The following is a 288,358-nucleotide window of genomic DNA, read 5'->3' as shown; positions in this document are numbered from 1 at the left end:
ACCGGTGCAATATTCAGTGTCCGGGAGCACATTGAGAACAGCGCTGTCCTGTGATGAAGTTGGTAATTATAGTACTTAGCTTATTTGGCCTGACTCATCATCATCTTGTTTTTCACCTCCTCCGCCATGATGTCCTGTTGTTCCAACAGGGAATACACAGCCTGAACAGGTGATAGGTGTTGATGGCATAATGAAATTCTGGTAGCCACTGGTTCCAGGTTTGATCATTGATGAAAGTGTCACAAGGTGACGATCTTTAGGGGCGGAACCAAAATTCGGGAAGTTTGGTTCCGCCCGGAACTTCCGGTAGCGCCGTGAGAGGGAAAATCAGGGAATTCGATGCACCTGTGCCTAGTTAGGGACAGCAGTTGGTGATTGGAGGATACGCTGGACAAGGCAATACTTAAGGCCAAGTTATTTCACAGTCTGAGAGCTTTTTCTGGTGTGTGTGAAGCACTGTGCCGTGCCCGTCTTGGTGCGCTGCTGGTGGCTCTCTCTCTCTCTCTCTCTCTCTCTCTCTCTCTCTCTCTCTCTCTCTCTCTCTCTCTCTCTCTCTCTCTCTCTCTCTCTCTCTCTCTCTCTCTCTCTCTCTCTCTCTCTCTCTCTCTCTCTCTCCCCCCCCCTCAGGCTGGAATTGTATGATTGTGAAGACATCGCGAACCTTAAAGGTTGAGAAGTGAACGGATTATACGGCGAATTGAGACGACGTGAAAAAGGGGATTGGAAGCGGCATTGATGTGAGTACTAAGAGCAAGCCGAAAGTGCCCTGTATATTGACCTGGCGTTGTGTAGATCTCTCCAGGAGGAGGAGGGCGGCCCTACCCCTAATATAGCGTGGTGGGAGAGCCGAAGGAATACTTATTGAAGTAGTCACAACGACGACATCACTAGCTAGGCCGCATATTCCATCGCCAGATCCGAACCAAGCGAAGTGAAGGAAGACGGGTGTCCTTTTCGTACACTGAGTGTGGTGGGTGAGTCTTCGTGCTGTGAAAACCTATAATTTTGACGTGGTGCTGTATATTGCTGTGGGTTGCTGTGTATTGCCGTGTGTCCTGTCAGATAAACCCCCGCCTTCACGCACTTCGTCGCGGGAGGACGAGGAGACTGCTGGTTCTAGCCTAGTTCAGTACAGTATATGTTGTGAGCGTGCTTCAGATCTCCGGAGATAGCACGGTACGCTGTGTTCAGCCCAGAGGTGAGAGCTATTCAAAGCAAACTAACTGTGCTTTGTGTCCAATCTGATACCTGTGGAGAAAAAAAAGAAAGAGAGAGTGAGTAACGCAAGGAGAAACAGAGGAAACCTGTACGTACAGTACGCTGTGTCCAGCCCAGAGGCGAGAGCCATTCAAAGCAAACTAACTGTGCTATTGTGCCCAAGTTGATACCTGTGGAGAGAAAAGGAGAGAGAGTGAATAACACGAGGAGGAATAGAGCGAACCCTGTACTTACAGTACGTTGTGTCCAGCCCAGAGGTGAAAGCCATCCAAAGCAGAGTAACTGTGTTTTGTGTCCAAGTTGATACCTGTAGAGAAGAGGAGAGAGAGTGGATAACGCGAGGAGAAATAGAGCGAACCCTGTACTTACAGTACGCTGTGTCCAGCCCAGAGGTGAGAGTCATTCAAAGCAAACTAACTGTGCTATTGTGCCCAAGTTGATACCTGTGGAGAGAAAAGGAGAGAGAGTGGGTAACACGAGGAGAGACCGAGGAAATCTGTACTTAAGCCGCTGCCTGTGGAGAAAGAGAAAGAGAGTGAGCACCCCGAGAACGAACTGTGTGAACCAGTACTTACCGTGAGTTGTATTCAGCGAAGAGGAGGAAGGAGGGCGCTACGGATACCTAAGACTCTGGCCGGGCCCCGAGTCCCACGCCCCGGATCCCCGTGGCCCCCTTGCTCCCTGACCTCTTCCCGGCCATAGCCCATCTGGAGGGCCGAGTCAGAGTTTAGTTTTAATTGCCCTTTCCCTATTCCCCAAGCTATTTTTAAATATTTAAATAAAGATTTGTTTTATCACTTACTTGTTCTCGTGTTGTTTGGCCATTGGGTTGGCTTTGGGGACCTCCTCGAGGTGGAAGTTGAGAAGGGGTGTGGCTTAGTCAAAGCATAGCCCGCCCCTGGGTGTGACAAAAGTGCTCTAGTTATTGGTGATTCTATTGTACGGAACGTGAATATAGAGACACCAGCCACCATAGTCAAATGTTTACCGGGAGCCAGAGCGTCTGACATCTTGGCAAATTTAAAAGTGCTGGCTAATGCTAAACGTAAATACAGTAAGATTGTTATACATGCCGGCGCTAATGATGTTCGATTTCGCCAGTCGGATATCACTAAAAATAACTTTAAAGAGGTGTGTGAACTTGCAAGCACGATGTCAGACACTGTAATATGCTCTGGTCCCCTCCCTGCTTACCGTGGTGACGAGATGCATAGCAGATTGTCATCACTTAATGGCTGGATGTCTAAGTGGTGCCCACAGAATAACTATAAATAGGTTTCATAGACAATTGGACGAGCTTCTGGGGCAGACCTGACCTGTTTAAAAGAGATGGTCTTCATCCCTCCTGGGGTGGCGCTACTCTTCTGTCTAGAAATATGGCACATAGTCTTAGTGTTTATACTTGACTAACTGGGGCCCAGTTCAGGAAGCAGACAGACTGGCTAAACCGACTGTCTGCTAGCTGCCTCCCGTCACAGAGGTCAGTTAATTCTCAGCACATAGAGACTCTTTCACCTAGATATCACACTATAGAGACTGTGTCTGTTCCCCGAACTAGAAAATACAAAAAACGTCCAAACCAAGTTAAGGTTAACAATTTAATTGAGGTTCAACAAATAAAAAACAAATGCAATATGGATAGACAAATGATAAAGATTGTGTTATTGAATATCAGATCCATTTCTACGAAAACACTTTTTGTAAATAATATGATAACTGATCATAATATAGATGTGCTCTGTTTGACAGAAACTTGGCTAAAACCTGATGATTACATTATTTTAAATGAGTCCACCCCCCAAGATTATTGGTATAAACATGAGCCGCGTCTAAAAGGCAAAGGGGGAGGAGTTGCTTAAATTTATAACAACGTTTTCAGGATTTCTCAGAGGGCAGGCTTCAAGTATAACTCGTTTGAAGTAATGGTGCTTTATATAACATTATCCAGAGAAACCAATGTTAATGATAAATCCCCTGTTATGTTTGTACTGGCTACTGTATACAGGCCACCAGGGCACCATACAGACTTTATTAAAGAGTTTGGTGATTTAACATCCGAGTTAGTTCTGGCTGCAGATAAAGTTTTAATAGTTGGTGTTTTTAATATCCATGTCGATAATGAAAAAGATGCATTGGGATCAGCATTTATAGACATTCTGAACTCTATTGGTGTTAGACAACATGTTTCAGGACCTACTCATTGTCGAAATCATACTCTAGATTTAATACTGTCACATGGAATTGATGTTGATAGTGTTGAAATTATTCAGCCAAGTGATGATATATCAGATCATTATTTAGTTCTGTGTAAACTTCATATAGCCAAAATTGTAAATTCTACTTCTTGTTACAAGTATCGAAGAACCATCACTTCTACCACAAAAGACTGCTTTTTAAGTTATCTTCCTGATGTATCCAAATTCGTTAGCATATCCAAAACCTCAGAACAACTTGATGATGTAACAGAAACTATGGACTCCCTCTTTTCTAGCACTTTAAATACAGTTGCTCCTTTACGCTTAAGGAAGGTTAAGGAAAACAGTTTGACACCATGGTATAATGAGCATACTCGCAGCCCGAAAAATGGAGCGCAGCTGGAGGAAAACAAAACTAGAGGTATTTCGTATTGCTTAGCGGGAAAGTAGCATATCCTATAGAAAAGCATTAAAAACTGCTAGATCTGAGTACTTTTCTTCTCTTTTAGAAGAAAACAAACATAACCCCAGGTATTTATTCAATACAGTGGCTAAAGTAACGAAAAATAAAGCCTCAACAAGTGAACTACTTTACTTCTAAAATAGATACTATTAGAGATAAAATTGCAACCATTCAGCCGTCAGCTACAGTATCACATCAGACAGTGCACTATAGACCCCCTGAGGAACAGTTCCACTCATTCTCTACTATAGGAGAGGAAGAATTGTATAAACTTGTTAAATCATCTAAACCAACAACATGTATGTTAGACCCTATACCATCTAAGCTCCTAAAAGAGGTGCTTCCAGAAGTCATAGGTCCTCTTCTGACTATTATTAATTCCTCATTGTCATTAGGATATGTCCCCAAAACCTTCAAACTGGCTGTTATTAAGCCTCTCATAAAAAAACCACAACTTGACCCCAGAGAACTTGTTAATTATAGACCAATCTCGAATCTCCCTTTTCTGTCCAAGATACTAGAAAAGGTGGTATCCTCACAATTATATTCCTTCTTAGAGAAAAATGGTATATGTGAGGATTTCCAGTCAGGATTTAGACCGTATCATAGTACTGAGACTGCTCTCCTTAGAGTTACAAATGATCTGCTCTTATCATCTGATCGTGGGTGTATCTCTCTATTAGTTTTTATTGGATCTTAGTGCTGGGTTTGACACAATTGACCACAACATTCTTTTGCATAGACTTGAACACTTTGTTGGCATCAGTGGAAGTGCATTAGCATGGTTTAAATCGTACTTATATGACCGCCATCAGTTCGTAGCAGTGAATGAAGATGTATCATATCAATCACAAGTGCAGTATGGAGTACCTCAAGGCTCAGTACTAGGGCCACTACTCTTCACGCTTTATATGTTACCCTTGGGAGATATCATCAGGAAACATGGTGTTAGCTTTCACTGTTATGCTGATGATACTCAGCTCTATATTTCCTCGCAGCCCGGTGAAACACACCAATTTTAAAAAACTAATGGAATGCATAGTCGATATAAAAAATTGGATGACGAGTAATTTCTTACTGCTAAATTCAGAAAAAACAGAGGTGTTAATCATGGGGCCTAAAAACTCTGCTTGTAATAACCTAGAACACTGTCTAAGACTTGATGGTTGCTCTGTCAATTCTTCATCATCAGTTAGGAACCTAGGTGTGCTACTTGATCGCAATCTTTCCTTAGAAAGCCACGTTTCTAGCATTTGTAAAACTGCATTTTTCCATCTCAAAAATATATCTAAATTACGGCCTATGCTCTCAATGTCAAATGCAGAAATGTTAATCCATGCATTTATGACTTCAAGGTTAGACTATTGTAATGCTTTATTGGGTGGTTGTTCTGCATGCTTGGTAAACAAACTACAGCTAGTCCAAAATGCAGCAGCAAGAGTTCTTACTAGAACCAGGAAGTATGACCATATTAGCCCGGTCCTGTCCACACTGCACTGGCTCCCTATCAAACATCGTATAGATTTTAAAATATTGCCTATTACTTATAAAGCCCTGAATGGTTTAGCACCTCAGTATTTGAATGAGCTCCTTTTACATTATACTCCTCTATGTCCGCTATGTTCTCAAAACTCAGGCAATTTGATAATACCTAGAATATCAAAATCAACTGAGGGCGGCAGATCCTTTTCCTATTTGGCACCTAAACTCTGGAATAACCTACCTAACATTGTTCGGGAGGCAGACACACTCTTGCAGTTTAAATCTAGATTAAAGACCCATCTCTTTAACCTGGCATACACATAACATACTAATATGCTTTTAATATCCAAATCCGTTAAAGGATTTTTAGGCTGCATTAATTAGGTAAACTGGAACCGGAAACACTTCACATAACACCGTACTTTCTACATCATTAGAAGAATGGCATCTACGCTAATATTTGTCTGTTTCTCTCTTGTTCCGAGGTCACCGTGGCCACCAGATCCAGTCTGTATCCAGATCAGAGGGTCACTGCAGTCACCCGGATCCAGTACGTATCCAGACCAGATGGTGGATCGGCACCTAGAAAGGACCTCTACTGCCCTGAAAGACAGCGGAGACCAGGACAACTAGAGCCCCAGATACAGATACCCTGTAAAGACCTTGTCTCAGAGGACCACCAGGACAAGACCACAGGAAACAGATGATTCTTCTGCACAATCTGACTTTGCTGCAGCCTGGCATGAACTACTGGTTTCATCTGGTCAGAGGAGAACTGATCCCCCAACTGAGCCTGGTTTCTCCCAAGGTTTTTGACAGAGATGACATAACTGAATTCAATGATGAACTGCCTTTAACTATCATTTTGCATTATTGAGACACTGTTTTCCAAATGAATGTTGTTCAGTGCTTTGACGCAATGTATTTTGTTTAAAGCACTATATAAATAAAGGTGATTGATTGATTGATTGATCAGGAATCATTTTTTTCACAGTCCTGTTGATTCTCTCCTGTAGGTTTGCTTGTGGGTGATAGCTTGTTGTTAGTTTCTGAACACAACCCCATGTCTTGCACAGATAACCCAGAACGGTGGAGGTAAACTGGGGACCCTGGTCAGACACCAGGAACTTAGGGACTACAATCTACACCAACTTTGTATAGTAATTGACAACGACAAGAAGGTAAGTGTTATTTTTATTATTTTTATTTTTTTACTGGTTGGGAATGGACAGAGCTGTAGTCAAGTCCAGCTTTGTCGAGTCCAAGTCAAGTCCAAGTCCAGGACTAGTCGAGACCGAGTCAAGACCGAGCCCAAAGAGGTTCGAGTCCAAATCGAGTCCAAGTCCAAATAAGAGAAAAAAGGGTCCTCTTCAAGACCACATACTTAACTACTGATAATGTTTGTGATGCGAGAGACAGCATATCTTCTATTCTAAGAAAACTATTTTACATTATTATTTGTAGTGATAAATAAGCATGTGCAAAGTAACAACTCTGTAGGACAGGGGTCTCCAAACTAGATCCTGAATGGCCAATGTCCTGAAAAGCTTAGCTCCAACTGGCCTTAACACACCTATCTGGAAGATTCTAGGTCTAGTAATAGCTTGATTAGATGGTTCAAGTGTGTATAATTAGGGTTAAAGCTAACAGGGGTGTTACACAAGATCCTGGGCCCTATGCATAGGCAGTCCTGATGAGCCCCCATGCCCCCACCCATGAAAATATCCAGGTAAAATAAAATATATTTCAGATTCATACTTTTCAAGGGCCCTCTCTTCCTTTGGGGCCCTGGTAATGAGTACTGGTTTTACCCCCAGTCCGACCCTGGGAGCTAAACTATAAAGGACACTGGCCCTCTAGAACAACGTTGGAACTGTAAGGTCAAATAATTTTTATGTACTTTATTTTCATTTTATTTACTTAATAATGCTGCTTTTTCTGACATTATGTCTGTGGTCACAGTGCACAGACACATGCAAAGCTCGGGGAATGACAAATGCGCGCAGCAAGGCTAGAAGGGATATCTTTTGCTCGCACATAAATGCAGCAAAATACCTTTGGCTTGCACATAAATACAGCAAAATTTTTTGTCATACTGTACTAGTGCTTGCATAGACTAGTCGAGCGCTGTAGGAAACAATTGACTACTTCAGCATGCATTAACCATAATGCATACAAAGTGTTTGCAAGTACGAAGTTAATTTTAGAATTACAATATTGCGTGGAGCTGTTACTTTCTATGACCTTATCTAAGTTGCATGTAAAAATAAAATATGTAATTTAATAATTAGGGTTGTGCCTGAAGCCGAATACCTTATTCGGAATGGCATGGATAATGGCTTAAAAAACGAATAACGGACAAGGAATACTTCTGTCTGAATACTCGGCTGAAGCTGACACATAACAGGTGAGCCAGGGGATCAGCGCCAGAAGTGAATAAATGTAAACTTTATGAGTGAAAAGAGAAATCAGAAATCAGAGCATTGAAAGAGTAATTTTACCTATAATAATATATCATACACGTTATATTATTTGTATATATTTAAAATGCAAATATTTAAAGCTTAGGCTACGATATGATACGAATGAATGGAATAAGCACAGTGCGCTCGCCAATCAAACAGCCGCGCTGTGTGTCTCAGTCTCTAAAACCAAATCAGTTCTCTCTCAAGAGTGGGCTAATAATCAGCTTAGATACGGATACACTGTCTACTTGTCCTACATGTTTGCATCTTTAACTTTTGCTGGTTTGCGCGGCACATACACATCTGTTTAGTGAAGTCAATTAACATTAAGGCTTGCTCAAAGTGTTTTGCGTAATGAAAATGTGCGCATTGAATGGATTCAGTCGTGTTCAAATGATCACTAAACGTTTGTCATGACATCTCTCTGCTTGCATGAATAATATTATTTTAGAAATTAATAATTATTTTAGTTTAACATGACATACTTTTTCAGTGATAACTACGAAAAAAATATAAAAAGTCATAACGGTCTTATCAAGTAACTGTACGACGTTGTATCCGAATGCAGATACAAAAAAATGTGTGATTGTTACAGATACAAATACTGGCTGTAAAATGAAAATTGAAATATGTAATGTCATAATTATAAAGTTTTTAAAACTTACATATGTAATTGTTGCATAAGGCTAAACATTAATAGCGTTTATTGATAAAAAAAAAATAAAATAAACATTTAATGTGTTTTCATTCACAACAGCATGAACCACGAGTAGCCGAGTAACTCAAGCATATTTTATTTAAAAAAATCGACTATTAGAAATCAGTAGTCTTGCAACACTGTACAACAATAATTAGTATTTCATTATTGTAAAGGGTACTTTTAATGCTATCTAGGTGTAGACGTAAATAAAACACAATCTAACAGGTAGAAAATTAAATTAGAAACATCTTAACTTTTCAGGTCGCAGTAAGTGCACCGCTGGTCATGCACATCCTTTCCCGGAACAATACTGAAAGCTAAGATGGAGAAACAGATGATCATAGCTGTACAAGGATAGCCATTTTTTAAATTAATCTATTAGCAGAGCTACTACAAGGGATGGTTGCCCAGCAACAGCAGACGCAACTGGAGGGCAAGCGCAGATTACAGAGTGCTTTGGAAATAAGGAGAGCGGTGCGCCTAGCGTTATCCACACGTTTTCAGTTGCGACATCATGCAAATGTGGTTTTGTTTTGAAGGAGAAATTTTATTTTATTTTTTTGCTGGACTCGGTCGAGACCAACTAGAAGACTTGGCGAGTCAAATGGCCAAGTCCGAGACAAGTCCGAGTGCAAATGCAACGAGTCCGAGACAAGTCCGAGACGACAGAAAAATGTCTAGAGTCCGGACTCGAGTACTACAGCCCTAGGAATGGACCCATTAGATCAATCCCTGTGTGGGCGGTGTTGGCGCAGTGGATAAGACACATGCCTTTGGTGTGGGAAACCCGGGTTCGAATCCACTGTGAGACACCAATGTGTCCCTGAGCAAGACACTTAACCCCTAGTTGCTCCAGAGGTGTATGACCTCTGACATATATATAAATATATATATATAGCAATTGATAAAAGCGTCAGATAAATGTAAATCCCTAGAGTGTGTCCAGGCTTATTGACCTGGGAACTTTCTAAAAGTCCAGACGGTTTTGTATTGCTGGTTTTGATGTAATACCAAATATCCTTCCTGAAGGCCCCCATGCCACCTCCAGGATTTTCAACAGTGTTTTTAGCTGTCGAAGATGGCCTCCTAGGGGATTATCATGGTAAGAGTGCATGAAGTCAGTTCTTAGTGTCTTTGGTACCACCAGCTTTATTCTTTAAAGGAACTTTGGGGTACCATATTCCTTGGAGGTCTTCAAAGACGATGGGATGTTCATTGGCTGAGCGAGAGTGCATGTCAGAGTGTAGGTGAGTAATGGTATTATCCAAACCTTGAGCTTTGGCAATTTCTTCCAATGAATGTGGGAAGGTAGACCAGTGATGAGAAGTTATGCAGAGATATAGGACAGCATGACTAGAAGGTAGCTTGTTTATCTAGAAAAAGCATCTGGCCATATGTTGAGGGAGCCTTTCCTCTGATGGACCTGAAAGTTGAATTGCTGCAGCAGAAGTGGTGGTAAGGTGTAGTATAGATTTACCTTAGCCGCTGTCAGGGAATGAGCCTGACCTGAGGGTGTAGTCAGACCTGCTGGAACCTGTGATGGCAGGAAAGGGTAATATTTGTATCCTTTTTTCAGATCTTAAGCCGTACCTGCTTTGTCCCACTTCCAACACAGCTCCAGTTGCATTCAGGAAGTATCGCCCAGTTGCCTTATTCTGCATTGTGATAAAGTGTTTGGAGAGGATTATAATGGGGAAGCTTAAAGAAGAGGTTAAGGACCATTTTATCCTTATCAGTTTGCCTATCAAATCAATAGGAGCACTGATGATGCTAACCTTACAGTGGTGCATCATGTTTTGAAACATCTGGTGGATACCAAGGCTTATGCCAGGTTGTACTTTCTTGATCTGAGCTTGGCTTTTAATACCGTGCAGCCACAATTTATGCTCTCCAAACTAAATAGTATGGCTGTTAATACATAGATCATGGAATGCATGGTACCATTAAAATCAAGCAGACTCTCTCTGAGTGTAGGTTTATTAGTATTTTTGTTCCCCAGGAGTGTGTATGTTCCCCATTCTTATTTACACTGTACAACAATCAATATAGGAGCCACCATCCTGCAAATATTGTTGTAAAATTCTTGGTTTATACTGCCATACTTGGTCTCCTTTATAAGTACGAGGACATTCATATACTACAGCGATTGCTAACTTTGTTACATGGAGTCTTTTAATTAATGTTAGAAAAAACAGAGGAAATTATTTTAGTTTACAAATTAGTAGGCAACCACTTATCTATCATGATTAACAATGAGCCCATTACACAGGTGGCTTCATTCAAACATTTAGGTTTGCTTACTGGTCATAATCTGTGTCGAAAGGTGAAACAAAAAAGTAGAAAATTAACATTAAAATAGAAAATTGAATTAGACTTTTGGAGTTGCTCAGAGGGTCATGTTGTTTTATCATGCCTGTATTGAATCCATCTTTCTGTATGGTATAGCGGCCTTGTTCATTAATTTGACAGCTAATTTGACACTGACTGTCTCTACTCCTTTGCTACACTCGTCTGTATCACATATCTGTCTGATTATATTGGCAAGTTTAATCATATGATAGTCTATCAATATCAACTGTAGTTTTACAGTTTAAAAATCTGTATAACTTCCTTAAACATTTGAAATTTAAATTAAGCATTTAGGCATTTTGGGAGGGTAAATTCAAGCACAAACATTCTCACACAGGGTTTTTACAGCAAACCACTTCATACTTTTCTGTCACGAGCTGGTCTAGAACTTGAGTCTCTGGTGTGGTGGTTGAGAAATGTGCCACTAGGCCACAGAGGCTGAGATGTTTATTTAAAAAAAAAGTCTTTGCAAGGCAAAAAAAAAAAAAAAAAACCCAAGTGTTAAACACAGGGAAAGACTCAGCTAAAATACTCTAAGAGAAACAAGACACAGGTGACCTGGATAATGCTAACAAGAGTAGACAAAGAATAATTAAGAAAGAAGGGAACACAGGGGACCTCTAGAGGCACGGAGACAAACTACAGGAGGTCAAATGCTGACACTTTCCTATCAGATGAGGTAAGAATTTTTGTAAAATATGCTGCTTAAACAAGGATGAGTTCACTGGGACTACATAAAAGTTAAATAAACAAATGCTGTTTTTAAATGTTGCAATTTTCAATCAAGCAGAATAATTTCTATATATATATAAGGGGTGTAACGGTACGCAAAAATCACGGTCCGGTACGTACCTCGGTTTTAAAGTCACGGTTCGGTTCATTTACGGTAAAGTAAGGGAAAGATTGCAAACATTAAACTGCAGGTTGTTTATTACTATAAACTTTTTTTAACAATTTGTTTACACTTTTTTAAACACTTTTTAATAAAATATAATATAATATAATATATATATATATATATATATATATATATATATATATATATATATATATATATATATATATATCAAACCAATATCACATAATAAAATATAATGAAAAATATAAATAAATAACTATGATTACAGTGCAGCATTACCAATCCCAGCTTGTAGGCCTGCTTATATTTAATATATATATATATATATATATATATATATATATATATATATATATATATATATATATATATATATTACTTTTCCAAAGTGTAAAGTGCAGCAACAACAGTTTCAGTTTTTAGACCTGCTCACATTTCGTTATAGCGTTGGCCCGATCGGAATTAAGAGCAAAGGTCTGTTTAAATGCTGATGGGAGCTGCATTTGAATTACGGTCGTTTTTTTTCTAGTTGTAGTGATGTTCACATCCGCGCGATGCCTTTTGAAAAATTTAGAATCAGCTGCATGGCGGGATTTGCGCTGAACGCGGAGACTTCCGCCACTTAATATGTTCTTGTGGAAACACAAAAATGTACCTATGCTCCGCACACAAAATATTGCACCGCACACGTGCCCCGTACCGAAAGCCCTGTACCGAAATGGTCCGGTACGAATACACGAACTGTTACAGACCTAATATATATATATATATTCAACAAGACCAACTGGTAAATTAAAAACACCTGACTAAATCAACTCAGGATGACAATTGAAAATGGAATGGAAAAGGCTAATTCTGTTTCTACTGTAGACCAAAGGGCAGAAGAAAATAGCAGTGCATTTTCAAATACTAAGTGGTCTAAATCTTCTTGTTATATATATATATATATATATATATATATATATATATATATATATATATATATATATATATGTATGTATATATATATATATATATATATATATATATATATGTATGTATATATATATATATATATATATATATGTATATGTATGTATGTATGTATGTATGTATATATATATATATATATATATATTGTCACGGGAGGAGCACAAGACAGACACAGTGGGCGTGGCGTCAGGCCTCGGAGAGGCTTTTATTAACAGAAATCATAAAACAAAGGGAATAAGAGTGGCCAAAGGGGAAAAGTGTCCAAAATAACAGGGGATCTGGTGTCCTCGTTGTGCTGCGGGGTTCGTGTGGGTCGGGCAGTGTTCATCAAGGAAGGGTCCAGGCAAGGGGCGGAGTCCGGCGGCCGCACGCGCTCCCCCTCCTAGGTCCGGGGCGCGAGGGGCGGCGGCTTCTCCTAGCGGCCGCGTCTCTCTCGTTGGCCGCGGCGCTGGTAGGGGATGGACGGCCCGGCATCCTGGCCCGTCGGCCGTGTATACGGGTGCGGTTCCCATCCGGATCGCGGGTCCGGCAGCTCACGTCTTGGTGGCGCGGGAGTCCCTCAACGCACCCTTCCTGGACCCACGAGGACACCAGCGTGCATGCACGGGGAAGAGACCGGTCTCCTGAGGAGAGGCGCGTTGGGCTTTTAAACAGCGGCGGTAATGAGGCTCCACTTCCTTCAGGTGTGCCCCATCACACGCCGCCAGCCCTGACTCGTCCAGCGCCCCTCCTCTCACACACCCACTCCAGTCGGGAGCCTGGTGAAGGGCGGCGATTTAGGACGGGGTGCCGGTGACAATCAGGGAGGAGGCAGCTGACTCGTCACATTCCCCCTCCCAAGCGACATCCCCGTCCCCAGGGCGCCACCCACACGGGAGTGCTACCATCCTCAACCAGGCTCCAAACGGTCGGAGTGGGCGGGGCTTCCTCTCCGGGCGGTCCTCCCTCTCGCAGCGCACCAGAACAGGGACAGAGAAACCGGGTTTTAGTGACAGCCTCAACCAACCACAGGGTAAAATGACAATGGAGAAAAGTCACTTACCCCTTGTGTGGCTGGGAGGCTGTCCCCAGTTTTCCTCCGTCCCAGTCTGGGTTCTCACGAACGTTTGCAAGCGAGAGGGGGTGACGTCACCAGACGTTTCCCAACTGCGCTGTCTAGGCTCCGCCTGCCCGCATTCTCCACCAGTGTCACGGGAGGAGCACAAGACAGACACAGTGGGCGTGGCGTCAGGCCTCGGAGAGGCTTTTATTAACAGAAATCATAAAACAAAGGGAATAAAAGTGGCCAAAAGGGGGAAAGTGTCCAAAATAACAGGGAATCTGGTGTCCTCGTCGTGCTGCGGGATTTGTGTAGGTCGGGCAGTGTTCATCAAGGAAGGGTCCAGGCAAGGGGCGGAGTCCGGCGGCCGCACGCGCTCCCCCTCCTAGGTCCGGGGCGCGAGGGGCGGCGGCTTCTCCTAGCGGCCGCGTCTCTCTCGTTGGCCGCGGCGCTGGTAGGGGATGGACGGCCCGGCATCCTGGCCCGTCGGCCGTGTATACGGGTGCGGTTCCCATCCGGATCGCGGGTCCGGCAGCTCACGTCTTGGTGGCGCGGGAGTCCCTCAACGCACCCTTCCTGGACCCACGAGGACACCAGCGTGCATGCACGGGGAAGAGACCGGTCTCCTGAGGAGAGGCGCGTTGGGCTTTTAAACAGCGGCGGTAATGAGGCTCCACTTCCTTCAGGTGTGCCCCATCACACGCCGCCAGCCCTGACTCGTCCAGCGCCCCTCCTCTCACACACCCACTCCAGTTGGGAGCCTGGTGAAGGGCGGCGATTTAGGACGGGGTGCCGGTGACAATCAGGGAGGAGGCAGCTGACTCGTCACAATATATATATATATATATATATATATATATATATATATATATATATATATTAGGGCCGGGACTTTAACGCGTAAACTAAGATTAATTAATCACAGTAAAAAAAAATCCCGCATTTTTAATAACGTATTTTTGCACCGCGGAACGTTTCTCACTGGATGAGTTTCGGCGGACCGATTATACTGGAGCACCAACTAGCGTTCGCATATCACCGGCACCGCAGCAGCACATCGAGCCTCAAGTATCATCTCAACGCAAAACATATAACAGCTAGCGTGGACTTTACACTTTATGTTGAACGATGTATTATTTTGTTGGTGCAACTGGCAGTTTATGTTAAACTCTTTATTGTTTTGGCCAAGGTTATTGAGAGTTGGACCTAGTATGTTATGGCCTCTGAAGCAACAGAGAGATGTTTTCTAATAGTCAGTGTTTCCAATGTTCTGAATGTAATTGACAGTATTGTGTTTTACTTAAAAAAACACTTTACAGAAGGTTCCAGCACCTATAAGCTTCCTGAATTTCTGAAATGTACTATTTTTAAATTTTTCTAAATATGCTATTGCTACACTTAATGGCAAAAATTGCACTGGTCTGCTAGACTTAGATGAACAAAAATAAACAATATTTTGTTGCTTAAGCTTATGTATTCAGTCATTATTCAATGGTATACTATAAATCCATGTGAAAAAAAAAAAAAAACTTCTCACTGTTCTCAGGTCAAATATTTATATGCGATTAATTTCGATTAGTTAATTACAAAGCCTCTAATTAATTAGATTAATTTTTTTAATCGAGTCCCGGCCCTAATATATATATATATATATATATATATATATATATATATATATATATATATATATATATATAGTTTGTTTCTTTCTCCATTAAATCATATTCTTCAAGACAATTTATGTGCGCTCAATCAAACCAGTCTAGTTGAACTGCTAATTTAATTAATTTATGATTTTCAATGTCTAAAATCTGCAATGATAGATTAAAATAACTACCATATATTTTTTTTTTTCCTTGTGCAGAATACAGTCTGAATGAAAACCAAATGCTTGATCACAATAGTTTAACAGAGGCACATGAGTGTCTTTTAAATACAGCTGAAAGTAATCATGGGATTCTTTGTTAGTTCAAGTTTCATTATGATCTTAAAGGAACCCCAGGTGTCCTTCCAAGATGGCTCACTTTGATATGTTTCTGGGTCACAGGCTGGAGGACAGAGAAGTGAGGCCGTTTATGCATTTATATTAATATTTATGCATTTAGCACATGCTTTTATCCAAAGCGACTTTCAGTGCATTCAGGCTATACATTTTCTTTACCAGTGAGGAAACAAGGAAACATTATTTTGAATATTGAGAAGCACCCCTTGACTATCTTGTTCTGATGTGTTTGTTTAGAACTTGAACTCTACAAGAGAGTGGACCTTGGGGGTCAGAGAATTCCTCATTTACTCCAATTACTGCTTTGGTGAACGAATTAGAATTTATCTCAGCTATACTAGTACAGATAACTATTAATGTTCAGGATGATTTGTGATTTTGGGGACTGTTATTAGGAAGGTTAACAAGTTTCTGCCTTAGTGTGTTTATTAGCATAAATAGTCCTGGGTTGCTCTTTATCCTTTTCATATGTTTTTTTTTTTTTTTTTGGCACTTCATTGTTTTCTGTGCATTCATGTCTTTTCTTGGTGAGTCTTTGTTTCCATTTTAATTTTGTCATTTATAGTCAGCTGCACCTTTTTTTTAATTATTTTAATTGTAGCACTGATTTATTGCTTATCTGAGACTCCCCAACTTTACTGAATGCCTGAAAATAATCTGAACCCGGTGGTTAAATTAATGAGCTTTTGGCAAAGCTCTGTAGGTGTGGTTGAGTACAGTTGGAATTTTAACACCTTGGTGAAAAGGGTTAGGCCGTATGATTGAAATGTTCGAACAGGTATTTCCCAGCCCTGTTAATGAAGGTACCCCAAAACTACACATTTTCACATTTTCATACCCTTCCTAATCAAACACACCTGAATCAGGTATAGGATCAGAGTCATTGCTAAAAGGGTGAATTCTCTGTCTGATGGAGATTTTCAATGTCAGGGGCATATTCCTGAACCAAGTTAATCAAAGTTTTTACTAGAATCTCCCAGGCAAGTATGTTGGTAAAGTTAGAGGACACTGGCCCTCCAGGACCAGTTTTTGACACCCTTCTGATAGAGGAATACAGCATTATTCAGGTGAAAAGCTGAACTTCCCAAAAAGAGCCCAGCAGGGTCTAGTAGGCTAAGGAGAGCAGGAAGTTGACATCATCCAACATGAAAGGCTTTCATGATTATGGGAGACTATTTTAGAGGTTGGTTGCTGGGGTTTGTTGAATCTATAGCAGGTATGTCCAATTCTGGTCCTGGAGGGCCAACGTCCTGCAAAGTTCTGCTCCAACCAGCTCAAACACACCTGCTTGGAAGATTCTAGTGAGTCTGAAGGTGGTTTCTGAAGTCTTGAGGAAGCCGGATTCAGCACGTGAACCTGTCTTGTAGGTTCCCATGCCAGAGGCCATTCCATGGCCTGTTCCAGAAGCCATGCCAGTTCTGTTTTACTTAAAGCTGATCTCACTTGTAGTTCCCCCTGACTCTACTGCAGCTGTTTCAGCATTTTCTTGTGAGACTGCATTCATGTCTGTCTGGCTGTGCTTCTTTCTGTCTTGCCTGACCTAGTTGCTGTATTTGTTTCTCCAAGACATAGTCACCTAAGGCCGCATTTACACTGCATGGTTGAAGTGACCCATTTCAGATTTTTTTTCCTCCCGTGTTGCACAGATCAGATATGGCCTGTGAATGTGTAAGCAGGAAAAAAAGCACATGGATTCCGATATTCTCATTTAACCTAATTTATATGTGGAAATAAATCTGAGATAAATCTGATACGTGCATTTGTGCCTGCCATGCAAGCTGACAGATCTGATATTCTTCTGTTAAAGTGAATTGGATGTCAAATGTTTTTGAAACATCTCAAAATACAGATATATCTATTACAGATTAAATGCATCTAGTTGACTAGCAGAGTATAAATTTGGTTTGCTTGTTAAATTAAAGGGCTATCTGTGAGCTGGAAACAAGTGCGAGTTAACAATTTAATGAGAATATAACAAACAAACAAGAGTACAACACAATGCTGGGAAGACGACAATCCAAGATGGTGGGGAGACGGTGAGTAATCCGGATGGTGATTGTGTGTTGGCAGCAGGAGAGGATGGCACAGGAAATGCGGGGAATAAGAAGGTAAGTAGTGATGCTTGTGGAGGTGTGAAGAGTGGATGAGGTTCCGGGGGAAGACATGGACATCCAACTCAGAACAACACAGAAGCATAAAGACAATTACCAACATGAAACAACGTTCTCACAAACACAAGACGTGAGACAAGCCAATATATAGGGAGAGTGGTACCCAACTCCTCTCCTCCGGACCGTAACCTTCCCAGTCCACCAGGTACTGGAATCCTTGTCCACTCCGTCTCGAGTCCAGAAAACGATTAACCGTATAAGTCGGTTCCCCATCTACGAGACGTGGTGGCGGGGAAACCGGAGTAGGCGGATTAATACGTGCATAAAACACGAGTTTAATTTTGAACACATGAAAGACCGGGTGTATCCTCCTGTACGCTGGAGGTAGTTTGAGGCGGACTGTCACCGGACTAATGATCTTGGTGATAGTAAACTGGCCAATAAATTTGGAAGCTAATTTATTAGATACGGAATGCAGAGGAATGTTACTGGTAGAAAGCCACACCTTTTGACCCACGACGTAAACGGGAGGCTTTGACCGGTGGCGATCGGCCTGGGCCTTAGTGTGCTCCCTCATCCGGAGCAGAGTCTCGCGGGCTCTGATCCAGGTGCAGTGGCACCTCTGGACAAACACGTGAGCGGAGGGTACCGCGACTTCAGATTCCAGACTGGCAAAGACTGGTGGCTGGTAACCTAAACTGCACTGAAACGGAGAAAGGCCCGTAGCTGACACTGGTAACGAATTGTGAGCGTACTCCACCATAGAAAGTTGTTGACTCCAGGAAGAAGGATTCTTGGAGACCAAACATCGCAACGTCCTCTCTAAATCTTGGTTGGCTCACTCAGATTGTCCGTTACTTTGGGGATGATAACCTGAAGACAAGCTAACTGACGCTCCTAGCAATTTACAAAACTCTTTCCAAAGAGGATATAAATTGAGATCCCCTGTCAGAAACCACGTCTACCGGGAGGCCATGAAGCCAAAAGACGTGATCTAGGACAGTGAACGCTGTCTCCTTGGCTGTCGGTAATTTAGGCAAGGGAATTAAATGTGCTGCCTTCGAGAACCGGTCCACTACGGTCAAAACGACCATCATGCCATTAGAGGGCGGGAGGGCGGTAACAAAATCTAGTGCGATGTGGGACCAGGGTCTCAAAGGGACAGACAGCGGTTGGAGGAGCCCATCAGGAGGTCGGTTAGATGACTTACCACTGGCACAAACTGAGCAAGCCAAAACAAAATCGAGGACGTCACGAGCCATACGTGGCCATCAGAATCATTGTTTAACCAACCCATTAGTTCGATGTATCCCTGGGCGACAGCCACGTTAGAGCAGTGACCCCACTGGACGACTTCGGACCTTAACTCCTCCGGCACAACTAAACAGTTCGGTGGACAACCGGGTGGAGTAGTTACTCCTTGTAAGGCCGTCTTGACCTTAAACTCAACCTCCCATATGAGTGCTGTGACCACTAATTTCTCAGGTAAAATACACTCGGGAGTCACCGAACAAGGGTGGTGCGATAAAGTGAAATCAAAGCGACCGAAAAAAAGTGCCCACTCTACTCTAAATTCTTATGATCGGTCCAAACAATGAAAGGTAACCCCTGACCCTTCCAGCCAGTGATGCCACTAATTTGACGGCCAACAACTCTCTGTTACCAATATCATAATTGTGTTCAGCAGGAGATAAACGATGGGGAAAAAAACGGGCAAGGATGTACCTTATCGTCCGAGACAGCACTGCTCCTACCCCCACCTCTGACTCGTCGACCTCCACCACGAACTGCGTGTGGGATCAGGGACCACAAGGATGGGAGCCAAAACGAAGCGGCTTTCGAGGTTAGTGAACGCAGTCTCAGCTGCGTCCGACCAACTGAATGGAGTACTGGGAGAGGTCAAGGCTGTCAGAGTTGAGGCTAGTTGGCTGAAATTGCAAATGAAACGCCGATAGAAATTGGCGGACCCCAGAAACCGCTGTAGGGCCTTACGGGAATCTAGAGATGGCCAATCTATCACAGCCTTAACTTTGTCAGGGTACATATGTATTCCCTCGGAAGAGACGATATACCCTAGGAAGGGAACAGACTGTGCATGGAATACGCATTTCTCCGCCTTGACAAAAAGCCCATTCTCAAGTAACCTCTGGAGCTCTCGTGTGACGTGTTGAACGTCTTCCTGGAGAGATGAAGAAAAAATCAGTATGTCATCCAGGTAAACATATATAAACTGATCTACCATATCTCTCAACACGTCATTAACGAGTGCTTGGAAAATCCCTGGCGAGTTGGAGAGCCCAAACGGCATCACAAAGTATTCAAAGTGCCCTCTGGTGGTATTAAAGGCGGTTTTCCATTCATCCCCCTTCCTGATGCGGACCAAATGATAAGCATTACGTAAATCCAATTTTGTGATTACGGATGTTCCCTGTAACCTCTCGAAAGCTGAAGACATGAGTGGTAACGGATAAGTGTTCTTTATCGTAATGTTATTCAGCTCTCGGTAATCAATACAAGGTCGCAGAGAACCATCCTTCTTACCCACAAAAAAGAATCCCGCCCCTGCTGGAGAAGAGGAAGGAGGGATGAACCCAGATGCTAAGGAATCAGAAATGTATTTCTCCATGGCCTCCCTCTCAGGAATAGAAAGAGAGTATAACTTGCCTTTAGGCGGAGACTTACCTGGCACTAAATCTACGGCACAGTCGTAAGGACGATGCGGAGGAAGAGAAGCAGCACGGGACTTACTGAACACCTCCTTCAGGTCCAGATACTCTGCGGGCACATTTGGCAATACAATGTTCTCCTTCTGAAAGACAGAAACGGGGACAACAGGACAAGCAGAAACCAGACAAGACTCATGACAACTTTCACTCCACAATGTGACTGTGTTGGAACCCCACTCCACTCATGGATTATGTTTTATTAACCAGGGGTGACCTAATACAATGGGAGCTACAGGGGAGTCCATGAGGAAAAAGGATATGGTTTCACAATGATTTCTAGAGGTGAGCAGAGTGATGGGTTCTGTGTAGTGTGTGACGTGAGTCAGTTCCTGGCCGTTCAGTGCGGTGGCATGGATGGGAAGAGACACAGCCAGGACAGGAATGTTCAGGTGACGTGCAAGGAGTGAATCGATGAAATTACCTTCGGCTCCGGAGTCCAGAAGGGCGTGATAGTCATGAGTGTGATTCTCCCACCGCAGTTTCACCCGAAGGATAGTCGATGATGTGGTTGAGGACTTCCCAGCGGAGATCCCACCCGATAGTAGCCTCAAGTTTACTACCGGGCTGGCTCTTTTACCGGGCAGGAGAAGATGGTATATCCTGAGCCTCCACAGTACAGGCATAGTCCTTGGGACCTCCGCCGTTCTTTCTCCCTCCGGGACAGCCGAGCTCTACCCACCTGCATGGGTTTGTGGTTGTCGACGGGACCGACCGCATTCTCTTCACTCGAGCGGCTCCTGTCCGGAGAGATGGTATGGCGTGTAGGACTGGTCTGACGACCCAGGCGATAAATCCTTGCATCAACTCGTAAGGCTAAGTCAATATGACCGTTGAGTGTGGGGGGCAGCTCGAGGAGGTAGATCTCATTTTGAACACGGTCGGCCACCCCATGCAGGAATCAATCCCACTGCGCCGCCTCGTTCCACTGGCACACGGCCGCCAGTGTGCGGAACTGAATGGAGTAATGTCTACAGCAGATCTGTGTATATGATCATTGTTGTGAAGAATTGGTACTAATGAATGATTGTAATGTGATAATGAAACTAGTCTATTGCAGTAAAAATGTTTCTTTGAGTTCTGTCAATAAATTAAAGTCTTTGCATTCATATTCTGGACTCATCTGCTTAACTACTGTATACAAAGTATGCTTTATTAATAGTGTGTGCAAAGTGTGTTTTTTTATATCACTGTCTAATGCATTAAGGCACGTCAAGTTAAGCCCCTGTAGTGTAAATGCAGATATCGGATATGGGTCACTATTAAAAGGTGTACTGTAAGTGGGGTCGTCAAAAAACTGGACATATTCAAATGGTCATAATGTTTGAGATTTACTGTCAACCTGGAAAAAGACCTACAAAAACACAATGCCAAACCCACATATAAAAACAGAGGATTAAGATATTACCTCTTAAAGCCATTTTATAACATCTGTAACTGATCGTAAGTCATTAGACAGCAGTTTGTTTTTCTAATATTAAAATGACTGACAGTCAGAAAAACATCAATAACAGCACATGATGATATATATATATATATATATATATATATATATATATATATATATATATATATATATATTGAGACATCAGACATAATCATGTATGGATAAATCTAAAATGACAGCTTCTGTGCAAACAACGTAAGTCCAGACAAGCTTTCTCTTTGTTCTGTTTTCACACAAATATATTGGTCTCTTAAAAAAGTGTTCTGTGAGTAATGAGCGACCCCAGACTTTGGCTTTCAGGCGATGAATTTGCTGAAGTCACCATGATCCTGAGCCCCGCTGTTTTCGCTAAACACAAAATCAACTGGAAAGCTCATCTGCTCTTGTTGCTTTTGGAGAGTTTTTCAAGGAACTTTCCCACCACTTTGGCATGGGGACAAGAGAGGACATAGAACACCGGAAGAAATCTATGATAGAATATAATCTAATTTCCATTCATTATTGCAATGAAAAACAAGAGATTGGAATTTTCTCTCATAAACAGCTTTGACAGAGACATGGCAAAAGTCATTATGATTTATTTATTTTGAATTATTGCAGACAATAAATGAGAACAATTTTAGACCAAATGGTCATATTTCTAATATCCTTGGCTATGAAATGTTTAGCTTTTTTTTGACACATTCCACTTGATAGCTTTATTATTCATAAATACTTTCAAACCATACTATGTTTATACTATAAATACTATTTTAACCATTGCACATTTGATTTAGAAGTGCAGTGTAGTCTTGAAACTGATAGCTGGACTTGAAAGCCACAAACAAATGTTATAGTGATTTCTCTTCCAGAGTGGTTCATGGGAGAACACCACCGAGTCATGAGAGAGGGAGGTTGTGCAGGGATTGCTTTCCAGCTTTTCGTGGAGGTTGCTGGGTTTAATTTATTTTGCTGCTGATCTCGTCGTTATTTCAGCAGTATTTTAGCTGACTATGGGCATAATATTTCAATTGTCATGACTGTGTCCAAGAAGGCACACAAAACAATGATAGGGTCATTAAATAACATCCAGGAAGACGATAATCAACAGCGATGAGGCGTTGACACACACCAATACAAATGTACTATCAGACAAAGACTAGAATAAAGAAGTATAAATAATTCAGGCAACTGATGACAAACAGGTGATGGGAATTAAGTAATGAGCACTAATGAATCAATTAATTAAACTAGGACAGGAGCAACACCAAATATGGGGCACAGACAAACTAAACAGACCAAGGGCCTGTTTCAATAAGGAGGTTCAACCAACTCTGAGTTAAAACTTGAGCTCTGAGTTGATTAACTCTGAGATGGGTAACTAAGTTTTCGGATTCAGAACAGCTGAATTGTGTTAGTTCAGTCAAGTCTGAGTAAGTTGAGTTTAAGTAAGAGTTTAGTGTGTGCAACATGACTATGAGAAGTCATGATCAATGGAGCTCCGAAATCATGATTTACCATTCCAACAGCACCCACAAAAAGACATCTGAATACTTTGAGTTAATGCATAAGTTTAATTCCTAATCACTGTTATAACAGAAGTGAAAACTGACAGAAAGGTAGGTTATTGAACTAATATTATTTTTCTTGGTATCCCATGGGCAAAAAAAAAAACAAAACAAAAAAAAAAAACAAGAAGATTGTGACAGCAGCTAAATATGAAGTATAAAAACAATTCAATCAGCTAAAGCTTTAAGCACATAATGTTCATGGGTGTAGGCTATATGACTCTACAAATATTTTATATATTAAATAAATTTCAGTATCTATTTCAATGTGCAGCAGCTTTTTTTTTCATGTACTCTATAATCTTTTCATATAGTCAAATCGTTTCACATAATTAAAGACTCTCTAATCCAACCGGTTACATTTTTTAATTAGTAGGCTAATGTAATACACATTTGACTTCTACTCAGTCAACAGCAAGAATGCTCACAAAATAATGAAGAACAGACAAAGAGGAGATTTCCATAATACCAAGTATTGGAAGAATACTAAAATCCAACAGTAAAAAAAAAAAAAAAAAACTATTGTTTGTATTTTAAGGAAATAAAGATGGCCAAATAAATTGTGCATGATTTGTGTTCATGTAACAGCTGTGGTGGTGGTAACAGCATATATCTCGGACTACACTTCCATATGGCATCCTTCCATTCCATATCTGTTTCATTTTCAGAAGGTGCTATTTGGGAATATGCATGTCATCAGTGCATCCAACCACAGTGGAAATTCTTTGGTTACTTCTAGAGATCACCACAAGATTTTATCAAGTGTACATCAGCGGGGCACACCTTTGTTACCTCTCTGCATAAAATGACCTTACTAATGTGCTCTGCATCCCCAATATAGAAAACTACCAATTAAATATACAATATTTAAATAAATATGCCTATAAGGCCCTAAATGGTTTAGCTACTGCGTATCTTTGGGGAAGTTGTGGCCTAGTGGTTAGAGAGTTTGACTCCTAACCCTAGGGTTGTGGGTTTGAGTCTCAGGCTGGCAATACCATGACTTAACTGCTCCCCGAGCGCCACAGCATAAATGACTGCCCACTGCTCCGGGTGTGTGTTCACGGTTTGTGTCTGTTCACTGCTGTGTGTGTGTGTGTGTGTGTGTGTGTGTGCACTTTGGATGGGATAAATGTAGAGCACGAATTCTGAGTATGGGTCACCATACTTGACTGAAAGTCACTTCACTTACCTAACTAGCCTTATACCACACTACAATCCATCAAACTCCCTAAGGTCACAAAATGCTGGACTTTTGGTAGTTAGCAAGACAGCAAAGTCCACTAAAGGAGGTAGAGTTTTTTTCACATTTGGCTCCTGTGTTGGGATGTACTACATTACCCATAAGGCATTTGGGTGTGTGACGTAATGCAAGATGCGACTGGAGTGGAGAGTGTGTCGCAGATGTTTACTGACTTCCACATGTGTCGGATGTGTTAACTGTTGCTCATAATTAACCTTAAGAGATAAGAGCCATACACTGTGTGAGTGTGTATGTGACATGGTGTCAGAAGTGCGTCGTACCCGCTTCACTAAATAAACGACGATGTCAATGTTTCACTATAATGCTGGTAAGCAGGGCCGTGCACAGACCTTTTGAGGGGCATGTGCTGAAACTGAAAAAGGGCACCCCCTCCCCTTTTTTTTAATATTAAGATTATTTAGTAAGCCTGCATAAAAGGAAGAAATGGTCACATCTTCATGACAAATTCAGTAACACAAAATAATAGTCTCAAAAGCTTTAGATTTATTCACGATTAATAACATCCATAATAATAATATTAGATAATATAGATAAACAGGGTTTTAAGGGCTTCTTTAAACCTAATACAACAGCAACCTTCTGTGAGCCATGTATCTGGCAAAAATTTGATACTGTGGTGGACCAGGGATGTTGGTCTCTTGAAGGTCTCTTATTCACTACACTTTCCCTAAAATAAGCCAGCAATGAAAAAATAAATAAAAATAGTGTGAAATGTACAGTTGCAGTGAAAAGCATTTCTGAAGGATCATGTGACACTGAAGAGTACTGAACTGGAGTAATGATGCTGAACATTCAGCTTTGATCACAAAAATAAATTACATTTGAAAATATTCAAATAGAAAACAGTTATTTAAAATTGTAAAACTATTACACAATATTACTGATTTTGCTGTATTTTGGATCAAATAAATGAAGCCTTGGCATGAATCATGAATTACATTCTGCATGATAAAATATAAAGATTTAAGTGATCTTCTGAAATTTTTTTTTTAGTTACTACTACATTACTGTAGTAAAACCATGTTTTATAACATTTTATACAGAGAGTATACAGAGAGTATACCATAACATGATTAGGCTAAATGTTAATAAATTAAGTGTATCAGCAATCATAAATCAAAGAAGAAATTTCTTAGAAATATGTTATCTAGGTGAAGAGGATCACTTGCGCTTTGTGTAAGTTCCAGTACGAAACAGCGCGGGGGCGCACCTGTTATGATTTCCCGATTGTAAAAACAAATTATATGTTGTTGTATTACTTATCAATATATCGTTTTTGACCAGCGAATGTGTGCAAATGTGATTTTTTTTTTCTGTCCGTCATTAAAACGGCGACGGCACCTGCCGCTGCCGGGATCACATTACATTTTCATCTAGTTTACAAACTAGTTTTTTTTAGCTATATGGACGGAGCGCTCAGTTTTTCCTGTGGTAAAATGCATTTGGCCAAAATTGCATTTTATAAAAGATGAAATGCTACTGTATGCACAGGCTATTTAAGTGTTGGCTATGACTAGATGGCAAATGCTAGCCCTCTCTCTCAGGCGACGTCCCACATGTCTCAGTCAGTGAGTCAGTCAGACATCAAATAAATAAAATATGAGCTTTTATAGACAGTGTTTAGTAGTACTTATTCAAACAACAAGATATTTATTTACCCTTCGCAAAACTTTGTTCAGCTCAGCTGTTGTCTACTGTGCGGCTGCTGTGGAACTTCAGTTGATTCAATGAATATAGAGGGGGCGGAGTTATCAGCTTACTGACAGCTTGAGGATCCAATAAGACTTACACAAGCTTGTTTTAAGAACTTTAATTTGGTAAAACAGACAGACAGGTGTAAAGGGTGACCAATAGCATTGATAAAAAAATAAAAATAAAAAAAAAATAAAAAAAAACACCACCAAAAAAAGGGCACTTCAGAGTGTAAGGGCAAAAAGGGCATGTGCTCTGCACAGGTTGAGCCCTACCTGTGCACGTGCCTGCTGGTAAGAGAACAAACAATAAAGGACAGCAAAGTGATAAGCAGACAGAAGAGAAAATGTGTTCACACTGCAATAGATGTCATAGGCCCCGCTTATAATAAACAATGCCGTAAATGCAGGAAACTCTGACACTTTGCTCCTGCCTGTCAAAGCAAGGCTGTGAGAGCTGTACATTTGCAATATAAAGAAGAGGATGACAGTGAGGCATATTTTCTTGGCAGCATTGAGAAAAGTGATTCAGAGTCTGATTGGCTGGTAGACACAGGGGCTGACATCACAATTATTTCCAAGGATACATACCAAGGGCTCCCTTAGCGCCCCCCGTTGATCAAAAGGGAAATACAGCTTAACAGTCCTGGTGGCAATGTGGAAACGATAGGAAAATTCTTACCTAAGACTAAAAGAAACACAAGTTTTGGATTTATGTAGTGGATGGACGTTATACACACAACCTTCTCAGCAGAAGTGCAGCCTGTGCTATGAGATTAGTAGCCAGAGCAGATCACATTCATGCCGAACTTTTTGGAGAAATTGGCTGTCTGAACTGTAAACCAATAAAATTGAACTTAAGCCAGATTTACAACCAGTGCCGCTGCTAGCCATTTTGGTGCCCTAAGCATAATTCCTTTATGATGCCCCCTCACCCCGACCCCCAAAAAAATTAAAAAACGTTCGCCCACGCGAACAACCGGAACGGACCATCCGGAACGGGGGGTGCACTTTCTAGACTAGACTAGAGCAATTATTAAATATCAGTGATGGACGAAGTACACAAATCAAGTACTTCAGTAAAAGTACAGATACGTATAGTAAAATATTACTCCAGTAAAAGTAAAAGTACTCCTTTTTCAATTTTACTCAAGTGAAAGTACAAAAGTACTAAATTTTTTATGTACTTAAGTAAAAAAGTACTGAAAGGATAGATGTTTGCAATTTTATATAGGCTACTTAATTTAATTTTATATTAGCACATATTTTTTTAATAATCCTACTGCTCAAAATACCTGGGATTTTTTTCCATAATAACCACTATATGGAGTCAAGATATATTTTTGTATATATATATATCTTATATTTTTTATATTTGGACATTATAAAAATTACCTCAAGTTAGCACCAGCAAGCTTGTTAGCTAGACAGTTAGCATCAGCTAACAATATTTACTTATTTTCAGTATGGTTATGAATAAACATTCATGTCTGTCTACTCGTCTAGTTAATCCAAACAATATAACGTTACTGTTGATAAACAATATAAAAACAGACGTCACATAGGACATGGCATTTTAATAAAACTGTTAATATTACGGCAGCGGGGAATTTGAACATGCACAAGTTATTTTATTTAATCTGTGTTAGTTTAATGGTGTTTTTTTTTTTTTACCTAAAACACAGAGACGCTGATTGATGTGTCTGCATCGTCTGCACTCGAGCATTTCAGTGGGTTTAAACAGATCCCTCTTTACAGCGGATTTAGTTCCCAAACAACTGACAATTTTGACCTAAATATGATTTTCAGTTACAATAATTAGTCCTAAATTTTGACATTAATAACTTACTTTTAGCAACATCAGAATGCATGCGCGCTCACAAGACCTCCCAGTTCTTACTGACTCGCACTAAACGGTTCGAATCAGTGAGTGGTTGACTCCAGAACTGCAACTCCAGAGCTGCAATCGGATGATTCTATAATTCGTAAACGAATCGTTTGGTGCGATTTGTGATCCGAATTAAAAGTTTATTTTGAAAAGACTCAGTTCGTTCATGATGAATTAGACACCGCTTCTGCGTGTCGGAGCACGTGATATATTATAGGGAGTAACGATATGTTTTTTTAAATGTCGTGAAGTTAAAAGTACTATCTTATGCTTTGGAATGTAGTGAAGTAAAAGTAAAAGTTACCCTAAATAAAACTACTCCAGTAAAGTACAGATACTTGAAAAATGTACTTAAGTACAGTAACGAAGTAAAGTTACTCCGTTTCTGTCCACCGTTAAATATCTTTCTTGTTCCTCCTTTTTTGTCACATGTACATGGCTAAAATGTGGCTAATATTTATATAGGCTAATGAAATAATAATTAAAAAATAATTAGGCTATTTTTGGTGCCCCCTCAGCACTTGGTGCCCTACGCACAGTGCGTGATGCGCGTGGTGGGAGCGGCTGCACTGTGTACAACCCTATAGCTTAGCTACACCAAGGAGGGTGCCCTTTCCCTCAATGCAAAAAGAAGATGAAGAGCTACAGAGGATGCAGTCTATGCAGATAATACGAGAAGTCACTCAGCCTACAGATTGGTGTGCCCCAATGGTCCCAGTAGTTAAGAAAAATGGGAAAGTCAGAATATGTGTAGATTTGAAGAGCCTCAACAAAGCCGTGAAGAGGGAAAAATTAATACTGCCCACTTTGGAGGATGTTGCCGTAAAACTGACAGGAGCTAAAGTTTTCTCAACACTGGACGCTTCCTCAGGTTTCTGGCAAATCCCGTTGGATTACAGTAGTTCAATACTCACAACATTTATCACTCCAAGAGGCAGATTTTGTTTCCAGAGATTTCCCTTTGGAATTACATCCGCTCCAGAAATCTTCCAGGGGGAAATTACCAAGCTACTGGAGGGACATGAGGGCTGTGTAGTAGTCATGGACGATGTTCTGTTGTATGGCAGAGACCAAGAGACACGTGATAAGAATCTAGAGGCAGTTTTACAGACAAGATATATAGATCTGGATTAAAGCTCAACAAAGACACATGTCATTTTAGTAAGAAACAACTTGTTTTCTTTGGACACATTAGTGGGAATGGAGTAAAACCTGATCCAGACAAGGTGAAAGCAATTACAGACCTGCCATGCCCCAAAGACCTCACTCAAACTGGTATTAGGTATGGTCAATTACCTTGGAAAGTTTCTTCCAGACTTGTCGACGGTGCTGCACCCACTCAATGAACTGTTAAAGAAAGATTCCGCATGGCTGTGGGACACACAACAACAGCAGGCCTTTAACAACATAAAGACAATGCTGTCTTCAGCTCCGGTTTTAGCTTTCTATGACGTCACAAAACCTACCATTGTGTCCGCAGATGCCAGCAGTTTCGGACTGGGCACCACTCTGCTGCAAATCCATGATGACAAACTACTTCCGGTGGCTTTCTGGTCCAGAACCCTGTCAAGTGCTGAGTTAAAATACTCTCAAATCGAAAAATAATGTCTCGCTGTCGTCTAGGCATCTGAGCGGCTTGCGTGTTATTTGCTGGGTCTTTCTGAGTTTACACTGCAAACGGACCATAAGCCATTGGTCCCCCTGATTAACACTTATGATCTGGACAAAACACCTCTGCGCTGTCAACGTCTGCTGATGCGCCTGATGCGTTTCAATGTTAAAGCAGTACATGTCCCAGGCAAATCACTAGTTGTGGCCGATGCGCTGCCGCGCAACCCCTTAACTGGAGCAGGAGTTCCTGATACTGAAGGAGATGTCCGTGCTTATGTGGAGGCTGTGATTAAAACAAAGCCAATATCAGAGGCAAAGCTGGATGCCATTCATGAGGCCACATCCAAGGACCCTACTATGAGGTAAGTAATGCATTTTGTTAATGAAGGCTGGCCACCCCATGTGCCGTCGGAGCTTAAGGCTTACCATGCAGAATGGGCATCATTGTCTAGGGCCGAGGGTCTGCTTTTACATGGTGACAGGATTGTGATTCCTACTGCACAACAGCGAGAGATTCTTGTTCGATTGCATGAGGGTCACCTAGGACTAAATAAATGCAGAGAACGGGCCAAAATGTCAGTTTGGTGGCCTGGCATCGGAAAAGATCTTCAGACGACAATATCTCAATATGCCTTCTGTCACGAGCACAGACCTACTCAGAGGAAAGAGCCCCTCATTACCACTCCACTTCCTCCCAGTCTTTGGCACACCATAGGAGTGGATCTGTGTGAATATGGTGGAAAGAACTATTTAGTGGTTGTGGATTACTATTCTAGAGAAATTGAACTTGCACATTTAAGCCTTACTAGCAGCCGCAGTGTGATCACTATGCTAAAAGGGATGTTCATTAGGTGGGGGATTCAGCGTGAGTTACACTCAGATAATGGTAACCAGTTCAGCAGTATGGACTTTGCAGAGTTTTGTAAGAGCTGGGGCATCCAACATGTTACTAGCAGCCCACACTTCCCACAGTCAAATGGGACTGTTGAGGGGGCTGTCAAGTCAGCGAAACATATCTTATGTCAACCTGACCCTCAGTTGGCAATTTTGAGTTACAGAGCCACTCCAATTACTGCCACTGGTGCAAGCCCTGCTCAGCTGATGTTGGGATGACAAATTCACACTACACTGCCTGTCCTTGAGAAGACTATGCGTCCACGCCATATCAGCTTTGAGCGGGTATTGGAAAAGGACAAAAAGGCCAAAGCAGCTTACAAGCACTTCTTTGACAAAAGACAATCGGTTTGTATGCTTCCCTGCTTAAACCCAGGAGATCAAGTTCTCTTAAAGTTGGATGGGGAGAAAGCATGGTGCACATCAGGGACAGTGGTGACGAAAACAAAGGAGCCATGATCCTATCTTGTTCAGACACAAAGTGGAGCTGTGTTAAGATGTAACATGCGTCACCTTCAATTGGTAGAGCCCACAGAAACTGATTTGGGTAAGAATAATGTGCACAGTTCTACACCCATACCACCTGCCCAAAACACACAGGAGCATTCTGCACCTGCCATGAATGCAGAACAAATTCCACCTGACTCTGTTCCTCGTTCTAAAATGACCTGTAGTGGCAGATTAATAAAACTGCCAGTTCGTTACTGAGACTAGAAGTGGAAGGAGACAAAAAGTCAGAAAGTTCTAATAATGGCAAAAGGGTATTCAATGCATAATTAGATGTTTATGAAACAGAATTCCTGTTAATGTTTATGCATTTCAGATTTCTTAGTGTGGTGCAAAATGTTTGAAGTTCAACAGTATACATGCCACAGTAATTTGATTGTTTACTGAATGCACTTTCTCTTTAGCTATGGTTCATAAGTTAACTGATATTAACTAATGAGTTATGTGGGGATAGTTTTGTTAAAAATAAGATTGCATTCTGCACTTTACACTGTGTGAGTGTGTATGTGACAGCTCCCAAACTCTGGAATAGTCTTCCTGATAATTTTCAGGGTCCAGACACACTCTTTCTGTTTAAATCTATATTAAAAACACATCTCTTTCGACAAGCATTTGAATAAAGCATCTCATAATTTGTAACTGCAGTTGTATCTGATCAAATGCGCATTATTGTGCGCCTCAGCGCACCATGGAAGAAACATGTAACCAGAGGGTTTCTGCCCACTGACTGGCCACCGAGAGGGGCGTAGTAGGTCGCCATGGCCGCCAGGTAAACCTTCAGGATGAAGTGTGTCAACTAGGGCTGTCACTTTTGTGAAAAAAATAATTTTCGATTTTTAAGACATAAGTGTTCATTGACTCGATTGTAAAATCGATTTTCCATGTCTAAAAAAAGACGTTTCCTTTTTCAACGTCAAATAACGGACAAAAGTAAGTTTCTTGCAGAATAACAAACAGCAACAGGAGTGCAATATTTTCGAAAAAATATATATGCAGAGGGGACGGCTTCCACAACAAAAGAAAAACATCACTGCAGGCTTCAACCCGGCTGCATTTATGATTTAGGCATTTCAAAAATCTCCAAGGTTATTTTAAATAATGATTCAATCCATTTCAAACAACTGTTCAAGGCGGCACTAGGCAGGCATGAAACGCACAAAAAGGCTAGGGCCATTACAAATTTATTGGACAGGAAAACAAGTCGATCAGCATTTTCGGGGTCCAGAGCAGAGCGTTTTTTATTCACTATATGTCCAGCTTTTGAGAAGACGCGCTCTGACTGCTCTGATGTCCCAGGGACACTTAGGTACAGCTGCGCAAGGTAAGGGTATCGCTGTCAGCTTGCAATGCTCAGGTGTCATCAGAGCAGTTAGCTCAGAGCCCTGAAGCGGCACACCGGCAGGAGATGGCTGAACTAGCTGCTCTGGAAACCTCCCAGGAGGTCACAAGCCTCTTAGCACCTCTACATTTCCGGGCGGTAACTGAGAGAAGGGCTCGCCAGAGACAGCTGCTCCCTGGAACACCGGCAGGGTTGGCAGATCGATCTCCTGAGGGCACTGAGGAGACATGGGCACCATGTAATGCGTTGTACACCGCTCTTCCCCAGAGGGAGCTGGCCCTCAAAAAGTCCTAGGCCTTAGGCATCAGGACGTTATGACGAAGGCTATCCAGCGAAAACGATGGTCCATAGGACCGCCTTCTACTAGAAGCCTTCAGCCTGGGAGGGCCACTCTGACTCTAGCGTCTGCGGAGTACAAAAGTGACACCCCCGGCAAAAGGGGCAGGTACACGGTTAGGACTGCTCCGCCCAGCAGCCCCTGACTGCCTCAACTTCCTCAGAGGAAGAGAGGTAAACACATGTTCTCACACAATAAATTACATCCCTAGAGCCCCTGTACATCTAACTTCACATAGTCAGATAAATATGTCATTTTATTTCTCAGAATTAAATGTAGTCAACAACTAGGTGAGTCAACACGGTCTGGTGTAGAAAAACTCACATCAAAACGAAACAATTTAATACACGCATTGCCTTAGCAGCACGCATGTCTTTTTCTTTCTTTTTTTTGCCACTTAGTCACACAAACAACATCAATCTCCATTATAATATTCAACATAATATGCTTGTGTAACTGGTGCTTGTGCAAATGACGAGCTCATTGACCCCTTCCACATCAATCTCCTTTGAGAAAGGCAGGCAGCGCATTGTGTCCTTTCACCAGGGAGAAAAAAGTAACATAAACGCTGGCTTCCAAATCCCAAAGAGTGGCTGCCTGATCTGGTGGTTAAGGAAGAAGATAGGGACTTGCTCGTCTACATTCCTTCTAGCGAATCCGAAAGAAAAATCTGCGAGCACCACCACTGCTCTGCCTCGGCGAAAGCGGGGCTGGTACCACGAGAAATGCCAGTGAAGGCTCCCTCCTCAAAGAGAGCCTTCTGAGAGTGAAGCAAAACGCTTGCATCGCAGCTGTCAACTCCTTTGAGAGCTGACACTGCATGCTTCACTCTCAAGCAGACAACATGAGCTGCATGTGTCCCTACCCTTTTTTTTTTTTTTTTGCTGGCAGGGAAAACACTCAGCCTGAACGCTGCCTGCTCTCGCCCAAAACTTCTCTTGATTGAAGCTTTGACAAATGGAGTTTATCAGTGGACAAACGACACTAAATAAAACTCACAAATAGATAGAGACTGACACACACACACACAGAGTGCTTGCTGAAAACAGAAGGCTGGCTGCCAGCTTCGCCGCTCGTGCTTTTATGCTTCCTGGTCTCTGACATTACCCGCCTATGACTTGCTCCCAACCAGAGTTTCCCTCATTTCAGGGTTAACATACTCAGAGTTTTCATTTAATCTATTTTCTAAAATGGGCCCCTGATGACTAAATAGAGTGAAAAACAACAAAAGAGTTAATAATTGTTTCATCAGTGACATTCAAACAGCATTATAACTGGGTGTTACGTTGGCCAATGTAGATTTAAAGACTACACTGTGTGGAGTATTTGATCAATAACCAGATTTTTTTTTTTTGGAGTGTGTCCCATTCGACTCAGCCCACAGGCCAATTCACAGCAATGAATTGTGGAAAAACAATTGCACCAAAATCTTGTGAAATTACTTGCATTCAACAGCATTTCCTTGCAACAGCAATTCCCCGGGCTTGAGCAGACTGAGCTGTGGTTTCTTTATAGGATTTTTGAGTGCTTGAATACTTTATGTATATTCTGTTATTGTATTTTCTGTGTTGTTTAAACACACACACATACACACACTATATATATATATAATTGTACAGAAACAATTAAAACAACAAAGAAGAAAGAAAATACAGCACACAAAAAGACGTAATACACTGTAAAATAAACATAAAAGACAATAGATCAATTAAAAGCAAACCTAAAAAATGAGTTTTAAGCTGTGATTTAAAAATACCAAAAGATTTAGCTTGCCTAATCTCAATCGGTAGAGAATTCCAAAGTTTTGGAGCTAATGAAGAAAAAGCCCTGTCTCCCATTGATTTTAAACGAGTTGAAGGAACAGTTAAAAGACCAGATTCCGAAGAACGAAGATCACGTTTTGGAGTATATGGAGTTAAAAGCTTGGTGCAGTATTGAGGTGCTAAACCATACAGTGCCTTGTAAGTAAGCATCAGAATTTTGAAGTCCACCCTAAACCTAAAGGGAAGCCAGTGCAAAGACTCCAAAACGGGAGAAATATGATCATGTATATTAGTTCTATTAAGGATTCTGGCAGCCGAATTTTGTAAGACCTGCATTCTTGTTTTAGGTAGCTTTTGACACGCCAGCTAACAAGGCATTACAGTAATCAATATGGGAAAATACAAAAGTGTTTATCAATCTCTCAGCAACAGTTAAACGATAGCATTGGATGCAATCTGGCAATATTTCTAAGATGGAAGAATGAAATTTTAACAGTATTCAGAACATGTGGCTCAAACATTAGGTTGGCATCAAAAATTACTCCTAGATTCCTCAATTTTGTTTGAAACTCCACATTTTTGCCATCAAGAGTTAGATCAACCAGCTCTGATTTGCGTAGATGGTAGGGTGAACCAACAAGCATAATCTCAGTCTTTTCACTGTTAAGACAAAGAAAATTATCCGTCATCCATTCCTTCATCTTAGAAATACACTCAGAAAGAAAATTAACAGCACAATTTCATTAGGTCTAAAATGAATATAGATCTGGGTATCATCTGCATAGAAGTGGAATTTTAGACCAAGAGATCTCAAAAGCTGGCCAAAAATTATAAACATAAATATTAAAAAGAAGAGGGCCCAAAATTGACCCCTGTGGGACACCAGACTGCACAACATTAACCTCAGATCTAAATCCACCCATGGCAACGAACTGCTTCTGATCAAAAAGGTAGGACTTAAACCAATTAAGAGCAGTATTTGAAACCCCAAAAACAGTTTCAAGACGAGTAATTAAAATTGAGTGATCAACAGTGTCAAAAGCGGCACTGAGATCAAGTAGGATCAAAACTGAAAGACAGCCAAAATCTAATATATATATATATATATATATATATATATATATATATATATATATATATATATATATATATATATATATATATATATATATATATATATATGTGTGTGTGTGTGTGTGTGTGTGTGTGTGTGGGGGTGTGTGTGTGTGTATGGTAAGTGTGATTTCCTCAAGTCCAACATTCCAGTCGACCAATCAGAACTGAGATAGAACTTTCAGGAAATATTTTTTTAAGGCTTACAATCAGGGTTAGGAGCTTCTACACCCATATTAATCAGTTATAATTTCCCTCTGATTTTAGGAATAAATTATGGGTACGGTTAGGGTTAAGTTTAGGGGTAGGGATTGGGTTAGAGTATATATTATTTCCAACTTTATTCACATTCATACAGTTCATACAAACAATCACACAAATCTCAATTCCCTGAGTATATTTTATTGCAAAATCTAACTATAATCTTTCTCAGCGCTATATTTAAAGCTGGTATGAAAGAATGTCAAACTTTTACCTGCAAACATACAGTACACTCACATATATTGATATTATTGATACTATCTATTTTTATATATTTCCTTTGCATGTTTTTTAATGCAGTTGGTCCGCATCTCAAATTGCCGTTTAGACACTTGTATTGTACCTGACTTATTCAAACATGCCATAATCAACTCCTTGCTTAAAAACCTAGACCCCACAGTGGAAGTTAATCTCCATTCTGTGAAGGTTTTGGGGAAACAGTCATCCAACAGTTGCAGAGTTTTCTAGCTGATAATATGGTGTTCTAGTACCTTGGGATTCTAGCAACTTCTACTCTTAGATTTGACTGCTGCATTTTTTTTTTTTCTTTATACATGTTACCACTTGGTTCTATCTCTAGGAAATATGGGCTATCATTCCATTGTTATGCTGATGACACCCAAGTTTATCTGACAATGAAATTCTGAAAGTCTGGACTCTCTCATGGCCTGCTTTTCAAATGCTGGCTTTCTCTAGATTTCTTAAATTTCAATGAGAATAAAATGGAAATTATTGTAACTAGACCTTCAGATTCAGTTAATACGTGCCCTTTTTTCTGGACAGGTGTCCTGGCCAGGAATTCTTTATTGCATAAAATATCCAGGTTTGCTTTGTTTGCAATGCACACACCAACTGTATGGCATCACAGTACTGTGATAGCTATAGAGTGCACTGCTTTAAACAAATCCATTTTCTGATCTGATGAGGCTTTGTCGATTAGCATTGCATGGCATGAAGAACACTGTTAAAATATATATTGTTGTAGGTTTATTGTCTTCATGTTAAACCAGTTCATATGTTTCTAGCTGCTTTTAATTCAGTCACAGCGATAGCTTGTCACCTTTGTCAATATTAGGGATTTCCTGGAATGTCACATGTTCTATTATATCTTTGATGCATTTGTGGAGTTTCTGTGTGAAGGCACCCTCTGGCATCCAGTATGAATGAAACAGACATGACATGAGGTTAGCACATGGGCACTCAGTTCTATAAATAGGCCATAAATAGGAAAAACAATACTTCTCTCTAAATATATTTTAAGTAGGCATATGATAATCCATATTTTTATAGAGTGTATAGAAGTGTACAGGAGTTTTTTCTTTCTTTCTTTTTTCTTTCCTCACAGTGGATGTTTAAAAGGCTCATATTTTAAATTAAAGACATGGACTCCATTTTTGATTTTACATGCTTACGGATAAAAAAAAAAAAAAATACTGTCAAAGATTTTTATCATAACAGTATCATATGCAGTACATTTATAGGCCTGTATGTTAACAAGTAACCTTGCAGTTTTCTGTAAAATAAAATGTGTATTCTTATTATCTTATGGTTAATTCTGATCTAATTCTTATATTGTTTATATATATATATATATATATATATATATATATATATATATATATATATATATTTGTTAATTTGTATTAAACATTGCATTTAAATCACAAATTACGTGAACATTTTTACAGGAATCAAGTTTGCATTTAATTGTTTTGAAATTTTCTATGAATCCTGTATACAGTGCATTATAGCACAATTCTTTAAACATTTAAATTGCATGCAAAAAATGAATGTTAACATTATTACATTTTAATACCAACCTCTCTGCGGTTATAAAAATTAAGAATATGATCTTTTATAACACATTTATAACTCGGTATTTACATTATTATAATTACATTATAAAGCTTTTTGAATGTATGTACAACATTTTACTAGTAAACAACCACTCATAAGATGCAAGATACAGGTTTTATTTATTTAATTTTGTTTAATTTGTAAATAAGGCTTGATGCATGCATTATATGCTTATAAAGTGTGATATATTGAAATATATGATTCTTGTATATTTTCATATTTTTATTTTTCTATTCTTAATTTATTTTCAGGAAAAATTGCTTCATTAAAAAAAGAAGAAAATTCAGCATTCGGAGATTATCCGTTATCTTACGTAATAATTACTAATCAGTTGTTTGAATCTGTTATAAGCAAAACTAGTCTGTAATGTGCATGTGATTAGTCATGCATACACTGAGTGCATGCACTGACACTCACAGTAAAAGTGAGAACATCTGAGATATGCTTCACTCAGGGCGAACCACCGCTAAGGAAGCATGTATTCATCTCTTTCTTTCTGTCATAATGTCTCTCCTTTTTTTCAGGAATAGTACAATTATTTGCATTATAAATTCAGCCTTAATAGATGTGTTTCAAACTTTACATATGACAAACTTACAGCCATAAAGGGTTAGTCCACCCTAAAATGACAATTCTGTTTTTATTTGCTCAGTCACCCATTCCAAACATAAGAATTTCCTTCTTCTGTTGAACACACATTATATTTTGAAGACTGTTTGTAAAAGCTAATGTAAATATTCACTTCTTTTTTTTTTTTTTTTTTTACATTCTTCACACCATCTTCTTTTGTGCTCAACAGAAGACGAAAGCTCATACATTTTTTTAATAATTAGAGTGTTGTGGAATTGAGAGATTTGTAGCCCATAAATTTTTTAAATAAATACATTCAAATAATATTCTAATATATATATATATATATATATATATATATATATATATATATATATATATATATATATCTTCACACTAACTGTAGCAAAACAAATTTAGTTTTGAGTGCAATGCACAAATGGGCTTCTCACACAAATATGTCAAAAGCAAAGAGATATAATTGTTTCTGGATGCTTGTGTGCATATGCTACTTCTAGTCTATGTATAATGAGAGGTGTCCAATGATTCATCTAAATTATAGGGTGTCTGAAATGTTCTGACAGCCATTAATCTACTGATAGTGATTTCTCAATCATCAGCACTCACGTTGTAGAAATTTAGTCTGTCTGCTTCCTGTCGAAATGAACTAGAACTATGATTCATACACTCTTAAAAATAAAGTTTCCAAAAGGAGGTTTTCACAGTAATGCCATTAAAGAACTATTTTTTTGGTTCCCCAAAGAACCTTTTAGTAAATAGTTATAAAAAACAGTGTGTGTATGCAAATGTGCAAAGAACATTTATAAATCTAATGTCTAAAGTTAGCCTCATTGAATCAAGAGGTTTTGCACTGGAAAGCACCTCTCACATTTTCTTCAGAAAATGTAAAATAGAATCTTAGACACCTATTAATCTTAGGTGTCATACTATTTAATAAAATACGACAAAAACATTAGGTGACACTTTAGAATAAGTTTCCATTAGTTAATGTTAGTTAATGTATTAATTAATATGAACAAACAGTGAACAATACATTTATTACTGTATTTATTAATATTTGTTACTTTTAGTTAAAAATACAGTTATTAATTGTTAGTCCATGCTACAGTAATTTACAGTGCATTAACTAATGTTAACTAGCACAACTTTTGATTTTAATAATGCATTAGTAAATGTTGAAATTAACATTAAATACAATTAAATGCTGTAGAAAGATTGTTCTTGATTAGTTTATGGTGGCTGTAGAGGCCGATCTGTGATCCACAGATTCTGGTGCAATGTGGGCATTGGAAGGTTGAGGTGATGTGTGGTGGTGGAGCCTTTCTCTGTTTGTCCTTGCGGTGTTGCCGCTTTACATCTGCAGCACGCCGGAGTTCTGTTTCGTGGTGTGCTGCATCTTCCTTCACTGCTTTTCTCCAGTAGTCCCTGTTTAACGCGAGATTCTCCCAGTCACCGGACGTGATGTTAAACTTTTTCAGGCTGGTGTTGATATTGTCCTTAAAGTGTTTCTTTGGCCCACCAGGGGCTCGCTGTCTTTCTTTTAGCAGGGAGTACAGGATCTGCTTAGGGAGATGGTTGTTGGGCATGCGGATGACATGTCCTATCCATTGGAGTTGGTGCTGCATTATGGTGGTAGTGATGCTGGGCATATTCGTTTCCTCCAGAATACTAGAGTTTGTACATCTGTCTTCCCAGTTGATCCTCAGGATTTTTCTTAAGGCTCTTTGATGGAATCGTTCCAGTGCTCTCAGGTGTCTGCTGTAATTGGTCCAAGATTCCGCTCCGTACAGCAGAGTTGGGAGAATTGCAGCTCTGTAAACCAGGACCTTGGTTTGAGCCCTCAGGTCTCGGTCATCAAAGACTCTTTTCCTGAGTTTGGCATAGGCTCCGCTGGCACAGCTTAGGCGATGGTTAACTTCACAGTCTATATCAGCTTTGGAAGAGAGAATGCTGCCAAGGTAGGGGAAGTGGTCCACGCTTTCCAGAGTGGTGTTATCCACTTTCATGATAGGCTGGAGTGATGGCTGGTTGGGTGGTGGTTGATACAGAACCTGAGTTTTCTTGATGTTCAAGACCAAACCCAGGGCTCTGTATGCCTTGGCAAAGGCATTTAGGATGTCCTGGAGGTCTTCAGGAGAGTGTGATGCAATAGCGTTATCATCGGCGTATTGCAGCTCTATGATGGTGGCATTTCTGACTTTGCTCTTGGCTTTGATCCTGTTAAGGTTGAAGAGCCTGCCGTCAGTCCTGTAAAGGATTGGGATCCCCTGTGGCAACTCTTGGCCAGTAAGGTGGAGTATGGCTGCGAGTATCTCCTGAGATAGTGGTAGAAGGCGGTTGGCGAGGACACGAGCAAGGACTTTGCCTGTTGTTGATAGGAGCGAGATGCCCCTGTAGTTTCCACATTCAGCCCTATCCCCTTTCTTGAAAATGGTAACAATTTGGGCATCCCGGAGCTCTGAGGGGAACTCCGCCCTTTCCCAGACATTGATGAGAAGATGGTGGATGTGTTGCCAGAGCCTTGGTCCTCCTTCCTTTAAGATTTCCACGGGGATCCCGTCAGGACCAGTGGCCTTGTTGTTCCTGAGATTTCTGATGGCATTGTGAACCTCAGTTAGGGTAGGAGGTTCCCCCATGTCTTCTCTGATGGGACTCTGTGGGATATGGTCGGCGATGTCTGGTTTGGCTGAGCTGTCACGGTTCAGAAGTTCTTGAAAATGCTCCTTCAAACGTGCGTTGATGGAGTCATTGTCTTTTAAAAGAGTCTGTCCATCTTTTGGGCGCAGGGGATTTAAGCCGCGGTGGCTAGGGCCATAGACAGCCTTAGTGGCACTAAAAAAGCCTCTGGTGTTACCTGAATCTGCCAGTCTCTGGAGTTCTAGAGACTTTTCTGTCCACCATTTGTTCTTGAGCTCCCTCGTCAATTTCTGAACATCAAACTTGGCTCTGGAGTGTGCTGCCCTTTTGGCCTCACATGTTATGTCATTTTGCCACTCTCGGAAGGCTTTTCATTTTCTGTAGAAAAGTTGTTCTATCTCTGTGTCATTTTCATCAAACCAGTCCTGATGTTTTTTGGACTGATACCCAAGGGTGGATTTGCATGAGTCATGGATGGCGAATTTGAGAAGGCCCCAGTGCTCTTCAATGTTATCAGGATATTCTTGCTGAAGACTTTTCTCAAGAGAGTCCTGAATTAGCTTCTGGATGGCAGTTTCATTCAGGCTGTCAAGGTTCAGTCTTCGCCGTGTCTGCTTCTTCTGAATCCTCCTCCTTTTTTTAAGTTTGATAGACATTGTGGATCGGATAAGGCGGTGGTCTGTCCAGCAGTTGTCAGAGTCTATCATGGCCCTTGTGATGTTCACATCACAGCGGTCCCTGGCCCTTACAATGACATAATCAGTGAGGTGCCATTGCTTGGAGCGAGGGTGTCTCCAAGATGCCTTGAATTTGTTTTTCTGTCGATAGAGAGTGTTGGTGATGATGAGGTTGTGCTGAGCGCACTTACTCAGAAGCAGCACTCCATTGGAGTTGATATTCCCGATACCCTCCTTGCCAACAGTGCCCTTCCAGAGATGTTGGTCCCGGCCTACCCTAGCATTGAAGTCTCCAAGGAGGATGATCTTGTCCTCCTTGTGGATTTTTGACAGGGTTTCTTCAAGGCAGGCGTAGAAGGCTTCTTTTTCTTCCACGTCGGAGTCTAGGGTAGGGGCATAGGTGCTCACTACTGTCGCTGTCTGGTTGTTGGCCAACATCAGACGGATTGTCATGAGGCGCTCGCTGATCCCCACAGGAAGTTCGGAGAGGTGGTTGACAAGCTGGTTTTTAATGGCAAGTCCAACTCCATAGTTTCTAGCCTCATCGGCTGGCTTTCTTTTCCAGAAGAAAGTGTAGCCACCTTTCTCCTCCTTCAGCTGCCCTTCACCTGCCAGCCGGGTCTCGGAGAGAGCAGCTATATCAATCCGGCATCTCTGCAGTTCTCTGGCTATGATGGCGGTTTGTCTCTCAGGTCTGTCACTGGAGGTGCTGTCCATCAGAGTGCGCACATTCCAGGCTCCAAAATTAAATTTATTTTGTTTCTGACCACAAATGGGGTGTTCCCTCTGGACGAGGTAATCCAGTCGGGAGGTATGAGGCAGGCTATTTTTAGGCCACATTTTCTAGCCCCTTCCCCATGTGGGGTAAGCAGAGCGGATCCTAAATAGGACTGCTTAGTCATGGGTGTAGCTGCCGAAGAGCTCTTTTGCCTCGTCCCAAGAGCCCAGCGACTGATTCTGACATCCATCGCCTGATGTGACAGCTCATGACTAGGGGCTTCCAGACTACACAAACCTGCCCCCGTCGCCACTTGCTGGTCGCCATAGGACTTTATCCGGGGTGGTAGGGTGGATTCCCTTTGTGGAGGACGCCTGTGCGTGACGTTGTTTAACCCCTTTGCGTGCAAACATCGCTGACGGCCCCAGTTTATTATTGTTTCATTTTCACAGCACATTAAACATCACTGTCTTACTTCATCTGGACAAACTGTGCATCAATGGAAAGTTTAAAGACTCAAGCTTCGATATTTGACCAATATTTTGATAAAACATTGTTGCAGTGACAGATATTTAGTGATTTATGTCAGGAGTGCAAAATAATAAATCCGTATTATGCCACATTTTGAATAGAAATTCACAACTCACTCATATTCAGTCACGTCAAGAGCGGTTTATTTGTGTTCACATAGACTCACCGAACAGCGTCAATAAGGATTTATAGACCAAAGATGCATATCTGCGGAGATATATGGATATATTTACTGATGTTTACTTCATATTTCTTCAGACAGAATCGTCATTTCTATTCATTTTCCACGGATTTACGCGATCAGATGATAAACAGCCTCTCCCAGCGATCTCTGTGTGCGTGCAGTAGTCACAGCTCGTGCGGTGTGTGACTCAGACTCTGATTGGGTCTTTCAAACGTCAATCTGAGAGTGTAATATCTGGACACCGCCCCATCGTGTCACATGCTTCCTGCACACTTCCTGGTAGTTATCTGGCCAAAACAACACTGAAACACCTCTGTACACACAAAATATCCGAATAATAAACCCGCGATTACGATAGTAAAGCTTGGTATGAGAATTTCTTGAGATCTGGGGCGTTTTTATAAAAAAAATCGAAAATGTACATCGGAAATGCTAACTTGTGCAGAGATGAAAAAGGCTACAAATAACATATTTTTACAACAGTAAACGACCAAATTCCACCCCTGATCGCTAAAGGAAGTTATTATAAACACTCGATCGGGGTTTAAAGTGAGTTTTGAGTAAAAGTGTATTAATAATTTCATAAATTGTCAGATGTAGCTTGATGCTAACGTTAGCACCAATGCTTCTAATAGCAGGTGCTTTTCTTCTTCATAATGCATTTTTGTCTCAATAATTCACGTAAGGTCGTAAGAAAATGTTTTGTTGTATTTTTATAGTAAGACTTTTGATAAATAAGGGCTAAATGCAAAGAGAGACTGAAGTGAGATCGCTGCTTTGTTGCTTTGTAAAGCCTGAAAAACCACAATCAAGGCTAATAAAGGTGGAATAAAAACAAAAGAATAATGATAAAAGAATAATGCGGATAATGTGTCATACTTGGCGGAGGTGTGAAAGAACCGTTTGGTGAGAACAATACAATCATGATTCGGGCAGTTTTCAACAGTGAAACATACACAAAGAGAACAGGAAAGTTTACATGTGAGATCTTACAGAGATGACAAGGGCCATAAATCAATCTGATGAGCCTTCTCTAAAAACACACATGACATGGCCTTAGAAAATATTTCATAAAATTCACAGTTTTACAGATTCGATTATGAAATTTTTTATGAAGTCTTGGAAGACTTGTGGCCTTAGCTACACTGTGTTTTCAAACTCATTTCCTACATCAACATTTTTTTAAATACATTTAAAACATATGTTTTTAATATTTTTATTTTTGTTTTTATGTTTGAGCTTATATATCTCTATTATCATAACAGTCTGAGTGATTCTGATTCCTGAACAGTAAACTTTAAAGTGTCAGCTTTGTGAACAAAGGTTGGTTATGTATCTAGTGAGAAAGAATCATGAGCAGAAACCTTTTTATTTTGGGTATGTAATTTCGGTCTCCATGCCAAAAAAGGGGGGTTACTAGTAAGGGGTTAACGTGTGGAGGCTGGTGCACAGACAACCACCACATGGTCCTTGGCAGGTCTGGGTCAGGATCCAGTGGCACGGAGTCCAAGATGACTGGGGACCCATCACTGATGCAGCCTTCATCCGGCTTCCCAGCCATTGTGATGCACCACTTAAGTCAGCCATCATCCTCCGCCTGTTCCTTCGTTGAGGTCTTTTTTTACTTTTTTTCAGGGTTTGTTCCCTTAGGCTTTGCCTCTATAGGCTACCCCAAAAGGCAGTGGGACTATTTAGCCATACCTGGGGCTGTGGTTGGCGGGTGCCAGGGCATGTCCATTGCTTGGTGGGCCTGCACACCACGCCTCTGGGGCCCACTGCTGCTCCGAGATCCCCTACAGTTCAGCCTGGGTCCGCTAGGGCCCAGTTACCGTGTGTGGCCGCAAGGAGGCACTGTAGGAGTCTTGGCGGTGGAGAGGCTATGTACTGACAGGAGGAGACTTACACACTTGGCTCCACTTTTCGCACTTACACAAGGGCTATTCGATGGCAGTAGCTGTAAGCAGAATGTAGCAAGCAGAAGCAGCCTGCAGCATGCAATATCTACTAACCTACAGGCACTACTATCCCAGCACTACTGCACTGACGCATCACACACGCCCTGTGTATATCACACACACACAGTTTATGGTATACTAAAATAGTTTACTAACATGAACTATTGGAACCTTATTCTAAAGTGTTACTAAACATTGTATACATCTCCTCATTTTTATTATTTTTTTTATTCCAGATTATGTTTTAAAATTGTATTTACAGGATTGTAAGCATGTGACTACATTTGCTCTACATACCAAAAACCAATGAGCTGGTCATTTTTAGTTTACCCACAAACCATTCCATTTGCTTCATACTTTCAATGAAAACACCACCATCAACTGTTTAAATAGTGATTCATATTGGTTAATGCCACCACTTCAGAAAGTAAAATAGTGAAATGTGGCCACCCTGAAGAAGAGACTCCCAAAATTAAAAAAAAGAAAAAAAAATGTGACGTGACATTCAGCCACGTATGGTGACCCATACTCAGAATTTGTGCTCTGCATTTAACCCATCCGAAGTGCACACACACAGAGCAGTGAACACACACACTGTGAACACACACCCGGAGCAGTGGGCAGCCATTTATGCTGCAGAGCCCGGGGAGCAGTAGAGATCGCTAATGTGTCGTCATCATGACGTTTTCCCAGTGGTGAATGCAAAGCATTTTGAGAATCCGCGGCACAAGCATTAGGCGCTAGACTTCTTTGCAAGAGGGAAGAGCGCAGTGTTCAAGATGTTGCCTACCTATAAACTGCAATAGTCGTTCTCACGATATAGAAGTGTCATAAAGCTTAAGAATGGAATATCCTTTTATCGTTTTCCAGCGTGGAAAAATAATAGTAAAAGCCATATTTCAGAGGTGACAAAAAGGCGACGAATGGCATGGATAGCAGCGGTAAGGAGGCCGAGATTACCTTCGATAACACTCCACCACACATGATGGTGTGTTCAAAGCATTTTCACAAAGGTAAGTTACAATTACTCTCTGTTAATTTTAACTGTTAACTAGCATGACATGGCTAGAAAGTGAGCTTAAGTTACCAATGTATGAAAGCGTAACGTTAATCAGTTTTAAATGTTGTACATCTAAGCTACATTGCAATTTATTTGGTGACTGTGTTTGCAGGCAAACCTGCCCATGAAATTTGGAGTGTGATCCTGTTTGATTACAGGAATAAATTAGTTTAAAATATATAAAATAGAAAAGTCTATTTAAATAGAAAAAACAATGAAATGCATAAGACAATGAGTGTTTTAGAGTCTTTTTTTTTGCATACTTGCAAGAAATGCAGTAGCAGACTATTTTATGTCCCTCTCGTTCATAAGCTTCCTTTTTCTGCTGTCCAGCACATGTGGTCTGAATTAAATTATTGGCAATAAGAGTTAATCTGGAATCTTCCTCTGGTGGACGTGATCCAAACAGACTTACACTCATTCCCTGCTGACAGATCTTAATGGAAAATATCTGTCCATATATACTGTGTAAATACTCACACTCAGTCTGCTCACAACCACATATGAACAAACAGCACCAAAAAACTACTGATGCTACAACCTTTTAAGTATTTTGATATTATTAATTTTATTTTTAATGGCGGATTGCTAACAAATTCTTCTTGTTTTATGGCAGGTGGCATCCAATGTTTAGGTGCATTACCGCCACCTACTATACTGAAGTGTGGACCAGAGTGACTAACAGAATTTTATAAAAATACAAAAATAAAATTTCTACTTTATATTCTATTTATTAACCCAGTTTCCCTCAAGAATACAGTGATTTGTTTTCTTAAGTTCAGCTATGCAAACTATGATCTTCTGCTATTTTTAAGTAGTTATTCACTGCCAGTCCACCCAGCCCATGAATTGCTTTTCATTTACTTGTCATCTCATGAGTCATTACATTTTAATCATTTTAGTCATTTTAGTCTTTTTCACACCAGAAGACTTGGAACACTTTATTAGCATCAATGGCTCCAAGAAGAACCTTTAAATCACACAGAAACTTTTCTAAGGCAAAATTGATTCTTTAGAAAACTGTTCACTGAAAGTTTCTTTTTTTCTTCTTCTTTTTTTTTTTTCGGCGAACCAATGGTGGTTCTTCTATGATCCATTCTATGGCCTGATAATCTATTGCAACAAAAGAAATCTATACCACAACATCTGCTATGAAATGCTAAGAAATAAAGGGCAAAGAAAGGAGTGTTTTTTAAACAAAGCTGACATGACATGCAGATGGCTTGTGTGCTTCCATTTTCCATTCCAGTGTCTGAATGACTGTATTTAGCTTATAGAGTACATGTGTAGAACAAGCAAATGTAGTCGGTGAACAGAATGTATTCAGTGATTCAAAACACCCAGCTGACAGGCTCAGCCTTGTACAGAACAGTTACCTTTCTTCTTAAATGAATAGCTCAGGCAAATTGAATCCTGTCAACATTTTTTCCGCCATGACTTTCTTTCTTCCATGGGATGCAAAAGGAGCTTCACAGAGCTCTTTTTCATACAATGCAAGTAAAACAGGACAGAAACTGTCAAGCTCCAAAAATGACTAAATTCATCATAGTAGCTTATGCCTGATGATACATGGGGCAACCTTTTTGAGCAATGTTTCTTGGGCACTTTCCCATTGAGAATGGGTAACAAATTTATATCAGGATACTTTAGATCATTAATGGCAACTTTAGCCAAAGTTGCCCAGCAACATAGCTCAAATAATAGCCCCATGTATAATGCTCATTTTGAGAAAGAAAAGAGCAACATAAAGATGAGTAAATCATAGAATTTTCATCTTTGGAAGATCTATTCTTTTAAAAGTTCCTGTAAAAGTTATGTTGCCCGTGTGTGTGTTCTGAACTAAATGATTATGAAAAATCTGAATAATCTTCAGTTATGAGTAATAATCTCCATATGACAGTACACTGAAACAGAACACCAAGGACCAGAATAACTATTTATGACCTTTAAGGTAATGCTAACATCAGACAATGCAAAACAGCCGGCTTTCCCATGGCCATATTAAAATATACATGCAGTCTCACACAAGACAAGGTAATCTGATCAGACAATTTGATAGAGTAACCCAAATCCCTTTTACACCAACACATGGCAGCACTTACATGATTTTGTGACTTCTTTTTCCATCTGTATTCACTTCAGTCAAACATTTTCCTTATTCCAGCTCAGTCTTTATATCTTTGCAAGCTCACATGTAGCAGACCACATCTAAAATGGCTGCTGGCTGCAAAAGCCAAACATGTCAGTCGTTGATAAAAGACTAGCACACACTTCAAAATGGTGTTTAAAGTTGGAGCACTTGGAGTTTGGGAGTGATAATTACTTACTCACATGCAGATTTTCTTTATTTAGAAAGCTATTTATAAACAATGGCCACAGAGCACATATAATCTAAATGTATTTGAAGATGTTTAAAAATAAAATATGTAATTTGTTGAAATTTAAACACGCTTTCACCAGTTTAAGACAACTACAATATAAAGCTATTTGTAGCTAGACTCTGAAAAAGTAATTTCTGTAGCTCTGAGGTGGGGCTACATAAGGTTTGTTGTTATCGCTGGTCTTTTTTAAAGCAAGATGTGGCAAACCTGAATTAACACATACCTTTGTCCTTCCACAATAAATAAATACAGCATCAACAACAAAGTTCAGTTTGCTTCTGTACACACATATTTGGGAGTCTTTTTGGTTGTAGAATACTATTGTCATAGTACTATTGTGTGTGTCCATACCAGGATTAAACACTAAAATGTGAACTGACAACCAGATTTAGCTGTAGTGTGTGCATGGCCACTGTGCCATTAGTCTGATATGAAAACAGTGGAAGTCTATGAGATGTCCTCACTGTTGTATGCTCTTGTTAACTTGTACGCTTCCTTCTTATGAGCAATATTGCCATGTCAGAGATGTAGAGGGAGCTCTTTTGACTTTGAAGTTCAAAGAGTGTGGAGGTCTTTGTTCGGCGAGAGAATGTCTGGAGTCACACAGAGTGATCGGAGGAAAAGAGTGGAGCCCTGTGGTTTATCAACAAATAGCCTGTGTGTCTCATGCAGTCAGTCTCTCATCCACACAGCCTTTGCTCCTTTGAGATTGAGCACTTTATTTTTCCACAAAATCAAAAACCTCCCTGACATAAGCCTGATGCATAAAACAGGAACTATAATTACTGGTTTAGAAGTTCACAGAGTTTTTATCGTATATGTGTTCCACAACCTCTAAATGCATTATAAATCATCAGTGTGTCAAGTCATGTTAATTCCTGTTTTTGGTATTGGTTCATGGTTTTTCATGTTATTTCACAACCCACAATACACAGTTTCTTACGTTTTTCTTTTGCATTGCAGTACCTCACTCAGCTGTGCTATCTGAAGTTTGAGGGATGTTGCCTTGGCATGAAAACATTTCTCCTTGAGGGGAAAAATTGTGTAGATGCTGCCAAGGCTGCTCTGATGCATCAAAAAACTTCTGAACATGTCCCATGGTCTCTGGTACAAAGACATCAGCAGTAGATTTTAAATCCTTCAAGTTGTGAGGTTAGGCCTCCATGGACAGGATTTGATGGTAGCATACAGTATATGCTAAATCAAATTGAGATCTGGGGAATTTATAAGTCAAAGCAACTCCTCAAACTACTTGTCATGTTCATCAAACCAATCCTAATTTTTTTTTTTTGCTGTATATATGATCTCATAAAAGCTTAGGAAGTTCAGTTAGTTGAGTTAATGGGGTTGTACCACACAGTCAATTTTAGTGAGCTTGAGCTCTTTCACATTTTTGCTTTCATTTGTAGCTGTGGGACATTCATTGAGTCCCAAATAAACTCACCAAGACATAAACCAGACTGTTTACAGCATTGAGCAATAATGACTCAGTAATTTTGTAATAATCTAAACAAGCATCGCATTACAGCTTGTCATCCTAATCATAAATGTTTCTCCTTTTCCATTGAATGATACACATCATTTAAAGCTTTTCTGTACTGGTGTTGAGTAATACATTTGATATAATCTTTCTTTCTTTCTTTCTTTCTTTCTTTCTTTCTTTCTTTCTTTCTTTCTTTCTTTCTTTCTTTCTTTCTTTTCCCAAATACAAACATTCCTTGTAGTTACTAACCCCCTGTAGGTCATAATAAGTGGATGTATAAAAGCTATAGAATAACTATAGAAATAGAATCTATCTATAATGTCAATGTGTGTGTGTGTGTGTGTGTGCGTGCGTGCGTGTGTGTGTGTCTGAGTCTCAGAAAGATCTTAGAGTTTAAGATCTTAGTGCAGCTTTTCACTTAACCAAACCAAAACCAAGAATCCAAGACAAAAGACCATCAACTACAATTAAACCTATGAAATTAAGAACTATGACTAACTGAAATACCAGCTTTTAAAAAAAAAAAAAAAAAAACACACAAGACCTGACTAAAATTAAGGCAAACAAAATAGCAAATAAACAAACAGGGAAACAAGACTGATAATATATATATAAATAAATAAATAAATAAATAAAAACATAAAATGCTACAGTTGCTATTGGATATATTGTTGGATATATTGTTGACAGTGCAGAGAAGAAAGAGAGGGTCAGAGATGAAAAAGAGAAAAGTATCGAGAAGCAGTCTGTTGCATAATGGGTGGCAAAATTATATATATTTCCACAAAACGATTGGCTGGTTTCTCATTTGCGCATTGGTTTCAAAACTATATGGAAGAGCACAAGAGTGTTTTCGTGAATCATCTGTGTCAGCAGATATATTATACAGGAAAAAGCCTTAGCAAGGTAAGAACTGAGGGGTGAAAGGAGAATATGAGAAGAGGTGGAAATCTATTCTGGCTGTAAGTGTGGATGAGTGGGAGGAACGGGAAAGAAAGTGAATGGAAATGTAGAGAGGTTTAACAGAGATTGTTATTGAAGGGGGTCGGAGGCCGTTTCCTGTAAACATGAAGATGAGTACATTTCACAGCAGTGAATAAGTGGGAATCATGAGACAGGAGATGGTGAAGTACCCTAAACATGTTGAAGCCTCAGATCTGCATGCTGAATTTTCAAAGTCGGAAGAGTGAGTTGCTGTCTTTTGGGAAGAAGCAGCAGAGAGTGATTGTGGTATGTGTGGTATAAACATCTGTCCGTCTGTCTGTCTCAAATGACTTTTTAAGGATTTGTCAATCCAACATCAAAGTTTGGGTTGAACTTTTTTTTATATTATATGTAACAAAACATCTATTTTTAGCAGGGAACAAGTTTCATTTTCATTGCTATTGGATGAATCAGTCTTACCGATAAAGAACACTCATATATGGTCATTCTCTCCATGAGAAAGTGAGGAGATATTCTGGGAACCGACAGCAGGCACCAAGTCTAAAAAAAGTCCTATGCCATCCACGTGACATCATCTCCTCATCATGATGAAAGTAACCGTGCGTAAGTCTGACAAAGCACCGCCAAAGACAACTATCAAAAATGTTGTCACTTCTTGGCTATATTAACTTTTTCTAAATGGTTTTCCTTTAAACAAGAGCTGTATACATAAGAATGACATGCTGTGAATGATTCAAGGTTTAAATATTAAAAAAATTTGAGGATTTTCACTCATCAGAATTTCACATGGTTTAGAAAAATGAAAAATGTATAAAAAGACCTACCATCCAAAAGTCAAAGAGAGACAGCAGTCATTTAACATAACTTCACATAAATTATGCCAACATCTAGACTTTTAAGACAGGTTAATTTATTACAGTAAATGGTAAATGTACATGACGTATTTCATACACAAGGGTAATTCAAAGGGCTTAACATAAAAGCAATTAAAATAATCATAAAAATAAAAGCAAAGAATTAAAAATGGATTTAAAATTATTTAAAACAGTTAGCCTAAGAATAAAAGTTATAAAAAATACACTGCAACTAGTTTGGACATAGCACAGTGCTCATTTAGTAAATGCAGAGTTGAACAGATGTGTTTTGAGTGTGGGTTAAATATGGTTACGGATTTAGCACATCTGATTTCTTCTGGAAGCTGGTTTTAACTGTGGGTGACATGATAGCTAAAAGCTGACTCCCCTTGTTTTGAGTAATCCCTTGGTATTTCTACCTTACATGAACCTAATGGTCTGAGTGGTCTGCTAGATTTATATTAATTGAGCATATCTACAATGTATTGAGGTCCTAGGCAATTTAGTGATTCATAAACGAGTAATACTGGTGTGATATGCTCAGCTTTTCTGGTTCTAGTCAGAATTCTGGCAGCAGCGTTCTGGATGAGCTACAGCCGTGAGAAGACCATTAGAATAGTCCACCTTGCTGCTAATAAAGGGATGAACGAGTTTCACCAGTTCTTGACTGGAAAAAAAGCCCCATCTAATTCTTGCAATGTTTTTGAGATGATAGTATGCTGGTTAGATATTACTGAATCTAAGGTCTGACTCCAGAATTTCACCAAGATTCTTGACTTAATTTTTAGTTGTTTGGCCACTAAAGACAAGGAATGCATTCTCCATGAGAACTTAATCTGTGTTTCCAAATGCAATGACTTTTGTTTTCAGTTTTCTCTTTTTTTAACTGAATAAAGTTTTGGCACATCCAACTTTTCATCAATGCATTGGCAGAGGGAGTCAATGGGGCTGTAGTCATTTGGCGATGATACTAGGTAAACCTTGGTATTGTCTGCATCGCTGTGACATGCAATTTGGTTCTTTATCATTATTTGACTCAGTGGAAGCATATTTAGGTTGAACAAGAGATGCGTAAGAATTGAGCCTTGAGGGACTCCGCATGTCATGGGCATCCAGTTAGACTTATGGTCTCCTTTACTCACATAATAATCTCTCCCTCTTGAATTATGTTATGATTGACAGTGTCAAACACAGCACTGAGATCGAGTAGTACCAGCTCTTATATTTTACCAGAATCAGTATTTACACAAATACTGTATAATTTATTATTTTTATGAGCACTGTCTCTCTGCTGTGATGTGGTTGGAAATCAGATAAAAAATTGTTTAAAAATGCTTAATTGCCGCCATTTATTTTCCTCCCCACAGCAGTCTTAGGCTATGTTCACACTTGCCGTCTTTTTTGAAGCTGCCAAGAGTCTGCTTTACATTAGAATCATATCGAGTAAACAGACTTCTAAAAATAAATGAGCGAGACCAGTCATTTCCATAACAACAGGAACAACAAGAATTAATGGATAAGGTGCCAGTAGATAGACTTATCGTACTACTTTAGACTTTTGTTTAGTCTAAAATATGCCGTAAACTGTGCATCTTCCAACCGGAGCTCCTGGACTATTATTGTAGTAAGCACCATACTGTTTCCTTCCCCATATAATGTTGTGCACCCACAAATGTTGTTGTGAACCAGAGCCAACATCTTGTTTTTCAACAATTCTGCACCACACAGCACTAGACTACTGTTGCAGCTTTTATTATGATTACAACATTACAACAAAAGATGCCCTCGGCTGATATTTGAAACCAAAACTCTGCCAACTTTTTTTTTCTTTTTTTCTTTTACTAAAAAACCACCCTTGTCAAATTTTTCTTGTCAAAACAGACATCAAGTGTAAACGCCCTTAGTTTGATCCATAATAGGCTACAGGTTAGATACATTTGCCATACAGCTTGAGAAGTCCTTCTATCATATGAAAAAAAAAAAAAACAGAAATATAAGCTACAGGCACACAGGGTTGTTATCAGGTGTTTTATTTTTTTTGGTTCACCCACAGTAGATGGAGGAGGGTGTGGACCCTGTATTTGTGGCAGAGGCCGAAGAGCACTCACAGGAGGAGGAGAGTGAGCTGGGCTTCATTAGAAGGTTCTGAAGTTCCCTGTTCACATCAGAAATCGTTGCCTCAGACCTAAGAAGATCGTTGTTGTCTCTCTTCCCTCCCTCCAGGACATTTACAGAACTTGACTCATCCTCAAAGCCCTCTGCATTGCAGGTGATCCCACCCACCCATCACACAGCTTCTTCAGTCTGCTGCCATCAGGGATGACTGAAGGACAGGTTCACACATCAGGCTGTCAGGAAGCTGAACTCTCTCCCGACCTTGCCCGCCCTCCCCTCTTTTGCCCCAGGCACCAATGAACTCTGACTTAAATGCCCTTATTTGTATAGTTGTATTTTATATTTTATCTGTATATATCTGTATTTTATGCTCTACTATTAGTGTTTTCTGTATGCACCAAGGGTCTGAGAATAACGCAATTTAAATTCTCTGCATGCACAGTATGTGTTGTACATGTGGAAGAATTGACAATAATGCAGACTTTGAACTGAACTGAGCTGGACGAAGACATCACTGAATCAAGAATGAACAGTCTTTAACTGATAATCTGGCTGTTTTCTAATGTCCTCTTATCAGCACATTTTTCCTGTTTAACACTGTGAAGCTGCATTGACACAATTTATATTGTATTTATATTTGTGCCTTTAGATCGATGCAATGCCCACAAGGTTATGGCTCTTGACAGTGGATACTCTATACTGAGGATACTAGTTTTATTTTATGAGAAACTATACATTTTTACTAATATTGTAAATACTAAAATTATCATTTAAACAGCATTAAACATTTTGGAATATCAAAGGTTACCAGTTAAAATCTATCTTCAGTGTCCGCTTTGTATACACCACATTTTCCAAACATAATAGAAAGGACTTGCTAGAGCAAGATGTTCAGTATAATAGAAATTCCTTTTTTAACAAATGTAACACTAGTGTCCCAGTGTTTTTTTTTTTGTTTGTTTGTTTTTTGTTTGTTTTTTTTTTTGGATTAAAATTTAGCCTTCTACAGCCCATTTTTACATGTATGTAAATATAGGTTCCCTTTCAGTCGGTCACTCTCAACGTCACGTCGGTGACCGACGCAAAATGGGATATCGATTCGATAGACCAATCTACTTTGAGTGTAAATTAAACGAGCCAATGCAAATGCAACGTGTGGTCAATTATTGCATCCAGCTGCCGCTAATCACTGTGTGAGTATAAGAAGTAAGCAGATGCAATGGCATATGGCAGCCGCAGCATCACTTACACTGATGGTCCAGCTGATTTGGAGACGGTTCGGAGCAGCTCAGGTAGACCTGTTTGCTTCACCAGAGACTGCTCACTGCCAGTTGTTCTACTTCCTGACCGAGGGATCTCTTGGCATGGACACAATGGTACACAGATGGCCGTGGGGCCTACGCAAATATGCATTTCCCCCAGTGAGCCTTCTCGCATAAACAATGTGCAAAGTCTGGGAGGACGAGGAGCAAGTCTTGCTAGTAGCGCCGTATTGGCCCTATCGGACCTGGTTCTCCGAGCTAATGCTCCTCATGACAGCCCCTCCTTGGCCGATTCCTCTGAGGAAGGATCTACTGACTCAGAGACGGGGCACCATTTGGCACCCGCATCCAGACCTTTGGAAAGTCCATGTCTGGTCCTGGACGGGATGTGGAGGTTCTAGGTGACCTACACCAAGAGGTAGTGAACACCATTACTTCAGCAAGAGCACCATCTACGAGACACGCTTACGCCTTGAAGTGGTACCTGTTCATTGAGTAGAGTTCTTCTCTCCGAGAAGACCCCCAAAAATGCCAGATTGCGGTCGTGCTTTCCTTTCTGCAGCAAGGGCTGGAGTGAAAGCTGTCTCCCTCCACTCTCAAAGTCCAGGTTGCTGCTATTGCTGCATACCATGACCATGACCCCGTAAATGGGAAGTCTTTGGGTAAGCATGGCCTCATCATCATGTTCCTTAGAGGGGCCAGGAGGTTAAATCCTTCCCGACCCCCATCTATACACTCTTGGGGCCTGACTCTAGTGCTTAAATCGCTAGAGCAGGGTCCATTCAAGCCTTTGCATTGAGTGGAGCTCAAGTTTCTTTCATTTAAAACTCTGCTCCTGCTTGTACTGGCCTCCATCAAGAGGGTAGGGGATCTGCATGCATTTTTGGTCAACAATTTGCGTCTAGAGTTTGGGCCGGCTGACTCCCAGGTAATTATGAGGCCCCGGCCTAGCCAAGGTTCCCACTACACCCTTCAAAGACCAAGTGGTGAACCTGCAAGCGCTGCCCCTGGAGGAGGTAGACCCAGCCCTGGCTTTGCTCTGTCCCGTCCGAGCATTGAGATGCTACGTAGACCAGACTCAAAGCTTCAGGACCTCAGACCAGCTCTTTGTCTGTTACGGAGGCCGGCAGAAGGGGAATGCCGTCACTAAGCAGAGGATTGCCCACTGGATTGTGGATGCCATAACCCTGGCTTATCAGGCTCAGGGTGTGCCCTGCCCGTTCAGGTTGCCATGATTGCTGTACCACCGCTGAGCTGCCGGGTCTCCGGCTCGGCTCTTCAGCGAAGACCTGGTATGCATTGCACATGCTGCCTTCTTATACTCACACAGTGATCAGCGGCAGTGGATGTAATTATTAAATGCCAATGTGCATTGGCTAGTTTAGTTTACACTCGAAGTAGATTGGTCTATCAAAGCGATATCCCATTTTGCGTCGGTCACCGACGTGGCATCCCTGTTCCCTCCTTCAGGGAATGAGGGTTACCATACATAACAGAGACGTTATGGTTTCCTCTGTTAAAACACTGTCTGCATGAAACAACTTTAAATATGACAATGCATGTATTGTCTTTGATTGAAATGGTGTAGACAAATGACACTGAAGCTAACCAGAGGGAAGAAAAAGGAAATGAAAAAAGAAATCTCTCTTTCTCTTTACCATTTCAAATATTTATCCTAGACAGAAATTAAGTTACCTTAAGATTGAAAGGAAATTTAGCTTGAGTCTCCTGCTTCTCAAACTTGTCTCTAGAGAACAAAAACTAAAATGGTCTTCTTTAAAGCTTTAGAAGAGATCTCGACAACTTTACACACTGTGCTCAGATTTTTTTTTTCTTTAGCTAAAGACTCGAGAGCTCTCATATTTGTGTCTTTTAAAGCTTTAGAAAAGATCTCAACAACTTAACACACTGTGGTCAGATATTTCTCCTTAGTTAGAGACTCTGGGTCTCTCACATTTGTCTCCTCAAAAGTTTACAAGAGGTCTTAACAACATCACACACTGTGTTCAGATTTTTCTCCTACACTAAAGACAGGAGAACTCTCACATTTGTCTCTTCTAAATTTCAGAATTGATTTCAATAACTTTACAAAGTGTGCACCAAGTCAAATGCCTCAATATGAACTCAAACATTTCTTCCATATAATATGTAATAATAATCAAATTAGTAAATTAATCAATACTGAGTCATAAGCAATTTATGTGCCTTGCAGCTAAGAAAGCTCCAGGGTTACATTTTCTGTAGATCAGTTTTGATTAAAGCATCCGGTACATTACTATTTCTAACAACGAATGATGTGCCTAAGTACATAAACATTGTCCTACACTGTAAAAAAAAAATTCCGTTAAATAACAGTAATTTTCTGGCAGCAGGGGTGCCAGTAAAGTACTGTTAATTTACAGCTCTTAACCATTAATTTACCACTCTTATTTTTTAACAGTACTTTACCGTAAATTCTACCATGGAAATTAACTCCACTCCCACTGCTTCAAACAGTTCGAGTTTTTACAACTAGCATTCCTACGATGTTAGTACTAGGAACATATTTCATTTGAGTCCACTGAGAAGGAATATTTCTTACACTTAATGTGCAGTAATAAAGTAACTAAATACATGACTTTTACTCAAATCACTGCAGCTCATTGTCAGCTATAGCACACATGTATGTGCTGAAGTAATTAACACAGAGATCATCACTGTATCAGCGACTCCACATTCACTGCCTTTATATAAAACAGCACAAAATCAGAATTTGTGGCTCATCATTGACTGAAGCACCAGCTCTACTCTACAGCACAATGGTGAACAACAAAACTACATTAAACTAAACGATCTCTCTTGTGCAAACACACATTAATACAGTCAAGTTCAGTATTTACTCTCATTAACAGTGTATGACTTTGCCTAATTCTTTTTCTATGAATGTTCACAAATATTTTAGTTAAATTAACTTTTTTTTCATTTGGTAAATCTGACGTTTACATTTTACAGTATATTACTGTTTTTCCTTGACTTGACGGCAAAAAACTGTAGAAAAACACTTTTTTTTTGCTGGCAACCATTAATTTACGGCAAGAAACAGTAGAAAAACAGTTATTTACTGGCAGCAGGGGTGCCAGTAAATAACTGTTTTTCTACAGTTTGTTTCCTGTAAATTAATTACAGTTTATTACTGTTAAATTATGTTTCATGCTGTTTTTTCTTCATCTTAAATCTTTAACCCTTTAAACCCCACAAGAAAATCCTCAGTTTTAAATGAACACTTATAATGTGTGCACACTACAGAGTGTTAGAGTAACACTGAATCAGTGAAGTTAATGAGATAATTCGGTGATTAATTGATGATTGAGCATTAGTGATAAACACCTGCGGAATCACTGAAGGAAAGAGAAATACAAGATCTACAAATGACTTCAGCCACAGCCTTAGATGAAATCAACTGAATAAAAGAATACATAAAATCTCTCAAGATCTGATTAAACAACTACTAAGACAGCTTCACCAGATTCACATTACTAACCAGACTGACTTTATTTCTGTCAAATGTTTACAGAAGAATTTATGGAGAGTTAAATAGGTTTAGGTGTTTTTTTCACTACCATGATGGAGATCAGTGTTTACTTTAGTTGGGCTCTTGAACGTGACTTTTCAACAACTAAGGTTTTTTTTTTTTTTTTTTTCATGCTGTAACAATGCGCCTTTGGAACCTGTTATAGCAAAACAAAAGTACACAGAAGAAAAAAAATCTGATATTGTTGTTTATAGATTGACAAGAACAAATACTATTATTTCTGATCTAATCTCGTGTCTCTTCTCTTATTGAATATTGATACTACAGCATGAGAAGGAACACTGCTGAACCATAAGTTATGAAAGACTGTTAAGAAGATTTCACTCATAATAAAAAAAAAAAAAAAACCTTTGCTGAAATTTAGACAGAAACATCAAGAATCAGCGTATGAATCACAACAATGGTGACAATCCATTGATCAGTTATGAACATCACAACACATGCTACTAAAACTTAAAACAAATGCAAAATTATAAGCACATAAGAATTCAAGAAAATAAGTGAACAATTCAGGGGCATAATTTATTCATGCCACAATGCATGCTGGGAATCATGGATGAGTTTTATCCTGTGCTGGTACCCAGCATGCATTGCATCATGAACCTTTTGATTGTCACCATTGTTGAGATTCATATGCTGATTGTTGATTTCTCTCTTTGAGTGTCGTGGGGACTGCTGCCCGAAATACTTTTTAACTAAAACTAGTCGTTAAATCCATAAATACTGGTTATCACACTACTTTTCAATCTTACAAAATTTAAGTGTCATTCACTCAAATATTTCAACACCAAATTAATATTTGATTATTATAGCAACACTTTAAGTCAGTCTAGTAGATCATGCCTGTTAGAAACAACCATAATCTCTTGACTATCAAAATTAATACTGCTGTAACAGATGCATCATAAAGATACAAATACAGCAATAAAACAAAAATTAAAGTGCAAAAGTCAAGGGTCAGGAGCTCAACTAAAGCAAACACTGATCTCCACAATGGTGACACTAAACGAAACAGTAACATTATCATCTAAATCTCTTTAATTCTCAATAAGATCTTTTGATCTCTGTTCTCTGATCTGACAGAAATAAAGTCAGTCTGGTTAGTAATGTGTGAAGTTGGTGAAGCTGTTTGTTGATCGTTTAAATCTTCAGTTGATTTCATCTAAGGCTGTGGCTGAAGTCAGTTGTATTTCATGTGTTTGTCTTGTTATGTTTTTTTTTTCTTCAGTGATTCTACTCATTGACAGCAGCTGTTGATCAGTGTCTGAATTCACTCATCAATTTTCATTCTCTCTGTCAGGTGGACTATATTAGTAAACTCATGTAAGGAATAGTGAATGAGGGAGTAGGGTGTGATTTGAAACACAGCCGCAGAGTGTCGACTTTGAACGTTGTTAATTTACGATATATAGCAGCAGGCTACTTCTGGAAAACGATGAATATTACCCAGAATGCACTGTTTTAATGAAAAACAGTATTTTACTGTCGAAATTTGGCCGTTTTTTTACAGCGATTTTTAACAGTGTATAAAAAGTAACATTATCCTTATTTCTACATAATTTCTCTCTCAATATAGCCTTTAACCCTGAATTTATGATTCCTCTAACCTTTTTATTTAGTGCCTTTCAAGTACTTTAATTGATGCAGACTTTGTAAAGTTGTTGGGATCTCTTCTAAAGCATTACAGGAGAGAAATATGAGACCCCCAGATTACTTAACTAAAGAGTGTGTGTTGTTCTTGAGATCTCAAATCTAAACTACTGAGAAGATCAATGGTAGAGATCCAGAGTCTCGTATTAAGGAGAAATATCTGAGCAGTGTGAGATTTTGCTGTGATCTCTCCTGAAGCTTTAAAAGAGAGACATACTGTATGAGACCGCCAGAGTCTTTAGACTAGGAGAAATATCTGAGCACAGTTTGTGATATTGTTGAGATCTCTTTTAAATGTTTAAAGGAGACCATTGTTAGATTGTTAGAGTTTTTGTCTCAGGAGGCAAGTTTGAGAAGCAGGAGACTCAAGCTAAAATCTCCATTCAATCTTAAAGTAACCTAATTTCTGTCTAGGATAAATATTTGAGATGTTAAAGAGATCCCACTTTTGATTTTTCTTTCCAATGGGATAATCTTACACTATACTTCTTATATGTCTCTTTTATTCCTCTTCCACAACAAGCAACTGAATTTTCGGTTTGCATGTAACACATTTGATAAATGTACTTTACTAATACAAATGTATTTATACAGTACTGCTTGTTCAGACATCTGAGGGGAAATTGAGGGGAAAAACTCATTTGAGCAATGAGCTAAAATTATTGAAAAAAAAAAAAAAAATCCCGCTGCTCTCAATTGTGATTGGACACTGAAAACCTATAGGCTAGTTTCCATTCCTTTTGAGTGGGTTTCGAAAAGCCTTCAGAAAGGTCGTTGCCACTAAACTCACTGTACAAAGACCCTTGAAATCGGTCAACACTCAACTGAGTAGTTCAGCCAACACAGGGAGGGCAATTCAGCTCTCATGGCACAGCACTACATTTGTTGAGTTGTAAACTTGGCCCAGTGGACCGAACAGCATGAACAGGGGCCAAGATGGCTAATGTTCAGATGGAGGAATCACAGCTGATTCAGTCATACTGTGTTGAAACAATCAAAACTTTTGTGTTCAGTCACAACCTGTTGGCTTACTGTATGCAGCAAATCATTTCTGCAGACTTATAGCTTTTTAATTTAAATAAAAACTCATGGAATCTTTATTAAACTTGACTTATTTAAATAGTTAATAGTGACCATGCCTTCAAAAGCTTCCCTCTAAATGTGTCATTAATGAAGCCAATGAATCAAAGGCTTGGCCATATGTTGTTATTAACTAAAAACTGCAGTTCAGTGGTGCTCGGTTATGCAGCCAGGTTATTTTTAGCCATTCAAATTAGGCAAAAATGCCATGTGACAGAATATTTCCTTTGTGGCTGACAGTGTTGATTGGCTGATGGCACCAGAAGGGATTCATTCATAAATCCATTTATGTCATCTGATATACAACATAATGTAGATTGTGTCTATGCTTATATGATTTCTAAGGATCAAATAAAAAAATCAGCACTACTTTTGGCACACTTTTATAGGATGTCTTCTTTCAGTGCCTTTATTATGCTAAATTTCCAAATTCAACCCATCAACAGATCCATCAGCGCTTTTTGGAGAACATTGAATAAATGAGGCCACTGCCATGAAATCTACACAATTTCATAAAATCAGACCTAAGCTGATTACAAATATTGTTAAAATGAAACAAATGACCTTCTTTGAATTATGCCAAGGGAATAAAAACACTTTCCTTGTGAGATTGTGATTCAGTAAGTTGTACTTCTTGGGAGCAGCTACACGAGAGCGCTCCAAAAACTGAGCTCATGCAGTACGCAAGTTACAGGAGGCCAAAACCTGTCAAGGGAAAAGTTTGTGCTGACCTCTTAATGTCAAGCAACATGGTTCAGATTCTGGATGTGAAACTTAAAAAACGTAACAAGAAAGGGGAGAAAAGGAAAAGTCCTACTTTAGAGTTCTTTGACTGTTTGCCATTGCCTGGTAATTGACTCCCAATTACTCCCTCAGTTATCTCACAGCTCCATCAGCATTCAAAGGCTGACCAACAGGGCGGCAGCCGCAAAATGACCAGCACCGGAACCACACTGTAAAAGTTTCCATTTGGCACACAGATGAGGGAAGCTGTTATGGGTAATGTTGTTATGATTCAGACTTATCAGTGCACAAACATAAAATCTTAGCCTACTAGATAACATTGTTACAGTCTCTCAGAGGAAGGCAAGGAAGATGAGAATAATCCACAACAAGAAGTCTTGGACCCACTTTATATTAAGTGGCCTTAACTACTATGTACTTACATTTTAATTAATAATTTAGTACAATGTACTTATTGTGTACATACATGTTTTTACATTGTACTTATATTTAAAAAACAACAACATGTAATTACATCTGTATTTCATTTCTGTAATTACATTTATAATTACACTGTTGACCCATTCTTTACACCTTAACCCACCCTTAAACTTACCCATACCTCCAACCCTCTCCCTAACCTTACCCCTGTCCCACCTCAATAGCAGCAAAAGTGTTTTACAATACAATGTGAACACAGTAAGTACATTGTACTTATTTTTTTATGTACATAGTAGTTAAGGCCACCTAATATAAATGTAATCCACATAAAAATCTGGCAAGGAAACAATACAGGTAGTAACATCAAAAATTAACTAATAACCAACAAAATACCAAAAAGGAAGAAGACTTTAAATAAGGCAGAAAACAGAGGGGAAAAAGGGTGGAGGAATTTAACATAATGACCAATGAGCAAATTAATCAAAAACCATATAAATAAACAAAGCAGGGGAAAGAGAATCACATAAAGCAAAAACAAAACAGATCATAACCATAACAAACTAATGGGCACCAGGGAAAAACTGAACAGTGGTGGTAGATAACGAATTACAACTACTCACGTTTTAGGTACTTGTACTTTTTACTTGTACTTAAATACAAGTTAAGCAAAATAATCTACTTTGTTACTTTTAAATCATAGTTCGTTACTGAGTACGCCCGCAATTTGAATTGATATTCAGATTTTTGACAGCACTTCAGTAGCCAATGAAAATATCTGATCATGAAGGGACCAATAAAAGGGACCGCTGATATCTGAACCGCTGCAGCAGGTGAAGACCTGATCAGACAGAGATGGAGCTCAGCGTCATTTATGGACTCACCGATGCAATCTGCATCTCTCTCCTCTCCGAGTGAATTTGACAATCATCCGTCTCCTTTCAATTACAGTCTGAGTGTCCGTGCAGGGGATTGTGGGTATTTCGCATAATTATAATAATTCCTGTGCAAATGTGGCAAGCACTTTATTGTAACATGATAACGCTGTCATGTAATCGCAGAAAACTCGATGCAAGCTCTCATATAGGCCTAATTTATACAAATGGACTGCTTGTGTGCAAACTGTGTGCAGTCGCAGTCGCAATCTCTATGTGCTTTTAAGGTAGAAATAATTTCTCTTTGCTCCTGGATTAAACATTGTCAAAAGTTATCAACCATTTAGAATAGATCCACACCTGACCGATGAAAATCCTTCTAGAAGTTTTATTGGTTGCAAGTGAAATGCACCAGAAAGTCTTTCAACAATCAAAGATGGAACTTAAATATATTTACAATGTAAATTTATTCAAAAAATGTTGTGGATTGGGATATTTTTTCTGATTTGTACATATATCTACGTCACTACATTTCACAGTCATTACAGGTCAAAGCCATCTGATGTTCCATTTATCTACATAAATAGTCCTAACATACTGTATAGGCTCATAAATCTTTGCTTATGAAAATTCAGTGTTGTCATATTTTGAATACCTCAAACTGAATTGAGGTCATTTGTTTTATAATTTTATTACTCACTGTCTACTTGTTTTTTTTTTTTTTTTTTGTAAATTAAATTCGGTTTGAAATCAAATTTGAAATCAAGCCTCCTTGTCCTGTAAGCTTTTGCAACAGAGTCACCCTATTTTAAAGACACATACAAAGAATGAGCAAATGTTTGAGATTGCGATTTTTGTAATGGTAATTGGGGGCATGATATTTATATATATGACAATAAAAGCCTATGTAAAATCTATTCATCATATAAAGTGATTGTGTCTTTTTAGAAGACTTGGATTAAACCAAAAAATGGATGGACAAAATATATATATATATCTTCAGGTATATGGCACTATACAGTATGTGCTAGTTTTGCCAATGGTATTTAAAAAGATTGTACATCATAAAATTAAAAAAATAATCCTACTTGCTTTTTTAGTGCACAGTACTAGTCTTGTAGCAAATAGTTGAACCATGCAAGTCAATACACTGGGAAAGTCAATACATATTATAGTATAGGAGAATCCTCTTGTTAAGTATGACGTAAGGACTGCTGTTTGATGTCAGACATAACAAGCAGATATTCTTAATGAGGTCCTATTATGCTTATTCACATACACATCTCAAAGTCCACTCCAAAAAGATATATATATATATATATATATATCCCTTTTCAAGAACTACAGTAAACAGCTTGTTTGGACTACAGTGTTGTTTTCCAAAACCATATCAAATTAATATGGCAATATTGATGCCATCCTTACTTGCTGCTTTGGCAAAACACCGTCTGAGCTGTTCACCAATCACAACACACTGGTACAGCTAACCAATCACAACACATTTTGTTTTTCGGAAGGCAGGTCTTCATCAAACCCAGAACTAATTTAGACATTTGTGCCAAGCTGGGGAGAAAGATATTGTAATAATGTAAATTATGTTTTTCGAACCACCATCCATGAGTACACCCCCAAAACACATTCAAGACACTGTAAAAGAGCATAATAGGACCCCTTTAACCACTCCTATCCAACCAAGGTACTCAAGTTAGAAATCCCTGTATCATGTCCACTAATTAACATACTTTGTCAATAAGATAAAAGTGGGTTTTGTTCAAAGTTGCTATTATCCATCCACATATATCTTTGATACAAATATTTTTTGGTTATTAAATATCACCAGCTAAAAAGTCACTAGTAATTTGTACTCTGAGTATTTTTGAGAGGAGTACTTTTAACTTTTACTTAAGTACTGTTTTGACAGCAGTACTTTTACTTGTAATTTAGTATTATTCCATCAATGTAACAGTACTTGTACTTAAGTACAAATTTTCAGTACTCATTCCACCATTGAAACTGAAGCATATCATTTTTAATAAACAATCAGAGAAACATAACAACTATGATATACAGCTGCCCCGAAATGTATTTGGTCACTTAAAGCACATATTGTAAATACAGTAAAAGTAGATCAGTTCATCTTGTAGAGGAAGACTAATTAAATTCCTATTTACCACATTTATGGCACATGGGAAAATATCTGTGATTTAAATGTTTAACATTATTTAACAATGTGTTCAACAACAATATTAGTCACTAAGACAGCATACCATCTTTCATAGGAAGTAAAAAGATCCCACCACCACCAAAAAAAATATATATTTTAGTGAAGTATATTTTCCATGTTTTCCCTTGACCAATGAGTTACAAGTTTCTCACATGAATGGCGCAGGCCTCCCAAAAGGCATATCACGTCTAAATCAAACAAAGTAGAGGTTTCTCAATATGAACAGCAGCTGTACAATGATAAGAGGAGGTTTACATTTACAAATTAGACAATGAGATTGAATTCAATGACTGGGATCAGATAAGAAATCTCTGTAAAAGGAGGGGAAAAAATTGCTGTGCAAATACAGTATGAAGAAATTTTTGGTAACACTTTATAATAACTTTCATTAATAAATTATTAACAAACATATAATGCTTAACGGATCATTAGTTAATATACATTCACATAGCAAGAAATGTGAGATAACATGCTAGTTAATGTTTACTAATCTAATTATTAAACATTACCTTATAATTAACAGATCAATATTTAATGTAATTTGAAATGCTTGTAAATGTCATTAAACTTTCAATTCATATGATCATGTACTTTTAAAAAATCTACAAATTACTTCAGCAGAAAGTATACAATAATTACAAGTTTACCTGATAAAGTACTTTTTATAATGCTCATTTTACATTTACAAATGCTTTGGGAAAGAAAAATAAATAAATGCATTTATTAATCAAAGTCTGTGTCACATATTTGGTCTGCATTTGTTGTGTAGACTTTACTATTTACACGTCTCAACAAATCATTTATTGATTATTTGTTCATGTTTTTGCAGTGTCCAATCTAAAATGGAAACTATTCATCATTTGTAAATGTTTATAAATGTTTACTAATAGTACCTTTATGAGCAGTCATCTCAATGGCAAAATGTGTCTCAAATGACCTGAAATCATTTTAACTGATAATCTATTAATCATTTGTTCATGTTTTTTTTTGTTTTTTTTTATATTTGCAGTACCTGACGTTAATCATTCATCATTTATAGATGTTTATAAATGTTTACTAATTGTTTAGTATCTTTATGGGCATTGGACTTTTGTAACATTGTTTGTGTAAAGAGTGGTTAGTTAAGTTTAGCTAAATGCTTGCTAAAGACATTGCACACATTGTAATTTGGGTGCAAAGCATGTTCTTATTGCCTCAACACTTATATGTAAACTATATCATTAAAGGTATTATATCATTATATAATGATTATATAATATACTATCATTAAGGTTATTATTGAATAATACATCAACAGTAGAAAAATCTACTTTTAAAGAAAATACTTGTTTATTTATCAAAACAATTGAGAACCATGTTCCCTCATAGCAATCAATTTGACCCTCTATACTTTTGAAATGTTGACAAAAATGCTGCTGTTCAGTTAAACTTATCCACTACGGGTATCAAGTAAAATAAAAATTAAATGAAAAGTGTTCACTGCAGCTTTAAATTTAAATCTGCTCAATGTTGCACCATGATTCTTGTTCCACGTTTTTACAGGTTTGAGCATTCTTGGCCTTTGTTATTGTTTTGAAAATGTGACTTCTAGCAGCTAAAAGTTATTGTACCTTTAATGGTTTATTAATTAAATGATATTTTATGCTTTTGCTGGTTACCCATATTTTGAATTATATGTTGCTTGTATGTTGTGTTTTAGGGTTCAAGGAAATGTCTGTATAATGTATAATTACAGATTATTTTTTCTTACTGTGTAACACAATAAAGAAAAAAAAAAAAAAACATGTACAGGCAGTTAATATCCCAAAATGATCAGGTCTGAACCTAACACAGTTTAGGTAAAAAAAAATAAAAAAATTCTTATACCCTCATTGGGGGTTGAGCCCCATTAACATGAAAACCCTAGAATCACCCCTGTTTACTATCCAGCACTGTACTTTCTCCTAATCACTGATTTATATCTCTGTCAAAACTAAATGTATGAAAAGCTGTTTTTAGATAGTGGGATACTACCCTCATGCTTTTCCATGATTTATCCATGATGCCATGATTAAAGTCATAGGAATTTTTCACAGTCTGCCAGCTTATGGGTCAAAATTGCCATGACATGACCATACAGCTTCTACTTTACTGCTATAGTTGAAAAGTTCCACAGCAACAAGCTGCGTGAAATGTCACATGAAATGGAAAGCAGCGGTCATGTCTGCTGAGCCCGAACTGATTGTTGTTATACAACTAGATTTGTTTATTTTCTGAAAAGAATAAATGAGCAGTGTTTGCTTGTGTTGAGGTTTTGGGTGTGTTGCTATGCAGCATCTAGGTTGCTGGTTGCGTATGATACTGTGGTCCCTATTTGGTCATTATAAATGTTCGTGATATTTTTTACTAAATTTTTACTCAAATTACTCAGTTTTCCTATATCTTCTGATTGGTTGCAGTGCCAATTCCAATTCCAATCAGTAGTACAACATCTGAGTCAAAAGATGAATAACACATAACATATTAATAACACCTTTTATTCATGACAACATTCAGAATAGTTTTAGCATTGTAACAGATATGAAAATGAACCCCCAACTGCTCCCTGGGCGCCGCAGCATAAATGGCTGCCCACTGCTCCGGGTGTGTGTTCACAGTGTGTGTGTTCACTGCTCTGTGTGTGTGCACTTCGGGATGGGTTAAATGAAGAGCACAAATTCTGAGTATGGGTCACCATACTTGGCTGAATGTCACGTCACTTTCACTGTCACTTAAAAAAAAAAAAATCATGATGAGTGTTGTCAAGTAAAGAAAAGTGGACACTGAAAATAGATGATTCTGATGTGAATGGACTGACAAGTTTTGAGTTAGTGGTACCATCTTTGTTATGGATGCTGGTTCGCAGTGTGTTCACAGTTTGTTTGCTTTAGCATAATTTATTTACATTTGCATTTATTCATTTAGCAGACGCTTTTATCCAAAGTGACTTATAGATGAGGACAATGGAAGCAATCAAAAACAACAAAAAGAGCAATGATATATAAGTGCTATAACAAGCCTCATTTAGGTTAACACAGTACACGTAGCATGAGATTTTAAATAATATAAAAAAGAAAAAGAAAACAGATAGAATTTAAAAAAGAATAGGGCAAGCTAGTGTTAGAGGTCTTTACACACAAACACAAACACACATACAATTGCAGAATACAATTTTTTTTTTATTTTAAGAATAGAATTAGAATAGTGAGTGTTAAAGTTAGAGGGTCAAATAAAGATGGAAGTGATGTGTTTTAAGCCGATTCTTGAAGATGGCTAAGGACTCAGCTGCTCGGATTGAGTTGGGGAGTTCATTTCACCAGGAGGGAACATTTTATTTAAAAGTCCGTAAAAGTGACTTTGTGCCTCTTTGGGATGAACAATCAAGCGACGTTCACTTGCAGAACGCAAGCTTCTAGAGGGCACATAAGTCTGAAGTAACAAATTTAGGTAAATGGGTGCAGAGCCAGTGGTAGTTTTGTAGGCAAACATCAATGCCTTGAATTTTATGCAAGCAGCTATTGGAAGCCAGTGTAAATTGATAAACAGAGGTGTGACGTGTATTCTTTTTGGCTCATTAAAAATTAATATTGCTGCTGCGTTCTGAATTAATTATAAAGGTTTGGTAGAATTAGCTGGAAGACCTGCCAAGAGGGCATTGCAATAGTCCAGCCTGGACAGAACAAGAGCTTGAACAAGGAGTTGTGCAGCATGTTCCGAAAGAAAGGGCTTGATCTTCTTGATGTTGAATAAAGCAAATCTGCAGGATCTGACAGTTTTATCAATGTGGTCTGAGAAAGTCAGCTGATCATCAATCATAACTCCAAGGCTTCTAGCTGTTTTTGAAGGACTTATTGTTGATGTGCCTAACTTGAAGGTGAAATTGTGATGAAACGATGGGTTTGTTGGAATCACAAGCAGTTCTGTCTTGGCAAGGCTGAGTTGAAGGTGATGGTCCATCATCCAGGAAGAAATGTCTGTTAGACAAGCTGAGATGCGAATAGCTACCGTCGGATCATCAGGATGGAATGAGAGGTAAAGTTGAGTGTCATCAGCATAGCAGTGGTATGAAAAGCCATGTTTCTGAATGACAAAACCTAATGATGCCATGCAGACAGAGAAGAGAAGTGGTCCAAGAACTGAGCCCTGAGGCACCCCAGTAGTTAGATTCTGTGACTTGGACACCTCACCTCTCCAAGATACTTTGAAGGACATATCTGATAGGTAAGACTCAAAACATTGAAGTGTGGTTCCTGAGAACTTTTATAAAAAAATAAAAAGTTAAACTTTTAATTAACAAAGTGTTTTATTTAACACTTTATTAAAAAAATCTGAGGTAAAATATATATTGCTGCTTTCACTAGGGCTATAAAGATAACACAAAATAATATTTAAACTCATATTATACCATTTTATCACTGAATAAAGTAAATAATCATTTCCTAAGATTATCACTGTCATATTTTGTATGTTGTTCCTGCCACGACATCGCAAAAAAAAAAAAAAAAAAAAAAAAAAAAAAATTCATTTCCAAAATAGAATTCTGTGTGGTTAGGACAAAAACTACAAAGAAAAGATACATTTTATCGCATTGCATCACGTCTGGTTGGGACACACGGTGTTACAGTTTGACCCCCCCCCCCTCCCCCCCAAAAAAAAAATCTAAGTATAAAAATATAAATGCTGACAGATCTAATAATTGAAACTGCAATTAGGGAAAGTGGAGAGACGAGATTCAGTCAGGAGATGAGCAGGAACAGTAGATTTGCATGGCAGACGTGGAGATGCAGATTTTTTGTTTTTTAATATTCAACGGGTAAAGTTCTTCAGTATCTAAATGCTAAAATGTTCATAATTGTTTGAATAATGTTTGAATAAAACAGACTACTGGAGGAAAAATCTGAATATTTATCTTGTGACCATCTTTTGAATATATATATCAAATATGTATATATATATATATATATATATATATATATATATATATATATATATATATATATAGCATAGGTCGACTTGACAGAATGAATTGGTATCATTTGGTATCATTGGTATCATGCATGTTGTTCTGCACGTGAACACAGAACCCTGCAATTATCCTGCAACTTAAACACACAACTATAGGGTGTATTATACTATAGTGTGGATGCATAAACTGAGATGTAGTCATTGTAAAATTGATTTGATAATCATCTTCTATGCCGTAATCTCCAGTATGACAAAACATTTCCTACCTGGGTTTTGAAAGTACTGTAAATACATGATGTACCCTGCTTTTATTTTACGAGTTAGAATAAAAAAAAGCAGTAGGTGAAACGATTAAAGTTAACAGCTTTCCTTTGAAACAGATGAAAGAGATGAGGAAGTGCACAGAGGTATAGACCATTTGTGGCAAATGCCTTTAAAGGACTTTTTTTCACTTTAGGCTTAGGATGCAGGAAAACAGTCCACATAAAACAATCAGCTCTAATTGAGAGCACATGTATTTTGAGGAAACACCATGAAAAAAAGAGAGCCCTTGGGGGGCTTTGCAGCCGCTAACAAGCCAACAAACTGAGGATGTTGCTAGAGTTTCTGATGAAAACTGTATGAACAAAGGTTAACTGTGAAGGAGATGTGAACTGGACTAATTCCCAGAAACAGACAGCTTTGTATTGGGCTCCTGTTGCTTTGTTATAGGCTGGTTATAAAAAGACTTTTCAATGACTGATGGCTCTTAACCATTCCTTGAATAAAAGAAAGGATGATATTCTAGAAGTTGGAACTTTTCATGTTGGGAAAAGAAAAAAAAAGTCAAAAGATGTCAGAAAAATGGATTATGGTTAAGAAACACCCATGGTGGATTGGATGTAATGTTTCACCCTAAATGGTTAAAAATATGGCTTGAAAACATTTGCTCCTGTGGTGAACAACAGTATCAAAGAGTTTAAATGAAAGTGAAAGATTCTGCATTAAACAGTGTCTGTACACTTTGGTAACCCGGCCCCAAGTATAATATCAGAAACTGAGGGTTATATAATCCAGCATTCCAGACTCTTTTCATTTATTCAGATCTCCTCTATGTTCCTTCGATCAAAAAGTCTTGAAAATAGTCACTGAAATAGACTGAGAGAATGTTTCGAGGAAAACTTCAAATAACGACTGTTTGCCTTTAATGTGTCAAATACATGTCAGATACAATTCCAATGTAGCAGAACAAAATATATCTCAATGAACATCTTTGGCATTCACAAGAACATCTGATCTCCTCTATACTTTTGCTTTCTTTGGAAATACACACTCCACTGCTGTATAGAGCTCACCTAAAGTGCTTTATTTCACTGTAAAACATTTATGTTAAAAGCAAGACTTTTAGCTGTTTCTTAGAATTTCAATTCACAATTCGGAATCCCATTTTTAGGAACTGAGTGTAATTTCAAATGCAGTTTATTAAAAAGAGAACAAGTGACAATAGCACTTAAACATTTTCAGTAGTTTTATTGAAAAATGCCTCTTCTGATTCAGAAATAAATTAGAACATAAGGCTGTGGAATTCACAATGTGCAATTCAGACATGAAGAAAACAATTCTATGTCCATAGACTTGCAACAAATTCCAACTGCATTTCAACTGATATCATTGGAAAAAAACAACTATATTCTGATTGTAAACGTCCTTACTAAATATACAACACAGGCATGCAATTCCTCTTTTGGTGTGAATTGGTATACAACAGATAAATATTCAGTTTAGGATAACAAAACAAAAGCCAGGTCTAAGAATTAAGAGAAGTTTGTCATTTTCCTTGAGAGAGAAAGAACATCACAATGCACTGCAGCAAGAACGTTTACACTTTGCAAACTTTCATATGTGCAGGGAGTCAGTTCGTAGTGTTTACAGGACATAGTGCTAAACATGACTTTCTTACAAATACAAAATGCAGTTATGTTACAAGCAAAGACACATTGTGGAACCATCGGCAGGCACACAGATTTCTTACGAGCCTCTCCGCTTGACTGTGTTAAATTTGCATGTAAACGAGGCTAGATCTGGACTTAAATGCAGTTTTTGACAGTACATGAGATACACGTTCACTCTATGTTTCTATACTTTTAGCTTCCTTTCTTGATAGGGATCTCTTTCCACGCTGGTATCGTAAACCTGGTGACTCTGTCTGGATATCTTCCAAGGGCTGGGCTGGTATGGGCACTACATAGGTTTCAGGTTCTGGCTGGTAGGGGCCTGCTTGGAAATATTATTTGGCCAGCTGAGCATGTGTTTTTGGGTCATTTCAACTCTTCATTCATACATAGTGTTAATAGAAAAATAATTCCTTTATTAACAAAAAAACTATCCCCCTCCCCCAAAACTATCACTAATCTAACATTTGTGTATAAAAGAATGCATTTGTGAAAACTGGCTGTGAGGTATCATACAATTATATAAATCACAATATCAAACCGTAGTACTCTGCAAACATATTCGAAAACTTTGCGGGTTGCATATGCAAATGGCACACACTGCATTTTTAACCTGAGCGTTGCCTACATGTATCATCAAATATAAAAACCACAATTTAAAATGAAACGTCAGCAAGAAGCAAGTTATCAGTCGCAAGCTTGATCACTGCTGTTAACCTGTTAACATTTACACTGAAAACCTTGTTTATTTACAGTCATCTCACCGTTATGAAGAGCCACCACTGTTGAACACTGTTAAACGCTCATTGTTAGTAGTTTCACATGCGTTCTCAGCTGATATAGATACAAACAGGCCACGTGTATATAACCATCACTAGCTCCGGTACGATATAGTAGCGCACAGCTGGTGTTAGTGGCAGTCCAGTCCTTTCTTTGGTTTGGTTGTTTTTTAAGAGTTGGTTATCATTCAGCAATCATATCCATGGTGGTTATCCTTATTTAGCTCAGAGCGAGTGCTAATCTCGCTGGCGCGGGATGTGTAAGGGATCAGGCAGTCTAGATAGCATACTACGCAAAACCTGAAATGGGTTAAAGATTGTGTTAGTTCATCTCAGTGGCAAAACCGCTACTTTCAAAAGAATAAACATGCCGTTCTTCATCGATTAGCTATTATGTTAAGCAAAGACACAGCAATCATATGATAAGCCACTTACTCTCAAGATCTTTTCCAAACCCTACTGAGCTACCTAGCTAGATGGGTTTATGCTGCCTTCTAAAAGACCTTGATTTGTCAAAATCTGACCTCAACACATTGCATTAATAGATATGATCTTCTTCATTCTGTCATTTCATCTGAATATCAAGATCTCAGTCAAAGCAGTTTTTAGGTTAACTGATCTAATTATGTCTCTATAATCTGTGATATTATATTATGTTGTTTTGTTTTGGACACATTAAAGTGTTTAGGTAGATGTATCAAGACAATACATTTTCTTTTCAATTCTATCAAAAATAATAAAAATGTAAAAATAAAATGTCAAATGCTCGTATAATGCATTACGTGTTAATTTTAAATAGAAAAACAAGGTGGAACTGTTGTTTTCAAATTATATGAGGCTTCGGTTTAATTTAAGAAAAGCTCAACACACCACAGCAAGACAGCTCACTAGGTTTGGGGACAGAGCTTAAGACTAGTTTTGAATCAACCGTACTCATACTGTGCTCACCTGGATAACCCTGTCCATTGTAAGGGATGCCGACACAGTGAGAGGAGTCACAGTATCCTGGAGGCCCAGGTGGTCCGCTGACTCCGGGTCCACCCTGCCGCCCTGGTGGGCCACGGGGCCCTGCTGAGCCTGAGGGACCAGGGGGTCCTATCTGAGACTGCCCTGGTGGCCCTGGAAAAAAGCAGAGAGAGGAGGTATAAGAAAGCACCCTTTACTTCGCTTCTAGGTTTTCACTGGATAGGGATGGGGAAAAGTGATTTTGAGCACTGTAATTTAAATATTTTGACTTCTTAATTAAAAGGAAGAAGGGGTAAATCCCCCACCCCAACCATTTTCTGTCTAGACGGTGTAAACCAAACTGGAATGCTGTCCCTTGACTCTCGCTCTCATGAACTCTGAAGTCAGCACATGTGTTGCCAATAAAGCCTCCGCAGAAAACACAAGTCAAACTACAAACAGTGAGTCACCGCAAGCTTCCTCCCACTGTACGTATACAATCGCCATGTATTTAATCCACAGAGACGTCTTGGCATAGTTTGCACGAGGGAGATGTTTCCCTTTCTTCATAGTTTTCTAGCTCCTGGAAATGTGCGGTTTAACATTAGCAGACTGGATAGTAATTAAATGCGTCCCCTGGAGAAAGTGCAGAGTTGTGTTTGTTGTAGTTACCATGGAGCGAATAATTCATTTAGAGCCTTTGTGATGGGATGTGGGATGAGTGTATCAGGAGTGACTGCGTTCAGAATGCTAAGCATGTCTGTACAAATTCTCTCCAATAATAACTGGATTACTGCGACCTTGTGATCATGGCTCAGCTTGGAAGCTACCACTTTGGCCAGCTTTACTTCTTATGATAATGGAAGTGCCTTGTTGACTCAAAGGAAAATTGTTTCCAGGTTTTTGTGTAGCAGGAGGCCTGGGTGCAGATTATTACTGTTATAACATCTGTGACATCTTCTGCATTGGCCCTGAACAGGCAAGAGGATTTAAAGACAATACAGATGTTCATTTTAACCGGTTAACCATTAACCCACTGTTAAGAATTTTGACCAGTTAATACAATCAGTTAAACAGTTTAAAAAGTCATTTATATATTTTCAGTAATTTATCAAAATATTAAAAAAGGTTTGCTGCATGGTTAAAATATGCTATGCGTAGGCTATAAAAAGTTGTAAAAACAAATAAATAAATAAGAAGAAAAGTATGTACGAGTCGCATTTTATTATTTCTTTCAGAAATAGGCTGACTCAAAATGTTTAGAAACATTATTATAACCACTGTAAATATAACTAGGCTATTTTAGTTCCACTTACTCCACAACATCTCCTTTCAATCAACAGTATTTACAAAAGAACAAGACTTAAAAATATAACAAGCTATAGCAATATAAATTCTAAAACAAAACTGAAACAAACGTTGGGAATCTCTTTCAACACAAAATCAAATGACTCCATATTCGTCATGTGTTTGAATGCCAAATTATTATTTATTATGTAGCCTAGCCTACCTCACTTGCATTCCAATATCTATGTCAAACAAGATGTTTTGCATAACATCACGACGGTATGGTGATAACACTTAATAGCACAGATTTTACTAGCTACATATTTAAACTGAGCATTGTTTTTTATTCTTTCTTTTTTTCAAATGTTTGGCTGACTGTATTTTATTATGATAATGAACAGGCTGCATTGTCAAGGTAGCAATGCACTTAAATATTTTCCATCTAACATTGGAAGCAACTACTCCTTTTAGTCGTAGAGATATTTGGAATTGTAAAAGGTTTGTCTTTATTTGTGTACATTCAGAATAAAAACAAATCTTCGTGCTTTTGTAAAATAAGCCTAAAGAAAAATTGGATGCCGCTTGGTTTTCTTTCGCGCAGCACAAAATGAACTGAAACTCTGCATACTAGGCTACTTGTTGCACAGTTTTTTATTCATTTTCTTATTTTTTTTTTAAAGTAAAAATTTTGTTCTCGTACAGGCCTATTTATTCATTGTTTGCTGCTTTTTGTGCATGTAAAATACCCCCTGGGAACAAATGTTATTATTTCGAATGGGTCACAGACACTTATCCTTTCTAAATTTATTAAATTCTAATTTACAATAATCTTGTCGGTTAACAGTTAATAATCCATTAACGAGTGTCAGTTGTCGATTAGGAAAAATAACCGAAATTAACATCCCTAAAAGACAATTAATATTTATGAATATTCAGATTTGATATTCAGAGAATTTCAGGTTCAATTCGAGTGCTTTGCCAATTTGGCAAACACTACTGTTATTATTTTTCAAAAAAATTATTAAGAATATATTCAGAATGCATAGTATGTTAACTAACAGAATGCAAAACAGAAGTGTTCATTATTGGACCAAAAACTGCATGTAATAACCTAAAACACTGTCTAACACTTGATGGCTGCTCTGTTAATTCCTCGTCATCAGTTAGGAACCTAGGTGTGCTAGGTGCTCCCTCTTAATACCAGCTGTCACAACATGGTTTGATGAGGGGTCAGCACTCGTTTGAGCCAACCTATCCAAACAATCCATGGGGAAAATCTGTTCCTGACCGCAGTTGTGTAACAGACCAATCATGTCTTAATGATTCATCAATTTGTGCTAATGGTCATCTATCATGCCTCAATAGTCCCAGAATGAGAAACATTGTGATGTGGAATAACAACGTAGAAATCACAGTTGTTAAATACACGTTAACGAAACTAAGAATTGGTTCCATTAATCAGGAGATTTTAGATAGTCTATGTCTGGAAGCCTTGGAAAGGCAAGTGTGTGTACAAATTCTGGCAATAATTAGCAGTGAAATGGACCGGTTAGGCTGAGGTGGCGTACAGTTGCACAAAGACATACCAGGAGGTCCAGGTAATCCTCTCTGTCCTCGAGTGCCAATGCCTGGACTTCCTCTTTCACCCTTCTCTCCGGGCGATCCTAGGATGTTATGGGTAAATGCATATAAATTGTAAACCATATGCGTCTGTTTGGCAGTAACATCAAATGGCAAGTATATACATGAGGATGATTTTAGGGGAAAATGCCTTCTATTACAATCATGTGCATCAAACATTTGTTTCAGTTTTTGAGACAAATCTCAATAGTGAAACCCCCTTTTTTTAAACAAACCAATGAATACACAAATACATTCCAGGTGTTTGAGCCCACCCTCAAATCTATATGACTATGACACATAAAGATGCCTTAATTTGCCATCTTGAAAAGACTTCTTTCCATGTGAGGTAACTGCATACCTCTTTCTCCTGGAGACCCAGGCAAACCTGGATTTCCTGGGAACCCGTTTGGTCCGGGCTGACCTTGCTCTCCACGGGGTCCCTGGTCACCAGGTGGGCCCGGAGGTCCAGAAGCACCAGGACTATTACTCCTGTAGTTACTGGGGATCTGGTTCAGCATCATATCAATTCTACTCATTTGTCCTACAAGCAAATGAAACGTTTTCTGTTTTAACATGTACAAAACTTGATACAGCGGTGGCTGGAATATTTTGCTGTTTTTTGTTATTATTTTGAAGTGCCTTACTGCCGACTAATTGTTCACAGACTTGTCTTGCTACAGAGCGCATCATATTCTGTGACGCGGTGTCTCCCTGGAAAAACAGAAAATACAATAATCCAGACTGTTCTTGCTCAGGCAAAAGCATTGCTAGGTGGTTGCTAGGATTTTATTAGGTGTTGCTGTGCAGTTGCAAGAGTGTTCTTCATGGTTACTACTAGGGCATTGCAGAGTGGTTGCTAAGGTATTGTTAGCGTTTGCTAGGGTGTGCAATGCATGACTTAAAATGCAAATTGTATGAAAGCGACACATACCCTTTCACCCTTCTCTCCTTTCATGCCAACAGGTCCCTGGGATTGACAGATGAGAAAAGATGAGTCAGAAATCTCTCAAATCGCCTATAGCTAGTGACCATATGTTTGGATAGGTTGATTGGCACACAAGCGAAAGTTGTACATGCATTAATTTATATAAATATCTTTAGAACAAAATATTTAGAATGAGCCAAATGTACATACGGCCATGCCAGTGTCTCCAGGTTTCCCTGGGTTTCCTGTATTTCCTGGCATTCCAGGTGATCCTGGTGGTCCCTAAACATATTAATCTCGTTAAGCATTACTCATATTAATTATAATTGCCATTTAGTTACTGAAAAATAGCCTGAGCTCACAATACCAGCTCATTCACAATCACTAACACAGAGAACCAGCAGCAAGGTCGCCTTGAAATAAACAGCAGTGTTATTTTAGTATCACTGAGATACTTTTAAGAGTTAAACTCTACGTTTTTATTCATAGTATAACTTTTTTTTTTTTTTTTTGATTTTCTAGTTTTGTTTTAATATAATTTTATTTTATAGTTTTAGTAATTGTGTGCATTTTGTAATTGTCATTTATATATATATATATATATATATATATATATATATATATATATATATATATATATAAAATTATAATATGTGTATGTGTGTGTGTGTGTGTGTGTGCTGATTTAGTACATTAAGCTAAACTAAATTTTCCTTTGGAACTAACTTTTTTATTTCAACATTTACTTTAAGTAAACTATAAGTAAACTAAAATTAGCCTTATGAACAGCACATGTCCTATTAGACATGACAGCTTGGATAGTTGCGGTAAAAACCATACACACATTTAATTAATTAAATTAATTAAATTCCTACTGGGTGAATAACTCTTAAAGTGTCAATTCCAGTGGCTCCATAAATGCTTACACTTAATTTTAAGGTGATGCTGTAATAGTATAATTACACAAATGAGTACTGAATAATGTGAAGTACTTACTATACGGTTAAAGCTTGGGTTTGGTTGTTATTACAACAAGTAATGTGTGCAACTATGTCACTTTAAAATAAGTGTTACCTCAAAAAGCAGTTAGACATTCAAGCAATAATAAAAAAAAGTAAATGTCTTTGCATTATATTACTAAATTATATAATTAATTTGTTTGTGTGTGTGTGTGTGTGTGTGTGTGTGTGTGTGTGTGTGTGTGTGTGTGTGTGTGTGTAATCGGATATAATTCCATTATATTATAAGTCCTTGTAATTCACTGTATTTGTGAAAGAAATGTGAACTGTATTAAAGAAGAACAGAAAATGTAATGCACATGCTATATTGCTGAATTTTTTAACTGACGTGAAACTCTCATCAGATATTCAAAAGCGTGCACATTACATACCATTGGTCCCGATGGACCTCTTGGTCCAGACGGGCCTTCATTTCCTGGTGGACCCTGAACAAAAACATATGCCATCATGAACTGTACAAGATCTTTAACTAACAGCGAATATTAATTCAATCTGGAGAACATTTAAGGATGCCATTGAGATGGGCCTAACGCAACCCCCTGAATATGTCTGACAAAACAGAAGAGACAAGTTGCAATCTTACCCTTGCTCCAGAAGGTCCAACAGGGCCGACTGGACCTGGAGCACCAATCGGGCCCTTGAAAGAAGGAAAAATACTTAATTTCATTCATCACACCGGTGGTTCATGGATCAAAGCTGAGCAATTTCAAATATTCTCAGGATATGACTAAATTCAACCTTTCCATGGAAGAAAGGGAAGGTTTTTCTAAACCATATGAATACGTGTACAAATAAACGTCTTCATCCTGTACAGAAATAAGTACAGACATTTGTGCTTCTATCTGTGTATTTCTTTTGGAAATCAAAAATCAAATTACGTCATGATGAAGGTGTTAGCGATCATCCCACCCTGTTTTGTTGCCCTGCTGTAAATCTGACTGCTTGTGAGGATGTGGGTTGTGTTTGCCGATTGTTTTTTAAGCTTGAATGCAATCATAAAGCCATTTATCTGATAAACACATTAAATCTTCTGACCCCACACTGCACAGACCTGCCAGGATCCAATACAACACACGAAGCACTTAAAAACAGCTCAAACAAAAAGGCACTTACCCGCTGTCCAGATAAACCTGGATCTCCGGGGTCTCCCTTAGGTCCGGGCCGCCCCTGTAAATGGAAGAAATGAAGCAAGCTTTCACCTCAATCCTCTGTTACATGACACTGAATAGAATTTACATCTCAGCCGTATGTGGATGAGGGTTAAGGGGGCGAGTAAGTGCTGGCTCCGTTAAATAAACGGGTCTGAGTCTTTTAGTCATAAATTACAGCAACACTATGCAGTACTGTAGCCAGACAGGAGTAAGATTTAATGTCCTATAGAAGATGAAATAGAAGGCACTGGTGTCTCATAACTTGTTTAAAAACAAAAATGAAGGAAATATTACATAACATAAAACAGACATACATGAAACATACCCAGTTTTAAACACATTCAATGCCTGACCCGTCCTAAATGTGTTCATCTGACATTCAAATCAGTCTATAAAAACCTTGGCATGTTTTTAGAACATCGTGCATTTTCAGTTAGGAAAAATTATGTTGACCTTCTGAGAACATTTTCTTAAAAGGTAAACATCTACTGATTTTCAATAAACGTATATATCATTTATTAATATTTTTGCTTGAATTAGCTTTTATTTTTCTACCGTACTTTCAGTTTTCATTTTAGTTCAAATGTTTAATATTAAATGTTATAAATTTGTTTCTATATTTCTATATTTAGATTTATTTATTTATGTATTAATTTTTTTCTGTTTTTAAGGTTAATAATTCTAGTACTTAAACTTATTTTATTTCAGTTAGTTGCCAAAGCAGCTTTTATAATTGCCGGTTAAGTTTATTATTAACGTTAACGTTTATATTTTATTTTATTTTACTTTATTTCAGCTTCATTTTAATTAACTAAAACTATTTTAATAGTTTGAGTTTTAGTGAACAATACCAACACTATTTCAAATGCAGTTTCAGACTCAAGAAAGGTCTTAATATTTACTAATTCATTTCTATGAGCGGCAATACTAAAATTTCACATATGGAAATGGACAGTTGCGTGATTTACTTACTGGTGCACCAGCAATAGACAATCCATTAGGGCCCTGTGGGCCTGGTGGTCCCATTTGTCCAGGTTGACCCTGCTCCCCACGTGGGCCCATTGAACCCTGCAATTGCAATGACCAGCTTTAAATCCTGTTCAATTACCCAGTTTCAGCACTCTAGGAAGAAGTGCAGAGTGAAATGGTTTCTTGATGGTATCGATGGAGGAACCTGTTCAACGTCTACTTCACTATCTGACCATTTGTCATTCTTCAGCAGGTCATTTAGAAACTAGAGATGGAGGAGGAAGATAAGCTTACCCTGGGGCCAGACTCTCCCCTCTCACCTCGTGGGCCTTTTGTACCAGGGCTGCCCTGGAAACACAAGGAACAGAGAAAAGAATTTCAGAGGATTTGTTGTTTTATAAGACAAACTGTCAAAAGTCTCTAAAGAGAGTGGTGTTTTCAAGTTCACACCTAACGGTTTGCCTAATAGTCTTCACTTCTGCTTCCTGACCTTTAAGCGTATTCCCTAATGTCCACGAGTAACTCTCTAGTCATTAGCTCACGCTGCACTGTTAACCATCGCTAAACTCCAGATGTTCAATGCATAACAGTGTGGAGAGAAGAGCCCCCATAATCATAGTCCTGTGCTTAATGCAAAGAGCAGAACTGAAATTACCGCACTGGGGCTTTAGGGGAAAATATCCCACCACCCCTGAACTCTGGACCTTTTCATCTTCATCACGAGAAGCTAGATTTGCAGCGGTAGTACGATGACTTCAGAGACTGGGGAAATGTCGTGGGACTCTAATGATCTTACCTGAGGGCCCGCGGGGCCTTGAGGACCAATGCTGTCCTGAGCACAGGTGCAGGAGTGAGGAAGAGCGGGACATTTGGCTTCGTCGCGCTACAGAAATGAAGATACAAATCAAACCTCCTGAAAATGTTAGAGACTCGACAGTTTAAAAAAATGAGAAAAGAACTGCAATATTGAAGACAGCTGGAATGATGATGTCATTTCAAAGGTTAAACCTGTTAATTAGTTGCCTTACTGTATACAGTGATAACTGTAATACTGTAGATCTAATAGGACACATAATTAACTTTTACCGTAAAATACTGTTGTGGCTTTTTTTCAGTTAAATAAATGTTTCTTTTTAGTTTTTTTTAATGGGTTTTATGTTTCATCTTATATTGTTAAATTAATGTCTATTGCATTATTGCAGTGACATGTGTTTTGTGTTTTGAAGTATACATACAGTTGCCAATTTTGTTTGTTTTTGTTTTTTTACAGATTGTTTTACAGTATCAAGTATGTTTCAATAAAGATAAAAAACTAAATGCTGCACTGGCCACAGAAATAACACGTCTACCTGCCCTTCAGCTACTTTTCATGGCCTAAAGTATGTGCACACTCCCTTCTAATGAGTGGGTTTGGCTAAGCTCTTTAATTCGTGTGAAGACAAATGCTAAAGGAAAACAAAAATCCACGTGTTTCAACGTTTGGAAAGGCATATGGGTTAATGTTCCTTGTTATTTCTTTGTGAAATGTACTAGAAATGTATAAAATTTATATAATCTTTAGATTTTTAGTCCAGTTATTTTTTCCATATTATCCAGTTTTTTCTATATTTAACATATTATCATTAATTTCAAGGTAAAATTTTATTAGAGTCAATTGTTGGGGAACTTTATTTTTGACTTTTGATTAAACACTTTGTAAGTGTTCATTTAAATTCAGCAATTTTGTGTACATTGATTTTTTAATTATGCTAAATTACACTGTTTTATTTGTATTTTTCATCGATATATACATAATATCATACACAGTACATAGTCTGACATAATGTTATGTGTTGATTTACTCATCATTAATATAATCCAAAACATGTGTTGATGTGTTATGTCATTTGAGAAAGATGGACCTTGAACTGAGAGCTCTTTCAGTGCTTTAGAACAAGACAGAGACATATTGCTACAAAGGGACTCCCTAAAGATACACTGAGGAAATGGAAATGGCCGTGAAAACTGGGAATTGCTCAAAAGCTTGACAGCTGTATTTAGTGTCCCTTCTCTGATTACAAGCATCTTCTGAAGTCTGCAAAACTCACTTTAAGTGTTAAGTGTCCTTTCACTAAAAGCTTTCAACGTACTGACTGAACAGTAAACAAAACTTCGAAAGAGTAAGAAAACATAAGATGACAATCTACATACAATCCCTACTTACCATTGCTGGAATATCACAACATTTGTCTCGACTTGTCCAGCCCAAACTGCAGACAATATCAAACATCTGGAGCTGGAACTGAGGGAGAGAAAAATGGAACACAAACGGATGTTACAGATGGCTTGCATTGAGCGCCGGGACTCGAAAATAGAAAAAACATGTTCACATGTACCAAACAGTGTGTTGAAAAGCAAAACAGACAGAATCGAATCCGTTCAGGCTTGAATGGGTGGGAGGACATGCACTTGATTGAGTATGAGGGGACAACGGGAACAGCAGGGTAGGTTCCTTAGATTAATCATTTAGTGTGTGTTTAAATCTTTTGGTGTATTGAAGGGAAAGAGTAATCTTTACTTACTGTGGCTGACTGCTTCCTTGACCCTCCAGCCTTTGCCATTTTTCCAAGGACTTCATAGCCATCTGTGGATATGTTGCTGGCCTCTTTGATCTCTTTCTCAGCCACCTCTTGGCAGTCAATGTTGAGTTTGACATTTTTCGGTGAAACAGAAATGTGAAGCTGCAAAAATAAAACAGCATTATTGCGAATACCTCAGTGGTGCAATCCAAGCATCAGTTAATTATTACTCACTATTCTGGACATCTTGGTTTGCTTCATAAATCTTCATGAAAGGGATTCACAAAACTTCCAGATTGACAAAAATTTGCAAAAACCATCCTTTCCAAAACCTTTCCCATGATCCCTGAGAACATTAACCCTATGGCCTGTAAACTATGTTTAGAGTTACGCTCTCAATTCTTCCAATAACAGTTCTATCCAACCATAATGAGTTTAATTAGTTCATTATGTGAAGACATGCCAGTCGCCAAACAAATACGAATCTTTATGTCAGCAGATAATATTAACTGGTTTACCAACTGTAATTTCCACTGCATTCACCAACGGACTCGGAAGCAACCACCAAAATGCTTTTTCCATCCTTTTTTTTTTTTTTTCTTTTTTTTTTTGAGGGAATACAATGTTTTCTTTATGTAGCATCACCACATGTTGCTATTATGTCATTTTGCGGGTGACCGTCTAATGCACTCATTCCCCTGACTTGAGCAGTTGCTTTTTTCAGTCAAGAAGTCTGACCAGCCCATACATCTGATATTCATTTTTTGTAGATCAGTACTCCATAGGCAAGGTCATATTTCTTGCCACAACACAGTCAACATCTTTGGCAACCAGCTTTTGGCTTCCCACAAGGAGAAGGGGTCTGAAGTTCTGGCTTTAGATGGAAAGTTTAAGAAGCTCAACCAAATAGTGTGTTCAAAAGCTCATGGGAAGCTGAGAATGCAATAGTTATCAATTCTAAAAATATATGCAGGGAGACCTTTTTTGATAAATGGGTAAGTGTCATAGCAGAAAAACTGAAATGTTTTCATCTCATTCGCTTGTTTGGTGTACACTCTCTCGAGTCTTCCAGTTCTGGCTACTGTGGCTGTCTGAATATGCCCACCATGTGGTTTCATTTTGCTCTGCTCTAGTCTTCCCCTCTATCCTGTTAGACTTTCTTTATATCTGTTGCCCTCCAGTTGCACGCTTGGCTAGCCATCTAGGAATTCATTAATTAGTAAATTAGTAAATTTACATTTGTGACCCTGGACCACAAAGCCAGTCTTAAGTCGCTGGGGTATATTTGTAGCAATAGCTAAAAATACACTTTATGGGTCAAAATTATTTATTTTTGCTTTATGCCAAAAGTCTTAAGTAAAGATCATGTTCCATGAAGATATTTTGTACATTTCCTACAGTAAATATAATAAAACTTAATTTTTGATTAGTTATATCCATTGCTAAGATCTTAATTTTGGACAAGGTGATTTTCTCAAAATAATGATTTCTGGATTGGGTTGGAGACGGTTCGTCCTATCTCCACCTGTGTTCACTAGATCTAGAGCTCGTTCTCAAGGCCTGGAAGCCCGGCGCTGCGGTTTCTTCGCCCTCTGAGGCAGAGCTCGCTGCAGCATTTATTTTTCTCTGAGGAGACTGATGTTGTTTGTGTGACTGAGTGGCAAAAAAAAGAAAAAGACATGTGCGCTGCCGAGGCAATGCGTGTATTACAGTGTTTCATTTTGATTTGAGTTTGATGTGAGTTTGTGACTAATTTTGTTCAGTCTTGTTCAGCTCGCTAAATTAGGCGCGGTCACTTTAAGAGACAATGAATGCATCCAATATAATACACATGCAATTTTTTTTTCTCAACAGTTTACTTTCACTTAAGACATAACCGACAGTGTTTTCAAACATACTATCCAAAATGGGTATTTTCACATATTTTGTATGTTTTTGTCTTTATAAGAGCAAATATAGACAAATTTGTTGTTCAAGTGTTTTGAGACGCCTCTCTCTGCGTGAGCCCTGAACACCAGAACACCGCGGTGCTGAAGTGGGCTCTTACACATCCTTTTCTGTTTGTTTAAACTGCAAATGGTTTTTGTTCATTCAGGTGCAGGGGGAACTTTGCAAAGGAGAGCTCGGTTCAGTGTTGCTGTCTGTAAGACGCGGCACTCTCTCCACATGCACAGCGCTCGAGTTACCAGCTACTCAGTTCAGCTTTTCCGTGTCTTATGTTTGAATGCTTTAAAGTCTTTTGAATGGTTAAATTGGAGAGTGGCAAGGCTTAATAACATGTGAAAATTATACACTTTCGTGACGACATGCAACAGCGTTCTGTCAACTGTCCTGAGCGTCTTTTTAGACTGGCCTCAGCCAGACGGTTGAGATCTTTGGGTGCGGCCGTTACCTGACACCGGGTGATAGTCACAATCACTGCCTCACATGTCTGGGCATTAAGCACGCTGAGGTGGTGTTCGTGGATGAGTCATGTTCACACTGCGGAAAGATGATCATCTCAGCTGCGAACCAGGCTCTGCTACCTCCAAGGGGGCAAAGTCCCATTGCTGATTCCGTGATCTTGCCTTTTTCTGGCGGCTGAGAGACGAGAACCACTTCCAGCAGCAGCACAGGCTGTTTGAGGATACAGTGGTGGCAAACCCCTCAGGGAACCAACCCTCAGTAACACGGAACCCACGGAACACGCTGGGCCCTCTTCAATGAGCCTACGAGCGGTATCCAGTGGAACTTCCCCCCCAACCAGATGTCGATCTCAGCATTGTGAGATCAACATCCCTCCGGGACGGTGGCAAAGCCTGAATCATATAGAGATGGCAGCTTACTTTCCCAGGCCACCGAGAGGGTCATCAGCCTCGGCTATGCGATTCAGTTCGCCCAGTGTCCCCCCAAGTTCAATGGCATCTGCTTAACTGTAGCCGATGTTCCTATTCTGTGGGTAGAGATCGCAGTCCTACTTGTGGAGGATGCGATAGAGCCGGTCCCTCCAGCCATTATGAATTTGGGGTTTTACAACCATTACTTTATTGTACCCAAGAAAGGTGGTGGGTTACAGCCAATCTTTGATCTGTGAATCTTGAACTGGGCCCTTCATCAGTTACCGTTTAAGATGTTGATGCAGAAACACATCTTTGGGGTGCGTCCGTCCCCAAGATTGGTTTGCAGCGATCAAGCTGAAGGATGTGTACTTTCATGTGTCAATCCTTCCATGCCACAGTACACACATTCGAGGGGCGTTTATATCTCTGCAAAGTCTTGCCCTTGGGGCTTTTCCTGTCTACCGGTGTCTACAAGTCATGAGGGGAGTCTGGTTCCCCTCAGAGAGTTAGTTGTTTGCATTATGATGATTGGCTTATTATAGCACAGTCTTGAAACCAGTTGTGCGAGCACAGGGACTGTTGGACCTTCGGGTGTCCCGATGCAGGTTCTCTTTTCTTGGTATGGAGTGGGATTTGGTCGAACAGACGGCGCACCTCACAGAGGAATTGAATACATTTAAGGTCAGGACAGCGGTCCCACTGAAACTCTTTCAGAGGCTCCTGGGGCATATAATGGCCGCAGCGGCACTAATACAGCTTGGCCAGTTACATGTGAGACCGCTCCAGCACTGGCTTTATGGCCATGTTCCGAGGTGGGCATGGAAGCGCAGCACTAACCAGGTCTCAGATCTTAAGTTCCTCCGGGCAGGGGTGCTCCTAGGACAGATCTCCAGGCATGCAATCTCAGGAGTTTGGACAGGCCCGCAGCTGCATTTGCACATCAGTTGCCAAGAGTTGTTAGCAGTGTGTCTTGCCTTGAACTGCCTCAAAAGGGCGCTTATGGGGCAAGCACGTGCTGGTCCGAATGGACCGAATGCCTAAGCAAATATGCCTTTTCCCCAGTTAGCCTTCTCGCACAGAACCTGTGCAAAGTCCAGGAGGATGAGGAGCAGTCTTGCTAGTGGCGCCGTATTGGCCCACTCAGACCTGGTTCCCAGAACTAGTGCTCCTTGCAACAGCCCCTCCTTGGCCGATTCCTCTGAGGAAGAATCTACTGACTCAGAGACGGGGCACCATTTGGCACTCACGTCCAGACCTTTGGAAACTCAATGTCTACCCCAGAAGGTAGTGAACACCATCACTTCGGTGAGAGCATCATCTATAAGCCTTGTGGTGGAACCTGTTGGTCGGGTGTTGTACTTCTCGCTGAGAAGACCCCTGGAGATACCTGATTGCGGTTGTGCTTTCCTTTCTGCAGCAAGTGCTGGAGTAAAGGCTGTCTCCCTCCACCCTCAAAGTCCAGGTTGCTGCTATTGCTGCATATCATTTCCCTGTGAATGGTAAGTCTTTGGGTAAGCATGACCTCATCATTAGGTTCCTTAGAGGGGCCAGGAGGTTAAATCCTTCCCGAACCCCCTCTATACCCTCTTGGGACCTGACTCTAGTGCTGAAATCACTACAGCAGGGCCCATTCGAGCCTTTGCATTGAGTGGAGCTAAATTTATTTGATTGAAAACTTTGCTCCTGCTTGCACTGGCCTCCATCAAGAGGATAGGGGACCTGCATGCATTTTTGGTTGACGATTCATGCCTAGAGTTAACCCTCTGGAGTCGATTATTATGGAGTCATTTTCTCCTGATAATCGTACAGATAAGAGCAATACATTCTGCAATACGTCTACTTTTTTTTTGATACAGACATATACAATATACATATACAATAACAACAAAACTTTGTGCACTTATAAAATAAAGATAACAAACAAGGTGTGCTATCTTCAGCCTTTATCTGCGCTGATCTTCATTTACAAACACGTCATTAAAATGAACTGTAACTCCGTGAATATTCAACGAAGAGACATGAGAGAGATATCTATAGAAAGCTTGACATGTCTACTTTTGCCACTGAAAACAGATATTCTGTGATAAAGTAATCCATATGAAAACAACGCAATGTCCCTTTTTCATGTCTCTCTTCATTATCTTCTAATGAGACCACGCCCACGCGCTGAAAGCTCTATTCAGATTATAATGTTTCACTGAAGCACGCGGCTTGAATACGCCCATAACAGAAGACATTTTACTGTTATTTTACTGTTATTTTACTGTTTGCTTGGCGATGAGGGGAATAAGACATAATTCACCCCAAAAAGATGTGATGTGGATTACCTCAGGATTTGAGATTTGGATTTCCTACGAAAAAAGAATTAAGCACTTTATTCAGCATAGATGATAGACATGATTAAATCTCTTTTTATTTATTTTATATACTTGTACTAGTTTTCACACAACGTGTAAACATTTTACTAGTTAGACTTTTTCCAAACTATAATTCCTGACTAAATGTATAGTCAAGTGAAACATTATGAAGTTTCAATAACAATATAAACTACTATAACATTCAAAAGCTTGATGTAAATAATATAAATTTAACAAATAAATGTAAATGTAACAAACAATGCTGTTTTTTTAATTTATCCCCCCCAAAAAACTGAAAACAAATATTCTCAGCTCTTTTCAATATTAATAATAATAATAATGATAATTGTTTTGTAGAAAATCTGATTGTTAAAAGGATTTCTGAAGGATTGTGTGACTGGAGCAATGAAAAAAAAAAGCAGCTTTGAAAGTCACCTTTGATTGTTCCTAATAAACTGTTTAACTGCACTCGCAAGTGAATATTAAATTATGTTGTGGGATAATTAAATATATTCTAAATAAACTACAAACATAAAATTATATAGATTTATTTTGTCCTTACATTCTTCCTTGTAATTCTTCCTTCTCAGTCACAAACCTGACTGAATGGCTCATTATGCAGCTCATTATGCGGGCCTTTGTCTTCTCAGGTGTAAATCACAATGATATTCATGTTAGTTGATGCCTACTCGCATATGACTTTTACAAACAAAAGTGTCTTAGAAAATTTAAATCGATATATTGTTTTCTGTGAGTGAGTAAACAAGATGATTTTCACATCATTTAGAAATAAAATATTCTAGACTACAAGATCCCGTTCTCAAAAGTCCCGGGAACCAGTCTTCTGTATGTGTATTTTTACTTTTTCACTAACCACGCATAACATTTTTTTTTTTTTTTTTTAAACAAAGTCAATGTACATACATACTGCTCACATATTATTATAGCCCAGTATGTGATGATTACATTGAGATTAGACTTTAGCCATTAGATGTTTATAAGTAACTGAAAAAAGCACAAATGTCAGGGCATGACAAAACTTCTCCAGGCCCCAAAAATACCATTAGACCTCAGGGGTTAATACTAAAAAGCAATTATGAGTCTTGTCTCACACGAGCTTCATGTGAACAGTGCTTCCAAACCATTCACATGAAATGACCGTCTAATCTAACTCGGAAAGCTTTTCTTCATGGCTTGATTTTGGCTACTAACTTTATAATCTCTGGGATTTAATAAAAGAAAGGAAATGACATGAAGAAAGGGCCAGTGTTCTGTGTGTTATTGTGTGGCTGACCACAGAATCCACTTAACTGCTGATTTCTTTTCCCTTGGATCTCGAAGCAGTCTTGTTAAACATAATAATGGCATAGTGTACACACTTTTGTAGACACTTTTAATTCCAATAATAATGGCTTGTAGGTTGTTATTAACTACTACACAAAAATATCAATTACAAATCCATCGGGCCTTGAGTGTTCATCTGAATTGGCGGTGGTAAGATTCTGGCCAATGACATTTAAGCAAAACAAGGAATCAAATACGCCTCGTTTCCTTTAAGCAATATTATTTGTATTGACTTTCCGATAATCCTGAGAGATTTCACAAGTTTCACTCAATAAGTTTCCCATGCAAAACTCTCCACCTTGATGCTAGGGTGCAAAGTGTCTATGATATTCTACTCTCATGTTCCTCCAAGTCTGTGGGAGTTTTTGGTTCATTTTAAAGATTGCCCGATAAGTCCAGTTACTTAAAAATACATAAACTGCATGATATGAAGTATCATTTAAGTCTGTAGTGGAAATGATACATGATGAGGTAAACAGTGCAGTTTAATATTTATTGTTAGGGTTGGTTTAAATACATAACCAAAATTTGAGCAATTGCAATAATAATAATTGCCTTAGTAAGCACAAACAAACCAAAGCGGGAAGAAAGAGAAAAGTCTTTCAACTTTTTCAACTCTCCAAAGCATGTTAAACCCAAAAGATTTCCTTTTCGTGTAACCAGTCTGTAATCTTGTAACCAAGATGGTCAGCTAATCACCACCTTAGCTCAGAATTGCTGTTCTTTGCTCACGTCTCCTGCAGTGCCAGTGGTTGCTGAACATACAGTAGGCAATAGTGGTAAATTATACTTTTTAATGAAGCCTGGACCAAAAATCTGCCCGCAGTCACAATCCAGACTAATATGACATCACTGTCATTGTAATGATGTCAATGGGTCAATCTCAAGAACGCAATCAAAATATATTAAAAATGGCTATTATTATTATCACCAATGATTCAATTACATTATTATAATACAGTAATGATATTTTTTACATTAAAATACCAAAAATATGATGTTTAAATGCTTTACAATTTTTTTTTACTATTACAAGTAATGAACATTGGGTGGAAAAAGGCTTCATTTTCTTTAAGCATCATAATTATTTTTCTTTGACTCTTCAGTGGTCTTCGTGAGATTCACCCCGATTGTGCTGTGCTTTCAAATTTCCCACACAGACTGGGAAAATCTTTCATGTGTGGTTGTAAAATTAGCACATCTTGAAATCTGATTCGCCAATATGCACTTACTAGACCAAAACTGCCAAATCCCAGCCAGTATAAATTACAGTCTCCTGGTTTTCAGGCGTTTTTGGCTTCAGCAATTAAACTATGTATGTGGTCTGTTGGCCCACACATGACAAAATGCTGACATGTTTAGCTTTAAAGAGACTACGGCGTGTGCACTGGGCTTAGAATAACCTCTGAGAAAGCAAAACCCTTTATATAAAAATAACATCATTAATGTCCTCTTTTACAACATGTTCAGTAGTAATAATTGATGTTTCCAACTCTCATGAACCACATCACCATGAGCAGTGTGGAGCTGCTCTTGCACAAACCTGCAGCTAGAATGACGGCTGGTTGTTTAGGCAAAATAAGTGGCAAATCTTTCACAGAGCTCCAAGAAATAAAACCGTGTCATTAATTGGAAACATATCCGCCAAGAGTTAATATCCAAAAGATCGCTCCCAAGTTCAAATCCATCAGCCGATTCATATTTACAAGACAAGATAAGAAGGTCAAGATAAAGTGGTTGTTCTGCGGCATCACAGTGAAAACCCCCTTTTGGAAACCTTATTTTTAAGAGCAATTTTAAATGTCCAAGTAGTCAACCGAAGTAAGTAAGAAAATCATTCTACCTTGTGGAAACTGCCGTGGAAAACTTTCTTCACTTGGTCGTTATCAAAGGAGACTCTCTGAATTTCACCTCTGGAGTCCTTATTGTAGAATGAGATGCTTCTACTGGAGGCTGAGAACAAAACACACACTTACAAATGGCAATGCACTGAATGCCTGGACAAAAATGACAAAAATAAATAAATACACCAACAACCAAACAAAGGATTTCCATCTAAATCTGACCTTGAAGCTCTAAAAGGGCTGAGTATGCATTTCTGAATAATTACTGCTATAAATCACTGCATGCCTGAAATCTGGAAGCTATTTAGAGGGTTTCTGTTTCTAAATAAGTTTTAGCAGATACCACAAAGTTTACTGCATGCACACACATACAAACACACACACACACACACACACACACACACAGGAGACATGGAAGATGAACATATGTTCCTTACGATCAATGGTGAGCCCGACCTCAGGGTTGTTGTTCTTATTTGTTATTTGCCAAATATCAAACGCATCCTTGCCAGTGTCGGGAAGAAGACGGAAGAGGAGAATCAGAGTGTAGGAAGAAGAAAGACCATCTGGATGGATTTCCCTTCAAAGAAAAACACAGCTCATTTATCAAAGCAAAGAACTTCACCAGGCAGCCCACAGATTAAATCTTCATAAAATCATGACATATTGCAAAATATGACAGCATATAATGGGTTTCATGGGAATATTGCATGTGTCTGACGACAAGTAAATAATTAAAAGCTTTATACAGTTGTGCAGTATATTGTGTATGTTGTGCAGTGAAACCAGACAAAAACTAAAAAGTGCAGAACAGATTCATGTAGTTTCCTCTGAGATAAATGCAAACAGATTTGCAGCCTTGAGTAAAGACAACATACAGAAGGTTTTTTTTTGTTTTGTTTTTTTCTCCTCTTGTGCTGGTTTCCATTTGAAAAGCTGCAGGCCACGCACAAATACAAATCATTAAAGTTAAATTAATCAAGCATGCCTTGGCCAGAGACATTCATAGCCAATCTTTAGGCTTAGCACTGTACACTTCTTGATCTAAAAGTGTACAGACAGTCACTCCAGCATATTTGACAATGGCACCATTGGAACAATATGAAAAAAGCCTGAGATTTCTATGTCATAATTAGTAATTTAGAAATCATTTGCATTACTTTTTGCATTACTTTTCCAGTTTCGATAAGGTCAATCATGAGAATGTTTTTTTATGAGTTCACACTGGAATTGTCTGCAATATCTGACACATCATTCACTCAAACTGCTACAACAAACAAGAAGAAATGTTCCTTAAAGAGACACCAGAGACGGCAAGCCTTTTGAAGACAGTTACAACAATTGTGATCACTTGACTCCCATTATAGTCTGTAGGGGAGCAGCTCAGTAAACATGCAAAACACATGCACTGCACTTCAACCTACTTTGTGGGCTGGGAAATGAATGCATCCTTATGGAGTCTGTATGCAATGTAACTGTTGAAGGAGCCAGGTTCCATGGAGACGCCGTTCATGCCAGCAAATGTCTTGTCAGTGATATTAAAGGCTTCCAGCATCCTGAAGCCTGCAAGTTTTCATCAAAGCATGAATCACAAGGTGCATAACAGTGTGTAATAAGACTATGATGATAGAAGGTCTTCGGATATGGACTTCAGTCAGGTTCTGACCTGGGGATGTGAATCCGTCGAGGTAAATCAAAGGACAAGCTGTAAAAGAATTCAGGAAATAGTTTCACTCTTTCATGTTAGCGATAAGATGAACAATACAATGCAGACTATAAAGAGTGACGTCCTACTGGATGTTGCTGTTTCACAGATGAACGTAATGAGGTTGTCTTGGATCTTAGTAAACGCGTCAAAGTCATCAACGATGAAGACGTGTCTCTCGCTGGGCTTGCTTCCGATGTTCCTGAGTTCAGCGGTGTCTACGTCTGCGACCCCCACCACAAACACACTGTAGCCTGAGGAAAAGACAACGCTGAGGACTTTGGAACATGTAGAGTCACTTGTCTGAAGTAATTTGAGATACATTGTCTGTCAAAACCTGTCAAGAACTTTTCCAGGGTCGTATTTCACCCAAAGGTTAACAATTATGTTTGCATAAAGAAAATAAGGTCTATTTCCATGACCACTGAGATCAGCAATTAATGCTTATTTTTAATACAAATAAATAAATAAACAAACAAATCAATGATGTCTGGGCAGGACGATTCTTTTATACTACAGTACTTTAAAGAATTTAATCAGAATAGCCATAGTCAAGTTCATGGTCCAAAAAGGCTTTATTTTCTTAATGCTAAACAGTCTTAAATATTCCCTAAGAGTCTTAAATTCAGTTTGATTAAATTTAAGGCCATTCAAAATCGTAAACATTTTAAATGATATAACAAAAGTCTTAATGTGGGGAAGTCATGGCCTACTGGTTAGAGATTCAGACTCATAATCCAAAGGTTGCAAGTTCAAGTCTTAGTCCAGCAGGAATTGTAAGTGGAGGGAGTTAATGTACAGCGCTCTCTTCCACCTTCAACACCACGACTGAGGTACCCGAGCCCACAAATGCTCCCTGGGTGCTGCAGCCCACATTGAAAGAACCTATATGTTGATATATGATCATATATGAAACCTATATCCAGTGTATATGCAAATATATGCTGCATATATGCGTAGCCTATATATGGCACATATAGGCAAAATTGAGGTGCATATATGTGCATATACAGGAAATATAGGTCTCCTGTATTGCTTCTTCATATCCACATATAAGCCCTATACATACAAGATATGTCTTCTATATAGCTAATGGCAGTATCTGGTCATTTTGTAGCTCATATCTCTATTTTGACTGTCGTACATAATGTACATTTCTACATTTTGGACTTTTATTTATGTTGCCTAGCAGCTATGGATTTTAATTTTACTATTATAGGTGAACATATAGATACATATATAGGTGCATATATGTACCTATATAGGTGTATGTATGCACATATATATGTGTACATATATGTACACATATGTATAAATATATGTGAGCATATATGTGTAAATATAATATAGGAAAGGGCCAATTTTATATATGTCACATATATTAAAAACTATATCAAAACCTATATTGAAACATATATGTTTTCATAGGTTTTTTCCATGTGGGAGCATAAATTGCTGTCCACTGCTCCGGGTGTGTGTTCACAGTGTGTGTGTGTTCACTGCTGTGTGTGTGTGTGTGTGCACTTTGGATGGGTTAAATGCAGAGCACAAATTCTGAGTATGGGTCACCATACTTGGCTGAATGTCACGTCACTTTTACTTTCACTTTACTCTCTTTCACATAGGAGCGAAAATATGCCTTTGAGAGAAATATCATGACCGTTTTTGTTTTTTGCCATTTCCAGCCCTAATTTGCTCTACATGGACATATGGTATGGTGCAGGTATTAAAAAAGGCCTTAAAAAGTTTTGAACTTTATTTGAAAAACTCTACAGATACTCTGTCCAGTAAACAATTTCTTGATGTTATTGTTTGTTTGTGTGTTTATTTTACTCAGTGTTACCTGCATGCTGTAGTTTAGTAGCACTCTTCTTCACTTCATCTTGAGAACGTCCGTCAGTTACTACGACCAGAACTTTGGGAACGTTTCTCCTCATCCCACTCTCTGATGTGAACACTTTCTCTCCGATATGCTTCAGCGCAACACCTAAAGCATTCACACGCATTAAAACAAAGCATCAGTTCATAGCCATTTTGTTTCTTCTTTTGACACATTTAGGTAGGGAACATGAAAGAATGTTTCACAAACCCGTTTTGGTGTTTCCTCCTCTGTATCTGACCATCTGAAGGGCGGACAGCACCATCCCCTTGTCGTGGTAGGTGTTCAGTTTGAACTCTGTTTTAGCTTCATCGCTGTACTGCACAAAAGACACCTGTTTCACAGAATGAGAAAAAAGAGCAAATGAATCACAGCACAGTCAGGCAGATCAATCACATGACCACAGACAGGTCTGTTACCTGCATCCCATCACGACTGATGACATCAAACGCTCCGATCATGCTGAAGACAAACTGACGGACTTTAATGAAGCTCTCATCTCCAATACTCCACGAGCCGTCGATCAGGAACACCAGGTCAGCCTTGGCTCCTTTGCACACTGGCATTACAGAACAAAGTATACTGAGTAATGCACGGATATTAATACATCATATCACCCCTGTCAAATGCTCTTTTAGTTACTCCACTGTTGTGAGCACTGTGCATTAAATGTTTACTGGATCTGAAATTCCAGCCAGCTCTACAGTGTAATAAAAGTTTCAGAGGATTGCGTTGTTTGGATCTTGTGTCTTTACCCTCGAGTGCGCCGGGGATGGTGGGTGGTGGTGGAGGAGTTGGAGGTGGTGTTGGGGCTACGGTGGGCTTCACCACTACAGAACAGACAAAGAAACCATGAGTAAAACTGAACTGTGAGACTGAAGTCTTCTGAATGCGTGGTGACTTACGTGTGCGCTCTTTGACACTGACTCCGGGGCCCTCCTGGTTGGGGGTCTGTGTGTAGACTGTGGCGTTGTACAGTGCATCTGGCGTCAGCCCGTCAAAACAGTACTGGCTCTCAGCAGCGGTGATAGTGACCTCCTGAGCCCCACGGTTAGCCGCTAATGATAAGAGAGAACTGAAAGCTTATACAAACATCGAGATTTATGTACTTGAATTGCATTTAAATTTCAAACATATAAAAAATATATTGTTTATGTGATGCAATAAATATATACAGTAAACAAATATAAAAAATAAATAAGTGCACAATTTGTTATTAACTATTTTAACTATTAACTAAAATTAAAACTATACAACATATAACACTAAGACATATTATAATAAAATAAAAATATTTTTTTAATGAAAAAAATATATTAATAACTCTCATTCAAAATATCAAGAAAATCTAACAGGATATTAAAATAAAACAAATTAAAATAGTTTAGAATCAGCATAAATCTGTTCACAATTGCATTTCTTCAGTTGTAAAGCATGAACATGGTTAAAATATGACTTGATGTGAAATAAGCAATATTCAATTAATATCCAGTTAAAAATGTATGAGATTTAAGCTTATTTGATTTATTGTTAATAAATATATAAACTTGGTTATTGTTTAAACACATTAAATGAATTAGTACTATTACAGAAATCTGACCAGTTTCATTTATTAATTACTAAATAAATATGCATCACATTAGCACAATGGACAAAAAAAAAAAAATTAAAAAAAAAATATATATATATATATTATATATATGCAATGCAAATACTTAACTCCTAAAATTAGGCCTAAATATTTTTTGTACTGTATGTAAAACACCCGTAGGTGGAACATGAATAAAATGCAGCGTTTATTTCTTACGATTGAAAGGATTGAGTTTGAGTCTGTAAGAGGTGGCGGCTCGGTGAGGCGTCCATCTGATGCAGAAGGAGTCATAGCCGACGTTGTATGTGTTGAGGTCAGTCACATTGAGGTACACTGCAAACAGCATTCCACAGTTAAAGCAGGCGCTTTAAAACAATCTTGTGACATGTCTGTACACTTTCTCAGTCAAAGAAACAAGCACGTACAGGTGGTTCCCTGTCCGACCAGAGCGCCGCTCACGCCTGCGTCATACTGAGCATAAACCTTCAGGTCATAGGTGGTGCCCGGCTGCAGGTTGTGCAGGACGTGTGTAGTAACATCTCCAACAAACACTTCCATGGTGTTATCCGTGCCTGCAACAACACGTGGAACAGAACTTACTAGAGCATGTATCAGCATGATCTACAACAAGATGCCCAGATTATGACAACATGGTAAAATCATCTAAAACTGTCTCTTACCCACTGGGGTATAGACCAGATTATAACCATTGACCCGTGCAGGTACAGAGTCCCAGGACACACGGAAACGAGTGTACCACTCATCAGAAACACGCAGGTTACGAGGCTCCAGGAGACCCACTGAAGGAGAAGAAAGGAAATGAAAAAACAGAAAGGAAAAAAAAAACTAGTGTATTTTCCTAGTGTGCACTGATTTCCAGCACAGATTTTTTGCTACAGTCAACAATCCATCCATCCGTCCATCCATCCATCTATATCTATCTATCTATGAAGCTGTAATGTGATTGGGTAACCATCCTTACATGTTTTTCCATCTCCAGAGAGACCTCCTCCAGGCCCATCTTGATAAATGGCCTCCACGTTGATGTTGTACGGAGTGTCTGGCTGCAGGTTTTGCAAGATGACAGAGTTTCTGTTGCCAGGGACACTTGTCTATGTGAAAAACAGCAGGACAAGATCAGCTTTCTAGCATGCATTCAGTCAAATAACGTCCATGGGCTCATAAAATCAGGTTTCTAAATACCTGATGTGAACATATAACGCTGCTCTTCTTCATAATCACTACTATAAAATACAACAGCACTCACAAACTCCTCGATGGGATCTCCAGTGGTGGGTGCATAGACGATGCGGTACTGCAGCACGGGTCCTTCTGCATGCTCCCAGCTGACGGTCAGCGTGCTGGTGGTCGGATCATACACACGCAGGTTCCTGGGGCCACCGCGGGGCACTGCAATCACATCAACAGAAACTCTCTCAAAATCATTATACTGTATACATACAAGTGTTCAATTGTAATATATATATATATATATATATATTGTAATGTTTTAATGACGGGGAATTCATCATCTAAAAATAATGATTTTCTCCTTCTGACATTATATGAGGAAGAAGCAGCCAGTTTCCTTTACATTCTTTATCAGTACTTCTAGTTTACCCTTAAATTTGCCTCAGATAGCTTCATAGTTCTCTGCCATGGGAAAAAAAATCGTTTTGAACAGTTTTTTTCCCTAGAGAAATGTTTTTGGCACAAATGTATGGTGGTGGAATGCCACTGGCTAGTAAACCCATGTGATGAAGTTTAAATAATGTAGCAGAGTTAGGATTCATAACGATTAATAACTTTGTACCTTAAGTCCACAACTCCATATTTTAGATTGGGGGTAGAAACTCAAAAACAGGACGAAAGATTTTGTTTTTTGAATATGAAAACAAATATGATGACAAATCACAACCCTCATAATTTGGGTTAAGTTGGAAAATGAGATTTCCCGAGATTTCATCAGTTACCTTTACATCTGAAGTGATTAAATAACAAATATAAATGCTGACATTTCATTGGCCAATGTCACTGAGAATGTGCCACAACTCTGATAGAGGCGTCCTGCGGTCAGACTCACGTGTTTTCCCATTATCAGATGCAGAGGAGCCCTCGCCGTCAGCATACAGAGCCACCACACTCACAGCGTAGTCTGTGTCTGAATCCAGCTGCTCCAGCAAGGCAGTGTGGGTGTTCCCTGGAACCAGCACCTAACCCACAACAACAACAACAACCACTAATAATTAACCAGCAGGGACACACAGGCTGCCTTTGTTAATTAGCGATATTTATGATACTTTAAAAAACTTTTTTAAATAATAAGTGAAACTCACAATGGGTCTCATTCATGAAACATTCGTAAATATACGAGTAAATATCGGAGTTATTTGCGCGTAAAGAGAACTTCCCGAAAACTCTTCTCCTGATTCACAAAAACTTCGTAACCGTCAGATGTGATAGTGAAATGTGTATGTGTTAATGAATTCCAGTCAGTCGTAAATGGGACGCGCGTGCACGCTCATTCTCAATTACCATAAATCATATTACGACACCAAACGAAGGATTTCAACATGTCTTCTCAAAAGCAACTGAAAAAGAAACATTTCTCAGCTGCAGAAATTGAAGTTTTATTATCAGAAGTTCATTCAAAACGCCACATTTTATTTTCAAGCGTACTAGTGGCGTATCAGGTCTTAAAAAAGGAAGTTTGGCTGCATATTACAGATCCTATTACTGGCTCTGATAATAAAAGTAAAAAAAAAAACGTATGTAATTACTATATAATATTTTTTTTCAAAATGCTGTGTAAATATGCTGTGTAAATTAAAATGCAGCCGTATTAATGAGCAAAACGTTCAGACGTTAAACGCACTATTTACACGTGGCTGGGAGCAGGTGTAGATTTCTTTCATACCAACTAACATTTGGAAAATACAAACGTTTTAATGAATCCAAAAATTGACGCCAAAACCACTTTACACGCGATTTACACAAAAATTAGTTCTGCTCGTGTTTCATGAATGAGACCCAATGAGAATATGCAGGTCACATCTAAACATAAAATCAAAAGGAAAATTAATGATTATAATACATTATTACAAAAATAAGCTTATTTTAGGATCATCAGCCAGAACACCTACTGTACATTTGCTCCATGTTTAATTGGTCACACTTCAGTTTAAGGACCAATTCTCACTATTAACCAACTATTTAACTACCGTATTTTCCGGACTATAAGTCACACTTTTTTTCATAGTTTGGCTGGTCCTGCGACTTATAGTCAGGTGCGACTTATTTATCAAAATTAATTTGACATGAACCACGAGACATGAACCAAGAGAAAACATTACCGTCTCCAGCCACGAGAGGGCGCTCTGTGCTGCTCTGTGCTCCTGTAGTCTACACTGAAGACATAGAGCGCCATCTCGCGGCTGGAGACGGTAATGTTTTTTCTTGGTTCTAAATAAATACGACTTATATTCCAGGGCGACTTCTGTTTTTTTCCTCATCATGACATATTTTTGGACTGATGCGACTTATACTCAGATGCGACTTATAGTCCGAAAAATACGGTATGACTTCTATCTCAGTAATTGCTGCTTATTAATAGTTATTAATGTAGCTGTTAAGTTTAGGTAAGGGGTAAGATTAAGAGATCTAAAATATGCTCATGCAGAATAAGGCATTACTATGCGCTTTATAAGTAGTAAGTAAATAGGCTTGTAATGTATATGATAATTACCAACTAGTTCATAGTGAGAATCAGTCCTAAAAATAAAGTGTAACTGTTTAAATAATCTTAATTCATTTACATAAGGATTAAGTTCACAGTTGAGGCGATAAAAATACAACTAAATGAGCACATTTTACTACAAATGAAGTCTACCACTTATTCTTATCAGAGTCATATTCGGTAAATCTCGGGAAGACAATGATTTACAACAAATACTACAGTGTTGTATTTGAGAGGAGTGCTACATATAAGGAAAAAGGGGGAAAAAAAGAAAGAAAATCTTTATGCGAATTCAACATTTCATCTCTTACGATCCCACACCGCACAACTGCTGGTTTTCAAATCTCTCTGATATATTACACCTTGAGAAAGACGTTTGTCTCTCTTTTCCACAGATGACCTCTTGCACTTACGGATGTTTGTGTCACCACTGATTTCCAACCCAACCATTAGCGATCACTTACTCCACCAGTGCAGTGGAAACATTCTTTTGATGTGTTAATAGTGCAAGAGTTGTAGCAATTGGAGTGAATGATGTGCTGACAGTGTCGTGCAATCACCTCCTTTCACTGCCCTTCACAACACCAGGTCAGGGGGTCACTGACTTCCTAATTAATAACACGGGAAACTCCCTTTTTGCATTCCTGACATCACTGTCCAGGGGACGATTCATTATGCTTCTGGAGTTTTTCAAGGTTCCAGTTGAAAAGGTAAAAAATGTATCATAGTTCGGAGGTTAAAATGAAAGCGTAGAGAATTTGGAAAACTGGCTATAATAACGGAAAAGGTTGTGCGTCCAAAACAATATTCCACAAAGCTTTGTGGCTGCAGATAATAAGCTCGTTCTGTTAAGACGTAAGACTGAATGTTTAAACTCTGTTTTACTAAGTGCTGAAATAAAACAGGTTTGGGCTCAAGATTTCCCACAGCTGCTTTCTTTATGCAAGGATCTGACGACAATAAAAGTCATTTATGGATTTCAGAGCTTTGCGAAAATTCCTCTCAGGCAATAAAGTTCATGTGAGAACGAGGTTGCACGATATTAAAAACACAAACATCGTTGCAGGGGGGCAGACTGCGAACAGACCGTTGTGCTCAAAAGGTTAAGAGACTGACATTTGTTGTGACATTTTCCTGCACAACCTCTGGTGTGAGCCTAAAGACAAGGACTTACAGACTGAGGGGGACGTGTTCCAGAGAGAGGGGTGTAGGCGACGCGGTACTGCAGCACATCTCCGGTGGCCGGCTCCCAGCGCACATTCAGGGTGTTTGTGCTGGGGTTATAAACACGGATGTTCTTGGCAGGGGTCCGCACCACTGTTTCAGACAGGAGTGGGAGCAGCATTATAAAAAACAAAGACAGTAAAAGGGGTGAGTGGTTAATCTTGAACAGAAATTTACAACCACTTACAAGAGCACGAAAAACGACACATGCAGGTCTAAACACAATAATAGTTTCAATATCAACTACCACAGTCACAACATTTCAAAAGGGTGAAAAGAGACGTCTCATTTTTGATTAAAATGGCCTTTAAACTAAAACCAATGTAAACACCTGTGTCAGCTTGTGGGTTAGTATTAAGAAATATTGCAGCTTTTAGGGATTTCACCCTTAAATCAAAAGAAAGACATGTTCAGCTTTTTCATCAACAATAAATTGAAGTTTTGTTTTTTTATTATACAGTACACTAGTCAATTTTGAAGTGTTGTCTCAGATTTAATGGGAAGACACATGGGTAAATGTTTATTTTTGTTAATAAAAATAAAATGAAAAATGATAGGACAGATCATAACTGACAGGAAGCAAAGTGGAGAGAGAGAAAGGGGAGTGAGATTGGGAAAGTCTGGAGTCGGGACGTCCCGTAATACAACGGCGCTGTATGTTGGCACACTGTCCATAAGGCTATCGATGCCGATAGAAGTTTTTTTTGTGAACTTTATCTGTTTGCATTTGTAGCTTTTATTATTTATTTATTTCCAGAGAGGTTTGGTAATATGCCATTCACCTGATCTTACGCAACTTAAACATTTTATTCCTAAAAACATTTTTCTAGTTGTTGACAGTATTTTCTGATGTAAATTAGATATCCAAAACATTTTACAAACCTTTGACTAACATGTCGACAAAATGAAACAGTTCTGCTCTGGAAATATATGGAAACTAATTCATTTTGATTTAAATAATTCATAAAATTTGCATATTTAACCATAACATTTCAGAAAATTTGTATGCTAACAATTGTTTGCGATTCTTAATGAAACCAATCAACTGTAGATGTAAGATGATATCTACTATTGAAATAGTTTACCCTATTCAACTGCGGTGTCTTGCCTTAACAGTGAATGTGCACATCTTTCGATAACACACATCGTGCATGAAAACAAAAAGCGGAACAGAATAAGCTTTAGATTTCCACCAGCAAAAACCATATTATACCAGATTTAAACCAAAACAAACATTTGCATTAATGTGGCACACAAACTGGAGGCCAAAGTAGCTCAGATGATGGGAAGCAAAGCACCACGTTATTCCCTGGTGGAAAAACAATGACGCCAACAAAAAGCTGTTAGTTTGACTCTGAAAGAGGAGCATTGAACTGACAGCAGTAAATAAGGCTGCTTTTATGTCCTTGCACCTCCCTGGGCTTTCCATTTGGTGAAATGGATTGTTCGTAAGCCTCACACCAGCATCTCCAGTTATTACACCCCATAAAGAGGGCTCATTAAGCCCAGACTGGAGTAGCATTTATGGGGTTGCCAACACATAGGCATTCCTCCTTTAGTGATCAGTCCAATAAAGCTAATTCAATCTCTGGACAAGTCTCTGAGATTTTATGTATAAGTGCACAACGTTAACGTTAAAGCCAGAAGACTGTACTTTGCATTGAGTATGGGAATTTGTTGCTTTCCAATAATGCTAAAATAAGAAAAGGCTGCATCAACTCACAGGTTTTTCCGTTCTCTGACATGTGCTTGCCCTCTCCAGGAGCGTATACTGGCACCACTGTTACTGTGTACTCAGTATCAGACTGCAGGTTCTTCAGAACTGTACTGGTGGAGCTTCCAGGAACCTGGATCTAAGAGCATGAAAAGAGTGCAAAAACACACAGTGCTTGGGATGGTTGAAAGAGTGTGGCTGTGTGGTAGCTAAACTGTTATACTGTATGTGCATTTAGTACATTTCTATGCACTTGTCTGAGTGGTTGCTTACTGGTCCAAGCCAAGTCTCTATGATTGCTATATTATTATAATATTCTGGACTTCAATATATAGGTCTATGGGAGTTTTGCAGTACTGATTTATCTTTTTATTTTTGAAGACAATTTATTTTCATGAAGACAACTCAAAAACATGGGTCAAATTGACCCGGAATGTAATATAAGTCTTAAGAGGTGCCATGCTATGTACCATGTCTTCTGCGCCCCCTGTGACGGTCTGGTAGTAAATCCTGTATTGCCGTACACTCCCTTCAGCCGGCTCCCAGCGTACATTCAGAGAGCTGACCGTGGGGTCTCTGACCTGGAGGTTTCTCACACTGCCCAGTGGTACTTTAGGAACACATCAAACACTCTTCAACTTGTTGACAAAGGCCTAATTTATGTAAATGGACATACTATCTGAAAATGATACATGAAAACATTTTTAAAAATCCTGTGACGCACATGTCTTTCCTTGGCCAGAAATGTCTTCGGCATCTCCATTCGCATAGACTGCAGCAACCGTGATGTAGTAGGGAGTGTCTGGAGTCAGTTTCTGCAGAATAACTGTGTTTTTCTTCCCTCCGATCTGTGTCTGTGACGGAGAGAAGGAATTGTGTTGTCAAACGAGTCAAAGGATCAGCTCCACTCATTGTATCAATAGCAGTATCTGAGTTATATTCATTTTCTGTGGTAATCAATGGAGCTTTTTTAGACCAAAATATTCCTTTAAATAAGCTTAACCAATTTTCAGCAATGCTGGATAATGTCAGGAAAGGCAAGCCACATCACGAATATGACTGCCGATAGGACAAAAAACAATGTGCAGTTTTATGCTGTTATTCCTATGACTTCTGCCAGTGTAAATCCTCTGCCTTCTAGATGAAGAAAACAGATGCTGGAAAAGTCACTGCAATGGCTGTAGTATAGAAAAACAACACCTCTGCACCCATTCAGATAGCATGAAAACATGATAGTAGTCCTGCTGACAAAAACATTGTAAAACAACTCAAGTTTCGCCTTAAAGTTTTCGTTGGACCAGCATAAAACTGAAAAACAGCAACCTGTAGGAATTATTAAATATGCATTAATCTAAAGATATTATACAAACTACAGATCAGCTAAGAACACTACACAGTACTTGCATTAACAAGATGAAGCCAACAGATTATTTAATGGTTGTGTTGCACTGAATCAGTAAATTAAAGGTGATGTGCACAATTCTTGGTCCAAAACAATTTGGGGATCCAAAACATTTTGTGATAATCATTCAAATCACATTTGGAAGAAGTCAAAATCTTGTTTGCCAAATGAATGAATGTTGGTTTAATTCAATGCAGATGCTGTTTGTGGTTGGTGCCGCTAGTGGATACTGTAATACTGTTATCGGTCAGCCAGATCTAGTGAACATAAAAAATATTGAAATGTTCTTTACAGATTGTGATCTTCCTCCTGCAGCCGGTATGTAGGTGATCCTGTAGTTCTGCACTTTTCCAGGAGCATGATCCCACTTGGCGTTGAGGGAGGTGGTAGTCGCATTGAACACCTGGAGGTTCTGAGGAGGTCCACTAGGAGCTAAGAAGGGAACAACATTGTGTTTTAACACATCCTCATGTCCATATGCAATCCAGATATCAAAGGTCATATAGCTTGAAAACAAAAGACTCACCAGGAGTAATAACCTTGGACACTGCAGTCAGAAAGGTGCAAAGAAGAAGAGTGAGAGTTTGTCAAATGCACATGTAGTGTCTAAAAGTGCAGTAGATGGAAAAAGTTTATCATTTGGATTTTGTGGTTTCTTACATGTACGTTGGCTGCCCAGAAGATCTTCGCTCTCAGACTCATCAGGGTAAATGGCAGTGACAGAAACATCATAGAGAGTGTCTGGCTCCAGGTCTTCCAGAAAGAGAGTGGTGTCCTCGCTGTTCAGGATATCCTGAGGAAGACAGTGCTATTAGCTACATACTGAACAGCAGCTAAAGGAGCTAATACTACTACTACTGCTGGATACTAACAAGCAAACTATTACATGCAGGGATGTAAAAAAAAAAAAAAAAAGTACTGAGAAACTCAAATTTTTGATTTAATTAAAAGTCTTTACTAAGTACTTAAAAAAAATCATTAGGTGAAATAAAATATATATTTAAATAAAAAGATAAACTTGTTTTATTTCAGTTTGTTGCCAAAACAACATTTCTGTTTCTGTTGAAGAACTAAAACAGTTAAAACTGGAAACTAAAACTTAATAAAATCTATATAGACATTGTGGCGAGTGGGGTGGGACCGAGGGACGTGGGAACAAGGAGTGAGGTTGGTGAAATGATTGGGAAATCAACGACACCCGCGACCCACCGCCGGTCTCGAGTCCCACGCAGGAGATGGAAGGATATAAATATGGAGCGACGACAGTGAAGGGCGAGAGAGGACCAGGCCTGGGCTTTATTTGATGTTTTGCTTTTTATTTGCGCTGGTGCGCTGTTTTGTTTAAAATAACACCAAGTCTATTTTTTATTCAAAGTATCCATACATAATTCTATTTAAATATTTAAGAGCTGAGAAATTAAACACTTTGAACACTTAAACAATCTTTTTTTAATTGATTTTTGAAAACAACAGATTTTCTCACTGTAGTATTTTTAAGATTTATATAGGTGGTTTATAGGTGGGTTTTTTTATTATGTTATTTGTCATGTGAAAATCTGCTAAAAATTTGCAGAACATTATAATACAGTGACACTTGAAAATAGCGGTTTTTAGACAAATAATCAAACCTAAACATGAACAGCATTCACAGTTGACTCAAATTTATCTATCTACAGCAATGGTTATTATGGTTATTATAAAACATCATATTACTGTAGCTCAGACTGGGTCTGAAAAGAGTTCATTCCACACAAAAAATGTGATTTCATTTTTAAATATATAGAAAAAAGTCATAGAGTGTACTTTGTACTTCTAAATCTACACGAAACTGAAATTGATTAAAAAGTGTTATTTTTACTTTGTAAATGTAACTGAGTTAAAGTACAAATAGACATTTCAAGTAAAGCTCAGTTACTCGAATACCCAGTCAGGGTCAAATCTTCAGTACTTCAACTTGATGAATCAGAACTCAAGTTTAGTCTCTGATGTCTTACATAGCGAAAGTTGTTCTCTCCACTCTTGGTCCAGCCGACACGGTAGAGGGAGACATCAGGAGCGCCGTGCTCCCAGTGAGCCCTGAAACTGGTCTGGGTCACTTCAGAGAACCTCAAGTTCTTCGGAGCGGGGACAACATCTAGAATGGACAGGATGATACAGAGTTTGAGGTTACAATTAAGCATTTGAAACATTTAGCAGTCAGATATTAATTCAGTTTTGAGGTTAGTTATAGATAATGGAGCCTGTTACCTGTAATGGCTTGGTTAAGCATTGGGTTTGCAGTTCCAGAATCATACACAGGAGTCACAGCCACATCATATTCCGTTTGGGAAATGAGATTATCCAGTCCTCTAGACGTCACATCTCCATCAACTTCAAGCTAAATTTAAACATGAGAAGTGCAGTTATGGCCACAAAATCCACATCCAGATCACATGTAATGGTTTATTACATTGAAAAAATAGACTAATTTATATATTTTTCAGAGGTTGGAAATAAAAATGTGTGTTTCAAAATGTCACATTTAATTCAATGTATTACGTGCCATTTCTTTGTAAATATTTGTGTAATTATTATCAATTTTTGAATGAAAATTGTAAATCCTACAACAATTTTATAATTTGTGTCATATTTTGTGTATTCAGTAAATGCAAAATCCTGAAGCGACGCACAAACTGCATTTGAAGTGGCATTTAGATGTACTTAGAATGTTTAACCCTTTAGGCGCCAGAGGTTTTTTCCTAAAACGTTCGATTTTGACATCTTAATTTCAAAAGGCTATATCTTAAAATTTATCAAAGATAGAGACTTTCTGTCAATTATAAAAATATTAAGGATGACCCAATGTTTATGTAGGGATTTTATTTTCCCATCTAATTTGCATATTATGACGTCATATGGGGTGGTCATCTTGAATTATAGAATTTTCATGAAAAGTCACGTTTAAATGATAAAATGGAGCACTTCTTTCCCCAAAAAAATGTCCCTCACCTTCTGTGTGCTATATTGCACAATACTGAATGCTCAGGTAAATAGTAATCAGTAAACAAACTGTGTAAATCATTACTAATAAATGGTAGAAACAAACCGAATGCATGTAGCGGTTGGGATTTTCAATTTACTACATGCAGCAGGCACTCTGATTCCATGTATGGGGCAGATATATACTATTCATATGACACACAAACACAAGTAGACAAGACCTGATTAGTTCAAAAGCTATGCCCCGTGTCACATCGCCTCTGCTTCTGCGATGAGCAGCGCGGCCAGATCTGCCTCGTGCACGTGCTGAGTGTGCACAGCTCGGACTACTGTCAGTGTCATTGCTACTCTCCACCTTGCCTCCTAACTGTCCTATGAATACTTCGACCTCGTCTAACATACCCAGTGGCATTAGACAAAGTCTACACTACAATACTGTTGCCGCGATCGCGGAGAGGTGTGTTCAGAAGACAAATATACATGTCTAGCGCGGTAAAAATCTCTCGCCTCGTCCCCGCAACAAAAACATGCCTGCTAATTTCACAATGAACACTCCGACCCTGGCAAACATTGTTCACACCTCTGACATTTGGCAAAGGACCATTTATTTACATTGGGCAAAGGATTCACCATCTGTGCTTGGTGTAGGGCTATACTTTCACTTTCAGTATCCCCGTCATCTTCTGAATGCAGATATTCCCCTTCAGAATCAGTGTCCGCGAATAAAAGTTCCAACACCTCATTGCGGCTTTATTGAAGCTTTATTGATGCCACTAGATAATAATAATAATGAAAATAATAATAATCTAATGCCAATACTCGCTGACGTGACAATATTGGTCAGATAAAATGGCTCACTCTCACACAAGCTCCGCTTTTTTTTGCACTGATTCAATGCGCTCTAGCTCGAAGATTTTGTATAGGAGCATGACTTTTTTTTCAGTCAGAGATGAAGTATTACATGTCTGCTATCTAGTGCAGGGGAGGTTGCATGAAATTTGACACCCTATTTGACAAAATCGGCCGTTTTATTCAGTGCCGCATCTTGTTGAGTAAACTCGACCGTGGCGCCAAGAGGGTTAATGTAACTCTGAGATCAGTATACTACTATGCAGCTGCCTTTATTAATGGCTTATTGAATTATTGACTTGTCTGATTCATTCAGAAATGCTGAATCATTGTCATGCTGTCTAGCCTTGTTTCCCTGGGTGTACACTAGTGGGCTCACTTCCCCTTAGGCACTTCACCATAGGCCCTAGAATTCCTCTAGTCTTGTCCTGTCATCACAGTAATTGCACTCCTGTTAATTGCACCAGGTGCAGTCACTTTATTGTCATAGCCTCCCTATAAATACCAGTCTTTTCCTGTTGTTTGTATGGCGTCCTTACCCTTCGTGTATCCAGCATTCTCGTCCCCCGAGATTCTTCCTGTCTGCTCGTCCTCTCATATTCCGAGTCCTCTCATATTCCGAGTCCCTTTTCCTGTCCCTTTCCTTTGTTTGTTTTGTTTTGGACTGATTGTTTGGTTTTGACCTTGGCTTGTTGACTACGATTTGGATTGTCCCTCATTAAAGACATCTGCATTTGGATCTCTCTATCTCCCTGTGTCTCTCTGGTGCACGATCGTCACAGAAGGACTCCATCCAAAAGATCCAGCAGTATGTCTGTTCATATTTCCTCCCCAGTCACCGAGCGGGAGAAGAATGGTTTCGAGGGTACTCGCCTGGTCGTGTTTCGTTGGACCAGGGGAGGTCGCTCAGGAGTGATTGGTCGAGAGGAGGTCCGGCATCACTCTCCACTATGGTCCCCCTTCGACCCTGGGTTCGGGAGAAATGGATGGGAGACGCCGTCTCACCATTGTGTACGGAGAGGGGAAAGGAGGCGCAAGTCTGCCGAGACAGCGCCAATGCACAAGATGGCCGCCAACCCAGTGCCACTGCACAAGATGGCCGCCAGCCCAGCGCCGCTGCGCAGAATGGGCGCTGACCCAGCACCATTGCACGGGATGGCCGCCAACCCAGCACCACGAGGCAAGATGGAAGCCAGCCCAACACCACAGCACAAGACGGCCGCCAGCTCAGCACCGTGAGGCAAGGTGGACGCCAGCCCAGCGCCACAGCACAAGATGGCCGCCAGCCCAGAGCCACTGCCCATGATGGCCGCAGGTCCAGCCCAGCGCCATGGTGCAAGATGGCCACCAGCTCAGTGCTAACACCCAAGATGGCCGCTGAGACGTTTTTGGATTATTTCTCCATGCTGTCAAAGATCCTAGAGATTCCCAGGAGTGTACACGTCACGTCTGCTGATCCAGAGACTGTTCACGTCACGTCTGCTGAGCCAGCACTACAGTACAAGATGGCCACAAACCCAGCGCCACTGCAGAGGATAGCAGCTACAGTGGGCTTTCCAGAGTTGAGTCAGGTTCCGGTTGACCTTCCAGAGTCAAGTCATATTCCCGTTGACCCTCCAGAGTTGACTCAGGTTCCCATTGACCCTCCAAAGTTGAGTCAGGTTCCGGTTGACCCTCCAGAGTCGAGTCATATTTCCGTCGACCCTCCAGAGTTGAGTCAGGTTCCAGTTGACCCTCTAGAGTTGAGTCAGGTTCCAGATGACCCTCCAGAGTTGAGTCAGGTTCCAATTGACTATCCAGAGTCGAGTCACGTTCCAGTTGATCCTCCAGAATCAAGTCAGATTCCTGTTGACCTTCCAGAGTCGAGTCAGGTGCCCATTGAATTTCCAGAGTTGAGTAAGTTTCCGGTTGACCCTCCAGAGTCGAGTCAGGTGCTCGTGGACCCTCCAGAGTCATGGTTAGTTACCGTTGACCTTCCAGAGTCAGGGTTAGTCACCTTTGACCTTCCAGTATCAGGGCTAGTCACTATTGACCTTCTGTCTGCTTAAGTCGCACGGATGTGATGGTCTTCTGCTCCGCCCTGGTGGGCGTCACATGATGTCCTTCTTGGACTTGTGTTTTTGTGTTTATTTTTATTTTTTGGGTTCTTCTGTCTGTGTCTTTCTTTCTGTTTCCTCATATGGACCTGGCCCTCCGTCCCTCCCCCTGATCCTCCGCCGGTCCACCTCCCTCCTGGTCTCTTTGTGTTTTTGGTTTTCCCTTGGGTTCGGGTGGAGCATCTGGCAGCTGCTCCGTGGAGGAGGGGGTAATGTCACGCTGTCTAGTCTCTGTTTCCATGGGTGTCCACTAGTGGGCTCACTTCCCCTTAGGCACTTTACCATAGGCACTAGAATTCCTCTAGTCTTGTCCTGTCATCACAGTAATTGCACTCCTGTTAATTGCGCCAGGTGCAGTCACTTTATTGTCATAGCCTCCCTTTAAATACCAGTCTTTTCCTGTTGTTTGTATGGAGTCCTTACCCGTATCCAGCATTCTCGTCCCCCGAGATTCTTCCTGTCTGCTCGTCCTCTGAGTCCTCTCGTATTCTGAGTCCCTTTTCCTGTCCCTTTCCTTTGTTTGTTTTAGACTGATTTTTTTGGTTTTGACCTTGGTGTGTTGACTACGATTTGGATTATCCCTCATTAAAGACATCTGTATTTGGATCTCTCTATCTCCCTGTGTCTCTCTGGTGCACGATCGCCACAATAATTCAGGAACGAAACATGATACATAAAAACTAGACAGTTCTACTTAAAATCAGAGTGACAGCAACCTTATGAAGCTTTTTTTTTTTTTTTTTTTGCTAGAGAAAGGTTGAAATTGATTGGAGCAATGGAGCCTCAATATATATATAAAATCACTTTAAGTTCCTATAAAATATAACCTGATCGTTGATCTAGTGTCAGGTAACAGGCGCTGCTGCCATCTGTCGGGCTTCTCAGGCTTACATCCACCTGTTTGTTTCATCTTTTCATCCCATAACGAAGAGTTATGAGCAGCACTGTGTTATGATTAATGTCTCAGGATGTGGAGCACAGCTGAGGCCAAAACTGCCACTGAGACTCATAGGATCATAGGGAAAAAAATCCCACCCATAAAAAACACATCCCAAAGCACTGGATTGCTGAGTGCCACTCAAAACTCCATCTTTTTTTATCGTCTGTCTGTTCTTGCAATCTTTGGTAGATCGCCGTAGCCAAAGCTCTGGAGAGCAGCTGTATTCTCTTTCGGCAGCTGCTGTCTCCACTTACTTGTGCAATCTAATTGCTGATATGTTAAAAGGTCCCAAATTCATCAACATGTGTCTCTTCTTGGTTTTCTGCCTGAATGCTTTGTATAAACAGACAGGAATCTTTCCACAGGAAGGCTTCCACAGTGACCCAGGAAGGCTTTGCACATTTGAAAACAAGACTGTTGTTCAACAGCTGATAAGATGTGCACACAGAAGTCATTGCTACTGGCCATTGGGCAGTCGTGGCCTAATGGTTAGAGAGTCGGACTTGTAACCTGAAGGTTGTGGGTTTGAGTCTCAGGTCTGGCAGGGATTGGGGGGGGGGTGAATAACCAGTGCTCTCTTCCACCCTCAATACCATGACTGAGGTGAGACCCTTGAGCAAGACACGAACCCCCAACTGCTCAATATTGCTGCCCACTGCTCCAGGTGTGTTCACTTCTGTCTGTGCACTTTGATGGGCACAAATTCTGAGTATTGGTCACGATACTTGGCCACACATCACTTTCATTTTCAATTTATCTTAAGTGCAGCAAACTCAACATGTGGACAGCCGGCCACATTTGCCCTCGGACCACCTTGTTGTGGCTAGTGTGATATGATCTTCAAACAAATTTAAATATTACGTGATCAAATTTCTTTTTCTATTAGACCTACCACACTCTCTAGTGATCGTATTATGCTTTGAGATCTTTCAGTGGTCATTATACTATACGGTCAAAGTCCAGACCAGCAAATTTTCTAAAAATGTACTGGAATCAGCAGTCAATTAGGATGATTCTGATATTAGAATAGAACTAAATCTTGTGGAAAAACTCTTAAAAATGTATAAAATCATTTAGAGCTATTATTCCAACAACTTTACAGTTCAAGTAATATAAGACTTGACAGTTTTATGAAATGATAAACGACATTTTTGCCTAATCAGCGATTATGTATGCTAGATGTAATTGGTCTGAACAAAAACTAAAGATGGGCTGAATGAAAACGCAAATCTAAGTGGTGATTTTGGAAAAGCAGAAATGCATCATACGTAAAGCAGCGCTTCACTTATAAAAACTCATTTTAAAGAAAAAGCTATTGAAACATTTGTTAAACCAGTAAGATATTAATTCGCAAATCACGTATATGGCCTTTTTAATGTCAGAAAGGACACATTTCTTAGAAAGCTGACATGTTTGTCCTAACCTCTTTCGCCTCTCCGTCCTCTGGCTTGTAAGTGATGATGTATTTACGAACGGCCCCGGGTGCAGCATCCCAGTCCAGCATCATGGTGCTGTGGGTAATATCTGTGATCCTCAACTCACCAGATGGAGGAACAGGCACTGAAGAGAAGGGTGAGATACAAAAAAAAAAAAACAGACAAACAAACGATGAGAAACAGACAGGCCAGCTAAACATCCCTGCTGAGGGGAAGACAGCCCTAGTGCCACCTACGGGTCACCCCCTGATCAGAGAGGGGGTCACTGGCGTAATCGCCGAACAGGCTGAAGACCGAAACGCTGTAGGCTGTGTTGGGACGAAGCTTCTTCAGCTGGACGTCAGTAACTGTCCCTTTCACACGTATCTGTGAATGTTAATCACATCACACATGAAAGGGATGGTGAACTTGTTCAAGGGAACATGATGGAAAAATGATTTACACCAATGTTTGAAAGGACCAGGTTGAACCAGTATGAATTTCTAAGTAAGATTATGAATCGATATGGATGCTGAAGCAGGGTTATTACCACTAACTAAAACTACAACTATTACAAACAAATATCAGCTGTACTAAAATAACTAACAGGCTGAACTCAGTTCTAGTAGCCATGATGATGTCAACCAAAATTCAAAAAATCATTTCAGAGAAGAAGAAAGTTACATTTTAACAAAGAGTTATAAAGTTACCATGAAGAAAAATAGGCAAAAAGTGAAAGGCTTCATTTTGATTTCATGTTGAGGTAAAGCTATTCAAGACACGGGTGCAGAAATGCAGGCGATAAATATCCAAATATATTTTATATATTAAAACTTAGTTGTTTTTTGTTATTAAAACTTAGTTGTCCATACCCTACTGGCAGACATTCGTTCTGGTTCTAAACCAACTTTTGGACTTAATTTTGTCTCTATGTCTACAAACTAGAACAAAACTCTAAGAATGTGTAACCCAACCCTGAGGCCCTGAGGACATCAGATCCAAGACAGAACTGACATTGAGACTTCTGGATCTTCTCAATATGAGAAATACTTGAAAGAGAAACTGTGCTAACAAGCCCAAAAGGCACTAATGAGCCATTATTTTCTAAATGTTGCAATATAAAAGATGTTTCTGAACCCAATAAATGTAGACCCACTACCTGTGGTATCTATAATATCTCCAAAAATGCTTTGCATTTCCTCTTTCTGCTACAGTATGTGACAGTTGTTGACAGATTTGAGCTACATAGCACCATTGGGTTCCCATTAGAACATTAAGTCTGTTCCAGTAAGTCCTGATGAAAGTTATTAGCACGTTATGTGTTTATTTTTTTATTTATTTTTTATATTCAGCTTCAAGACTGGACTTTCCAAAAGGCTGGCTGACTAGATGTGACGGGACAGCAGACTGGGCAGTGGTTGAAATGTGTGGCGTCACCGTACCTCCTGCTCCACAGAGGGCTCAGTGGCATTAAGGGCGCTGTAGAGAAGCATGTAGCCTGTGGCCCCTTCGGCCGCGTCCCATCTCACATTCATGGTGGTGGAGCGCACTTTGTAGATGTTCATGTTCCTCACAGCACTGAGAGGCACTATAGAAGGGGACATGACTTTTCTTTCTTTCTCTTGTGCAATTTGATCCCTGACTATCCATATAAGCGGAATGAAGCTTAAATGACAACATGGAAGCATTCCGGATGGAATGATGGATGTGTGACAAGGTGGAATGGAATGCCATGAGAGACAATGATTGTATGAGAACAATCATGGGATACTCATGTGATGGAAATGAATGACAGAAGGACAGACAAACAGATATGCAAATGTTGATACACAGACAAGAAATGAAATAATTCCCTGACACTTTGCGGTGCAAAGCAGCATCATGCCGTATGAAACATGGTTACATTCAGAGCGCTGTGAAAGGAATGATGACGCATGGGTTAAGTCATAATGTAAATGTAAAAAAAAAAATTAATGTTGCTAAAAAGGATACAGCAATATAAGCACATATACAATGAATAGCATTGTATCTGCAGTAACTGGCTAAACATCACAAAATCATTTTTAAACAGCAAAGATGCTTCTAAAATATAAATATCTCACAAAACCTGACAAGAACTGACTTACATTGAAAAAAAATATATAGGAAATTACACTTTGCAGATAAAAAATAAGAGCATTTTCAGTTCCATTACTGTTCTGGTATTGACATATTACTAATCACAGTTTCATTTGTTGGTAAGATTGTTTCATGTTTTTCAAAGAAGAGTCTGATACTAACCAAGGCTGCATTAAAAACATCGAAAACACAGTAAAACAGAAATATTGTGAAATACTACAATATTTTAAAATGTAGTTTATTCCTGTGATCAAAGCTGTATTCTCAGCATCATTACTTCAGTCTTCTGTGTCACTTGATCTTCAGAATTCATTAGAATATGCTGATTTGATGTTTCAGAAACTTTTCGTATAATCAGTGTTGAAAAACATTGTGCTGCTTCATATTTTTGTAGAAGTCATGACACATTTCTTTTATTTTTCAGGATTCTGTGATGAATAGATATTTCAAAAGAACAGCATTTATTGGAAATATAAATATTTTAAATAGAAAAATTATGAATGTCTTTACTGTCACTTTTGATCAATTTAATGCATCCTTGCTGAGTAAAAGTATCACTTAATTTATAATTATTATTTTATTATTCGCCCAAGTATTTTATGATATAATACATATCAAAGTGTCTATCTTTGTTTTGTGGCAGTACCATGGTAAAGTAATGGTGTGAGACTGTAATATTGAATGATTACTGCATTCAATTGTCATGGTATTCCCATGGTACTCCAAGCTACTTTTAAGAATATCATAGTATTTCTGTGTAAAATGTACAAAAACAAGGTATTACAATGCAGTAAACTATATTACCATGGTAATAGAAGTGCAGAACCACATCCTCATTAATATGTACTTCTAAAACAACAATTGCATTTGTCAATTTTGCAAATAATGAATGATTTTCAGCCTTTTTTGGTGTTCAGAAACATATTGTTGAGGAATTGGCTCTGTCTGTTGTGGTGTTGAGTGAATTGTGGGTAAATGCACACTTACATGTGGTCTCTGATCCTTTGAGGGGGTCACTGCTGTCCTCTCCCACCACTGAGTGAACCTTCACGATGTACTCCGTCAGCGGAGTGAGATTCTCCAAGACCACGGTCGTCACCGTCCCGTCGACAAACAACTGCAACAGAGGAACAGAATACATGTGAGAGCTCACAAGAATAGAACATGACTGTGTTTGCAAAGAAGACACGTTAATTAATGTTAGCCTTTCCAACTTATCTCTGGACTTCCAGATTTCTGAAGAAATAGTTCTGGCTCAACATGACATGCATAAAGCCTCACTTTGTCTTTCTTTGCTCTTTCTTTTTGTTAATGTGCATTGCATTAAGAGCCTTAGATGAGTTGCACAATAAAGTTTAATACTTAGGGTTGGTTCAAATCCTTAGGCTAAGCCTAATAATAAGCAATAGTAATCATGATGCTTTTCAAACAAGTGAAGTGTTCCTACGTTTTGTGGCTCTCCTCCTGCAGTGCTCACATACTCTATGCTGTACTTCTCCACGGGGCCATCGGGGCCGACCCAGCTGACACGGAAGGAGTAATGGGTCACGTCTGAGGTCGTTAGATCAGTGGGTGGCTCGGGGCCTGCTCCTGTAAAGGGTAATGATGGTGATTAGAGTTTAACCTTTGACCCTGCACATACTCCAACATTAGACTGTCACATCAGGGCTGTTTCTGAGCAAATTGAAATTTGGTAAACATACATAACACAGCTAACAGAAGTCAGTGTTACCATGAAGAGCACAATGCAGCATTACACAGAACACAGAGTTGATTGTGATACATTTAATTTAAGTTATATTTGTGTAGATCGAGTAAGAATTTATTTTTAATAAGGTTTTTGTTTTGTACATGTTTTTTTTTTTTTTTTTACACTTACATTCACAATGAGACTGTTGCTCTGAGAGTTTGGGTCTTTTTTGCTGATTTTTTCTGATTGTCAAAAACTTTTTTGCTTCAAATCAAATTAGGAATTTTGTAATATTATGATCATCTCAGAGCTGGTTGTTTTGGCTCATGGCAGGACTCATATTTAACTTTGCTACACTGAAAGAAGAGGAGAAGAATGTCCTCAAGAGATACCGGAGCCAAGTCATTGTAGCAGCTCTAACAATGCTCTAATGTGTCTTGAAACGGCTGAAGATAAAACGAATAAGTCTACAGTTCAAGTATGGAGAATATTAACATTCTCATGTCTTTTATTCCAGCTTATTTCTAGACTGGGCAACCTCTAGGGTTTTGTTTTTTTTTTTTTGTTTTTTTTTTTTTGGTGGAGCCTGGAACGTTTTGTCTGTGCATTGATCGAGTTTCAGCATGTTAAACTTTCATCAAAGAAAGGTCGAAGCCTTCAGGTATTTACATTTCACGAAAAGGAAGAGTAAAGGTAAAACTAATTCTGGAACCTTTTAGGACGTAGCTTTGGATGGCACCCCATCAACCCCATCGCTGACATAATAACAATGCATTTATCCACCATTCACCTCATTTCAATAGTGTGTATTTTTAGCCTAAGGCCTAAAACGAGGTTGATCAAAAATACAGGTAACAATTTATTTGGATAGTCCAATTTAGACATTCTACCAACAGTAAGTAACTTTGCAAACAATAGAATATTAGTAAACTGTCTGATGTAATGTAATATAATATACAGATGTAAGGCAACATAAATGGCAGATTCAATTATGCCTGCTCTGACCCAGTTCCACCTCTAGTATTAAAGTATCCAATTGTAATGTTTGTGTAAATGCATTCATGCCACCTCTGAGAAGCATTAAACAATCTTTTTTTTTTTAAGATGCCTAAATGCCACATCAGAAACTCTTAAATGCATTATTAGCAGTGTAAATTATTAGGCATTATACCTTCATTCTCATATAGATCAACCACTTTTTTCGAGTGTGACTTCAGTAATACCTGGACCCTTGACACTGTTACACAGGTTGTTTGTCAGGTCGTCCACGATGTCCAGCAGGAAGGAGAAGTCAGCCACGTTGTACATGTGGATCTCATCGGGATCGGAAGCAATGGTTCTCAACTCATTCTCGTCTGCGTTCTTCACACCTGGAGATCAAAACCACAAAAAAGTCATGTTAATGCCCAAAAACACTGACTATTCCTATCAGACCAAGTCTTACTGACCAAAAGGGAAAACCAGTTCCTACCAATGGCGTACAGCTCAATGCCCTGATCGCGTAGGTTCTGAGAGTTGACCGTGATGTCATCCTGGGACTTGCCGTCAGTAACCAGGACGCCGATCTTCCGAGAGTTCGGACGCATTCCAACATTAGCCTTGAAATTGTTCTGAAGGATGTAGTTTAAAGCAAGGCCTGTGAGATTGGAGAATAGTGGTAATATTAGTCTAAATACACAACACAAGCAGCAAACCTACTGCAGACCAGTTTTAACCCTATAAAGCTACTGTATCATGATTGATATGCAAATTTCTATGGCCTCTAAAGGATTGACAGCATAAAAACCTTACTGAAAAAAATGCCTTCCACCTTTGGCTTGTGCTTCACTTGTCATGTTGCTGTGAAATCTTTGCAAATTTTTATAAAGCACACATAAGAATAACTTTTATATAGTTAGTCATATAAGGTAAGGTAAACACTCAACTGCAAAAAATATTTTAATTTATCAATAAATTATATTGTAAAAAAAAATATGCTTAACTGTGAGTCTCAAATATGATCTTCAGGCATCTGATGGACATTTGTTTCATCTCTCAATCATCATAGTATCATTGTCAGTAGTCTACTCTACTGTTATAAAGATCTCATTGATTTACATACAAGCTGTCAATTCATCTTATTTTTTGATCACATGCTCAGTTTGTTTCTCTGAATAAGTGTTTTTCCATCACAAGTTTGAGCTCCTTACTCTCATTATATTTCACTACGAGAGCCATAAATCTTGATGTATCCAATATAATACTCAACAAAATACATGCAAGGTTTTTTTTCTCTTTAGATATTTTCTGAAGATTCAATAAACTGCTCCATTTTTTAAATTGGTCAAACTTTTAAACAAAGATTCCACACAAACTGGAGGATTTGACCTCAAATCAAGTGTGTTTGGTCTGAGATAGAGATGATGTACCAGTCAGAGTGTTTCCTCCTTTGTAGGGTAGACTGGCCACGGCTTCCAGCAGCTCTTCTCTGGTTCTGTGAGAGTTCAGGTGCCACTCAGTCTTTGGGTCTCCACTGTACTGGGCCAGACCTACAAACGGACAAATACAGTGTAATTAAACACATGAGAAGATGCCATTCCTCACAAGTTTCTCTTTTATAGTTTAAAAGACCTAATATATATTTTGTTCTCAGATATTTATCCTAAAATGTTTGTAGAAGAGTAAAACATTTATAAGAAACAAAAGAGAGAATATTTGACATCCAGTATGAGTACACAGCTATAATATATCATTTGGCAGAACATTTGATTTTGAAAGTCTACTGAGATCTCATTTTGATCACAGAATGTAGTATCCTGATTACTCAATCAAAGATTTTGACATTTTTTAGATGTTTTCTGAACTTCTAAATCACACATATGGATCTTTTTCTCAGGAGAAATAACATCTGAGAAAACTGAGACGTAAGAAGAAGAATCGAGATGTTTTGTGATTTTTCTCTCCTGTGCATGGCACTTAGTTGTGGATCTTCTCACTTTGGATACAGGATAAATTTCTCTTACCAATCTGGACACGATCCGGCCCGATGTCAAAGGCACCCACCATGCGACCGATGAAAGACCTTATGGTCTTGAAGTTCAGACGACCAATGCTCCAAGATCCATCAACAAGCAGGACAATATCAGCCTGGGCTGTGGTTTTGCACATTATGTCTATTTGACCAGAGAACAATTCAGTCAGTTATCATAAAGTGCTACAAATAATTAAAACTTGCAAGCAGATGTAAACATCATCATTGATTGTGATTTGCAATAAAGGATGTAGAGATTAGACATACTTCAACACACAAGACATTCACACAGTCATGCAAAGCAGGACAAAACTGTTTATTTGGCATTTTGGAAAGACAGTTTTTTTTTTTTTACATTTTAGTCTAAAATAACATATTTTAAACCATAAAATCCATTTCAAGATATGTCTTTGTCTGTGTCCCATCTTGCTGTCTCTCCAGAAACCTGAATGAAGGGAAAAGAGGGGAAAGTGCCGCCCATCTGGCCCTGCTCAAAAAGAACATGTTGCATAATTGTCAGATTTATAGATCATTCCCAAAAGCGAAAAAGAAAAAGAAAAAGATATGTTTAATGGATACAGCCAGCTAATATTTTAAAACGCTGTGGTTATTATGATTATAAAATGTGTTATCTAGACATATCTGTGTGGAAATTGCTTAATAGTAATAAAATGAATTATCTAAGGATTTAAAAGAGATTTATTAGCCAAACAGGTGCTCATTCTCAGTTGTAATATGGAATTCTCACATCTAAATTATGACCCCTTGTTTCCTAAACACTACAGCCAGGAACATACCTTAGGCAAGTCAGCAAATACCAATGCAAATCGGTCATTCATCGTCACACGGCAAAATAAAATACTAGGTAATTAAAAATGTTCCTTAATATAAAGACTTCACTTTTAACAGCTAATGATATCAATCAATATCCAGCAAACTCCCCTCTCTGTATTATTATAAAGATACAATGAAATGCTCTTTGTAATGCAAGATGAATAAAATATCTGTGAATAACTGAAAGGTATCAAGTATTCAGTGTCACATGATTCTTCAGAAATCATTCTAATATGGTTCAATATGGTATGTATCAAATGTTTGTGATAGACTATTTTCATGATACAAAGTCAAAAAGAAATATAAATCGTATGTAATATTATAAATATCTTTTAATCAATTTAATGTGCATCTGCTAAATAAAATTATTCATTTAATAATAATAAAAAAAGAATAATGCTGACCCCAAACTTTGAATGCTAGCTTATGTGTTTATACATATATTGGAGCCAAAATATAATACTGAAATTCTGCTTTAGAAAATAACCTGAATATCTTAGAAATTAAACAATTCAAATTTATATATATATATATATATATATATATATATATATATATATATATATATATATATATATATATATATATATATATATATATATATATATATATTTATATATATATATATATATATATATATGAAGAGTTCAGATGCAAAACCCTCTAAATGCCATCTGAAATTTTCATCTAAAATTGGGATTTTTATCAGGCTCCTATATTTATGTTCAGTTATTTCACTTTAATAGTCTGGCAAAGGACCTGCACATTGCCATTAAAGTAAAATGACTCAACCTAAGCATAGGAGCTTGATAAAAATCCTAATTTTAGATGCAAATTTCAAATGGCATTTAGAGGCTTTTGCATCTGAACTCTTCATATATATATATATATATATATATATATATATAATGAGAAAAATGCAAGAGAGAAGCATTTTATCCATGACTTTGGGAACAACTGTAAACTATGTACCAATATTTCCATAAAACTAGTCCAAAAAGTCACTGTATTGTTGGGTTGTTATGTTATTTATTTATTTTATTTTTTTGTTAGTGCATCGCATGCAAATTACAAGCTGAGTGTTACACCTCAGAGCTCTAGTCTGGGAATATATGCATTTCCCTCTCCTGTTGATGTCAGTCGGCCGACCCTCATCATCGGACCTGTTTCCAATTAGGAGCAACATACCAGACCAAGGTCAACCGACCATGAGAGCTTTCATTCAACCAAGTTGTAAAGCATTAGTAATTGTGAGCAGATAATCTTTCTCGCTCTTGAAATTCAAGAGTCCTTCCATGCAAAGGCAGAGACATGGCTACCATGTGGCGCAGTCACCCTGTCTGCTCTTTCACAACACAATTAGCTGTGCTGAAAGATATTTGCCATTACTCAAAGCACTAGACTGCAGCCTACTTTTCCAATTCAAGACTGACCTATGCTTTGTTATATATGGATGAAGAGCAGACGCAGTGGATTTGTTCCATCTATCCTCTGTATGCTCATTGTTTTGGAACTCAAGTAACTCTCTACTGAGCTGAATACTCTGCAGTAACACAAGATCTGATTGGTGGGTTTCTCAGAAAGAGAAGTCTTTTTGTTTTGTTATTAAACACACCTTGAGTTTCAAAGGTTGGGGGTTCAGGAGCGTCAGAGAGGGTGGTCTTCTCCTCTCCAGCCAGTGGCATACTCTCTCCTCCATCAAACATACCAAGCACACTCACTGTATACTTAGTGCCGGCCCTGAGATGAGAGGAACACAAAACAGTCAACGATCTTATTCATCAACCTTAAAAGGCTAATAGATCACATTTCATGGTTTTCACATGAAATCACACCCTTAGTATTCATCGATAGAAAACTTTTATAAAGGAAATACTTTATGTAGCTTAATGCATTAAGTCAGTAATATTAGAGGACCAAAGTATACAGTTTATTACCGTGTTTTCCGGACTATAAGTCACACTTTTTTTCATAGTTTGACTGGTCCTGCGACTTATAGTCAGGTGCGACTTATTTATCAAAAATTAATTTGACATGAACCGAGAGAAATGAACCGAGAGAAATGAACCAAGAGAAAACATTACCGTCTCCAGCCGCGAGAGGGCACTCTGTGCTGCTCTGTGCTCCTGTAGTCTACACTGAAGACATAGAGCGCCCTCTCACGGCTGGAGACGGTAATGTTTTCTCTTGGTTCTAAATAAATGTGACTTACAGTCCAGTGCGGCTTATATATGTTTTTTTCCTCATCATGACATATTTTTGGACTGATGGGACTTATACTCAGGTGCGACTTTTAGTCCGAAAAATACGGTAATTAAAAGCAGAATATAAAAGCAACAAAGTTACATGTTAAGCATTTTCCCATAGAAAATATAAAAAATGTGCAATTTAGTGCATTGCATTCCTATTCAGAGCTCAACTGCAATTTGATATTTTAATATCACTGTATTACTTTTTTTTAAATATGAAACAAATTTACTGTAATAAATTTACTGTAATTCAGCAGTAGTGTCATTGTAGAGCTCAATTGAGATAATTGTTGATAGTTCAATAACAGTGTGGATATTGCAGATTTTCCAGTGTTCAATCTAAATATCTGTGGTTTGAAACAGATGGAAAATGTATAGGCCTGTGCTGAAGTTCTTTGTATGTTTATCCCTACAGGTCTTTGTGACTGAAAACTAGCATTGACATGTTTTAAGAAGGTACATGTTGTCCACTTGATTTCACACTGACTTTGAAGGTGTTTATAGGGCATATCTTCAGTGTTCAACAGATGTCTGTTAAGTTTTTCATGTGTCTACATTGGCGTCTCGTACCTTAGCTCCTCCAGAACCACTGTGTTGTCATAGGGGCCAACTAGCAACTCTCCCAGGTCCCTTTCCTCCCCGGTGGGATGGAAGGTGACCTTGTAGCCCTTCACATCCCCAGGTGCATGATCCCAGGTCACCCTGAAACTGGTTTTAGTGGGCTCTGAAGTTTGCAGGTTTCTGGGAGCTTTATACTGAGATACTACAGAGAAAATAAAGGGTGTCAAATTAGACAGCAAAGAGGATGAACCTGTTCACAGTCAAATAACAACTTTTAGCTCAGCTCAAGTTGTCACATATCTGCTATTAACTTACACGTGGTGCCTTCTCCTTGTCTTTGTCTTCCATCACCAAACTTGTATACGGGAACCACTGTGATATCATAAGGGGTTCGTGGCTGCAGTCGTCTCAGGACTAAAGTGTTAGTGCCCCCTGGTGCTTTGGAGACCAACTGGCGTGTCTCACCCTGAGGTTTATATGATACCCTGTAATTGACAACATTGCCGGGTGCTGGCTGCCATGTCACTCGCATGGTCCTCTCTGTTTCTTCTGAAACCGTAACAACTCTGGCAGCGGCGGACACTGTCGGGGAGATAAATGAATGGCAATGTCCATTAAATGTTGGATTGATTCAACCACATTCCCTAGGGTTCAGGGAAAGCAAACCAACTAAATAATGAAAGTTTGTCTGCCAAGATAATCTTGATCCAACACAGACCGCAGATCTCCAAACCGGGTGAATCCAGACATGTTGTACGTGATGCATAACGCAGACTGTCTGTAATGTTCTGCGGTGACAGGAGTGTTTTTACGCAAGAGGGAAAGGAATGAATTGTCTGCTTTTAACAGGCCTACAGAACACTTTCAGATGGAGAGACCTTTTAGAAATTAGGAGTTTTATGGATGGAAAATGACACAAAGAATCCCTGGTCCAAAAGCAGAATGTGTGTTAATGTTGGTATTTAAGGAGGTACGATAAAGAGTGATAGCAACACACATAAAATGGAGCCGCCTAAAACAGAAGACTGTTAACAGCTCAAATGCTGAACTTTTTAGATGACAGACAATAAATAAAGCACCAGACAGCAAGATAAACCAATTACAGATTTACAGCACGCTTAACCAGTTCTAAATAGTGAGTTGTCCCACTGAATAAGTAAGAGGGTGAAGCAAGTGCTGTAGATTGTGTTGAAATCCTGCATCACTTGATAATAACGAGCATGTGTAAATGATTAAATCCACCACTACACACACTCCATACACTACACCATTTGTTACAATAGCCCACAGCGAAGGTATTTTAGAGGAAACAGTGGCAATGACGCAAACCTATGGCAATGACGTCCTGTCCGCGCCTGGTGTTGAGCTCATGAAAGGATATGGAGGTCACTCTTTCACTTTTTCCACATCAGAATGAACACTGAGACGTTTCTGTTATAGAGCTTTTGTCTCCAGCATACTTCTGGGAGCATGTCATTAAGTTGCAGAGTGTTCTTAAAACAGACATTAAATTCAAGAAATGATTTTGTCATTTTCTGAAGAAAATGTAAGTGATGCTTTCCCCAAAATCCAAAACTAGGTTGTAGGCAAACTGGGAGAGCAGATGCCCACGTTGCATATTTCTGTATGATTGCTTGGGTGTTGTAAAGGCGCAGAGTCATTTGCAAAATGTTGGCATAATTTAACAGACAGAAAAGTGCCTTTGTGTGTATTGTCTAGCAATGTATGATACACAGCCAAAGAAGTCTAACCATGCAGCTTTCTGTTTCACCAGCTCATGGACCAACTTGAACATGAGTGAAATTTGCTTGGGTAAACTTTTAACCCTCACACATAGATTTCTTTTGATCATTACTAAATTTCGCCTAAGGAATTTCGATAAGCAATCTTCGATTTGACTGCACCTTAAGTGGTTGCTTGTTGGCTTGGGTTAAGTCTTTGGATTTTGTCATCATTTAGGTAAAAAATGTGTTCATTCATTGTTAAGGCATCCAATTCAGAAAAAAAATGGCTGAACACTTTATGCAGTTTACCAAGCACAACACATTTCTTTTATTTTAAATTAATTTCAAACCTTCCGCGGACTTATTCAGATTTGGATAAGTTCAGCAAATACTTCACTGCGGTTTATGTGCATGTCCGTGAAATATGCTGATATTATATACAGCATTTCAAGTTTGTTTTCCCTCTCTGGGATAGGTTACCTCTGGACGAGAGGCCTACTTCAGACAAACAGAGTGAGGTAAAGAGCGTTTGGTCATATGCGGCATTCATTTCGCAGGTGGGAATGGTCTTACCATCTGTGGTCTCCTCTCCATGCAGCGGCTCCCCCTCCTTACTGCTGTAGGCAGCGTAGACAGAAACCTTGTAGCGGGTCTCCGGTGTCAGTCCCTCCAGAACAGTGGTGGTTATGTCCCCGGAGACGGTCTTCTCGCCAGCTTCCTCCGAAAAGAGGGATTTCCAGGTGACCCGATAAAGGCGGACATTGCCAGGGGCAGCAGTCCAGGATGCTACGAAACTATTCTCAGTGACATCTGAAGTAACCAGATTCGTAGGTGAACCAAGCTCTGAATGATTGAGAAAAAAAGACAAGTAAAACAGAGATTGAGTAGCTGATTGACCAGCACTCCTGCTTCCCTTACTTGGGACTAGTAAACCAAAAATCAGCATCCCATGATGGTCGCAGCATGCAAAACATACCTATGCTTGTGACCACCAGTGCTGGATTTTCAGAAAGGACTTACTAATCACCTAAAACATTTAACACCAGTTTGGCCAAGTTTAGAGACTGATTAGACCAAATAAGACCAGATTTTGGGGGTTATTAAAAACTGCTTGACATAATTTTACAATAGCACTTTTTGAATTTGATTTGGAACTGGATTGGAAAATGGACAAAAGGCTTTTGTACTTTTTGGAGGTTGACAGTTTACTTTCACTGAAGATGAAAAAAGAGCAGTGGTCTCTTTCAGTGTTCCCCGAAAGTAAGAAAACTATATAGTTTAGAACAAAATAAATCTGAGAAATTTGAGTGAACTCTTTGGTTAAATTGATCTTCTGTATAAAAACGCGGGTAGCTTGCGATTGCTTTGATTTACTCTGTAAGTAATGCATAGCCTGGAAAACAGCTCTGCAAAAATAATCTATCTCCCTGCTGCCACACATCTGTCATCACATCTACTTTCCATTGAACACGAAACCCGATCCATTAAACACAGACTGCTAAAACTGCAGATGTAGCTCGCTTTTTGTTCTGTGCCATACCACCTACCTATCTTCTCTCCCTTTCTCTCAGTTCTAAATTGAATGGCCCGATGCAAAAGAGAGGAGAGGGACTTGAAATGATATGCTATTTTGCTGACAGCATAGTGAACTAGAATAAACTGCAGTGTAAAACTTCCACGGGAATACCTCTCTCTCTCTCTCACCACCCAGCCTCAGGTTCTTCTGACTTTTGGATAGTCACCTGTCTCCCAGACATTGAGCTCTGCTGGTCTAAAACAAACTAAACAGGCCATTTTTTAATCTAGAACAACAGCCCAAGTAAAAGGGCAATTACCAGGCTCTTGGTCATATCTCAAACAGGGACTAGATAGCTCATAGACATGGGAGGTTAGGGACTGCAATGACAGGAGGATAACTACTGAGGAAAATTATATCCCAGTTTCTTTCCGGAGAGGTGCTCTGAAATCGAATTCTTCTTAAATATCTGTACAGGTTTTTGTTTTACGTTGGAATATTTTAGACAGTTCAGAAAAGGGTAAAAAAGGGACAATAAAAAAAGCTAGATTTTTTAATGTTCCAGTTATATGCGAGAGGTGTTTGCCAATGATTGGTTCGGTCATTTTATTACCCACCAGGTGAAAAACATAATTACTTAGTAAAGCAGCAACACACACTTTCATATTTGTAACACCAATTTATGGACTGAAATTTGTGAAAAGTGCTTGTTTAAATCACTAAGTCAACAATGATGCATGCCTTAGCAAACACCTACAACTGTCACAATCATTAGATGGAGTGTCCATGAACTTCAGTAGAGGGCACTCCACTCAGGACCATTCCACCCATCAACCACCAGATGTCACTTGGACTCTAGCACCTCTCATCTGTTGCACCACACCCGAACTACATTCCCCATGAGTCACTGCATCACAATCACCCTGCCACACCTGCACCTCATTCATCAGCCAATTTCCTTGCCACACCTGCACCTCATTTACACACACATAAAAGCAGCACAATCACTCTCATTCAATGCGAAGTCTTGTTTAGCCTGTCTAGCATTTCCGAGCGGTTTCCCTTGTGTTTGTTTTTCCCGTGTCTGATCTTGGATTGTGTAAACGACTCTGATTCTCTGCTGCCTGCCCCGATCTCCATTTGTTACCGTTAATGATTCTGGATATCCCTAACACACCTGACGCCGTTCCTGATTTCTGCCTGTATGACCATTCTCTTAATAAAATTCTGCACATGGATCCGAACGCCTCTGACTCATTGTTACAACAACTAATTCAAGATGAATTAGACAGAGAATTTAGGAGTCTGTGCCAGGTTGACTGGATCTGAACTTGTTTCTACGTCCACCATAGAGGTCTGATTTCACTGACAGAGCACAGAAAAGAGCAGATCGTATGTTAATGTATTCTGCAGGCTGGTTTTGATTGTTAAAATGCAGATTAACTGCCAATGCCAAGTGCACCTCTACTCAGAAAACACATGCTTTTAATGGCTATTCATTTGTGGTTTTGCACTGATTAAAAAAAAATAAAGCCACTAAACAGAGACGCAACAGTGCAGTACCATGAATGAGTTTTTTAATGCTGTCCTGATATTGTTATATGTTGAGGCTAGATTAATCCCAGACTTCTTTCGGACATTCACACATGCTATTTTTCCTTCTTTGATCCTTGTTTTAGCATTCCATCCAAGCAAAATGTTGATGTTAACTGGGAAAAGGAGTTTTAGCACTAAGGCGACTGTCATCCTGAATTATTTCACTTTGGAAAAGTTTGGAGTGCCTGGAAGCAAGACAAATTCTCCAATGCTATGTCCTTCTGCACATTCACATTCTCTTGACAGAAGGTCTGACTACCTACCTATTTTTTAGAGGGATGCCAGGCTACACAGTAGACAGTGGAGAACAGGGTCAGGAAAAGAGCTGTGACTTGAACTTGCCCACTTGCCTGCAAGGGTAAACAATTTAGCACCAATTTCTATTGATTTCTTCTTTGTATCTGTTTCGTATGGACTTCATGTAGAGCTAATTTCTGGATCTTCTCATCCGTGGCCACATTCAGAAAAAGTAAACAGTCTAAGAAATCAATCTTTAAGAGGTAATGAACCAGTGGGGTGGTCAAAAACTGAGAATACATTTGTAACGAACATTTTGAACGTCCTTTTCAACAGCTGCCATACAGAATGGACGAAAACATCTCAAACTATCTTGCATGACTAACACTTGGATAATGTCAAATAGCACACTGATTAAGATTTGCTAAATTTGCCTGGGATCTAACTTGACAGCGCTTGATGAGAAAATGAGTTCTGTTCTCTCTCTTCTCACAGATTTCAGCTCATATTCAGTAAAACAGGGCAGAAGTCTTGGTTGAGAGACTTAATCTGGTGCTGACAAAGATCTCACAGCCCAAGCCCATTTTTCCACAAAAACTATCATGAGACAAAACTCATGCTGACTGCAACCACATTCACCAGATGTTAAAACACAAAGACGCTCTGAGACCCCCAGACAAAACTGGCAGATTTAGAAAAATAAGTTTACATTTTTGAATTAAGAAGATATGTGAGCCAACATTTGTAATAGCATTTTTAACAATTCCGTTTAATAGGCTAAAGAGGAGATGCAGTGTGAGCTGGTCGGTCCCTAAAGCCCTCGTTTAAGGTCACTTCCTAATTGCCTTGACTGAGTTTGGCCCCACAGTGCACTTTTCTGGGGGCTAAAACAAAGAAAGCTGTGTTATGTTCCAGGATATGGAGTTTAACGCAGCTCAGTTTGGAAACTCCTTGTCATCGGCCAAAAATGTGTCACGTTTCCTTTAACTCTTCATCAAAAGGCGGCTTGAGTCAGCATACATAATGACAAGCCTCTGAAATATGTGCTTTTGTATAATGAGAGGAGGACAGTCATTAGCGGTCCCGGTTAGATGCTGTAATCGGTCATTTTAATACGACACTGATTTAAATTCTTCCGAAGAAAGACGTGCAGTAAGTTTTGGGCGTTTATTTTCAAGCTAAAAATCTTGGATGAAATTGTTTGGCGGTGGCTAATATTCAACAAGCCCACACGTTATTGATAGTTCTGCTTTTTATCAAGAGAATACTGAGAGAGACATGCACTTCATAAAAAAGGAAGCATTTTTTTATGTTAAAGAAATTGTCTCTTAGTGGTTTGTGTAAGCCAGACAGCAACAGGACACAAATAACTAGCAATCACTAAAAATCCAGCACAGTCTCCAAAGAGTATATAATCTATATATCGACATGATGTGGTTTTTAAATTAGTAACTTTAGAAAAGTTAGAACAGAACAGAACTATACACTCTATGATTTAAGTTTAAAACCCTGAATTCTGATTACTAGACCACAGTTAGACACTAGAAAAGATGAATCCAAACCAATATCTTTCAAGGTTTTGTTTCCATTCACTCTTCTTGCAATGCCAAGCATGAGTGAGGACATTTGTACAAACTCAGCTGATTTGTCTGCTGCCCACACACCAAATGTATAAACCCAGAGCATGTGGGAATCCACACAGTGAGATCAGTCATTAGATGACACATCCAGAAGGTCATCCATTTGGTCCCTAAACTTACAGAGTTCACTTCACACTGACGACATCAAGTATTTTAGGTATGTCTGTACTCTGTTAAGAGTGTGTTATAGAAGTGTGCAAAAAACAATTAAGGTAGCAGTTAGTATTAGGGTTTCCCTTTAACACTTTGCCATAAAGTTCTGTATCTGCCAATATTTGTGAATGATCATATTTTGAGAATTTAATAGACAGCCCTTTTTTTTAAACCATTTTGAGTGACTTTTGATAAAATATTGTGTCAGCAATATGTGTATTATATCATATAGATCGGCATTCTCATAGTAGCCAAACTGCCTTAAGGTTATCTGCATCTATTATTGATAAAGCAGTGTACAGTAGGTCAACCACTGCTCCAGACTGCCATCATTGTGTCTTAAACCACCCATCACCCATTAGTTTGTATTTTCATATTACACAATGTACTGCAGACAAATGAATTCCTTTGTAGAAAACTTCAAATGTAATACAGCAGTAGTTCCCAACCTTTTTCAACTCGCGGCCCACACAACCAAACACATATGTTTGTGCGGCCCACTGCAAAAAAATTAACTGACCCCGCTATTGTTGGGTTAATAACTTAGTAATCAGAAGCTAGAATGAACTAGGGCTGAGTGATATAGACTAAAAATAAATAAACCTATCGCGATTTCTTTGATCAATTTAGCGATTTCGATTTTAATCACGATATTGACACACACAGATATACTTTACAGTCATAAATGCATTCAGGATGAATTTACATGTAGATTACATTTATTCATTTAGCTGAATTTGAAACATATTTTCAAAAGAAAACCAATTAGAGCTTTATCAAAAAGTTGTAACGTCTCTAGAACAGACATAAGTCAAAATAATAACTATAGTAACGGTGTAACACAATTTCTAGACTTATGGAAAAAAAAATATAAATAAATAAATGCCTTGTCCAGGGACTTTTTTTCTTTTTTGCCATCCATTGTTCATAGAGCTCATTAATTGTAGTGGTGCCTCAGGTTGAAATAGATTTGTTATACATTATACAGGTTCACACATAGGCCTACTCCGTTTGCAGTGTGTATACAGTATGTTTGCGGTGCAGAAGCCGCAGCAAGAGCACATTAATGTAACGCGAAAGCACATTAAAATAATGCATGAGCGCAAATCTTTGTTGACCTTGTTGACAGCCATTTATGCATGTTTGAACTTGTTCTTCTATAGCATATGCAGCAAAAATATAAATTGGTGGTTTATTCTTAACCCTCTGGAGTCTAAGGGTATTTTGGGGCCTGGAGAAGTTTTGTCATGCCCTGATATTTGTGCTTTTTTCAGTTTCTTATACACATCTAAATGGCTAAAAGTCTAATCTCACTGTAATCAGCACAAACTTGGCTATAATAATATGTGAGCATGTATGTACATGATTGTGTTTTTGAGAAAATAAATGTTATGCGTTGTTTGTGAAAAAAAAAAATAATAATAATATATATATATATATATATATATATATATATATATATATATATATATATATATATATATATGAAATGATGCTATTATGTTATGACTTAGACATTTTTACATAAATTAACAATATTTCTTTTTATTTCTTTTTATAGTAATTGGCGGCCCACCTGCAATACCACCACAGGTTGAAAACAACTGTAATACAGTATTCTCTTACCTTCCAGAGTGGTGCCTGTTCCCATCAGTGGCGCTCCAAGTCCAGAGGTGTAACGAGCACTAACGAAGAGCTCATACTCGGTGTCCGGTGACAGATTTCTCAGCAAAGCAGTTGTTGTGTCTCCTTTAACAAACATTTCTTTCCTTTCCCCACCATCAGGTTTGTAGGCCACATGATATTGCAGCACATTGCCTGGGGCGGCTCGCCATGAGACCCTCATGCTGGACACGGTCTCGTTGAAGACCCTCAGGTCACGTGGAGAGCCCCGAACTTAGAAAGAATAATAAATATGCCATTAATTAACTCGTTTTTGAAGTAAAAACAACAAAACAGTGCCTGCCGACAGTGCTGACCTTCTTTGGTGGTGCCCTCAGTGTCCATGGAGGAACCCGCTCCGCTTGCATACTCAGGGTAAACTGTGACATGGTAGGTTGTGACGGGAAGCAGTTCATGGAGCACAATGGTGACCTGACTCCCATCAGTCTGTGCTTCCAGTTTATCTCCTCCACCCACTGGCTCATACAACAGTCTGTACCTCAGCACTGCTCCTGGAGCGGCTCTCCACGACACACGGAAACTGTCTACGGTCTCTTCACTCACCACGAGGTTACGGACAGAGCCTAATTCTGAAATGCGAGAGAAGTGCGTGTTATCAGCCGCATGCAAAAAAGCTGCACTTCTCACTGATAATCAACTTTGACTATGATTAAATACCTTCTAAAGTCGTCTCCTCCCCTATTAAGGGAAAACTGTCTCCTTTATCATACTGGGCGATGACATTAACCTCATAAGTGGTCAGGGGCGTGAGATTGGGCAAAATCGTAGAGGAGGTGTCATGAGGAACCACCAAAGAGATGTAGTCTCCAGTTATGTCAGCCGCTGGCCTGAAGCGCACCAGAAAAGACAGGATATCCTCTCCGTCAGAAATCCACGAGGTCCTGAAGCTTCTGGAGGTGACCTCAGAGAAGCTTAGCGACTTTGGGGGAACCAAACCTGTATTACAGAACACATCACTATAATCACATTTCCAATGTTTATTTTCTTGAAAGTATTCTTGAAAGATGTTTGATCTTGCTTGCAGATTTGCTCCAAGAAAACCTTTAGCAATACATTCTAAATATACAGGAGTTAACACAATAATACAATTGAAATATGTGGTGTATACCAACAATTTAGTATTGATTATGATGATGTTGAGATGTTGATTATTTATTGTTTATTATATATAATCTGTCCTCAACAGATGTTTCCAGAGCCTGTGTGTGATATGAATTTTTGTTGATCCTGGAACAACATTCCCATCAAATAAAACATAGTCTGAACCCTATCCTTAACTAACTACCCAGAGTAAACTGCTTATCATAGGGAATAGATGGGCTGATAAGACTGAACTTGTTAAAGTTCCTAACCCTGGCCCTAACCTTTCTTCATTCATAAAATGTTATTGCTGGATTCCAGGTCCATCAAGGCTCTACTTGGAAAGCATTTTAAGCTATTCATAAATCTCGCTCACATAAAAATGAATAGAAATGACAGAAAATTCAATAAAATCATATAATCGAAGCTAGCACATACTTCTTTTCTTGATGTTATGGAGCTCCTGCTCAATTCTTAGGCAGATGGATGTGGTTAGTTCCTTGGAGATCCGCTGAAAAGAGTCAAAGTCTTCCACCTCAAACACATGGCTATCAGCAGGAGCGTTGGCAATCGCCTCCAGCTCGGAGCGCACAGCGTCCTTGACTCCCACGGCGAAAATCTCCACGTCTGCATCCCTTAGTTTGTTGGCAGGGTTTTTGAAGGAATCAGAGGACTTGCCGTCTGTGATGAGCACCATGACTCGGGGCACGTTATCACGAGCGCCACGGGCCGGAATGAAGATCTTTTCCCTTACGTAGGACATGGCCTTGCCAGTGTTGGTGGAGCCCCCACGGTAGGGGAAGGTGCGGACCGCACTGAGCACAGCTGCATTGTCACGGTGCTTGTTCAGGGCGAACTCAGTGTGAGGATCCCGGCTGTACTGAACCAAGCTGATCTGCACTTTGTCGAGTCCAATGTCAAAAGAATTGACGAGCACTTCAAGGAAGGATCTAACTTTAGCAAAGTTAGCCAGTCCTATACTGTACGAGCCATCAACCAGGAGGACAATATCGGCTTGGACCTCGACCTCTAGGGAGCACTCTATAGGGAACAAAACACGAGACTTAACAACCTGTCTGTTTGGAAATTTAAAATATGATTATTTTACATCTAGAGGGTAAACAGATATCAACAAGTACCAGTACATAGATAAACTATGGATACGGTGACACACTACACAACTTTTGCCATTATTTTTGCAACAGTTTACAGTCTGGGGGACTCAACACTAACTCAGATAAGTCATGTAGTATATTCCAACCTATAATAAGATCGCTACAGATTTAGGCTGGCAACACAAAGGTTGTTGATTCAGTCCCCATAAGAAGGTGATACATGAACAATTACATCCTTGATCAACACAATTCAAGGAATATCTTGTAGTGCTCAGATCTCTTTCGTACCTCTCTGCACTCAAACTTATTGTTTTGAGCTTGTCAACTTTTGACCACTTCCAGAGGTAGTAAAAAGCACATTAGACAGGATTGGTCTTATACTGGACACTTATTTGGTCGAATACCATCAAACAGCCACAAAAGACTGTCTTCTCTGCCTGCTGACCTAATTTCTACAACACTGCAGGATGTGTTAGCCAGACAGGATATAACTTTGACATCTGAAATCATACGTTTGGTTTTAAGGCAACAAAAGCTCAATGCTGTCGTACCAGTAGTGATTTTAAAGCTGTTGATCTTTGGAGTTCTTTTGTAAATTGTGCAAGTTTACTACACAATATTAGATCAAAAGATCAGAGAAAGACAATATATATGCACTTGCCCATAATCCTCCCCTCAAAATCAGGACAGGAATGGTTGAAAGAGGAAAAAAGTTTTGGATTAAAACACCAGGGGCCCTATCTTGCACCCAGCGCAATTGACTTTGTACACTGACGCATGTGTCATTCCTATTTTGCACCCGCGCAAAGCGCACTTTTCCCTCCACAGAAGCACGTCGCTAAACTAGTGAATGAACTTGCGCTCCCTGGGCGGTTCAGCGCAAAAAAGGAGGCGTGTTCCGGCGCAAACAATCCCTGGTGCTATTTTGCTGTTCCATTAAACAATTGCGCCACTGACCAGAAAAAACCTAGTCTAAAGTCAGTGGCGCGTTGCGCGTTGTTCATTATGCTATTTTTAGGGCGCATGCTTGACCATAATGTATAGCGTGCACATTGATGCCGATTGATGCTGGCAAGCTTGGACTTTCCCCATCTTCTGATGTCATTGTAGCGCTTGCGGCACTGGTGCGACGTCCTGGGGATGCCAGCTGATGAAACAATTGTGGCTATTTCCTCCCACGCCTGTTTAACCGACGCTATTTTGGGTGGGTTTCTCCCATCCCCATACAACACAACTTCTCTGTCTTTCACTGCTCTTACAAGAACATCAGTCTCCTCGGCTGTGAACCGCTCCTGGCGTGCGCCTGGTAAATACACCATAATAATAGCAATCCATAATGGAACTTGCGCACCTGCTTTTAAAGGGAATGTTGGATGACGCTCTGATTGGTTTATTTCACGTTACGCCCAAACCACACCTATGAATAATGAAGCTACTTCATTAGCTTCATTAGCGGCGAGACCCGCCCACAAAGTTACTTGCGATTCGCGCTTCGCACTTTGACACTTGCGTTTCAGATCGTTAAAATAGGGCCCCAGGTGTAAATGGGAATGTGTTTCCCTTATCTACTTGCGATCAAACTGACCAGAATGCTTCTAAATACCAGGTATAGACAGGGCCTTGGAAACATGTTCGAAATGAGTTGTTACAGTAGCATCTTACCTGTAGACACCTTCACAGGCTGTGTTTTCTCATTGACCACTTGTGGCTTACTAGGGGTCAGACCTTTGAGGGCAAACAGACTGATCTCATACTCTGTCTCAGGAGACAGGTCTCTGACGTTGGCCACGGTGAATGTGGGCCCCATGTAGAGCTCCTGCTTCTTAGCAGCAGTAATCATGGGGAAGACCTGCAGCTTATAGCCTGTGATGTCCCCAGGAGACGAATGCCACGTGATCCTCATGGATTTGGAGGAGATGTCAGTTACTCTGAGTTCTGTAGCTGGCTCAACAACTGGGGTAAAAAAAGGACATAAAAGATACTTATCATTTAAAGATATTTATGATTTATAAATCTTCCAATAACTGGTCAATTCTCTGTGAATTTAGTGGGATAATGTGTGCATGGACAGTACCTTCCTGACCACTTGCAAGGAAATTGAGCTGCTCCTCCACACCGGAGCACACCTGAGTGATGAGCTCCTTCTGCACCTGATTGATCATGTCAAAGTTTGGGACATTATAGATATGCTTGCTGTGGGGAGTGGAGGCCATCTCCTTTAACTCATCCTCATCTGCTCCTTTGATACCTGAAGACATGAACGGTGGCTTGAAATAGTGTCCCATGCAGTTTACGATTACAAATATCAAAAACATGTTCAACAGATTTGTAGACATTTACCCAGGACAAAGATCTCTACTCCAGTGTTCCTCAGGCGTTCGGCGTACTCCCCAACTGGATCTTGTGATTTTCCATCAGTGATGATCATGGCTACTTTTGGGTACCCTTCCCTGGCTCCAGCCGACGCAGTGAAAGTGTTTTTCACCAGATAGTCCATTGCATCACCTGCTTGAGCATGTAAGAGTCCAAGATTCAAAGAAGCGATTATTTTGGAAGTGTTGGTGTTATTGTAATTTTTATGTTTAATTAGGTAATTAGCTATTTCTGAGCAGTTTTTTTTCAAGTAGGACATGTTCCTATATCGTCTTCATGTTACTGCATGATAGATTGATAAGAATGTTGCTCACACTATTTGGTTCCAAGCCAAACCATATCCATACAACTTTCACAATGGCCAAACTCTGATTGGATGTGTAATGTTGAGTAGGGACCAACAAGGATGTCGATACAGAAACAAGTCCAAATTATGGTATGGTAAATCGTAAATCTTTTACACACCTGTCATGGTATTACCCCCCTTGTAGGGCAGATTTTTAATGGCTCGCAGGACATCAGGCCGTCTGTAATACTGGTTCAGGTTGAACTCTGTCCTGGTATCTGAGCTGTACTGTACCACAGCCACTCTGGTCTTATCCTCTTCTATGTCAAAAGCTCCCGCCATGGCCCAGATGAAACTCCGGATGTATTTAAAGTTTTCTCTTCCCACGCTCCAAGAGCCATCCACCAGGAAAACCAGATCCGCTATAGCACTCACTGAACACTCTGCATGACGAGGAAATGAAGAGGCGTTAGAGAAAGTCATATAATAGTACGACAGCATATGATCTACTACAGTCTTTGTCATTTTACTTATTTGTTTTGACACATTAATGGACTTTTTTTTTTAAATAGACTATTTATGCATTTGTTTATTTTGCAACTACACAAAAAAGTCCAAAAGCAATTGAAACCTTCAATAAACTTATTTCCGTGTCTTTAGATGACTGCAAAACTTTATTGTCAAATTAATATCTTGAGAACCGGTTTTCTGGAATTTCAATTGGATTTGTTTTGGCAGTGCTACTCACTATTTGGACTCACAAGAAGTGAAATTGTATCAGGTCCACTAGTTTAAAATGTGATGTCTGAGTGTATGAGGGTCAATGAATGAGGACAGAAAAGACCCCTGAGCCCTCTCTTTGTATTATACCAGCCACTTCTATCAGTACAAAGTTAATGTTTTATGAGCTCGGATTCTATTTTAATGCTTTTAATTAGGCAATTTTTAATAAGGCAATTTTTACATTGACAATCACAACCTTGAGTGTTCTTTCTTTTTGCAACCAATAACAAGTCTACAGTTGTCAGGCAAAGAAAGTTTAAAAGGATGAATTTGATCTAATACACTGAAAATTTAATTTCATTTCCCAGATGACAAAAAGCAAGAAAAATCGAATATATGGAATGAAGAAGAAATGGTTTGATGAATATACAGTACTCACTGATAGCCTCTGACGGGGTCTTCCTTGTTCCACTTGTGTTGCTGGATTGAACTGTAACAGGAGAATAAATTAGGCCTATGTCTTGGAAGCTCACAGTTGCTTTTGGCAAATGGATTTATCAAAACTGATAATCAAACAACACCTAATGTATTGTAATTTTGCTCAGAAGATCACAAAGGAACACATTATTAGTTTTTACTTGATAGCTAAACCAGTTGATCTTTTTAAGACATTAAATGTAAACATTTCTTGAAAGTGCAAAATTACATTCCTAAAAGTCTGTATCTTTTCTTTATCACATAAGTCACATGATTCGATATTTCACTTATGTCCAAGTTTCATGCCAAAATTGAATACATGAACAAACCCCTTACCATGCATACTTGCAGTGCTAATAGTGGCTTGTTTTAAAATACAAAACTAATAATACAAAAAAATACAATGAGGATGTCTTGTGTGCACTTGCTTGTTATTTGTCCAAGGATAGGGATACTTTCTTCAGCCCCATCGTATGAATTGATTGACACTGAATAGTCTACATCTGGAGTTAAATCTGTGATTGATGTGTCTGAGGCCGAGGAAGGGAGACTGAAATCTTTCAAATCATCTGGAACAGATAACAACATATCGAGTCAGAAGATAAGTCCCTCGAAGCCGCTCAAAACACATGCAGCTGTTGACATCACGCACCTGTGTCTGATATGACTTGTATTCTGTAGCCCTGTATCTGAGACGAAGGCCTCCTCCATGACATATGCACTGTGTTTTCATTCAGGATTTTAAATTTCAAGTCTGAAGGAGGCTCCACTGCAAACAAAGGGTTAATAGAGTCACGATCACCAGAAATGGCAATATTTGAATTAATAATGAATTTAGCAAAGAAACATTAGATGATTTTCAACAACCCCAACGACAAACACTTCAGGACTGAAGTTTAGTTGTTTATTGTTGGGCGAGACAAACAGATCCAACAGTAAAGGTGACAAAACACGACGTAAGAGAGTGACGGAAGCCATTTCGGTTCAAATGGCCCTTTCTTGAGTTGCAAAACCTGGAATCTCACGGTCTGCAGCTCAAGCACAGAACTAAATGCATTTCAAGACCTATCACACACAAAATGTCATCGACAAACCATCCAATACATGCTGAATGTGTTCAATACAAGGCATGCCCGGTCACTGGAAGTCTGGTGACAAAAATAAATCATGTGTTTCCATTCCCAAAATATTGATTATACAATGGAATCAAGTTTTCGAAGTGTCAGAGATGTCCAGATGGCTCTGTCCGGAGTAGAGAAAAATACATATATGTTATATATACGCTTTGTATATATGCATATATTCCACAAGGGCTTGAGCACTAACAAGTTTTACTGAAGGCACGTATCCATTGCAAATCTCAAAAAAAGAATACACAACTTGTCTTGACAGACTTTTGTGTAGTTCCTTTTCACACAGAAGGTGTATGTGACAAGACAAAACTTCTAATTAAGAGGTATGAAGGAAAATGTACAACACACACACACACACACACTCAAAATAAATAATTTTTTTTTTTTTTAAATCACGCATGTATATGAGGAAACCGATTCACATTCGTCTGGTTGTCAAAGTGTCATGCACATGTACATGGGTGAACAACTTCTTACACTGTTTCCATGTACAACACAAAGGACAACACAACAAATGTATTTCTGAATGATATTCTGTTATAGACATTCCTGACACGCAATCTACATCGAACCGTCGTGGATCACATCTCAGCAGGCGGGATCTAAGATGATAAGATGTCCACTAACCTACTCAACATCCATGTTACATCTGCATGCATGAATGCTGATGACTGATGTAAATCTCTGCTGTCAGAATAATGTCTTGAATGCAAAGAATGGATAGGAAAAACAGGAAACGTCATCCAGAATGGAGATGATATTAAACATGTGTAATATTACAGAAATGAATTAGAATATTTAACCAGCAGAAGGCAGAAAGCAATATTAGGCGAGCGTGATTTCACCAAGTACATCATGTTCCTGGATCAACTTCCTTGTTCATCATTGAACGACATTCCAATCAACCAATCAGAACACAGACATAACTTTTCTGAAAATATATTTTTTAGGCTTAAAATCAGAGTTAGGTGCTTCTACACTCTTGTTAATCAGCCATCATTTTCCACTGATTTTAGGAATAAATTATGAGTAGGGTTAGGTTTAGGGGTAGGGATTGGGTTAAGTCTATATTTTTGGACAATAATGTAGATCCAGGATCATCAGAAGATGTTGATCCAGGAACATGTCCCACTTGGCAAAATCAAGTTGACCGCAATATTACACTCTTAAATATAAGGGTTCCTAAATGCCCATAGAACAACCATATCTGGTTCCCCAAAGAACCTTGCAGTGAACAGTTCTTAAAGGAACCGATTTATTTACTTTGAATAACATTTGATTTAAAGAACACTTTTTCCACAAAAAAAGAACCTTCTGTGCAATTAAAAAAGTTCCAAGAATGTTGAATCCTCAATGCCAATAAATAACCTTTATGTTTAAGAGGTCAGATAGTGTTAAGCACACTATTAAAAGTCAAGGTCACTTGAAACTTTGTCGTTCTCTTGATTTAAAAAGTTCTTGATGCTACGATACGTTCCAGGTTCTCCGAATCAGTATTTTGTGTGGTTTGAGCATCAGAATATGAATTTATATCAAGAAATCAGAACCTTTATTTTTAAGAGTTTTGTAAACTATGTATTACTTCTCTTTATCAACAAGGCGATGAAGATCCACAGTGTCTGCTATAGATTTATGATCATCTATAAGAGCAGATCTTCGCTGTAGAAACCTTGATCATCTTTTTCCATGCACTACTGTTCTTAATTCTATAGATGGGCCAGATAAATAACGAGGACGTGGCAAAATGTCACATGCGCTTAGAAAAAGGAAAGTTTTGGGTGGAAAGAAGTGTGAGTGGATCGAGTGGAGGCCAGAGCAGCAGAATATCATTCAAAAATAAACGGTGGAGGAAACACAGCAGGAAAACGACACACAACACGACCTGCTGGAGAAAGAATGCTCACCAACCTGACGCGTCAAACTCAAGCGGTCTGAGCCGATTCCCTTCATGTGTCCGAACAGGCCTGACCCATGAGTCTTCATCTTGTGTCACGGCCCCAGCGCACGCAAACCATGTGTGAAACGCTACCTACCACTGAGCTCAGTTATAATAATGTTATAATAATGGAGCCTGACAGCTTTGTTGACTCTGTTGACAGTTTAATAACGAAAGTGACACAAACGTCGGCTCGTGTTGAGATTCTGGAAACTTCAGGATGAGGAGGCCCATCAGGAGAGCACTTCTCTCATCCCCCGGAGAGAAGTCTGCCCCGTGTCAATAACCTCCAGCCAGTCAGGCATTCGTTCTGGCTAGCGCCGTTGCCAGGCAGTTGGGAAAAGAGGTTGGAGTCTCCCGGAGAAGCCGAGCAGATGCCAAAGTAATTCCACAACATGTGCTGACATTAAACATTACTGCAGATGAACTTTCCGTATGGATTGCAACTCAGCGTTTTCGTGAAACCTAAAAAGGCTCTTTGTCTTTGTGCTGTCTGCGGACTACATTAATTTAGCCCTCTCGTGTTACATCTTTCCATTCTGTTACAACACGCACAACAAAGAAAAAAATGAGTGTTTCCATTTGGTTTTGCAGTTGAATCAAGCTCCATCCTCACGTTCTCACATCACATCCCTTTCGCTCGAGACAGCTGTCGGTGGGTTAAACTGATGCTGTGTGGGGACTTTAATTACAGATCCGTCTTAAACTAAGACAACTTTATATCATGTGGTAGGAAGCACTAAGCCATTTTACTAGTGGAACCCATTTAGTTAATTATAAAATAAAAAATTTTAAGTATTTTTTATATTTTAAGAATGTTTTATGTGTGTATATCTAGCTCAGGGTTGCCAAGGTTGTTTTGATAATACATCTTGAATGAGAATATCAGAGATTTAATTTCATGTAATTCATGTATGACAATATGCATTTAAGTGTTTTAATCCAGCAGCTGTCAACTATGATTGGATATGGGGAACAATTAGGCTAGATTTAGTTCCCTCTGTGTGGATTTTGAGTCTGCTTCCAGCTGAATAGAAAAAAAATGCAATCTGGCAACCCTGATCTAGCAACTCAAAAAGGTTGCAAACTCAGTGGTTCTGTTGCATGTCTTTTGACTCTTGATAACTGCACAATTGAGTTTAATTTGAGAGATTAAATCCCTGCAAGAACACTTATGAGCAGGAAAAAATCCTGAATTAACTTACTGCAAAATTTGCAGTTTAACCTTTTTTTGATGTCTTTGTAACAAAGTTTTCATTCCGGCTCCTGTAATAAACCAGCACTAATGGTATTCATTAGGCAATAACTGACTCATAGAAGAGGCAGTGACTGTCCCAGACAGCTGTGTCTCATGTCTGCAGAGCTGCTGAGGCATGCCTCGCAACAAATGGCAGATTGTGTGACTGCTTTTCATGCCAAACGTTTTAAGTATGAATAGATTTGTCTTTTGTAATTCTCTGAATGTGCAGAAGCACACACCTCTATGGAATCACAAACAAAGTGAAGAGTAACATTTATACAAAAACAGAGCACATCATTTTAATTTAACAGCTTATTAGAACTATTTCATGCTTTCCATAATTATAAAAACCGTAGAAGTCAATTATAAGTTGAGCTAGCCTAGAAGTAGTAAACACAGTTTAATATAAGATATTCAAAAAATAAATGATGAAATCATTGGTGTCCAATTAATAACAACATATTAAAAATAATAATAATAATTGTACATTTTAAGAATAGAAGAGAGACAGACAGAAAGGACTATACCTTGAGCCTCTACTGAATTCAGTAATATAGCAAAGAGTGCAGTGGCAGCCAAAGACAGCCTGATCTTCATGTTTACAGACAGTCAGCACTTCATTAATAAATCTACATAGAGAAAACAAAGAAAAAAACATTATTTCTGAAGTAGGCCTAAATGCATAGTATGCCAATGCATTCATGGTGTGCCGTTTTTTTTTTTTTTACTAAATAAGTGTAAATCATTTTAACAACTGAACATGTAAATGGCACTTAGATACTTAACAAAATTAATATCTACAATAAGTTCTCGGTGAGACACGGTGACGGCTCGCGAGCGCCTCCTCGTGCAGTTTGATACAAGCGCAGTCAAAATGCTAACCATTCATCTATAGACCAACCTAATCATCAGTTCAGTGATTTCTGCTAGACATAAACAAAACGTCTAAAAAAAACTTTGTATTTATCAAAACTATACAAAGAAAAGGGTAACACTTTAGAATAAGGTTCCATTAGTTAATGTTAGTTAACTACTTTCGTTAACATGAACTAAGCAAGAACAATCCTTCTACAGCATTTATAAGTCTTAGTTCATGTTAATTTCAACATTTACTAATGCATTATTTAAATCAAAAGTTGTGCTTGTTAACATTAGTTAATGCACTGTGAATTACCATGAACTAACAATGAATAACTGTATTTTCATTAACTAACATTAACCAAGATGAATAAATACAGTAATAAATGTATTATTCATTGTTTGTTCATGTTAATTAATACATTAACTAACATTAACTAATGGAACCTTATTCTAAAGTGTTACCAAGAAAAGATCTGGCACAGCTAAAGAAACATGCATTAATAAATCACAAAATTGTGATGAAATCCTCTAAACGTCATATATACATCACCTCAAACTCAAGAGAGAAATTTCAGACATTAAAACTTCCCGAGTAATAGCTATTTATTTAACGTGGATTTAGCTCCCAGAACACGTTCATCAAAAACATGCACAAAATCTAAATAAATCTTCTGAATGTTTGAGGGAAGTGCAGAAATCTTATTCAGACCTGTAACAGTCCGTCAGTGTCCCCCGCAGACCGACGGAGCCAGCAGTGAGGGAACCTCGGTGTGAATGGGAGGAATCGGAGCTCAACCTGACTCTAAATAGGGGGTTGTTCCCAATCCCTACACCCTTACGAAACTCCTCAAGAATGGAGCTCCCTCTTTTAAATCAGAGGATGCAGATGCGCTGTGGCGATTAGATTTAATACTCTTTTACACGAGATCGATTGTGTTTAGAAAAGATTGGCAAAATTACTAACTCGAGGAATGATTAGAATGAATAAAATATACTTATTTGTGAAATATAGGCTAAGTTCCTTTAAAGAACGATTTGGCGTAATGGTATTAAACCCTCATGTTTAAATAATTAGAAAATAGTTTTATTGTGTAGGACACGTGACCGCTTGATCGCTGGCTACACTTTAGACGAATACTGTTTCTTTATAACTGTTTATAAAATGTACCAGCAATTTCTGAGGGGATATTATTTCAAAAGACATTGGGGCTTTTTTTTTTTTTTTTTTTTTACAGAGAAGATCAGATTTTCTAAAATTCATTATTTCTAACAATACTAGGAATATTTGGCCTATTTGTCGGCTACTATTCTTCGGTATAAAACAGAAAATAGTTTCGAACATAATTGTCACACACACAGCTGAACGATTATCCACCATATTATGGAGCTCATATACATAGAAACAGTTAAATACTCAGGATTCCTTCTTCAGTTCAAGAAAAAGTTGAGAAAAAGATCAAGACAAGATGCTGGTTTGAAAGGTACTTGTATTTTAAAGTCAACATGGAATGAAGATTCACTGCACTCTAAATGCACTTCATAGATCTTACTGTGCTGATTCATCCATGAACATGTTTAAATAAATATGTTCATTTATTTGTTGAACTGTTTAATCAGTGTCATAACCAGATGATGTAGAGGTCACATAAGCCCCGCCCCTTCAAGTGCCACGCCCACATTTCAACATCCAACCAACAACCAGTGCATAGAACCAATCCATTTTACATAATTCCCATAACAAGTTTCAGTTGGATGCACAAGATGGAAACAATCTGAGCTGAATCGTGACTTTAAATAGAAATAAATTAAATGAAAACACATTTAAGAAGAAAACTCCAAACACAGAATGCCAGTACAGTGGAAAGTTTTATTACACAATGATTGCGCTTTACATTACAATCAATAAATATGAATCCATTGTAATGAAAATAACTGACAGGCAGGATATCTTTCTGAGGATCAGAGGTCTTTACAGCTCAGACACATGAATAGAGAGGCATGTTCAGTTCTTCTTCTTGGGCAGCGCTGCATCGATCAGTGTATACAGCACATAACCAGACCCTGAGGAGAGAAGAGACAAGTACACATTCACTACACCTTTACACTGAAAACAGTACGGAGTAGAAAACAATACGACCTTTGAACACTCCTAAAGACATTTAACTTGGATTTACTCGTATTCACTGGGATGAGTAACTATAAGCAACTGCAAATACATTCTCCATTATATCTGCAAATACAGCTGTACACTATATAGCAGCACTGCAGAGAACAGGTATCATTTGTTATATAACACACAACATGCATGAACTACTTCTAGGGTTTCTTTTCTGTTCATAGTTGTATGGCAGGACCCACAAAAACATTCTCCAAGAATAATAATTATTATAATAATAACATTTCAAATTTAAGGAATATCGCAATTTTTCTTCCATGTTTTGGGATTCACTTTCTTTTCCAAAAATAAAATTGTTAAAAGTTAATTTGATTCTTAAAATAATAATAAAAAATATTATATTTATATATATATTTTTTTTACTTAATAATGCAAAACCATTAATGATAATATATATATATTATTTATATATAATATAAATTTAATATTAAAATTTAATAATTAAAACGGAATCAAGGAAAAGTGAAGGGGGGCTCAATCGAGAAAGATTAAAACCTTATTTGTTATTTTAATTCATTTAAACAATTTCACAAGGCCCTCAAGAGAGATTAACAAAGCAAATGTTATGTAATATTATTTAATAATATGTATTAAGTTATTAATCAGTCTACTATGAACCACACTGTTCATTCCCAAGATTCCAGATAAATAAAATTAAAGTCAGTTCAAGTAAAAATACTATAAATAGACGCCAAAACGGCAAGCTAAACATCTCTAGCTTACCAAAGACAGTAAGAGCCATCGTAGCCCTGTACAAGAGAGCATCTGTGGCGCCTCCCTTCAAATGAACCGGCATGCCATTGTCCTCCTGAAACAAACAGAAACAGCATCTTAGCATTTAATTCAACACACAACGCACTTCTGGGTGGCCACAAGTGTAAAGCATAAAAACTGCATTTGCATAATAAAAGGACTAAAAGTATGCAGACTCTATGTTTTAGCAAACACTTGTTTGGGTCAGTTTTATTCCTATGGATGGGACCACCAAAACGTAGCACAATATAACAGACACCCTCCATTTATCGCCAGAGCAGAGTGTGCCAGCGTCAAAGCCAGTGCTATCGCAGTTATAAGTGAAGCTTTACTGGTTTAATCAGACTCTATGATCAGCATGACAGCACGTGCAGAGATTAGTCATTACAGCTTACTATTCAAGTGAACCCTAGGAGCGAATCATCTCATACTTATCTGTTCATCCACACTGGACCATCAGTCCAGAACCTGGGAACAAACTGCAGTCTTAACTTTAACAGCACCATTAGAGAGTCAAAGAGGAACTGAATCAGAGAGATCTGTGGCTGGACTAGTGAAGAGGACTAACCTGAAACATCTTCTGCTTGACAGGGACTTTATTCTCCAGCTGTCTGGGTGCAGAGCTGGACAGGGTCCTCCTGGAGACCTGCTGCAGGGTCTGCAAACACAAAAACACATCTACGAGTTTAACACATTTCAGCTTCATAAGAGAAAACACTCAATTCAGAAATTAATGTGCAGTATTAAACCTGTTCACATTGGACCTATATACGATTATATATAATGCCTTCATAAGGCCTCAAATACTATAAAACAACCTACACGTATATAATAATGTCAATAAACGCCAAAAAACACTGTAACGTTAAAGTTTCCTGGAAACTGCTATGTATCGACCTTGAAAGATATTGGTTAAAATAATTACAAGAATTTACATACCGATGTACTATTAGAGTGTTTGTATATTTATTACATCAGCTAAACTAAAATATACATTAAAAAAATTAATAAACACTCAATATCCTGGTTATGAGCAGGAGGTCATGTCACGAGCGCTGCTGCTAGGCTAACCGAGCTGCTAATTCTGCTCAAATCTAATCAAGCTGCGTTATGAAAAGACAATCGATCGCTTTCTTCGTATAAATGCAACGATGACAGGCATAACGAGCTTAAATCTCACCCTTAAGTGCCTAAACATGGTGATAATTTCTTCTTTAGCCCGCTGAATTCAGGAAGCCGCACAAGGACACTTGAAAATGTCACTTCCTTCTTCAGCTCAGCTCTGTCGCAGAATAAGGCGCGAGAGGCGCGTTACTGCCGCCTAGCGGACAGAACCGTTTGGGAGGTCCGGTTCTTCAGAGAATCGGTTCGTTCGGACAGATTCAAGTTCATTTAAATTACTCGACAAAAAAATTCATTCATTTTCTGGTGTGTCAATCCTTAGGCAATAACATTTCTGTCGTGTTTTTCTTTGTATGTTTGTGCAGTGTTAGTGCAAACAGCATACATTTTGTCACAATTTTTCATTTTCACATTACCTTTCATAAATCTGTTTTACATAAGGTAGCCCTACAAAAAAGATCTTATGACAAAATATTTTCCACTGAAACCACATTTTATCGCAATGCCAGTGCAAATTAAGAATAAATTTATACACTGGGTTGTTCAGAGTTTTTTTTTTTTATGTTTTCCTTCTGAATGCACCATTTTCTCAAGGTTGACCTATACAGAAAATACTTGCTTTTTTTACGTACTTCTGCATACACACACACACACACACACACACACACACACACACACACACACACACACACACACATATATATATATATATATATATATATATATATATGAATTGAAATTATGTTATTATAAGTGTGTGGGTATTGGTATGAATATGTCTGGTTTGTTTGATTGCATTGAGAAATTTGTGTGTGTGTGTGTGTGTGAGTATGCATATTTATTCATTTAGCTACTACACAAAACTAACAGTGCATTAAAATTAATGTTATAGCTGATAATTGGCATATGATCTGCATTGCATTTAGTATTTGGAAATTAACTATTACTGATAAGCATGTTTTAGTTCACAACTCATACGAGAAAGGTTAAAGAACTTCAGGAGATTACACCTAAAACTAAACTTATTTCTTAAATTTGCAAATGCATTGTGTTTGACAATCATTTTGAAAAAAAAAAAAAAAATGAAAATGACATTACTAGGCTCTTTCAGGTGTGATTAAAAACACTTCATTAAATACTGAGTCTTTAGACTAACTGAAATCTTTGAAAAATATAAAATAAATTCCCAACATCTGCCTTGTCATTCTGTCCACAGATTTTGGTGGGTACAACAGTAGGAGCAGTCATTGACAATCTAAAAAAAAAAAAGTAAAAATAGTAGTAAATTACATTTCAATGGCAAACCAAGAGTTTTCCAGCCAACTCTCATCTGTCCTGCAGTGATCTACTGCTTACAGCAGTCTGGATGTCAAGTAATGGCATTACTCATCATAAATGTAGTGGAGTAAAGCTTACATACTTATTAAAAAATGTAGAAAAAGTGACATGACATACAGCCAAGTATGGTGACCCATACTCAGAATTTGTGCTCTGCATTTAACCCATCCAAAGTACACACACACAGCAGTGAACACACACACACACTGTGAACACACACCCGGAGCAGTGGGCAGCCATTTATGCTGAGGGTCCGGGGAGCAGTTGGGGGTTCGATGCCTTGCTCAAGGACACCTCAGTCGTGGTATTGCCAGCCCAAGACTCGAGCCCACAACCTTAGAAGTCAACGACTTAGAAAGTGAAAGCTACGAATATCTTTGATACACAGTAAAACTACAAAGCAGCCAAAAACATGCTTAAGTACATTAACTCGAGGACTTTACACCAGTGGGTTCCAAACACACTCACTGTGGGAAACTGAGAAAACTGTGATCCTATTAAAAAATTAAATGAATAAATATTTTAAATTAAATAAATATATTAATACACAATATATTTACATTACACTTCCTTTCAAAGCATTTTAAAGTAAGTTTTGATTCATCTGTGGAATCCGAGTGCAGTCCCGTTCACGTGTGTTGTTTTTATGGAACTCTCGCGAGCTCTCGCAGTCACGTGCTCGCCAGTCGTCACGGCTGCATGAAGCTCCCGCAGCACAGGCAGCTAGCTCGCTGCTAGCTGTCAAACACCGAATCCTGCGGGATATCAGCTCAAAACAACGGACAGCAAAAGCCGAAACAGACCACAGCATCGCGCAGGGCAATGGGATGAAACACACCCGGAATCTGAGCATCGTGGATCTGTGTTTGGCGAGATATGAAAGCTACACACTAGCCAACTGCTCATGACTCTTTAACAACACAACAAAACACAAGAGTTTCAGTTTGGACACGGGACTCAAGAGGGATGGAGTGGGACAATTCTGGGACATTTGACAAGAGTCGAGCATCTAAATAACTGTTGTGCAGCACTGGTTTTCTTATATTCGGTTTGTTAACTATTGTTCTGTCAACTGCCGGCAGATTATACAGTTGTCAGGGTGTCTTATTCTGGGTGATTTATCTACGCGTGTTTGGTCGACCATAAGAGCTCCAGTATGCATGACGCATACGAACCAGTTCCTATCCTGGAGAAGTTACCCCTCCAGATCGACTGTGTGGCGGCATGGGGTCAGTTCTGCTCCTCATTTAGACACCTTTACACTCGTATATTGAGTATCGCTGCTTGCACCTTTTCATTTGTTCATAATGACTGTATCTCAAAACCTTGTGAGTTGCAAACTGGCTGTGTGTCAAGTTTTCTTTAGCCGCCTATATGCTATGAGCGTCTAGTATTTCAATCAAGACAGATTTTATTGGGCAATATGGATCTAGTTGTTGAATATTTGTTGGTCAAATGTCATTTCTCTGTCTAGTTTGACAGAATATCAGGTTTTGAGTCATGGCCAGCGAAAGCACAACTATTCCACTGTCTGAACAACAGATGTTTTAATAATTAGGCAGCTGTCAAGGTGTTGAAAACATAGTATCATTGTAGGTGTTTAGATTCCAGCAGGGAACTGAAAGATCAGTGAAGTACAGTTAAACCAAGTGTTAATGACACAAAGGTCATGACATTTAGCAGGTGTGCGATTTTTAAAACCAATCAATGTCTTCTAGTCTAGTAGATTAAACAAGGATTGTCTTAAGGTCTCTTAGGTCAATCCATTTCAAGTGAAACTTTGAGCAATCTTTATCATGACATTTGAATGTGCAAAATAGTTATGTACTTTTTATGTCCTGAAATGTGCTCTAGAGATCAGTGTGTGTCCCAAAGAGCTTGGATTGGACCGTCCTTAGTTGAGATATTAAGGTTTCTGTTAACGTCCAACCAACGTTTGTTTGTGGGCCATGACATAAACACACAAAATTAAATAATAAAACCGACCCTCTTAATTCTGAATTCTACTGTAAAACTAGCTCCAAGAACTCATGTGTAAAACTTCTCCATGTGTCTTCAGTGTGTGATAATCATCCTGTGTTTGCAGATGATTGGCTCCTTGTGGGGACCAAACCAGGCCATCTCCTTCTGTACAGGATCAAGAAAGATGCATGTGCGTAGTTTTTGTTACATCTTTGCTTATATCTAGCATTAAAGTGATTATTCAAGTTTAAGTGATCATCTTTTTTTTTCTAAACACAGGTACAAACAGGTTTGAAGTTACTTTAGAGAAATCCAATAAGAACTTCTCAAAGAAGATTCAGCAGGTATAAGTCCATGGTTATTTGTCGACCCAAACTCTGTTATTACTTACACAACATTATGTTTTTCCACTGCGACATCCATGAATAATACTTAACTTTAGGCCTGATTCTCACACAAAGCTACTGTATGACTTCAAATGTTTTGGCGAAGTCTCGTTGACTATTTTATGGTGTTCTTGGGTCCTTTTTGAAGTTTGACATCTATGGTCACATTAAACTGATTTTATTTGCAAACTGCATGAAGCTTCTTCAGAAATGTCATTTTTGTGCATGGAAGAATCATTTTAGAATTAGAATGTGCTGCTTCTAACATTTGTTTTTCTGTTTCCTCTCTCAGCTTTTTGTGGTGTCACAGTACAAGATTTTGGTTAGTCTGTTGGGTAAGTGTTTTTACCAGATTAATTTATTCAATGACTACCTTTACATGTGCACCAATAATTTAGCAAAGTTTGATTCAAGCGCAAGCACATACACACTTTGATCAGATTTGATTAGTGGTGTTTACATGCCTCTTTATTGTAATTGACATCGCCATATGCCACATATAAAGTATTTTTGAGCTCAATCATATCAATATTGGGTTTACATCAGGTTAATCGCAGTATTGCCTAAACATAGTTATTGTCATTATGTGTTGTCATATTCTTTCTTGGTGGCTGGCATTTAAGGAACTTCTGTCAAAGATCAAAGTGATGTGGTGTAGTGTAATGTATCATTAAGGAACTGTGTAGTTTTGGTGTCAGTAGTATCTCTCTTTTGTTTCAGAGAATAACATCCACGTTCACGACCTGCTCACGTTCCAGCAGATAACTGTGCTGTCCAAAGCCAGAGGAGCCACACTGTTTGCCTGTGACCTGCAGGTAGCTGAAACAATCTCTCTGGCCTGTTTATTTGATGGCACTTGGGTTGATGCCTGTGTGAATGTGAAGAGAAATTCATATATCAACCAAAAATCACAGCCACAGTTGCTTAAAGTATATTCCCCCAAAAAAGCTAAAAAACTCTTGACAACACTGATGCTGCTTTGAGCTGAGTTTATATGAATGTGTGTGTGCACACTTCTCCTCTTAATAACACAATAAACACAACAAAAATGACAATGGTGAGAAAACCGAAGTTAAGAAAGTGGATATTATGGATATAAGCATGGTGGATATTTTGGCTCCAGCTCTGCAATCCAGCATTCAAGTCAAGTCAGTTCACATTCATTTTTATAGCACTTTATGCAATTGATTAATTTAAAGCAAGCAGCTTAAAAGCAGCTTAAAAGTATTTAACATGAATATATAGTTTTACAAGTTCAATTTGGATTATAAAACAGTCAGTGCTTTAAATGGCCCAAAAGAGGTGCCGGTCCTCATATATATATTATGGGTGTAACGGTACGTGTATACCGGACCATTTCGGTACAGGGCTTTCGATACGGTGCACGTGTGTACCAAATAACAGAATGCAATACTTTTCAAAAAGTTTTCAAAAGGCATCGCGCGGATGTGAACATCACTACAACTAGGGAAAAAATGACCGTAATTCAAACGCAGCTCCCGTCGGCTTTTAAACAGACCTTTGCTCTTAATTCAGTCGGTCCAACGCTATAACAAAATGTGAGTAGGTCTAAAAACGGAAACTGTTGATGCTGCACTTTAATCTTTGGAATAAGATATATATATATATATATATATTAAATATGAGCAGGCCTACAAGCTGGGATTGGTAATGCTGCACTGTAATCATAGTTATTTATTTATATTTTTCATTATATTTTATTTTGTGATATTGGTTTGAGACTGAGAGTATTTTATTTAGTGGAGAACTTTGCAGCAGTATTTTATTTATTATTTTTTTTCTATTTTACATATATTTTATTGTAATTTTTATTTATTTTAAGTGTTTAAAAAAAGTGTATAGTAAAAACAACCTGCAGTTTAATGTTTGCAATCTTTCCCTTACTGTACCGAAAATGAACCGAACCGTGACTTTAAAACCGAGGTACGTACCGAACCGTGATTTTTGCGTACCGTTACACCCCTAATATATATATATATATATATAAGGTTGTAATGAGCAATTAATTTAATTTTACCTATGAAGCAGATTTGTTACGTGACAGCATTGATTAAAGTTTCCTAAGAGTCGAGGCCATTTTTCTAAGCGTTTTAACAAAGTTATCTGCATCAGTGCATCTCCTGTGCTGCATCAAGCCACTCTCATAATAGCTGTCTCTGTTCAGATTAATGCATGGCTCAGACTACGTAACATTGTTTGTACATAACATATTTTCAATTAAATTAGTATTTTAAATCATTATAGGGTACTCTTAGAAAAGAAAAAAAAGTAGTAGTGGCTCAGACAGACTTTAAGTAATCATCGCCGCCTAAAAAAGATGCAATCTGTTCCTGTTTACGTGAAATAAACCTGCTCCCAGTTCATTTTGAGCTTACGGACCTGTGGCAATGACAGCAACTCCAGGATAAGCTTCGAGGAACCAAACAATCCTGGATCTTGTCAAATTGTCAACAGTAAAATCCACTAACTGATAATCAACGTATGAAGAACGGGCCCCAGTGGTAGTTTGAAGGTGTTTAACAGCTGGAGAGAACTTGTTGAATCATGTTTTAGTCAGATTTTTTTAACAACAGTTTGTTCTCTGGTTGCCCTTGATTTTGATGAACACTAAATCAGGGCCTTGAGTGTGACTTGAGGGGTTCAAAAACTTTTGGCCCACTTTGATGGATGTAATTGTCCATTAATGCTCTGAACCCCAGTTTTGTTTCTGTTCCTCTTCAGCAGTCCAGCTCAGGCGAGGCCAAACTGCGCATGTGTGTCGCAGTCAAGAGGAAAATCCAGCTGTATTACTGGAAGGACAGAGATTTCCATGAATTACAGGTCTTGAGCTTGGAAACACAGAAGTGAAATATTGGTAGCTAACCATGATATTAGCCTAAATCATGTTTGGTCACTTTTGCAGGGGGATGTCACCGCCCCAGACGTTCCCAAGTCCATGGCTTGGTGTGAGAACTCCATATGTGTGGGCTTCAAACGAGACTACTATCTGATCCGGGTCAGTAAAACTAAAATTACTTCTTCTCATGAATACTGTAGATTGCATTGCAGTTTTGTCTCTTCTTAGACTGATAAAACCCAAACTGAAGTTAATCTTGTGTCTTTTCTCTTCAGATGGACGGACGTGGCTCAGTCAAAGAACTGTTCCCCACAGGGAAACAGCTGGAACCGCTGGTGGCCCCGCTGGCTGATGGGAAGGTGGCAGTGGGTCAGGATGACCTCACGGTTGTCTTGAACGAAGAAGGCGTCTGCACTCAGAAATGTGCCCTAAACTGGACAGACATTCCTGTTGCAATGGGTCAGTATGATGGCAATGTTAACAAACATGCTTCTCAGGTACTCATTAACTCATTGCCAAGCATGTTTGTTCTTGAGTTCAGTCTCTGATAAAACCATGTGAACGACATGGCTATTTTTAATTCACATTTGTGTTAAAAATGTATCAACCTGCTCAAATAATGAGCAAAAGAGGTTGAAAATCTCATTCACTTTTACTTTGAATGTCACATACAATCGAGTATCCACAAGCTTACTATATACAGCTCAACAAAAACAAATTGGTGGCAAAACACACCTGACATAATATAATTTCTTTCACCTGATAGACTGTTTGTTAATAATAATAATAATAATAATAATAATAATAATAATAATAGCAATAATAAAATTATTCAATGATTGAATGCCATTTCTTTTTTTAATAAAGGAAAATAAATCGAGAATTGTGAAATTTCCCTGCTATCTAATATTTTGGTCTTATAACTATGGAAGCCCTTTTCTGCAACTAAACAAAAAAATAGAACAAGGTAATTGTGTCTTTTTTTTCTCGGAAATGCGAGCTTATATCTTGCTGTTCTGAATTTCTAACTCTCAATTGCAAGTTACAAAGTCAAAATTATGAGATATTAACTCTTAATTATGAGAAAAAAATATATTTTTATTTCGATATATAAACTTGCAATTCCGAGGACAAAATGTCAAAATTGCTAGTTTATATCACACAATTCTGACTTTATTACCATATTTTCCGGACTGTAAGTTGCACTTTTTTCATAGTTTGGCTGGTCCTGCGACTTATAGTCAGGTGCGACTTATTTATCAAAATTAATTTGACATGAACCACGAGACATGAACCAAGAGAAAACATTACCGTCTACAGCCACAAGAGGGCGCTCTATGCTATGCGTCTTACAGTCCAGTGCGACTTGCATATGTTTTTTTCCTCAACATGACGTATTTTTGGACTGATGCGACTTATATTCAAGTGCGACTTATAGTCCGAAAAATACGGTACACACAATTTTGACTTTATAACTTGCAATTGAGTGTTAAAAAAGTCAGAATTGTGAGATAAAAAAGTTCCAATTACCTTGTTTTATTTTCTTATTCAGGAGCAGAAACGGGCTTCCATAGATAATAACCTTGTTTCCCGAAAAAAATAACAATGTCATGACGTACATTGTGTTACCATGATATAAAGTTACTCAAGTGTAATAGCAGCAATATGTACCTACATATATTTGTATTAAAACATTTTCAAAACTTCCACAAACCTTTTCTGAGCGATGATACAAACAAAATTGAGTTAATCTGAACTGATTCATGGAAACGAATGAATGCAAGTGCTGCTTTAATATCGATTATTGAATCTGTGCCTGCAGAAAAATCCACAGATTTCCACAAACTAAGATCACCCGAGAGAGTACAGTCACTGTCAGCACTTTTGAACACATTTTCCTTTTTAAACTGATTTTTCAAGTCATGTCTGAGTCTGTGTTGACGTGTCTTTCATCAGAGCACCAGCCGCCGTACATCATCGCAGTGCTGCCCCGCTATGTGGAGATCCGCACCCTTGAGCCCAGACTGCTGGTGCAGAGCATAGAGCTGCAGAGACCGCGCTTCCTCACCTCCGCCGGGTCAGACCTGTACACCTAAACATTTTCCAAACTATCAGTTAGACCCACTGATGCATACTATATGAGAAGACGGTCTTGATTTAACGGGATGAGCTTGTTTGCTCACCGCTGTGTCGTTCCAGACCTGTATGCATTTCGTCTGCAGGACCTCAAAAGAAGATATTATTGATCAAACTAGATTTGAGCTCACTAACTTTAATTGTATGGAGCAAAAAAACCTAAATATCTTCTTTAGTTTGAAACGACTTGAAAGTGAAATAAATGATGAATTATGGGGGTGAACTATCCCTTTAAATTCAACACTTGCATGTGCAGGTTTTGAACGTCTCTACTGCAGCTAGAGACATACTCTGATCAAAATGCTTGAAGAGACAGATCATTATCTCCTGATTGATCACACCAACCAGTCAAAATTAAATCTTTAGGATTTATTTAAGGTATGTTTTCATCTTCCTTCTTTCCCTCTTTAATTCCACAGATCAAATGTGGTGTACGTCGCCAGCAATCACTTTGTCTGGCGTCTGGTGCCCATCTCTATAGCCAGCCAGATACGACAGCTGCTGCAGGACAAACAGTTTGAGCTAGCGCTTCAGCTAGCGGTGAGACACTTTTTAACATCTCCTAAAGACTGAGCGCAGAGTACACCGTGTTCTCAGCTCATACACTGACCTTGGTTTTTTCTCGTCTTTCCTCAGAAAATGAAGGATGATTCAGATGCAGACAAGAGACAGCAGATCCATCACATTCAGAACCTGTTCGCCTTCAACTTGTTCTGTCAGAAACGCTTCGACGACTCTATGCAGGTGTTTGCTAAGTTAGGCACAGGTGAGTTCATACAGCTGCGATGATGCACCACCAATGAGGACGTGGAAACAAATACATAATTAAATACATATGTAGGACTAAATTTAAGATTTATGTTTTTTAAATCCGTATACATTATCCATCCGTTTTTCTTACACCGTTTTAAATTTAAAAAGTAAAATTTCTGTAATAGTATGTTTTGAAGGTTTCTATATTTTGCATCAATAAATCCACCTATTTTCAATCTCATATCATATATATATATTTAGTTCATTAGTGGCATACCAAGTAAATAAATTGAGTTGTAATGTATTTCCTTTATTAAAAAGTGCTTGAACTGTCTGCGGCTGCGGTGCATCATACAGTCCACTAGAGAGTGCCACTGGACCAGGAAAGAAAGATGTGTGCGTCAGAGAGTCCTGCAGTGGGGATGTGTGTTTGGAGGCCAAACTTTGTGTGCATCACCCTGATTCCTTCCACAAAAAAAAAAGACAGTAGTTTTGGTGTATGGATTATTGCAGAAAATAAACTCTGTGGCCAACAAAGGTTTATGATTCTCACATGTTTTGTTCATCGTGCTGATCTTCACAAACGAACACAACTAAATACAATCTCCAAAAGTAAAATGCCAAACATAGGCTATAAATGAACTACACCATGGTCACATGACTTCACCATTAAAGGTATAGTTATCCCCAAAATTTTTTTTAATTCTGTCATCAATCCTGAATGAGATTCTTTCTTCTGTTGAGCGCAAAAGATTGGTTGCACTCACACAGTTGTTGGTAGCCATAGACTTCCACAGTGGAAGGTTTGGAACAACATGAGATGAGTAGATGATGATAGAAATGTCATTTTCCCTGAAGGTTTCAGTTTGAAGTAGTTTAAATAGTTTACCTGTTTGGTTTTGTAACGTTTTAATGTCCTGACAACCTCCCATTTAGACACTTGTTAGCAGCCTTGCTTTTCAACACAAGTAAAATCACAAGTTGGTATTACTGATGTATTTTATGTCAGAATAAAATGTGAAAATATCTTGAGCTTGTGCTAAACGGACCTCATGTCAGACATTTAAACAAAACCCTATTGATTCAGGATGATAAAAAGCTGTTTCTATCGTCTCTTTTCTAGATCCCACGCATGTTATTGGCCTGTATCCAGACCTCCTTCCCACTGACTACCGCAAACAGCTGCACTACCCCAATCCTCTGCCCGCGCTGTCTGGAGCCGAGCTGGAGAAAGCCCACCTGGCCCTCATCGACTACCTGACCCAGGTATTCAGCAGTTTCACACTGAGTGTTTTTTGTTTTTTTAATTGATCTTGTTACAGTTTTCCCTCCTATGTTTTTGATAGAAACGCAGTCATCTGGTGAAGCAGCTGAACGACTCGGACCCCTCCACCACCTCTCCTCTCGTGGAGGGGACCCCCACCATCAAGAGCCGCAAGAAGCTGCTTCAGATCATCGACACCACGCTGCTCAAGTGTTACCTCCACGTAAGGCCTTCAGAGCGTCCTCTTACCAAATACTTCCTTTTTAAATAAAATGCTGTTCTTTTGAAAATTCAGCTTTTTTTTTATCAAAGCAAGAAATTACATTTTAAAATATTTAAACAGTTCTTTTAATTATTCTAATATTTCACAACGTTACTGTTTGCATGTTTATTTCTTTTTCTCTTTCCTTTCTTTTTTTTTTCTTTTTTTTTGGACCAAGTAATTGCAGCCTTGCTGAGCATAAGATACCATATTTCAAAAAGATTAAAAAATCTTGCAAACCTTAAATTTTTGAACTGTTACCTACAGTGGTTGTGATGCCTGAAGCTCTTGTCTAAGGAGACAGATCTCTACAGTTACAGCTAGTTTTTCTCGATTTACTGTAAAGGTGTGAATGTAGAGAATGGTTTTTGTTTTGTTTTGATCCGCAGACCAATGTAGCTTTAGTGTCGCCTCTCCTGCGTCTGGAGAACAACCACTGTCACATAGAGGAGAGCGAGTATGTGCTGAAGAAAGCCCACAAATACAGCGAACTCATCATCCTCTATGAGAAAAAAGGCCTTCACCAGAAAGGTGCGCTCCGTCTTCTCAACTCCTGCTCGCTGAGAACATGCTTCAGGCTGATCATTTGAGCGTTAATGCGTCCTTGAGTAATCTCCATTAGGAGTCTAATCTGTGTGGGTGTCCTCAAGCAGGGCTCTTGTTTACAGAGATGCTCTAATCAGGTCCTGAGCTGGTTTTGTTGATGTCATGTCTGACAGCAGAGATGATGAGGACCACGCCGTGTCCATACTGCCTCATAAACCCTCTCTGCAGTCAAACAAACTTAAATTATTTAAACATCAATATCATGAATATACACATTTAATGCAAGCATTCTCATGCAGTTGTTTTCTGTTGTTTTATTAGCAACAGTATTTGTAAACTTACAAATCCAGTTATTAACATGAATTCAAAACTTATGAATGCTTATTGAGGAAGTCCGTGCAAACCGAATGATCATTTGAATGAATTGGATGCCGTTTGGCACTGTATGTTCTCTGAATATTCTTGTGTCTAATACTCTTCCTCATTCAGTTCAGTAGATTTACAGAAGTGTGATTGTCCAGCTCTGCAGGTTCTGCTGGATCAGTCCACCAAAGCCAACTCTCCTCTGAAGGGTCATGAGAGGACTGTTCAGTATCTTCAGAGGCTGGGTGAGATGACCACACTCTACTACTGCATGCATACAATTTAATATAATAAACACACTGTGTATTAAGATTGCACACATTAAAGCTTAGGATTTATTTTTTTTGCCAGAATTTTAAACATGTTCACTGTGTTCCTTTACTGTGTTCAGCTCATGATCCATGCATGTTTTCAGCATTTCAGAACGTCATGGTTAATGCTGCTCCACACAAAATCCATCTGCTCTGATTCTGGGTTCCTTATAACATGCATCTGTAAACATGCACCAGTCGGCAAAATAAAAATTTGATGGTTTAATGTTTGGAAAGAAAAGAAAGTAAGACATCCATAAATGCTAGTATTGCAAATTTATAAATGTAATGTACATTTTTTTAATTAAATAATTTTCATAAATATGTATTTTCAGTATGTTGTTTTACAGCAAAATATTACAATAGTATTAGTAGTAATGTTTTATTTTAGTCATTGTTTTTTAGTAAGAATAGCCCTATTTGATATATAATTATTTTTACAAAAAAAAAAAAAAAAAAATTACATACAGTAGTATGTACATGAGGAACAGGAATGTAAAATAAAGTGCTACCCAGCTTTCTATTTCACAGATTTTCCCCAAAATGCAGTAAATGCATAGCCCGTCAACTGATTCTGATTGATAAGTAACTTCTGACTAGATCAACAATATGTTGATTTGTGAGACAAATGATCCAGCTCACCACTTGCATGCATTGGTCTCTTTCTACAGGTGTGGAGAACCTGGACTTCATATTTGAGTTTTCACCGTGGGTTCTGAAGATCTGTCCAGAGGATGGACTGAAGGTGAGATGGTTGTATTTATATGTACTCTGTTGTCATTTTGAAGATCTTGAGTTTGGTTTTTCTGTTTTCAGATCTTCACTGAGGACCTGACGGAGGTGGAGACTCTGCCCAGGGACAAGGTGTTGAACTTCCTGAAGGAGGGCTTCAAGGAGCTGGCCGTCCCGTACCTGGAGCACATCATTTACATGTGGGACGAGACACGGCCCGAGTTCCACAATGTTCTGATCCAGCTCTACCTGGAGAAGGTGCAAGGCCTCATGAAGGTGTACCTCAACTCACTGCCTGAAGGTCAGACGCGCAGCTGTCACTCACACTGCTTTATCCGAGCTGCTCTTGGAGTGCTGCTGGTAACAATAATATAATTCCTACTCAAGTAACAGAATAATGATGCAACAGGAAAACAGTCTTGGGACAATTTCTCATTAAAAGTGAAATTCAGTGTCTATATGCAGCAGTCTATGAAACTATACAGAGGTCATGAACACTGAACCATAATCTGTTTTGACTAGTAGTTGACTAGTATCATCATTTCAGTTTTGCCTAAAAATGAATGGTAGTTTACATTTGTGACACAAATTATCCATAAACATGTCTAAAACTAAAACTTTCCGTCTAGATGAAATAAAGGCCGAACACCTTTTGTTGACTATATCCAGGTGTTCCAGCTGTAGCTGCAGGAAAGGAGGCAGGAGAGCTGGGAGAGTATAGGAACAAGCTTCTGTCATTTCTGGATGTTTCCATCAGCTATGAACCAGAGAGACTCATCAGTGATTTCCCATTTGATGGTGAGTCCACGGGTCAGAGACATTACAACAAATATAGCTGCAAGCAGCGATGACGGGCCCAAGCCCCTGGTGGCATAAAGGAGTTGGCAATATGCATTTAAAACTCTGGCAGTCTGGATGTTGAGTTACACCAATGAAAGGGTTACTTAACAAATACATACACATAGAGGGAAGAATATATAAAACCTTTAATGATCTAAAATAATTTTTAAATGATTCTGATGATCTGTATCATTTGTAAAGTAATTATATAAAGCTGTATTCACAGAACAGTACATTTCGACTGAATCTATGCACTTATATGTTATTATAATGGATGGAAACAGACAGGAGAAAGATGAGGGTTAAAATAATTCTTATTCTGTGACTCCATGTAGTGGACAGTCTTTGTATTACAGCCTTCTTTTGTCAGCTGAAATGTCCGCAGTGGTGGTAAGTAACGAAGTAAAAATACTTTGCTACTTTACTTAAGTATTTTTTTCGGGGATCTGTACTTTACTTGAGTAGGTTTTATTTGCATCTACTTTCACTCTTACTCCACTACTTTATTAAAGACAAAGTTTACTTTTTACTCCGATACATTTCCCCATGCCCGCTTCAAGTATTTATTACACTGATTTTACAAACCAATGAAAAATTTGGTTTTCTAAAAAAAAAGAATGCGCGACTTCACGAGTTCTTTGCTAACATACGCTCACGCAGCAGTTAGTTCGAGGTGGAAGATGACCGCTTAAATAGGTGATAGTGCAGCTCTTGCTGCCCGCAACGATCCCGAGACTCCCGACAGGGATCACCCATGGCCATATCTCAAGGATATGTTTGAATTCACTGAAGTCAAGGGAGATTCTTATCGGCTGAAATGTCTTCTTTGCCTGCCACGGGTGAATGAAATTTCAATTGGGCTGTACAAAAAAATCGAATGCGATTTTCATGCTCATCTCATCATCTCATGGATCATGCTGACAAAGTTTGGTGTAAATTGTATGACAGCGTTTGGAGGAGTATAAAAAAATAAGTATTTTAAAGTTTGAAGTGTTGCCATGGCAACAGTATTTTAAAGATATCAAGAAGCCCTTTGCAGTTTTATGTCAGCCGTATTTTGACATTATTTTGATGAAGTTTGATGCAATCAGGTAAAAATAACATTGTGATTTCACCTCTGAAATTTGAGCAAAAACATTTCCTGTTTCCCTTTTTTTGCAATAAATATGTCGCCTCGTTATGGCCAAACTGTTTTGAGAGATAAAAATTTTGCATCCTCAATGTCTTTAGACCATATTGAGCAAGTTCGGGGGTGATCGGATAAAAACCCTAGGATGAGTATACCAAAATCCAGAGCCTGCATTTTACAAACAATGTTATATGGCTGACTTCCTGTAAGGAAGAGTGCTGACTGTCAGCAAGAAAGTTGTTTGGGATTTTCTGATAAGATCTTTATATGTATTAATTTCGGTGACTGTGAAATGGTGTGTGCTACAGAGCTTGCCGGTGACCCCTCCGTGACCTTCTGCCTGGCTCTTAGGCCGCAGATTCCAACATGTGTGCAATTTTTTATTTTTTATTGAATATGTTAAGGACCACAAAATGCCCTGGATAAAAAAAAATAAATAAATAAAATGAGTCCTTAGAAAAACAATAGGGCCCTGCCCCTGCGCCTCTAGTGGCTTGGGCCCTAAAATTTAGAACAACAATGAGAAAGACTGTTCTAGTGTTCCTCTTCTCTCTTCTTCGTTCAGGTCTGTTGGAGGAGAGGGCTCTTCTTCTGGGTCGTATGGGGAAACATGAGCAGGCTCTCTTCATCTACGTTCACATTCTCAAAGACACACGTATGGCTGAAGAGTGAGTGTCGCTCTTTACTCATCCCTAACCCTGCTCTCCATCACAGAGTCAGCATGAAATCAAAATGGACACTGTTTACTTTTTTAATACACATTCCTGTCCTTATTCATCAGTGTACATTATTCGAAAAGATTAATGTTTGTCTGTGTTGGAAGTCAAATAAGTTGCTCCACCAAGGCTGCACTGTTGTTTATGTTTACCATTAGCCAAAAAGTTAAGTCATTGTTTTATGCTGCTTTGGTAGATAAACAGTGATGTAATGTATGAAACCAATTTCAGTGCATTTCATGTTAACTGTTCCATGAAAGGGAAACTGACGTTTAACTCCATAATTTATACCATTTAGACTTTTCTCCTGTTATGCTCCTGTGTTTAGACTCTGATCTTTGTGTTTCTGATCTTCCTCAGGTACTGCCACGGTCATTATGATCCATCAGCAAACGGCAATAAAGATGTGAGTGCTGCTCAGTGACTTTTCACCAGTCTTATTTGAATTGTTTTCATTGTCACAATCTAACTGTACAGTAGAAGTTGTGTAGTCACTGCAGTCTGGCTTGTACTATATCTTTTACAAAGCTACAGTCCCACAACGATTTCTGCTTTGCTGAATATACAGAATAATAGATTGCACAAAATCATTACAGTATTTAGTTATTGACACTGATTACATACTGTACATTTTAAACGATTTAAATTATTCATGTTTTTACAGTTTTAACCGTTATATCATTATGATTTGTTTAAAAATTGTTGTTGCATTTTTTTAATTTATGTATAGTTTTATCAGTAATTGCATTCTCTCAAAATATTAAAATATCCAATAAAAGCTGTACTTATTTAAATGTAATCTTTACTTAAATTTAAATCTTTAAAATTAGAAACTAAGATAAACATTCAAGCTGTCTGGAGAGACTGAATGCAAAAACATTATAGAGTCATATGATGCTATTTTTAAAGATCGATTGTGTACATGGTGTAATAGAGTATGTTATTAGAGAGAGAGCTATTAGGGTTATTAATAGCAAACACATTGATTCCTACAAAGCCCCTCCTTCTAAAAGAGCAGTGCGCTCTGATTGGCCAGCTGACCCAGTGCGTTCAATCGAGGTGTTTTCAGATTGTGTTGTCAGTTGTGATGAGACTTTACGGTCAAGTCGCCTTTTAATATTTACTGTAGTCACTATCACACAGATGCGTGAGGCTTGAAGTCTGAGGGTTAGTAAATACAGATGTCCATCCCAAACACTGTGTAAATGTGGTCAACCTCTTGTGCTGAAGCTCCTTGTTTACCGTTAACAGCGCTGCCGTGTGTCTGTGTCCGTCTGTAGGTCTATCTGTCCCTGCTGCGCATGTATCTGTCTCCTCCAGATGTGCACTTCCTCGGGCCCATTAAGATGGAGTTATGTGAGCCACAGGTGAACCTCCAGGTGGCCCTGAGAGTCCTTCAGCTGCACCACAGCAAACTAAACACCACCAAAGTGAGCATCCATCGAGAACACATGAAAATATACATTTGAGTCTGGAATTTAAGACATTTTCACCAAACCGTGACCGTTTCCTTTCCTCACCTGTCTGAGAGTGAAATACTGACCGCAGACAGATTCCATGGCGTGTTCTTTCATTGTGTTTCTCTTCTGTCTCTCATAAGGCTATAAACCTGCTGCCAGCGAACACACAGATCCGAGAGATCCAGGTGTTTCTGGAGAGTGTGCTGGAGGAGAAGGCTGGGAGGAAGCGCTTCGACCAGGTCCTGAAGAGCCTCCTTCAGGCCGAGTTCCTGCGGGTACGACTACTGCTCGACAGTTTGACTCAGTCCGCTATAGACTTACTTTTGAAGCTGTATTCATTGTTTTAAAACAAGGTTCTGGTGAATGCATCATTTTGTCAGATTAAGAAGCTTGTTACTTGAAAAGATGCAATGTTTAAACACAGCTGAGCTTCTGTAATCCTACTAAAAAATGTTCAATTATGGCCAAAGCTGTATGATGGCATAAATCTAAGAGTACTTTGGGCTTTAAAAGCATCACTGATTTGAACTAATTACTCTCCAAAATGGCCCATATGTTTAATTTAATGAAACTTAATAATGTTTTAATGCTTGTGTGCAGGTGCAGGAGGAACGTATCTTTCACCAGCAGGTGAAGTGTGTCATCACAGATGAAAAAACCTGCAGGGTGTGCAAGAAGAAGATCGGAAACAGGTGCGCTTCGTCTTGATATCTCACGTTATTGCAGTATTCTGTTCTGTAACACATTCACCTGCGTCTGCGTCATGCATCCTCGAGTGTGTAGCCAAAGATTGTACAAGTAATCGGACCTTATTACACATCGTAAATACCACAGACATAACAGAGTAAACTGCATTTTAATAGAGAATGTTTCCACATTGAGAGAACAAAATAACAGATAAGTCAAAATCTCGACCCCCATTCACTGCCATTATAAAGCCTGGAAGAGCCAGAACATTATTATTATTATTTTTTAATAACTCTGATTTATTGTTATTGTTAATAATCTATTTCACTATGGATAAAATGAATGGAGCTTTTTGCTTCCAGACCATGACTGTTACCTTCTGTAATTCTGAAGAGGTTTCCACCAATCAGAGAAGAGATAGTGTTACCATAGGGGTAGTAATTAATAACACGGAGTCATGAATTTTATTTATTTTTTTTAATCTTCACCTCTTCAAGCTTGTCACTCTTTATTAAAGAATGAGTCTGAAAAACAAGCCGCTCTGTTAGTGTTTAGTATGATGTAGGGACTGTTTGAGGGATTCACTGTGTGAATATTTACGTCTCTGTGTCCTCTTCGTATGCAGTGCCTTTGCCAGGTATCCAAACGGTGTGGTGGTCCACTACTTCTGCTGTAAAGACCGCAGCGTCTGTCCGGTGGAGTAGTCAAACACGGCGAGCACAGATAGCGTCCGAAGGAAACCAGTCTCTCTCGATTTCTCTCCCACTCTTTCCAGTGGAATGGAAAAGCCGGCACGTCTGACTGATAAAAATAAATCAACTTCCAAAGTGAAAAAGAAAACTCTGGACAGTGAGACTAAATTCAGATTACTTTGAAAGCTTGATCTAGATGCACGACACGGCCCCAGAGAAGCACTTATTCCCTCACATCCCACCTTTTCTTCTTCGCGTACAGTGTACCTTTTCATTCAACATGACGCTTTGTCCCGTGCCTTTAATGGCGAGTAAAGGCCTGTGTTTGTGTGCACCTTCAGGTGCTCAGGACTGTTACTCCGAGCTGCTCTGCTTCGCTCTGTTAGTCTGAGATGAAATCAGACTCCAGATATAAACCTTAATGTGGGCCCTCTACAGAAAGGCCAGCACTGGCACACACACACCGCAGATCATTTACAGTCAAATACTGGACAGGCTTGTCCTCAGTCTTATTTAATTACAAGCTACTTCTAAACTAAATACGGTATTTTTAGTAATTGGTAGTTTACCAAAAGCATTTATCAATGCAATACTGTAATTCTTTTCCACTAAATTGCAATCTGGTAAATTACTGAATTATTAAATACAGCATTTTTCTGCATTCTGAAATAATTGAATTAGTTACTGGCTGGCAAATTCTGGCGTACCTGTGTTTTACTGTAAATTTGACTGTTTTTCTGCTATGGGCTGTCAGATGGAAAGAAGTATGCTTCCTCTAGTTTCTAAGATGACTTGTTTACGGCTAGACGTCTGGATGTGTGTGTGTGTGTGTTTTTTTAACAAAGTCATTGTGTTTAATGTTTCGAGTGGTTTGGGTTGTATGAGGTTTCAGAGAGCGGAGCGATGACTCTACAATCACTGTAGCATGCCACTTTTTCTCTCTTGGTAACTTGAGTGGTTTTAATTTATTATTAACACAATGTCTTTACTGTAAGGAATGTTTCACCTATGTGTGCAATCATGTCACAGTGTTTTTCTGGCTTCCTATTCCATCTGTCCACTTAACACTGTTGTCAGATGCTTGTTCTTTGAGTGAACTGTAAACCACGACCTGAACTGTTGCTCAAACAAAGACACGCTCTCTTACATCGAATCCTTTGTAACAGGCCTGAAGTGTATCGGTTGATATGGATGTGAATGTGGAGATTGTACATTGAATCTGAGGTGAAAGACAAATCTAATAAACATGCATCTTCTATTAAGCGAAGTGAGGTTTGTTTAAACTATTTCTGCTAGTTTTTATGGTATATTTCGTTTTGGAATTATTGCCTGTGTGTATATACACCTGGCGGTAGTTTCGCGAATGATTTAAACACGCAATTTGAACACGCAACTGAATTACAGTTGCCGCGGCGGTACGGTAAGGCACAGACAGGCTGGCCACCTACTGTATATAGCCTATAATATGGTTATTAATTAGTTTTTTATTCTTATTTCAGTTTTAGTTATTTTAGTAGATCAACTTAATGAAATATGTATATATATTATAAACAATTTAATGTAATACTTTATTTCAAGGAACAAAAGTTTTATGCATTTTGAAAAAATATATATTTTATATTTTAATTTGAAGGTTTTAGTCATACAAATATATGTGTGTGTGTGTGTGTGTGTGTGTTTATGTGCAATTTGTATTGTTTTTTATTTCTGTTTAAGTTTGTTAGTACATCGAAGTTATATGTAGTTAGTTTTAGCTTCAGTTAACTTTAATAACCCTGATTCTGAGAACAATTATGATTTGGACAAACATATGTTGTGCAGTTGGCACATGCTCAGCTCAGAAGCCAAGGACAAGCTCACAACACAACACTGGCTTGAGCAGCAGAACCAGCAGAAGATACTCTGAGCCTCCGCTCTCCCAAGATCTGCTTCACTACACGAGTCACGCCGAGGACGAGCCAGTCATCTCACACCAAACCTTGGCACTTCTACTGAGCGTGAACTTTTGACTGCACCATCAAGTCCTCTCTCAGTGTTTATTGTGTTTGGAGGAATGTTATCTTTGCAGTGCAGCAGTCAGAAAAGTCCAGCAGATATAATACTAGGATACTAGAAGCTGACTGTAGTCAGGAACTGTGAAAACCTCTTAACTGATTAATGGTTAATTTCCCTTACTTTATATTATAAAAATGGGACATTTCATGAAATGTTACAGTAAATACTAAATTATATATTTATATATATAAAACTTACAGTGTTTCATGACAAGCACTATACAAATAAATGTGAATTGAATTGAATTGAATTGAAACCTGTAATTTGACATTCCCAGAATTCCCTGCATGACACCTTTCAATGAATGGCCTTTCACTGAAAAAAAATAAAACACTTCCTCTTAGTACTGTATATATGAATATATATTATGTAGTGCATTCATTTCTTGTATGACACCATGCACCTTCCATATATTAGTATTCACTTCAGCTTGTAGAAAAGTTCTGTGATGAATGAAACTTTGATTCATCAAATGATGCACATTGCGATACGGTTACTAGGGTGTTGTGGGTGGTTGCTTGGCTTTTTTTTTTCAGAAACAGAAGACCGTAATTTCTGCACACTTGAGGCAGCAGAAGAGAAAGAAACACAGGGCCTGTGAATGTCAGCTGTGGCTCTGAGAGTGAGTAGGAGCTTCATGCGCTTCATTCTGGAGACTGCAGGATCAGCTTCTGAAGAGTGGAGAACAGCAGAGAAAACACAGATGTTACACTCATCAGTATACATTGTAAAAATGCACAGAGCTGATGTAAAGAGATGAGCTCCAGCAGACTCAACATCAAAAAAAAAAAAAAAAATCTAAATTCTGCTCTGAAATAATCAATCTTTCAACTGCATATATCAGTCTAATCTAGCAGATGTTAACATTTCAAATAAATAGTTCTGTTTCTGAATGTTGTTTGATAATACAGCATTAGTTGTGCTTAAATACACAATATTTTAATGGCTATAATATAGTTAGTTGGAGAGCATGGTGCTGATGTAGAAAAAGCAACAAATGGAGCAGATTGTCTTTGATTTGAAAATGCATTGAATCAATTTTTCCAGGGATTTAATTTATTGTGTTTCCACTTTTCTTGTCATTTTTTATATTAGTATTGTATATCCCTCTTTAAAAGGTTTCCTTGACTCAGATACCTGGTTATTTGTTTATTTACTGTTTTGCCTTTGTAATTATGCAATGTTAATTTCATCTGTAAAACATCTGTGGCTCACTATAAGAGCTGTTAAAGAGACCTGCATGGAGCAGCTGTCTGGAGTTTGATGCTGATGCGCAACAACAACCTGCTTTTTAAATAGAATATAACATTTCATAATAGTACAGTTTTTACTGTATCACTTAAATACAGCATCTGTGAAAATCTTGAATTTTACTGTACGTTTGAAATACTGATCTATTAAGCTTTATTGTTTCTTGATGCCATTAATATGCATTTAATACAGGGCAGGCCTAGTGTATGTACACATAATGAAAAAAAAAAACACCAATTAAATTATTCCATTATTTTAGAATATGTTAAAAATCTAAGTTTATCATTAACATTTTAACTGACTCTTAATATTAAGCTAAAACTTGCAACGCTATAATATGACCCATTTTTGCATATATATTTTCTTTACATTTTAGACATTTTGTCTTATTCTCTGGCAACCAGGTTACAAAGTTGTTAAATATCATAAAATAAATAGAAAATAAAAAATGTTTTTATTTATTTTATTTTATTTTTTTACTTTCAATCAATCGCATTTAAATCATTTCGCCTGTCATCTCATGTGTTTAAGAGTTTAAATATGATGTCGTGGTAAAGCCCTACACGTCGCACTGACGATGTTGATCAAGCGCGCGATGTCTGGCGCAGTATACAGTGAAGTGATGTGTAGAGACGGGCTCTAGGACCTGAGTGAAACCAGCCACAGACAGAGAGAGAGAGAGAGAGAGCGAGAGAGAGAGAGAGGGGGGGGGGGTTCACTGCGCACGGCTTCATCATCATCATCATCATCCTCCAGACAGCGCAGACACTCGCAGCGGCTCGCCGAGCGTTTAGAGCCGCTCATGATGCGCAGGATTCGGGCCAACGCCATCCTCATCCTCACCGTGGCCTGGATCCTCGGCACCTTCTATTACCTGTGGCAGGACAGCAAACCTTCCTCATCCTCCTCTTCCTCCTCCTCGTCGTCGGGCTCCCAGCTGAAGAACCACGGGCAGAAAGCGAGGCTGGAGGAGCGCACTCTTCCTCTGATCGTGAGTGATGATGATGATGATGATGATGATGGGCTGCATGCTGATCACTGCTGCAATGCACGCGTTTATCTGTGTTTCTATGATAATGTCTCGAGCTGATGTATGGAGCCTGTGTGTGTGTGTGTGTGTGTCAGCATGATGTCAGGTGCATGTAAGAGGCTTTTCCTTAATCCAGCTGCAGGTGTGTGTGTGTGTGTGTGTGTGTGTGTGTGTGTGTGTGTGTGTGTGTGTGTGTGCGTGTGTGTGTGCCTGTGTGTGTGTGTGTGTGTGTGTGTGTGTGTGTGTGATTGAGTGTGTGTGATCCATGTTTCCTTTGTAAGGGTTTAACATACTCCAAACTGTTCAGGCTATCAATAACATCCTGTGTCCCTTATCTTATTTGCTCTGGATTCACATTGGGATTCAAATTTAAATTTGGAGAGTATTTTTATTCTAGATGCCAACATTCCAAAACAAAATTTGGAACATAGCATTCACAGTATTTAGATTACTGCTCAAACTTAACCCCGTCTCTGACATATGAAATAATAGTCAGAATATGTGAGGGGAAAACAGAAAAGTACAAACTGAGCGAAAATATGCAAGTTGATGCAGATGCTGATATTTATGTGACCAAAAAGTAAGATGTAATTCAGAGAGCTTGTAAATCTAGATCTTTCTTTATAACAGTACAGCAGATACTAACATAAAACGATAAATCAGTCTTCACTCTCTAGAATATTTCTTAGTAAGATTCAAAACCTGATGATAAAGGATAAAGTATCAATTAGATGACAGAAGGCTTGTTTATCATTTAGATGCCTCAAATATGATACAGTAGGATATAATTAATTAATATAAAATGCCACCAAACCTGACTGATGCTATATAACCGGTGTTGATATGGTTGAGGAAGCTCTGCTTTATTATTTTCAGATGCATAACTCAGGTAAAATAAATAGACACAGCTAGGCTGATGGAGTGGAATCATCAGGAGTTGTAGATATTTGCAGGTGATCTGAGTCATCTGTGGTCCACGGCTGTTTTCTGTTTGTTGTGCTTCTCACAGTTTGTCTCCACATTCATCAGGTCGAGAGAGAAGGCTCTGGTTTTACTCCTCAGACGTCTGCTGGCTTCCTAAAACGAATGCGTAATATGCAAAGTTTTGCGATTTGTTTTGAAATGATTCTACACATGCAGAAATACCACAGGGTCAATGCATGCATGTGAGCACTAGAAGAAGAAAAGAAGAACAAACATCAGGAGAGGAGTGCTGTGTCCTGAGCTCCATGGCAACAGCACAACCACATCAATATGTGTTTATCAGTGCTCTCGATTCAACTGTTATCCTGCAGGAAATATCAGACTTCTGTCTTTACACGTGTATTTACACCACTGGTTTCATAATGATTACAGATCATGGACAGATCTCTGTAATGTCACGAAGGCTAAAATATATGTCTATATATTTATATTGGCTAATGCAATTTAATTACAGCAAGTGTGATGTACAGATATGTGCTGAAATTTTATGAAAATGTTTTCATACAATATTTACAAAACAACTTTTTTAATTATTCGATATTTGACAAAAAAAAAGATTAGTAGTAGTAGTAGTAGTAGTAAAAATATACATATTACTGAATAAACAAAACAAGAAAAATAATAAGAAGTAGTGGTAATGATAACAATAATTGTATTTTTACATTACAGCAATAACATTAAAATACTACTATGTATGGCTATTTTAATTTCTTTGTTTTAACTTTTATTTTGAATGAAAACTGTGGAAGCCTTTTTTTATTTGAAAAGAAAATGAAATAAAAAATAATTGGGTAACACTTTAGAACAGGTAACACCTATTAGTTGCTTATTAGCATGCATATTACTAGATTATTAGCCATCTATTAGTGCTAATTAAGAACATATTAATGAGTTATTCCACTTGACCTTATTCTAATCTTACCCAATACCTAACAACTACATTACTAACTATTAATAAACAGCTTATTATGAATTTATTGAGAAAAATGTCGTAGTTAATAGTTAACAAGTGTTACCTATTCTAAAGTGTAACTTTTTTTTATTCATCTCACATTTCAGACTATTTTTCTTCCAATTCGGAGAGCTAGGAATTGTGAGATATAAAGTCAGAATCGCAAAATATAGCATTCATTTCTATTCCATGGCAGAAGCGAGCTTCCATACTATAGTCAGTGAATAGTGGATTACTGTAAAGCCTCAGTTTTACGACAGAGAACATCTGGAAGGTGATTGGCCTAACATCTGAGGCGTGTGTGGTGAAAGCACAAGTTTGTAACCGACTCTAGAAAGCGCTAACACTACCATCAGTGAACGCTGATCACCTTAAAATGCTCAACTATTAGAGCCTTAAGCATTCAGCAGCGCTGGTCTTGTCCAGGCGTTCGCTGACCGCTGTGAACTGATAGTGATTCTCTACTGTAGCTCCAGTAATCCTGCTATCCATTAGCCTGCTCTGATATCTGATCTGCCCTTGTATTCGTGCCTCTGCCTGTAAAACAAGATGAAATGATTGTCCACTCTGCCCGTTCACTCTATCAATGACAGAAATGCATTTACAAGTCCTGAAAGAAAAGGATAGCCTATGTGGATAAATTAAATCAATTGGGGTGCTTTATCACAGCAGTAATTCAGGCGTTTTATGGCCAGTGTCTCTGGAGCATCGTTGCACGGCACATTTATTTATTTCTCTGTGCTAATGGCAGATCCTGTCTTTACTGAGCATCAGTCTCCGCTAATGTTCTTTTATAAGAGGAACAAACACTGAAATATCAGCGCAAGCATCTCTCTCTCATGCTCTCTTTGGATCTGTTTAGGAAGAGTTATTTGATCAGTGGATTTATTTGATGTGCCTTTTAGGCAAAGCGGAGTGAGCAACATTTGCACATTTTTTCCCAGCATCGTCTGCATGGTGCTCCCAAGCGCAAACTGATTATGTTAGCGCTGTTCTGCTAATGGCCTGGTTTGATTTTGTTGTACTTGTCCAATTGATGCATGTAAACAGCCAGCCGCTTGGACACACACAACACAAACCAGATGTCTCATATCAGGGATATCTCGACTGAGGGCTTGATCGCTTCTTGTGTTGTTATACAATAAATCAAATCAGTGAGCATATTAACGTCTTTGTACAAATGATCTACAAAATCAAGCTTTCTGTAAGTAAAACTGAAACCATTTTTTCCTCAAAATTTCTCAAAATAAAAAAGTTTGATTAAAAAAGAAGGCAAACAGTTGTCACTGAATGATTATGTGGTATTTGAGAGGAAAAACCATGTCATTTGCAGGATACGTGATGTATCTCCTCCAGACTCAATGCACAAAGAACAAAGCAAATGTTTCAGAAAAAATGTTGTAGTTGCTGTTCATCAGCCTGAATAACAGATAGACAGTGTGCTGTGCATCTGTTGGCTTGCACCGCAGATGTGCTCTGTCATAGCCAGTGGCATGTGCATCTCATTAGCCCCGTTCAGAGCTGCTGATGGAATTAAACATGAGAACATGAGATTGAGGACACATTTAGAGCAGCCTGCAGCTTCATAGCAAGGTGATGGCTTTCACACCTGAGGAATGTGTGGGAAAAGCACAAGCTAGCAGCTTCAGCAAAGGAAACTAAAGCACATGTCACTGACCATGACAGTCTGCAGCGGTGAATGTGGAGATAAAAACTCACTGATATGTGACATTTTTGCATCTGTTTTAGGGTGATTGCAATTTATATGAAAGCTTGTTTGTGCCACTGAATAAAAATGCACAATTTTTACTTTTTTGCTTTTTTGCCTTTGCAAAACATCTCACAATTCTGAGAAAAAAATCTGAATTGCAAGATAAAAGTTGCAATTATCAAGCTTGGAAACAAGCTTCCATCGATTTAAATGCAAGTACATGTGATTTAAAACAAGTAGGGCAATTCAGCAAACATAATAATAATAATAACGAGCATTATTATTATTAGTCTGCAATTCGTTTTAATAATACTAATTATTATTTTTTATTATTATTTAAATAAAATGCAGCCTTTTTGATTTATTAATTGCTATAAACCATATTGCTAATCTGATAATAATAATAAATATTATTGTTAAAATGAAACTGAAGCCACTAAGCCATATCTCAATTTAAGTTTTAGATTAGATTAGATTAGATTACATTAGATTAAACTTTATTGTCACTGCACATATAAGGTAAAAGGCAACGAAATGCAGTTAGCATCTAACCAGAAGTGCTATAAACAGTAAGTACATAATATACAAGTTCTACAATATGTACAATAACTATGCAGATACATATTATGGACATAATTTGTAGATTATAAATACTATCAGCATGATATACAGATGCCAATCACTGTGGTGTCGTCTGCAAACTTAATGATGGAGATGGATCCATGCACAGGCTTGCAGTCATAGGTGTAGAGGGAGTAGAGGAATGGGCTCAACACACAGCCCTGTGGTACGCCAGTGTTGAGTTTGATGGTGGTTTTATGCAGTCCTAAATCTGTCAAATGAATGCAATTAATGCTGAAGTGGAAGAACCATTGCAGACGTAAGAATTTAGCTTCTACCAAGACAAATTGCAACAGCAAGTGCTAAAACTCATGCAGATTCAAATGTCTATCCTTCCATCAAATGTCAGTAAATACAGATGCGTTCTCAGCTGTGCATACTGGTGCCTTTTCTGCACTTTCTGAAGTGAAGTCACAGCAGGTGTCTGAACAGAGGTTTGGATAGAGCAGATTATCCTCCGAGTGCATTATATAGTATCTGCTGCTCTTTCTGAGAGTGTTTAAGGAGTGTAGAGGGATTTCCACCTCTGTTTCCGCCTCTCTCTCTCTCTCAGGACATGAATGCTTCACACTTTATCTCCGACTCACAGCTTGAGTCTCTTCTTCTTTGAGCTCCATTTTGTTGAAACAATTCTTAAAAGAGATGCAATCATGATTCTACATATCATCTAGATATCATCTTTCAAGGTGATCTCTACCTGAGCATCATACATAATACAGTATATGACTCATTAAAATGGACTGGAAACAAACACTGGTAAACTATTAATCGTCTTATTGGAAAGAATGTACAAAAAAAAAACACCTTTATTGTGGCTTTTAAGACTCAGTTTTCTTTTGCATCATCCATAGAGAACTCCGTTTCTCAGTATTTCAGCAATGTCTGAAAATCTTTCAGCAGTTGTTTTTGGTTGTTGTGTTTTTGAATCTCAATTATTAGACTGTGGCAGAATTGAAAATTCAACTAAGTGTTCAACTAATTTTAAACAAAATATATGTAGGCCAAACTGAACAAGGGGTACAAAGGGATGTACAAAGGGATGTTTTTGCAACACAAAGTTAATATTTTTTTTTACATTTTACAAATGTAATGCTATGTGATATGTACATTTAGAAAAAATTTTCACTGATTTTATTACTAATAGCACACCACTAATCAACAAATTGCATGATTTGATCATTACAACAAATGGTGCAGTCAGGTTATCTGCTGAGTTTACTACTTCATTACAGTTTGTTTTAATACACACACACACACACACATGCATATATATATATATATATATATATATATATATATATATATATATATATATATATATATATATATATATATATGCATCAGCCCAGCTAACCCAGTTTGCCTGAACAACCTTGAAGTTAAAAATTGGTGATTTGTGTGACTGAGGTTTTATGTTTTTAAATGACTTCACCCATTTTTTCTTTTTCTTTTCTTCTCTTTTCTTCACCCCAAACGAACACAAACTAACAATGAACAATATTTATTTTCCACTTAAAAAAATATAGATTCTACTGACTATTTCATATGTCAGTCTTAACAGGGTTAATAATATGGTAGTACAATTATGTTTTATTATAGTACTATATTTCATCTCAGTTAGCACTCTGCAAGTGAGACATTTATTTAACAGCAGCATCACCAGTGGATAATCCAGCATGTGTGTGTGTGTGTGTGTGTGTGTGTGTGTGTGTGTCAGGTGACTCATGCACCAAAGCTGGAGCAGCAGGGTCAGCTCTTGGGCCAGTTTGATGAAAAGGCTTTTCTGTCCAGTAAGCAGCTGAAGACAGGTGAGGATCCGTACAGAGAGCATGCGTTCAACCTGCAGGAGAGCGACCGGCTGGGCAGCGAACGCGCCATCAGAGACACACGCCACTATAGGTAACATATTGTCATTTGTTACATATTTTGGGCTGATTTAATTGAGCATTCAGCTACCAATAGGAGTGTAGTACTCTAAACTCTGTTTAACATATTTTACCATGTGCAAATCCATTCCTTATGGCTGTGTGGTGAGCTACAGTAGATTTAATATTGACAAAGAAAGCCCTGATTCACTCTGTGTGTTTGCTGCATTCACAGATGTGCTTCCATGACCTTTGACCCTGACCTGCCGCCCACCAGCATCATCATCACTTTTCACAATGAGGCGCGCTCCACCCTGCTGCGCACTATTAAAAGGTGACAGCCCACACTGCACTGAACACACAGAGCTGTGAGATCGGGTTTGACACAAAACAATGTATCTAGGTAGATTCAGTGACAGCTGCAACACATTCTTCAAGATAATCGATTAATCTAAGGATTATTTAATAACAAGATATATTAGCATACATGGCTGTGTGAAATACTCAATCTGACTGGTCAGTCGTGACATTCTGAGGGATGTTATGTAACAGATAATGCACATCCAGCCGGCTGTTATTGCAGAATAACCCCCTGACAGGGTGATCAGGACCTGGTATCGCCCTGAAGGGGGTTATTCTTCAATAACAAATGTCTGGATGTGCTTATTACACAGCTACCTGCCACATAAGTAGATAATTAGTCCTGAAATACTGATTTTGAGTTGAAATATTTGAATGCAAAGCGTGAGGAAGCCGCTAGTTCAAACTAGACAGACATTGCAGAAATACGGTGCAGTCAGAGCTGATCTCCCCATACACAAAATACGCAAGCTGCATAGGGCTCCTGAAACACCAGGGGACATGTGCTCTCAAAGCTGATTTAATTTCAGTTTCTTATATTTTTTCTGTACCACATGTTATCATATTAGCTTTATTATATTGCATTTCTCTTTTTCTATCCTGTTGTTTTTGTTTCAGTGTACTGATGAGAAGCCCACCTCATTTGATACAGGAAATTATCCTTGTGGATGACTTTAGCTCCAACCGTAAGTAGAGCTTCATTTCATTGCAACACACACACAAACACGTTGACATTGAGATAAGACCGCTCTGCGGTTGCCAAAGATGCTTCAAGTGTTCAAGTCTCATTTCTGAACTGAAACACTGGAAGACCTTTCATGAGCCAGTTCAATTCTGGCTAGATTTGCTCATCTATAATACACTGTTATTATCGCATGCTGTTTTATAATGTACTACAAAACACTGAAATGCAATTAACATCTGCTGCTATTTGCACTAAGCCATTCTTTATACTAAAAGGTTTGGAGGGCTGTTGAGGATCGTGAATGGGTGTCCCTTATTTTGCCTCGCTGAAGGTGGCAAGCCTATAAACCGTCAAACAGAGATTTGAATCTGTGAAGGAAGGAAGTAGTTGTGCATAAAAGGGTTTTTAAAGACACTCAGTTGTTGTTTTTCTTATATATTTACACACTTGTGCTGTCAAACTGGTGTATAAACACAAAATCACTCTCGTAGATGTGAGATATGGCTGGATATTGAGATAATGGCACACTGTGATTACCTAAAATATATATATATATATATATATATATATATATATATATATATGAAAGCACTTGATGTGCTCTTTCTACTGCCAAAAGGACACAAGTGAATTCAGTTCAAATTTAATTTGGAGCCAAAAGACTAAACACTGACCAAACTAAGCCAATTGGTGTCAAAAACTGCATTTGTGTCTGTGTATGACACTGTGTATCTTCTGTATATTAGTATTTACCACAAAATATGGAAAAGATTCATCATGTGGCTTGATGGTCAGTACATGTTTAAGGATTTTGTTTTAAATGGTAAGATTTACAAGTTGTTTACTTGTTTACTGTATAACAGATACCAGTTTTATTTAGTAAGAACAGATGGGTTTGTTTAACAGTGTATGGCTAAAAATGTAATGAATTATTAAATTGTTAAACTTTGATTAATTCAGTTGTTTTTTTGATTATTATATTTTAATCAAGCCATTTAAACAGAACTGAGAAACTTTCAAACAGAAAACACTGGCAACCTCAAAAGCACCAGTCAGAGTCATCTTAGCAGGCGCACAGCCACATCCTGGCATCCAGCCACGATTACGATTCTGGAGATCCCTTTCTAATTAATACTGAATACACATTTCACACATTCCATTTCCTCCTTTCAAAACAAATCACACACACACACACACACACACACACACACACGTTTGTGAGACACATGCTAGCTGACAGCACAGTGTGAATCACGCTGACATCTGACATGAGAGAGAGTGTGACTTGACTTTTGTCCTGACGCTAATCTGTGCTTTATCCTCCCCTTCACCATCTGCCACGCTTCCTCTGCGGCTTCATTCTCCAGTTCTCCAACACACACACACACACATTCTATATTCTCATATCAAAAGAACCGCCCATATATGGATTGCAATTGCGCTTCTGATTCGACATAATTCTCTATCCTTAATGATTGCATAAGTATTTCTGACTTAACACATACTGTAAAAATGAGTTTTGTTGTTTATGTTCAGGGCTAGGTTATTATCGAGAACTAAAATAAATAAAACTAAACCTGTGAAAAATAATGTATTTTTTTATTATTATTAGAAATTATTTGTTACTTTAAATAAAATAAACATTAACTGAAATCAAATAAAATATAAAAAAGTAAGTTGCCAAGGCATCATTTCTCATTTTCATTTAAAGTTCAAGTACTAAAATATCTAAAACATAGAATAAAACTACTAAATAAAGGTGAAAACACAGTATAAAAATGAATGAAAATTATAACGAAATCTGTAATATTTATACTGCAATATTTTTTGTCTTGAATAAAACCAGTTATTTTAGATTTTACTTTTTTTTCAGGAGGAAATAGAGCTAATCTATATTAATTGGGTGGGACGTGTTAATCAAAAAAATAACTGTTTTCAACATTAATAATAATCAGAAATATTTCTCGAGCAGCAAATCATCATATTATTCTGATTTCTGATGATCATGTAGACACTGAAGACTGGAGGAATGATGCTGAAAATACAGCTAGAAATATATTACCATATATATTACCATTGACTTTTCTTTTCATGTAACAATATTTCAGAAAATGAGTGTGGTTCTGTTATTAGTTGTGTGTTTCTGTCTGTTGTCTATAATCATATTCAGTTCAAGCTGCAAACTCAGCTAAATGCTAAAGCATCATTTGTGCTCTGCTGCTGAACCGTGTCCGTCCCACATCAGCAGGAGAATACAGATGTTCAATAACCATCAGTGCAGGAGAACATAATGAAAATCATTGAATTAAAAATTGAACCAGTTCTGTTTCTGAATTCCTGGCTCGTCGGAGGTTTTACTTCTCTCCGCGGTTCCTCTAGAGCTCTAGATTTACCTGATTTGTCAGCGTGATCCAGCTGTAATTAATCCTTCCTCCTCAAAGGTCAACCGCCGACACGCTTCCGTTGTGTGTGTGTGTGTGTGTGTGTGTGTGTGTGTGTGTGTGTGCTTGTTTCATTCATGGACTGTTTACGTGTATCTTGTGTGCTCCAGTCTAACTGTCCTATTAAAATGATCATGTTGATATGTTTATATGCACATTTGTGCTGCACACTATTTTGTTTGTGCATTCTGGGAAATCTGATTTTCTGATTATCTCTCTCTCTTTCTCTCTCTCTCTCTCTGTAGCTGAAGACTGTCGACTGCTCTCTCAGATCCCGAAGGTGCGCTGCCTGAGAAACGAGCGCCGGGAAGGTATGTGTGATTTCTGAAGATCATGTGACACTGAAGACTGGAGTAATGATGCTGAAAATACAGCTGTGTATCACAGAAATACATTACAATTTAATGTAATTGAATTGAAATTTTCTTCAAATTGTTGAAGAAAAAAATCATCAGCTTCATTTTAATAAAAAAAAAAACATGTTGTACATGCTATAATGACTAGGGCTGCCCTCGACTAAGGATTTTTCAGGTCAACTAGTAGTCATTCATTTTAAGCATTAAGGCCCCGATATTCTTCAAACTAAGTTTTTTTTTATTCTCTGTCTGGGGACAAAAAGAAGTTTGAAAAGGCTGAGTGAGGGTATAATGTTTACGAACTTTCCAACACCCCGCGCTGCTGGAGGTGGGTGTAGATTAATGTAAACGTGTTGCGCGTATCACAACAACGATGAATTGAAGAAGTGTGGGCAATCTAGGTGTGAGACAGGCACCAATGGTCAGAATATTATAGACAAAAGAATAATGTAAGCAGCAGTTCAGAGTCAAGTATCATGTTTGCTATACAAAAGAACCATAATCAGTCCTTTCTGGGAAGTGTGAGTGGCTCATAGTCTAAACACTTTAGCATGATATATATTGGAGTCAGTTTAGTGTTCATTTATTTTATTAAACTGGATAAATCGTTACACTTTTTTATAAAAAGAATAAATAATAATGAGTGGTGTCATTATTTACTTTTGATAAAAACAAATTATTTTGATTATATATTCATTTGGCCTATTTAATTTAAATGTGCTTATTGAAAGAACAACAACAGCAGCAGCAGTATGGTGTAACATTTATTTGAAACACATGTATTTGGTTCTTGCTACCTTATCTTTACTCTTTCCTTTTTTCCATGGCTTTGGAAATCTTGTCTCAGATGTTACTCTTTGTCGCGTTTTGCTTAGCTCCAGGTCATCAGCACCAAGCTTCCTTTAACATTCTAGGAATGAAATGCTTTCTTTGGTGTGGACACTCCAGTGTAATCAGGAGATGTTGTTCTATGCTCGGACCTCCATGGAACGAGAGATGAACCGGGGGGGAAAAAGTTGCATGTCAAAGAAGGTGGAGTTTCAGAACTGGTCAGCTGTTTCGAGCTGCCGAAACTCAAAACGCCTGGTTGTGTTCGAAATGATGTCATATCAGTTTGTTCTTCGATTTAGTTAAGTAGATCTGGGCCTTTAATCGACGTTTAGTTAGTATGTTTATTAATAAACCATTTAAATCATTATAATTAGCCTTTAATTGTCTACATAGCCTAAGAAGCACTCAAGCACACGCATGATATTGTGTAATCAAGTACTCAGCTTCATGTTGTTCTAACCCCTTCGAGATTTTCGTTATCTGTGAAACAAAAACTGATGTATTTTGATGAAATCTTACAGATTTATGTCATTGCAAAAGATTACACAAGCATGCCTAAGCTTAATAAGCTCAATAAGGTTTGTTTTTGTGCGTCACATGGTAAGATGAGCTTGTTTAAATTTAGGTACATAAAGTAAATAAGTCGTTTATTTATGCATATCTTTGGAAAAATTATTCATGATGCACTTTAAATGATACAATGTTGAAATGCTTTTGGAAAAATGGTTAGTTGTAGCCTATTACAATTCAAGTCATGTATTTAAAAGTGAAATAAAAATATAATTGTAGTACTGTATTAGTATTTTTTGACAAATACATACAAGTAGAACAATATATTGATTTATTACTAAGGCGTAGTTGACACAATTATATTTATAATATAAGTTGGTACAATGTCAGAATGCTTTTTCTTATTTTATAGATAATACTTTATGAAACATAATAATAATACTTTATGAAATATATTAAAATGTTAAAAACTGTTGTGTTTTTTATTTATTTTATATCTTCTTTCTGAAAAGCAGGTTGAAGCACATGCTCATCACAGAAATAGTTAAACATATATTGCAGTATGTCTACTTTTAATGTACTTTAAAATCACTAAAACTGTATAATTTTACAATGTTCTTACACAAAGTAAACATAAAATATGCTTTAAGAGTAAAATAAGTATGTTTTCTGTAAATACACTAAAAAGTATGCTTGTGTTTACACATAATTCGTAAAAATCATAAGTAAGCATATATTTATTACCACTTTTGCACATTTTAACACACTTTAAGTAACCTTGTTAGGAGTAATATCGTAATATAAATATACTATCTGAATTTTAAGTACAGTATAGTACAGTTTAATACATTTAAGTGTACTTCTTTTTCACCTGGGTTAACACATGCTCAGCTGATAAGCTTCATCTATGTACTCAGTGAATGTATTATTTAGTGTGGTCGTAATTATTTTGTAATGAACATATGTTGGTGTTGATCAGGTCTGATCCGGTCTCGTGTCAGAGGGGCGTCCGCGGCTTCGGCCTCCATTCTCACCTTCCTGGACAGTCACTGTGAGGTCAACACAGACTGGCTGCAGCCCATGATTCAGAGAGTCAAAGAGGTGCGTCTGCTCGCGTCTCTGTCGGACACACTAACACAACACATCTCATCATGAACACACCTCTGGTGGTGCAAAACCTCTTGCTTTTTGGTCAGATCACATGACCACCCCATGGAATTTCACTGCGCAATTACTACCAAAGAAATTCTATCAAAAGAGTTCCAATGCACAACCATTTATTTCTATCATTAAGGTTAAATATGATAAGGCTATTTATCTACAATGACTCAAAACATACAGATAAATCTAAAATGACAAAATATTTACAAATGATCAAATATTAAGCATAGCATTAGTTCTGGCTGGTCCTAGTCTACCTATAGGGAAACGACGCTTATCACAGCACAATAGCTAACTACCCTCCTCCATCCCCAGCTCCCCCTCTCGTTCAGTCAGGATTCGGCCTTCTGATTCCCCTTTGAATCAGACTCATTACTCAAATCTGTACATTAAATTATTGATTCATAGAATTTGAGCAGATTTTTCATTTGAGATAGCTACTTGATCTGTATGTGCGCTCTCTGTCTGCGCGACCACTGACGCTGCTTTAACATTGTGAGTGTGGAGAGTCAGTAGTGAGTCATAAAGTCATAGAGTCCAGTCTGGAGATTTTTCCAGAATCTGAGTGAGAGGAAGGCTGTTTGTCTTCTCACAGCTGCACCGTGTAGCCTCTCTTGTCTTAAATCATCAAGAGCAATTATCATCAACTCATCATCAACATCATTTTCGTCTTCTCAACCACTTTTCAGCAGCATACGAGCTTTGTTATGCAGCCAAGAGCCTAGTTGTTCTCAGTATACCTCGTGCTGCAGGCAGTGATTCAAAATGGTTGCTCAAATCTGCTGATTGTTGAAGAAATGAACTTTTTCATCAGGCACATTTTCCTCAGATGTAAATATGAAAATGTAGTTATGTATAATGTAAAATCAAGGCATCATTAAGTAGTTTAGACACCTTTATAATACTAAAACTCAGTGTAAAACCATTTTTTATATTCTATTTGACTACAGACTGTTTTCAAATTTTTGACTCAAGGGTCATTATTATTTGACACTTAATACGCATATCTGAATAATATGAGTGCTGTAAGAAATCTAATGATACACACTGAAAGGAACAAATGCTGTCTGCTCTTGTCAACACTTTGAAAAAGAATCTGGTGTCTGCGGAGCCTTGAGCAACAGTCGGCTTTAACAGAGAAACACTGCTTGAAATATATGGAGCGAGAAAACTATTTGAATTTTGTCATTTAAAATTCTTTATGGATTTTTATTTTTAAACAGCACATTTTTAGGTTTTTAAATGTGACATACTGAACATACATTATGCCATTTGCATCTAGGGCAGCAACAAAAGTCCTCCACTTCTGTCTTTTTGGGTCAGATGGTGTTTGTTAAAAAGAAAATGCCAACATCACACAGCCTTGCGTCACTCCAGTCTTCACATGGAAACAATGGTTGCTTGGATCTGAAGCTGTTGTAAAATCTTTTGATGAGAAGGACAATGTCTTGTGGAATTTCATAAGAATGTAAGATACACCAGAGGCTTTCTCTGTGGATGCTATCAAAAGCTTTCTCAGAATCTACAAAGTTGATGTAAAATTGTCTCTGCCATTCCATGCACTGCTCAATGAAGTTCCACAGTACAAAAATCTGTACAGCCTCTTCCTTTCCGGAACCCTGTCTGTTTTTCTCTGAGATGTTGATGGATTATGATTTTCGCTAAGATTTTGCTTGGTATGAACAAAAGAGTTATTCCACACCAGTTGTTGCAGTTGCTAGATGTTACAGAGATCTATCAGTCTCTCTCCATTTTCATTCATAGTACCACAGCCCTCTCTTTCCATAGCACAAGGACTCCATGAAACAGATAGAGACAGGCTGGTTTATATGGACAGGTGCAAACGATGAAAGTGCAGACAGCTGAGTGAAAGTTACAGGTGTGCAATTAACAGTGATGAATGGGACAAAGGCTTGTGGGAAATGTAGTGCCTGCAGTGGGGTGACTATGGGGAAGTGAGACCACTAGTGAACACCCAGGGAAACACAGACCAGACACTGTGACATTACCCCCCCCCCCCCCCACCTGTAAGGAGCAGCTACCAGATGCTCCACCGAACACAAGAACAAACCAAGGAACACAGAGACCAGGAGGGAGGTGGACTGGTGGAGGATAAGAGGGAGGGATGGAGGGCCAGGTCCATAGAGGGAAACAGAGACTGGAAGTGAAAAAAAAAACAAAAAACAAAACAAAGAGGCCAGGAGGGAACAGAAAGTTCAGGGGCCCAGGGCAGAGCCAACAGGGCAGGAATCCAGGGTGGAGCAGGTGGAACTGGAGCCCACCGGCACAGAAGACCACCACAGGGGCATCGATGGCACAGGAGAGCAAGTCTGGTTAGGTAAGCCTGAAATAGAGAACATGAACAGGTTAAGGGTGGCCTCTGTGGCCTTGATGAGATGGTAGATGGGTTACATGGCCATGACAGGATAGGACGAGCGCTCAGGAAGTTCGGCTGAGACATGACGAGGCTCTGGAAGTTCAGCAGAGATGTGACGAGGCTCTGGAAGTTCAGCAGAGACCTGAAGAGGTTCTGGTATTTCAGCAGAGATGTAAAGAGGCTCGGATAGGTCCGTGGTGATTTGACTGGGTTCAAGAAGATCAACTGTGGCTTGACTTCATTCAGGAAGATCAACTGTGGATTCAACGGTGACTTGACTTGACTCATTAGGTCTAACTGTGGTTGGGCTTGACTCATGAGCGTTAATGGCGACTTGACCTTGCCCATGAAGATCACTGGTGACTTGACCTTGCCCATGAAGAACAATGCTGACTTGACCTTGCCCATGAAGAACAATGCTGACTTGACCTTGCCCATGAAGATCATTGGTGACTTGACCTTGCCCATGAAGAACACTGGTGACTTGACCTTACCCATGAAGATCATTGGTGACTTGACTTGTCTAACTGTGGTTTTGCTTGACTCATGTGTGTTAATGGTGACTTGACTCTGGAGGGTCAACAGGGACCTGACTCGACTCTGGAGGAGACACGGGGACCTGACTCGACTAAGAAAAGAAACTGAAAAGCCATGGGCTTCGTCTGAGTGGAGTGTCCTGATGTCAAACACTGTATGAATCTGTGAATCTGCTGTAGGTGGGGTGTGTTACAGATGGATTTCTGGGCTTCAGAGTTCAGCGTGTTTGTGTAAAGCACCAGCTATGATTGTAAACACTTGATTTTCATAGGCAGTTGTAATATGAACTTTCATGGCACTTTTTTTAATGAGACACCTGCATGTTTACATGCTTTTAATAGTTTTATGTAAGCACAAGTATACGCACAGCAGCAAGCAAAGTTTCAGAATAGCAAACCTTCCAAAGAACATACAAAGAGTCAGATGATGCATTTCTGCAATGATTAAACACAATCTAGCCACATTTTTCACTTTTCAAATATTGAATATGCATTTATAATGCGGGGGGGTTTGCTGTAAATATCCTATATATAGGCTATTATATAGTATTATAGTGGTCCAACATATTATGTTGTGTTTTTTCTTAATTTGTTTTCTTTTGGAATCACAGATCTGATTATTTTTTTTCATATAAGCAAGAAAAAAAAATATTTAAAGCGCAGTGACAATGCTATTAAGCATTTTTGACATAAGCTAATTTTATGTGTATATATAGGCTACCTTACTCTGTATTTCCGTGCTATCTGAAACACATCTCTGTGTACTTGTGGGCACTTTATTTGTGTGCAAGAACAGCGCGAGTATCGAATTGAGCTCACTTTCATTTCTTATTTTTGTTGTTTAAAATTGCTTGAACTTGGCAAATTAATCTGGGAATAACGTACGTGCCGAGCAGTATAGGATCTCGTCCGTATTTATCATGGCTCTACTGCAATCCGTTTAAACCCTAATACGTGACAGATCAGAGCAGAAAAGATCGTATTAGATTTATTTACTTAACATGAAAGATTTACTTATTTAGCATGAAATCATCAAATTGCTACTCCATATCAATCCCATAAAACTAAAATACTTAATAATAGGAACACTCATTAACACTAAATAAATAACAGAGTGTCATCTATACACATTTTTCCCAGAACGTTCTTGCAACCTGGTAGCAATTTTTCCACGGCCCGGGAAGTGGGTCGCTACCCGGGGGTTGGGAACCTCTGCCCTAGTGTTTATCTGCGTCTTATCTTGTTTCAAATGTTTATTTTATCATCATTTGCTATATCCAGCAAAGTAAACCAAAATATTAAAATTATCAGTATTTTCTGCAAGCTTTCTTCAAGATAAATGTTTTTAACAACAACATGAATGTACGGAAATGTCTGTGTCTATGCATAAATACAATGTGCGATCTGTGTGTCAAGAGCACTCATAGATGCATTATTATAATGGACTCATGCGTGCATGACTCCTGTATGCCACCGCAATCGTTTTTACCTTGATTCCAGTCTTCATCCATCAAAATGTTACTAGAAAACCATAGAGAAACCATAGTTTGCGTCTCATCTGGCAATACAGTGGTGGGATGTGTTGACAATCCATTCAGTCTGTACTTCACACAGTGCAATGTGTGAGGGCTCGCGCTCTTCAGAGACAATCAGAGACAAAAGAGTATGCCAGAGCTTGTGTTTGAAAGAGAAACATACTGGAATTAATAATTCACTGAAAACGCAACGCAAGTCTCTGTTCTCTTTGATGTAATCAGCCTGGTTTCCTTTAAATTAACGCTGTTTTGGACGGATTGTTTAACCACATTCGCTCTGACTCATTTGGAGTTTAGCAGCTAAAACTGATCTTATCGCAAGTAGAGAAGCAAAATTGGGTTAAAAGGTTAGAATAGAAACTGTGCTTTAGTAATTTTTGTTATCTGCGTCAAATTAGTTTAACGTGTTAAGGATTTTTAAAGTAATTGCATGCATTAATACGTTAACGATGATAGCCCTAATATATACATAATAAATATACACAGTACATACACATATATTATAGAAACAAAAATGTTTATTTTGGATGCGATTAATTGCAGTTAATCATTGCTCAGCACTAAAATTTATTTCAACAATTATAAATAGACATGCGTTGTGCTGCATCATAGTTTGTCTTTTGAAAAGAAAAAGAAAGAAAATAGGAATTGTGGCTATGTTGGGGGTTTCTTCAGAATGGGCATAGGACACTTCATCTCTTGTCTCTGCAGAGATGGAGATCAAGAGCACCACTCACAGAGTTACTCGAATTACTAAGCTGGACTGGCCGCAGTAGCAGGGGACCAAATGCTCGAAGCTTGATGATAGATTTCTGTCAGGTGTCTAAGGGGATGGAACTCATTGATGGTCTCTTCTCTTTGGTGATCTCCATGATGGGTTAACTCATTCATGGAGTAAGCCTTATTCTATCCATGTCTTTATGCCTTGGATTCAATTTATTTATCCATCATGGATGCAAAGGCATAGGGCTACACAATGATGCCCCGGGTGGAAGAGACGTTTGTGGGCTATCTCTTCACTGGGAGCTCATCCGCTCAACAAAAACAATGCTCCCACCAAGCCCTGTAGGTTGACATCCTCACTAGTGGGGTACTTGAGCACGAGTGGGGCCATTGTTCTCTGAACTTCACTGTGCCACAGACCTGTCTCTCTGTGTAACTAAGTATTTGGCTTGCACCACTGGCCATTCAATGGCCGCTGTGGTCTTCACGGAGAGGCACCTGAGGTTGAACCGCTTTCCGCCATATTTGGTGGCTCTGTCAACACAGTCAGTACCTCAGAACACCGAAACTTAAAAATCCTGCCACAACACAGGAACTTTCTGAGGTTCGCTTTTGGGGGCAAAGCTTACCAGTATCTGGTTCTTCCATTCAGCCTAGCCTAGTCACCCCGCACATACACAAAATGCATGGATGCAGCACTGGCTTCTCTTCGACTCCAGGGCATCCACATTTCAAATAAAATAGATGACTGGCTGATTTTGGCCCAGTTTTAAGAGCTTGCACTTCGACATCGGGATGTCATGCTATCTCATCTTAATTCTCCTGTCCAGAGGATAACGTATTTTGGGGTTGTATGGGAGTCGATCACGATGCGAACACAGCTGTTTCCTGCACTTGTCAGATCCATTCTAAACACCTTAAAGTATATCAAGCTAGGCTAGAAAGTTACCATCCATTATTTTGAAAGTGTTATGGGTCTCATGGATGCTGCATCCACGGTGATACCCTTGGGCCTCCTGCACATGAGACTGTTTTAGTTGTTGCTTAGAGCCACAGGATTTCATCTAAGGGCTAATCCCTGGAGGCAAATAAGGGTTACACGCCAGGGGCTTCGTACCCTTTCTATGTGGTTCAGACCCTGGTTTATGACTTTGGGTCCCACTGTAGGTGCATGTTGTCATCACAAGATGCTAGCAACAGAAACTTTCTTCACAGGTTTGGGTGTGCTCTTATATGAGAGTCCAGCCCAAGAGATCTGGAGAGGTTAACTTCTCGACTGACACATCAGTTAGGCTACACAGCAGGTTCTGCTTTGGGCACAAGACAGGTTACTGTCCCTCAGGTCGATTTACATTCCCTGGCATATGAATGTGGGAGCAGACTTGCTTTCCAGACAAGCTGTGCCAAATGGGAAATAGAAACACCATGCCGAAGTAATCAGTCAAAGCAGAGGAAAGATTTTAGAGGTAGACCTCTGCGTGCCAGGGCTCCCACCACTTGAATAAGTTATGCCCTCAGATGGCGTATTGTTGAAAGTTGGTTTATGACCGTTCCATTCTAAAATGATACAGTTTAATGATACACCTTAAATACAGTTATTCTTGAAGCCTTCTGCCATCCGCCATTTATGATACCGGAGCAGGAAAGACTCAAATTACTGTGTCTAATACATGCTCTTCAGATTTACATCCAGTGCACTAGCCAGTTGTATAAGTCGGAGCAGCTTTTCCTATGCTATGGGGACCGCAACCGGGGGCGGCTGCCATGAGACAAATAATGTCACATTGGGTGAGGGATGCTGTTGCCCTAGCCTATGAAGCTTTGCTTCTAGGAGATAGGGCCCATTCAACCAGGGGGATTGCACCCTCTATGCCTTTAGCATGAGATGTCCCCTTGCAGCAAGTGTGTGATGCGGCGATGTTACTGACTGTAACCCTGTTCTCTGAAATGGTGAGAACGAGATGCTGCACCTCAGTGCTGCACTGTAGGCATGCCTGGACATCCCTTCGGACAAAGGTATAGCCTGAATGTGTGTCTGTTTCAGTTTGATTTATAACCCAGCAGGTGCACATAATCAAATGACATCACCCACAGATGTTATTTAATCCAATTCTTGGCATGTTTGAAGAATGTGCGTCAAAACTAAACGAATAAAGAATGCTAATTTTCTTTAGATTATTACTAAAGAATGCATTATTGTAATGCAGCATCTCGTTCCACCTTTTTCAGGGAACAGGGTTACAGTCAAGTAACCCGAGACATATCATTCATAATAAGATCAGTGAAATGTATTTAGAAAACAGATGAATTTCATTTCATGCATTAAAAAACTTAATCTGAGTTTAAATTGTATTTGTTATTTGTGGTTTGTGTTCTCTTGTAGGATCACACACGTGCGATCAGTCCCATCATTGATGTGATCAGTCTGGATAATTTTGCCTACCTGGCCGCTTCTGCAGACCTGAGAGGAGGTGAGAGATCTCTCTGCTTTAGCACACACAAAAAAACAACTCTTTAATGTATCAATTTAATAATTTCTTTAACATTTGTTTCTGCCAGAATGCAGTATTTTTTACTTTGCATTTAGTTTGAGTTTTTTATTTTATTTTGATTGATATTGTTTGTAAAAAAACAAATTGACTTGTTTGTGTATATTTTGTTTGATATATATTGGTATATTTTTGTACAGCCAAGTATGGTGACCCATATTCAGAATTCGTGCTCTGCATTTAACCCATCCAAAGTGAACACGCACACAGTGAACACACACACACACACACACACTGTGAACACACACCCGGAGCAGTGGCCAGCCGTTTGTGCTGCGGCGCCCGGGGAGCAGTCGGGGGCTCAGTGCCTTGCTCAAAGGCACCTCAGTTGTGGTATTGCTAGCCTGAGACTCAAACCCACAACCTTAGTGTTAGGGGTCAAACTCTCTAACCACTAGGCCACAACTTCCCCTACACCCACTACAACTTAATGATCTTAATGATCCCATTTTCTGGTATTAGTTAAGTCTCACAGCAGCATTTTGAACATACTGAAGATGAATATCCAGAGATTGAACTAAATATAGGACTAAATATAAAGCATTGCAATAATCCACTCTTGTGGAAATGAAAGAATTCATAACAGTTTCTAGATCCTTGATGGAAAAGATAGGTTTCAATTCGGATAACTTTCTCAACTGAAAAAAAGATCCTTTCATAACACTGTTTACTTGGCAATCAAAGTGGATATCTGAGTCCTAATTACTCCTAAATTCTTCCCAAAACCATGCATGTTGTTTGACATTAGACCCAATGTAATAAACTCTGTCGTATCCTGATTTAATTGTAGGGAATTATTTGTTTAACAATCCTTTTCCCTCAGTCAAACACATAGAAAAAGTGGCAAATGATGTACAGTCAGTCATCTCACTCAAAAGGAAGGTACAGTTGTAAATCATCTGCATGCAAATTATAATTTATATTGTATTGCCCAAAAATCCACCGTAAAGGCAACATGTATAACAAAAACAGGTTTGGGCCAAGAATTGATCCCTGTGGAACAACCCAAGAGATAGGTGCAGGTCCAGAAAAAAATTGACCGATGTTTACATGTCCTGTCCTGCAAAAAAGAAGAAAACCACTGAAGGGCAACATTATTTGTCCCTACATGGTCTCTAAGGCGTTCTATTAAAATGAATTGAATATGAAATAAGATCTAGCTGCTTTAACAGCAACTTGATATTGTAATAGAGATTCTCAGAGGTTATCATAAGATACTTAACTTACCTCTAAGCCACTTATGCTCTTGCACACCGACAAACTTACATAAGATTCAGAGGGACATCATTTAACCACAGATTATGTTCACATGCGAGAATATTAGATCTCCTCTGAGTTTGAAGGAGTCATACTTTAGCAGCAATCACAATAATCTGGTTCATTTATAAAGTCTGATATACCAGCAGATATTTGGATTTTTTGCTTGGCTGATAAGTGTCGTTAGCATCCTTATTTTTATTTTTATTTATTTATTTTTGACAGTTGTGGTACTTTTATTTTGACATTTCTGAAAACGCCTGTATTCAGATTTTAAATGTTGGTGCACTATATCCCATTTGCTGCCATGTCATATTCATCTCATATGTAAAATTAGCGTTAACTGGTCTCTATTTGAGAAAATATGTTTCCCAGTGTGCATCGTGCTGTTAGCTTTTATTCAGGCTTTTAACTGTCTCTTTATATTATTAAATATACTATAACAGGATAACAGAATAAAGAAATCACTAAATGAATACTTTTATTTTCCAGGTTAATATTTTACAGTTAGTTATTTCAGTATAGTATGTGTAAAATAAATTAACAGCAATTGTTTTGCACATTGTTTAAATTACTTTATGCAGTACGTATGGCATCAGCCATCAAAAAAATCTGTCGATTGATTGTCTGATTGCTAAAAGATTAAAAATGACTGCATGTGTTGATGCCAGAAATAACTGCCTCACTTTTCCCCTCTGACGTCAGGTTTCGACTGGAGTTTACACTTCAAATGGGAGCAGATTCCTATAGAACAGAAAATGGCTAGAAACGACCCAACACAACCAATCAGGTCTCTCCCTCTCTCTTTATTAAAGTCTGATGTAATTAAAAATCTAGAATCTTATTTTAACCTATTTATAGTTTTAGAATCTTGAACACAAAGAAAGAACTTAACACATTGAAATTCAAACACCAGAAGCTTTTATAAACCTATAAGCATTGTATTACTGTAGTGGTCTCAGATGTTTGCACCACATAACATGTCCATACTGACCGCTGTCGTTGCAGGACTCCTGTGATTGCTGGAGGAATCTTTGTCATGGATAAAGGCTGGTTTAATCACCTGGGCCAGTACGACACTCACATGGACATCTGGGGTGGGGAGAACTTTGGTAAGTGACGTTCAGATGTATGATTTCCCTCCTCTGCTGTGAATGTGTTCAGGTGTCAAACACCCGGTGAACAGTTTAGCGTCAGAGATCATATAGCACTGCTAAAGCTGACTAAAGAAAAGTGTGTGTTTTGAGTGTCCTTACTAATACAGTCAAGCTTTTTTTATTGCAGTGTTTTTCTTATTTCATGACAATTGTAATAATATTTTTATTGTCTCTGATTTTACATCCATGCATAAATGCAGTTCTTTTCTGTTTCTCTCTGGTTCTCTTCCGTTGTGATGCTGTAGAGCTGTCGTTCAGAGTGTGGATGTGTGGCGGCAGTCTTGAGATCCTGCCTTGCAGTCGCGTGGGCCACGTCTTCAGGAAACGCCATCCTTATGACTTCCCAGAGGGCAACGCACTCACCTACATCAAGTAAATCGGCCTTTATAACTTGTAATCATATGATTTGCATGGCAGTGTATGAATGAATGGCTGTTATGTTTTCTGTGTGTGTTGTAGGAACACGCGGAGAGCTGCTGAGGTCTGGATGGATGAGTATAAACAGTATTACTATGCAGCAAGACCGTCAGCGCAGGGCAAGGCCTTCGGGAGGTCAGACGTCTCTCAAACCTTATGTTGATCTGGTTATAGTCGCGTGGTGGAATGCCTAATCTAAGGAAATAGTTGCATCTAAAATAAAATGTGTGTTGTTTGCTGGCCCTCGTGTCAGTCCAGAACTACAGTCCATCACTTTCTTGTATAGATGTTTAGAAGAATGATGTTATTTAAGATTTGTGTATTTGAATTGCATATAATTCCATATTATTTGGATTACACAGTTTTAAACTGATGAAGTTGATGTGATGTATATTTGTCAGTAAATAAATAAATAAAGCAGGTCAGATTTTTATGATAGTACTAATAAACTAAATGGGTTTTAAATACACAATGACCAGGGATACAGTATATGATTATCATCAATAAATCTACTTTGTATCAGTCTAAATGAATATTGCTTGTTCCACGGCTTGTCATATTTAAACCACGTTAATATATTTTAACTGAATAAATATAATTGTTTAATAAATGCATTTTGAACTAAACTGGATAGATGCAGTAATAAATGATAAACTATGCCTTGAGTGCCAAAATCATTCATTTATGACTCAAAAATATGCATCACATGATTGATATTGCCATGTTTATTATTTTGTTAATGTTAAAACTGTATTCCAAATGGATGGACATTTTATATGCAATTCAAATACATCCATCTTAAATTTAGGCTTATATATATATATATATATATATATATATATATATATATACTGTTCTCATATGAAATTTCATGATCAATACAGGGCTCAAAATGCCTATGCACTACTTCTATGGTTTTTGGAGCTTGACGGCCTCTGGTCACTAACTCAGTGAACACTCTACTAAATGTCTCTTTCTTTTATTTTTGGGTGAATCATCCCTTTAACTCTCTGTACAGTATTGCGGACCGGCTCGCACTGAGACGGAAGCTGAACTGTAACTCTTTCCGCTGGTATCTTGAGAATGTGTATCCTGAACTCAAGTGAGTCCCGTTCACTGGACTGTGTCTCTGGACTCTGATGGACTTTATATTTAACACTCTCAAGTCCCTCCTGAATGCGTTTCGTCTGTATTGCCTGTGTTTGTCAGAATCCCCGAGCAGGAAGTGGCGTACAGTCTCCTGAAGCAGGATGGCTTGTGTCTGGAGAGTCACGGTACGGACAGTCTGGGTTTGGCTGAGTGTAAGACCGCACCGAACATACCTGGCTCACAGGTGATGAGATGACTCACTGACAGTAGCTTTCTCGCTTACTTCAGAAACTACACTACAGCAGTAACCTCGTGTTAATAGTCATTCGTTACTTATCTTTTCACTGTTTGGCAATGCCACTGATGTCCTGATTATATTCTGATTCCCAAGATCTTTGTTTTGTTTACATTATTTTCACGTTTGCATATATATTCTGCAAGTTGCAATATATATTTTCATATATATTTGCCCGTCATTGTTTTGTTTTATTTACATTATTTTCAAGTTTGCATTTTTTCAAATATTTTGGCCACTGATTTCTTCATTTGATTCGGTTTGACTGAGGTAAAGTTTTGATATATTTACAGTAGGAAATTTACAAAATATCTTCATGGAACATGATCTTTAGTTAATATCCTAATGATTTTTGCATAAAATAAAAATGTATAATTTTGACCCATACAGTGTTTTTTTTTTTTTTTTTTTTTGGCTATTGCTAAAAAATTTAATTTTAATTTTAAATATACCCCAGCGGCCTAAGACTGGTTTTGTGCACCAGGGTCACAAATATATTTTTTATATATTTATTAAATGTAAATATTTATATTTAAATATATTATTAATTTTTCATATATTTTTGGCCATTAAAGGTTATTTTGTTTTGATTTGTGACTACTGCAAATAAAATATTCAATTTATTACATAATTGTTATTATTTAATTTATTACATAATTGCCTCATTAATACATGCATAATGTGCATTATAATTACAACACGCTCCATGTTCCATTGTTTTCACATTTGCATTTTTTTATATATAGTTTTATTTTCAAACTTTTGGTCATTAAAGGACATTGTTTTGTTTTGAGTTACACTTCATTGTAAGGTGATTTTGTTACAGTATTTATTATATATGTAAGCATGAGTAATATTAATTAACAACATGTACTTACTGTAAGATTAGAGTTCATATTAGGGTTTGGTTTAGGGTTAGTTGCATATAATTTAGCATAATTTACTGTTATTTTAGATTTTATTTTGTTTTAATTTTGGAAATTACAGATATGTGACCCTCAAGCACAAAAGTATCTTTATTTTCTCGATATTTAGATTTTTTTGCACCCTCAGATTCCAGATTTTCAAATAGTTGTATCTCGGTTATTTATTATTTATTATTGATTATTTATTTAGCTTTCAAATTATGTATACATCTCAATTTTAAAAAGAAAAATGACCCTTATGACTGGTTTTGCGGTCCAGGGTCACATACATCATCAGATATATTTTCAGTTACATAATCATACATTACATAACAATTCACGTTATTTTAATGTTTGCATTTTTTTATTTTTTTATTTTGTTTTTGGCCATTAAAGGTTTATATACCTGTACAAGTGTAATGTAATGCAGTAGGAGTTGTTTTGGAATGAGATATACAGTATAAATGTTATCAACTCCTTGAGAAGTAATAAACTAAAATAACTAAAAATGCAAATAAATAAACGAAGCCCAGTATTGTGTGACTTTGAGTGTGATTGCTGAACGAACTGTGATTTGTTACATATGTCTAGCAGCTCTCTAAACCTGCGTTTCTAACTCAATCATTGGTCCGTCCTGTTTCCTCAGAAGTGGACCCTGATTGAGCCTCAGATCCGTCAGCATGACCTGTGTCTGGCCATCACAGCCTTCACCGCAGGGTCAAAGGTCAGACTGGAGCCCTGCAACATCAAAGAGTCCAGACAGGTGTGTAATCTGATCAGCGACTGAGATCTCGATGTCTGCTGGCTTCAGCTCTATTCTCAGTTTCTGTGGAAGTTAAGTAAGTTGTAGTGATATATTCTGTTGCCATGTCAGGTCGAATGTTGAATGTTGTCGCTCTGTCTCCTCACATCCCTCTGATAAATGCTGCGGTCGATCTGAAACACAGCAGACAGGCTCACGGACACAAACACATATCTTCACATAAGCCCACTGCATATGGTTCCACTCACAAACTTAGTTAGCCTCGCTGGATAGGCTTTTATCTTTTCTTTCTTTCTTCTTCTGCATTTTTCATCAGCCTGACCTCTGCTCCTGTCCACTCATTCATGCTCGGCTCATTTGTGATTATCTCCTGAAGTCTGAACATCCCTCACAATCAGATCATGGTCAATTAGTGATTAATTAGATTAATTAGATCAGATTTGAATCTAATAACAACCCTTATATATATATTTGTTTAAATAATCAACTCATTTTCATTTAGTTTACCTTGATAACTATTGAAAATAACAAACACAAAACTTCAACTAATACACTGTTATAGTTTTTGTTAATTTTTTGAAAGAGAGTTTATTTTAATATTATTTTCCCTTTAATTGTGTTGTGTTTTTGTCATTTTTATTAGTTTTAGTTTTTCTTTAAAAATTTGATAAATGTTTTTTTTTAAAACTTGTCAGTATTAGTTTTTATTTTATTAGTTTTAATTTATATAGTTTAATTTAGTACTCCAGTCTACACTAGGCAGCTAGGCATTTGGCAGCTAGTTGAAAAAAATAAAAAATAAATAAATATTCACTGAAAAAAACAATATATATATATATATATATATATATATATATATATATATATATATATATATATATATATATATATATATATATATATATATATATATATATATATATATATATATATATATATAATTTTTTTTTTTTTTCAGTGAATATTTATTTTTATTTCAAGAAAGTAGTTTGTTTGTTTGTTTTAGTTAATGATAATAAACCTAGTTGAAAATTCTATTCAGACATGCCTCAGATTCTGGTAACAGGGTTGCAAAACCTGCAAATAACATTCAAAATAAATGTAATATGAAACATGATTAATAGTTTGACCTTTAGATGACTTCTGTTTTCTTTCACTGATAATTTCATGAAGAGGAAGAAGAGCGATTCTAATGCACTTTTCTGTGCTTTATTTGTGGGATGTGTGTTCAGTGTGTGAATGTAGATCTGCTTCGCTGTAAAAGGAATTAACTCTTCGTTTCCCTCCGTCTCTCTGTAGAAGTGGAAGCCCAGAGGTCCAGCGCTGCAGCACATGATCAGCGGCTTGTGTCTGGACAGCCAGCCTCCTTCAGGCCCTCCGCTGGTCACACAGTGCCGCCCACAGGTGTCCAGCCAATCCTGGGAGCCGCAGCTGGTCACCTGACTCTGACAGCTGCAGGGAGGGCGGGGAAAGGGGAGGAGTTTAGTCAGGTCGCTGCGCTCGAGCTGTAGGAGCCAAAGGAAAACATTTGCACACTGTTTTAGTTGAAGGTGCTGCTCTCAAACCAATCGAACACGACCCCGTCCAAAACATCTGACCTCATATCTTTAGCATGGAACAGCTGGAGAGGGAGAAGCAACATTTCGGACATGTCCATGAAGTTCACACTGCATGCTTTTGTCAGTTGACAGGAGGGCTTTGTGATATCTTGGGTTATCTTTCTAAAGGTTGTGTAAAGGACTCAAATGCCAGAAAAAAAAGATATGTATATAAACGCCTTTAACTAGCTTTCAGACCCATAAGCTGTATATTCCCTCTGAGACTGTGGTGTGTGCAGCGTAGGCTTCAGTAGCTGTTCTCATCAAGCTCTGAGCTCTTATTCTATCACTGTGGAAGGTTACGGTTGATTTGTTCAGTATTAATGGGATGAAGTGCAATGCCTTGAGATGAATCCCCGTATACTGTGGACAGAAGTCAGAGATTAGCAGTCGACTCAAGTGCTGGCTTTACTTGAAGATGATGGAGAAGAGCTGTAAGCAGGAAGATCCACTGAACAATAAAATAACCCAATGTTTTATCAGAAAAGCATTGTGATGTCACATTAGATGTGGTGTAAAGCGCTGTTATTCTGCATACTGTACATCAGCTCAATGAAAAGGCATCTGCGAGCATGTCAAGCCCAAAGACTGTTTTTCCTCTGTCTTATTGGTTTGCCTTTTGAAACTTTGTATTTACTTGAAGCGAAACCATTTTTCATGCGCTAGAAAGCAGTTACATTGTTTGAAAAATAAAGATTAAGACCAAAAAAATAAAAATAAACAATCTAAGAGATGTTGAGTTTGTTTGCTTTGAATGGCACAGTAAAAGAGTCACAAACTGCAGACTGTGAGACGTTTAAAACATTAGATTAAATCTACATTATTTTACACATCAGAATAAACAGAAAATAGTACACACTTATGAAACGTGTATAAACACAACTAAAATTTGTGCATATATTCATTTTATTTATTAAACTTGTTTAGTTGATTTTCTATAATTATTTAAATTTCCAAAACACTTCACAAAAACATGTCTTTTCAATCGCAGCAAAGCGCTGGATCACAAACTGTCTTTGTGGCAGCTTTCAGTTTATATAAGAAGGTTTGACTGATTTGCATGTAAAGTAGGTATGCAGTTCAGTATGAGTTACAAGGATTTGCTGTAAAAGAGATTTGTGTGGAAAAAAAATAACCAATAATAATAATAAAAAAAAGCGTATATGTTTTGTTTATGTTGAAAAACTTCAGGTTTAATCATATTTAATATATTTATTAAATAAAAGTGTTCATGTGAACAAGGCAGTAGTAAAAGTGTTGTAAAATGTCACGAGGATATAAACTGCATCCTGCATGAATGACGTCAGTCTGCTGTGATGCACTGAGTGACCAGCAGAGGTCAGGCCTTCATCACAAACACACAGCACACGTCATCAAACTCGGCGTGACGTCAACTGATTCAAGTTTCATGACCAGACATTTATAGATTACAAACATTTTAGGAACCAGCCCTGAAAACAGAAGTTTAATACTTGCATGGACACTTCCACTAAGTACAGTCAGCTAATAGATTCACAAATATGTTCAAGGAAATTGTTTTTATAATAACCTACCAATAACATAACACACACACACACACACACACACACAATGACTCAACTGATGCCTATGTCATATATTCCAGTCAGTGTTTTAGCAACTGTGTCCCTCCCTACAGTTCTTCCAGTCGGTCAGCATCAGATGTTGATAGTTTAAGGTCAGCACCAGGGCATTGTGACCGATGGATCACATGTGCCTCACCAGCTGCTCACTGATACATATTTACATGTACAGACACATTAGCGCCGTGTTCCTCACACCTTCTCTGGTCATAATCGACTGAAGGCAGTGAATGAGCTCAGTCAGCGGGTGAGAGACAGGTGAGATAGACGGGCACGACAGGCTCGACAGCTTTAGAGAGATGTGTGTGCATTCCATGCATTCCTGAGCTCTGCTGCACCGTGAAGACCAGGCGAATACTGAAGAACCTTCATGTTATACTGCCACATCTTCTTTTCTTTCAATGACAAACCTTGACTTGATAGGTTGTGCCGGTCTTCCTGGAAGTCCAGCTGATTTGCTGTTGTACAGTCACAGGGATGCACAATGTGTGTGTGTGTGACTGTAGAAGTATCTGCAAATCTTTGCATTGTTATTATCTGGCTGATATTGGAAGCAGATGACAAACGGACTCATCTTCAGTTCAGATTATATATTAATTTTCTATGCCAGGAGACAGAGGTGTTTAACTTTTATCCATAGGATCTCCAGCAAATTCTGATGTTTTGATGCTTGATTTTGAAACACGATATTCTGGAGTGGAGCTTTACCTTGAACACTGTGAGAAAAACAGAGAAGAGATAGATTTATGTCATCCAGCCAGTTATTGGCCATCACAAATTATTGTTAAAATACAATAAATGTTTTTAAACAAATAAAACATTTGATATTGAAAGAAGTTAGTTTTGTTTTTACTTGTAAATCAACAAAAAAGTCAAGTAATTCAATGCATTTGTGATTTCATATTCACTCGAATATGAAAGAAGAAATTGTCACCATAGGTTTCTACAAGGTTATTTTTTCCACAATTATACAGTCTGCCATATTTGTAATTAAATGCACAATGTATATATATATATATATATATATATATATATACAGTATATGCACACATATAATTGGGCGGGGCTGTGGATGCTCCGCCCAGGCGGATTGTTTATGTTATGAATAATTAATGAGCGCTCGTGTCAGACTGTGACCCGCCCAGCAGCGCAGATCAGCGGCTGACGGCTGCCTGAACCCAACGGCCACTCACTCACACATACACAGGTGAAGAGTTACACTAGGATCCATCCATATCTTGAGGAATACAATATTTTATTTTCCTGGTCGTGTAAATCTCCGAATCCCTCTGATCTTCTGTGGATACGAGCAGCTCATCTACCAGCCGCTGAACAGGTGAGTCGACGCACCTTTACCTTTCTGTCTGAACGGAGACTCTGTGAGGAGTGTGAGGATGTTACAGTAATAAAACTGATGATGATGATTATTAAAACGACGGCTGAAGATGTTGCTGTTAGCCAGCTAACGAGCTAACTGACTGTTTGACTTTGACTTCATAACGTAGCATCCGGCTAAGTCAGCTGCTAAAACCGGCCACTAGCGAGATAAAATGACTCAAACTAGTGTTTCGTACGAATAACACGGTTTCCCGGGTGTTTAGTGTGTTTCGTGTGGAGGGTTAAGCTTGGGTTAACCGGTTTGTTGGGTCGGGCAGTTTGTTGAAGAGTTGCTAGCACAGCTAGCCGGTTAGCAGCTCACCTGCCGCTGATTCACAACACTGACTCCTCTATTACACTCTCAGGTACTGTGTTATTATCAACACATGAGCACAGCGAGATCCTTCTGTTAGGAGTTCATTAGCTGCCTGTTGACACGTACAGGACTGTAATTTACTCTAAATATATCGTGGGTTGGTGCTGCTGGAGTTATTGAGCTTAGGGTGACATAAGTCAGGAACTTAAGCTCTTTTTATGTCTCTGTGATCCTCGGTTTGCTGCTCCATCACAGACAGCCGTGTGTGTGTCTGTCACACTCCAGAAGGATGGTTTGGTGTGAGAGTCGTGATTATATCTTAGTCTACAGCACAACTAATTAGTCTGGGAGTCACTTCTATCTCCTAGCAGCATCATGGGTCAGCCTGGAACATACCTTTCAGAAGAATCACACTTTTTATTTAATCTTTAGCCAAAATATTAAAGAAGATCTATATAAAAAATGTATATGTTGTTTGTCTTGCATAGTGTTTGACACAACAGGCTTTTATGGCTCATAGTAAGATACAGTAAGAATATGGAGGAAAAAAACACCCCAGTTTCATTCAAATAACCAAATAAACATTTATCAAAAATCCTGATGATCGGGGTCTAAGACTCTAAAAAGAAAGATGTCTGGAGAATCAAGTAAAGCTGAAGTGTCCTTGAAATAATACTCATGATATCAAAGTAATTACCTTTATTTTATAAACGTCCATTAAGATTTGACAGCATAAAGACACGTTAAGCTGAGCTGAAGGGCGACGTTTCTACAATTATACAAAAAGACATTTTGCTAAAAAAAAACAGTCTAAACTCCCAATCAGTCGACAGATGGCATGTAGTAGAAGTTTGGATCATTAAGAGGCCATATATCTGTATATTAAATATGATACAGTAGTCTTTAGAGGTCATGACCTGTGGTCTTAGTCCTGGTCTCTGCTGCCTTCTGCTTATATTTCAACGTTGATTGTGCACTTAATGTGCTAATTACACAAGGATTAATGACTCACTGCCACATCAGTTCTGCCATAGTTCAACTTCCTAGATGGATCTACACGAATACCAACCAGCCAGTGTTGGATTTCCATTGAAAACGAGCAGGTTTTGTTGTAACCGAGACTGGTTACGAGGGTTTGGCTTTACCCGAGGTGTGATGGCATTCAGAAATCAGTGCATGCAGTTGGTGAGTCATCTGAATGAGAGTCGCTGTCAAACGACACACTTAAGAAGGGTTTTTGTGGGATGAAGTCATTGGTCATTTCCTTATACAGGTTACGCTGTCAAGATAGAAATCTGATCGTATCTGTTTACTAGCTTTGGTTCCAGCAGTCCTGGGCAGCTCAGCGGTTAATCATTAGCACATCCGAAACTCTGTACTCTGGTCGGGTTATGTTTGATATGATTGTGCTCAAGGTTGTACAGTTTTGCATGTGTAACCCTAATAAAAGGACTCATGATTTATGCAGTCATGAAAATGTTACGTTGTTTTTTTTTTTGAAGAAGGCTGTAGATCGCTCTCCTTTCTGTTGTGGATGATCAGGTCTTGGCTCCATTCTCAGATTCTCTGTTGTAAAGCCACGGCGCGGGTCGAATGGATGTGAGTTATTACTGCTGTTTCTGCACATGGACTTTGGCCTGGGATAGGTCCAGTTTTCGGACTTAGTGCTGACATCACTTTCAATGACAGCACATTTATGAAATGTTAGCTGGGAATCCAGCCATACCTCTTTTTAAAGCAAAACGGTGCTGGTGTTTGCTCGGGGGATCTGCGAATCTCCTCCAGAACCAGATCACTTCAACTTTTTAAGTAATTTATTTAACCCCGTCTATTTGATGACAGTCAGAAGTTATTAAAATCAGGATGGAACAGATGCAGTGACAGATGATTCCTACCATATTGTGATGCGAAACAGGAAAAGGACCAAAAAAAATTGGTTTAAACCATTGGTTGTTGATTGGATGAGGCAGATGTGAATGAGATTGTGCAGTTGATTGAAAGAAAGGGGCGGAGTTTAAGATAACTATATGATTCAAGTCTTGATAATAAATACTGCATGTTGGCCCGGGGCCGGCCTGAAATACTCTCTGTTCAGTTGAAGGATTTGTCACTGCTGCGTCGGCACATATGTTTATCATTAGCCTTGCCAGTTTAAACATTCAATTGATTTTATAGCTTTTAAGCGCAAGAAGACGTGCCAGAGAACTGAATTCAGTACTCTTGCGCTGTGTGAACCCCGAATAAAGCTCTCTCTCACAACTTCTTGCACTTTAACAGACAATTACACCTGGCCAGTTTTGAGTAGTGTTGAGCACATTGATTGGAGAAGCCATTTAACAGGAAGATCCAGTTGTGAAATTTTGATTAAAAATGACGAGGTCCAAAACAGTGACGCATTCATAAAACCTTTATGATATGATCAATGATTGTCAATGATTTTCATTTAATGTCGACTTTAAATACTACACATATCCACTAAAAACCAATGTCTTTGCTAAAAAAATTAAAAAATAAAAAAAGTTTATTTACTCCAAAATTGTTGTTGTGAATTTTATGAGTGGTGGCTCTCAATCAGTTTCATTTCAAATTAGCAAGCATTACACATACTAAATGTAACTTATTCTGCTCTTTCTCATGATCCACTCCTATCCAAAGCATGATGGGAACTTTAACTCCACTGCCCAAGAGTTTCATGAAGATTTATCTATAACTTAGAAAATTCATCAGGCTGTTTTAGGCCTCTGGTTGGCGTTTTTCCCTTCAATGCATGACTTTGAAAGACATTCGAAAGGACTCATGATGTAGCCTTGAAATGAACCTTCATCAGACTTATCAGCATGCAGAATAATGCTCATCATAATTAAGTCTTAAGCATCATTAATGCCTTGCTAACAGAGACATCTGTATCTGTAGGTATTATGCAGACTATCTGCACTCGTTTTACATGAACAGTGCTGGTGTTAATGAGAGCTCTTGACTTTAATAGCGTGTTGAAATCTGCCTGTAGCCTCACCCATCAGCATGTCGCAAGAGGAAGAACGATCCGCTCGCTCACATTGAGACATTCCTGCGAAACTGGTCATTGCTGATGTCATTACAAACCAATTCATGTTGCAGAAACTGTACCTGACGTCTGAAACTTCAGCATTGAGCTCTTGACACCAGAAGTCTGCAGATGCTTTCCCAGTTCCCACAGGATGTTGTGAGTCTGTGGGATGAACCTCAGCCTGTCTAAGGAGGCACAGAAGACAATTCTGTACATTAACAATTGAAATTTAGATTGGACCTTTTTTAGTTGTGATCGTGTCAGCCTCTACGCCACAATCTATTATATTGTGAGCAATGTACAAACTTTTTCTTACATTTTTGAAAAAATTTACACGCATATCTACTCATATATATATATATATATATATATATATATATATATATATATATATATATATATATATATATATATATATATATATATATACATACATACCCACACGTATAAAAATTGTGACCTCTCACTAAATTTGAATTAATGGACATAAAAGGAATATTTAAAATCATATTTACTTAAAGGTATATAAAAATTATATATAAACGGTATGAAAATTATACAAAAATTTGAAAAGAAACATTTGTCACTCTTCCCAGAGAGCTCACACACGTTACTCCTATCAGCTTCTGAGATGTGAGTGAATCTGGCTTATTGTCTTTTAAAGGGGTCACATGACCTTGCTAAAAAAACATTATTTTGTGTATTTGGTGTAATGCAATGTGTTTATGCTGTTTAAGGTAAAAAAAAAAAACATTATTTTCCACACATTGTACATTATTGTTGCTCCTCTATGCCCCATCTTTCTGAAACGAGTTGTATTTTACAAAGCTCATCGTTCTGAAAAACAAAGGTGTGCTCTGATTGGCCAGCTATCCAGTGCGTTGTGATTGGCCGAATACCTGAAGTGTGTGACTGCTAGGGCTGGGCGATATGGAGCAAAAAATATATCTCGATATATTTTGCTATATCTCGATATACGATATATATCTCGATATCTTTACAGGAAAAATAACCCCCAAAAAACTACTGCAAAAACAAATATGGCAAATATTACATGTTAAGGGGCCTATGAAACATTTTATTTTTTTCTTCACCATATGTTTTATTGTTACCTAATTCTGTGTTTTAGCATGTGCAATTATTTAAATGCATAAAAACAACTTAATTAGTTAAAAACAATTCTTAAAATAGCCTTATGTGAAATGTTTTTTTCCCTTCAGAAATTCTGTGTATTTACATTTTTCTGATTATCAAATGAAGGCATAAAACATTCATTTAATTGATCTTTTAATTATTTAAAATTAGGCAAACTTTATTTTTTGGTAAACTATTAAAAATAAAACATGGGAGAAATGTTGTGTGATTATTCCTTCGTTTCATTTTAATAGTAGTAGTAGTAGTGGGCTATCTACATTCTGCTGTACAATAGTAATAGATTTCTGTCAAATACTTTTATTTTGACGGGTTTACCTTTACAGTTCTGTGTATGTGATACCACAGTCTATGATGTGATATGAGCTAGTCTTACTCAAATCAAACGGTCAGATGCTCATGAAATGACTCTCAGTGCAGTTCTGGAGATGTTCCTCATGTGTTCACGTCTTTATTTAGAGAGAGGAAAGACAATGAAATCAGCGCGAGCGTTATGCGAGCTTCCGTGTTTAATGAATGAAGACGCGCTTCTGCTCCATTCGTTAACACAGACACGCAGAACATGCAGGATTCATATTTAAATAGACTTTTCCGGGTTAATATTTGCAGATATTAGTCCATTTCGCGATTTGATGTAAGTGCATGACCGACTTTTGATTAATTCATTTAAAATTTGACCAATTCCGTGACATTCCACGTTAAACTGTAAATTCCATTTTTATGACTGGATTCCGCGATTCCGTCCGCGTTTCATTGGGCCCTACAGTAGACATCTGCCTGCCGTTCGCCCTACGCCTTAAAAATGAAGTATCTCCATATAATGGAGCCAGTTGTCTTTTTTTTTTTTTTTTTTTTTTGACTAGTTCTCTACACGCGAGGTGAGAGGGGACAAAAGCAAGGAGGCGGGGGGCGAGCGAGCGGGGGCGAGCACGGCACAGGGAAGGCAAACAAGCAAAGTGGCGGAATCAGAATATAAACAATATATCGATATATACGATATGTCAAAATCCATATCGTGTTTAAAAATATCTCGATATATTTTAAATATCGAGATATCGCCCACCCCTAGTGACTGCAATGTTACGTACCTCACCATACTGTGGAGAGAAAACCAATAAAACCCATTACAAAAGAGGCATTTGTTGCATCCAGTGGGGACATGATTACTGATTATAATATTTTAATGCATTGCGTTGCGTATCAAGCCATGTAAACATAAAACTATTTGTCTGCATTTGTGATTGGAGAAACAACAAACAACATGTGCTACTCTCTACTGCTCAAAACTCATAAAAACGTACCTACAGACTGTGAGTCTGAACAGCCCGCATTGTAGGTTCAGGAAACACTCCTCTGTTAAATGTGTTGCACACTCACAAATATTTGGGTTGTAAATACAACTTAACCACTGATTTCTAGTTGTGACCTCTATTAGAAGGCCAAACAAAGTAGTTTCGCTTTCACAACAACAGCAGCAACAATACTACAGCGAGAATCAAAGTCACTCCTCCTTTCTTTGTGTGAACATCTAGTTATGCAAATCTTTCCACACAGTGACGTAGACTTGTGGGGGCGTATTTAAACGAAGTGTTTTAGGATGGCGTGGACATGTCTTAAATGTTCTAAAAAATATCTCTTTGGGTTTGAGATTTTAGTCTTTGCAACTTTAAAGCTGCAGTAGGTAACTTTTGTAAATATATATTTTTTACATATTTGTTAAACCTGTCATTATGTCGTGACAGTAGAATATGAGACAAATAATCTGTGAAAAAATCAATCTCCTCTGGCTCCTCCCAGTGGTCCTTTTGCCATTTGCAGTTACGGACCGCTCCCGGTAAGAAACAACCAATCAGAGCTGCGGTCCGTAACTTTGTTTGTAGAATGTAGAAAAATGCATATAATAAGCGAGTACACCATGAATCCATTTTCCAAACTGTGTTTTTAGCTTGTCATGAATCACTAGGGTGCAGCTATAATAAGTGTTTATATTCGGACTATTTTAGATTGCTTCGGGGGTACCGCGGCGGAGTAACCCAGTACCTTTGTGATTCTTCATAGACATAATCAGAGAGAATAGATCCGGCTACGATGTTCTTCCGCAAGACGCAAGCAGTTCTGTTTATTAACCGCTAGAGCGTCAAAAGTTCCCTACCGCAGCTTTAAGGATCTTATCTGTGCAAGAACAGCTTGTAACACTCTAAAGAGTAAGGAGAACTTGAAATCGCATCATATGACATCTTTCACATTATCACGATATACAAAACATTCTCTCATTTTCTGTTGTGAGCAAATATATTGCAAATATATCCCAGTAATACTTTTATGGAGCTTTTTTGTCCTTGTTTTGTTGTGTGGAAAAGAGCAACCTGAACATTCTACTAAACATCTCCTTTGTGTTCTGCAGAGAAAGTAGGTTTCATTTTGGGGTGAACTGTGCCTTTTCATATGGAGTTCTTATATAAGAGACCTTTGTGAATGTGTAAATGTGAAAGGGATGATTCGGTGCTGTAAGCTTCTCGATAGTGAAGCTAATTATCACCATAAGAGTGTTAATCAGCTGTGTTAAAGCAGGCTCTGCAGTTTTAAGAGCGCAGTGCTCTGTTCTCTGCATGATTATCATCAGCCTCATGCTCAAGGACAGCCGTGCGCTAATCTGCAACCTGTGGCACACCGTGATATCTTCTCAATAACCTGCACACGTAACGTCCTGTGGCTCGCAGCTTTGACGCTGCTTTCCTCGTCAGCATCAGCAGTGACGGGGTACGAGAGCACGGATGCATGCAGGGAAGCCTCCTCAGCCGGTGCGCTCAGATTTTGGCTGGGTGTCAGAAGCTGGCTTGATCGTGGCGGAGGCCAGAGAGCTTACTGAAGGCTCCTCGCTGTCATGAAATCTGTTCTGTTTGCTGCATCACGGTTCGCTAGCAATCTCCACACTGCCTGTCGCAGGACGGGTTGTGTAACACGAGGCCTGTTGCGCTGTGCTGCTTTCGCTAGCATCGCTGTTGTCGTTACTGCTTTTGCAACTGAGGTGAAGTCAGGATGTTTCCTGTGGTTTGTTTACCGGCAGAGCGTTTCTATTTACAGGTTTTGTCATGCATCGTTTGAGCTTCCTTTAGTCGATCTCAGTTTAGTCACAATTATTGCAAAACATGCAGTTTTTTTTATTTATTCTAGGCTATATTGAAAAAATGCAGCTCTGCGTTGTTGGCTGAAGATTGCTGATGTAGACGTTTGTTTCAACACTGATGATTCAAACACACACACAAGCACATACTGTGATTTCCAAGAGCTCGCTCACTCCTCCCCTCCCTCAGATAAGACGAGAGTAACGTGGGAAGAATGTGCATTCCTTTCCTTAGGAGGAGGAGGACGAGGAGGAGGGGACGGCAGTCTGGAGAGGAGTGTGTTTCCTCTGCCTCTCATCAGTGGACTGCCTTCAGCCGATCAGGCTTTTATCAGATCCAGGCCTGTGAGATGAGTCACATCCATGTCTGCGTGCTCCTCTCACACCCTTCCCATTGAAAGGGTGACGGTGACTAGAAACAGCAGGCGCTCTGCTGGTAGAAGAGGGTGCACGGGACCTGATCGAGTCAACTGGGCGCACCTGTCCTCGGTTAGTGATCAGTGTTCGGCTGGAGTCCCTGAGACGCCACTGAGACTGATCAGAGCTTCATCCAGCAGCAGAGCTCCCGGCTCGCACGCTTTTTAATGAGCGCATTGCTTCAAAGCAATCAAAACTCTACGGTCTGTGCCGCTGGGTAATTTTCCATTATTTGGACTTCTTTTGCTCCACTGGACGCATTTGTCCGTGATCTCTCACTGGCTTCTCATGCAGTACAGTCTCCATTGTCTTGGACGACAGACAATGAGTTCTTTGAGTTTGTTCAGAGATTGTGGGCCTGGAGGGAGAGAGATGGCCAGATTGGTGGCTTCAGGTGTCACTCAGGCGCGCCGCAGTCACCCAGAAGGAGAATGGTGGATACCACAGGCCTCATCGGGCCTCCTTGAGCGGTCAGACTGGTTGGACGGGGTGTGATGAAATTCTCTCTCTGGTTTGAACGAGTGTGCTATGAGTCACACAGGCTTCTGTTACCTGTTCTTCTTATAGCAGCATTTATTTTCTGCTTTGGTTGTGTTTGAATGAAGTTTTTACAAACGCTTATTGCTTACACCAGTGGTCCCCAATCCTGGTCCTGGAGGACCCCAACACTGCACATTTGAGATGTCTCTCTATTCAAACACACCTGATTCAACTCATCAGTGAAGACTCCAAGACCTCAAATGTGTGTGACAGATAAGAGAAACAGTGAAAGCGTGCAGTTTTGGGGTCCTCCAGGTCCAGGATTGGGAACCACTGGCTTACACCAAACATGACTTTGTGAAGCTGTAGCTGTTGAAGTCATAGGACAATCTCACTGCTTTACTAATTATATAATTATTCATATAATATAATTATTTTATAACTTTTTTTTTAAGATGCATCACATTTTTCTTCCATGTTTTAATTGTAACTGTGAACTTCTGTCATGCAGCATGTTGTTTGCCAAAACTAAAAGGAATTACAATTTTCATATTAAAAGATTATTTAAATTGTTAATGTGTTATGCCTTCATTTCATTACCACAGTTTTTGATAATAATTGAACATTTCAGAAAACATGATACCAAAATGTTTATTAAATTGCAAGTAGACAATTAAAATGGAATCTAGAAATATTAAAATGAATTTTTTTTTATACATTTAGGAAAAATAAAAAATTTCATAAGGCTCTAAAAATTTATTTTTGATTTAAACATTTAAAAGTTTTTGCATTATTTTAATTATGACAGTTATACCCCCCCTATATGATTTTTTCCTACTGGTGCAAAATATATTGTCTCTTTCCTTAAATGTATTTTGTGAAAGATGACCCACACATGTACTTGGCAGTTTGTGTGTGTGTGTGTGTGTGTGTGTGTGTGTGTGAATCTCACCCATGTGCAATTAGAATATTAAGGTTTTCAATCTGGTCAGTGGTCTTTTGTTATCTGAAGGATTAGGTGCAGGCATAAGAATGGGTTGCTGGTTTCAATCAGGATGGATGGGTTGTCTGATTTTAGTCCCAGGTTTCAGATGTATTTGTTGCTGGACTGGCAGAGCCTGAATAAAACATGAGTCGAGCCATCGGAGAGACTCTGGTTTCAGTAGGACATTTAACAAACCGTTGACTCTGAGCAGACCTGCTTGAGCTCCTTTAAGATCATCGACATAACCTTTGGCTGATGGGGCAGACTACTACTGTACATCAGACGCAGGGCTCATACTGTACATGGGTCCACGTCACCACATGTCCACTCTCTTCTTTATTCAGTGAAGGGTTTGGGGTGTTTAAATAGGACAGACTTTAATGGCATTTGAAGTTTATAATGTGAAATCACAGCATGTAAGTGAATGGCATCACAAAAACTAAAACTCATGTGGAGTTACTTACGAAGAGGAATTTTATTGGTGGCACTTAAAGCATTCAAATCCCTCGGACTTTCATTTTTCATTGTCACCACATGGAATCAGGACGTGTTGAACTGAGAATCCATGTAGCTTTGTTTAATCTGGGCCTGTGGCATATTTTTACTGCAATTCTTTTTCTAACAATGTTCTTCTTCAGGTTTAAATACTATTTTTATGTTTGTTTGTGTAGTTTCAGTTGTGACCCCATCATTTTATCTTGAATGATGTGTTGCATGTGTTAAATTTGGTGATAACTTGCACTTTTGTCAACACAATTATGAGGGGAGCATTGTGTAAATTATTCATTAGTCTCTTTCTCACATACTGATATAATTGTAAAATGAATAGAACTTTTCTATTTGGAGACATCAGGGAGATTTCACTGTATATTCAGTGATATTCAGTCGATAAAGTTCACTGCGAACACATTCGGCTGCCTGTTCCAATACATCATTTATTAACTGCGGTGCACTTATTAACATTACGCAGGAATGTGGCCTTGTGCTTCAAACTTTATATTTCTGTACTAAACATTTTCATGTTGTATGGTTTTAATGAAACTGTACGTAGAAGCGTATTACATTTAAATTGAGATGTAGAACAGGAGCTGCATATCCTTGATTACATTGGATATCGGAGTCAACTTCCTGTTGTTTGACGTCCTGAGGAGTCGTGGTGTCTGTCCGAGGGCTTTATCAAGTGAAGGTGAGCAGACCTGCCCTTCACAGATAACACTGAACCCTGACAGAGCCATAAACGGGCCTACTTTCATCTAGAAATGCAAATGGTTGTGCCTTTTGTGTGCGTTTCTGCTCTGCTCTCATTAATGGCTTATCTGCGGTCCCATACACTTCAGAGTGGGTATAAAACACCTTACTGAGCGGGCATTAGGACCCAGGGAGGTAGTCTCAGCCTCAGTCCTCATTATTGTTATTGTGGTGACATTTCCACACCCTGAAACGCAGCGATGAGCGAAACGAACTGTGATTGGTTGTTTGACATGTCAGTCAAACGGCCTCATGGGCGGGTCTTTGGTCAATGAAAGCTGCCATGAATTCCAGACCTTCGGCCGTCAGTCTGAAACTACGGAGGAGGCTGTGGCTGCACGTGCTATTAGTGTTTACTCTACCACATGCTGAATGCTTCTTTCACTTCATCAATTCTCCGTTTAAATGCAGTGATTCAAAACGGTGAATCCCATCACATAAAGACAGAACTTATACTGACGTGATCTAATCGATAGCACACCCTGTAGGGCTGTCAAGATGACTAAAAATTATTTTTTGAATTCTCTATTTAAATATTATAAAAATCTTAATTATATTCTAATTTAATGCATGATTTCAGTTAGGGGGAAAAAAGCTTTTGTCTTCTCTCCTGAGACCATGAGAGGGTGATCAAAATATTATGTACGTTTCTTCATAGCGTAATAAAATAACACGACTATCTTTAAAGAAAATGCATAATGTTTAAAATAATGTTTTAAAGCATATATAATAAAGTTGCTAAACAACACCATGCATGTATATCTGATCCACTTTTGATTCAAGGAGCAACGGTTTGATTTCAGAATAATGATACCTACCTGTGTAAGCATCAGAGTGTATGCACAGTTCAACTCAATTTTCTTTTTTTTTTTACATTTGACGATCTGTTGTTGACATACATTGAATCTTCAGGATTCAAAATATAACGTCTTTGCAATACTGCACTTTCTTTCACAGACATTGATGTCCAGTAATGTTGTCTCAGTAGACACCTCACTTGGTTCAGTTTCAGACGACACTGCATCTCACTGAGCATTATTCCAGTGTGAGACTGACGCCACTGGAGAGCGTGGAGAGATTTGCTTCTCCACCTGCCCGTGTGTGATTCTCTCATGCAGCGGTGACTGCACACAGACGCACAGTTTGTTCACATGAAGTGTCGGTCAGTTTCTTTGTGTTCGTCAGAGTCATTAAAGGAATTAACCTTGCTCAGAGCCCCACTGATTCTCTCTCGCTCTGGCATTTTCTCTGGTTCTCTGTCTTTTTAATTCATCCTTCCTGCTCTTTCACTTGGTGCTTTTTTTTGTCCATTCTGGAATGGAGTTTTTCAAGGTGACGTTGCCCCATAAAAGGCATATCTGAACTCCTGGAGCCATTCTCTGTTGCACTATTAATAGCTTATTTTGTCATTTCTAGTATTACATCCAGCGTTTTTAGACTGTATGATTTAGGTCTTGGCTAAGACTTTGCTCATGATATTACATGAGCAGGTTGAAAAGTCAACATCTGGAAATTTAGATATTTTAGGATTTTCACAGTTTCAACTTTTGAGAAGCTCTTTTTTTGTCACTTTAGAAATGAAAAGTGTTAATGTTTTTGCTTGGATGGAGTTTGTCTTTGTATATTGCATCTTATATATCATGTTTTATGGGGTCGTAAATGTATCACTGATTATTTTGTACCTACTTATGTGTAATGCTATGTTTTAATATGAGCATTTATTAAAACAGAAATGTGTATTTTAAGAATACGTTTTATAACGTGCTCCGAGCATTCAACACATCAAGTTGGCTTCAGCTCCGTGATGCGGGAAAGTTGAACTGAGCAGCTGGTTACTCGCGCAACACTGAACCGAGTTCTCCTTCAGGACGTTTGCGTCCTCCTGCACGTGAAAGAAAAAATACAAATCGCATTTTAAATAAACATAAGAAAAAGAGCGAAAAGTGAAAGAGCTCAATTCAGCAGCGCGGTGTTCTGGTGTTCAGGGAGCAAGCAGAGACGCGTCTCAAAGTCTTCTTGCTTTTGTACCGACAACAAATACATACTAAATATGTCGAAATAGCCGTCTTGGAAAGTGTGTTCGAAAAGGTCTGTAGTTATGTCTTCAGTGAAAGTAAAGAGTTGGAAAGAAATCGGATGTGTATCTTTATAATGGATGCATTTGTCTCTTAAAGTGACCGCGCCTAATTTACTAGCTCTGCTGTCAGTGTCTTTACTGTATGAAAATGAAAGTAAATCACTCACTGCTCTTGATTAAATTACTTTGTAGTTTTAACAAGAATTTATCCAAAGTCAATCCAAAAATCAGATAGAATAGATTATATTGTTTTACTAGTGACTAAAAAATACCAAAAAAAAAAAAAAAAAATTAGGGACCTGAGCATGTTTTGCTTAAGTGTTTCTTTCTTTAATTGCTAATGCAACCTTTTCACACCACAGACTGAACCAAATTAAGCATTGCATCAGACATTATCAAGATGAATTTGTTGTTCTGACACAGTTTAACCCTGAGTTATTGTCATATTATATTACCAATTTCTAAACTACAGCAAATAAACTGTGATATTGTAAGAAATGATGAAGGTGTCTGAATACATTTTGGTTTGATTGTGTATTTTATTTTACAGTGAAGACTATGCAGTGCTATTTTAAATGAACAAAAACAAACTTAAAAAAATGTAAACTTTGTGTAAATATCACAAATAAAGAAATATAATGAACATACAATACAAATATAATATAGGTGGTTGTCTATTTCAATAATACTGTACTTCATCTTGAAAGAATGTCATATGCATTGCATATCATTCAGGACGAATGATCTTTTTCAGAGAGCATGTATATTTTTCATTGAGAGCAGGCCTTATGTTTATTTTATAAATACCATTCCATAACAGACTGATGGAAACATTTAGTCAAGTCAACTAAGTTGACTTTGTTCTACTAAAAAAAAACTAGACTAAGACTAAAAGACTTAAGACTAGACTAAGACTAAAACTCTTATGATATTTAGTCGACTAAAACTAGACTAAGACTAAAACATTTCAGATGACTAAAATGTGACTAAAACTAAATGGTGTGTTATTCAAAAGACTAAGACTAAGACTAAATCCGAATTTGCTGACAAAATTAACACTGATATATATTAGAGGTGTTCCGATCACAATCGGGCGATCGTTAATGCGCATCTCGTCAGTAAAGCCGGTTCTCTAATCAGCGTTTAATTCCATCAGGTGCGTGATTTCACATAGAACAGCTGTTACTACACAGAGCCATTGTTAACTGAGAAGATGCGCCAATAAACGCTGAAAATTAACGTGATTTGCGCATCTTCTCAGTTAACAACGGCTCTGTGTAGTAACAGCTGCTCTATGTGAAATCACGCACCTGATGGAATTAAACGCTGATTAGAGAACCGGCTTTACTGACGAGATGCGTGTTAACGATCGGCCGATCGTGATCGGAGCAGCCCTACGTTGCATTTAAAAATAAAAATATTTTTTCTAAAAAAGGAAACTTAGCTGTTCATTTTAAGAGACTCAGGAGTCTTATTTTCTCTTGCATAATTAAGATTACACTTTAATTAAGCAAAAACACATTTTATCCAATTACTCGATTAATCGACGGAATTTTTGGTAAGAATACTCGATTACTGAAATATTCAATAGCTACAGCCCTAGTTGTTACAGTGAATCTGGTACATACTCGTTTTGATTATACGTGTTTTGATGTGTACTGCTTACACAAATTTAACAAATACATTCTTTATAAGCTTTCCACTGACAACAGTGATCTGTCGATGATGCTTGAGGCTTAGACTTTCATAATGATATATAGTTAGGATTGATGAATTTTGTCCAGTTTCATTTAATCCATTCGTAAACATTGACATCTGCAAACAAAGAGCGTTCAGGTGTGGGTTAACAGGTTTAGGTGGTCACACACCGGATGAGAAGCGCATCACGAGAGTCACTCAAGTGGCCTTAATTATGCAGAACTTTAAGGCTTGATATAATTTAAATGGTTGAATTATAATATATATATATATATATATATATATATATATATATATATATATATATATATATATATATATATATATATATTACCCCCTCACAGTTGTCACAAAAGGCGGAATTAGCTATATAGACTGAAACCTTTTTGCACCAGGCTGTAAACAATTTTTTTTCTGATGTAAAGGTGGGCATTTTAACATGGGAGTCTATTGGACTGACTCACTTTTGGAGCCAGATGAATTGCAGTTTTAGTCACTTGTGTGTTGGTTTAATGAGAGAGGTTTAATGCCACTTGATTAGAATCCATTCATATTTCAATAAATGTCAAATTTCGATTTTGGACAAGAACCATAGCAATGGATGGGACAAAGAAACCTGATATCATGTTCTGTAGGGTGTTTGTTTCTATGTTTTTCGGTTTCCCTACCTTTACATTTACCTCAGTTGTTGGATCTGACAGTTGAGGTTCTCTGTTTCCTGAGCAGGGTGAGAAACACAGCCTGGTTTCTGGAAAACCCCCAGGTGAAAAAGGGGGAACAGTTTAGTTATAAACAATGAGGACAACCACATCTTTTTCAGTTTTGTCTGTATTCTGAGACAGAGCTTGGTAAAGCTGTGCCGTGTGAACAGAACAGAGTGTGTCAGGTCTGACTGCACATGCACTGCTCGTGTGTGTGTGTGTGTTTTAATGTGGAGTTTTGGTTACTCACAGAGATGGTGATATCAGCAGCGTGTCATCTGAAGGGTTTGGATGTAATCTCTGTCTGACAGCAGCGCTGATCGCATCACTTTTGTGGTCTGTGTATGTACACACAGTTACACACAAGAGCTGTCAGTTGGGTCAGGTGTGATGGATAAATTCAGGCCTCCACTGTGCTTCTTTATTACATAACATCATGTCAACTATGACTAGCCTTTCTGTGGTATGGACAATGGCAACTTTGATATTTGCCTTGAAATTTACTTTAGTCGCTCTTACTATGGCTACAGGCATTAGTCACAGCAATAGCAAAAAATAAAAGGAAAAGATTCAAGCTAAAATTCTGAGTTAAATTACATTTAGAAATGATCTAATTATTACAATTATTGTTATTAAAAATTAAACCTATAATTGTACTGTATTAATGTAGTATAATAATAATAATAATAATAATAATGTTTTAGCATTTAATTTGGTTACCACAGATTTGTAATTGTTTGTAAAAGAAAAATAACTTTTTAATACTTGGATTAAAAACAAACATGATTTACTGAAACGATTAGCCTTGACTGATGCAGAAGTCTTGTCAGTGACATTCTGTGTAATCTGAATGTGATGAGAACAAAATATTTGCTCAGATATTGCCAGTAATATCAGCTGAATAAAGGGCATTGGGGTTTTTCTTCTGTTCTTAGTGTTTTGTGATTGGCTGCGATATTTCTAGTGAAGGTTATCGTTCTGTCCTCTGTTCTGGCTGCTCCTCTGTGCGACGCTCTGTGCATTTCAATAGATTTGCTTTACTAGGCTGTAATCGGCTGTTTCTAAAACCGGCTGTTTGTCAAGGCTGAGAAAGAAATGAATCCGCAGTTACACAACATTCTAGATCCAGAAAAGGGTTCCCTTCCTTCCCAGCCCTTTTTCACTTCCTGTTTAACTGTTTCCTCTTGTGTAAGATCATTGACTCACTACAGTAGGCATTATTCAGCAACAAGCATCTCATTACCTCATTACTTAAAATTATTATAATGAAAAGTGTTAGGTTTAGCTTGTGTTGTAGTATTTTTGTTAACACTTTACAGGCAAAAGGAGCCCCAACGAAGTATTGAGTGCTGTACATGCTCATACTTTCCATGTTCATACTTTTCAAAAAATCCTTTCTTTGTATTGGTATTATAATTAATTTGCTTTGCAACAATTTCATAGCGCATCACCGTATGACGGACATGCTGTGACTCACAGACTGTGAGGAAATTAGGGCTGCAACTAATGATTATTTTGATAATCGATTAATCCTACGATTATTTTTACGATTAATCGATTAATCTGTTTATGTACTTATATTTTAGTTTTTTCCATTTTTTTCCCCCAAGTAAATTATTTATAAAGGGTCTTTATCATTCAGCATATATTTTTAAGAAATGTTTACCATGTTGCATTGTCATATCCTCATCAAACATATACCTGGAGTTGTTTTATTATGCATTGTATTTTATTATTTACTGGGAAACAGCTTTATAGCTTATGCTGTGAAATTGTAAACAATCCTTCGAAAAAAGTGCCAATGGCATGAAATCTGAATGGAACTCACATTTTAAAGTAAAATCCATCAGAAGGTTGTCCAGAAAAAAAAATTGGACACATAAAAAACCTGCTGTGTGAAAAAGAGCAGTGAAAACATTTACCTCTCTCATTAAGTCATAATTAGGCTGAATGACTGAATTTTGAACTGGTAAACGACAAACTGATCACAGAACATGTTTGTAAAGCTTTAAATGTTAACTGTTAAAAAGCAATGTTATCAGCTTTTACGACTAAACATTTGCAAACAACACTGTACTGGAGAATCTGCACAAATAAAAGTATTAGGGAACGTTCACATATCGCGCCTAAAAATGCGTGGAAAATGCTAGGCGCGCCGCTTTCTCCTTTCAATGGCACAAAATGTTTTCAGTCATGAATTATAAAAATTTAGGTTTGTATCATGCACATTCAAGTATATCTTCAAAAACGTGAGTGGCAGTTAAGGGGTTAAAAATGTGTTTTGCAGATTTTCCGAGGTTGTCTATTTGCGTCTTTGCATTGACTTAACATTGAATTCACTCGTGCCAGACGCTCTATACATAAGACTTGGATAGTGTTTATCGTGCAGTAACTTTAGGCCTTATATACAGTTAGAGATTTGCAGTAATGGCTAGGTTTCCCTTTGTTTCTTTTTACCCAAGTGTAAATTGTTTGTCTTAATTTTGTACTTGAATTTTATTTTCAATATTTATTTTCTATGCATATCATATGGCCAGGCTGCAATCTATTGAGTTCAAATAAATACAACATCTTCTAAAATACTTATAGTGTTTTTATTCTTCAAACCTTTAATATAAACATCTTATATATTAAAGATGTTAAAGGACGTTATAGCATTATAGAACATAAAAAATAACGTCACAGTTACTTTGCTGAGTAACTAATTACTTCTTGTGGTAACTGAGTTACTAACTTACTTACATTTTGGGAGAAGTAATTTGTAACTGTAAATAATTACTTTTTTCAAGTAAGATGATCAACACTGCACTTCAGTACCACTTTATCAATTTTATGCACTAAAAAAAAAAAAAAAATGTGGATGCACTCTTGGCTCTTCCCGCAACAACGCGCTGAAACACGGAAACCAAACTGAAATAATTCATAACGTTTTATTATAATAGTGTTCTCATTATAATGTTTTATATATATGACAATTTCAGTCATAGTTATTTATGTTATAAGCTGCTGTTTGAGCTGCGTGCGCTGACCTAAAGATGATCACCAGCAAACTGATGCGCTCCATTAACCCTCATAGCTTAACCAAACAGATTCTGTGTGAGAAAAATCTGATTTATATGTATAAAATAAACACAATATTACAACTTACCATTGCACAAAAGACTGTAAATGCACAAGCGAACTTAACTGTGCTAGTCGTGTGAATCCGTTGTGGATGCACTCTTCTCTAAACAATGAGCTAAAACACAGGCGAACAAAGATTTCCTTACATTATTTTACAGTAGCTTGCCCTGCACATGTTGCAGTTCACTGTATTTTCCTTTTCGAAGTGTTTCCAATGATATTTCAAGCAATTAAAAACCATCATGGAGAACAGTGCGCATCTAAAGTATCTCTGCAAGAAATGATGCATTATTTATCGGCTCTAAGGTCTAAGATGTCCCGTAAGTGTAACTCTATACTGATATTAATCTTTGTTAACGTTAATTAATAATAATACAGCTGTTCATTGTTAGTCCACGTTAACCCATATCATGGAAAATATGATTAATAAATGCTTTAGATTGTTAGTTTATGTAACTAAGGTTAACAAATGGGACCGTATTATAATGTGTTACTATGATTATTATTATTAGTAAGCGTTTGCCACACGTTAGGGGAAACATGTAGCTCCGCCCCTAAACCAAACCTTTGGTTAAGTCAGTAGCTAGGTTTCAATCTCTCTGCTTTATGTGCATTTTGTAGTGTCGCATCAGAATCAAGTGATGGAAACACTGAATTTTTTATTAAACTGCCTGAATTCCCCAAAAAGTTTTTACACTCGCTTGAGGTGGTTTTTCACTTGTGCGAAAAAGGGTTAATGTGAATAATGGGAGATGGAAATGCATTTTGCTAATAAATTTTTCCAAGTGCTTCAAAAAAGTCATGTGAAGTTGTGTTATGGGACAGTAAATCCTGACTAACCAGCAGAACGATCATGTTCCACCGCATCTGAAATGTTGTTATGGTCATTTGCAAATGCCCGAGCAAAGTCTGTCATCAAAGTATTTCTGTATAATTGCATTCCAGAACTGTTAAACGACTGCGTTCCCAAACAGGCATCCATCTCCGAAAGCAATAACCGCATTCATTGTGTTTCGTCTGCTTGTTTTGATGTACAGGTAATTTATTATGTAGGAAAATTATTATATAGTTTCTCCTACTTTTCTTAGTGATGTGCAGTGCCACTTTATCAGGAAGTGATGAGTTTGTTCTCTTTGACTCGTTGGATGCAAATGTGGCTTGTTCGAAAATGTTTTGTGTGATAATCAAATCTTGTTAAATTTGCAAATTTTGGATTGAAATCAGCTAATGTTGTGGTGTCTGGCTGGGCAAGATCTTGACACAAAGCAAGCAGGGTTTCAATACAGATCCACATTGTTATTTTTTTTTATTTTTTTTTTTTTATTTAGAAATTTGTCTTATTTATAGTTGTCTCTAATCAGCACTGTCTGATTAATAGTAAGTTTTCAGTATTTCAGGCTTTATGGAATGTTTTTTTCCGAACATTACATAAGCTTTCAGTGACGCCCAAAAATGCTTTTTCCGGCTTTCCGGAGTTTTCATTCATAAGACGTCTGACATGGAGCAGAGCCACGTGTTGTTCTGTGGAAGGAGAGCTTTTCAGAGAGCGTCTCTTTGCCGTCTATCTCTGTCTGTCTAAAAGCTCTTTTGTCTTCCTCTCCAGGTTCCTTTTGCAGGAATTAATAAGTGTTTTCCGATCCTGGAGAGATGATTTAAATAGGTTCTCTCTGTGTGTGCTCTGTGAGCCACGTGACTGAGGCTCAACTTAATGCTCTTCTGCTGCACAAATGGCCTCATTAACACACACACAGAGACACAACAGACTGAGAGAGGCTCCTCTGAGTCCTTCACACACTCTACTCACTTCATTTGTTCACTTTTGGTTATTTGTTCTTTCGTTCACTCAAACTGTTCACACGAACATAGTTTACTCATTCAGTCAGTCAGTCATTCTCTTACTGTTGTATTCACTTACTCATTTGTTTACTTCATGGGCATTTTTATGTGTGTTTTGAGATTTAATTGAACTGAATTTTTCTGTTTAACTGGGTTTCTGCGTTCTCACTGTTATACGCTCAGGGGTGCTTTTACGCATCTCCTGAATGAGTCCAGAAGGTAGGGCTGTCACTTTTGTGAACATAAGACATAAGTGTTCATTGAATCGATTGTAAAATCGATTTACCATGTCTAAAAAAAAAGACGTTTCCTTTTTCAACGTCAAATAATGGACGAACTTAAAGAGAGTGCTGGAAACACACAAGTCAGCAATAGTTCTTATTTATTGGCATGAAGTTTCGTGTAGAATAACAAACCGCAACAGGAGTGCAACATTCTCGAAAAAAATATATGTGCAGAGGGGACGGCTGCCATAACAAAAGAAAAACATCACTGCAGGCTTCATTTATGATTTAGGCAATTCAAAAATCTCCAAGATTATTTTAAATAATGATTGAATCCATTTCAAACAACTGTTCAAAAAAATTAAACTTTAAATTGACTTTTTTTAAATCTTTTTTTTATTGAACGTAACCGACACAATTACAAATTTATTGGACAGGAAAACAAGTCGATCAACATTTTCGGGGTCCAGAGCAGAGCGTTTTTTATTCACTATATGTCCAGTTGTTGAGAAGACAAGCTCCAACTTAACATTGAAATAATTTGCGCCAGACGCTCTATTCGCGTTTGGTGTGAACGCTGCATAAGAGGTCGCTTTCGACGTCACTGTGTCTTATAGGCGCGTACAATTGCTGGTATTTTCTGTCTAGCTTTCGCAACGCATACTGAACTTTCGGCATTCTTTGTTTTCTTTTTCTGCTTGTTTGTGAGTTTTGTTACATCTATATTTTTTAATTGTTTAATTCTTTTAAAATTAATAGTGTACATATTTGGTTAAAATCGATTCCCTATTTTAATTTTCGAAACTTTTTTTGCTTGGTCAGATCGATTGTGCAGTCGATTTTCGAACTAAAAGTGACAGCCCTACCAGAAGGTGCCGATCAAAAACACATGCGAGGAAGACACAGAAATGAGCGATCTCGTATGTATGCACATGCATTTGAAAAACTATCTGATCATCGACAATAAACAGCATATCGATGAAAGCTGCCAAATGTTACAGAGTGAAATGTTGATCCAAGAAGTGGCAAAGTTTCTTAATTTTTGTTAAAATGTTGCTTTTTTTATTTATATAAAACTAGAACCTACATTCAAGTGTTGATTAAATATGAAGGAATGCTTGAAGCTAGAATAAAACTGATTTCTGTTTAAAAGTAGAGGATCTGTTCTATATTTTGATGTATTGCATGTTCAGATATTCCTAAAACAAAATATTCTGGGGCCATTGATTTTTTTTGTGTGAAAATCATCAAAAATGGTTGCTTCAAACCATGGACATGAAAAACAACCGCAGATTTTGCAACACTGGTTCAGGTGGAGCGGCAGTTACTACACAGAGCCATAGTCCACCGACAAGCTACACAAAATCACTTTCAAAATCAACAAAGAATCTCCTGTGATGATAAAATCGATTCTGTGTAGATTGTCAGTGAATTACGGCTCTGTGTAGTAAATGCCAACCAGTGTTGCCAAGTCTGAGGTTGTTTTTCATGTCCGCGGTTTGAAGCAACCCCAACACCAGTAGCGTGATATTTAACCCCTCAAATGTGAATTTTACCAAGGCAACCCTGCCAAAAAACTTATATTTTAACCCCGGGAAGCAATTTATATCGGGGAAGCTCCTATGGAGTCGGATTCATTCAGTCATTGAATGAATTTAGTTTTCTTTTTCTGGTTAAGTCTCCTCATGTGACTCTGCTGTCTCTCACACCTACTTTCTCTTTCATTGGCTCTTATTTCTCCCACACACCGCACACAGACACAGCAAAAAGAGTAAAGGCTGTTCACACTGTCACCCAGATGCAGTGGCAAAGTAACAGGAAGTCTGTCTTGACGTCATGCAGCTTCAGTCGTCATCCGGTGTGATATTATAAACATGGGGCCCTAAAAACTACATTTTTACAAGTAAATTGTGTAGAATTTATGATTTCTGTCAATTTGAATACATTTTTGATTACTAAAATTAATTTCAACCATTAGAATAAAACCCCAATTTTAAAACAAGAAAAAAATTAATTTGTGCAGATCATGCAGATCAGAAACGTATCGGGGCATCACCATGAGGGGTGACAGAAAGCACGGAGAGAGTAATGTCAGCAGAGAGGAGACTTCAGTGATGGGTAGTGGCAGAAATCTGTGGAGTGGTGTTTTTCATCATGTGACGGAGCTTTGCCCGCGGCCTGCAGTCGATCTGACCTAAATAACCAAGAGCAGAGGAAAGCTGCTGAACTTGAGCTACATGTAGGATTCTCTCTCTCTCTCTATCTCTCTCTCTCTCTCTCTCTCTCTCTCTCTTCCTCTTCCTCTTCCTCTGTGCTGCTTTCTTCTGTGTTTCTCACAGTTTCTGTCCTCTGACAGTAAATCAACTCATTGGCACAGGTCTCACCGTTTGATCACACGTACACACACACACACACACACACACACACACACACACACACACACACACATCTCTTCTGCTTATTAAAATGTTTTTCTTCATATTCTCCTGTAGCTCTGTATTTTCACACTGGGAAAGAGGAGCTGCTGCTTACAAAGTCACGGTTTATATACAATACCATTCAACAGAGAGGTCTCTTCTGCTCACCAACACTGCATTTATTTAATAAAAAAATTCAGTAAATATTGGCAAATAATATTTACATTTAAAGTAAGTGTTTTCTATTTTAAAAAGGTAATTTATTTAAAGGTAACGTATTGCTGTGATGCGCAGCTGTATTTTCAGCATCATTCCTCCAGTCTTCAGTGTCACATGATCTTCAGAAATCAGAATAAGATGATGATTTACTGCCCAAGAAACAGTTGATCAGTTTTTGCTGCCCTGTATTTTTGAAGAAAATATCTTTGAGAACTGAGAGGTTGAAGCATTTGTAACTTATAATAAACACATCACATCAATATAATGCAATCTTGCTGAATAGAATAATTATAAAAATCCTATTAATCAAATATGGCATACATATATCTGTATAGCTGTATTTGGTTAAGAGTTGCAAACCTGTGTGTGTGCGCATGCATGTGTGCGCGTGTGTGTGTGTGTGTGGTGTGTGTGTGTTATTTCTATCACTCACACTTCACACACAAGCTGAGCTCTGTACTCACTTCTCATGCTAATGTGCTATTGTGTTTTCCAAGCTGTTTGTCACTGTCTGCGTGTGTATGGTGTATCTCTCCTGTCTCATTCAAATGAGCGTCACGTTATTCTGTTGAAATCTGAGCTTCCTGTTTCAGTGCTGCTCTCTTTGAAACTGTGAGCGTGTCTCACTGCAGCCGCTCGGATGTGACTCGGCACTCTGCGCTCGCAGCTTGTTCACTTTTGTGTTGGCGAGAGAGAATTATCGTGTGTGTGTGTGTGTGTGTGAGATATAAATAGACAGAGAAATGTTACAACTACAATGAACACTTCTAGTATTCATCTCAGAAGAACAGCGACTTCTGCACTAAGCATATTTTAATTATCACCATTGGCCAGTTATTTTATTTATTTATTTGTTTGTTGACCATGCAACTTTTATTTTGACAGCGCCAAGGACGCCATTCCCTGAATCCATGCAGATCCTCTGCATCTGAAGCTTGTGTAAAGACGCATACTGTTTGTGTGTTTTGTGACCATCCATCGATCCAATCGTTATCTTTGATTTGAAACTGTACTGTGTTTTAACCAGATGCATGCATTCTCATATTCACTGGATGTGCTGTATACTTGGTCTTTATATGAGAAAATATGATTCCCAGTTACTACTTATTGTGTGCTTAAACTGGTGATTACTTCCTTTTTAATTCATGTTTTTATACCTTTCTTTATTTGTGAAAAACACTATTATAGGATAACAAAATCGAGACGTTTCTTAAAGGGATAGTTCACCCAAAAATGAACATTTAGTCATCATTTATAACCTCATGTTGTTCCAAACCAATGTGAATTTCTTTCAGCGGTTGAACACACACACTCACACACACACACACACACACACACACACACACACAGTGTGTTCATCCCATAGGTGTAATGGTTTTTATACTGTACAAACTGTATATTCTATGGCCCTACACCTAACCCTAACCCTCACAGAAAACATTGTGCACTTTCTCAAAAAAAACTAATAATGGGTTATGTCCTCATAAGTCGCCCTCTCCTTGTAATACCTGTGTCATACCAGAGACTATTTATGCTTTTTTGAGAGAGACATGTCACTTCCTCAATCCTCAATACAACTAAATAAGGAAAACCCTTAACGGCAAAGATGGCGGTTGTGTGCACATGTCCCGCCCCTCCCGCTGGGAAGCCAATCATCTGCTTTTAACAGTCAAGCCGGGAAACATTTAAGCTTATCTTGTATTGTATAGCAATATTATGGAACTGAATGGCTACCATCAACTGTTTGGTTACCAACACTCTACAAAATCATTCAGTTTTGGAACAACTTGAGGATGATTAAAAAATATATATTTTGTTGAACTGTCCCTTTAAGTATTCATTTATTTCACTTTTTTTTTCTTCCTGTTGAATAATTCTCAAATGATTTATTTCTAATTTAGTGAATATTATTTTCAAATAAAGGTAAACTTAATTGCAGCATGTGTTACTTATTATCTTTCAATAGTAAGGTTTATATCACCGTTCTCTCCAAAATATCAGCATTGGCCATCGAAAAGACCCTTATTGGTTGAGCACAATCCAGTACCAAGCAGAAACTAAAGTTGTAGGGTAACAGTGCCAGTGTTTCTGTATGAGTAGTAATCACTCGATGTGGTGTCACAGAAGGAGCCGCTGGTATTGAGGTGTTTATATTTGAGGTGGTATTGTATTGGTGTTGGGGTCTGTCTGAAATGACTCTCTCTCTGTCTGTCTGCAGGAGGAGGCTGAGCGATGAATAAGCTACGGCAGAGTTTCCGGAGAAAGAAAGACGTTTATGTGCCAGAGTCCAGCCGGCCGCACCAGTGGCAGACAGACGAGGAGGCCGTACGCGGGGCCAAATGCAGCTTCGCCGTCAAGGTATGGGACACATGCACACCTGTGCTGAAGCAGCTGTCAATCATTCTCATGCTGTTCATGCTGGAGATCTCTAGAGCCCTGAGGGACTGCTGGAGCGCCGGTGTGCCCCGTCTCTGACACTGATCACGCCATGCTAGAACCTCAGAGTGTGTGTGTGTGTGTGTGTGTGTGTGTGTGTGTGTGTGTGCGTGTGTGTGCGTGTGTGTGCGTGTGTGTGCGTGTGTGTGTGTGTGTGTGTGTGTGTGAGACCCATTTTTGGAATTAAATTAAGCAGGAAATTTGAATTTGATGTTGTCTTTCAAAAGTTATTAAACTAGGAATGGGTAAAGATGGTTGTTTAGCAAGTTTATTATATCTTTTTTTTTTTTGTTGTTGATTTTTGGAGTTGCAAGGAGATGCAAATCTTAAATAATTGATATGCAACTTGAGAGCGTTTTTTGTTTTGTTGGCCGTTCACAGCCGTGTGATTGGCTGTGATCTTTAGAGGTGCTGCTCGGCCCGCGCCGTCCTTAACCTGCTTCTGATGCATCTCTAATTTGCCACATTTACCCACAATCCCACAGAGACGGAGCAGCCTGAATCCAAAGACTGCTGTTCATTCTGGCCATCAGTGCTCCTCTTCTCCTGTAGAGTTTCTTACTCGCCTCTGTGCTTTCAGTCCGCTCTTTCATATCATAGCGTAAGGTCACGGTAAATTGGTGGCCTGTGCTGGGTTGGTGTCTTTATGTGTGTTTGTGTTTTGTGTCGTGTCCTAGATTCTCTCTCATCATCTGAGCTCTTATTTCTCCACCTGCTGATCATAAATATCCTCCATAGAGCTCAGTATGTAAAATGTGTGTGTGTGTGTGTGTGCACAGTGGTGAGTCGTGTTTTGTGTGGTTTGAGCTTTAGTTCAGATGAGGAGTATGACATCAGTGGTTGTTTTGGTCTTTGATCATTTTGTTGGCACAGACTGGAGAAGAGCAGCTCTATGAATAACTCTGTGCCCATTTCCAGCTGAATCACTGCTCTGTTGTGTTACACGCTCTGGAAGATGGCTGCTCTGGTGGGGACAGACAGCTCTTTTCTCACTCATGCTCAATAACTGGTTCAGAGCCAGGTTAGAAGCCATGTCAGATAAAGACCAGACCTCAGAAGCTATCAGAATTTCATCTTGCTTTCTGGCCACATATAAACATCTGCACCAAATGATATATTTTTGACTTTGACCTTATTTATTTTTTATTTTTTATATATATATATAATTTATTTTCTGAAACTGTAAAATGTTTATTTTTATCTAAATTGTTTGCAGGTTCTTAATTCATATGTCAGGCTTCACAGGGTTAACAAGCAGGTGCACTCATGGTTCTCTAGCTGCTCTCTGCTGATGTCACAAACTGACAATAGCAGCTCCTGAGCTCTGTGTGTTTTACTAGGGGAACGGGAAGGTTTTCCTGTCAGGACAATAGCTGCCCTCCCAGTGGCTCGACCTCAGTCCCAGGAGTCTTGAAGGCGAGACGCAGCGATGTCTTCTAGCAGAGCGGTCTGTCGGAGGTGGAGGAGGGCGCCGCTGTTTCCGCACATTGAGTGTCCGCGCTCGTTCCAACAGGACTACATGGGACAGCGTGACAGGAAACACTGAGTCACCGTTTCAAAGCTAAACTACTGTTTGTCTGTGTTTGTCTAGTATCTGGGGCACGTGGAGGTCGAGGAGTCTCGAGGCATGCACATCTGTGAAGATGCAGTCAAGAGATTGAAGACGGTAGGTGTAGCTTCATCCGTCACATCTCCAGCGCTGGGACAACATCTCCTGTTCTTCATCTGAACACTCTGCTCAGTCCCTGTCTGTCGACACCAAGTGGTCTATTTCAAGCGTGTCTGTCTCCTCCTGCTGTTCTCTTCCTCTTCCGCTGGTCTCGCTTATGCTGTCAAGCATCAGAAAAAAACTGTTGAATATAAGTTGAGCTCAGTCGACAGCAATACACGGAAAACATATTATCAATTCGTCCCTTAATGGAAAGTTTAGCATTTCTAAAGAAAAAATAAAAGAAATGGAAAGAAATGAATGGCTTTATTCAGCAAGGGTGAGTTAAATGGATAGAAGGTGATGGTAAAGAGACTTGTGTTATTAAGAAAGATCTGTTTTGAATAAATGCTGTTCTTTTTAACTTTTAATTCATCAAAGATTCCTGAAAAAAAGTTAACAATATTAAGCAGCACAACTGTCTCCAGCATTGATAATAAATCAGCATAATCATGTGACTCTGAAGACTGGAGAAATGATGCTGAAAATACAGCTACACATCACAGAAATACATTACATCTTACACTATATTCACATAGAAAACACTTATTTTAAATTGTAATAATATTTCACAGGATTAGTGTTTTTTTCTGTATATTTGATCGAATAAATACTGCCTTGATGAGCATGAAATACTTCCCTCGTTCAGGAGGATTTGTGAACCACTGCACTTCCACAGACATCGACCCCTGATTGTGTTTCTGCATAACCTGCCCACAAACCAACAAGCCTCCGCAGTCTTCCTTTACTAGCTTTTCTAGTTTTGATAACATGCTTAGCATTCAAAGCTGTTTAATAGCATCATATTTGAGGGGAATAAAATCATTTTAGTGACTGAAAAATTGAATTTGATGTGCTGGCTACTGATTTCAGCCTGTAACACAGGAAGCCGATGCACAGCTTTGTTAAAAATATATATTTGAATCTGTATCTTTAAGGTACCAATATGTCACAAAGGTGTGTCTTTTGAAAAGGTACCGCCCCAGGGACAGCTTTTGTACCTGAGAGTGTGGGAGTGATGTGGTTCTTGTAGTCTAGCCTTTCTGCTGATTGTTTGAAAGCGTGATTCTTTATGAAGGCATTATTCTGCATGCAGAGGACAGGTAGCGTATCATCCGTCCAGACCCCAGCACGTAAGCACACGGTCCGCCCGGAGAGGGACAGGCGTCAGTTTCCTGTCTCAGCAGCGTCCAGCAGAACACATTCCATTCTTCAGGGAAAAGGAAATCCAGTGCTCTGTCTATTTTCCACATTGACACGGCGTCGCACGCCTCCACCCAGGTTACACTCTGGAGACGTAGAGGCGTGATGTTTGCATATCTTCTTCTCCTCCTGACCTGCTGTTAGAAAAGAGTGCTGTAAAATGTATTTATTTCTCATTCCAGTCGATCATTTGACCGATGTCTGCGTGCGCTGTGAATAAACTCCCATTCGTCTGGAAATGCTACTGTAGTCTCCCATACACCTGCTTTCGCAGAGTAAGAGAAGAAGAATTCACCTACAGTACAAATTAAAATCGCGTCATTTAATCTACTCCTTTTCAAAACCCATATGATCTTAACCCAGAGTGTCTACGCTACATTTACATTTAAAAATAAAATAAAATGATGTAATAATATTTATAACTAATAAAATGTGTTTTTATTTCGAATAGTCTTGCATCTCTAGTCCGAGTCATATGGCTGTTGCATGAAGTCCCAAACACCCTGAACATAACTAATGACATACAGAGCCAGCTTTAACAGAGAAGTCATCTCTCGTGACCCTGCAACCTGCTCAAACCCTCGCTCGGACAGTGCAAACCTCTTTATCCAGAACTGATCCGCACTGATTCAGTTACCTTTACTGTAACCCAGAACGCCAAATTAAATGGCTGGACCTGTGTGTGTGTGTGTGAGGACCGTCCTCTAATGTAATAAGATTTCCTGTCACTGAAAGCTTTCCATCCGTGTCCAGGAAGTGCTTGTGTCTCTGCAGAGGCTCCTCTTTATTGATGTCATCCACTTGTGTTTATTTATTGTTGCTGTGCTGGTTGCACTTAACATGATAAATGTGTGTATAACGTACGAGCTGTTCATCTTACCGTCAAGGAATATCGGCATAATCTCCGAAATTGGCCAATGATTACATTTTAAGCCTTTATCGTCCGATTCTGATAACGTTCCGATAATATTCTACATTTTTACATTTAAATTTTGCCATTTTAATTTAGTTACTACTAATATATATATATATATATATATATATATTATTATTATTATTTTTTTTTTAATCTGATCTTAGAAGTACTCTAAACTCTGTTTTATGTGTGAGACAATAATAATGTACAGTTATTATTTGTTTTCACAAGTTTAAGTAATATTTTTGAGCACTTTTTCTATGTTTTTTTATTCATTTTTTCTGTACCTAAACTAAATGAACATGCTGATTTGGCAGCTAGCTGAAATAAAATACGTTTAAATAGTAACTCGAGAAGAATAGCCGAGAAGCAGACACCGCTGATGTCATTTTTCTCAAAGCTTTCGAAGCAAAAACTCAGTTCTGCTTTCGGCTGAGAGAACAGATGCTAAATGCAGTGCAGGCGTAATGTGCGTTCAGTTTACTCAGTCTTGTTTTGTCATGCTGCATGGCTACCTCAAACGTCTTCTGAAAGTAAATAATGAACAAATATGAGCTGTGAATCATGTTCGTTTGTTATCATCTTCTGAATGTTCTTTCAAAGCCAGCTCATGATGGTGTGGAGAAATGAATTCAATGTTATAACGTATTCACGGACGTAACCCAGACTGTGTTTGTGGGCCGGTTATGTTCATGTAGTAACCGTTATAACAACATTCAGATTTCAAACAGTGGAAATGCAGGCTAGTTTTGAGAGAAAGGACAAGGACGAGACATTTTAGTTCCTTTCCTCTAGTCTTTTCTGTTTCTATTCACTTCCAGCTCCTGTATTTCTATCTGTCTACAGTCTACGGTTCCTGCACGTTCTCCCGTCCTCCTCCGTCTGTTTGCATATGTACTAAAGTGAATGCATTACGATGTTCTCTTTCTCTAAGCAGGTTTGTTGACATGAGCCATTAAGAGCATCTCGATCCTCTCTGACCCCTCAAACCTCTTTTTTTTAACCCAATGAGCATCGCTTTTCCTTCTACTGAACTTACATGTGTGGAAACAAACAGTAATTTTAATCCTCCACCTCTTTCTGTGCCTTAACTGAAGATGTGGGCTCAGTATATAATGGTTTTGCTGGTCATTGTTACTTGAACTGAAACCCAAAACCTCAGTTAAGGGACATGAAGCCAGTGTAGATGAGAGGAAGTGAGTCCTTGACTTGGTGAATGATGCACTTCTTGTTTTACAGAGGCCACATACACACTGTAAGGTTTAGGGAATGACGACACATTCCTGCACTTAGCATTCCACATGTACAGTATAAGATCTATATATATAGCAGTCAGTGCTACTTCCTCACATTCCCGATTGTTTCTACAGTGATAGCCGAGTTGTAAACAAGAAACATGACACCGGCTGTCCGTGAATTCAGTAGTAGATGCCATCACCATACCCAGAAATATCCAAACACTGTGTGTACACTCTTAAAAAGAAAGGTCTTTGGTTCCCCAAAGATTCCATGGATGTTACAAATTCTTCAGGGACCAATCAATACTAATAAAGAAGTTAATAAAGTAAGCCTGGTGTGTATGTGGTTGAGTGATTTTGAAACCTTCACAATCTTTCTCTCTTAGCTGGGGTGTGTGTTTGTAGTGATTCAGGATCGGTTCCTTTCCTCGGACTCTTTTGATGTCATGTGACGTCATCAGAAGCAATGCTAATCAACTACTGCTCAAACCATCACTAACATCATAACACGATTCATTTAAAAGAACAGTTCACCCGACAATCTGAATTCTGCCATGATTTACTCACCCTCACCAAAACCGGCCCTATTATTAAGAGAAACACACGAGAGGAAGCAGTAGATGTGTTCATGCTGCTCTTTTCCAAATGAAGAAAGTCATCGAGACTGAAGCTGTTGAGCTCAGACAAAAAATTAATTAAAAGCATCATGAATCAGTGCTTTATTATAAGTGTGGCCTTCACTAATAATAATTATTTTGCTCAGAAATTAAAATCACTATTAATAATTAAGGTTTTTCTAAGTTCAGAAATTTCTTCATCAAATTTCATTAAAAGAAAATAGTAATTATACAATAACACACTCTCTACTTTATATAAACTGGTAAATAAGCTTCTCTCAAAAGCTAAAAACATGCAATTCCAAATATCAATTGATATAATTACAAATTATATTCATGTTTTTCTAGACACTGAGGTTAATCATACTCGACACTATTCATGATAACTAATAGAGGTTGGATTATTTGTTTATTGCTTTATTAACTGATTAAAAAAATAAGCAGAAACTTAATCAACAACAAAAAAAATCATTGTTTACTTTTCTGATTTATAATTTTTGTAGCTCAACATCATCCACCAGCTGTTATTGTATGGAAAAGAGCAGCGTAAACCTTGTACCTAACACCTGTTAGAAGATCATGAGGAGAGTACATGATCAGTTACTCGTGGGTGAACTGTTCCTTCAAGAATAGTGAAGTACTCAAACTCACATAGTGGAGTAATAATACTAGAACTGTAACCGCACCAGTAACACTGACACACATGCACACGTGGTGAGTCTGAACTACAGGTGTGATTCCCCCTCCTCTCCTCTCCACCCCTCACAACTTTCTCATTCTTTAACCATCAAACCCCATCAAACCAAACTCCGTCCTGACACAAACTCACAGGACGTTGTGTCTGAGTTCATTTGTAACCCTCTCCTGCCTTTTCCTCCCACCAACATCCCCTTACCAACCTCCATTCCAGGACAGAAAGTTCTTCAAGGGCTTCTTTGCAAAAGTAAGTTCTGCTGTGTGCATTTACGTACTGTCCTGAACATACTCTATGCAAGTATTCAATCTTGAATTTATGTTGTTGCTTCAGTCCTCCATTTATATAAATATAATGCAAACTCCTGCTGGATTTTCAGTGTTGCAGCAAGGGTCTTTAGAGTCCCCTTCTTCAGTTGGTTTTCTCTTTCAGTTTAGCTACATTCATGACGGAAGACAATCTTTCTGAGAAGGGTATTTGAAGTTATCTGAATAACAGCACCTCTGACATTTGATGGCAATACTCCTGCCACCCACTTGAGAGGAGGTGGATCAGTCCAAGGCTTTGTTTACATGACGACGATGTAGTCAATAACAGAAACGTTTTTAAAAGGTTTCAAGGATACACAGCAATGATTTCAGAACGATTCACGGTTTTTTACATACCCGCAAAAATGGCCAAAAACGCTGTATTACATCTTCCAGGCCAGTAGTTGGCGCTGTCACCTTGTTAGTAAACAGTACCTGTCGGGAAGTGACGATTATATCTCTGCTGTTGGTTGTAATATTAAGCCGGCAAGGAAGTCGACCGGAAGTTGAAGTCGGATGCGTGCCGCCGCCTTGTAGCAGAACTTCACTTGCGTTAGCATCCCATTTACCTCCCATTCATTTTGGCGTCACTTTGACAGCGGATAACATTACATCTGAGGCGTTTAAAGACTCCATTTGTCCATTATTTATTTCTAAAGATACACGACAATGTATAAAGGGCTCCATTACCTTCTATGTTACATTATGGCCCCGTATAAACAGTTTTTGTAAAAATAGGCTAACGATTGCGTCATAACCACTCGGCTCTCTGTCGCATTAATGTCGCATTAATTACCGTACAGACAGGAGGAGAAGCTCGCAGGCAATTAACTTAATATGGCGTACTGTCGTTACATTTTAAAATACTATACAAAATAATTAATCAGAATACTTACTCCTGTTCACTCACGCCAAAGAACTCCCCGCTCAAGCTCGCCGTCTCTGCAAGAGAGTTTACACGCACAGCTACTAGAAGATTTACATCTGTCAGACAGGTTGCTGACGTCGTCAAGCTTCGTTTGAGTCTGCGCGTCAGAAACGGAAGTGCTAAAAAATGCTAAAAATGGGCTTCAATTGTCTCAGTTGAGTTCCAATGGGGTCGCTGTGTCCATTTCTTTTACTGTCTATGGTAATATTGGTGAATTAAATCCACACATTGCTGAAGAAGCATTAGTAAACTCTTAAGCACTAACCACCGTACCATGTACTCCGCCATGGTTGTGTATGTTTGTTCGCACTTGCCTTTGAAATTGACATGTACTGCGCATTTCTACATACCTAACACATACTACAAATTTATATATTTTTTAAATAGCACGTACTACGCATGCGCACGACATCACCGTTTTCTGAGATTCCCGTTATTGGGTGTTTACATGGAAAAGGAAAACGGTGGCGTTTTCAAAAACCTGCACTTTGAAACCCGTTTTCAAAAACCTGTATTTTCAGTCCACAAAACGTCATTGTCATGTAAACAAACAGGCAAAATGCAAAAAGAGTTTCCCATTTTTGGCTGAAGACGTTGTGTGAAAATGGTAAATGTGTTCAAAAACTGATTACCATTCATTAAATTTCTGTATACTCCTTCAGTTTTCATAAAAAAAAGAATATTCAGTTAGATAAGACTTGCTTAGTTCGAATTATAGTTTGAAAGAGTGTGACTATAAACACAATGAGCAGGGTTTAAAAAGTCTTACATTTAATTATAACAAATGTAAGGCCATGGTCCAAGAAAGTCTTAATTATGATTTCAAGAGAACAGAAAGACCAGAATTCCTGTGGTTTAATGTGACGATTAAACTTCAAAAGGCTATGGTTTATTAAATAAACATGACCGGTGCTGCACTGTTTCAACTCATCCAGTTTCTTAAAACTGGTTTAAAGGCTGAGATGTGAAGTTTTTGTGATAACCTCAATCTGAACTGCAAATCATGCTTTTTAGAGTATGTTACCACAGACATTGCCCTACCCCTCATTTGGTGATCTTCACCTATTTGTGCAAGTCTTAAATTTGAGCCTAAAAATCCTGCAGAAGCCCTGACTGAGGCAGTGAAAGCAGCTGGGGAGCTCTTGTGAAGACGTTTAATGTCCCGACAACTGTGTAGTCCTATTGAGACACAAGTCACATTTTACAAAGTTCAGCTTGCTTCCAAAATATGACACCCCTGCAGTACTCCATTTTTAATTTGATTGTCCTAAATGGATGATTTATTATATCACGACTAAATGTAATGATAACTCCTAGTGTATGGCTTTTCCTTAATACAAAGAGTAGTCTCCTGTCACAGCTGGTTTATGTCTCCTCTAGAGGGCACTCTATTACACTTGCAACTAAAATCTGTCATTATTGATTTAACCAGTTTTCCACAAAGCAACAATTGGTGCCAATTAATCTGTAAAAACATCACATCAATCGACCTCTGCTCTTGAGTCCTGAAGTCTGGTTACACTTCAGTCTCACAGTGAATGAATGACTGTGTTTGTGTACGTTTGCATAGAGTATGTTTGTGGCTCAAACGTGTGTGAATGTGTGTACACTTTTTGTCCCTCCACTGATAGATTAGTTTGCTCCTAAAACATGTCTGGAGCAGTAGACGAGTGGGTGCAAAGGGGCAAACGTGTGTGTGTGTGTGTGTGAGAGAGAGAGAGAAACAGTTAATGTCTGCACATGGGTAAGTGTGAACACTCAAGCTCCCTGAATCAGGATGTGTGTTTGTTTGAGTGCTTCACTTCTACTGTTTCTCCTTTATCGTGTCATATGCCAAGCCTGCTCCTAACACTGCTGTAACCTTCTCAAAACTCAATGTTTTTGAACTTTTCTCTGTTTTCAGGTGTTGTTGGTAGATGAAAGTGCATTTGTATGAAAGTGGAAGAGGGTGAAGGGCCTCAACAGGGGGATCTTGTGGGGAGATCAGCTCTCTTCTCTTCTTTGTGCGTCTCTTTCCCCGTCCGTCTCTCACTGTGTGTGTTGTGTGTGTCCACACAGGCGGGTAAGAAGGCCGTGCGAGCCGTGCTCTGGGTGTCTGCGGATGGCCTGAGGGTCGTAGATGACAAGACAAAGGTACTGAAGGACTCTAAACTGACCGACGATGATCCACCAGATAACCACACGACAGATAAAGACAGATCCTGACCACAGAAAAGTGCACTTAAAGAGAATTCAGATGAAAATGTTGTCATCATTTACTCACATGCATGACCTCCTTCAGTGGAGTGATCACTGTCTGATTTGTGAACAGTTAATTTTGAAATGATTATGTGAATCAGAGTCAACCTATTAAATTACAATTTCTGAGTCATAAGAATGATTTGTTCATTAAATCTTGTGAATGCAACAAGGAAAGCTAATGCAGACCATGGTTATTATAGTTACCTAAAACCATTAAAAACAGCTTTTTTCAGCTTGTTGGCATAAATATGAATAGAAAAAGCTAATATTATGAAAAAAGAAAATATTTCAATATGTAATAATAATATATAATACAAATGATTCTAAAATAACACACTGATGTTTAGTAAATGGCTTTAGCAGACTTTGGATATGGTGTGAATCATTCTGTCCACGTTCACGATGCTCTTGCGTCACTGAACGCTTCAGTCCCATTCATTGCTAATGCCTAGAGAAGAGCATCTCTTCCGAATGTCTTTGTTGTGTTCCTGAGAGCGGTTTGGATGAATCAGTGCCTCCTGCTGGTGAGAGTCAGTCATTGCTCATCGGTGCATGAAGGACTGCTGGGTTTACTCTGGAAGATGCTCCACTTAGTTGCATATGAATTCTGATCAGCTTTTACAAATCTACAGGCTTTTACTGATGCAGATGCCTGCGAAAGCAGAAATGGCTAAATAAACATCTCTGTTTTGTTCCCAGGATCTGATTCTGGACCAGACGATAGAGAAGGTTTCCTTCTGTGCGCCGGATCGTAACTTCGAGCACGCCTTCTCCTACATCTGCAGAGACGGGACGACGCGCCGCTGGATCTGCCACTGCTTCATGGCCGTCAAGGACTCGGTGAGATGCTCGTATCTGACCGAGAGGCTTCTGACCTTCAGTTTCCCTGTTTGCCTCTTTATATGAAATAGTGATTTTGTCAGGTAGCTCGTAAAAATCTGATTGTTCTGCATCACATAATCTGGGTTGTACTACTACAGTACTATCATTGTCAAGTTGTAGTTTTTTAGAAAGACTAAATGTTGTCCAAACAGCCGCATATATAAAAATCAGATTTTATTAATGTCAAAATTGCAAAGGGTCCAAGAAAGAAATTAAATTGCAGATATAAGAAGTTCAGATGGGATTGTGAGACATTCCGTCACAATTATAAAAAATAAACTCACTATGTGTGTAATACAGAGACGACAATACAGACTAGAATACAACATGAAAACTGGACTGAAGAGTTTATTACTTATATTAAACCAAAGAGTTTTAGGTTACATCTGCATCTGTCTGAATATAAAACCAGCAGTGATTGATTTTACTATTGTTATTTTTATTCTTGTTGAAAAATATCATCATATCAGATATCAGCATGCTGTAAAACGACTAGTATTTCTATAATGAGTAATTGATGATATGTATAGTTGATGTTTTGGTGTCGGTCTCAGGGCGAGCGTCTGAGTCACGCGGTGGGCTGTGCGTTCGCTGCGTGTCTGGAGCGCAAGCAGAAGAGGGAGAAGGAGTGCGGGGTCACGGCCACCTTCGATGCCAACCGCACCACCTTCACTCGCGAGGGATCCTTCCGCGTCACCACAGCCACGGAGCAGGCCGAGCGAGAGGAGGTCATGAGACAGCTGCAGGACGCCAAGAACGGTGTGTGTGTGTGTCTGTGTGTGTGAGAGAGAGATTTAATACAGCGGATCAAGTCCAAAGCAATGTCTGGATGTCGACTCGTCACACGAGCTCAGGGCTTCAGGGATGTGATGTTCATACAGTTCAGCATTTCTTTGTTGATGTATGCTTCCATGCAGAGGTTTGGGGTCAATACACTTTTTGTTTTTGTTTTTAAACAAGTCTCTTATGCTCACCAAGCCTGCATTTTTTTTTAAATAACAAATACAATTAAACAGCAATTTTATGAATATTATCATTTAAAATGACTGTTTTCTATGATCTGTGTTCATATGTAATGTATTGCTGTGATCAAAGCTGAATTTACTCCAGTCTTCAGTGTCACACGATCCGTCAGACATCATTTGTGAAAACACGTGCGCTGCTTCATATTTTTTGGAATATGTAAAAGATTTTTGTAAATGTCTCTTTTGATCAATTTAATTCATCCTTACTAATTAGAAGTATTCATTTCTTAACATTTCTTAAAATTCTTTGATGTAGAGCACTGTTCTCTGTAAAACTGCTTGTGATTAAAAACAATAGCAAAGTTGATCACAAAAAAAGAGAAACATTTCTGATTATTATCAATGTTGAAAACAGTTTTACTGCTTCATATTTCTGTGGAAACTGTGACACATTTTTTCAGGATTCTTTGATGAACAGAAAGTTCAAACTCATTTTTTGATGAGCATAAAAGTTCAATACTTTTATTCATCAAGAATGTGTTAAATTGATCAAAAGTGACAGTGGGTTATATGTATACTAATGTTACAAAAGATTTATAATTAGAATAATTTCCAGTTCTTTTGAACTTTATGTTCATCAAAGAATCCTGAAAAAATGTGTCACAGTTTCCACAGAAATATGAAGCAGTAAAACTGTTTTCAACATTGATAATAATCAGAAGTTTTTCTCTTTTTTTGTGTGTGTGTGTGTGTGATCAACTTTGTTTTTAATTCAACAAAACAACATCCACTCAAACAGACAAAACCAGTGAGGGGGAGCCACAGACATCAATATTTTTACAATCTGAACTTTTTATGCTCATTCCTTAATATCGTCCAAAATTGAAAACCATTTCCATGCATCAATGTTACTAAGTTTAACTTTGTTCATTCGTGCTGTTTTACTTTCACGAGTCGCTATTTTAATGTGTGGAGTATTAAGTGTTTTGATGGTGAGTGCGTGAGGGGGTCTAACCGTTCCTCTGTCTGCAGACTCTGAGGGGGTGTTGGGCGGCTCCTCTGTCGGCGTGTCTAACCCCGGGGTCACCCTCGCTGGACCCAATGGCTCTTCATCCTCTCCTCCTCTGCCCATGAGCACTCTGGCCCCTCAGGAAGCCAATCCTCACGCCATCCCTCGACGCCACGCCACCGTGGAGGCTCTGGCTCGCCAGGGCTCGTTCAGGGCCTTCCCTGCGCTCAGTCAGAAGACCTCTCCCTTCAAACGGCAGATGTCGCTGCGCATGAACGAGCTGCCCTCCACCATGCAGCGCAAGTCTGACTTCCCCATCAGAAACACCGGTGAGGCTCTGCAGTCTGCCTTTACCTGCCCTCTGGAAGTCTCCAGTCAGGGCTGGGTATTTATTTAGTTCAGTTAGATTCAAGAGCTTGCATTTCAATTTAATTTTGATCTCCATTCATTTGGATGCTGTATGTATCAGATAGGATACATGTCACAATTCCTCAAAAAATAAAAGATCGCTCGCAGAAATAATGCTGTTAACTATACAGAAAACCCTGTCAGCTACTACAGGGATCATGTCACATTAAAGAGCATCAAAACCACATTTATTTGAGTTTCATCATAGAACTGACACAATTGAATCGAGTCTTGTTTTAAGTCGAGACTTGTTTCATATCAAAAGTAGTGAAGTACAGTGCTTATTGTGATTATTGAATGGTAAGTTTGCTACAAATAATGCTTTGGCGAAGTTTTGTTCATGCATCAACTTATAACAGAACAGACTAAAAGATTGATTCTTGGGTTTTAAGAACTATGTGAACGGTGTTGTTCTGTTGCCTTCAGAGCCGCAGTGTTTGCTGCCGCAGGTGTGAGTAGTGAATGTTGTGCTGTGTGTTTGTGTTTGTTAGTGCCGGAGGTGGAGGGTGAGAGCGACAGCATAAGCTCTCTGTGCACTCAGATCACATCCACCTTCAGTGGGGCTCCAGAGGACCCGTTCTCCTCAGCACCAATGCCCAAACCCACCTCCTCCCCGCAGTCACCCTCAGCTCCAGGTCAGCTACACCCTCACACGCTCCGTCGTTCACACAGGAGTAGATCCTTGTTTTATGGCTATATTCTCTTTTTTTGAACTTGATATATAATGACATTCAAATGGTTGATTTATTTCAAAAGGTTGAATGTTTTTGAAAGAAGTCACTTCTGCTCAGCTAGACTGCATCTATTTAATCAAAAACATAGTAAAACAGTAAAATTGTGAAATATTTCTACAATTGAAAAATTACTATATAAATTTGTAAAGTGTAATTTATTTCTGTGCAGCTGTATTTTCAGCATCATTCCTCCAGTCTTCAGTGTCACGTGATCTTCAGAAATCATGAACATATGATGTTTTACTGCTCAAGAAACATTTCTGATTATTATCAGTGTTGAAAACAGTTGTGCTGCTTTGTTATTTTGTGGAAACCGTGATATATACAGTATACAAATAAATTCATCGACAGCTAGCTAGTAAATGTGTCAGCCATCTATATTACTAACGCACAGCTTCTGACAACACAGGAATTTTCCTCCTGCTGTCACCATACTTTAACAAGCGCAACTAAAACCATGCGATTCAAGACTAGTCTCTATAGTCACAAAATCTTGATTAGAGGCAGAACTAATCAAATCGTCTTCGCACGCGTGTGTGTGTGTGTGTGTGTGCGTTTCTATATGTTAGCACTCTGTCTGCTTGTCTCTCTAATCTTCACGTCCTGTCTGCTTCTGTAGTTAATGGTGCAGTTCCTGCCTTCAACACTCCTAGTGTCACTGTAATTGCTGCAGCTAACTCACCCGTGCTGCCGCCCCCGCTGCCTGTTCGAGAGACTAACCCCTGGGCCAAGACCCCAAACACAGCCCCCACCCCAGCACACATAGGTAAGAGCTGGGCTTCCTGCCACAGGAAGTGCTGACCGTGCAGAATAGTTGCCAAGGAACTCATTTTGGTTATAATGTGAGGTTATACTACTGTGAGCAGCTGTTGCATAATTCGTAAAACTGTTTTGAATGACTTCACAAGTGAAGCATGCAACTTATTTGGTTTATTTTAGATGTTAATTGTAGTTTGCAACTGAGAAGTCAGTCATGGTCACAGTCTATTTATGCGGACGTATTTGGAAATGTAGGTTTAAATAAAAGTATATGGTTAAAAATGTTTTTTAGTATTCACCATCCTGTTGGAATTATTGTATAAAAATCAAAGACTGTCTTGTCTGTAAAGCAATAGAAAGGAATAAGAAGAGAGAGAGAGTTATATATATTGCAGTAAACTGTGAAAGAGGACTTACTCACACTCTTTCTAGCAGGAGGTTTTTTGTGTCCTGGAGAACCACAAGCAATTTTTTTATGTCTCTCTTATCCGACTCACCCATTAGAGGTCTTGAGGTTTTGTGAGTTGATAATCTGATGAGTTGAAGTGCTGGGGGTAATCCAGGACTAGGATTGGGAACCAGTGAGATAGATGGACCTCGTTGACCATTGGCCACTTAAAAAACACTTAAAAATGCGTAAGAATGCATTCCATGTGCATGATGTATGGATTATCCTATCCGATAGCAAATTAACTGTTGTTGCATTGAATAAGGTTCTTCTGGGGACTCAATTCTCTGGAGCAGAATCGACTCCCAAAATTTGAAATAAGCACTCGATTCTGAATGTCTCAGAACTGGAAGCTTGATTCTTTATGGTGGGGCTGCTCCGATCACGATCGGCCGATCGTTATGCGCAACTCGTCAGTAAAGCCGGTTCTCTAATCAGCGGTAAATTCCCTCAGGTGCGTGATTTCACATAGAACAGCTGTTACTACACAGAGCTATTGTTAACTGAGAAGATGCGCAAATCAACGTTAATTTTCAGCATTTATTTGCGCATCTCAGTTAACAACGGCTCCATTTAGTAACAGCTGCTCTATGTGAAATCATGCACCTGAGGGAATTTACCGTTGATTAGAGAACCGGCTTTACTGACGAGATGCGCATTAACGATCGGCCGATCGTGATCGAAGCAGCCCTACTTTTTGGAGTCCCAGCCCTAGAGAGAGAGTCTCTAAACAAAGGGAGTCCAGTACTGCTCCTGGAGGGCCACTGTCCTGCAGAGATCAGTTCCAACTCCAATTATTGCGCTTTTCCACTACGTGGTACATCTCGACTCGGCACGGCTCAGTATGGCACGGCTCGGTTTGCATTTCCACTGAAGTTTAGTATCGCTTTATAGTGGGTGGGACTATTCACATATCGTTATAGTTGCGCCGCAACTTCTTAATTTTTTTTTTAATTCTGCGTCCCCCCATAAAGCAATCGCTGGATCCACGCCTCTGGTATCAACGAGAGGAACGTCTGTACCTCCTCAACAGACAATGAAACAGACACTTTTTGGTTGTTAAAAAAAGGTGCGCTCGTTCTAAACAGTTGCATTTGGTCCTTCGCTGGCTGTGCTGATTTAAATCTAGCGGTTTTGTTGTGTTTGTGTCACAAGTTCAGTGACGTGGGTAGTGATGATTCTCTTCAGCCAATCCCTGATCAGCAGAGTTCACACGTCATGTTTTGGTAATCGAGGTGGTACTAAAAAAAAAAAAGTACCAGGTAATGTACCCAGTGAACCGTACCGAGTTGTACCGTGCCGTACCATGCAGTGGAAAAGCTTCATAAGACACACCTGAACCAGCTAATCAAGGTCTTACTTGGCATGTGTTTTGAGGCTAAACTCTGCAGGACAGTGGCCCTCCAGGACCGAGTGTGGACACCCCGGCTCTAAATTGTTAACGGTTTACCAGAATAAATGGCATGCTTACTAAAAACTGTTCTTGTTCTGTCCTGTAGGGAGCGAGTGGGCAAATCCCGCACCCACCGCTGGAGCCTCACCTGCCGTCAGCACAGCTTTTCCTACACCCCCCTCCTCTCACAAACGTACACCATCAGAAGCCGACCGTTGGCTGGAGGAGGTGACTAAGTCTGTGCGAGCCCAACAACCCACCGTCATCGCAAGAACCAACACGCCTCCCGCTCAGCAGCCCTTCTCAGCTCCCGTGCCTGTCCCTATGGCACCGGGCCCTTCTGCACCCTTCATGCCAGGCGTCCCTCCATCTGCGGTCCCTACCGTACCCCCACGCCAGCCAGCATTCCACGCTCAGGCGCCAGCGTCCTTCCCAGTGTCCAACGGGATCCCTTTTGTGCAACCAGCCTTTCCGGTGGTTGGCATTACTCCTTCGCAGATGGTGGCCAACGTGTTCGGTTCTGCCACGCAGACTCAGCCCATCCCGGTACCTGTTCAGGTGCCCCAGGCACTGCTCCAGTCATCACCTTTCTCCACACCACCAACAGGCCAGTTTGACGCCCAGGCTGTGTGCAGCCCCTTCGGCAAACCACTCCTACCTCCGGTGACAAACGCCACAGTCCTGCAGCCACCGAAAGTCAATGCCACATTTAATGGGGCTAACAGCTGGGCAGCAGTGTCATCACCTGGGCAGTCTGTGGCAGTGCAGCAACCGGCCGATCCCTTCGAGGCCCAGTGGGCCGCACTGGAGAGCCGCTCACAGCAACGCACCGCTCCTTCACCCACAAACCCCTTCTCCACCGAGCTCCACAAGACATTTGAGATCCAACTCTAAAGACAGAAAACCACATTGAAGGACAATGCGATGGACGACTTTAGCCCGCAAACCACTTCAGCTCCATGTCTCCGTCTTCGATTTCTTTGTCTGTACATCCGTGTCTGGTTTTTGCTTGTGACATGAACAAATGGAGACAAGGGGGTTAATGAAGGTGCCCCCAGAAACGCAGCGAGTACAACTTCCGGCATTTATGGCGCAGTTATGTCCAAGACGAATAAGAGTGACAAGATGATGGTAAAAGAAACTTTAGATGCTCTAACATTGACCCCGTAATGTTCAGTGCTCCCTCTACCCCGACTAACCCATCTCACAGCGCCCCCTAGCAGGCTGGATGACTGCTCTCTACCTGAAGGACGAGGCACTTCACAGACCTTCCGGGTTCACCAGGTTCTTGTAGAACTTCGCAATCAGAAAAAAGACAGAATTGAAAAAAAGAAGAGGAATAGGAAGAAGCATGAGAATGCCAAAATCTTTATTTTTATGCATTAAGTATATTTTAAATAGCTTTGAAATTTAACTGAAGAGCTGTAAATAATCTTTCCAAAGGTGCAGGCTTATTTTGTGTGCAAACAGGCATGAAGGGATGGTTTTCATTTCTCGTCTCTATTAAATTTAAATCTTCTGGTCACCATGCATAGTTTGGATGCCCATATTTTGTAAATAGATGATCCATTTGTAACCAGGCCGGGTTTGAGGGTCTTTAAATCACACAGGTTCCAGACAATGTTATCAATCATGCTATCATTTTAACCCTTTTTTATTTTATTTTGTTTTTTTTAACACTATAGTATGAGTACTTTGATTTCTATTGCATACATATCATTATCATTTTAATTATTTTTTTTTATGAATTTTAACACTATTGACAATGTCATCGGTCAAGCCACTTTTATTTTATTCCTTTAAAAAAAGATTTTAATTTTAGCACAAGCACTGTTCTAATCGATCATTTGGCCACTTATGGTTCATGGCATTAGTGAGCTATGTTTTCCACTTTCTTGAAATTACCTGTGGTTTCAAATCTACAATGATTGCGGTGAATATTTTTATTTCCATGCTTTTCACGCAATCCCATCAACCCTTTTGTTTTATCAGACGTAAAGATGATTTGTCCTGTTTTTAGTTTTTGATTCCATTTTGTAAGTATTGCATTGTATTATTCTAATTCTTTACGGAAAATTGAATCTAAAAGATTGAATAAAACGTTGGTGGTAGAGGAAAGCGGTTCTGTGTGCTTCTGTTCCACATACAGTACAAGATTCATGATTTAGTGTATCTAATGTCTGTGATTGTTTTGCAACTGAGGATTCTAAATAAATATAGTAAGATATTTGACCCATGAGCAAAAATCTGCTCAAGGATCTCACAGTGAGCTCGAAGGAGTCAAAAGAAATGCTGCCGCCTCTGAAATGATTCCCAAGTGTCACATTTGGACAGCGTCACCTTAAAAAATTGCAGTGTACAGGGAAGGCAAGTCCATATCAAGTGTTCGTCATTTAGGACATGGACCGTTAGCCACATCCCTCCAAATATTAATATGCCTACATATGAAATGGATAAATGGAGGAACTTGTCTTAATTATCTATTATTGTTTCCGGTATGATGAGTCGGAATAATAATTATTTTATTTTCTCTTGTGTATCACTGTGTATTTTCAGTTAATTGACTAATAATTTTTTTCCATTTTAAATAAATTGTAAAGAGGTTGCTGGGATAAATATCTAGTTGCAGGTGGTAATCCTTGGAATCGGGATTATTATCATTAACTAAAACTAAAACCACTATTAAATTTATTATAAATAAAAAAATACAAATAAATGTTATTTCTTTTGATTGTTTATTTAAACTTTTGTGCACTGAAGTAATTAAGACCGAAATAAAAATAAAAATTAATTATATATAGTCATTTAAAAAATATATATGTTGAAAATAAGGTAAAAAGATGGCAATATAAAAATTAAAATCTAAATCAAATTATTAAATTCTTTGATGGTATAAATACTTTGCGAGTCCTAGCAGTCCGTCAGAATGAGTGCTACATCTCTGACATGAACACAAACACTGCTGTTTAAGTGTTTGGTTCGTGTAATTAGATGTTGATTTATTTCTGAACTCCTTGCGAGAACACATCAAGACACATCTTCAGTCATAGTTATGTTTAAATAAAGCTTACTGCTGGTTTACACGAAGAGAAGTAAAGTGACAGATTCATGAGTTCACGCTTTCTCATTAGTAAGGTTAAATCATGCTGGACTGATATGTTTAATTTCGTTCTTTGGCCCATATTCAGACAACTTTTTGATACCATTTTCAGCATCAAATGATATAAACGGGGCTTAAGGCAAAATCCAAGAACGTTTTTTGTTCTTTTTTTTATTATGATCATGATTTAAACGCGAGCAAGAGTGCTGTTTTCTCTGAATATCAGAACAATTGCAAATGTTTTTTGTTTGTGTAACCCAGTGGCAATACAGGGTTTAATTACTTTAAAATTGTATTAAAATAGTGAAATATCCCTTAGAAAGAAATCAGCCAATCGGGAGTGATAGTTCCTCCCCTAGCTGAACATGATTGACAGAACACAAGTCAGAACACTAAGTGAGTGTATTAGCAAGCTAAAGAACCAACACAGAAGACAGAATAAGGAGGAGCAACTGAGAGTTTGGAAAACTCAGTTTTCCACCTGTATTTGTCTTGGTCAGGTCTTATGAACAGAGTGAAAACGACTTGGAAGATCCTTCTCTATGGATGGCGAGCCTCCCAGTGTGATCGTGAAGAGATGCAGACCAACTCCTCGAACGTTTCCCCTGGTGGTAGGTAAGTATCAGTCGCCTGAGCTGGTACCCACTTTCATCCAAGTGCAAACTTCCTTTTAAAAGGAGGAACTGTCACAGAACTGGTGACACACACTTTTGACACGGTTTACTATTTACAGGATTGACTAACACAGAAAGTGATCACAAAACAGACTTTTAACGACTACAAAAGGAAAAAATTAGAGACTAATTTATTTTAAAGGGCTTTTTTTTTTCATATACAGTATTGTTCAAAATAATAGCAGTACAATGTGACTAACCAGAATAATCAAGGTTTTTCGTATATTTTTTTTATTGCTACGTGGCAAACAAGTTACCAGTAGGTTCAGTAGATTCTCAGAAAACAAATGAGACCCAGCATTCATGATATGCACGCTCTTAAGGCTGTGCAATTGGGCAATTAGTTGAATTAGTTGAAAGGGGTGTGTTCAAAAAAATAGCAGTGTGGCATTCAATCACTGAGGTCATCAATTTTGTGAAGAAACAGGTGTGAATCAGGTGGCCCCTATTTAAGGATGAAGCCAACACTTGTTGAACATGCATTTGAAAGCTGAGGAAAATGGGTCGTTCAAGACATTGTTCAGAAGAACAGCGTACTTTGATTAAAAAGTTGATTAGAGAGGGGAAAACCTATAAAGAGGTGCAAAAAATGATAGGCTGTTCAGCTAAAATGATCTCCAATGCCTTAAAATGGAGAGCAAAACCAGAGAGACGTGGAAGAAAACGGAAGACAACCATCAAAATGGATAGAAGAATTACCAGAATGGCAAAGGCTCAGCCAATGATCACCTCCAGGATGATCAAAGACAGTCTGGAGTTACCTGTAAGTACTGTGACAGTTAGAAGACGTCTGTGTGAAGCTAATCTATTTTCAAGAATCCCCCGCAAAGTCCCTCTGTTAAAAAAAAGGCATGTGCAGAAGAGGTTACAATTTGCCAAAGAACACATCAACTGGCCTAAAGAGAAATGGAGGAACATTTTGTGGACTGATGAGAGTAAAATTGTTATTTTTGGGTCCAAGGGCCACAGGCAGTTTGTGAGACGACCCCCAAACTCTGAATTCAAGCCACAGTACACAGTGAAGACAGTAGCCCCTTTCACACTGCCATTCCGGCAAATACAGGGGTAAAGTGTTCCTGTAATTGTTCCCTGGTCGCTAGATTTGGCACTTTCACACTGCCAGTGATGACCCGGTATATGTGCGTGCTTTCACACACAACCCTTGAAGATCCCGTAACGACACGTGACATCAGCGCGTGACGTGTAATGTACGAGTTGACAACGCTAGGCACGTTATACTTTAACTGAAGCAAGCAAACGATCTCTGCGTCAGCGCGAAAAGTGAGGAACTAACTGATCTCTGCTTCATTACAGTTTGCACATATGTTTTTGTCGCGAATGTTGATCTTCCTTCAAAACAGCCGGTAAAAGAGTCGCGCGATAACGCGCGTCATCACTTCGATACCGAATTAGATCTGGCTTTTGTTCACACAGCGCTCGTTCCGGATCGATTACCGCAATGTTACTATGTCCCCGACCCGGGTTCGATTCGGTAATCAATTCCGGGACGTGGTTGCTTTCACACAGAAGGCGACCAGGCAATGTTACGGGAATATTGCGGGTCCGACGTGCAGTGTGAAAGGGGCTAGTGAAGCATGGAGGTGCAAGCATCATGATATGGGCATGTTTCTCCTACTATGGTGTTGGGCCTATTTATCGCATACCAGGGATCATGGATCAGTTTGCATATGTTAAAATACTGAAGAGGTCATGTTGCCCTATGCTGAAGAGGACATGCCCTTGAAATGGTTGTTTCAACAAGACAATGACCCAAAACACAATAGTAAACGGGCAAAGTCTTGGTTCCAAACCAACAAAATTAATGTTATGGAGTGGCCAGCCCAATCTCCAGACCTTAATCCAATTGAGAACTTGTGGGGTGATATCAAAAATGCTGTTTCTGAAGCAAAACCAAGAAATGTGAATGAATTGTGGAATGTTGTTAAAGAATCATGGAGTGGAATAACAGCTGAGAGGTGCCACAAGTTGGTTGACTCCATGCCACACAGATGTCAAGCAGTTTTAAAAAAACTGTGGTCATACAACTAAATATTAGTTTAGTGATTCACAGGATTGCTAAATCCCAGAAAAAAAAATGTTTGTACAAAATAGTTTTGAGTTTGTACAGTCAAAGGTAGACACTGCTATTTTTTTGAACACACCCCTTTCAACTAATTGCCCAATTGCACAGCCTTAAGAGCGTGCATATCATGAATGCTGGGTCTTGTTTGTTTTCTGACAATCTACTGAACCTACTGGTAACTTGTTTGCCACGTAGCAATAAAAAATATACTAAAAACCTTGATTATTCTGGTTAGTCACATTGTACTGCTATTATTTTGAACAATACTGTACATGTTATGCAATCGTGTTTCAACTGTTATTTGCAACTTAATGTGAGTAAAGGTTACTGGTTACTACTTACCTGGTCTGATATTTCCTTTTATGGGTACAGTTTATATCACTTAGCTCCTTTCGTACCTAGCACAGTGTAAGCTTACGTTTAGTGTGTATCACGGTTACATGAACTTGGCGAGCCAACCAGGAGCTTTGTGAGTAGACTTTTGCAAAAAAGGAAAGCCAGTTAGAGCGCCACCTGCAGATAACACTTTGAATTGCATTTTTTTTTAGTTAAAAGTTTGCAAATTTCAGGGTTGAGTGTTACACCTGTAAAATGGAGATTGTTGAGAACGAAAATATCAAAGTACCAAATTCAGGCATAGTAAGTGGGTTATCCTATACCCCTGTAGATGATGAGATTTTCGATTACTTAAAGCAATGGGGGTCAATCAGTAGGATCTTTAAGATTGAGAATCCTGAGTCTGAATATCACAAACAAGCCATCATTGAGTTTAAATCAGGTGCAACACTGCAGTCACTTGAAACTATACTGCCGCTAGATAGACCCAGTTCTGAGGACTCCAATGTCATACACCACATAAAAACACTAGCTAGTGTTCACAGCAGTATACTAGGCACTGAAGTCACTCACAATTTTCTGTCTGGACTTAGAAACATAGCTAGATTAATTGGTGTGTCATTTGAGGACATGTTGCGAGGGGAGTTGACAAGGATTACAGAAACTATTGGAGCACAGGCCCCAGTGGAAGAAGTAGAGACAGTTCATGAGCCAACTCCGCCAGTGAGTGAAAGGATAGAGCCCATCTTACTTACGACTCAAGCTCAGCCCAGACCCACATCAGCTCAACTGGGACAGCATCATAACTCCACTGAAACTCCACTTAACCCTCACTCCACTGGTGAATTAAGTCAAACTGTTGGAGAAAGACAGTCTTACATTGAACCAATGCCTACATTCACTCCATCTGTTATGAGGGATCCCATGCCTAACTTTACCTTATCTCCTGATCACCTCAGCACACCTGAAGTTCAGCGGGTAGTGGTGGAACACATTGTGAAAAGTGCAGAAATTTCATCTCAATTGCACTCACCGGCCATATTGAGGATTTTCTCAGGAAAAGTCCCTTGCCCGAACTATGAGGTGGATTATGAAACCTGGCGAACCAGTGTTGACTTCTACTTGACTGATCCAACTGTTTCTCATTCACAGTTGGCGGTAAGAATTGTTGATAGCCTTTTACCCCCTGCTGCTAATGTAGTGAAGCCTTTAGATCGTCATGCTACTCCACAAGATTACCTGAGTTTGCTTGACTCTGCATATGCAACTGTAGAGGATGGTGATGAGTTATTTGCAAAATGTCTTAACACTCACCAGAATTCAGGTGAGAAACCATCTACCTACCTTCATAGACTGCAGTCATCCTTGAGTGCTGTTGTGAAAAAAGGGCTGTAAGTGACATTGATACAGACAGACAGCTTCTCAAACAGTTCTGTAGAGGGTGTTGGGACAATACAGTGATCGCAACTCCAGCTGGAACAGAGACAAAATAAACCACCCACCTTCTCAGAGTTTTTGTTGTTGTTGCGGACTGAAGAGGATAAGCGAGCCGCCATGGCAAGTTGAATGAAGCAGCACCTCGGATTCACAAAAACAAAAGCCCAGTCTAATGCACAAGCTGTGTGTGTCGATGGAATCCCTGATTATGACATGAAAATCCAAGATAACAGTATACCTTCGACCGTGAAACTGATTCAAAAACAGATAGCTGACCTCCAAGCTCAGATTGCTGCTTTCACAGTTTCCAAGGGAGAGAAAGCAGTGAGAAATAAAGTGCCCAATGCTCAGAGGGCTAAGCCAAAAGAGAGCCAGCCTGTGTTAGAGGTTGAAGGAGCTAATGGCGAACCTGTTCCTTACGCTGGATATGTGGCGATAAGTCTGAAGTTTCCTAAAGAGTTTATCGCTTCAGAACCAGAAGTAGAAACTCTAGCTTTGATAGTGCCAGACACTCGCTCAAACAGCAGTATACCAGTACTCATTGGGACGAACACTCTGGACCCTCTTTATGAAGAATACTGTGATTACAACACTCTCAGATCTACCACATTTTGTGGTAGATCTGACACCAGCTACGACACCAGCAACGCTTCGGTGGTAGACTTGGACTAGTAAAACTCAGAGGCAGTACACCTGCCACAATCCCTGCTGGTGAAAAGGTCATACTACAAGGAGTTGCTGGTGCAAGCACCGTTACCAATGAGTCATGGGTGTTGTTGGAGCCTCCATCGATGTCATCCTTACCTGGTGGAATCTTCGCAGACTGTTGTCTTATCACCATGCCAACTCAACATCCTTACAAGGTGCCTGTAATACTGAGAAACGAAACGGAACATGATATAATACTACCAACTAACTGTATCATTGCTGAGCCAGCAGTAGTTCAAGACATTTTGCAAGATACTCATCATTTTCTGAAAAACCTACTAACCCAGATGAAGAATCATTTCCTTATGATAATCAGCGAGATGCAGCCACTTCTAGTCGAAAAGAGAAAAAACTGGAGCTTGACTTTGGCGATTCACCACTTTCTGAGGAGTGGAAGACAAGAATAATCGAGAAGCTAAATAACTACTCTGATGTTGTCGCTCATCATGACCTTGACTTCGGTCAAACAACAAAAGTCAAACATCACATTCTTCTGAAAGATGAAACGCCATTCAAACAGTGACCTCGCCCAATACATCCACAAGATTTTTAAGCAGTGCGCCACCATCTCAAAACCCTTCTTGTTGCTGGAGTTATCAGGGAATCTGAGTCCCCTTTTTCATCACCAATTATAGTCGTCAAAAAGAAGAATGGTGATATCAGAAAGCTAAATATACAAACTATCAGGGACGCATATGCTCTACCTAATTTAGAGGAGTCGTTTTCTGCACTCAGTGGGTCTCAATGGTTTTCTGTATGGATCTAAAATCTGGATACTACGAGATCGAGATGGAGGATTAAGGATTAAGCGATGCTTAAAGTGTATAAACAATTACACACTGGCTGAATGAAGCCCAAGGAACCAAGGTCTAATCATCCCAAAAAAGGGAACGAGGCAAAGCGCGTAACCCTTACTGTACAGGATTATAGAAAGTGCGCAAGTCTTGCGTGCCCACTTAACACAGAGCTCAGCATGTGTACCTAAGGTTCCTAAGCATCACAGAGGCGCTGAACCGCACGGAAGAGGCAAGCTCAAATTTTACAAACCTCTGGTGAGGGGAGCATCACCTGAGGCAGCATATAAAAGAAGACTTCTGTAACTGCCACCTCTTCTTCCCACTGGATGCCACAGCACAACTAAGCAGCCAGGAGACCCCTCAGGGTGACCTGGCCGGACATCCACAAGCTCATTCTCCTCCGTGCCTCAGCAGTGGCAGATCCTGAACCACGGGAAGCAGAAGGCTGCCTTTTTTTCCTCGGAAAGAGAGACAAACGAGAACGGAGCTTTTGCATTGAAAAATAAGCTCACAATGCACCCCGATTACCTTCTCAAAGACATTGCGTGCGTGCGTGCTCTTCACCCAAACAAATGACGCAAAGATCGTGTGTGTCATCGGGTGTCAAATAATGGCGATACAGATGCACACATTGTTTTGAAGTACGCAGTTCAAAGTTCCCTTTTAAGGGAAGCCAAATGGTACCTGGGTAAGAGTATAGGAGGTACACGATGAGTTCATAATGTTGTCCAAATGAGGACTTTTTAAAAGCATATTTGAAATGAATTGTTGTGCAGTATGTTCATGATACAGTTTGCTCATAAAAGCTTTAACATCTTTTCAATTTATAATACTATAATACTGAAGTGGGCGAGGACCCCCAAAAAATAATTACCAGGGATATTATAGTCAGGTAAAATAGTTTTCATTGCTTGAAATAAAATAAGTGTAAGCTGAAATAAAATATAAACAAACTTATTTTTTTTTCAGTTGGTTGCTAAAGTAACATGATTAACTGAGATAAAAATGAATAGAAACTGTATAGACGTGAAAAATTACAAAGCACAACAAAAGCAAAATATGAACAGAAACATAAATGAAAATATTTTTTATATTTATATAATATATTTTTTTTTTTACAAGTTTTTAAGTGGGTTTTATATGCTTAGATATGCTTATGCTTTAGAGCAGTGGACACACACACACTGTGAACACACACCCGGAGCAGTGGGCAGCCATTTATGCTGCGGTGCCGGTGATCAGTTGGGGGTTTGATGCCTTGCTAAAGGGCACCTGTGGCAGCGGAGGCGTGGTTCAGCGAGGTCTGCGACGGGAGAGAGAGTGAGGAGACAAGCGGTGGTAAGTGGCTCAAGTGAGAAATAAGTAACACCTGCTTCTCGTTGCAGTGATTGGCGTGGGGAATCGGCATTTAAGCCGCCCGCGAACCGGCAGAGACAGAGAGAGCTGAGGACTCGTGGGAGGAAGCAGCAGACGTGCGGGAGAGACCGTAACCCAGAATAGTGTTCAGTGAACGTGATTGATGCGCATGTGGCGTGAGTTTTGTTTTCTTTTTGAGCTAATAAATATTCCCACGAGCCTCAGAACGCCGACTCCGTTCTCCTTCCTTCTCAGCTGATCTTGAGTTTAATATCGCTACACTGGTGCCGAAACCCGGGAGGGAAGGAGAATCACCCCGCCATGCAGACTCCGCCAGGAACATCGGGATCGCCGTTTGCGGAGATCATCACATCGCTCGCGGGCCTGCACCAAGAACACCACCAGGCCCTGCTGGACTTGCGGGCCGACCACGATCGCCGTTTCCAGGCGATGATGCAGGCCCAGCAGGAGGACCTGCGAGCTGTTCCGGAGCTTGCTGGACCGGGAGGTTCGGACGCGGGCGGCAAGCCCCAGTGCCGGCCCCGCTGCCCACATGCCTCTCACGAAGATGGCGCCAACCAACGATCCGGAGGCGTTCCTGGACTTGTTTGAGAGGATGGCCGAGGCATGTGGGTGGCCATCAGACAGCTGGCCGGTCCGGCTGATCCCACTGCTGTCAGGAGAGGCCCAGAAGGCGGCCCAACAACTGCCCGTCCCGAACCTCCTGGTGTATGCCGACCTAAAAAGAGCTATTCTCCAAAGGGTCGGCCTCAGCCCCGAGCAGCATCGTCAGCGCTTCCGGTCGCTGGACCTGGCCGAAGCGGGCCGGCCCTTTGTCCTGGCCCAGCAGCTCCGGGACTCATGCCGCAAATGGCTGTTGGCCGGAGGAAGCGACGCCGAGAGTATCATCAACACGGTGGTACTGGAGCAGTTCGTCTACCGTCTCCCAAAAAAGACTGCTCAGTGGGTCCAGAGCCACCGGCCGGCGTCGCTGGATCTGGCCATCCAACTGGCGGAGGACCAGCTGGCGGCTTGTTCCGGGGTCGGCGAACCCCTTCCAGCATCTCTCTCTTCCCCTACCCCAAAGTCTGTTCCTTCTCCTAGGACCTGAGTCGGGGGGCCACCGAGGGCCGCGCCGCGTTGGAGGACGGGGACGGAACTGGCGGCCGGGTCGAGGGGCCCTGCCAGGGGGGCGGGGCCGGCACGCTGGGAGGGGGGCGAGGAGGCTCCTGTCACTTCCCCACGCCAATCACCTGAGCCACTTCCGGCCACTAGGGCGGCGGGGAGGCCTGGGCCAGTTAGTCCACGCCTCCGGCACCTGCTAATTTTGGGAACCAATTGGCCAGGCTTCGAACAACTATTGGGGTGTTTAACCGTGGGTGCCTCGGGGGATAAGAGTCGGCAGGACGGGGGAGCGAGCGCTCAGGTGGGAGAATCTGTGCCAGGACCCAGCGGGACAGCTCCAGGGGAACTGAGCGGCTTGGCGAGGCTGAACCTTGCTAGTTGCAATGACTTTCCCCTGGAACAGTCCCAGGATGAAACCCTCAAACATGCGTTTGAACAGGTCCGGACTATTGATGGACAGGTCCTCCATCCTGACCGTGCGCTCTCCTATCCGTATTTTGCCATTATTAAAGACCGGTTGTATCGCGTGACCCACGACACGCAAACAAAGGAGGATACAACCCAATTGTTAGTACCTCGGAGCCGTCGGGAAATGCTATTCCAGACGGCACATTGCAATCCTATGGCCTAATGACCCGGTTTTTTTGGCCGGGCATTCACGAGAACGTGCGCAGATGGTGCGCGTCTTGTCGTGAATGTCAGTTGGTAAACCCACCGGCCACCCCAAAAGCGCCATTGCTCCCTCTTCCTCTAGTGCAGGTCCCCTTCGAACGAATTGGCATGGACCTCATCGGGCCATTAGAGCGATCGGCACGCGGACATCGGTTTGCGCTAGTCATAGTCGATTACGCAACCCGATATCCCGAGGCAGTGGCGCTCCGCAACATCTCGGCAAAGAGTGTGGCAGACGCCCTGTTTCGTTTAATCTCCCGCGTGGAAATCCCAAAAGAGATTCTCACGGACCAAGGCACCGCGTTTATGTCACGCACGTTACGCGAATTGTACGAATTATTGGGCATTAAAGCGGTACGTACCAGCGTCTATCACCCACAAACGGACGGACTGGTCGAACGCTTTAACCGCACTTTGAAAACGATGATTCGTAAATTCGTACAAGAGGACGCGAAAAATTGGGACAGATGGCTGGAACCCCTCTTATTCGCTGTGCGCGAGGTCCCCCAAGCCTCCACGGGGTTTTCCCCCTTCGAGCTTCTTTACGGACGCCAACCCCGGGGGGTTTTGGACATCCTGAAAGAAACTTGGGAGGACGGAAGTTCGGAGAGTAAAAACGAAATTCAATATGTCTTGGACCTGAGAGCAAAACTCCATACTCTGGGGCGGCTCTCTATGGAGAATTTGCTGCAGGCCCAAGGCAGACAGAGCCAGTCGTATAACAGGGGAACTAGGCTACGAGAATTTGCACCGGGAGATAAAGTGCTTGTTTTACTACCCACCTCTAGATCCAAATTATTAGCAAAGTGGCAAGGACCCTTTGAGGTCACACAGCGGATAGGGGATCTCAATTATGAAGTAGTACGAACGGATCGGGGCAACGCGCGCCAAATTCACCACCCCAACCTCCTCAAAAAATGGAGTGCGGAGGCGTCAGTGCTGTTAGCGAAGGCAGTGAGCGGAGAGGAGGATCTCGGGCCAGAAGCGTTTGTCAAAGAGAAATCCCTCGCCCTGGCCCCAGGGGGGGATCACCTCTCGCCCTCGCAGCTCACTGACATCGGGCGGTTGCAGTCCGAATTTGCCGACGTGTTTTCGCCTCTGCCGGGTCGTACTAATTTGATTCAGCACCATATTGAGACCGAGCCGGGCGTGGTGGTTCGCAGCCGGCCATATAGATTACCTGAACACAAAAAAAGGTAGTTCAGGCGGAATTAGAAGCTATGCTAGGGATGGGAGTAATCGAGGAGTCCTACAGTGATTGGGCGAGCCCGATAGTTTTGGTGCCTAAAACGGACGGCTCAGTGCGCTTTTCTGTGGACTATCGCAGGGTGAACGCAGTGTCAAAGTTTGATGCTTATCCAATGCCACGGATTGACGAGTTGCTCGATCGGTTAGGCACGGCTCGTTTTTATTCGACACTGGACTTAACAAAGGGATATTGGCAGATCCCCTTATCTCCCATGTCCAAAGAAAAAACAGCCTTCACCACGCCGTTTGGATTGCACCAATTTGTGACGCTTCTGTTCGGTTTGTTCGGGGCACCGGCTACGTTTCAGCGCCTCATGGATCGGGTGCTAAGACCCCATGCTGCATATGCCGCGGCCTATCTGGATGATATTATCATCTATAGTGGAGACTGGCAGCGGCATATGGAGCATGTGAGGGCCGTACTTGGGGCGCTGAGACGGGCGGGTCTAACGGCCAATCCGAAGAAGTGCGCAGTTGGGCGGGTGGAGGTAAGGTATCTGGGCTTCCACTTGGGTCACGGGCAGGTGCGTCCCCAAATTGACAAGACGGCAGCGATTGCAGCCTGCCCCAGCCCCAAGACCAAAAAGGAGGTGAGGCAGTTCCTGGGGCTGGCGGGATATTACAGGAGGTTTATCCCTGACTATTCGGATCTCACCAGCCCGCTGACTGACCTCACTAAAAAGGGGGTACCAGATACGGTCCAGTGGACAGAGCGGTGCCAACAGGCTTTCACCCGGGTTAAGGCTGCCCTGTGTGGCGGACCGCTCCTGCACTCTCCTAACTTTTCTCTCCCCTTTTTTTTGCAGACTGACGCATCGGACAGGGGGCTGGGCGCAGTCCTGTCCCAGGAGGTGGAGGGGGTGGACCGGCCGGTGCTGTACATTAGTCGAAAGCTCTCAAAGAGAGAGACTAAGTACAGCACCATAGAAAAGGAGTGTTTGGCCATCAGGTGGGCGGTTCTCACCCTTCGCTATTACCTCCTGGGGTGGGAGTTCACCCTCTGCTCGGACCATGCGCCCCTCCAGTGGCTCCACCGCATGAAGGATACCAACGCGCGAATCACTCGTTGGTAACTGGCTCTGCAGCCGTTTAAGTTCAAGGTGATTCACAGGCCGGGGGCGCAGATGGCTGTGGCCGACTTCCTCTCCAGGAATGGGGGGGGGAGCTGCAGGCCGGATGGCTCCCCGCCCTGAGTCGGGCAGTGGGGGTATGTGGCGGCGGAGGCGTGGTTCAGCGAGGTCTGCGACGGGAGAGAGAGTGAGGAGACGAGCGGTGGTAAGTGGCTCAAGTGAGAAACAAGTAACACCTGCTTCTCGTTGCAGTGATTGGCGTGGGGAATCGGCCTTTAAGCCGCCCGCGAACCGGCAGAGACAGAGAGAGCTGAGGACTCGTGGGAGGAAGCAGCAGACGTGTGGGAGAGACCGTAACCCAGAATAGTGTTCAGTGAACGTGATTGATGCACATGTGGCGCGAGTTTTGTTTTCTTTTTGAGCTAATAAATATTCCCACGAGCCTCAGAACGCCGACTCCGTTCTCCTTCCTTCTCAGCTGATCTTGAGTTTAATATCGCTACAGCACCTAAATCGTGTTATTGCCGGCCCGAGATTCGAACCCACAACCCTAGGGTTAGGAGTCAAACTCTCTAACCACTAGGTACTCTCCATTGCGTGCTCTTAGATTTGATTAAACTGCATCACATCTGGTCAGACACAAAACTTCAGATCTCTGAGGTTTGTCAGAGTGAAATGACAGATGTATAAGAGTGGTTTATTGACCGAACAGGGCTCTAATGTATCTAATATAATAGTTGTAAGTAAAATATGATCTGTAATCTCAGAATTGGTCCGTGAACATCCCTTCGTGGTCTGGCTGCTGTTTCAGCCATCAGGCCGTCCAGACTCCCAGAAAGACTACTACCTCACAGCCGAAGCGAACATGTGCATGGTGTGCGGGAAAACTGACTCTTACATCAGGTGTGTCTCGTGCTTCCTGTGATTACTCGAGTTTGTTACTCGCCAAAATCATCTCAACTACTGTCTTTCCTCCTTTAGCATACACGAAGAACATTTTCCACACATTTCTCTTCACATTAGTTATGTACCAACTGAAACTGAAGAAAATGTGAGTGGTGTAGAACTAAATTATTTTAGTAGTTTGTTAATAGTTTAATTACATTTTAGTAGTCAGAAAGCATTTCTAATTGAAATCATGAAACTTATTCAATTTAAAAGTTTAACTAGGATTTTTTTTTCCAAATTCAGTTTAGTTTTACCCCAAATTCTGTTTTGCATGCCTAATTGATTGAATTCATAGAACTTGTTTATGATTTAGAACAAATGTATTATAATTTTTTTTAGACATATGGTGATAATCAAATAAAGGCATGAACCATTAGCAATTTAACTTTTAAAATGTATTCAAATTCAAGTGTAACAATTCATGTTTTTTGGTCAAACAAAGGGCTGAACTACAGAGGTTTAGTTTTAAAATTAAAACATCAAAGAAACGTTAATGTTTTTTTTATGTTACAGGCTGAGTGATAGGATATTTTGAATCAAAAATAATTTAGCAGATATTGCCTAAAGTATAACAACACCAACAACCAGGTGGTTGACAACTTCTGCAGGTTACATCGTTCATCCATAGAATTATTATTAAAGTCATTGCATGTTGTGATTTAAAATAATCTTTTTTTATTGGGAAGTTAATGCGTAACTATCCTATATCACTAGCAGTAGAAAACAGGCTCATATGCATGCATATAATACATTTATTACAGAATGTTATGTATTTTAACAATATTGTTCAATAAAACCAAAAGATTACTTATTTTTGATACTTTATTGATCCAATTATTAATTACAAAAAAAAAAAAAAGAACAAGAATCTGATTGCTTGATTGATCATCAAAATTATTTTTTGGATGCTCAGTTAACAAAATGTCCCTAATACGGTTTTTCTTAACTTATGGGGTTCATTGGAAGCAGAACTTGCTCTCTAGATGTGAATCGGTCCAGTCTATGGAATATTTGCCTGTTTTATTTTGCACCAGGAGTCAGATTGCTTGGAAGTTAAAGTAACAGCACAAACAGTTACTGTTAAGTTTCTTGTTAAAATCTAATACTTAAAGTCAAGGGCTTTCTCCGGTCCCCTCAGGTGGAGGAAATAGAATTGATACGAATAATTGGTATGCATGATTAGAGGAACTGAACAGCTGATAGATATCTTTGTTGGCATTCATATTTTAACGTGCAGTTCTGATTTGTGTAAGGTTAAGGTTGACGTCTATTTCAACCTTTGCAGGATCTTTAACAAGAGTTATGTGCCACATGGACTGAAGGTAGTGCAGGCGTATGCCGTGTGTGGTCTGCGGGGCCTGATGGACTTGGAGCGCTGCTGGCGACAACACTTCCTGACCAGCATGCAGCCACGCCATTTTCCCCCTCTCTGGTCCGTCAACCACAACCATAACAAATATCTGCGCAAGTACGGTGAGGACCTGCAAATCCATCTCAACTGAGCCCCTCGTTACTCAAACAGAAAAAGACTTTGTGCAACAACAGCTGGGATAGGAAGGTTTCCACCGCGTGTGCGACACCTTGGTGTTCTTGTCTAATGTTGTTTGAAGTGTGTACCAGAGACCGACTTGCCCTCATTATAGCTAAGGCCTGGTGTTGACTTTCAAATAAGAAAAAACTCAGACTAAACTGCTGGCCCAGATTGACTGGGCTCTAAGGGACCAGATGGAGATTGGGTAAGAGACTCTTTGGGGATTGAAAGCCACTGTAGTGAAAAGCAGAATGTTAAACTCAAGGATGGTGCAAGAACAGAAATGGTGATAGGTAAAATAACAAAACGGCGTAATGTGCACACTTTTTAATGTTTAAAATGTTGAAAAGCATTCTCATTTCCCTGTGAAAAATAGATGCTACTGTATTTTAACTAGCCCAAACCTGCTCTTAATTCTTAATTATGAAATGAATAAAAGATTCATAGCTTACAATTCTTGCAGGTTTTGGGCCATATTAAATGTTTTGGTATTTTAAATCAGTTTGCCTTTTGAGACAATATAAAATAGCCATTCTTAGTTCTATTGGAGCTTTATCATTTCTATTTAATTTCAGGCAGTTATTTGGTTTTGAGGAAAACTCCATTTATCTTTGTAAGTCTGGACCAAATCGAGCATTGCTTGGTACATCATGTCTGTATTATGAAATTATCATTCTTAAATGCTTTTGTGTTTCCTTAATGTAAAATTAATGTTTTTTAAAATAAAAAATGAATAATTTTCATATGTTCAGACTGGATGAGTTTTTTTTTTCTTTATACTGCAGTTTCACATCCTGAAAAATAGCAGTTCATAAAACAGTCCAACATTCAGTTTTACTGTTTATTACTTTTAAAAAAAAAATCCTGTTTCAATAAATAGTCTATAGAAATGTAAGAAAAGAAAAAAGCTTGGTGTTTTTGTCACTTGTCGTATTGGGTTTAAGTGGGGATTCACGTCAGTAGTGACTTTAGCGATTCTGACAATCTTGTACAGCAGATTTAAGGCCTCGGACCCCGAACAATCTGTTTGTCAAATGTCCGTTTTGGATCAGTGTCGAATATGCTACATTTCACAGTATAGTACATAAGTTTAAATCAAACAAAATGGTTTGTTACAAACATCTTGTCACATTTAGGGCCAGTCACAGTATTTAGTTTGGCGGCTAAGTATTCTTTAAGAGTGCATAGCATTTGTCAGGGAAGCAATACATAAAAAGTTTACTTGAACATACAACTTGAGCACAATATTTGTAATGTAAATCGAGTGACTAACAGGACAAAGAAACAACTATAAAATGCCTTCCCTTACTACTCTATTATATAATTAGGAAGTAATCATCGCTGGCATAACATTAGCATGACATAGTAGTAGATTGTCAAGAAAAAAACATTAAAATAAATAATCCTATAGCCTATAATCCTATTTCTAACTATAGACTGGATGTCAATAGTTACTGTTTTAGGTTTTGGTGAACACTCTGGAATGTTTTTAACAATATTAAGTGTGTTGAACATCAGGAGTGACAGCCACCATCTGCTGCTTATTGCTTTTGCATTTTTGTATCCTTTCTTAAAGCACAACTGGAATAGTACAGTTCATTGCAGAGGCAGAATAAGGCATACTTTACATCTGCCAGTTGATCAAATGAGATTGTTTCATTTAAATTTTCAGTCTGTTAAGTTAACACGTTTATAAAATTACACTGGTGCTTAAATTGGTTTTGCTGGTGATTTTAGAATGAAATTGGGTGTATTTTCTTTCGGGCTAAACAAGCGGGAACCAACATCATTCTCTGAACTGTCTGCGTATACAACACATGGGCTGCTTTCAAACAAGAGATACAAGTCTGCTTGATGTCAGTTGGCTGGTGTTTTCTGAACTTGAGTTCCCAAGCAATTTGCCTTGGTACATTTTCACGATTGCTGTATAAGGCAGTTTTCACAGGTTAAGGCTGTTAGGCCAGTTTACGTCCACATGAACTGTACCAAATGTACTCTGGTTTGCTTCCTCAGGAGCCCCAGAGTTTGGTAAAGAGCTATTAAAACCAACCAAATGATGTCAAGTGAACCAAAGTCCCCAACAAAAGAGCAATAACCTTGTTATAGACACATTCACATCAAAATGGCATTAACATATTGCCAAACTGCACTTGTGTTTTTGAATTATTCTTAAACTGATAGAAGACTATCAATTAGAATAATGTTCAGACAAAAAGGTTCAGGAGATTCAAGAAATGTCCCAGATTCTATTTACTCTATTTACACAATAATAATAATGATTAATAAGACATTCTTCCTCGGGAAAAAATAAATAAATATTAGTCTCTGCTGGATATGGATTGCAGGATGTGAAAACCAAACCAAGCTTTTCCTTCCACGTACACTCTTAAAAATGCTAGGTTGTTTCAACCCAACTTTGGGTCAAATATGGACTAACCCAACTTTTGGGTTAAAAATGTAATTACAAAATTTAACCCATCAGTTGGCTTAGTCCATAATTGACCCAAAGTTGGGTTGAAACAACCCAGCATTTTTTAGAGTGTAGCTCTTCTGTCTCAAAGTTGTCCTTCTGGCATGCAGCTGATGGCCTGCTCCAGTGCACAAGACTGTTGAATCTTGGGTTTAAGAACCCTGCAACCTTTGCAGCTCCAAGATACTGTCTAAAGCACTTTGCAGGTGTTCACTCAGTTCCCCGTCTTCCACCAATGCAGGCAAACTGGGAGACACTGTTTCTGAAGTAGCCACCTTGTTCCTTTTAACCACTGGAGTGCACTGCTCTGGAAGCAAGCCTTGCACCCTTGGAGCTACATAGTCTTGACTGGACACAGAATCTGAGAGGTTCTGCGAATCGCTACCTGTCCTTAGTGTTTCCATGTCAAGGTACAATTTTAGCTTGTTCTGCGGATCTGACCTTTGATCATTTTCATTCTCTGCAACATTCGACAAAGGAGGCTCAAGAGATTCATCTTTCCTGTGAATGGCACCTCCCTTAGTTAACTGGCCACTGTAGTTTCGTTTAATCCCAGAGATGGTATGCGAGGCGTCACATGAGTTGTGGATAACTTTGCGGGATCCTGACTCATGTTTTATAGTGAGACGTATTGCTCCTTTGCTGCTGGAGCGATATGTCTTGAGGCCAGGAGGTCTGTCCGATTGCAAGGTCCATGATGGAGGAGATGCAAGGCCAGTGTGGACTGATGAGACTTGGTTGTGCTGAGATAAATTCTTGGTCCGGGATTTGAGGAAGGACTCTGCTGAACCACCAAAATAATGAAACCTGTTCACATTTCACTGTTTCAAGTAAGAGTTTGTGTAATCTTAAATGCTGTAATTGCAGTACCTCTGTCCTCTTTGTAGCAAAATGTCTCAAATCCAACCCTGGAGGGCAACCGACCTGCAGAGTTTAGCTCTAACCCTAATCAAAGAAAGCAAGCTAAGCAAGCTAATCAGGATCTTCAGAGTTATTGGTCAGGGTTTGGACTATTTGCTACAGGGCAGTGGCCCTCCAGGGTTTGAGTTGAGGAACCTTGCTTTAATAGTTAGAAACAAAAGCTCACAAAATAATCTTGTGCCTTGTTACCTGGTTCTCTTCTGGCTCTGCGTCTGTCCTCTGCCAGAGAGACTCTCTCTGATTGGAGAAACAAACGCTCTAGCATCACCATCTCTGCTGATGGGCTCTCCTGCTGAAGAAAGCAATAACAACTCAGACCTGCCACCTTTTATATTTCAAAGAACCAAAATGATGTTTAGAGTTTCAGAACATTGACTTTGGTCAGTGAATCTGAATTAGTAAGTAGCAAGTTTATTTATATATATATATATATATATATATATATATATATATATATATATATATATAAATGACACAATTTGTTACCTGGGATTCAGCCAGAAGTTGTTTCCTGTACTTGTTCAGCATGTCTTTGATTCGTTTCAGCAGAACAACTGAAACACACTCAAACTGCTTGTCGACTGCACAAAGAATGACAGATATTTTCTCATGTTTAGTTTACTGTTGAGTCTATTATAGGACAACAATTTTATTAAATATTGCCAAATTCAAACTTCCTGACTGAGTCAAACCTGAGTGAAAGTCATCCTGGCTGGGCAGAGATCTAGCACAAGAATGGTATGGCAACAAATGTCTCAACGCATCCTCCACTGAAACAAACGGAGCTGAAGTGTTTGGGTTGAGAACAGCATTGTGGTCCAAAAGCATCTGCTGTTTGAACCTGCAAATGCACACACCAAATAAAAATGATAAAATAGTTTTTTCTGTACATTAAATAGCTACTTTGTGATTAGTTGTATTTGTTAATTTGTTTTGTCTTTCAAACATTTGTTTGGTGTCTCTCTATGGTGTCCTAGACAAAGCAAAAAATGCCATATTTTGCTGTTACCTCACTGCTAGTGGAGTCTCACCTTACATGAAGATGATAATGATGCTATCCTCCCAAACAGACATTCAGGAAAACCCCTCCTATATTGCAGTTTTCAATCTTATTGTATTAGTATGTAGATTAGCTCATTATCAAATGGTCAGCTTGTCCATGGGCCTAGCTGGATTTTTATTTACAAAGGTAAGAGACTCTAATCCAGTGTTTCTCACCCTCACCCGAGGTCACCGTAGCCACCAGATCCAGTCTGTACCCAGATCAGAGGGTCACTGCAGTCACCCGGATCCAGTACGTATCCAGACCAGATGGTGGATCAGCATCTAGAAAGGACCTCTACTGCCCTGAAAGACAGCGGAGACCAGGACAACTAGAGCCCCAGATACAGATCCCCTGTAAAGACCTTGTCTCAGAGGACCACCAGGACAAGACCACAGGAAACAGATGATTTTTCTGCACAATCTGACTTTGCTGCAGCCGGGAATTGAGCTGCTGGTTTCGTCTGGTCAGAACCTGGTTTCTCCCAAGGTTTTTTCTCCATTCTGTCAACGATGGAGTTTTGGTTCCTTGCTGCTGTCGCCTCTGGATTGCTTAGTTGGGGACACTAAATTTCCAGCGATTTTGTCGACTTGATTGTACAGATACCATTTAACCTCTTAACCTGCACCCCCCGACGCGGGTGAACTGAACTGAGCTGGATGATGAGATCCCTGAATTCAATGATGAACTGCAGTTTTCCATTATTGACTATGGACTATTTTCCTAGTTAATGCTGTTCAGTTGTTTTGTCACAATCTGCATTGTTAAAAGCTCTTTGTAAATAAAGGTGACCTGACTTTTTCCTGGAGGCATACCAAAAGTACACATTCTCAAACTCTTCCTAATGATTCCTAATCAAACAAATGATTATCTGCTTACCTTTGTCTAACACACCAAATACCGGACTTGGAGTCTTTACTAAAGACTCGATAAGTTGCAATACATGCAATTTCGGGGTACTGTGAGTTTGGAACCATTGATATTGAGGGCTCATATTCCCACTGTACCCTTGTCCCCTAAAAGTGTAGCCTAATCTTTAATATTCAGCAGATACTTATATTTAAAGTAACTTATAAAGTAAAATATTTTTGAGTAACCATAATAGTGATAGCTCATTGTTCCTTACAAGGATTGCAACCTCAACCTTTTTTGATGTTATCAGCCTTGAGCTTTAACCACCGTATCATATTCAATCTCTAATCCATTTTTATTTGTAGTATTTATGCTGCCCAAAGTTAACATTCTTAGTTTGTGTTTTAAAGCAATGCTTACAAGCTTCTCATGGTGCCATTTGGACTCAGTATTGCACCTTTATATTGTCAATGATTGTATAAAAGCTGTTGTTACTCTTCTGTTTTCTCCAACAAGTTAGCAGGCAGACTGAGACATCTTTATTCTGGTTGTCCAGTCATGTCTTGTCTTGATTTCTTGACTTTGCAGTGCCTCTCATTGTAATACAGAAAAAGAGCTGTCTTGTTCAGGACTTACCTCCACCTATTAGGCCTAATGAACTTGCACTTGGTGGTGGTTTCATTGTTCTTTCTTAAAGTTTGTCTTTCATTATTGGGAGTTGTACTGGAAAGATCTAAATGGTATTGATGAAATGAATGGAGGCATTCCTTTGGTAAGAGGGATCCAGTTGTTCTCAAAACCAGCAAAAAAATACTGACAACAAATGTATGGTTTGGGGTATGACTCGGAGACAAATAGTTCCTTTTTTGTGAAAGAACAAATAGCAGTTCCTCAAATTGTTCCTGAAACAGGAACTAGTTCCTGAAGTGGGATCTATACACTGATGTTCTCTCTAGGGCATGGGGTGTCAAACTCAGCCTTTCAGCAAAAATGTGTGTAGTTTACAAATAATCCCAAAGGACTTGACTAGTTGGATCTGGTGTGTTTAATTAGGATTGAAGTTGAGATCTTAAAGACTATGGTCCTCCAGGAGCTGAGTTTGGCACCCCTACTCTAGGGAAAATCGTTTTTGATAAGAATGCACTTACTCTGGCTGCATTTACACTTGGTATAACCCTGCAAAACCCCACCCTCCTCTCTCCTGAACTGTCAGAAGAAAGATAGAGGACACCAGGCCACGGAGCGCTAGTGAGACCCGTACTACTAACACCGTGTCTACACCAGATGTGACAGTTGTTGCACTGCAACAGCTTGGGGCCCTTCCCAATGGACTTGATAAAGTGACTGATTTGAACTTTGTGTCAGTACGTCATAAACAGAACAAGGCTATACTTTACTGCCTGGGATTTGTTGTATCGCGATGCACCACAATTAGTGTAGACAGCATCACTGACTATAATGGGTTCTATGGTCTGTCGTCTCACTGTGCCGTGTTGCTCACGTCTGGTGTAGACATGGTTTAAGACTTAATTAAATATTGCTTGGGAAAGAGAGATCCAATCAGTTAACCAGAAAGAGAAGTCTCTTGATGTTGCCAAGTGTAAACACGCTTTTGTATGTAAGGCAGGAGTCTTTACACCTGTTCCTTGAGATTGACCAACCTACAAAGTTTAGCCCCAACCCTAACTAATACACCTGAATTAGATTTATGGGACAATTGATACTTACAGAAATGTGTGTTGATGCAGGACAGGAACTGAATTTAGTGGAAAAGTAGCTATCTGGGAACGGGATTGAGCATTCCTAATGTAAGGTGTCTTGAAATGCATTGTCTTTTATTCCCCAATCATCTGGTCTGTTCCAGGGTGCCAGTATCTAGTCCCCATTCCCCCAATTTCAACCGGAAAGTGATTTTAAATTACACAGTTTCCTGCATACCCTAACTACAGCCCTGTCTATGGCTTTTTCCGGCATTCATACTGATGTCTACATAGAATTAGTATCTTACTGAATAAATCTATTTTTACTTACCTGTGTTGCCTCTTTGCTAGTCTCAGCTTCTCCTCTTTTGGATCCACGCTTGCAGTAGAAGTCTGAGACACGGAAGGAATTTTAATAATGGAATACTTAGAATCTGGAATTACTTTGTTTTCAGAATCTCTTTGAAATATCACATCTTCCTGAAATGTAGCATGATTTGACTAAGACTTTAAAATATTTGCACCTGGACCTGGTTCTTCTGGAGTGCCGAGTAGGTCTCCTTGTCCTGGGCAAGCAGTCTGGGCCCGAGATGTACCTTCTCCTGTGACTGATGCTGATCCAAAGAGATTATCCCACTGTTCCTAAGGACTGTGAGCTCTAATCAGGGGAGGTATACATTTGAAGCCAAAAAGGATGATAGAGTGATTATAAAATTTTTTCTGTCAAATACGTTTCTGTCTACTGTTTCTGGGTAATTGAATATGCTTTCTAACAAATACAGCAAGAATATCATTGCAGATGAAGAATTTACCTGTGTCATGTTCATAATACTGCTGCTTGTACACATGGGCTGTTGACTCTGGGGTTCTGCTAAGTTCAGTTAACACATGGCTTCGGCCCAATTGCTCTGGATACATAAACAACTTCTCTGAGGAAGAGGAAGTTCTCTTACTCGTTACTGGCACCTCCTGACACTTGGGTTCAGCATCAAGACCAATCAACATAGAGGAATCCTGCTCATCTGAGACTGGGGGTGCTGTGCCCTTCATGTTGTCTGTGTCTGAGGTCTGGCCAATAGGAGTTTGCAATAGAATATCAGTGTGTTCTGAACCATGGTATGCTGGCATAAGGATATCTTCACTCTTACACAGTGAAGATAAAGTCTCAGATGTAGTCAAGGATGTGAGCAAATCCTCAGCTTCACCTACAGCAGAAGAGATGTGGTTGTCCATTTGCATAAGTAGAGTTGCAGCTAACGAATCTTGGCTGGCTGACAGTTTTAATGGACACTGCAGGAAAAGACATATATTGTGTATTTACTGAATAAATATGAAATACATTCCTAACATGTTCTTACAGTTCATGTCTGTGTTTGAATGAAATTGACAGAGCACAGTTTAATTTACCTGTTGTTGAGGATGTACTAAAGCCTGATTGTGATGCAATAGATTATGTTCTCCTTCAGTAAATTGTTCTTCTCCTGTCTGAGTGATCATTTGTGGGGATAATGACAAAACTGTGTCAGGGTCACAACTAATATCTGGTGATGACTGTAGTAGAGTTGATACTGGAGAGGGCAGAGAGTGAGTCTCAGTAAGGGGTGCTTCCACTGAAGTTGGCAGAAGCAATCTGCTCTCCTGAAGTGAATAAACACAGTGAACAAATGTATCAAGCTACAAGTATGTTATGAAATCCAACAGTGCTTTCAAAATTGAATGATAAATAAGACATGTAAAATTCTCTTTGAGAACATAAAGTCCATTTGTAAAGTCTAACATTGTTACAACAGAATGTGACAGAAACTCACTTGAAACGGTTTGTTGACATTCTCCTGTTGATGATCTGTTGTTCTCTCAGGCAAGAGAAGCACGGAATTCTGGGTACGACACACCTTTCCCTCAGGTCCCCCTATTAGAGCACTTTGAGGCACCAAAGGCAGACTTTGCATCACTGACTGACCATTTACTGTTGGTATGGTGGTCATATCAGGAATAAGCATACTGGCATTATTAATCAGTGTGATTTGGTTTGCAACATTGTTTTGAACTACCGTATCATGCTGCCCCTGCACTTGAGGTGCATAGGTCCCTGCTAGCTGTGTTGGCATCTGGAAGACTGTAGGAGGTGTTGCCTGAATTGGTAAGGACCCTGTCAGAAGAGACCCTTGTTTGAGGGTGAGTTGTCCAGGTGGGGAGGTGAAAATCGGGCTGAAGTTGATTTGCCTTGGTCGTACAGTCACTATATGAGAACTGTCAACATTGAGTTTGTTTGACACCTGATTGCTTGGTGTTTTAAGAATACACCTTGGTATGCTGGGAGATTGGGACACAGTTGTAGGTGTTTGGCTTGGCAGAAAGAATTGTCTCTGGCCCTGATAAGGATCCTGGGGCTGAATGACAATTGGGCCTCTCTGACCAACCAGATTGAAGCTAACAGGTTTGCTGACACTTGGTGTGGACCGTTCTTGTAAGGACTGCTTTGAGCCAACAGACGGGGATAACAAGACACTCTGGGATGTATTTGTTGAGATGAAGGCAAATCCTGGCCTGGGACTGAGCTGAACAAATCTGGGTTGGAAGTTGACTGGCAACTTAGGCTGAATGGGTAGAGGAGTTTTTTGTAACATGACCCCTGATGGGGTAATTGTTCTAACGGTGGAGGCCAACACCTGGTGATTTGTGAGGCTTGGTATGGTCTTTTGGATAATCATGCTGGTGCTTTGTGCTGAATTAATAGAAAAGGATGCCTCAAGTGGAGGTGCAGGGAATACATTCCCAGGGAGTAGATTCATTAACTGGGTTCCTGGAGGCTTGAGTGAGGGACAGCCTGGGCCAACAGCTAATAAAGATGGCTGAGGAGGCTCCACTGCAGGTTGAGTGGCCTTCGGTAAAGAGATCAAGCCAGGAGCGGTCAGTGGTTTGGAGAAATATTGCATTGCAGGCAAAGGAAGGGATGTGCCAGACAAACCAAGCTGGAGAGTTTCTGCTGTCTGGGCAAGTCCTGCTTCAAAAGCGAGAGTGTCCTCAGTGATGTCAGCCTCCTGGAGACTCTGCTGGAGAATGTCACAGAACTCTTCTGACTCTTTCTGCTGTTCCACTAGTTGGACATTGGGATCTTCTTGCGCCTCTGGACCTCCACTTCCCAGAGAGGATCCCGGTGATGCCAGCAGTGCCTCCTCCAGAAAGGAGAGATCCACACAGCCAGAGACAGGAGTGTCCTGAGAACTAGCATCATCTGCTAACAGAGATGCAGGGCTCTGCAGAATGGTCACAACAATCATGTTAAAGATTTGTTAATCTGTTAAAAGAATTCAAACAATATTTAAAGCTTATAGTCACAAATCCATTCTTTTGGTACTAAATAAGTGGGGTTTGTAAGGCAGACGGGCATGTTCTGGGAGGTCCCAGCTGAAACAAATCTAAATGCTCCCTTTTCCATGGGGAGAGAGGTCTAGACTCACTGGAGTGTCTGTGAAGAGTGACGGCTCTCCAGAGGATGAATTAATGAGTAAGTCTCCACTTGGCAGCTGTTTGAACAGAAGGGAGGAGGGACAGTTAATTGCATGTGGTAATGTTATAGAACTTGTATTTGCACGCAAAAATGTATACAAACAAACACAAGTGCTAAGATTCTTCTAAGTTATCAATCTCTCTATGACCGTCTAAAGTGCGGTAAGGTTCCAAAATGACCACAACTGAAACAAGTTTTGAAAAAAAAAAATACTGTAAAAGGTAGTCACTAATGTTATTAACATTAAAAATTAAATCCACACGGTAATATTATGATAACACCATACCTCATTTGTCCCATGAAGAAAGTCATTGAGGGCTTGAGGGTCACTGTTTTAATGCAAACATTTAGAAATTAACATATGAACAGAATATCTTCTGGTGTGACTGCTTTAAATATAAGACATACAAACAAAGAGAATGTAATCTATTGGATGAAACAAGACTTACCATAAAACATCAAGTAAACAAGTACCATCTTCTTCCTCCATTTCAACTAAACAAGAAGTTGGATTGGAATTACAAAGTTATGATAAAACTAATTCAATTTTTCTTTGAGGAAAAATGCTTTCATTATTTAATATTGAATCTAATATGCCAATACTGTGTTCATATAGTATTTCATGTACAGTTCTTTATAAATGAACTCAAATCCATTAATAAAAGGTAGGCTATACAACTACTATGATGCCAAATCTCTAGTACATCACTATTATTGCAATGTATCATTGAGATTAAACCACATGGTTCATATGTAATAATCTGGGTTTTGTGAAGTAACCTAACCTTTTATTAGGGTGGCTCCATTCAAAGCAGGGAGAGAGAGTTTCTGTGGACTTCAGTGACTGGATTTCGAGGATTGGCTGTGAAGGAACCAGAAATTTGGACATGCTTTTGAGCGGGGGGGACATTATTGAGTTAGTAATTGTGAGATGTACAAATAGTTATTAAATAGTCGTTGGAAGTGTATGGATGTTGAAAATTAAATGGCTTGACTGAAAATGAGCAATCATACTAGAGATTTTTGGTCAAATAATCTACAAAATGTAACACCTAAATTAACTGTTAATTTACTGAATATGACTGGATCAGCCTGAAAATATTGCAGCAATGCAAGTTGTTTTATTAAAAGTAAGATTATCTAATGTTTTGGTCAATTATAATGTTAAATTTCAACTACAAATCCAATTCCAAAGTACATGGGCTGGTTGAAAAGATGGAATCATATTAATAATGTTGCACACTGCTATGCCCAAACCTTAAAACAAGTACCAACTATGTCCAAATCGACTTGGGTGCTAGAACTTACTATCCTAAAATATATTAGAGTATAAATATTTTTTTAATTCAGTGTCATTCTGTCAACTTGAAATTCCACTGTTAATTTGCATATAGATACATAAACATTTTCCATCAAATTTCAATAATATCTATTGGATAGCGCATGAAAAAAATAATAATACATATTTCCAGTGCAACAGTTTCTTTATAGCCAATATTATAATAGGCTACATTTTATACAGACTCCAAGAATATAATTGCATATAAAAAATAAAAAAAAGCAACCAGAATATTTAATATGCACTACGCATGGACTGTGGTGAAATGCACATCATCCGCGCGCTTTCGCATGTTCAGTATCCGTTCATTGCGCAGGGTACAAATCGACACCTTTGCCTCGGTCGAAATCCATCTCTATTAAAAAATAAAATAACAAAAAAATTGTCAGACACTTCCAGACACTTAGATCTCCTGCAAAAACACTTCTGTCTTATTTTTTCTTTACCTACATCCACATACTCGCTGCACATACTGGATATAATAATTCCAGACTGACAGACTGTTTTAGAAACGAATCCTACATTTAGCTGTTCATACTCAGAAATGGCATGTACGGTCACGTCTGAGTCTCAGTGTGAGACGGAAACAGCTGAGGTTTAAAGGGATGCTGCTCAGGACGCGGCTCGCAGGAGGTGATGCGGACGCAAAAGCTCTTCACCTGAACACACAGCTGCACATGTATCTCATCATATCTCCTGTGCCGCGCTATAACGCGCAGATTCTGATGCAGTATTTTGCAGAGGAAAAAGAAGAACTCACCAGCGTCTTTGTGCTTTATTGTCCTTTCAGACGGGCCTGTGCGCCATCCATCCGTACCCACATGCTCAGGGAGGAGGGGGAGACGTGCTCGCGCGGGTGGGTGACAAACACGGAGGTAGCAGACACAGAAAGCGCGTGTGCATGTGCTGCTCTTCACTCTGTAGCGACACTGGATCCCAGTGAGGGACCTTCACGGAAGCGCGCTGCTTTTCACATGCTTTGATGCATTTGGAAACACTGTGCATAATGGTAATATTGACCTTGACAGATCTTATTCTGAGATCAGCGGACTGAAAATGTCAATCTCTCTTTTTACCAATATAGGTTATTCTGCTCCAGAGACTAATGTATAGGGTTGTGACTATGGTGCCGTTTGGTCAAAAATTCTGCATTTAACTACCAAAACAAATACATTTTGCGAGATTTATTAAGTTATACTATATTAAAATAAAAGACCTATCTATATATATATATATTTTTTACATTTGGATTTAAGGTTCGAATTTATTTGTATATATTTAACATTTAGATTTAAATTCAAGATGTCGATTTAGAAAAAAAAAACATTTAGATTTAACTTTGGTCTTTTATTTTGATATAGTAATAAAAATGCATAGCGCTTCTTTAGATAAATCTTGCAAAATGTGTTAATGGTTGTTGAAACCTTACAGAATTTAACTTTATTTTTTTTCCTACACATTTTATTTTACAAGCCACACACACACACACACACACACACACACACACACACACACACACACACACACACACACACACACATATATATATTCTGATGTTAAACTCGTGTAAACTTTTAGAAAAAGATTAGATTTTGATTTGAAATTTATTGCAAATATCTCATGGAAATAATGGCTCCCCCAATAGTCCATATGTTCACATGCATACATATACAGTATATACTGTATAACACATAATTTACATTATATTAACCCATAAAAGTAACATATATATATATATATATATATATATATATATATATATATATATATATATATATATATATATATATAAATAAAGCGTGAAGAGTAGCGGCCCTAGTACTGAGCCTTGAGGTACTCCATACTGCACTTGTGATCGATATGATACATCTTCATTCACTGCTAAGCACTAATGGAGGTCATATTAGTACGATTTAAACCATGTTAATGCACTTCCATTAATGCCAACAAAGTGTCAATACCCAGGGTTCCCTTTAAATTGTGTTGAACTTTCTACTCCGTCCAGTTGAAATGTTTGAGCTGCGGCCCCTACTATACATGACATGAATTTGTTTCATTCAGCCTGAGGCTTATTCATTTCACTTTTGGTGTGAGAGTAACTTTAAATTTACATTTACATAATAATGCCATTGCCCTTTATAGTACTTTATTGTATGCGACATGTATAATGTGGTGTGAACAGTATTGGTGAGTTGATCTTTGGAAATTTGGCCATCTAAGTGCACCATCATAGTGGGCTGAGGGTTTTCATTTTTGAGCCAATTTAAATTTTTTGGGTAAAATATTCCTTTAATATCAATTCATCATTAATCGCATATTAGATTCCTAACTGTGTAAAGAGCAGCATAATTATATACATAGCAATAAAATGTAAACCTAGGCTAGTTCCTAATCACATAGGACAATTGACAAAGGGCAAAATCACAGTAAAGGGATTTGAGTCTAATTATACAAATGTGTTTTTCTCTAGCAGTTTTTTTTTTTTACTTGTAGATATTGTATGATAGTTCTTCTTCTTCAAAAAGAAAAGAAATCACAATTTAGGTGGTTGAAACATCCAGTAATTAATCCTATGGCAACCTTTTAGCTTGATCTTAATTTGTCCAAATGAATGTGTGATTTTGTAATGCTTCATTGCACTTATAGTTTATCATCTTGTGTTCAAGATCCACCTATAGGAGGGGCATCCATGCCTGACCTCTGCAGATACATCCAATTGCTGGCTTGACAGACAGAAGTGTGTCTGCCCATTGACAGGTAAGGGGCTGCCCCTGAAACGAGTGCACAAAGCTCCTGCCCACGCTACCTTTCCTCAGCTGACATTCACTTCTCACGATCTCTGCACTTACTCAGCTTGGTTGGATTCACTTCTGTTTCTTCAGAAGGACATGTTCCCATATCAGACCAGACATGACAGTCTTTTTATTCAGCCTTATAGTTGTGTTTCGCATCCTGAGCCACCCAAGGTCTCGTCTTCAGGCTGCCCACCTTTTTTCTTTATCTCACCTGCTCCCCTTTCCACAGATGCCCTCCACAGATATTTCTCTGTTTTCCGCTGGTATGACGCTCTCTCAAACACCTGCCAAGCGATGTGTAGCATGACTGAGGACCCTCACCCGTTCTCTGTGGTCTGCTTTGGCAATGTCTCTTGACTGGGCTGACCAGTCCAATCCTGCATCCCCCAAAGAGAATATCTACGAGGGCAACCTGCTGTTTGCTAATGAACTGGCTGGTTTCGGCGACAATGATGTTGCGGGATCTCCCTCTGGCCTTCCCCAGGCTAATGCCCTCGCATCCTTACCCCAGTCCATCGTCCTGGACTTCTGAACGAGTGGCTGCTCGCCTCAGCATTGAGTGGCCAGCTCCACAGAGTACCTCTGACCAGAAGAGGGATGCTTATTACTGGAAGCTGCTGGGACACCCTCCTGACCAGAGGAAACCCATCCTTTTCCCCATCCTTTCAGAATACACAGAGCACATGAAGCATTACTGGGGCAATCCACTCAACCTCAAACACGGTGTCACGGGCCTCAATGTAAAGGATATGGCAGCGCTCGACATAGGTGATCACCCTGTCATCCAGCCATCAATCGCCAGACACCTTACTCTCGTAGCCGGGCTTGCCATACTCTGTTTCCAAGGTGTGTGTCTCGCAAGTCAAGGAAGGACTGAGGGTACAGTACATGTCTCAGACTACAGGGTCTCATGGCTTTGGCTGTCCATGTCCTGCCTCATGGTCTCATGTCGTTATTTTTGTTTTCTTCACGTTCAAATCTTATAAAAATTGAGCCATCCTACTTTTAAAATCACTTGCTATGACAACTAATAGAAAGTTTAGTATCAAAAAACTATTTCAAAACTTTTTAAAAAACATTACTGAAAGAAAAATGGGACATTTTTTCATATCATAATAAAATAAGTTATTACACGATTATGGTCTCCGTTCTGAAAAAACCTGCATATGGCATTTCTTTATATTTACACGGTTTACTAAAGCTGCTTAAATATGCCATTAATGTACTGACACAAAAAATATATAGTGTATTTTATAGCCTACAAATACAACTGATGTAAATGACAAAAACAATGTTTAAAGGGGTCATATAATGTTGCTAAAAAGAACATTATTTTGTGTATTATTTTCCTCATACTACATTATTCTTGCTCCTCTATGCCCCATCTTTCTGAAACGTGTCGATTTGTATAAAACTCATTGGTCTAAAAATGGACGAATGCCTCAAGCATGTGACAGAAATGTTACGCCCCTCACCTTACTGTGATGCTTGTCCCGGTCAGAACACTGATGAAACAAGAAAATAATAATAAAACCCATTACAAAAGAGCCATTTGTTGCATCCAGTGGGCTCATAATTATGGATTATAATGAATTATACAGTCTTTTTAAACATTGTGTTGCATTTCGCTGCGTAAACATAAAACCATGTCTGTATTTTATGATCTGAGAAATAACAAACAAGTGCTACTCTTCTGTTCAAAACTGGCGTTTGAATCATCAGTCATCAGCAAAACCTTTAAATATAAAAACATTCTTACAGACTGTGAGTCAAAACCGAGCGTCAACAAAGATGTGACTAAAACTGCAATTCATCGACTGACCGCTTGAGGATGGCTGCAAAAGGGAGGTAGCCTCATAGACTTCCCATGTTAAAACATCTGCTGGTGGTTACAGCCTAGTTAAAAAAAATTATTTATGTCTATATAGCTAATTTTGCCCTTCATGACAACTGTGAGGGAGTTGAATTTATTCATCCATTTAAATTATATTAAGCTTAAAGTTCTGCATAATTAAGGGCGTGGCCACTTGAGTGACAGTTGCTGTCACCTCAGCCGAGCTAGGTGGGCGTGGCTTCAGCAACCAGCTCCCGCCTTTTTGCCCATTTTTTATTATCCGATGGTGACGCGCTGCCGAGATGGCAAAGGCCGTTATACGTTAACTTTGAGCTTTAAAAAAACACTCTTCAGAAATCTGCGTGTGACGTCACGGACACTACGTCCATGTTTTTATACAGTCTATGGTCAAAACAACTGGCATTGTAGTCTTCTCTATCAGGATCAGAAAACAGTTCTCCTTAAAATGCGAAGCACACACAGATATTTGGGTTGAACTGTCCTGGAACAGTGTTGTAAATCCAACTTAACCACTGATTTCTAGTTGTGTCCTCTTTTAGAAGGCCAAATAAAGTAGTTTTGCTTTCACGGCTTCTCCACAACATGGCGCCAGTGGTAGCAACAATACTACAGCGTGGACAAAAGTCACTTCTTCTTTCTTTGTGTGAACATCTACTTATGCAAATCTTTCCACACAGTGACGTAGACACGTGGGGGCGTGTTTAAACGAAGTGTTTTAGGATGGCGTGGACATGTCTTAACTATTCTAAAGAATATCTCTTTAGGTTTGAGACTTTAGTCTTTGCAGCTTTAAGGATCTTATCTGTGCACGAACAGCTTCTAACACTCCAAAGAGAAAGGAGAACTTGAAATCGCATCATATGACCCCTTTAAGGCTGATGTCTCTATTCATTTTCACAGAAGCAAAGCTGTAGATGTTATAAATAAAAACAGTCAACAATGTTATTGAATAGAATATATTAAAATTGTTATTGCATGACCTACACAGATAAAACAGTCTGAGATGTGTTTATTTTTTTTTGCATTAGTAGTAAATCAAGACTTTTCAAGTTCTCTTATATATATATATATATATATATATAAATAAGTCAGCTAGTGTCCGCTATGGCAGTGGTTCCCAGCCTCGTTGCTGAAGACCCCCCAAAACTGCACATTTTGCATCTGTCCTTTGTCTGACACCCACTTCAGATCTGGGAGTCTCTACTAATGAGCTGATGAACTGAATCAGGTGTGTTTGATTAAGGAGACATGAAAAACATGCAGTGTTTGGGGGCCTCCAGGAACCACTGCACTATGGCATGCATGAGGAAGCAATCATCATCAGAGAGCGTGTGCGGAGGCTGAGCGGACATCCACGTGCCTCCCATTTTTTGTGGTCAGTAGGCTTCAAAAGCACCAATTGCACATGCGCAGGATGTGTGAAACCCATTGGTACTCGCAGGGCAGAAACAGCTCTGTTTCCATAAGTAGTAAATAAATTGTGATACTAAATAAATGGAGATGTTGAAGTGCCATGTAGGTATTTTATGAGGGAATCTGTTAAAACAGTCTATTGAAGAGACCATGAGCTACTCCCACAACTGATAAGTACTTATTACAACACAGAGAAATATGAGCAATATGAAATGCCTAAAGTAGTCTAACAGCAAAGGCATTAAAATTTAGTATTTTATTTATACGTCAGCTAGCTAGTTCATCTAATTAACATACCCATAACGCTACCTTTCATTTCAATTCTTTGCATATGTACAGTGGAAAATGACTGACTTAAACTTTTTTTCATTTTTTAAATGCTGGATTATCGTCATAGTCATGGTCTTTTTCAATAGACATTAAGACACTTGGTGAATTAAAAGCAAGCCGTAATGTAACTGATGAAAAAAAAAGAAAAAAACATCACAGAAGCTTAAATTTATTTGAAAATAAATGAAGTAAAATTAAATAAGCAGTTAACTCAAGCAAGAACATTCCACGGTGTCAGTGTCACAGTGAAGATGTTTCTAAAAAACACTTTTCTTCAAAATACTACATAAACATCACGGGCTAATACACAGTCATTGATGAGTGGTTTTTATCTCTATATTGACATGTTTTCTTCTCTTCTTTGTGTCGCTTCCTGCCTTTTGACAATAATTATTTAATTTTTTCACTATTTTAAATGCATGCACCATGCATAGTTAATGCGTTATGATGATGTGTTATAATTATGTCATGATGCAGAAAGTGTTTAAATTAGTCCAAATCTTATGATTTTTCGTTGATGTCAATTTTGTTTTATTATAACATTATTTTAATCCGTTTGATGATAGATCAGTACTAAAATTGTTATCTGTCAGAAATTATCTTATCATTTGGATATTTTTTATGTTTGGGAAAATTTTGTGATTAAACAGGTTGTGTCATTAGTAACCCTTTGAAATAATCAATTCTTCTTATTTAATATTTTTTTTAATTGTGTTAAAAATAGTTATATGTTCAGTCACAATTCACTCATGGTTATTCCAGCGGACCACTGGTTTATTAATGTTTAACCAAAGTGTCATTTCACACAGAATGGATCAAAAACATGTAAAATCACAATTGCAAATTTATTAATATTTTCAGTAAGCAGATTAAGTATACGAATACATTTACAGTACATTTATAAGATGGTTTTATTTGATCCAATGTGACTTTCAGATCAACATCACAAAAGTCTGGTGGTCTGTTTGTTGTAGATCCATATTAACTGGTCTTACTACAGAATAACAGCAAACCAGATCTCAAAGGGGTTTGCATCATTATTTTGTGTTTGTTAGAATCAACTCTGCAGACCTAGAAATTACTCCAAAATTAAAACTAAATACACTTTATATTTCTTGTTAAGAATTATTTTTATTAGGGTATGTACATGTATTTCCAAGGAAATGCTATAAACGGGGTCTTTCCTTTAAAGCTGGATGTATTAAAAATAAAAAGGATTTCATGACATGGTCAGTTTGAGTCTATTGACAGGCATTTTGAGGTCTATACCCAGCAGGCACCTTGATATCAAACTGACAGCAAATATTAGTCATGAAGTCTTGCTCAAGATGCTGTAACATCATAAATTCAGTTTGAACGGCAATTCAAATTAGTTTAATGTACATGCAGGCCAGTATGTTGGCTATTCAATTGACATCAAATCAGTGTCATGGTTTTTGACGTCAGATTAATTTGCATATTTTACCTGTAGTTTGATCATTTGCCCACTGGGTATCCCACAATGCCAAGAGCTCAACCCTCCATTTTTATTTGAAATGACAAGTCCATGAAAATGTATTCAGTGAAATGACTCAAATGACCACTGGATGGCGCTATAGTCGTGTTTAATGTAAATGTTTGTACAGCTGAATGTACAGAAGCTCATTATGTGAGGAGCTCTACAGATATAATCTTGATTTGTGCAAGTCTTTGAGCACATGTTAATACATTCTCAAGCTCTGAAATACTGCTATTGGAAATGAAAAGCAAAATCAAAAACGTTTTTTTTAACGACTACTTTTATTTTTATAAAAATACAAAACTTAAAATAAAAAAAGTTTCCATAGGAAAGCAATACAGATGCAGTCCCATCTTTAATATCCATTTCAAATGCATCAGTGGCATACATGGCAGGTCAATAATATTAATATTAACTTACTAGTCAAGTATAAAAGGGAAATGGTCACTGAGGAGGAGGAAGTCTGTTTGAGTCTGTGTGAAGGGCAAGATTTCATTTTCAAAGACTGAAAAGCAGCCATTTGAGGAAATATTCAAACAATCTCAATGCTCCTCAACAGAGAGAGTAGCAAGAGCTTCTGTTTAAACCTTCCTCTAACACACAGAAAACTGGACATCCATTAAAAACCTACCTCAAATCCCCCAGTCAAGTATCTGGCCTCATTTTACAAGTGTATATGTAGATTTAAAAAAACAAAAAAAGGCAAAAAATACACCGCCACAGGACTGTGAGCGTTTCTGTGCGTCTTTCAGATTTGAGCTTTTGTAACTTTTACAAACGGAGAAAAAACAGCTGCATTTAGAAGAGAAATGTAGCCGTTGTTATTCAGCAGCGCATATCTGGAAACGGTGGACCTGAAGACTCGCTGGCTCCCGCTCTGGTCACAGCACTTGAGTAGGGCACGGTTTGGCTGGCACGTCCAGTGTGCTCTGGCGTCCGCAGTGGGATGGCACGCTTCCAGCACAGAGATCCTCCGCAGGAAGAGGAGGCCCCTGAGCACGGATCTGCTGCATACACTGCCTGCAATCACAGTCACAACTTATTAAAGTTACACATTGAATGTTATTTACTGTATTAGTTTAGATTTGGTATGGTTTGGTATTTTCGGTCTTCGTTTTAATTATCTTTAAGTTTGTAATATTCTTGCATTTTGTCCTTTTTTAAAATGGGCTCCCAATCCTACTCACCAGGCTGTGCGGGACATGATGTAATGGATATCAGGTTTCTGGAAGCCATTGAAGGTGGAGGACGCGGCCACCGTGTAGGCGCCCATGTTCTCAAACAGCAGCCAGTCGCCCACCTGCATGTCCGGCAGGCCGCACTGCTCCACGATACGGTCCAGCCCATCACAGGTCGGGCCCCAAATACTGCACGGGTACATGCGCTCGTCTGGCTTGGGTTTCTGCAAGACATTACGGGTCACAGGTTAGTCTCGGGGAAGAAACGCCTAACAAACAGGAAGCTGATGGACTCGTCGCTGTACCTTGTGCAGAGTTGGCAGGACGTGCGCATGATCATACAGAATACAGTTGAAGGAACCATAAACACCATCGTTCACGTAGTACATCAGGGTTCGGTCACTGGCCCCATCCTCTTCTTCTGTTAACATTAAAAAGAAATGAAGTTTTTAAATGAAATGCTACACTACAGATGGCTTCAAAGCAGTGTGTAGAAACAGAACAATAAGTGTTATTAACTGATAACAGTGTCTGGTTACTGACTGTGGTCATTTGATTTCAATTCTGATAATGAGCATTAAGAGCACGTCAGAAACATGGTTTTGAATGTTTGCCTTTACCATCTGAGGCTGATTGCTCCTTCATGATGACCTTTTTGGCGATGATGTTGACCGCCAGCGTGTACGCAGACGCTACATAATAGCGGCCAGGTTCAGCAATGATCCTCACGCCGCAGTCAACAGGGAAATACTTATCCAGTGCAGGGTTAATCACAGCAGCGATCTGCCAAAACAAACAAAAACCAGAAGTTAACTTGTGTAACCTAAACATCTTTAGTTTGGTCACTTGAAGTTAAGATGGTGTTTAAGAATAAATACCTCTTCAAATTTCAGTTTGGTGTCATCAGAGCCCGGAAAGCCTCCTCCAATATCAAGCAGGGTCATGTTATATCCCAGCTCCGCCTGGTGGACGACAATTTTCAGGCTAAGCAAATCCAAAATCCAAATGAATGCATTTTTTATTTTTTTGTAGTATAAGGCCACTCACCCCCATGTCAAAAACATAGCGTGCATCAGAGATAGCCTGGCTGTACGTCTCCGGATCAGTGCAACCGCTGCCCACATGGAAACTGACTCCAATCACGTCCAGCCCGAGCTCCTTCGCCCGCTCCAGCAACAGACGACTGCTCTTTAACGTGGCGCCAAACTTCACACTTAACCTGCACACGGCCTTGGAGTCATCAGTGGCGATACGGAGAACCAGTCTGCAGAAACACAAGATGCGTTTACATGACAGGAAAATCATCAATGCACAAAATCATGTGGTTTACACTTTTTGTTGATTTAAATGGTTTGATATCACATACAAACAGATTAGAACAGCTAGTAATCATCTATATGGGTGAGACCAGTTTTGTAGTGAAGTTACTCACTTGGCGTTCTCATGGCATCGTGCCACCTTCATGAGCTCCACTTCGCTGTCAAACGTCATCATCTGCACTCCGTGAGCAGAGGCGTACTTGATCTGAGACACCTGCTTGCAGGGATTGGCGTAGATGATCCTGCTCGGCTCCACACCCACAGACTGAATGATCTGGATCTCAGTCTAACGGAGGAGACGAGGATTAGAAGTCAGGTTAATAAAGGAATAACCATGCTACATTCTTACAGCTAGGTGCTGCTGTCATGCACTCATTGAGACACATGGAGAAGTCACATTCGTGAACTTTAATGAAAGATCTTCCACATACCTTGCTTGCGCAGTCGAACCCGGCTCCCAGAGACGCCAGAGTCGTGAGCACAGCCCTGCTGTCATTGCACTTCACTGCGTAGAACGGTGTGACACGGGGCAACACACGCAACCAGCGCAGGTGCTTCTTCAGGACGTCTCCCAGGTCGGCCACATAGAAGGCATCTTTGTCATCCTAAAAGAAGAAGAGTTGGGATCAGAACAGAGGACGGCATATGCAATTATGATCTAAATGTAGGCATGACAAAATGCTGACTTACTGATAGTGATGACTCGTTGATCTTCTGCTCCACGATATCACGTGCACAGAATCCCTCCTCCAGGAAGGTGAAGTCAAAGTCTGATCCAGTCATAGAGGTCATGATGTTTGTTCAAGATTTGTTTGCAAAAGAAACTGTTAAAGAAAATGACAGGAGGGTTATAAAAATGTCAACTCGAAAAGGTAAACACTCAGTGGCCGTTCAAGACAAGGAAAGCCCTTATGAAGTACCTTATCTTTGCATCAAGAACAGATTAGAGACCGTACAATAGCAACACACTGACAGCCACCTGTGCATTACACATGCTATACATCAGTGTTAATGTAGTTATACTGAGATACTATTATAGTTATTACATCATCCATTTAGTTTGTTTTATATGTTTAGGTTTTCCAGTCATTTTAATTTCAGTTGCTTTGAGTTTAATTCTTATAATTTGCACTCCCACTGGTAAGACTTGAATTTAAAGGGTATAAAGTTAGACAGATTAAGGGGTTTGAGTGTGCATGTCACTTCACTGTATGCTCTCACCAGATGAACAGAAGAGATGGAGATGATGTGCTAACAGCTGTCGGACAGCCAAGGAGGTTCACCAGTGAAGTTGAAACCTTTCAGATACGCCTCAAGGCCAGGGCCAGTGTGTACTTCTCCCAAGCAAGAATTCTGCAAGGAATAAAATGACAAGAAATTATTACGTCGACCCCTTTACAGCCTGAAGTACAGGGAACAAATCATTCAAATACATTCAAATATAGAATCTTTCAATAACTCAATGCGTTTAAAGCTTGCGTTGCATTTATCAAAGTTAGGACACACAATCTGTTCTTTATCGTAACGGTCCATTTCATGTAAAATAGTTTCTCAATGAAGATGGAACGCGCGCACACGTGGGACACATATGATGCCGGGCAGCAACTTCGCGAAGACAGTACAATAAGTCCCTCCCCTGCGAACAGCGCTTCAGCAGTTACCCAATAAGGAGAAGTACTACTGGACAAATTATAACAGGCATCTCCGTCAGCCAATCGCGCCGGCTTCTGCTTTCGGCTCAGCCAATAGAAAGCGTTCATTCAAGCTAACGTTAGCGAGGCTCCGCAGCATGATGAGACTTCTGACGGACTTCATTCCTTGAGCTTAAAAATAACTGATAGCATTAACCAACGATTCTAGTAAACATTTCAACAACTCCACGTTTGTCAACATAGCTGGCTCCAACAATAAAGGACTACATTACGCTTAAAGTCGTAGTTCAGCCGCACAGGAAACTGTGACACACCGGCCACGTTGACTCAGAGGCCACCGCGTCATAACATACGATGCGACTAAACGAGCCACACGCATTAAACTGATTCGAAAAACATTTTTTAACGGATTTATTTTAGGATTATCGGCCAGTTGCTTGCTTTTTGATTAGATTATACTGAAAGTTTATCCCGGGATACCGGATGAGACGTTAATTTCGCTTAGTTATATCGCATAACTTACCTTAAAACGCATTTACAAAGAGTTTTCCCATTAGACCAGAGTGCTGGAAATGAAGAAAGTATGTTGACCCACACAAGAGCAGCTGAGACGATCTGACTCACGAGCGCTGAAGAGCAGCTCTTTATATAGTTCCCAAGGCGACGCGCCAGCTGAAACCGGCTTCCTCCGCGCGCACGAACCGGTTTGTTCTTGTTCGCGCGTTAGCGTCTGAGTGAAGAAAGAAGAGACTTCCGGCGTCTGACTGAACAAAAGTTACACTCTTATCTGATATAAGATTAATAATAATCATCAAAATTAAACCTGTTAATGATACCAAACCCTACAACGAACAACCGGTTAAACCACGACTTTCCTAAGCATCTATAAACTGCCAACTAAACTGTTATCTCTAATGAGGAGTTTAATATTAACACACACACTTTATTATAAATAAAGTTATAAGTTATGTTTTTTTATTATTATAAATATCGTGTTTTTTTTCACTAAACACAAACTTTTTGAATAAAATAAAAAATAAAATAATAGTTCAAAACTTTGTCTTAAAATATCTTAGGTGAATTGTAAAAGTGTTATTTATGAAAACTATGGAATTCCTTTTTAGTACACCAAAAATATTCAAAGTTAAATGAAAGCTAAAAAAAAAGCTAATTCCAAGTATCAATAAATACTACTATACAAATACTACTATCTAATATTTATTTCGAGGACATATTGAGGAAAAAGCAGGTACATTACAGTTCTTTACTTCTTTATTCAGATTTTTTTTGTTTAAATTAAAGTTTTAGTATTGTGCCAGTGTGGATGATGTCATACGGAGGAGAGTTTCTGTGCCTTTCTAACTTTTCCTTCCTTGTAATTGGTCCATCTGGTTCCAGTTACCTCACTTTCACGACAGTCAGCATGCTGCAAGACCTTCCTGAAGATTTCCCCACCTTTTGCACAAACGTCCACTTCCTTCTTCTGTCTTTGCACTGCCCACTTTGTTGTCACCCTGCCAGATATGGTGAATTAAATTAATAATCAGTCCTAAACCTCCCTGTAATAAAAGCAGTGGACTAATTATGGTTTTATCCTGTGCATCTGGTGCCGGAAACAAATAGGCCTACATTCACCACTCTTCTAATCAGTTCATGAAAAATCACACATCACGTTTGTGAATGTACACAAAGTTGAACTTAGAGAGACTTTTAGAACCGAAAAAGCCATATCTCTGTATTTCCATCCATATTCTCACACACTCGCTGTGGCTTTAGCCCCGATCTCGAGACACTCTATGATCCATTACGAGTACATTGCTGTGGTCGGGAATACGTTTCCCAGATGCAAATAATCCTGGAGCTTTTCTAATTCATGGTGATGCAGAATCCAGACCGAGCCTTTCCAGATCTCTGATTTTCCCTTCAGAGGTCATCTAGACCATGAGGTCATTGTTTATGACTGTCCTCAAACACCACAAGCCATATCAATTTTCATGCACGCAATAATATTAAACGGGGAAGGTTCCTATGTCAGTTTCTTCCCCTTCTTTTACTATTTTAAGGCGCCATACACTTTTTGAAAGTGGCAACATTTTCCACCCTCATCAAGAGGTTGAGATGTCAGTCGGATTTCCTAATCTGTCAATCATGCAATATCCTCAGAATGCACAGAGAGGCATCGTGGGAATGAGTTAAGGACTGGCTTACTTCATGATGTCTCTCTTTTTCACTGGATGTGCAGTCGACAGTGCTCTGGTGTGTGCAGCTGGGTGTGTTTGTTTGGATAGAGAATATAAATGGCACGTGCACAATATCATCTATGTATTCGTGTTTCCGAAATACATTACACACAGGCTATTCTACCTTGTTCGGTGTACAGTACACACAGTCATGAACCTACGACCTCAAAAGCTTTACTTCTAGCAGCACGGATAGTTTCGAACCTCAGCGGTTTGAAGGATGTGCTTCAACACAAACACATAAACACAGAGAACATGAGGGGTAAATACCTGCGTAAGGGAGTTTTTGTTTCACTTGTCAATATAATCATGGATAGACACATCTCAAGAGTCCTCAAACACAACTACAAAACAAAATCTTCAAGACAATGGTATTGCAGTCATCTAGCAACCACTTAGCCATACGCTGAAAACATGAATTTTGAGATGTCACAAAAAAAAAAAAAATGCTGGCTGCACGTAAAAACACGCTCAATTAAGACAGTTTTTTTTTCATTAAAAAACATGCATGAACTAGAATGGAAACACATTTATTTATTAATTTCCTGGATGTGCAACTCAAACATTGTTTGAGTCATTTTGAGCCAAAAATGATTTGTTATAATCACGTCCCAGAACTGTCTCACATGACTGTGTTTCCTAACATCATGTATCCGGATGAAAGATAACATGATATCTTCTGCGTGCTCCGAGGCACTGGTCATTTATTAAGTAGAGTCACAAGCTTTACTCATTGCAACTTTTTAATATTTCATTCTTGATACTTTTTTGGCCAGTTTCCAAGGAACTGAATATCATGTCCTCTGGACCAAATGGGATGGAAGACACAAATGTTTTATCCGGTATTCCACATTTTTGCACAACTTTGGATGAAAACTTAGCCAGTGACAAGCTCTTGTACACCTAAAGATCCCATTGTATCACTTTTCCTGAGCGTGTGTCGTGTGTCGTGACAGTGATCAGAGGAAGGAGGTTTGTGTGTCACAGTCATCAGTGAGGGTCACCTGTAAGTCTGCTGTATTTACCAGGACTCAGCAGGTCAGTGTTATTCACAGACAGCATCTGTGATGGATACAGACCTATAAGAGCATTTAGACACAGATTATGTGTGTCACCATCAATGACGCATTCACACACAAACAGAAATCTTACCCGTTTCATTAATGTATAATTGACAAATATGCATCGTATTTGTTTGATGAATTTGTTAAATGGACTTGCCTTGTACAAAATCCATAAGTTCATGAAAATGTGTAAAAGGGATAGTTCACTCATAAATGAAAATGTCTTTCTTCTGCTGAATACGAAAGACTCGAGGATATTTTGAAGAATGTGGGAAGCTAAATTGCTGGAAGCCAATGATCTCCATATTATGGGAAAA

The 288,358-nt window shown here is 39.1% G+C and overlaps 8 protein-coding genes across 21 annotated transcripts; 3 read left to right on the top strand and 5 right to left on the bottom strand.

Annotated features, from left to right (window-relative positions):
* Positions 1-39,875: 39,875 nt before the first annotated feature.
* On the bottom strand, positions 39,876-43,095 carry LOC113060279 (uncharacterized). Its single transcript, XM_026229173.1, has 2 exons — positions 41,719-43,095; positions 39,876-41,649 (listed from the first exon to the last, which is right to left on the bottom strand). Exons 1-2 carry the CDS (start codon positions 42,840-42,842, stop codon positions 39,876-39,878), a joined length of 2,898 nt encoding a protein of 965 aa, XP_026084958.1. The 5' UTR covers positions 42,843-43,095.
* Positions 43,096-72,523: 29,428 nt separating this feature from the next.
* On the bottom strand, positions 72,524-145,168 carry LOC113060391 (collagen alpha-1(XII) chain-like). Of its 8 annotated transcripts, none has more exons than XM_026229273.1 (66): positions 145,060-145,168; positions 144,017-144,118; positions 139,833-139,949; positions 139,609-139,749; positions 139,143-139,193; positions 138,160-138,423; positions 137,662-137,829; positions 137,396-137,569; positions 136,984-137,274; positions 134,645-135,247; positions 133,784-134,062; positions 133,423-133,695; positions 133,070-133,339; positions 126,875-127,144; positions 124,893-125,159; positions 124,587-124,779; positions 123,383-123,507; positions 120,926-121,075; positions 120,332-120,451; positions 119,395-119,559; positions 119,147-119,293; positions 117,681-117,823; positions 117,221-117,350; positions 115,558-115,703; positions 114,373-114,502; positions 114,124-114,260; positions 108,084-108,213; positions 107,831-107,970; positions 106,497-106,629; positions 106,363-106,383; positions 106,129-106,268; positions 105,159-105,288; positions 104,905-105,044; positions 104,444-104,573; positions 102,671-102,813; positions 99,844-99,973; positions 99,028-99,170; positions 98,743-98,872; positions 98,441-98,560; positions 98,186-98,332; positions 97,977-98,093; positions 97,075-97,227; positions 96,925-96,999; positions 96,589-96,728; positions 96,380-96,503; positions 96,134-96,277; positions 94,380-94,544; positions 94,252-94,290; positions 94,010-94,148; positions 93,023-93,165; positions 92,585-92,694; positions 84,225-84,383; positions 83,867-83,944; positions 82,460-82,546; positions 81,958-82,011; positions 81,667-81,762; positions 80,657-80,710; positions 80,127-80,180; positions 79,915-79,968; positions 78,735-78,806; positions 78,531-78,566; positions 78,244-78,310; positions 77,958-78,140; positions 77,563-77,640; positions 74,693-74,863; positions 72,524-74,044 (listed from the first exon to the last, which is right to left on the bottom strand). In XM_026229273.1, the coding sequence occupies exons 2-66, from the start codon at positions 144,084-144,086 to the stop codon at positions 74,034-74,036; spliced, it is 9,204 nt and encodes a 3,067-aa protein (XP_026085058.1). In that variant the 5' UTR covers positions 144,087-144,118; positions 145,060-145,168; the 3' UTR covers positions 72,524-74,033. The 8 variants fall into 8 exon arrangements, with proteins under 8 accessions (XP_026085058.1, XP_026085054.1, XP_026085055.1 ...); XM_026229269.1 differs by having other exon boundaries at positions 72,524-73,290; XM_026229270.1 differs by having other exon boundaries at positions 72,524-73,287.
* Positions 145,169-146,197: 1,029 nt separating this feature from the next.
* LOC113060390 (cytochrome c oxidase subunit 7A2, mitochondrial-like) lies at positions 146,198-148,590 on the bottom strand. Its single transcript, XM_026229268.1, has 4 exons — positions 148,460-148,590; positions 147,848-147,937; positions 147,250-147,334; positions 146,198-146,411 (listed from the first exon to the last, which is right to left on the bottom strand). The coding sequence occupies exons 1-4, from the start codon at positions 148,475-148,477 to the stop codon at positions 146,353-146,355; spliced, it is 252 nt and encodes an 83-aa protein (XP_026085053.1). The 5' UTR covers positions 148,478-148,590; the 3' UTR covers positions 146,198-146,352.
* Positions 148,591-150,405: 1,815 nt separating this feature from the next.
* LOC113060389 (vam6/Vps39-like protein) lies at positions 150,406-168,097 on the top strand. Its single transcript, XM_026229267.1, has 24 exons — positions 150,406-150,968; positions 151,826-151,891; positions 151,981-152,045; positions 152,380-152,422; positions 152,808-152,902; positions 154,830-154,928; positions 155,011-155,103; positions 155,220-155,403; positions 156,901-157,021; positions 157,500-157,620; positions 157,717-157,846; positions 158,957-159,099; positions 159,180-159,320; positions 159,749-159,890; positions 160,427-160,513; positions 161,251-161,324; positions 161,396-161,612; positions 161,981-162,109; positions 163,846-163,948; positions 164,357-164,402; positions 165,277-165,426; positions 165,597-165,731; positions 166,057-166,148; positions 166,769-168,097. The coding sequence occupies exons 1-24, from the start codon at positions 150,896-150,898 to the stop codon at positions 166,845-166,847; spliced, it is 2,628 nt and encodes an 875-aa protein (XP_026085052.1). The 5' UTR covers positions 150,406-150,895; the 3' UTR covers positions 166,848-168,097.
* A 2,746-nt stretch (positions 168,098-170,843) lies between these two features.
* On the top strand, positions 170,844-199,582 carry LOC113060388 (polypeptide N-acetylgalactosaminyltransferase 16-like). Of its 2 annotated transcripts, XM_026229265.1 has the most exons (15): positions 170,844-171,132; positions 177,157-177,338; positions 177,540-177,638; positions 178,283-178,350; positions 181,036-181,101; positions 183,467-183,588; positions 191,203-191,290; positions 193,331-193,415; positions 193,634-193,737; positions 194,028-194,154; positions 194,242-194,334; positions 195,218-195,301; positions 195,409-195,532; positions 197,135-197,251; positions 198,551-199,582. In XM_026229265.1, exons 1-15 carry the CDS (start codon positions 170,944-170,946, stop codon positions 198,692-198,694), a joined length of 1,692 nt encoding a protein of 563 aa, XP_026085050.1. In that variant the 5' UTR covers positions 170,844-170,943; the 3' UTR covers positions 198,695-199,582. The 2 variants fall into 2 exon arrangements, with proteins under 2 accessions (XP_026085050.1, XP_026085051.1); XM_026229266.1 differs by lacking the exon at positions 195,218-195,301.
* Positions 199,583-201,575: 1,993 nt separating this feature from the next.
* On the top strand, positions 201,576-245,895 carry LOC113060387 (protein numb homolog). 4 transcript variants are annotated; one of them, XM_026229261.1, is made up of 11 exons: positions 201,576-201,786; positions 227,109-227,248; positions 228,918-228,992; positions 233,919-233,951; positions 236,997-237,071; positions 237,879-238,019; positions 238,616-238,820; positions 240,059-240,364; positions 240,935-241,078; positions 241,797-241,943; positions 243,884-245,895. In XM_026229261.1, exons 2-11 carry the CDS (start codon positions 227,123-227,125, stop codon positions 244,669-244,671), a joined length of 2,040 nt encoding a protein of 679 aa, XP_026085046.1. In that variant the 5' UTR covers positions 201,576-201,786; positions 227,109-227,122; the 3' UTR covers positions 244,672-245,895. The 4 variants fall into 4 exon arrangements, with proteins under 4 accessions (XP_026085046.1, XP_026085047.1, XP_026085048.1 ...); XM_026229262.1 differs by lacking the exon at positions 233,919-233,951; XM_026229263.1 differs by lacking the exon at positions 241,797-241,943.
* Positions 245,896-261,624: 15,729 nt separating this feature from the next.
* LOC113060386 (BRD4-interacting chromatin-remodeling complex-associated protein-like) lies at positions 261,625-273,692 on the bottom strand. Of its 3 annotated transcripts, none has more exons than XM_026229258.1 (14): positions 273,458-273,692; positions 272,144-272,220; positions 271,808-271,853; positions 271,645-271,687; positions 271,309-271,374; positions 269,656-271,104; positions 269,255-269,485; positions 268,660-269,137; positions 268,372-268,505; positions 268,179-268,240; positions 264,946-265,094; positions 264,740-264,834; positions 264,443-264,545; positions 261,625-264,116 (listed from the first exon to the last, which is right to left on the bottom strand). In XM_026229258.1, the coding sequence occupies exons 3-14, from the start codon at positions 271,846-271,848 to the stop codon at positions 263,485-263,487; spliced, it is 3,483 nt and encodes a 1,160-aa protein (XP_026085043.1). In that variant the 5' UTR covers positions 271,849-271,853; positions 272,144-272,220; positions 273,458-273,692; the 3' UTR covers positions 261,625-263,484. The 3 variants fall into 3 exon arrangements, with proteins under 3 accessions (XP_026085043.1, XP_026085044.1, XP_026085045.1); XM_026229259.1 differs by having other exon boundaries at positions 261,625-264,113; XM_026229260.1 differs by having other exon boundaries at positions 264,443-264,542.
* Positions 273,693-280,677: 6,985 nt separating this feature from the next.
* On the bottom strand, positions 280,678-285,417 carry LOC113060385 (ornithine decarboxylase-like). The gene is made up of 11 exons (XM_026229257.1): positions 285,261-285,417; positions 284,307-284,438; positions 283,776-283,909; positions 283,517-283,690; positions 283,199-283,371; positions 282,814-283,030; positions 282,645-282,728; positions 282,387-282,549; positions 282,072-282,187; positions 281,776-281,990; positions 280,678-281,608 (listed from the first exon to the last, which is right to left on the bottom strand). The coding sequence occupies exons 3-11, from the start codon at positions 283,875-283,877 to the stop codon at positions 281,470-281,472; spliced, it is 1,383 nt and encodes a 460-aa protein (XP_026085042.1). The 5' UTR covers positions 283,878-283,909; positions 284,307-284,438; positions 285,261-285,417; the 3' UTR covers positions 280,678-281,469.
* Between the last annotated feature and the right edge of the window lie 2,941 nt (positions 285,418-288,358).

The sequence above is a fragment of the Carassius auratus genome, chromosome 42, assembly GCF_003368295.1.
Source record: "Carassius auratus strain Wakin chromosome 42, ASM336829v1, whole genome shotgun sequence".
Taxonomy (NCBI): Eukaryota; Metazoa; Chordata; class Actinopteri; order Cypriniformes; family Cyprinidae; genus Carassius; species Carassius auratus.
The sequence above is the reverse complement of the archived record's forward strand: the minus strand, read 5'-3'. Positions and strand labels throughout refer to the sequence as shown.

Coding starts and splice junctions, on each gene's coding strand:
- LOC113060391 (XM_026229269.1), bottom strand. CDS start 144,086: ATGAAGATCAGGCTGTCTTTGGCTGCCACTGCACTCTTTGCTATATTA. Junction 107,971..108,083: donor GCTTAACCAAGCCATTACAG/GTAACAGGCTCC, acceptor TGTCCATTCTAG/ATGTTGTCCCCGCTCCGAAG. Junction 98,333..98,440: donor TCTGGTCTATACCCCAGTGG/GTAAGAGACAGT, acceptor GTGTTGTTGCAG/GCACGGATAACACCATGGAA.
- LOC113060388 (XM_026229265.1), top strand. CDS start 170,944: ATGATGCGCAGGATTCGGGCCAACGCCATCCTCATCCTCACCGTGGCC. Junction 193,416..193,633: donor GACCCAACACAACCAATCAG/GTCTCTCCCTCT, acceptor CTGTCGTTGCAG/GACTCCTGTGATTGCTGGAG. Junction 194,335..195,217: donor CAGGGCAAGGCCTTCGGGAG/GTCAGACGTCTC, acceptor CTCTCTGTACAG/TATTGCGGACCGGCTCGCAC.
- LOC113060386 (XM_026229258.1), bottom strand. CDS start 271,848: ATGGAGGAAGAAGATGGTACTTGTTTACTTGATGTTTTATG. Junction 264,546..264,739: donor AACTTCTGGCTGAATCCCAG/GTAACAAATTGT, acceptor TGCTTTCTTCAG/CAGGAGAGCCCATCAGCAGA. Junction 264,117..264,442: donor CAGAGCCAGAAGAGAACCAG/GTAACAAGGCAC, acceptor TTGGTGGTTCAG/CAGAGTCCTTCCTCAAATCC.
- LOC113060389 (XM_026229267.1), top strand. CDS start 150,896: ATGCATGACGCATACGAACCAGTTCCTATCCTGGAGAAGTTACCCCTC. Junction 155,404..156,900: donor AGACATTCCTGTTGCAATGG/GTCAGTATGATG, acceptor GTCTTTCATCAG/AGCACCAGCCGCCGTACATC. Junction 157,621..157,716: donor AGCTAGCGCTTCAGCTAGCG/GTGAGACACTTT, acceptor GTCTTTCCTCAG/AAAATGAAGGATGATTCAGA.
- LOC113060385 (XM_026229257.1), bottom strand. CDS start 283,877: ATGACCTCTATGACTGGATCAGACTTTGACTTCACCTTCCTGGAGGAG. Junction 283,372..283,516: donor GGTTCGACTGCGCAAGCAAG/GTATGTGGAAGA, acceptor CTCCTCCGTTAG/ACTGAGATCCAGATCATTCA. Junction 281,609..281,775: donor ATCATGTCCCGCACAGCCTG/GTGAGTAGGATT, acceptor CTGTGATTGCAG/GCAGTGTATGCAGCAGATCC.
- LOC113060279 (XM_026229173.1), bottom strand. CDS start 42,842: ATGTGGCCTAAAAATAGCCTGCCTCATACCTCCCGACTGGATTACCTC. Junction 41,650..41,718: donor GAAAATGACACAGAGATAGA/ACAACTTTTCTA, acceptor TGAGGCCAAAAG/GGCAGCACACTCCAGAGCCA.
- LOC113060390 (XM_026229268.1), bottom strand. Junction 147,335..147,847: donor TCAAGCAGAAGATGTTTCAG/GTTAGTCCTCTT, acceptor TGTTTGTTTCAG/GAGGACAATGGCATGCCGGT. Junction 146,412..147,249: donor GATGGCTCTTACTGTCTTTG/GTAAGCTAGAGA, acceptor TTCTCTCCTCAG/GGTCTGGTTATGTGCTGTAT.
- LOC113060387 (XM_026229261.1), top strand. CDS start 227,123: ATGAATAAGCTACGGCAGAGTTTCCGGAGAAAGAAAGACGTTTATGTG. Junction 238,020..238,615: donor TCATGGCCGTCAAGGACTCG/GTGAGATGCTCG, acceptor TGTCGGTCTCAG/GGCGAGCGTCTGAGTCACGC. Junction 241,079..241,796: donor GCAGTCACCCTCAGCTCCAG/GTCAGCTACACC, acceptor CTGCTTCTGTAG/TTAATGGTGCAGTTCCTGCC.